Source organism: Amblyomma maculatum, chromosome 4 (assembly GCF_055883805.1).
Source record: "Amblyomma maculatum isolate TAMU_Amacu chromosome 4, ASM5588380v1, whole genome shotgun sequence".
NCBI classification, from domain to species: domain Eukaryota; kingdom Metazoa; phylum Arthropoda; class Arachnida; order Ixodida; family Ixodidae; genus Amblyomma; species Amblyomma maculatum.
In genome coordinates, this window is record NC_139347.1 from 126,438,268 (window position 1) to 126,726,625 (window position 288,358).

Here is a 288,358-nt window from a genome sequence, read left to right on the forward strand (position 1 = left end):
GTTTCCTTCTGGCTAATCTCCGTGCCCTTCTTTCATCTGCTCTCCCTCTCAATCCGGCACGCAGAACTCTCACCTGCTGGATGCTTTTCTCCGGACTAGATGACGCATTGAAGTGATATCCTCCGGTGTGCCAAGAGTTGCGTGGACAATTAGAGAATACAAAAAATAATAATAATAAACGGAGCAGCCGCGAAAACGGCGCTCCTAGGTTTGTGTTTGCTCCAGCACTAAAACAATAATCACATCGTCCTTCAGATCTCTGTGATCGGTTCAGACCACTCCAGGATTAGCATATCTCAGATATAATCTCTGACGATTAGCACATTGTCTCGACAGCCTGTTTTTCTGTCCTCCATCCACAGGAAAATATTGCACACTGTTACAATTCAAATAGCTTAATTGCCGACTGAGAATCTTAATTCGAAATTTAAAAATTCGAAACATCAATTCACCCCAATTTTTTTATACATGCTGTAGTTACCGCCGGCATAATGTAGAATTTTGACTCCTTAATAAAGTGTCAGGATGAATTCACATACCTTGTTCAATTAATAGAGGTAAAGATAAATGAATATTTACATTTCTTCCCATACATGGGGGTAGAAATAATGACCCTAACTGATGTATTTTCGAAGAATTCCACTCCGATGTCCTCTGTCTATTGACACTTCTGTTGGTTGTCACGCCTCAAAACGGGGGTGAGAGGACGCTGTCGCAGGTTGTCATTTCCTGGCCCATGGAAGGGGTTGGTAGTACCCGCTCTTCCAGGCGGCGTATTTGCACCGTCTAGTGATGTCTCTCTGTTTTCTGTTGCGCCTGCCATCAACGTTGGCACTAGGCAACCGCCCTAAAGAAAACTATAACTGAAAATGTAAACAATGTGCCTGTCACCGAAACTAGTCATGGATATGAGAGGCACTAGAGCTAAGACCTTACGGATATCTTCAAGCAGCTCTTTTTAACTCCCCGGCGGTTGGCTTCAAAGCAAGCATCGGCATAATCGACATCCAATGATAAAGCTAAAACGAATACCGCTACATTATCTACAAGATTCTGACAGCTTAGACTGTCAGAAGCAAAGGCGGCAGAGTTTGCTAAACTGAATGCGACGTAGTTTTGCTCCTACGGAACTGAAACAAGCTTCTGAAACTAAAGAAAAAGGCAACTGCCGGGAATAACAAACGTACGAGACGGTCATCCTGTCATTCCATGCCCGCAAAAAGAAAGCAAGCAAGCGCGCCACTGCAAGAATGAGCGCCAGGGCGCTCAGATTTAGGGAACCCGGTCTGGTCGCTGGCGCGTCCTCCGCCTAGGCGCGCTTTCGCCGGCGAGAACGTTGCCGGCTGACGTGGGAGCGCGCGCGGCCAATGGCGGCTGCCCCAGAAACGCGGCGGGAAAGGGGGTCCCTTGTGCCAAGTAGGACCTATATAAGCTTGGCCGGCTCTCGGGGCCAGGCTTCTGCACTGCTGTCACCATGGGGGCTCTCGCGGTCCCGCTGTTCGCCATCTTCCTCCTCGCAGCGCACGGTAGGCAAAACCCCTGGGCTCGAGCCCTCGCGACAGCCGGCTCGAGTTTACGCGCGCAAAGCCAGAGACCCCGCCTCACGTGACACCCCCTTCGACCGCGCCCTTCGGGTTCGTCGCCCCTGTCTTCGCACCATGAAGGCAGCGATTCGTAGTCGGGGTTCACGTGCCGGGGCTTTGCCTTCATCCTAGCTTAGCAGCCGGCACGCTTGCACTCGTAGCTGTTCTGCAAAAGCTGGCCCTGTGAATTATTATGCATGCCGTCTAAGATTAAGGTCCTGCTTGAAATATTTATCTCTTAAATTAGGCCATATCTGAATGGGATACCACTGCTTTTTGCCCAGTTTCGAATGAGCGTAGCACTGAGCCTCCGCAGCGTCGCTATTGTTCTAATAATCTCTCTTGAAGCATAACGGGCGTCTGAGTGGCAGATGAAAGCGTTTAGCCCTCGATTGTTTTCGATGGTCAGACTGAACATGGGTAGCGATCAGGGCGTTGTATCCTTGCAATGGCGCTTCTTCCACGTCACCATCCGTACACGCTAATTTCGAGACGCGCTTCTTCGCAGCCGACTTGAGGCGTCCGGTGGCCTCGGCGGCACGGTCAGCGATACCACGCGAGGATAGTGCTGTACCAGAGACAGAATACCTGCAGGATTTCTGTTGACGCTAGAGCCTAAGAACTGTCTGGCCTCCGGGTGTTTAAGCAAGACAGGAAATCTGTAGGGCCTTTATTGTAAGCAGACGCTAGGGTCTACGACACTCGTGATACATGTTCACTCTCCGCAGCGAAGATCCGTGGTGTCTGTGGGAAAGCTTTACTGTGACACCGGGCTCAGCCCGCGAAGACTGTTCCAAGCGTGGTGATCAAGCACCCTGTGCGTCGCTTCCCCAACAGGTGCTCGAGCCAGCTCTATAGTGAAGCGGCAGATTTCCACCGACATCGAGAATGACGCCGAGCTCTGCAAGGGCCGCTCGCCCTCGGAATACTTCCGTCTGACGGCGGACGAAGACTGCAGAGATGTGGTCCGGTGCTCGGTGCAGGGCCTTCTGGCACTGCGGTGTCCATCTGGCCTCGCATTCGACATCGAAAAACAGACGTGCGATTGGAAAGCAAATGTCAAGAACTGCGAACAACTTGAAAGTAAGTGCTGTTTTTATTATTTTTTCGTGAATCACCTCTGCAGGCCAAGAGACATTAATGCCTCTTTCTATCTGCTCAATCAGGAGCTTTTGTAAAACCGTTAACCTTAAAACTGCTGCCGCTCGCGGTAATGAAATCACCGTGAATCTGTGTATATGCTTAAACCATTTGCTTTCGCTCTCTGGTCAGATCAGGTGTGAAGCAAAGGAAAAAAATACACTTGCTGTCCGACAGTTCATTGGAGGCATTGCTATTGGTTGCTCAGCCCTTCAGTCTCTAAAACGGTGGTGTTTTTCTATGCTGCTTGTGCACTTCACTCGACAAGCATATATTAAAAGAAAAATGTATGCCTTTTGCAAATATGGGAGTAATCGTGGCTGCCCACCTTACGAGAGCTCATTTTTGCACGACTTAACTCAACCTTGTATTAGCTGAAGGATGGCTGTATTACAGCTGTGTGTCCTTGCTTCGTAGCCATATTCAGCTATATTACACGACACCGAAAACAACTCATCTCACCTCTCATAAATGTTTGTTATTATTGCTCTGTATAATATTTTTAACGAGCCCCTCGACAGTTCCCCATAATACACGTTTAGCACAAGTGTTGATGCTTGGGATTGACGCGTAGCAGAAAAAAAAAATTAAATGACATGCCTATGATCAATGCTAACTTCAAAAAGAGTCGGTTGTGATTCAATATTTTCACATTAAAATGTGTCGATGAGCAGCAGCAAGCGGTTGTTCGATAACATTTATTCCTGCATGCATGAAGCAGAGTAGCTAGCTTCTTTGCGTGCCACTAACCAACATTCCCTCGCTAGTCCCGCTTTTCCTTAAGCGTTCCGTGCGCAAATGCCGGAAGAAAACAATGCCACCTCATATTTCCAATGTACGCGGGACTCTATATTTGAAGCTAGGGTTCTGGGGGGATCTCGTGCCACTGCACCATCATTGCAAAAGTTGAGGTTTTTGTTTGAGCGAAGCGGTATTCTTATCTCTAGCTGAAACCGATTAGTTCTTCTAAAAAAAATAATCAACAGGTCGGTCAAATTACGCGCGTTTAGCGGCCTGAACGGCCAAATTCAATAAAGAGGGTTTCTGCCACTATACACAGTAGAACGTCCAATAATATGCGCTATGGCAGAGTCAACACCAGTTAGCGGCACAGCTGCGCCTATTATTTGACTCCTGTCATAATTTAATCTAATCCAACCTTCTATTTAATTCATTCATCAGGTCGTTATTTTGCAGTCTACAGACAGCACAGATTTCAATAAATCTAGGCCTTTAAAGGGTTAGACATGCGGCCTGAAACGCTCAGCGCTGGTAGATTATGATGCTAAGCGCTGATGGTAAGTTACGCATTCTCGTTTTGCGCAGAGCCGCGGTTAGTGGCGCCTCTTCTGGCCACGGACGAGCCCATCTGCGAGACTGGCAAGCTGGCTTGTGGAAACGGGGACTGTATCGCCAAAGAAATGTTCTGCAACGGCAACCCTGACTGCAGTGATGGCTCGGACGAGAACGCCTGCACCGTAGACAAGGACCCTAACCGGGCGCCTCCCTGTGACCAGAACCAGTGCGTGCTGCCCGACTGCTTCTGTTCGGCCGATGGAACCCAAATTCCGGGTCGCCTCGAACCTAACGTAGTGCCGCAGATGATCACCATCACCTTCGACGACGCCATTAACAACAACAACATTGACATCTACGAGAAGATCTTCAAGGAGGGACGCAACAACCCCAACGGCTGCCAGATCAAGGCCACCTTCTTCGTCTCGCACAAGTACACCAACTACTCCGCCGTGCAAGAGCTCCACCGCCGGGGACACGAAATGGCCGCGCACTCAATCACGTGAGTCATGCTGCATGCCTTCTGGCTTGCTCCCACTACCAAACGTGGAGACTCAAATCTAGAGACTTAAAGAACGCTAGAGCAATTTCGAACAAACGCGGCTCCGGCGAGGCCGCCCAGACGGGGCCGTGAGGGCCGCTCGAGGGAACTTGGTGCGACCGGAAATACCGCAGGCAAAGAAAGCAAAAGCAGTTTCTAGTGGAGGCGAAAGTGGCATCTAGCCTTTTCATGCCCTTTTCTTATTTGCGCGTAATATCTTCACCCAGATTGCATTTTATTGGCTACTCTTTATTGCACAAGACCGCCAGAGCAACTGTGCAGCTACAGCGCAGAAAGCAGGAGAGCGTCTTTCCTTGCCGCCTATCTCTGTTTCTATCGCGCGTGTGGTTCTGGTCGGCCGCTGTCCTTGTTGGGCCTGTTACAAACTTGTTCCGCGCCGACAGGTGCGTGACCGCTTTGCTGATGGCGTTCCTCTTGCTTTTGCTCACGCAGGCACAAGCACGTAGAGAAGTACTGGTCGGAGGCCAGCACCGAGACCTGGGCCAAGGAGATGGCCGGTGTGCGTCTCATCATGGAGCGTTTCGCCAACATCACCGACAACTCGATCGTCGGTGTACGTGCCCCATACCTGCGAGTGGGTGGCAACAGCCAGTTCTTCATGATGGAAGAACAGGCCTTCCTGTATGACTCGACTATCGCTGCCCCTCTCAGCAACCCGCCGCTGTGGCCCTACACTCTGTACTTCCGCATGCCTCACAAGTGCCATGGAAACGGTCAGAACTGCCCCAGCCGATCACACGCTGTCTGGGAGATGGTCATGAACGAACTTGACCGTCGTGATGATCCCACTTTTGATGAAGAGCTGGCTGGCTGTGCCATGGTCGACAGTTGCAGCAATATCATCTCTGGAGAGCAATTCTACAATTTCCTCAACCACAATCTGGATCGTCACTACAAGACGAACCGGGCTCCTCTGGGTCTTTATTTCCACGCTGGATGGCTCAAGCTCAACCCAGAGTACCTCGATGCCTTCATCCAGTGGATCGACGAGACGCTTGACAAAAACGACATCTTCTTTGTGACAATGACGCAAGTTCTCCAGTGGATGCAGCAGCCCACCGAACTTTCAGCCATCAGGGACTTTGCGCCCTGGAAGGAGAAGTGTGACGTCAAGGGCCAGGCCTACTGCAGCCTGCCCAACGCCTGCCCGCTGACCACCAGGGAACTGCCCGGCGAGACCATCCGGCTGCACACGTGCGTCGAGTGTCCGCAAAACTACCCGTGGCTGGAGGACCCGACGGGAGACTACTTTGCCTTCCGCAAGTAGACACGCGTCTTGTTCGCCATCCGCGCCCCCGGGGCAGGCGGCATCTTCTTCGGACCGGTCCGGCCTTACCGTCTGGAGCGGTGCCCAAGGACGCCGGCCACGTGGGCCGATGCCGTTATGCCGCTCGGACTGTCTCCGCTCCCTCGCCAGCTGGGCTGCCGCAAAAGTCCCGTTGCGCCGGCCAGCGGCAGGAACGGCCGCGCCCTCGGCCGCAGCAAATGTGATTCCCAATAAAAACGCCCCCGCTCGTCGCCAGTCACGCAGAACTGATCAGTGCGCGCCCGTGTGTCCGTCCCGCGCCATCTAGTGGTTGATGTGCTCCAAGAGACCGCCGCCCTGCCGGCGCCTTCCTACTTTCTGGTCTCGAACGCATGAGAAGCTTGCATGGGTCGGCCTCAATAAAGATGTGGTTCCCTCGTTCCCCCTTCCTGCTCGTCAGTCGTGTACGCCCTACAACGCTGTGGCTACGCCACCAGCCTTTTCAGCCGCGCTGCGGCATTGGAGTCGGGTTACAGCGTGAATTTTGAAAATCTGCAGGCACCTTTGCGTTAATCAAGAAGACTATAGCGCCCATCTTCGGATATCATTAGTTTGTATTCTTCACAGCTGTGAAATTTTGCACGATTTTGTGACGAACAGGCATATTATAACGCCGTTCAGATGGCTCTCTTCACAAGCTTAGCGACTTTCGACTGTCATAAATCTCTTTTCAGTTTACTGAATCTTTTCAGACAAGGTTAAATCAGGCAAACGAACACACACGCGCACACACGCACGCACACACACACACACACACACACAGGGCACAGAACGAGTGGAACACATTCTTTCTTGCTTGTTCTTCCACCAAACATCACCCTGTATGAAAAATTGCACCTAATAACCTTGCATGTCCTGCTTGAAGTCAGTGAAACGCACTAAATGTTTTGCGCCTGATATTTAGTTATGTAGATATGTGGTAACAAAAGCACAGTTTATTCAAGTTCTCGCTTGCAAGAACGTCATCTGTACTGCAAAGTAGATTTTCATTGTTTCTGCGCTTATTCGTCTCCCAGCACATTCATAAGGAGATAGCGCACAACCTTTGTTCAGTAGTGTCCGTATATTTTGTTCTCCAGTGGTAGCGAAGGAACAGTAGTACACGGTGATTCGCAGCAGTCACACATTGGCTAGTACGGTCGGACCATGCTCTTTCGTGCAGTGTCGCTATTGAATGATTTACTAATTACTGAATTCGTTAGCATGTTAGCAAGCTTGTGCATAGGAGATCAGTACTCGTCACTGCCGCACACAGAAGGCCAGGCACGCAACGTCCCGTATCGCTTTTGCAAAGAATGCCATGCCAGTTCAGCTCGCTATGAGTCATAGCAAAATCAACAGATTGTTGCTCGAAGATTTGAGGGGCAGTGCAATCCTCGGACAGCTCCTCGTTTCAATGCCCAGACTCACGATACATTATCCTAGGTACTCCCTGCATCTTGGGCCCCACTTATGCCGTTCATTGGCCTCTAGCATAGTCGTTCGGAAGCTATTAGAGATGCCTACGGTGGCCCATAATCCGTGAGGCACGCACGCGGTCGCTCAGAGCCACCATTCACGACCCGTCTAAATGGCTGCAGCCTGGCATCGAAAGCAAATGAGGCACCGATAGGTTCGCCACCGGCGCAACGCACGTTTACTGGGCCGACATCGGGCAGCGGGGCGCGTCTCGCGGCCAAGAGAAGCAGCAGCCGAGGAAAGAGGCGCACGGCAGCCCAAGACCGCGCAGACTAGGATTTACGTGCAGCGCAACGTAGGCTCCTTCTGCGGTCATCGAACGGGGCGAGCGTCGAACAGCTGTCCATGCCTTCGTTCGGTTACGTGATTTTCAATGTTTTTCTAAACACTTCATCTGCAGTAGTTTCCAACCTGCATTTCCCTGCGTTTTATTTACTCTAGAATTATGGAACGTTATTCATATCACTTCGAACTCTCTCTCTCTCTCTTATCAGAGTGGCTCCGACAGGCTAGAAGACTTTCTTCGCTAAAGGCTATGTGCCATATGTCCATGTCCGCTGCGGCTGGACGCGAACGAAGGGATCCCCTGTGGGCACTTTCTCCCAGCGCGGGGAACACGGCAGCTGGCGTGCAGCATTCTCGGCACTGCACTCAATGGGAGGCTCGTGCAGCCGGCCTGGTCTAGTTAATGGCGAGCGCCGCAGCGAAACCGGTCGGCGTTTCTCTTGCTTCTCTGCTCGATCGTCGCCGCCAGCGCTGGCCCCGTTGACTGCTCGGGCGCCGGCAGAGCCCCACATGCGGCCTCGGCGGCGTCCGCCCAAATCGCGTCGTTGAACTGCGCGCTCGTTTGGAGACGAAGAGCAAGGGGCGAGAGCTACGAAGGTTTTCTCCTTGATTTTTTTTTTTTTTTTTTTGCATTCGCATTTCAAGTAGCTTAGCGCCAGCCCCGAAAACGTACCTGATACTTCCAGACTGGGGTTTAGATGTGGCGGTGAGAGCAGTTTCCTCGTGGCGGCATTTTGCAGTGCATTTTGTCTCCTACATTTTTATGACTCTGGACACAAACTATTTGAAGCGTTATTTTACCGTTTCTAAATAAATACTTCGATTATCGACACTTCATTCGTATACAGCGGCAGCTTGGCAGAGATTTTCGCATACTGTCCACCGGTGGCCCAATTGATATGCAGTAGATTTTTCGCCCAGGTATTTTCCACAAACTGCATGCAAATTCATGACACGCAATTTAGTTAGCCTGCAGCGGCGAAGCTGTTCGCATGAGACCACTTGTCATGATTAGCTCTCATGTCATCGGCAAGTATGCGTAAGCCTGGAGGTCACAAAGGGACCTTGTCGGTTAACCACACCTCCAAATTATCATGCCGACGTACTGAAGACATGCGACTACATCCCACAAGTTTGTGGTGTGTTTGCATGCCACTATATGTAGCCCCTTTGCGGCGGTTATCCCGTAAAGTGCCTCTTAACGTGACCTGGATGTTTAAAGTGTGACTTGCTGCGTCGGTTCGTGCATATACCTAGAAGTGAAAAAGAAACCATAGAAAGAAACATGCATATCTCAAGAAAACGACACAAGGACGACGGCGGAATCAAACAGTTTATCTTTAAAGAACCGCCCGACATAGCAGGACACTGCGTTGCACACGAATTGCCTTGGAGCACAGACTGCTGAAAACAAACTAATAAAAAGCTATTACCGATCGTCGCAGTTTCACCGATATCGTTGCGCCTGTGAAGCAAGATTTTCACCTAAGGCACGAAACTATTTCGCTCAAAACGCAACTGATATGTGGTGGCTTCTTGGCCTCTAGAGCTTCTGATATAATATCGACTTCACTCAAAGGTGAAGTACACCTGTAGTCTGGAGGTCACTGATCCAACGTGCAGATGGAAAATGCTACATGACATTTACATTACCAAAAGAATGCCTATATTTCGAGAACAGTCAGGAAAGTGCTCCAAACACCGCGTTTGCGTCGTGTTTAAAGGCGAGATTATATTTTCATAAATTTATCAATGTATGCACCTGAAGTACATGTTCCTTGCATTCAGCTTAGTCGAAATCAGCGATCGGCCCCCCCCGCCTGATGAGGAAAACCTGTGGCCTACCTTGGGAATTCAACTTCGCAAAAAAAAAAAAAAATTGTTTTGCAAAATGTGGAGCCAACTATATTCCAAGACTGAACAGAAATTGGCTGTACCATGTTTGTACTACTTTGAAGAGAAGAGAGGGCACACGGGTGCCTTGCTTTTCGCCTCCAACGAAAAGCGGCCGTCGCCACCAGCATTCTATCCCGCATCCTTGGGCACAGCAGTCTGGCGCCTTAACCACTGCACAACCATGTCGGGGTGCTCAAAATAGTCGGTTTTTGCATATACGGCTCCATTTTAAGTTAGCATAGACATTTGATCAAGATATTAGGTTTTGTACTGCTCACCTTTCTTAGCCAGTAGAATCAGTTTTTCACTCGGTAAATTTTTTTTCCTAAAAATGATTTTTACATTTATGGCTGACAATTCTTGGCAAGTAAAATGATTCGCTAAACGTATGTGCTTTTAAAAAAAATGTATATGCTGGCCAAAAAGGGGCAGCGCCAAATGCAAAAACCTTTACTACTATCCAGCGACACTTCACTTAGTGACACTTTAGCTAATATTCCCACTGAACAAAATCGCCAGCCGCAGATTTATATATCTAATGCCATCGTCCCGCAACGTTAACTAACAACGTTATGCTGCAGTGAGCAAAATGGCCTTCAAAGTTTAATGAAGTGTCGTATAAGCGACCGAAACTAGGTGGCAAGGTAATTTGATGTTGCTTACTTTCAGATGGCATTTTGTTTACGGTTAGTTTTTGATAATTTTATGTGATTTAATACACCAACATCTGTAACCATATTTCTGAACTCGAAAAGTATAGAAATATCGTATAAAAGCGGTCAGAACTCTATTATTTCGTTTATCCATGCGCCATATCCCCCATCCCCGCCAGGACTCAATGGCGCATTATCGACGGAGTTCTCGTTCTCCGCTGACTCACTCCCTGAATACTTTGTCCACATTTGAAGGATCCCGCTGCTTCCTTCGAGTTTTCTGTTGTTCTCATGACTAGTCTGGAGACGGCGCGAGAACACTGCCAGGGAAGCGGCGCCGTGGGCGAAGCCTGGCCAGAAGACGATGGGAACGGGCGGAGGCGGCTTTGCGGAAGTCGTTTTCTCTCTGGTCGCCCCCGCCAGAGGAAGGCAACGCGTATTCCTTTCAGCGATCTTTTCCCGCCACGCGCCTCGCTAAAAGCCCCCGTTGTGCCGTTCCGCGCCGCAGGCAGAGCGGAGGCCGTTTGAGAGCCTTTATAATGGTCGTGAGAAATGTTATTACGCGACGATCCGCGAAGAGCAGGATTGCGGGTCTCCACAGCTCGGCGCAGTTCTTACTTCCTATTCCATTTTTTTTTTTTCTGTTTTTGGCAATTTTCAATCTATATTTGTTGATTTCATGTCTGCGGCTCTTTACTAAATAGAAATTAAATGCTTCTTGAAAGATATAAAAACTAATTATTTTAACTTTATTTCCATGAAGGAATTCGGGGCACATAGGTCCCCTTGTCCCTTATGACTCCACTGAATGGCTAACGCCCATAACACTGATGGCCCTGCCTGTGGGGGTTGTATGCACCGCCGAGTCCTCCCATTGCAGCAGGGTCTCCCAGGTCTTCAGGCATTCTAGGCCCCTGAGTGAGGTTCTGCCGGGCAGAGGGAGAGAATTTGGAGGGAATAGATAAAGGGTTCTGCCCTACACGAGTGGGAAAGGGAATCTGGTAATGGGATAGAGTACTAGCTAAGGGTAGAGTGTGCTTGTAGCATGCGCCACTTATTGCTACGTGTTTGTTGTCTAGGGGATGTTGTTATGGGGGCTTGAGCTGGAGCGCGGCTCTGTAAGCCTGCATCTGCTCGGTGAAAGGATGAATGCGCTCCTTCGTGAAATGCAAAATGGCACTGTTGCGGGCTAGTTGCTGTGATATCTGTTGTGGGTGCCAGCTTGAACTTTGAGACGAAGAACACAGATGAAACACGTAACACATCGCTAATCACTTTATGGGATACATATAAACATGAGTAGAGAGGAAGTGGACGGAGGAATAGAGGGCCATCGGTGCAGTGCGCATGACAAAAGGGAGCTAAAAAAAAGCAAGATACAAAGAATAAGGCCATTTAGACAGGCGTTGACTCAATCATCGGTAAACCCATATATTGAGGCCGCTTTTCATCCATCCGCACGTGTACTGACTAAACCGGCAGATGACCGAGGAAAAAAGTGGGAACTAAGTGAGACAAAACGCTAGTCTGCAAAAGCCAGGCGCTGAAAGGATCGGACACCGCTTCAAACAATAAAACCCGAAACAAAAAACAAAAAAAGCCCAAACCTTTTGTGTGTTTTGGGATTTTTTCGTTTTGGTTACACGTGCAGTACCCGTGCAGATGGATGTAACGTGGTGTCAGTGTTTGGTTTTATCGATTACTCGGTCGACGCCCGTCTAAATGCCCTTATCGTTTGTATCTTGCTTTTGTTGCGCTTCCTTTTGACATTCGCACAGAACTATAACGCTCGTTTCCTCCTTCCACTTCCTCTCTATCCATGTGTATATATATCGCATCCTTTCACGCTTCATTACAGTTATTCAGCGATGAATTCTGTGACTCTTGTGTCTCCCTCGTCTCAAAGTTGAAGCTCCTTCGTGAATCCCGGATCAGAGGCTAAATGAGCCAGGTTTAAAGAACGTCGACCGAAAACCGAAAAACTATGGGGCAAGGTTGGTAACCTCGTTTCCGGGATTCCCGGAGCATGCAGACACCAATGTCAGCACCATATAACATGGTGCGAGCGCCACAAGCGAGACCACTATGAAGAAAGCAGAGGAATGCGCACGGTTTCACGTAAAAGTTTAGAATATTAAAACATATATGGGGGTTTCTTTCGGGTGATGGCATTGCAATGGCTTTATTTATTTATTTATTTATTTATTTATTTATTTATTTATTTATTTATTTATTTATTTATTTATTTATTTATTTATTTATTTATTTATTTATTTATTTATTTATTTATTTATTTATTTATTTATTTAAGGGCTTAACGTTATAACGTGTCTCATTTTTTTCCCCCATCCTTGAAGCAAGTTCAGCAAGACTGTTGTGGGGATGCGTTGGTGTACTATTCAGGAAGTTTACGCGCTGAAAGCAACACGTATTTACTGAAATTAAGTAGCAAGAAGTATGAAAAATAGACATGCAGAGACAGCGGGAATTTACAAGCCTACGTCATCTTGTGCTGGTGCTATCTTTTTTATACTTCTTGCGCAGTACCGATGTGTGTTTTCCGCTCAGTAAATTCCCCCTTGAAATCTTGAATGAAGACTTATCTCACTGAACAAAAACGGTTCCCGTGCTTTTTGATGTGGAAGCACTACAGCAGGTAATGTTCATTCATTGTTCAGCCAATCATCCGCGCGAGGCCACGTGGTTGTGACTTCACGAAACAGCTTAGCCAATCAGACCAGCAACACAAACAAGGTCGGACAAGAATCTTGGTCGGCGTTGGTTTGCCGGTGGTTGGCATGGGCGCTTTCACACTTAAATGTGTATTGTCGCAAGAAACTGTATTGTAAAGCTTGCAACACAATTTATGTCCTCCCACATATATTAGATCTGAGATGACCCCTTCTTCAAGATAAACGAGAGAAAATGCGCCCAAGAATTTGTTCACAATATTTATACACAAAAGAAACGGCCATAAAGATAGAACCATATCACGGCACGCAAATAAGGTTATCTTGCAGTATGGAGAGAAGAGGGAACAGTGTCTGTGTAAGAGCCCTGCAGCTCGACGCGGATGATCGATTGAATCAGCGCGCGAAGGTCGGCATCTGTGGGAAAACAATTATCCCAGTTGTCCGAGAGGCGCCTTAACTGAAGTGCACCTAAGCGCTGACAACTAGTACGAATGTCCGCAATAGATGAGGGGTGTTGAGCCCGAGGGTGCAAAACGCCAAACCACCTATTCCTTTGGGAACATGGCTGAACCGGTCGGCTTCAAGCATGGCAGTGTTGACACGCCTACAAAGGGCAACTACGTACGTCTTAATGTACGACGTGTAACTCCCCGGGAATCTCCACACAGGTGTCTAATTTCTGTTGGTAAGGAGCGGGGCCGGTGGCCACCGTTCCAAAGGTTTGAAGAACCTGAGTGGTAGACTGAGGCCAGACAGGAATGGCGACCCAGTGAGTGACAAAACAAGTCTTGATTACAGCTCAAGAAGAATCCAACGCTCAAAAATTTGCTCGAAGTGTACCAGTGGTTGTAGGCATTAGCATCTTTGCACTGCTCCAGCCAGTTCTCAAAGTCGTGGCCGTGGAGACCAGGAAAAACGGGGGATCGCGCTTTCTGGTGGTAATTATCCTAGTTGTCTTACCTGGTGGCGTAGCATTGGACGCGCGTGTGTGGGCAGTGCCGGTAGAAGTCTCGTGTCCAGCACGCCCACCAATAGGAGAAGTAGAAGCAGTTAGGGGGATGTCAGCCGGGACCGAGGGGTTGATTGTGGTGTTACATCCTGGCAGATTGGCCGACCAGGTTTCGACCAGAGCGTAGCTTCAGGGTTTCGGTTGAGAGGTACTGGGATCAAGAGCAGGCTATTCCACTTGTAAGCTTGGAGACCGAGCTTTATTGACGCTGACAAGAATGGCGTCGAAGATTGATCACACCGAACAAGCGATGGTGATGATCTTTCACAATGGAGCATTAAGTTCACATGAAAAGAAGGATGATGAATACTAATAACAAATGTGGATGAAGTTCACGAAAAGTGCTCACAATATTTGGTCCTGCCTGTAGGTTTGCGCATGCTGGTTACCCTTCCACGTAACAAAAGAAAATTTAGTATCAGTGTATGATTTCCCCTTAAAACTTACCCTCGTTAGCACAGTTTACTGGAAGAGATTTTCTTCGGATAGACATCATATCTTAAACCTTTTTTGGATGGCATGAAGCTAACTGGGACCTCGAGATGTGGCTAAGGCCACTGTGGCATTTCTCTCTCACAGTGGCCTTATGCTTTCTCTTCAAAATAACTGACGAACTTAAATCAATCAGTGCATCTTGTCAATTGTTATGCAGCCTTTGCAGTTTTAATTTTGCCTAATGCTTAGACTCACATTTTGTCCCTCAATAGGCTCTGAATACTTTTCATTTTTCGACAATATTGTTCTGTTTCATGATGTACTGAACTTCCCACATTACATTTCAGTGTTTTCTCCTCTACTATAAAGACCACCAAGGTCGCAGTTTATAGTATGTTCAACAAAGAATGCGAATTTGCCTTGAAGTCTAGAAATTTCTGGATTAATTTCCCCACGCTGTTTTTCCTCATCGTTTTGACCCCACTAATTTCGTGCAGATACCGCACCATCCTCGCTCTAATGCAGCCGCAGTACCTGTTCAAATATGATATAGTAGTTCTTCATCTTCAAGTGTGCTGATCTGTGACCGAAGACGACTTTGCGTGCACGATGCCACTTGATCAAATTTGGCGTGCAAGGTGTAACAAAAATTACAAGAGTTCAACGCTGCAGAACCAAATATTGAGCGAAAGCATTAGCTGCGGGTGACCGAGCGTTCTTCTTCTCTTTTTCTTCTTCCTGAGCCCACATATAAAGCCCCGCTTTAAAGAAGCCGTATGAACGTGCCTTAGTGGCCTATAGGGGTAAGGGGAATGCCAGGGTACTAGCAGGCTGATTCTGATAAAACCGTCCCATGTGAAACGAGAGACCCAAGTTGGCAGCTCCTGCCAGCCCACGTGGGGTATGATGTCACAGCCTCACATGGGTAAGCCATGGTTACCGGCCGCGCTACGCTGAAGGATCGAAACCTAGAGTAGTTTAGCTTTCGCAATAAAAAGCCACGGAGACTTATCTTCATTTTTATCGTGAATTCGAATATATGTCATCATGGGTGCGACTTGTTTTCATTGCTTGAAACACATCAGAGAGGGTAGGGAAGACGCTCAATGGCAGGAAGGGGATGGTACTGTTCTTATTTATGCTGAAGCCGTTTAAATAGTGGCTACGACAATCAAAATCTACAAAAGTCTCAAAAGCCATTCAAACTTGTAACTCGCATGGATTTGGTGACCGTTTTGATCGAAAATCAACTCTCTGAAATTGTCGTATTGGTAAAAAGCGGCAGTCACAGGCTAGTCTCATGCTGATTGATTTTATAGCTCTGAGACGAGAGGTCGCAAATTGATAGCCAATTAGTAGCGCAGTTGGAGTTAACAAAATTTTGTTATACATCCGGTTTCTCATTGGTGGTAAAAGGACACAATCGAAAAGTCTTGTTCCGAAGGAGGCCAATTATTAAAATCGCCCTTGCCAAGGTATACATCAGTAAAGACAAGGAGCTCCTTGGCAGTGGCAGCCTGTCGCGTGCCCTTCGCGATTCGCTAGTGACAGATGTAAGGTGGCTATGAGCAAGCAAAATTAGAACGAAAACGAAAGGGTGCCGTAGTGAATGACTACGGATAAATTCTAACTGCCTAAAGTCCTCAAGCGTGCATTAACATCAGGCCCGGGCATATCGTTAAGAATCTTAGTTGTTTCGCGCTGCATTTTGGTAACGAAATTTTCAAACCGATATTAAAACAACGACAACAAAACCGAATGTGCAGTTCTGTTTCGCTATTTTGTATTTCTCGTGACAACGAAACAGTGCGCCACAACGAGGAAAATGATTGCTTGATATTTTACGCAGAATGCCGCCTAGTTTTGCACTTGAATCATCGAAAGTTGCTTGTTGGCCTCGAAGGTCAGAATATTCAGTGGCTGCTAAGTCTTTTCATTGTCTTCGTTTCTGAATAATAAAGGTTGAAAAATAATTGCGTTACCATTTGTGAGTCGAACCTTCCGTCTGTCCGTTATACTTTGTGGCACGGGCAGAGGCTCTTTATTTTTCTTTCCTTCTACATGCCTCAACCTAATATATGTCATCGCAGGTGGCATTCAAACCCCGCACCTCAGAGTACCCCGTACAAATTGAATAAAAAGATAACCGCAGGGGCGTTTATCGCAGAATCAGCCTAGGTGAAACAAATGAGCTTGGCGTATGTAGTACTTGGCGATATGCGCTGGGGATCACTGGAGACGCACTGCTTTTGGCACCCATTGGTGTACAAATAGTGAACGAGCGCTTATTCGCATATGTATGAGGCCCCAGCCGAAGCCTTTCTACGCGAATGATCTCTCACACATTGGTCTCGACCTCGACATCTGCTTGCTAGACGCAACAATGGCGACCCGAAAGCCTCGCACGGCAACAGCACTGCCGCTGCCGTACAACGTGCGGACTGCCATAACAGAAAAATAAATAAATAAATACAAGGACCAAAGATACGGCAGGGGAACAGCACCGTAAGTGTATATGCAAGTACGCTACTGCCAGCCTCGCGCGTTGACGCCATCGGCGCCCACATCGCCACGGCCACGCGAACCGGAGGCGCTTCCCACGAAATGCGAGCCGGCTCGCCTTGAGGGCCCGCGTGGCCCCCGCAACGGCGAATTGCGCGCCACCGGTAAAGCAAATCTCCGCGGCCTTGTTGAGGGCCGGCCAGGTACGTCCGTGCGATAACAGGTGTCACGTGATAATTCCTGCGCAGACTACCCCCCCCCCCCCCCTCCCAAACGAGGAGAGAAGTTGGGAACGAACTAGACGTGTTATAGCACCTACTGATAGAGCCCGTTGTAGGGTACTGGTCCCTAGCTCTCCCTCCAGACGAAAATAAAGGCGTTCCATGGCACAGGTTCCTTCCAAATCCAAAATGTGCGTCGATTCCGCGGATAATAATCGCGCAGAGAACCTCTCTTACGGTGCGTCTCGGTTCGAAGTGGTGACGAGAAACCACCATTGTGAGCGAACACGATGGTAGCAGCGAGCGAGACGTGCTTGTGGTGTGGTGTACAGACCGCAGGAAATGGGATGCTGGCTTCCTCGGTTGGCTTCCCATGGTTGCTATGCCAGGACACGTAAACGAGTGAGGATAGGGGCTGTTTTTGTCGCAAAAATAATGGAGTAGGAAGGCAGAGGACTGCAATGAAGGAAGCATTGTTGCTACTTTTGTGCCTTCATATTTACGGTAAGCGAGACTCCTGCTTTGCGTGGTTCGCCTCCTTTCTTACGCTTTGAACTCCGCGATACACAGCCTACGGCAGAGACTAAGGACGGGTCTCATCAGCACCTGCAGTTGGCAGCGGTACCGGAGGGCACAGACGAAGCGCGTACACTACACACACTGCCAAATTTATCATGCTTGCAGCGTGTATGGCATATCCGCGAGAAGGGCACGAGCTTCGTCTGTACCCTTCTTGTGGATATGCCATACACGCTGCAAGCATGACGAATTTGACAGAGTTCATAGCAGGCCCTATTATAAGAGCAAAGGAGAAGAGCACAACTAACAGAAGAGAGAACTCTTCGACATTCATTATTTTTGTTTGTTTGTTTGTTTGTTTGTTTGCTTGTTTGTTTGTTTGTTTGTTTGTTTGTTTGTTTGTTTGTTTGTTTGTTTGTTTGTTTGTTTGTTTGTTTGTTTGTTTGTTTGTTTGTTTGTTTGTTTGTTTGTTTGTTTGTTTGTTTGTTTGTTTGTTTGTTTGTTTGTTTGTTAAGTGTACTTAGCAGCCAAGACATGTGGTGTGGTACAGATTTATAAGTACGCCTACAGGCAAAAGAAAGCAGAAAATGCGTAACTCAAAGTCGCAGGTTTGAATAAGTTGAAGAACAATACAAGGAACACTGCCAGTCGAATTCGAAACAACTATATGATGTAAACTTAAATACGAAATGCTACACGCAGTCACAGAGCAACTAATCATGCAAGAACTAAGGGAAATTTCAAGGTCAATTAGAGAGCGCAAAATACTCAGGCGTATTGATCACCTATCCTTCGGTGAAAGGTGGTGCAGCAAAAAACGAAAACCGCATGTAGAAAGCTGGCGGATGGCACTTTCGCTACCTACTGCGCAATACTAAAAAGTTATATCAACGCGAAATCAATCATCCAGCTGTTCTACCCCGAGCAAGAGATTATGGTAAACGATTTTGTGACTCAGCCTACCTTCACTAGCAACATAGTTTTCTGGAGTGCGCGACCAGAATAAAAAAAAATTAGACAGCATTGCAGAATCTGCATTGGAGTAATGCGAAAGCAGTGATGCTGCGGTTGGTTGCTTCTGGTTGTTTTTAGTTGGTTAATTTACTTCTTGTTTACCCATTTTAGTCTTTGGTACTCTCAAATTGCGCGCCAATCCCCTCCGATGCCCTTTTCCGGCTCTACTTCCGGTCGCATGACGTTACATCCTTGACGTCACAATTATTCACTTCTTATTTACCGATTTTAGTCTTCGGTACTTTCAAAGTGCGCGCCAGTCCCTTCCTATGCCCTTTTTAGGCTCTACTTCTGGTTACGTGACGTCACATCCTTGATGTCACCCTACTTGACGGCCTTAATTAACTACTTTAGTCTTTGGTACTTTCAATTTGCGCTGCAATCTCTTCCTATGCCGTTTTTTGGCTCGACTTCAGGTTGCGTGACGTCAAATCCTTGACATCATCTTAATTGACTGATTTAAATAATTATTTTAGTATTTGGTACATTCAAATGTGGCCCCTAGCCATTGGCTAATTATACCATTTTCGCATTTGCTTTTGTATTTTCCCTCTAATTAATTACCTAATTAACTTATTGGACTAACTATTTTTTCGGAAACAATACGTCACCCTCTCTCGATTGACACGGCTCATTAACCTCTACCACTTCTCAATTGCTCCCTACTGCTGCGGACACAATTTTGCGTGTTCTGCCTCTAATTAATTACGTAATTAACTTATTGACCTAATTATTTTCTCGGACACAACATTACGTCACGTTCTATCGATTGACACCGCTCATTAACCTCTACCACTTCTCAATTACTCGCAACTGCTGCGGACACGATTTTGCTGACGCGGTCTGCGGACGCGGTCTGCGGACAGATATTTGTGAACATAGCGAAGTAATGCTCTCGGATTAATAAACGTCGTAGTGCAGTGGATTTGAAACCAGAAATAGGGAGCGTCGTAGATATCGCCGCCATTGTTTATTTTTGGACTCCGGATATGCAATATTTACGAACTAACCATGAGCTGCATTTGACTGAAATAACATGGCTAAAAATATTTTATTCAATTTAAAGCTTTCCCCTGATATCCTAGCAAATAAACAGTTTTTCAGCGTAGTTAAACCGGATAGGGTGTTTTGTACCAGTGCTTTTGCCAACAGATGAAAGTTGATGGGAACAACGACCGGCAGGCAACAACGCTAGAGTATATTGCATTTTAACATGTTGGGCGGTTGTCTACTTTCGAATGCACACGAAAGTTATTCATAGGCTTATTGAGAGGCTAAATTACTACAGTCGGTCTCGGATGCGCGGGAATTCTGAAAGAGTTTATTTATTATTCCTCAGCAGCCTCAGATATGGGGATGACATGCTATATCGATAATTTGTTATGAAAAAAATCGCAGTAAATTAGCCTGTATGCAACCTAAATAGCAAGAATACATTGCAACCACGATAGCGACATGTTCCATGCGGTGACGTGCCGCCCCTCTTGTACATACATACCAAAGCGTCTCTCGAGGCTTTGGTACATAACCTGAAATTTTCCACACCGAAGAAAAAAAGGACGGTATATTGCAACTACTTGTTGCCAATCATAAAGTGTCCAATCATGCTACATTCTAAAACAGATTCACCCCATTTTTTAAAGACAAGGTGTACTTGCGCAATACCTTCGGCAAGAACGTACGGCGAGGGTCACCCTCAGACTTTTAGCTCCGGGACAATTAGTCATGTGGCATGAAGCGTAAGTACAAAGGCCGTGAAGCGTTCTCATGGACGCTTCGTGTTCGTGAGTGCTGACAGCAGCTATCAAGGCCGGACAGCTGACCAAGCACCGCGCGACAAATGTAACTGAATAAACACTGTGAATGTGAATAAACACTTTAGGATGAAAGCTAAGTACAGGGTCACGGCGCTCCGTTAAATATATATTCTTCACAGTAAAGGCAAACAAGCGAGCTGTACTCTTCTGGTGTGCTTTGAAATTGCATATTCTGACTGTTCGGTGTAGAAAATAAGTCAATATGTCAGGGTTCTATATATTCGAGTGGGTCTGTATAAGAATGGAATATTTTCCACTTCCTTCAGTATAGGCGATGTGTGCTTTTTTTTTGCCCATCATAAGGTTTTTGCGCGATGGTTGGTTATTAAAAAACTTTTTGGCTGTGTGTTAGAGACCCGCGAACCATCATGGGTGGGTTGCGAGATTGCTTTCTCCAGCCTTTCATATTAGCGGACTGTTTAAAGTGGTCAAGCACAATTGCTAAAAATGATCATGCAGACTAAAAGAAACCCGAAAACATTCCACAAATAGCGAGGGACACGATCACTGGCTCAAGTTGTCCGCCGGTAAACTCAATCACGATACTGAAAACAAAGCTCACCTGCGGGCCTTCTCAAGATTCCATCGATGTCTTTTGAGAATTCCCTTCAGCCATTTCCTCAGGGGGCAGCTGTTTCTCATTGCAAGAGGATAAAATACATACTTCATGGGTCAAACACTCAAATACAAGTGGCCGCAGTAAAGCTAGGCTAGTCGGAACTTGGTTTGTCACTGATAATTGACAGTAAACAGACATGCGAACTAGAAATTTTACATGGGAATGCATGTGACGCTACAGACAATATAAAAGAGCGCAGATAGACGGCGAAAGGGCTTCTCTGGATTCGTTTTATCGATGGCTCACAATGGCTCATTTCTTTTGCTGCTTTTTTTCGTAAGTACAAATAAGCTTGCGCCCTGTAAAGTAAATTACGCTCCACCAATAGCAAAAAGAGGTGGGTACTTCAATTTACATACTCGCTAGTTAGTTTCACCAAGTGGCTACTGACGCCATTCGAACTACTTTGTTTTATTGCGAAAGCAATATACGCCAGTTCGAAGGGCTCATCGCTGTGTGCCGTGTCCGTGGTCCACGAGCCGGCGCTGCGCCTATCAGAAGAAGAAAAACGTTCGGTCACCCGAAGCTAATGCTTTCGCTCCAATTCGGTTCAGCAGCGTTGAACCCTTCTTTTTTTTTTTTTTTTGCTTTTGACCAAGTGCAAAGCTTCTAACAACGCACGTGTTAACACGCCGCTGCCTCTATCGACTGCCCGTTTCTCTTTCAACGATTATGACCGCATGCCAAGCCATTTGCAGGACTTTAAATGACGAATTAAGCGTGGCCCAGACCAATTAACATTATATTTTTCATGCTCACAAAGACGATGATTAAGACATCGCAAAGAGACACAGGCAATTAGAGATTACATTCTGGAATGATCCAGAACTTTCGACCACCCAGGATTCTCCAACGTGCACTGAGATTGGACGCAGAACACGGGCTCCTTACTTTTCACCTCCATCGAAAAACAACAGCCGCGGCCGTGATTTGGTTCCGCATCATTGGGTTCAGCAGTCGAGTGTCATAACCACGGAGCCACCGCGGCAGGGCTTCTATTTTTTCGCCACTTTGTTTCATTTTAGAGCCAGGCGAAGGAAATATGAATAATACATGAGGCCCCTTACTGATTTCAATACTTTTTTGAAGATTCCTTAGTCTGAATGTTTTGTATCAACTTTTCTGCAACCGCAGATAAACGTTTTGAGCGAATTACATCTCAGGAAAGTGTTTTGACGAGCTCTCTGGTGTATGAAGTTCACCGATTGAAAACCGCGACAAAACAGAGGATACGAAAAGGCAACACAGGTTTTGAAAATGATACTTTATGCATGGTATTTGGTAGACTTCCAATTCGAGCTCCAAGAGTTCAAAATTCTGCTTTAGGTGATGGGTGTATGGTTAATCGAGGTGCTCATGTCGTGTAATTGCAGACCTGAGGCAGCGGTGATAATCCGCTATGTATCCTCTCAACCTTCGCCGTGCTGGACGCACAACAAAACGGCCGCCATTGTGACGTCGGCGCATACTCCCTATAAGCTTCGTACTGGGAAGCAAAATATGGCCGTGCACTCAGCCCAGTCGGAGATGGTAACTTTTTTCACCATGTGCCATGAGGAATTAGGTTTGCAGAAGTCTTGCAGTGAGTGAATGCAGTGGGGTTTAATGGACTCCCTGATCCTTATGCTGCTTCCAGGCCCATTCCCAATTGCCACTTTGTGGATTCTCGGTGAGAACAGGACATCAACCACTGCGGGTTGGAGCCTCCCGCGAGCCGAGGCTTCGATCAACGGTCACCACGCAGACATTATAACACCACAGCGCATACTCAACCTCTGCAGGGAAGAAAGAGAATAACTGCGATGAAACAAGCCTCCTTATTCACAAAGGATACATTTATTGAACGCCGTCCTTCAGCAGGACAGATGCACACTCACATTCCGTCAAACAACCTCGCAAGCGCGCGAGGAGCAGGGCACCACTGCTAGCATGAAGTGACAAGGAATGTGCTCCGCTAGCACTCAATTGTGTTCTCTCTCTGTGATCTCTCTCGCGGTAACCGCAGGGCAGCATTGAAATAGAATGGGCAATTAACGCAAGGTACACCTGCCGGGTATCGCTGCACCCCGATCGATAGTCTCAGGCCGCTCTTAGTCGCGGGACTCAGAGCGTGCGTGCGTGCGTGCGTGCGTGTGTGTGTGTGTGTGTGTGCGTGCGTGCGTGCGTGCGTGTGTGTGTGTGTGTGTGTGTGTGTGTGTGTGTGTGTGTGTGTGTGTGTGTGTGTGTGTGTGTGTGTGTGTGTGTGTGTGTGTGTGTGTGTGTGTGTGTGTGTGTGTGTGTGTGTGTGTGTGTGTGTGTGTGTGTGTGTGTGTGTGTGTGTGTGTGTGTGTGTGTGTGTGTGTGTGTGTGTGTGTGTGTGTGTGTGTGTGTGTGTGTGTGTGTGTGTGTGTGTGTGTGTGTGTGTGTGTGTGTGTGTGTGTGTGTGTGTGTGTGTGTGTGTGTGTGTGTGTGTGTTTAAGTGTGCGCAGTCCTTTCTGCGCATGTGTAAATGCATATGCGGGTGTGTGTTATGTTTGAGATATGAATTCGGGCCAGATGAGAGGAGCGCTCATGCCTTACATCTGCTGCCTTTTGCCGTCTCTGTCGTACTGCATGCATACTAGCAAAAATAACCAGCATTCCCAGCATTCCCAGCAGGAAGTTTTCTCGGAAATTTATTCCTTGACCTTCACTCTCTGAAACTCCGTGGTTCCAATAGAAGAACGAGTGTCCTTGCTTAGCATGGGCTGAACCTCGAGGATGATGAAGACGCCGAAGTAAGGACGACGCTACGCTGAGTTTAAATTCGCTTCTAAATTCGAAACAACGCGTGAAATGCACAAAGCGTATAGAGGCAGGAGGGCTTCGTGTGCGTCGTGTTTGCCTTTTGGCGTTTATTTAATGTTTTCCCTACTTGCCGATTATGAGCCGAAGCGAGGTAGACAGCTATGAAGAAAATTAGTGTATGGTCCGGCATTGCCCCGTCGTGGGTATGTGCCATTAATGAGACTGATGACACCACCATCATCATTATAAGGTATTGCCTCTAAAGTAACAATAGACCTCTTCCTGTTTGCAAACAATGTGACGTCAGTGAGGCACGCGACGACGGGGGCGCACCGAAGGATACCTGGCTTTGTGGGCAAAAGCGCCTTTTTCAGCCAAGTCTCGATCCCTGCTGCAAGGAGCGGCGGGAAGCTGCGCGCTGCTGTAAACGTTTTGCTTCATATCGTGCGTTAGTCAAATTCAGATCACAACAAGCAGCACTCCTTAGTACACGTACCCATTAGAATTTTTTACCTTGAAAAAGATGACAGTCTTGGCAAGCATGCATCATGGCTGGTTGCGGTCCTACCAAACGCTCCTACCAAACGGGTCATTGCAGGCATATTACAGGCATCATTTTTTTTTCTAAAAATATTCACAAAAGCGACTGCTGAGCCCGATAACCTTTGAACGCGCTATGTAAGGATTCCGTCTAGAGATGCAGTTGCCCTTGTGCGACCATGCCTCTGGCATGACCTTGTGAGCCGTTTTGTGAGAAAGCTATCTCCTTAAACATGGTGTGCTGAAGTGGAATAAATTCAACGCCGAGCAAGAATCTCTAGTCCCTGCCATTGATCGCATACCGTCCGGGCCTTTTAGAGTGCGATCGGTCAGCGTTCAACATGATTTGTTTAGAAGTTCAATAAAGCAAACCGATAAGTGCTTGTTCGTTTCTCGAACGCACGAGTATACCAGAAAAAATGTGCTTTCTGTCAAGAACAATATCGATGCCTGCCAGCGCATGACGTTTATCGCTTCGCGCTTTGGACAGCTGAAAAGCAGATATGGGCCGCTTCTAGAATGGAAGAAACACATGCCGTTGGTCATTTTCGAGCAATATCGCGTCACACCACGCGAGAGCTTGACGGTATTAAGAAAAACGCAACGAGGTGTCCTCAGATGAGACCAAATCCTCCGCACTATGCCACCAGCAGCGGAATGTTTTGCCCACCAGGCCAAGCCACGTGGCGGCCGCTCCCTTCGCACCTCCTCCGATTCGTCATTCGTGACGTAGGCTAGGAGAGGTCTATTCCCGATGCTCTTCTCCTAACACAAATTGAAATGAAAGACGATGAAGGGTATAAAGATATAAGCTATTAAGACAAAGCTCTCTTAACCGAACAAAACTGTGCTCGTTCCACGAGCAGGGCGGTACTTCAGTTTTGGTGCGCATTAGACCAGAACGAATGGCCGACTTAAAGGGTTGGGAGGCGGCCCTCTCCAGCTCTAGATTTGAGGCCCACAACTCGAGCACGGACAGCAGTGGCGGTCGCAGTATAGTCCCGGACTAAAGGACCTCACCCACAAATCTCCCTCTCTTGTATCCCGATAAAGTTTTCCTGACAGTCATTGCAGAGCTCGGGTGCCGTCGTCATAAACGAAGTAACGCTGCATAAAGAAGTTTCGCAATGGCTCGCACAGTCGATGAACCAGGGACCTCCATATCGCAGGATTTGAGCATACTTGATGAATAAAATGCTAGTTAGATTACCGTTGTTAGCTTCCTGTTCTTTGCAATTGATATCCTAATTAATTGCCTGCGCCCCTTCTTGTAGCCACTCATGGAGAGCAGATATCAAAAGTAATCAATTTAGAAACATAACGATCACATTGTTGGTAGGTCTCGAAAAGCAAAGCGGCAAACTAGTCCGACGGGGCAACCGTTTTCTCAAAGCGCTCAGTGAAAAAGACCTGTGAAGCAAATTGGCACGGAAGTATTCAGAACCTGCGAAAAATTATGGTGCTCAACTTCCTCTCGGCACGTACCAAACGTGTCCTCAGATGAACGGCAAGGACGCCTAACCTCTCAATATTACAACTGGACGATTTACAGCGTCGCAACCACTGCAACACGTCAAGAAGTTTCTATTTTAAGGCATTTTAACGAAGTTCAGTCAAAATATATATATCATTTCGAATCTGTCACGGACCTCTACAGTCCACAACACTCGAGGCGACCACTGATATGCAGCCGGAAAATGTTTGATCATCTGCTCTCGTCTTCTCGATTTCTCACGTATCATCTCCGGATTCCTCACGTACTGCATTTTGTTTGATTTCACGTCTTTATTTGTATACCGTTATTTCGTTTGTAATGCGGCGAAGGGGAGAGGGTGGCCGGCCTCTGTCCTGTAGACGCTGCTTTCGAAGCCTGCAGGCGGGATATCAGCAGCCCATCCTGCTTCGCTTTCGCCTCGCGGACGTAGCCCCGCAGCCTTCCGCCTCTCCGAGTTGACGTGTGCGCTTGCTGCGCGAGGTCGTAAGCCGGCGTTAAGAGTGGGGCCACTTCCTGAACATGTCATACTGCCAGGAAGAAGATGGTGGGATTGAATGACTCTGAATGCTCGGTCTCCTGTCGCCGAACGTCGTGAAGGATGGGAAAAGCTTAGCGGAGCGAGACGGTAGGTGCACTGCAGGTGCCTTCACTTTTAATCGAGTTCTTGGCCGTCCTCCAATGCGTGATGGACATGGGTTGCCAACTGTTACATTGCATTCATGATGACAGATTTTGGAACCGGCTGGGTAGGTCACCTTTATTAAGCAGCCGCCTTTTGATCAAACGGGGAGATTCAAAAAGGGCCGTGCAGGTCCAGGCACAGGTTTCAGGACAGTAAGTGAAAGACAAACGAACGACATTGTACTAGCGCCTGTTTCATATATTAACAGAACACTTCATTTATGTAAACATTTTGCCTTACATCAGCGCAGTAAGGCCAAATTGCGTTGAACGGATGAAGCCCCACCCTTTCATAGAACGGACACAGGGCTAGGAACAAAACTAGGATACACAAATGCAACCACGTTACATTCTGCGAAACTATAAACCTATAATCCTTTTACAGCAGGTTTCACCTCACTTCTGGTTATTTTTCACGAAAGCAACCCTGGTTTCAAGGACCTCTCAACCCTACTGGGGTAGTGCACTAACGTCGTAAATAAAATAGTGAACGTGAGGTCATGATCCTCAACAAGCACGCCTTTGTGTCGCCTAATGCAGTAGACCCGTGGTATTTGAATAAATAGACAATATTCTGGAACCAAACCACGTTTATTCTATTTCGTAAAGAAAATGAGAAGCTGGAAAGTAAAGCTGTACAAATCAGTTCGAAAGGTCCTTACAAAACGGGTATAGCAGGAAACAGGAGGATAAATTAAGTTGGAATTTTCAGAACTAGTCATATGTGTACCTGAAAAACAAATATTTTACTAAAATGTTCGTCGTACATCACAGACAACACCCAAACAAACCGACAAATCCTTGGCACATGAAACAGAAATACACGCTCAAAAACACAGACGCTCATTCATAAAGCAAAAGACTAAAACATATACAATCATAGCAACTTCTCCCCCCCCCCCCCCAAAAAAAAAAAAAAAAATAGGAGGATGCTAAAGCTCAGCCTTAAGGGTAGACACGATAGCACATTAAAGCCATTTTTTTAATTCCAGGATTTTTAAACATTTATTGTTTATATTTCCTATTCAAATTTTTTATTGCTTTCAGCAGTGGACTTCAGCGTCTTTAGCTGTTGTGCATGTTGTCGTCCTAATCATCACTTCGTACGGTTGTTGCGACGTTATCTTTTTGGGCAGCATCCACTGTTCACAAAGCTAGACGGATTTTCAGATAGCGGGAATACCAAGGAATTACTGTTTAAAAAAGGGGTACTTGTGCAGTGCAGAACACAAATGGGAAGTGATTAGCTAATTGAGCACTGAACAACGACTGTTATATGAGAACGTATGAGGTACCGGAATAGGATACTTTTCTTTATGCCCCGTCCGACGTTTTGCTAAATTTTGTTTTATAGCTACAAGTGAATTGATATTATTAGTTTTGATGTAAGATTTAAATACAGTCATGAATACTCCACTGCATAACAAAGACGCATAAAATTCACTATAATTAGCGCGAAAAATATTTGGTCAGGTGGCAGAAGGTCAGGTACGCCGGCGGTGATATAATCTAGTACTCTTGCACAGGACCCTTTGGAATGCATGTCCCCTTTCAAGAAAGGTGTGTCAGCATCGAACCTGCTTGAGATGCTGACTGATCATCCGCCCCGCATTGTAGTCTTTGCGGCTGCTTCCGCTTCTTATTTCCTTTTTCTGACCACGAAATCACCGGTTCCAGGCTCGGAAATTCATACCGAAAGAGACATTATATCACTCCTTTGTCCCTTAACCTCCTCTCTATCTCCTCCCTGGCCTTTCTTCTTCTGAACGAAAATCGTATTTAAACCTCCGCCAGTGATGATCACGCGACCCGGAAGAATACTAGTCTCCTTGTCAAAACTTTGGCTCGGCTGGCGAACTGAGGTTCCCCTCAACACCTGTTCATTGCTCTTTAATGCAGCCTTGCCTCACTCCTTTCTCAATCGGAAACCAATCAGTAAGATACTTGTCGGTAATCTTCTTTCTCTTGCTCTATCCTGGATACCACTATTTCCTGCAACAAATACACGCTTAATAAAGTGGCCACTCTTGAGGTGGAGCAAATTAAGACGCACTTTTCAAAAAGAGGACACGTGATTGAGTGGATTAAATACAGGAAGGTTTATTTTAGGAGATATTATAAGGTACCTGGTTAGAGCGATAGCGGCAGCAGCTATTGACATTTTAAACACAAAACAATCAGCAGTGTCGTTTCAAATTAGATACCGCGAAATGCCACTCCAAGAATATCCTCAGAGTAAGCAAATTCAAATATTCAATTCCTAATACAATGTTTATATTCACCGATATCTGTTTCTTTCAATGAATAAAACACTGTATTCGCCCCGTCGGGGTTCAGTTCAGTCGTTCAGTCGTGTCCGACTCTTCGTGACCCTATGGACCATGTCACGCCCCGCTTTCCGGTCTCTCACTATCTTCCTAACATCACATAACTTCATCTGCCGTGCCTCGAGGATCCCATCTAACCATCGTGTTCGCTGCCTACCCCTTCTCCGGCGACCCTCAACCTTTCCCAACATCAAATCTTTCTCCAGCGACTCCTCTCTTCTCATCAGATGACCAAAGTAGCTGAGCTTTAACTTTAGAATTTGACCCTCCAATGAGCAGTTAGGGTTTATGGTCGACAATATCGACTGATTTGATCTTCTGGCAGTCCAACGAACTCTCAAGAGTCTTCGCCAGCACCACAATTCAAACGCGTCAATTCTTCGGCGGTCAGCCTTTTTCACAGTCCAACTCTCGCATCCATACATCACAACTGGAAAGACCATAGCACCAGTTATACGGATCTTGGTTAGCAGACTAATGTCTCTGCTCTTTACTAGGCGGTCAAGGGTAACCATTGCTCTCTTTCCCAGAAGCAGGCGTTTCCTAATTTCATGGCTGCAGTCTCCTTCCGAGGTAATCTTGGAGCCCAAGAAGAGAAAATCTATCACAGCTTCCACTTCTTGTCCATTGATGCTCCAGAACTTGATAGGGCAAGACGCCATGATCTTTGTCTTTTTAATGTTCAGTTTAAGCCCAAACTTCTCACTCTCTTCTTGTACGCGCATCAGAAGTCTCTTGAGTTCCACTTCACTTTCTGCCATTAAAGTGGTATCATCCGCATATCTAAGGTTGTTGATACGTTTTCCAGCAATCTTCACTCCAGCTGAAGACTCGTCCAGACCGGCCTTCCTCATGATGCACTCTGCATATAGGTTAAATAGGCAGGGCGACAGTATGCAGCCTTGCCTCACTCCTTTCTCAATCGGAAACCAATCAGTAAGACCATGCCCAGTTCTGACTGGGCAGCACAGTGGTTACGGCGCTCGACTTCTGTTCCCAATGATGCAGGATCGAATCCCGGTCTCGGCGTCCGCTTTTCGATGGAGACGAAAAGCAAGGCGTCTATGTGCTGTGCGATGTCAGTGTACGTTAAAGAACCCCAGGTGGTAGACATTTCCGGAGTCCTCCACTACGGCGTCTCTCATCACCTGAGTTGCTTTGGGACGTTAAACCCCACAAAGCAAACAAGCAAACAAAACACCGCTTTGTTTTCCTCGTGTTCGAGCAATTTGATTTCACCTAAATACCCACTACGGTAAGCGAAAGATGGCACATAAAAAAAGCAAATAAATAAGACCGCTTTTGCAAATTCCTGAATGCCCTTTTCCTTGGTCACCGATAAGCAAATATCGATGTCATTAGCGTAGGAATTAAAACTTATGCCCCATGTATATTGTGCACACGGTCGACGAATAGCGCATTGTGCATTCCATGAACTCCTTACCTATACATATTTAAAGGATGCTTATTATGCCCTACCAGGTCAAACGGGTTTTCAAGAATTCATGCAGGTCTCCAAGACAGTATATTTAGTGTATAATTTTTTCTATGATGTTTTCTTTTCAATTTAGCAGGGCTTTACTATGTACTATTCGTGTCATCTGTATTGGTTCTACATACTGAGCGATCACTATCATGTATTCCCTTTTTACTAATCACATACCGATCATTTAATTAATGAACTAAGACCTTGCGTCATTTAGCACGAGGAGGATTTCACTGGGTATTCCTGAGGAAGGCTTCGTTTTACTTTCGTAAATACTGTACAAGTTGAAATACGCTAAGCATTTTTCTTGTCGCTCCAGCCTCACACACATCACACAACTAGATTAGCGAACTGAAGATCACAAATGAAACCCATGCTAGCCTACATCTTGCGGGCGCTTTAGTATAGCCTCATTCTTGGCTGCAAAGCGCCCCTTCGTCATTTCTGCAAATGAATCACGATGGCAGTTGAATACGCCGCGGTCTGTCTATCTTTCGTCGCTCGTGCTCAATTTCGTCGTGAAATACAAGCACTGAAACAGGTCGCCGTAGCCCAATTCAGACATGGTTGAAGCTCAGAAGCCAAAGGCCCCGTCAAGACGCTGACGCTGATGTTCCCTCATTCGCAACGGTCCGTCAGCGAGGTATGACGCGGTATCAAGTGCGGTCCTTTTCAGTGATGCCGGAAATAGCTCATGCGATATGCAGTTTTAAAACCGGAAGAGAACTCAGTACGAAAGAGTTGGTTCTATTTACGTATGCATTGATCTACTTTTTTTATTTACTTAAAGAGCTCCAAGGAGCAAGACGATAAAGGGAGAGAAAGTATGGTTTATAATAACAACGCTCGTGATTAGTAAGCAGCCAATATAAGACGGTGATCGGTACGTACACCGAAGTAATATAGTTCATTACAAAATAGTACATCAAACAGTGATGTGTATACGTCGGTTCAACAAACTAAAAAAACTGTGAAAAGAAAAGTACCCATTAAAGTCAGAAACAATGGATATAACAAAGATGCGAACGTTGCTACAGTCACAGTAGGTGCTAACCTAGCTCAGAAAACGGCCGCTGTTTTAGTAGGATACAAAATATAACTTATGATTGATTGATTGATTGATTGATTGATTGATTGATTGATTGATTGATTGATTGATTGATTGATTGATTGATTGATTGATTGATTGATTGATTGATTGATTGATTGATTTTGTTTATTTATTTATTTATAAACTTATTGGGGGAAAATTGGGGGTTAGGGACAGTGGGTTAGGAAAGAGCAGTGGTCTACAGTCCTTTGTCCAGGAGTCCGTTGGCCTCAGCAGCGGCTCTGGCTCGCTGCACCAGCATGAGCTGATGCTGCGTGTCCGAGTCAGCTAAAAGGTCCTCCAACTGGTCAGGTCTAGGGCTATCTATTTTAGGCATTATGGGGCTAGTCCTACATCATCATGTTGCGTGGTATAGTGTAGCAATGTCTCCGCACCAGACACATTCGCTTTTGTATTGTGTTGGCCATATCTTGTGTTACAAGGCTATGTTTGGATATGTGCTTGTTTGTAGCCGCATAAGTGTAGGGGCTTGTTCTCGGCTTAGTGTGTCATGTGGAAGTGCGTACTTTCTACGCCTCTCCATACACGCTCGTATAGTTGAAACCATATGTTTGTGGTGTTGTGAAAGGCTCTACCGATGGCTCCGCCGCCCTGCTAGTGAAATCTCGGACGAAGGCATCTTTTATAATGTTACCATTCACCCCAGCGTCGGGAACCCAAACAATCGTGTTTTGCCTATTTGGGTCTGTTCCTTCTAGCCGGCCGGCTAGGAACTTGTTTGCTATGCGACTAATCCTGAACTTATGGATTATGGCCCGGGTCAGTTATATCCTGTATTACACCACTGACCGATCAAACTGTCAACGGAATACGGGTTTCGATGATTTGGTATCCACATGTCTGGCCTTATAATTTTATGCAATACTTGCATTTTAAACAAAAGGTAAGAAGGCAAAAAACAAATGTAAGACAGTAAGAACGATCTGCTTTGTACGTAACCAATTACTTTTAATTAAAATTTAGTGTCATGTTCTGCTTCATGGAAGATTGCAGCTCCTCTTCCTGAGCGTTTTGTACCAGGTCGTTCCACAAGTTAACACAATTTACAAATCTCGCTTCAAACTTTGTGCTTACCACAAGTAATCGGGATGGCTGCCTCCAAAAAAGGTCCGAGTTTGGTGTTATTGAAAAGCTTGATGTTTCATAAGAAATGTTTGCCTATTTCTGGAGCCTGCAAACCTGCAAAGGTTGATTTCAGACTGTTCAGACTGTTCTAGGGCCTTTCATGGTGTCAATCCAGCATTAATGTTAATCGCTGCTGTAGAATGTACAGTTTTGTTTCCCTAAGCTGGCTATGCTGGCTTAGAATGCTGGGTCCCTGTAACCAATGCATTTTTTTCAGGGCCTACATTCTTAAAGACTGGAAGAAGTTTCCCATCAGCGTTGCTCATTTTTGTACTCCTCGAACCCTCAGTGGACTGCCTGTCTAAAGCAAAATCAGCGGGTGGGATTTCGTGCGTAGTTAAAGGAAAGATGTCCTCCGATTCTGGTGTCGAACGTTGTCGGAGTGCGTCTTCACTTAATAAAGCGGGGGAATTTCGTTCTCTTGGTGGCTTTTCCTCTTTAGGATGTTCTGGAAAAGGAGAAATGCACATTACATATATTTTAAAATACTGAGCATTGAACGCTGAATAGAAGGCGACCCAGAAAGAACGTAATGTGCATGCAAGAATTGTTTTCTCAGAGCAATTTTTTTTTTCAAATATAGATAATTAGAAGACACGCAGAATTGTAACAGATACTGAGGTTAGAAGGCATATCTTGCCTTTGAATGAGAACACACTTGGCACGGCATTCGACTTGAGCTTTTTCCAGCCATCCTTACGGTTCTGTTCAAAGCTGCTATCTTCGAAGGGAGCCTGTAGATAAATTTGACGTTGATATTAACGGTACGTTTTCGGCATGAAAGAAAAATGTGCACATTTGAAGAAATTATAAAAAAAAAGAGCCCAGTGGAAACATTTCAAAGCGAAATCTTCGAATGAACATCCTAATCTTCCTTTAATAATACACTGTGTCGCATTTATTTACTTAGCGCGGCGTGTTAAAACGAAGCGTCCGGCTTGCCAACGTAGCGCGAGCTACTCTATCAATATCGTATATATGTCAAAGGACACATGAGAAAATTGAAGAAGAATAACTTGAATCGAACCTTGTACGATCAAGTTACGCACCTTCGCCGTAGTTTATCTGCTCTTCCTTGTCCTTATGCTTTTATAAAAAATTTTGATGAAATGTCTGGTCGCCGACGTCAATTCGCCCGCTGACGCCGTGTAAGTACAAACATTTTATTTAAAAAAAGCGACGAAAGCATATTGCTCACGCATCATCTCGCGTAAAAACGTTGCTCACGCATCATCTAGCGTAACATTGAATTGTAAATTTTTGAACGCGAGGAGGTATGCAGCAGGCGCAGAAGTGCTATTTAAGTACTTTGTTCGTCTTTGGCGCATTATCTTTTCGCCAAACTTATTTACCAGTGCAGCTATGGCACGTGATCGACGCTAATGCTGAACTACACTGCCTACCCTCAAGCAAAAGCAATAGATCCCAATAAACGCCGAATTGAATCTACGTGCGGCACATTACGCTGCACACGCACGATGAGTTGGCTGTCCCCCACTTGGCACGCATCATCCGCAGCAGCCACAGACGCCTCCTATTTAGGATCTCTCGGAAGGTGGAACATTCTCCAACGATTTCTCAAGTGGTTAGAGCACTGAGGAATAAAACACCCAGGCATTACACGCTGAAGAAAGCTGTCCAAAGGTATCAGCACTTCGCGTACGCCTGCACAGCGGCGCCGGGAGGAGGATGTGGGCAGCCGAATGGCGGAGCAAGCGCAAAAACCGATCGCGCCTCTATCGACTCCTTCAAGAGCGGCACCACCCTAAGCCCTAAGCAGGGATTTTACCCTAAGCGAGGGTGCGTGCATCCAAGCGCCTTTAATGCTGTAGACAAAGGGCACCATCTGGGGGTCCAGTCAAAAACGCCTAAATAAACAAGACCGCTCTACTCCTCCTGCGCCGGTGCACTTCCTCTCGGCTAGTCCTGAGCAGACATGGGCATCCTCACGAGGGTGAACCCTCATGAGGGCGTCCTCACCCTCACCTCGTGAGGATCTGACTCGGTGAGGTGAGGGCGAGGGAGGATCGGCGCTGAAAAATTCGTGAGGACGAGGGTGAGGGAGGGCAGAGGCGGTGAGGGGAGGGTGAGGGAGGGAAAGATAAAGAGTTTGAGGGGCAAGGGCAAATGCTCCACGAAAGGTGTAGTTTCTGCAGTAAGAAAAAACACGCGGCCACCCGAAAGGCATGGGTGACAACACGTTTTCTCCTCCACTGGACATGTGTTGTATATAAAACAGATGTAATGGAACGGGACACAGGCGCTGCAGCTATAGAAGAAGCAGGAACGAAAGCCACAAAATCGCCCCGGCGCTCGTGGTAAAGAAAAGTCTAAAAACGACCCTAGGAAGCTGCAGGAAGTCACCGAGAACGATGTCGCTCTTTCCAGCCTCACAGAACACGACAGGACTGGCAAAGTTTACAGGACCCCCGTTTCTAACTGCTAACGTTTCTTTGCCATTTAGGAAAAAACATGACCAGAAAAAAAAAGCGCGTCTAAAGTAGAGGGGACGCGTAGAGAAAGTTGAACACAAAAGACCGAGGTGGGGTGATCTTATCTGCTAGGACCCTGCCACATGTTTGTTTTTTTTCTCGTCCAGATAGCTTGCATGAGTAGCCGACGCATGCGAAATTTGTCTTGACAGTGTTACTTGACTGTTTGGTTAGCAAGGTTTTACATAAAACTTTCATAAGTTGTGTAAATTACAATTTGCAACAAAACCAACGGAAATAAACAAACAGCATTGAATTTGTACTGATAATAGCTGCAATAAAATAAACCGCAGTTCAATATCCGTTGCAATCTTTGTCATGTGTTTGTAGAAACAAGAAGTATTTTCTTATTTATGTTATCATTTTTCTCTGTTGTGAATTAGCAAAATTGTCAAATCGGGCATTAATATGTGCGGGTCGTAATTACAGCGCATTGTTTTTTCTGCAATTTCCATAGCATTAAGTTTTACTTTTTCTATTTTCCTAAGACAGTTTTCTTGAGATGGGTGTTAACATAGCATCGATTTGAAAGTAATAACTGCAGCGTGTGAGCATTGAGCACCATTTCGCGAAAGAGTTGTTTCATTTCCAGTATCCAGTCTATAGAGTGTTCTCATTTCGTGTTAACCTGTTGAAGTCCTGCACCGGAGTAAGGTTCTTTAATATTCTTTGATTTTAGCATCTGTTCTGTATTCACAATAAGTTTAATGCATGGGAATGCCCGACAATCTTAAGGCCGAATGCTGTCTTAGACTCACGCATGAGGGAGGTTTGACAATACTGTACCGGGTTTAGTTCATTGCCGAATGTGCTTTCGGGTTGGGTGCGCAAGGGGGCTTGCAGTTCTTAGATACATGTGTTGCTGTTCGCAAAATCAAAGCATGCTGGAGGTATCAGCCTCGCTATAAAAAAAGGAGGTACTTTGAAGCCACCAGTTAGCTCATTCAAAGGTTCCTAAGAAGAGCATTGCTAAAAACTACCTGCATGCCGCTCTTGACAAATCCTGCCTACATTAAATGACACATATAGCGTGAATGTCTGGCTGCAAACACTGTCCAGTGCAGGATTTGCCTCTGAGGTTGTCACCTTTGTTTTAGAGGACCTTGCCAGGGATGCTAGGGATGTAGAGCAGCACCGCTGCGCTGAAGAAGCGCAAGGTACAAGATCCGTTGTCATTCTATATAACTATCAAATTTTCCACCGCGTAAAAAATGTGGCTCAGAAAGGTGACGTATTGGTAGTCATTACTGTACCCGAAAAACTGACTAGCTTGTGCAATATGGTGCAAGGAAAGCACAAGCAGCTAAGGATGCAGTATCAAACACTTAGGCAGGTTCGTGCCGAGGGATAGTGCCGTCATTTACCATATACCGATCTCCCGTGTCAGAAGCTACACAGAACGAATTGGATGTTGCAGAAACGTCGCACTTCAGAGCTCCACGCAGGAGTAGACGCACTGGCGGGGTGGTGGGGAACTGGCCGTCTATGTCGTCAGTGTCATGGTTCTGATCCAAAAACGTGCGCGTCGATTCTGCGAAACGACAATCATGAAGAAGTTTGCGTTCGAAACAAGCAGAAAAGTATACGAAGCATACTACATTAAGATGGAATTCACCACTTGTGTTAGCAATTGAAACCTCCGTCGCCTTATCCGATAACTTAATCGCACGTACGGCAACGGGCCAGTGTTCTTATTTTGCCATTACTTAATTTGCCAAGATCAGCTTCACTCTAGGGGCGGACCACGTTTATGTCGGCTTTCAACAACTTCTTATTCGAAGCATGGTTTACTGTGCTTGGTACGTCACGATATAAAGCGAAAAAGTGATGTAGGCTCAATGCTGCAGAATAAGGCTACCGCTAAACTGGAATTTTTAACTGACGTAAAGCAGGGTTTTAGATTCGAGAAAAGCTACAAAATATCAATTCACATTTGGTAATAGAGGTCCGCACTGAGTGCTTTTCACCTATGAGATGGGAGGGTGACGTCGAAGTCCAGCCCTCCAGGACGCTTAGACTTCGAGTAAGACCCATTGCCTCAACGCCAAAGCTTTGGAATATATGAGAACGTTTTAATAAGTGTCCCCACATTTTCTTAACATAAAGATGACCAGCTCGGATACATGCCGCTAAGGCTAAAGTCGCACCAGAGAGCACCTGTCTCGCATACTGTTAAAACGTCTACCACGTCTGAAGAAGAGGAAGACTTCAGGGAAGAAGGCTTCGAGGGTTTGCGTGATACCTGCTCTCGAACGCTCAACACTACCTCCCAGCTTAAGCGCCCCACATTCACTCTAGGACCGACTCAATATTAATAAACCAGACAGCTGAGATAAAGGTAAGCCCGATTCCGCGTAGTAATGGTATGTCCTAGGATCTCAAGCTGGCAAGTTGAAACTATGACAGCCCTGATTTTTGTGCACCTGATTGTGCTTAGTCATTTCTGTGGAAGGAAAGAGGCCTCCTCTCTTCCGCGGATTTTCCATGTTGTTGTGCAAGCTGTTGGTCGCTTCTCGTGTGAAGCAGTGGAATGATCAGCGAGATGCCTGCTAATTTTTCGGTCTCGTGCCAAACACACGCATACACCATCTGTGTGTTGCAAACTAAAAACGAAGCAACGAACGCCACTACTCGTACTAGGCCGCGGGAAGATGTTCCATTCGGCGGGCTACAGTGTTCTACAAGGCTGTAAGCCGGAACGTTGTTAACCGGGGTGCACCTCAGCTTGCACACCCGAGAGCTTTGGTTAGCGGCGCTTCGTTTGAAGACCACTTGAGAGGGCGACAGATAACGCACAAAACAGTGTGCGCCTAGCTTTGCACCCTGTGGCAATGCGCCGACGACAGGCGCTTGACGCCCCCCCCCCCCCCCCCCCCCTTCTCCTCCCATAGCGAGGGCAGCTGTCATTAGGAAAGATGTTAAAAAAAGAAAAAAATATCCGAGCAGTGGGCAGACCACGCACGCTGGTCCACGGCTGGGCTCAAAAGACGGCTGTGGCTGGTCTTATCAGATCTCCCTGAGGCACCGGTTGGAGACATGGATGGACGTGGCAGCATTGCTCTCGGAAGGATAAACACGCGTCGACCACCGTGCATTCCTTTCCCGCTCTCTGTCCAAAGAAAGGGTCTTCCTTTAGCTCAGTTCCCCCCCTCCTCCCCAAAAGAGAAAAGAAACAGCGAACGGCAGGAATGGCTGGGGAAGCCCTTCAGTTTGTGTTGCTGTGTCCTTTCGATCGGACCACTCAAGTTGGTGACGCTTGTTGAAACAACACTTTTTTGCGCTGTTGCAAATTCTATATGCTCAAGGACGTCCGTGTACTATGTGCGCGAATAAGTTTCCATTGTGGCAGTGTCCTCGGATATTATTGGGAAATGCGCTGTCCAAGTGAAAGGTGTGTAGGACGTCATGCAGGTTCCGGGTGAGTTTCATTTTTTGCCACTCTTGCCTTCACAGTGCAGACAATCCGTTTTCCGGCTTTTGAATATGCGGGTTTGTCCGGAATGAAGCAGATCAGCTATGGAGATGTGAACTTAGGCGAATTAATGCAGAGTGCTGATTTCGGCTAGTTGGCGCATATGTGTTGCTCTTCTGTTCCCGTTCTGTAAACACTGCTTTTTTAATAAGTGATCCTAGATTTAAGCACACTATTCAGGAAGCATAATCAAACCTTATACATAAAATTCTGGCCTGTTCACTTTGCACATCGTACTGCTCTAGTTAGGCGCTGTCTCGTCCTATTCTCGTATAACTTTAATAGAAATTGAAAAAAAAAAAAAAAAGAAACGATTTCACGCAACACTAAGGCGGCGTTCGTGAAAACCAGAAGCGCAACAGAGTTACGTGTTTCACTTTGCGTCTTTGGCTTGTTCTTGGAGGAAGGCGGGATGCGATCGGGGCACATCGTTTGTGGCATTTACGGCACCGTGTCCTAACAAACGCATTTTTACGTGGCGTTTCCCAAATGACACTACATGTACATGTCGGAAATTGTCGCGCACGGCCCCGGGCTCGCATGCTATGTCCCCCCATTCCAACCCCCTCTGCGAAGCGATGGAGGGTCATGATCCCCTGACTCCCTCGAAATTTACGCTTCTGTGTGACAGCGTTTTTCTGTTACTTGAATTAGATTACATTGTTCTGTTGTCTGATATGCCGTATATGCCTCATGCCTTCCGTCTGCGGCTGGTTAGAAGTTAGAACCTCCTCCTTCCTCACGCGCTGTGTAAACGTATTTCATCACTCTATCTCCTTCAAATACATGGCATGTAAACCGGTGGGCAGGTTTGCCTGGTAACTATGACAGTGGTTATTTTCCTTTCTCCTCGAAGTTTCGACTTTGATTGGTATGCTTAGGGCACTGGCAGAATTGTTCTTTGCACTTTTCGCAGTCTCTGGTTTCAATGTGCAGTGCATATCTTATTCTCAGCAACTGTCGGAACAAGTACCAGATGGCTCTTGCCAGTGATACGCTACAGCATGAATGCAGCCCTGTCATTAATTTAAGTCCACTGTTAGCTTCGAGGAATTCGGATTGCTAAATGATCAACGCGGCTTGACACTGCCGAAAACAGATGCCGAAAAGAATAGGTTGCGCCTACTTGGACTCGCTGTAACGTTGTCATAGATCGAAAGTAATGAAAAATATCTAAAATATTCAAACTGCTGGGCATGAGGTTGAGGGTGAGGGAGGGCAAATGAGATGAGGGTGAGGGTGAGTGAGGACCACCAATATTTTTTAAGTGAGGATGAGGGCGAAGGAGGGCGAATAATATTTTTTAAGTGAGGGGGGAGGGTGAGGGAGGGCTGCCGATTGGAAATTGAGGGCGAGGGAGGAAAGGCCGAAATGAGGGCATTTGCCCACCTCTGGTCCTGAGTGACAACGGTAGCTCCACGGCCGGGGCTAGCAAACAGACGCTCCCAGCGCACACCCTTTGGCACGCAGTAGACCGCGCGCTCGAATGAATCGTTCATTGCATATTGTGCCATAGTTTTCACTTATAGTGGGAGATTGACAAATCAGTTGCTTAAGTAACCACCCCAATCTGGTTTGGAGTTGTTATTGAAGCCTTCAGCGCTGAGGTGGCGCTGATTACGGTGTACATATACTGTGTACATGTGATCACCGTATATATGGCAAAGAAAGCACAGGTATCTCAGGAGGAAATAGGCCAAAAAATGTGAATCGTATTGTTGCGATGGAGCACCAGAGCAAGATGACCAGCGTGGCAGGCTTCTCATTCTGAACAGCCCGTCCTGTACCTGCGCTCCGAGCACGCGCTGTACATCTTTATTTTTCTCTAACACTGATCTTAGCGCCTCCGCTTTATAGCGTCGGCGGGCGCTATAGGGCCCCCCGCCTAGGCGGAATGGCGAAATGTACGCGCGGTGTCACGGCGGAAAGCAGGTCTGCAGATAAGCCGGGAACATCTGAGGGGAGCTCCTGGAGAGGCGTCTCGAGGTACGCGGGTTTGAGGCGATCTAGAGAGACGACCTCTTCACGACCATCCAGCAGGATTGTCGCTGACTTTGTCGTTCTATTGAGGACGCGGTACGGGCCGTCGTATGAAGGGGTAAGAGGCGCCTTTACAGCGTCTCGCCTGAAAAACACATGCGTCGAGGAAGCAAGGTCTGGGTGCACAAAGACTGGATGGGCAGATGAGCGAGGCGGCACTGGGCGCAGATGCTGAAGACAGTCTTGTAGGCGATGAAGGTATTGTAGGGGCTGGGACGAAGGAGCCGAAGGTACAAACAAGTCTCCGGGAAGCCACAGGGATTTACCGAAGACGAGTTCGGCCGCCGAACAGCCAAGGTCACGACGCAGGACGGCATGTAGGCCTAGGAGCACCATAGGGAGGTGGTCGACCCAGTGCTCGAGATCCAGGCGCGCAGTGAGGGCAGCCTTGAGCTGGCGATGGAGCCGCTCGATCATGCCGTTAGTACAGGGATCGTATGATGTGATGCGGCAGTGTTTAGTGCCGAGTAGCCGTGTGAGCGAAGTGAAGAGAGCACATTCGAACTGGCGGCCGCGATCCGTGGTAACAACGCCGGGCAGCCGAAGCGGGAAGCCCACGCTGAAACGAAAGCTCTGGCAACTGTTCGCGCAGTAATGTCCGGAATTGGGACGGCTTCGGGCCAAGGGGTGAAGCGATCAACCATCGTTAGAATATACTTGTAGCCCTGAGAGGGGGGAAGCGGTCCAACCAGGTCAAGATGAATATGGTCAAAGCACGATCCAGGTGGCAGGAAAGACTGGGGGGAAGTCTTGATATGGCGTGTCACTTTGGCAGACTGGCAAGCAAGGCACGAGCGGGCCCACTGGCGAACGACGGTGTTAATGTTCGGCCAGACGTACCGCTGGGTAACAAGGCGCTGCCTGGCTCGAATGTTAGGATGGCAGATGTCGTGGAGAGAATGGAAAATGGCCCGACGAAAGGCCTCCGGGATGGAACGGTCGTGGTAGAGCCGATGATATGTCGCACCAGAGCGATCCGGGTACAAACGGATGAGGCACGAGCTGCAGACAGAGGGCTCAGGGGTGGGCACGCAGGGCTTGCCGCTCAGGGTCTTCAAGCTGCGCCCGGGCCAGAGATTGCCAGTCTACAGCAGGTGAAGACACGCCGATGGTGGTAATGCGTGAAAGTGCGTCAGCTGCCTCATTGTCGTTGCCTTTGATATGTCGAATATCAGTTGTGAACTCCAATATGTAGGCCAGCTGACGAAGTTCACTGGCGACGTACTTCGAAGACTTCGTACGGAACACATACACCAGAGGCTTATGGTCCGTGAGAACGTAAAACGGCTGGCCCTCTAAGAAGGGGCGATAGTGCTGGATGGTGGAGTAGATGGCAAGCAGCTCACGGCCAAATACACTGTAGTGAGTCTCGGCAGGCTGGAGCTTCCGAGAAAAGAAACCCAGTGGGTGCCACTCGGAGTCGATCTGCTGCTGGAGAACCGCACCAATGACCACGCTAAAAGCATCCACCATGATGCGAGTGGGCGCGGAAGTCCTAGGGTAGATGAGGACGACTGAATCGGCGAGGGCTTGTTTTGCAGCCGTGAAGGATGAGGACTTGGTGGTGCGTAGAAGGTCAGTCAGGGCGTGAAGAAGCTCGGCGCAGTACGGAATAAAGCGCCGTGAAAAATTGACTAGGCCCAGGAACTCACGGAGCTTGCGTAGGGTAATGGGTGCTGGAAAGTCCTTAATAGCCTGGACGTGAGAAGGCAACTGACGAATTCCCTGCGCCGAGATGTGGTGGCCCAAGAATTCGAGCTCAGAAGAGCCGGCAACCCATTTCTGGACATTGACGCCAACTCTTGGAGGCGCTGAAAGAGTTCCCGGAGGTGACGCTCGTGATCCTGGGGAGAACGACTCGCGACGAGGATGTCGTCGATGTAGGCACATACCGCCGGGAGTCCACGATCTCTACAGTATCGACAAAAGACACCGGATGTAGAGGCCCTCGTCCAAAGTAAAATAAAGCAGTCTGCCAATCGCTGGATGGCTGAAATCCACGACGCCACTAAAGGCGGACCAAGAAAATACTGGAACGATATAAGCTGGTTAGATAAAAATAAAAAAAATAAAAGCAGGAACGGATTCAAGATGACCAGATAAATTGCTGAAATGTAGACAACGCTGTGAACTAGATGACATAAGTCACAGCCGAGGCATTTAAGAGCGACGGTAGGGCGATCTCAGCAAATCAGGGAAGAACACAAGATACAAAGCAGCTTAGAACTGACCAATCTAAACTGAAAAAGGCGGAAAAAGTATTCCTAAAAGTAAATCTAGAGGAATAGATGAAGTTGCGATAAAGCTGATTAATGAACTTTGTCCAAGAAGTAAGGAAGCATTGTTAAAAGCATAAGAAAGAGTCATAACAAATAAGCATACTCCGGACAGCTGGCGGCAGGGTACAATGAATTTGATTTATAAAGCGAAAGGAGACAGGCAGAACATAAACTCTTGGAGGCCGATTACAATAACATTTGTTATTTACAGGTTGGTCATGCAGGTGGTGAAATTAAAAAAAAATGCAATCATGGGTAGAAAGTAAGAAGATACTCGAAGAACTTCAGAACAGGTTTAGAAATGGTACGCGCTTAGATGATAGCCTGTTCGTGCTACTCAATGCATCGAAATAACTAGAGCGGAAAACAGACTACTCTATTTAGCCCTTCTGGACATAAACGGGGCGACAATGTAAACAGGGGTGGAACGTACTAAAAGGAGAAGGTATTGGTCATGAGACAACAGATTTCCTAGAGAAAATGTGGGATAACAAATAGAAATTACATGGGAAGGGATAAGAAGTACGGGCGCTGTCAAGGTATGCAAAGGATTAAGACAAGTTTATACTCTATCACAGCTGCTTTTCGTGCTTTGTGGGATAAATATGGAACAGAGGCTACAAGAAAGTAATCTAGGTTTTAGCCTGTCATATAGACTAGGAGGAAATGTCGTAGAGCTTCATCGCCCCGGTTTAATGTTTGCAGACGATATTGTGCTGCTAGCAGAGCGTCAGGAAGGCTTGCAAACTCTTGTTAAGTATTGCGAGACGAAGGAGACGCTCTAGGCTTCAGTTTTAGCTCAGTTAAGTCAACTCTGATGATTTTCAGCAGCCCAGCTTATCAGGGTCTTAAAATACAATGTCATGAAATATCCAGAGTGGCAGATTATAAATATCTCGGGGTATGGGGGAACAACGATTTACATAGATTTGTGATGATGGTGATTGTGGCGAGTGTGCGGGTGGCTCGAAAGGAAGTGAAGTGTGGCCGCGTGCGGGGCGGGCCAGTGCGCGTGAGTTTGTTCCGGCAAGCGAACGGGTCGGACGCTCCTGGGCGTCGCTGGCGGCGGAGTTCATCGTCCTGGGCCTGGCGTTCAAGGCCGGCTCGCCAGCACCTGTCGGGCACCTGGTCCGAGGTCTGGTACTGCCCAGTGTTCGCCATCCGGCGAACAGCTTGCGGAGACAGCTCAACCGCTCCAGCGTGCCTGGCCGCCGCACTTGTGCTGCCGCACTGGTGCCGCACTTTGCAGAACCCGGGCGTGACGCGGTACCCCGCGGTACACCGCAGTACCCCGGACTGTGAAGCAGACGCCGGATACAGACGCCGGAGCGTGACCTGCCGCGCTACCGAGTCCTCGGGCGACTGGAAGTCCCAAACCAGAAGTAGGACGGTTTTGTGTTGGAACATATCCTATTGGGATAAGCTAGGCTGTATGCATGTCTGTGCCAGTTACGTTAATTGGTCAAGAAAAGAAAAGCGTCCGTGTGTCTGTGAACCTGCTCTGCTACCTGCCCAGAGCTCCTGAACGGACCTGGGCCCATATATAACATCACAATTTGGCGAGCCTGCCAGGATCCTAGAAATTAGTAGATTCAAGGAACTAATCATTCAGAGAGGGGGCAGAGAGTCGAGGACGGGTTCACACGCATCGCGACGTTTGAGCAAAGATGGAGCTCGAGGCGTTGGTGCTGATGAGCGAGCAGCTAGGTATGACGCTTAAAGAATTCCTCGGCTGGTACGATGAACAGCTTAGCATTGACAAAGAGGAATTAGAAGCGGACTGGGCAGAAACGCGAATGGATGGGCGGCTTACGCCTAATGCCGAACCCAAGCATTTGCATGAGGTTACAGAACTCCGTGAAAGAGAACAGTGGTTGAAGGCGACCGAAAAAACACTATTAGAGCTTCGAAAACGCGTGACAGCGGAGGAGAAAAACGCCTCGTTTCATGGTGTTGGACGTTACATAGATAGAGCTACTGGGTTGGATCAGAGCAGCCCTGACAAAGTGACCCTACTGTTTAATGAAGCACATGGGGCATTACAGGCCGCAGCACCTGCTAGTAGTGTAAGATCACATCTAGAGCATGAGTACAAAGCTGTGAAAGACCTTACGAAGCCTTCAGCGCTACATGTGCTCTGTTTTGACATAGATACAGTTGGACACCGTCCTAATATGTTCACCTCTGTTCTTAACGAGGTTAAGAGCTCCATAAGGACATATGTCTGCATGGAAAGGTGCCTTACTGACTGTCACAGTAATACTGAAAACGTAAGCACCTTGATAAAGAATCACAGGGAAGGACTATGCATCCATGAGAAGGTTGAGAATAAAGTCGTTGTGAGCAGAAAAGTGAGCATGCGTGAAGATGAGAAAATGCATAACGAGAGTTTAAGAGTCAAGACTGTGGCTGGCCTAGGTTATATAAGGCTGCTACGAAATGTTGAGCGTGAGTAGCTCACAAATGGACTGTTGAGCAGCACTGGAAATTCTCCGGAACGTCGAGATGGCTATCTTACTTTAGATACAGCTGCAGCGACTCACACGCCTGGTGAGGATCGCCGCCGGAAAGGTGGGCGACCGAGGCATACCAAGAAAAGTACATATTCTGATGTTTCTAGACTATCTGGAGAACAGGCGGAGGCGAAAGACTGGCCGCAGATCTTCCATGTTCCCAAAGCCGTAAAATCAGTGATGGTTCATCTCAAGAAGAATGTTGGTGGCCGGAAAGAACACCCCCTACGAGAAGCAAGCTGTGCGAGAAAGTGCAGAAGTGCGCGAAGAACCTCGACGTGCAAAGCTCATTTCCGCAAGCACATTCGGTTTAAGCCAAGGACGGAAATGAAACCACATGCCATAAAACAGTGGCATCGTACTCACTGCCGGAAAAAAGCAGCTTGTGAAATAACGGAGGATGTTGCGTCTTAGAATTATCGAGAAGTCGAAATCTCTCTACCATGCGCCAATTGTGTTTGTTAAGATGTCAGACAACGCATACGATTGTACAGTAACTTCCGGGAGTTCAATAACGTCCTGAAGTCTGACTGTGGGTTCATTCCGCGCATTGATGCCGTCTTCATCCTTGCAGGACAGAAAACGTTTTTCTCCAAGTTCAATTTTACGAAGGGTACGTCATTGGAAGGTCACTATGGTTGCTGGAAGCAGGAAAAAAAAAACGGATTTTTCCAGTATTTCTGGACTGTACCACTTTCGATACATGCCTTTTGGCATCAAAACACCACCACCACCTAGAAAGGGCTCGCACAAAACAAGACATACTACGACCGCAAGAGTCGGCCGGGGAAGCTACAGCCTGGAGAGAAAGTGCTCATCTTCCTGCTGGCCTATTCAAACAAACTATTCATGTAATGGCGAGGTCCATTTGAAGTTGTGGGCGTGAGAAACGAGGTTAACTACCTCACTGACTTGGGAGGTGCAAAGGAACAATTCCACATCAACATGCTGAAAAAATATGAGAAACTGCGTACCAGTTTCCCCACCGTGGCTGTCGCCGCTGTAGAAGGAAACATGTCAAACACACATCCCATCTGTCGCAAGAAATGTGACTACAGTGACTGTATCCCGCTATTAAGTTTGTGCCACGCAAGGACTACCATTGATGCTTAGGTGTCGCAAACTATGGGAACTTGCTTCCATATGAAGTGCGAAAGAGTATGTCAGGAAACTGACAATGTGGGCGCTGACTACGTAAGCCGTGTGTGAACTTGAGCCTGCATTCTGCAGCCTTGTATTTCTTGTGTTAGTGTTTAAGTCCTGTGTCTATGTTACATGAGCAGCGTGTGAAAGGTGTGGGAGTGTGTTTCTGGTGTCCGAACAAAAATTTAAAAAAACGAACTCGTGTGTTGCATTGTGAAGTTTTGTGTGCTTCTGATTTGGGTTTATTATTGTTGTAGTTTGTTCTCTCCCCGCCACGTTTTCCCCCTCCCCGGCGCCAGAACAGTTGCAAGAAACTGTCTTGAAACGGGGGGAGGTTGTGATGATGGTGATTGTGGCGAGTGTGCGGGTGGCTCGAAAGGAAGTGAAGTGTGGCCGCGTGCGGGGCGGGCCAGTGCGCGTGAGTTTGTTCCGGCAAGCGAACGGGTCGGACGCTCCTGGGCGTCGCTGGCGGCGGAGTTCATCGTCCTGGGCCTGGCGTTCAAGGCCGGCTCGCCAGCACCTGTCGGGCACCTGGTCCGAGGTCTGGTACTGCCCAGTGTTCGCCGTCCGGCGAACAGCTTGCGGAGACAGCTAAACCGCTCCAGCGTGCCTGGCCGCCGCACTTGTGCTGCCGCACTGGTGCCGCACTTTGCAGAACCCGGGCGTGACGCGGTACCCCGCGGTACACCGCAGTACCCCGGACTGTGAAGCAGACGCCGGATACAGACGCCGGAGCGTGGCCTGCCGCGCTACCGAGTCCTCGGGCGACTGGAAGTCCCAAACCAGAAGTAGGACGGTTTTGTGTTGGGACATATCCTATTGGGATAAGCTAGGCTGTATGCATGTCTGTGCCAGTTACGTTAATTGGTCAAGAAAAGAAAAGCGTCCGTGTGTCTGTGAACCTGCTCTGCTACCTGCCCAGAGCTCCTGAACGGACCTGGGCCCATATATAACATCACAAGATTGAAAACCACGATAAATCACTTGGGGCAAAAGGGTGAAGAGATGCCGGGGTTAATGAAGCATAGGGCATTGTGGGGATACAATAGATATCTGGTGCTGAGGGTTATTTGGAAAGGAAATATGGTGCCCGGGCTTACTTTCGGAAATGAGGTTTTGTGCCTAAAAGCAGAAATACAGTCGACATTACAAATAAATTAGACAGCCGTCGGCCGATTGGCTCTGGGTGCCCACGTCAAAACCACAAATGAGGCGGTACAGGCAGATATGGGCCAGGCATCTTTCGAAGCATGGGAAGCTCATAGTAAAATATTATATGAGGAACGCCTGAGGAAATTGGACAGTAACACATGGGCAGCTGAAGTATTTCAATACCTATAGCTAAAAAGCGTTGACTCACAATGGAAGAAAAGAACTAGGAAACTAAGCAGTAAATATGCTGTTCACAAGGACGGAAAAATAAAGAGCGTTAAACAACGCATGAAAAACACAGAAGGTAAACATTAGATAGATTATAAGGAAAAGAAACAGAGTGTAGAACTATACTGAAAGTGGAAAAGGCAGATCAGGAAGGAAGCTTTCTTTGATAACTCAAGAGGCAGTGCCCTACTTTTCGAAGCTAGAGCAGGATGCCTTAGAACACGCAGCTACAAAAAGAAGTTTAACCAAGAAGACACATGTGCAGTATGTGGTAAGTTCATAGAAAAATATTTATCATGTTATACTCAAATGTGATGGTATCCATCTGAATGTCGATGCAGGCGCAGTCACTCTTCCTGAGGCCCTGGGATTTATAGATACCAGTGGTCGGGCGAATGAATCTGCGGTGGAAGATAGCAAAAATATATTGGAGGATTAGTGGCTTAAACGCAGAAAAGTTACTGTAAGTAATGTAGAAATCAATATTCAATAAATGAATTGATATTATAGTTAACCGACTTAAAACGATATTCAAGTTATATAGGACGAAACAAAAACAAACATGATAGCAACTGCTACCACCCCGTTACAAAGGGGAAGCCCCGATATTCCATCCATCTATCCATGCTGGATTGAGGGACACAGCAAAGCTCGCCCTGTCTTTTTTTTTTTTTTTTTAGCCGCGCCCTTTTGCGATATCATTGGAAATTCAATGCTGACAATGGGAAGTAGTTCTAAATACGCTCGTACAAAGATATGGCAGATGTGCACTTTGGTTGTAAATGAACCGATGGCTGCGTACCTCTTCCAAAATTGAGTCTTTCATTTGGCCCGCGCAATACACCACAAATGCATGTCCGGCCTGCGGAAAAGTATCCCACATCCTCCACATGGTTTGTAACTGCCCCGAACAACGTAAATCATACGGTTTACAGAAAATTAGCCATAAGCAGTGGGAGGCAAAGCTGGCTCACAGAGAGCTCCCCCTTCAGCGCCAGCTAATCGGTTAGGCCTGGAGAGCCGTATTCGCCAATGGTTTCCTGGACTTGGGCGAACCACCCGCGTGATTACTTTGTATAAATAAAGTTTATTCTTTCTTTCTCTCTCTCTCTCTCTCTCTCTCTCTCTCGCAACCATGCGTTTGCTCATACGTCTGTTATTATATTTAGTGCAGTCAGGCATTTGTCTGTTTTATTTCACTACTATATATGCGGACGATTAGGAATTTGTTTTGGGTACGTCACAGGCTAATGATGAGAGGTTCAGAATGGCTGCCGCCATTCAGTATGTGTGTAGATTGTAGAAAATGATTTCCCCGTAGCCCACTTTTGCACACTTCTGATAAAAAATATGCATAATGAACTGGATTTGTTCATGAATAGCAGCCATAACAATACTTCACCTGAAGCTACATTCGAACAGTAGAATAATTTTTACTTGTAGATATAGACAGTACACGGGCGGCGCTTTCGTTTTGACTGCATTGTATGTTCGTCTTTTTTTTTTTTTTTGCATCTATAATTGGCTTACAAAAAAATGAGAGGCGCAGTATCTGTCACTCGCGGAATCCCGCTACTATCATCCTCACGATAAATAAGAATTATTCATGAATTCATAATTAGCCCCATTGTGAATTAGACTTTTTTTTTTAGGAGAAATTACATTCCTCTGCGGTGAATCTTTACTTTGAAAATTAATATTGCGTTTATTCAAGACCTCAATATTTATTGTACGCAGGAGTTAACACCAATTTTTTCTTTATCATTTTTTTGATAACGAGTGGCTTACAGCAAAAACTATCAGGTGAAGCGCCTGTGTTGGCTGAAGCCCTGCTATTTATTTCATTCTTTTTTTTCAGGCAAGAAATATCAATCACTGCCGTGTTATAAGCATTCCGCTTTTAGAAGACGCAGGTTTAATCTGTGAGTAACCTGGTGCTCACTACCGTAAGGACACCGAAGGCATGTGCTAAGCTGATTGATAAATCGTCGAGGGTATTCTTGAGCACTATACCGAGGGTAAGAAAATGCTCAATGTTTAAGCCATGCTACTCCAATAGCTGAAAGCCCACAGTGCCTACTGGTGTCTACAGTACCCCACACTATTCAATATATGCTGGTCGTGGCGTCAGTACTCCGTCATATCCGCCCCACAGTGCAGGTAAGCGGCTGTGCATGTGCTTAGGCGAGCTTTTAAGAATTTTCCGTGAAAAGGTATGTACGAATGCTCAACTGTTCAGATAACGCTAGCACGTACGCTATGCAAAGCGCCTCTCTTATTTCACTGCAGTCTTCGCAATACAAGCGCTGCCCCAAGCGAAGTGCATTACCCCATGCACTCACCTGTGCCGTGCCCCTTCCCCGTTGCCTTCTCGCTGTACCCTACCAGCGACAGAACTATTGCGCTCTCTCCGCCTTCTTATTCGCCCCCTCCTGACTTCAGCTGTGCGCCGCAGGCTTCGAAGCGAGTGCCACGGGGATCCTCCGCGTGGCAATCGCGGCTGACGGAACTCTCATGAGAGCTCTGCGAGAAAAGGCTCCTATAAAGGGCCTTCTCTCTAACAGCGCGGCAAGTTTGTCTAGAGTCGGGTTTCTGTGAAATCGAAAGATTGCGAAGGGTGGAAAAAACTAGAAGCGATGCCATATATACGTATACCGCGTTGCACTCCCTTTTCATTTAGATATTCTTGAATTGCACAGCCCTTTTATCGCGTTTATCGTAACTCTGTTCGGTTATCCTCACCACCATCACAAGGCGAGCAGATAGAATCGTTGCAGCGTGAAATGTGGTTTTGTAGACACGAGTTTTATTCAAGACCAAGTAGCCCATGGCGGTCCATTTAAATGCAAGCTGTTGCGCGCCAGCGGCGCATTGCTGTCGGCACCGCTTCGCGGAATCTCGCGACTTTCGCCCGCTCTGCAGTGCTCAGATCGGTCAAGTGTAACGAAGGCTGTTCACCATGTGAAAGATTTCACGCGTGGCAAACCAAGCGATGAATAGAAGGTTGGGCTGCCACGCCGTCGGTTGCTTAGCGTTTTTTTTTTTTTTTCTAAGAAACTTTTACTTCCCAGCCCAGCGATTCACGTGACGGACATTTGAAATGCTGGTCGTCTGAGTATGCGCTTGTCAGAGTTCGTCCCCCGTGCTTTGAGGTAGAAAGTTTTGAAAAAAAGAAATCCGCGGAAACTGTATCACTCAAAATGAACACTTCAAACACGGCCCCAAGGGAACGAATAGTGCACGCGTTGAAAGACAAAAAGGAAGTGCAAGGGCAAGTAGCCCTCTAGAAATTTTATTTCTTTATAATTTAATAATTTTTTTTATTGGCAATCTTCATCAAATATTTTTTCAGCACGGCTGGAAGCTTTTTTATTTTCCGGTAACCTGATGGAAGCATCTCCTTCCTGACGCCTGATAATGACGCAACGCTTACAAGCGACAGGCGACAGAACTCACCGAATAAAAACTAAACGAAGCAAAACAAAAAACGCAAAGCATCACGAAAGCGAGCACACTGTCTGTACAGTAATTTTTGCTTACCTCTCACCCTTGCGTTTGAAGCTTGGTGGCGTTAGCTGTCTGGGAACACACAACAGCAGACAATAAAAGCAGGAAATTTTATTCAGTAAAAAAACCCTTCATCATAACGCTCACAATTCTTGCCACGAGCATTGCTCTTCAGGAAAAGTGACAGAATGAGGAAGTGACAGAACCCTCAACAATCACCTTAAAAGTATACGCAAAAAACTCTTAAAGAGTATACGTCTTTCCGTTCCAGGAATAGTTTCGTACTTTTTTGTTTAAGTTCGCTTTTGGGGTAAGGAAAGCGTTCAGTCATGGGCAGTATCGAAGATACATGTATCTTCGATACTATCCTTAAATACATTTTGTGTGTCGGTATCAGGTATCGAGTGCTGAAAATGAAAGTATCGGAGTGTTGGTATCGAAAATGCATTTTTGGTGTATTGTGTATTTTAACGATACGCGGTACTGCACAAAGTATTGCTGCTGTTGTTGTGGCTTGTGGAAGAAGGGAAGAAAATGAACGGGCCTGCTGCTGGCTCTGTAGCTGAGCCACCTCCGCTGCCTCGTGCAGACAGAAGAAAAATAGCCACTGTGTATCAAACATTTGGTTGACGGCGCTCGCTCAGGCGCTAGTACAGGCCGGGAGGCATCTTTGCTTGCAGTGCATTATTTCCCTCCTGCTCGAAGTTTCCTTCAAACGCCCGTCTTCTTAGCCTCCATCTATCCATGTTCTCTTTAAAATTGAAGGAGCCAATGGCGCAATCACTGTTCCTGAAGCTCTGGGGTTTAGAGATAACAGTGGCCAGGTGAATAAACCGGCGGTGGAAGCTAGCAAAAAACGACTGGAAGATTGGTGGCTTAAAAGCAGAGAAGTGACATAATGTTAGTAATGTAGAAACAAAAAATTTAAAAAATAGAATCATGGTTTAGTTAACCAATCTAAATCAATAATTAAGATATAGGGAGAAAAATGAGCATGATAGCTACTGCTATCACCCCGTTTCAAAGGGGACGCTCCTATATTCCATCCATCCATCCATCCATCCAGACTGGGGGTGGTAATTAGGCTTAGCCCAAGGTAGATATACCTTACATCCGCCTTGCTTAGCCCTCATGCATAGAAGCGAAAGATTTCAAAGCAGATATCTAATTTCGCGTTCTACCTGTGACGACGTTTTTCTACAAAGCAACCATAAACCTCCTAGAACTGGTTGTGAAAGCATGAAATGTCCTTTCAAAGCAGATGTATCTTTAACACCGCCGCGAAACGTATGGGGTTGTGAGTTGAGAGGGCGACTCGAACAAACACATGTAAACACAACTTACAGCAACATTTTTCTCTTTCCGCAGAGCATCAGCAGAGGTGGCTGGTGCATGGCTAAACGTTGGCGAGAGCTTTGAACAAATGCGTGACAAAATATGCTGCGTCAATCCGGAGCCAATCTATTTTTAAAATGCGCTAGAAAATGTGTGTTGTAAAGTATAGTGCCCCCTGCCAGCAGGCTCACTATCAGCTGGGTGTTTCTCCGAATCGCGCAAGCTTCTCTGGCAGCCTGTCGCCCTGCCACGTGCACTGAATTTGCTCACTAATAACGATCGTTCAAGGTGTGCAGCCTAGGCAAACCTACATTCTAAATGTATCTCTGAAATTTCATGGCAAAGGAACCTAAGAGAACGGCCCACTGTAACAGACGGCGACGCAGACGACGCTCTATTTGAGCGGGGACGGCGCCGGTGCCCACGAACGCTGCTTACGAGAACAGACGCGACATTTTGGTAGTCTGCTGCTGAGCAAGGTTTGTTCACCGTGTTGTGCGACGATTGAGTTCAGCTTAAAAAGTATATATCATTGCAGCGGCAGTATATATCCAAAAAGGAATGCAGCCTGCGCGGAAGCCCATCGCATAACTCGAGAAGCTGTCGCGGTTGCGAAAGTCAACCAGCGGATGGCAAGTTTTTCGGGGATATGTCGGTCTTTGCAGTGCACATTTATCGAGGTACAGGGGGGGTCAAAAGTTCCCAGGCCACAGGGTCTGCTTCTGAGCAGTATAGTCAGGCAGCTACGACAGTCCCAAATCTCAAACTACATGAGGAGGGTAGAAGAAGCATTGTTCTAACCTCTGAGATCATTTATAACTTTAATGGGATCTCATGTGTCAGGATATGCTGACCAGAAGCAGAACCTGCGGCCTGGGAATTTTTGAACCCCCCCTGTACATTAATAACTGATTTGCTTCAAATCGCTGTAGCGTATAGATTGTCGCATTTTTTCGTGACGTCATTAGGTAACTTTTTACCCTCTGCCATGTTTATTCGTGCTCTCCGAAACCGGAAAGTTATTTGGCAAGTTCCTTGCTTGCACTCTGTGAGCCGTGCTCCCGACTTGTATCTTCCTATATACGTTTCGTGGTATTCTAGATATATTCCGCCTCTGTAATGCGATTTCATAGTTTATAAATGTGTCCTTCGACGTTCATAGTTACTATGCACCGAATGACGACATCAAAGACGCACCGAGAAGTTTCGCAATTTCTTCTTGCCTATTTTTGACCACAATGCACCGCTACCTCGACGCTCCCGTTTTTTTAATTCGCAGTATATGCAGCGCCTTGGTAATATCGCAAGCGGCTCAAAACTCGAAAGCGTTAAATGAAATCAAAGAACAGAAATGTTCTTTTACAGAGTCCTCAAGTATCGTATGCATATATATTCAGCCTCAAAAACAAAATTTTTATTTTATTCCTTAAGTGAGCGCACGCGTAAAGCCTACGGCTCTTCCGAGAAAAAAAAGTTTTTATGCTGCTCCTTCCTTTCTCCGACTATTCGCTTGCAACCTGAACGCCCTTCGTGGTCGACAGGCTCGCGGTACAGCGACGATGCACGTTAGACCATAGTCAGTGCCAAAGAAACTTGGCTACGTCTTCGATGTATCCGCGTTTGTAACCTAAATATAGAAGTGAGAGTAGTGCTTAATTGTTAACCTTGTGCTGTCTTTGTCCTAATTGCATGGCAACCGGCAGCATACAGAGAATAAAAAAAAGGAAGGGGGAGGGGGGGGGGGGGGTTCTAGGCCACTGTAAACCATCTCTTTGTAAATGCGCTGATCGGACGCCTGTCCATAAAGCTTGATTTAGAGGATAATGCAAGATAAAATTCAGTTGAGATACGCAGTCACCGCTAACCTCTTTCAAGTTCGAGGTTCTCCTGCGGAAGAGGATTGCCAAGACCTTTGCATTTGCTCGCTGTTGCTGCAACGTTTTCGTTGGCCACCAACACTTGCATTGGCACTTCCTGGACGTCAAAATGCTAATTGCGGTTATTATAAGGAACGAAAGGAGGCAAAAGAGTGTTGTATATGCAGCGCATTTAGTTAACTAATTCTCAAAGAAGCCCTGACGACAGCGGCAGACAGGTACGATCCGCCTGCGATTTAGAGGAAACTTCGTGCATTCTGCGGGGTTTACGAACAGACAAGCACAAATACGTTTACCGTTTTTCGCCTGCGGATAGGCCCTGGTGAAGGGTCGGCCGTTATGCACCCGGATGAGCAATGATCATCGCAGGTTGTACAACATTAAACTAGTAAAACTGCGTTATGTTAGATATTATTGTATTGGGCAACTTACGCTATATGTGGGTCAGGCGGTACAAACACTCCTGGTCATGGTGTGGGGGAATCCACACTAACCATAATACGTCACTCAAAGGTGTCAGCATAGTACTATATGCTGCGAGTAAGGTAAAACTATACTATAGATTTCATTGAATTTTAACCTCATTTGATAAGCAGGATCACCCAAGTTCTGCGTTCGCCCGAGTTTTAACCGGCGTTTCAGGCGGCAGTGACTGAACGCAGATAGCGCGGAAAACGTGAAAGCCGCAAACAATAAGATGCCGCGTGCCGGGTCAGCGAAATGTCTGCACCATGGTAGCTAAACCTGGAGGCGATGAGAATCGAACCTCGCACCTTCCACATGCGAGACAGATGCTCAAACCACTATGTGAATGCTGCGGTCCGGAAAGTTTTCGTCTGCACGAGTTACGTGGCGTGAGTTCTGTTTTGGGCGCTAAGTGCGTTTATGCAGAGCCGGGACCTTTTTCTTGAAGCAGTAAGAGGAGTCGAACTGTGATTCCGCAAGAAAATGAATGTACGATTTGCGCATTTTTGTTATACAACCTACACGATTGGAAATATTTGGACCCACCACACGTAAAAGGTAGCGTGTACCGAAGCGTGGCCTTGTGGTAGAGCATCCGCCTCGTGTTCGAGAGGTACCAGGATCGATCCCTGGTGCCGCCGGTTACCCACCGGCTTTTCAATGGGTACAAGCTTTCCCCCGGCCTGGTGCTCGGCTCTTCGGGGTGAAATGTTTGGGAAAGGGGTCATAGGTCTCAAATAGTTGCTCCGGTGTGGCAGTCATCAGTTCCGCCATCGGAGAAAAATAAGTCCGCCTTGTGCGGCAAAATCCCATTAGCCTTTCAAGCCGTGTCCACAAGCAAGCAGCAGCACTCTTCTAACTAGATCAACCAGAACTCTCCGGAGTGCACGTAGAAGGTCGAGTTGGGTAATGAGCCAGTTCCCAATAGGATGCCTTAAATCTGATATTGAGACCGAGGCGAGACTAGGGTTACGTGGGCGGGGGCCAGGGCATCTCTACACAGTGTGGCAGTTATTGAAATATGGTTTGATTAGTGGGCTTTAACGTCCAAAGTCATTGAAAGACTGGGTCCCATATCCCTACCATTGAATGCTGTCCTGACACGACAGGGAAGCTTTGGGGGCAGATTACCAAGTAATATAACTAATGCAACTAATAAAATGCTACTAATTCATAGAAAACTACGCATCTCTCCCACCCCTTATGTGCAGTTTTCAGAAACACGTAGGACTCGTCATCATAATCTCACTTTAGCACCATACTTCGCGCATACTAACGCTTTTATTTTTTTTTTTCAAGAGCGTTTGACGAATGAAATGCCCTGCCTTTAAGAGTGATATTGGCTGTTTATTTTGACAATGCACTTTGTGAGCTAGTTCAGATTATATATCTACAACATTAGACAATTTTATTGTTCTCTTTGTTTTACGATACAACTGCTCTTGTATTGAGTTGAATGTATTTTTCTTCCTTCCCTGCCTAGACCCAAATCGAGGACTGCAGTATTGTGGAAATAAATAAATATAATTAAAATAAATCACATAATCACAGCTTAAGAATGCTGCTGTGATTGCATCGTTTGTATTTCCACCAATGAAGCTACAACGTAGAAGTCCTTCCTTGCAACATCATGTATTCTTGTTGTCCAAGGCTCAGAGCTGTTTTGTTCTTGACGTCACCTGCGCTTTCAGAAAGTGAAGGGGGTGTATTCTGACGCAAGCAGAATGGTGACGCGTCAGCAATGAAATCGATACAATTAGTAGCCGATAAATTGGTAACATGCAACATGTATGGCAGCGACTTTCGTTGGGCTGTTTCTTGTTTTCAACGTACATTTAAAGCGAATCAACGAAGATAAAAAAATAAAGTAGCTCTATAACTGAACGAGAAAAAGAGGCTGTCTAAGATGATATCAACAGCTGTCTGTATTATGCTGTGGCATAATCATAAATATAGTTTTTCAAACCGACGCTCCAAACAGATAAAATGATAGTAGAAATGGAAAGACACAGTATGGCGCTCCCATCTGCTAAAATAGGATTTTCCTGATGAATTTAAAAGATAAAAGACTGGTTATAACCAGAATTCTTCCCTCGATAATGCCACCAAACCGAAGGTACCGAAGATCTACCAGAATATGCCAAAATTTTTATACTAGTCTGCTGCGATAGACTGTCCCTTTAAATATACGCATCTGAAAGCTCGTTTAAGTGGCTTCTACGAATTGCACAGTAAAAACATTATGCTGCTTGCATCATTTATGAATTAAATACGGAAGCCTTCTGTTTATTTAATAATGCAACAAAAGTTACAATGATTCTAGCGACAATACCTAGCGAGCGACGCCATTCTTTAAATGCGCAATGTGCGAAAGCCAACTCAACGTGGTTTACTTCAGATGCGCATTTTTGAAGCTCAATATTTAGAGCTACGTTAAGATTAGGATAATTCCAGAAAAAAGTTCACATTTGATGTTAGCAGCGTTAAATTTCACCGTATAATACTTGACTCTAAACTTGAATACTAATTGCTGAAAAGTTAATTTTATGTAATTATTCATTTATTCATTAGGGTTCATAAAATACATAATGCCCACTTTATTGCACAGTGATCGGTGTGCCGTTGTCCCATTTCAGGCTTCGGTGGCGAGGCAACGGTGTTTGGGCGCCATTTTTATGGGTGCTATCCAATGTTGTCAACAACGTCAGACAGATTTTTTTTTATTTAATGATGTTACTAATGCGCTCGCATTAAATACCACCCAGCAATGCATGCGGTTCAACGCCACAAAACTCCACCAGCTCTGAGGATTGGCTTCGGAGGTGTCAAAATGCAGTCGTCGCGAGACACGGTCCCGCGACCATGAATAGAGCAACTCAACGCGAAATCACTCTCTCGAGTGTAATGGAACATATGTATACGAACTATCAGCGAAAACCGCGGTATGACGCTAAACGTTTACTGCTAGGATGTACAAACGAAGTCCGCACTCTGATGTCTGTCTTGTGCGGCACCACCGGACAGCTTTAATAATTGACCACGGCGGCCAAAGGCCAGCACACAGAGCATCGTTCTACAATTACGCGGCTCGTGCCCGAGCTCTTGTCCGAAATCTCGCGGCGCTGGCTGGAAAAACAAGGAATGCAGACACGTGGGCTGTTAAGCGGCGTGAAAGCTTCGTACGTGTTCTCTCTGTCTCTGCATTATCCACTCTCAGATGGTGCTGTCAATTCTGTCGCATATTTCAAGTAATTGCAGTGTCTTTCACAGGGGAGAACTTCGAAGCTTCCTAAGGATGCAGTGCCCGTCTTTGACTCTCAGGAGTACAGGACACTCTTCATTTTAAAATAGAGGAGAGGGGACGCTCGTGGCGTCACCATCGGTCTTTGTTGTTAGCAGGCTGGTCGGCAGTCACGTACAGCTCGTAGGGGCAGTGCAGCGTGTACTGGTAGTCCTGGGGGCCACGAGGCCTAGGCCGTGCTTTGCCGGCGGGGTACACGGCGGCGGTGGGTGCTTCCAGCACGTACGTTGGCGTGGGCGCCTGCAAAAGAGGGGACATCCCCGCCGCGTTATACAGTGCAGTGCGCGTTGAGGCAAGCTTTTTTCGGCCACCGGCGCCAGAAAGCAGCAATTGCTCTGGTCTTAAATAACTTGATGACCTCAAAATAGGAATAGATATGACGGTAACCTTCCGAAGCATAGTCTGCCAGCAAGAAACTTCTCGCTCATGTTTTCTTTTTCTTTTTAACCAAGCGCAAACAGCACGAGAAAGTTTGCCTGGCACAGGGTTTTATTGTCATGCTACGTAAACAGTACCGGAAGGCAAGTCCATGCCGATTTAGTAAGTGGACGCTGAACAATATATGATTAAGAGGGAAATGAGTATCCTTCAGCCTATTTACTTTGAATACTCCACTCGAAAAAAAATGCAAGCGAAAACCGCACACAATCGGCAATCTTTGCACACTGAATTTATCTGAAACGTACGCAGTTTTATTCTTTCTTTATGGTTTCTGCGCAAATTTAAGCTCACATCTTTATTCGCATTATTATGTTACTCCCGTATACTTTAACTGCTTCGAATACAGAGCGCTACATTTTCTATTATGCAGAGTTAACAAATCATACAGCACTGCGAACACTGCTTACGAACTTAAAATTTAGAAACCAAAGCAGCATATATCGGAAACCAGCCTAAGAATAAAGCCGTTGCTGCATTGACTTAGCCACGTGAAAGAAATAGAGTAGCGTAGCCACCATGAATTGCAGCGTTCGTTCAAGAAACGTGAGACATTTAAATGCGGCCCGGCACGCAGGACAATACATCTTACACATCACTTTGCCAGCCAGTGATCATCATGATTATTAAGGTGTTATTTTGCCCGTGCGTACGTGTGTGTGTGTGTGTGTGCGCGCGTGTGTGTGCGTGTGTGTGTGCGTGTGTGTGCGTGTGCGTATGCGTGCGTGTGCGTGTGCGTGTGCGTGTGTGTGTGTGTGTGTGTGTGTGTGTGTGTGTGTGTGTGTGTGTGTGTGTGTGTGTGTGTGTGTGTGTGTGTGTGTGTGTGTGTGTGTGTGTGTGTGTGTGTGTGTGTGTGTGTGTGTGTGTGTGTGTGTGTGTGTGTGTGTGTGTGTGTGTGTGTGTGTGTGCGTGTGCGTGTGCGTGTGCGTGTGCGTGTCCGCGTGCGTCTTACAAATTATGGATGTCCAGAAAAATTCTTCAACCTAGATGCAAATGACCGGGCCCCGTACATTTTTTCAAGTGTGTGCACTTTCTTTAGACAACGATGCAAGTTTAAATCACCTGCTTTAAAAATCACAATGACAAGATATCAGAGCAATACGATTGTTCCGAAGAGGTGTATTAATCCACGATCATGATTTTTCTTCCCATTTGGCACCAGCCTTCTCTCGAAGGTTCTGTTTGTCACTGCATTTCTGGTGTACATTGATATTGTCTTGGGATTTTGTCGCGGTTTTCTTTTTTTTTTTTTGTAAAAACCAAGAAGCAATGTTCAAGGGCAGGACATGCAGTGCGAAGAGAGAATAACCGTTGGTCTCTAGGAGTAACCAATTTGATTTCTAGAGAAGAAACGCGTAGCGAGGGCGACAAAAAACTAGGTGGATGGATGAGGTTTGTAGTTTGCAGGGGTCAAGTGGATGCAGCAAGTGGAGAACCGGATTAATAGGAGGAAAAAAGGGAGAGGCCTTCGTCCTGTAGTGGGCACAGTAAGGGTGATGACGATGATGATCAGTTTTTGTACGCTGGATATTTTTTATCGCGACCCATTCTCATCTCCTCCGTTTCCAACAAATCGATATTTCCACACTTCCTTCAAATGGTGAGCTTCTGGAATTTTCAATCCTTGCCCAGAAATTCTGAAAAAGTCTAAGGAGGAGATTTCGATTCTGTTGTTTTTCATATGTCGTGCAACTGTGCTACAGCAAAAAAAAAAAAATATACGCAGATCCAAGCTTGTTGTTTTTTGCTACCTATTTGTTTCACTCACACCGCAGTGGTTTTCTCAGACGGGGTTTACTCACTGTCAGAGCATAAAAAAATTCAGATGAGAAATTTTACAATGGCAAGGAACTTTGGATTATTTGCATTAGTATGTTCACAAAAGTAGTTTAAAGTATTTCATTTCGGCTCACAGTTTTATTAAAGAACGAAGCCCATTAATTTTTATGACAGCTCTAAGTACTCGCTGCGAGCGCATAAAAAGGTTTTCAAGGCTGTGCACCGGCTGTGCAATTTTTGCTGTGCACCGAATCCTTACACCCCTCCCATCAACATGTGCATGCTAGTATAATACATTACCCCATGGCTGTCCCACAACTAATAGGTGCTGCAGGAATCTGTACTTCCGCGCTCCACTTTGGAAGACGCAAATGAATTGAGGTTTCGGTTACAATAATTTTACTAATGTGCTTCTAATGGGCTACTGCGCGTCTTCGTTAAATTGGAGACACACGCTTGCTCAACTAGACACATTCTCCCGGAACTTCTGCAAGCAGCATCCCTCTCTGGAGGCAGTATCAACAACAATTGAAACAGTAACTACAAGATGAAAAGTCCTTAGCTGGGGGAATCTCGAAGCTGGCACCGCCTCGTCACGCGCGTTGCTTTTGCTGCACGGCAAGCTAGTTGTGAGGCAGAGTCTGTTGCGGAACGCCCTCGAAGGCGCAAAACAAGGAATACGGACACCACGCTTGTAAGTGATATATGGCCATTGGAATGCCCGTGTCCATCGCGGCGGCCATATCTACCCCTCGCTGCTGCATGTGGATTTTAGAGCACCCTTGTGTTAACCTCAGCTTCAAAATGTGCAGGAAAGCAATTGTGGTGAATGTTGCCGTTTACAGAAATAGCTCTACCCAAATTAAAGCCAAGCTTCATGTCGTGCTAGGATATTCACCTTCATCCTACCTCAACGTCAGCCATTCATAGTCAAACTGCAGTGACATTAAGGTTGATACATGATTTTAACACTCCATTATGACTTCGAACCGTGACATTTGACCTTCAACGGCAATTGCATCACTTTTTGTGAATTCCGCGATATTCGAGGATTCAAATTTATACAGGCTATTGACAAAGCGTGCAAATATTAAATTATTTTTAAGCGATAGAATTCGAAAAGATGACGTTGTAGAGGGACGGAGACTTAGACCCCTAGAAATTACCTGGAGCGCGATTCAGACGATGTGAATAGGCCGGGAACAAGGTGTCAACTGATTTTATTCCACTCTGCGCTTGGGTCAACGGAACCTGCGCCAGCGCGTGTCACGAGCCGCGGCGGCATAGTACTCTTTACGGCGACAGTTCCGCAACAACGTTATTGAAAATTATGGCTGAAGCTTCTTCTTAAAGCCTTAAAGAACTGCAGAGAGTTCGGCGACGATGCCACGCAGGATGACAGCTCCGTTGCCTTTCTCCCACGCCCCAGAGTGCGTTGTTGGATGCCGCCAAGCAACGCTTCCAGTGGTTTGCTTTCGGAAGCGGCGTTTTTATTTCTTGAAATCAAAAGTTTTCATTCAGGAAATGTACCGGTACCTCCATGACGTCTTCATGTGCCCCCCCCCCCCCCCCCTTCTTGTCTATGTGCGCTGAGGAGTAGCCCGAAATCTGCCGCAGCTTAATCATCCATACTGCGCTTCTTTCAAATGCCAGTGCCAAAATATTTCCCATGCTTAACCTACAATCTTTAAACATTCAACCCTTGAATCTCATCGAATCCTAAAACTGTTCCAGTTTCCCTTTAACTACCAGAGCCACCTAACAGGTGCTGCAGTTGGCAGTTGACAAGTCCGAGCACTGATTGGTCAATGGTTTGTGTGTCGTAACGATACTAAATGCTGTCATAAAGTTGGCAGGATCTGCAAACTCAGATTGTTCATTTAAAGTGGGAGCTAGTCTGTTATAGGACTCAAACCTTCGGTGCTCTTGGATGCTGAGTGCGGCACGCGACTCCTAGACCATAGCAGGTATGTCCTTTTGGCTTCGTTAGGCGGGGATTTATATCATACCGGATGGTTGCTTGCGACCAGTACACCGTTAGATAATGTGGCAGCTGAGGAACGTATGCTAACTTTAGAAGGTCACGTGACCACTTTGTATAAAGAGCCTGTCTAGTCAGCCATCGATCAGCAGCTGAGCCCGTCTGATTGTGAAGCACGCAATGCTGCCAAACGTGTGACCAATTATTGTCGAAATGAATAAGCCACTGGATATAGCTTGTCCAGAAAATAGGCGAGCAATGACACCACAAGGCGTGCCAATAAGGACAAGGAAATTGTAGGACAACTATAACAGCAACTTGGAACTAATCAGGAACTCGCAACTAATCCGCGAACCAGAGGCTGGAAGTTATTAATTAGGCGTACCCATTCTAAGAACACTTAGTAGTAAGCCAAAAAGCCAACCGTACAAACAACCTTGATGTGTTGTGGCGAACCTACGCGTTTAGAGTTGTGCCATTCGCAAACATCTGAAGAGGATAGTACCGGCTCGTCACTGTTAATCGCTATACTTACCTATTTCGAAATAAGCCTTTCAAAAAGGCAAAAATTGTAAGACGTAAAACCACCTGATAGTTGAATACGCTGACCAATTGCAGGTTGCTCGGTACTCTTGCACCCTTCGCCCATAACACGCAGAACTGAACTTTTTCCATTCTCTGTTTTTATTCTGCTCTTAATTTTCTTTCCCCGTCTTCCTCCACCTCCCAAAACTGATATTTTTCAATGGCCGTTCAACCTCGCACGCAGCGCTCCCCCGGGCGCGCAAATACGGACTGTGCCACATTATGGTCATAAGCAACATGCAGTGCCCTGACACCGCATAAATAGCGCTACTCGGAGCCTTCAAACTGCTTTCCGGACACGCTGAGTTGGTACCAAAGAGCAATCGCATTCTGAGCCATCAGAAGAATCACGCATATGTAAACCTGACAATATACCTCAACTAGCTTTTTCCCACGCAGCCCATTTATTTAATCGCACACATCGCGTGGCTTCAACAGCGTGCGAATTTTCATGCCGATAAGTGAAGACAGATAGCATATAGCACAACTACGTAGGACTCAAAAACTCTGCTCACTTCGCCGGGCTGTGCGTTAGGGCACAATTATAGGCACGGCAACTTAACTGCTATTTGCCACTATCATTGCCTACTGCGCAAAAAACAATTAAGATTGACAACAGCTTCATTAATGTCCTAATAGGTCTATCTTCACTAGTAATCTCAAAGCTGTAAGAAAACTCCCCCATAGCCAAACAAGAATATGGGCCTATCTTCACTAGTAGTCTCAAAGCTGTAAGAAAACTCCCCCATAGCCAAACAGGAATATGGGCGCGCCAAACTAGATGTAGTACATGATTTCAGCACAGCACCGTGACTTCATGAGGAAAGCGGCATTGTGAACGCAGGCTGAAGGGAAACAAAAATTAAAAATTCGCTCCTCACTGTCTTTATCGACACAGTGCTTCCAGAGGAATCCATCCTCAGATACGAAACAAAGAGCAAGAGACAAAACTACCGTGTTAGTTGACAATTTCGGGCATTTCCTCGCTCTTAATGCAAGACGTTTACTTAGGCTCTTCGATTATACCGCCTTGAACTTTTTTTTATTTCGCTGTCCATCTTTTCTTCTCTCTCTTTTTTTTTTTTTTTTTTTGTTCCACCCCTTTGCTCATATTTAGAAGCGAGCGGAAAAACTAGTGCGGAGCTCTTCTTACGCACCTGAATACTTGCTCTCTGGCAAGCGATAAGCCGGCATTATCATCGGCAACTACACAAATCACAATTCAGATAGCAAACACAGCAATAATGGGTACTTATTAAGCAGGCGTACCCATTCACCTAACAATCAAAAGAAAGAGAGAGAGATAGCTCTTTAAATAAATACAGAGATTTTAGCCGGCATGAATATTCGCTAACATGCTACTCTACTTGTGTGTGTGTGTGGGGGGGGGGGGGGGGGGGGGGGTAGATATGAATGGCTTTTTGGAAGAGACCGAAGGCTAGGGGCAGATTATGACTAGCAGCTTACCGGTATCGCTCAAGAGGAAAGTATACAACAGTTGCATCTTACCTATACTCACCTACGGGGCTGAAACGTTGAGGCTAACCAAGAGGGTTCTACTTAAGTTGAGGACAACCCAGATGGCTATGGAACGAAAAATGGTAGGGGTAACATTAAGAGATAGAAAGCGTGCAAAGTGGGTCAGAGAAATACCTCAAGTTACCGACATTCTAGTGGAAATTAAGAAGAAGAAATGGGCATGGGCAGGACATGTAGGGCGAAGAGAGGATAACCGATGGTCGCTTATAAGGTAACAAACTGGATTCCAAGGGAAGGAAAGCGCAGCAGGGGGCGGCAGAAAGTTAGGTGGGCGGATGAGGTCAAGAAGTTCGCAGGGGTCAAGTAGATACAGCTAGCACAGAACCCGGTTAATTGGAGAAATATGGGAGAAGCCTTCGCCCTGCAGTGGGTAAAGTCAGACTGATGATGATGATGATGATGAGGATTATGATTATGATTATGATTATGATGATGGTGGTGATGATGATGATGATAAAGTCTAGTACTGCGCATGTAAAATGGGATGATCAAGTTAGTGAGTAATTTGGAAACAAACAAGTTGCCACCATCCGCGGCTGATTTCGTATTTGAAATTATTCCATTGACAACGACTTTTTGCACGGATCTTAAACGCTCCACTAACTCGCCATTTACTTCAAAACGATGGCAACCCTTCCTTTTCCTTATAGAAGTCACCGTTTGGAGTAGAATGGCGACAATGTTTATATATTTGATTGCGTCACCTTTAAAGCCTTACTTTTTTTTTTCTCCTTCACAGACATCAACATAGCTAAAGAAAGCAAGAGAATTAATTTTCGCACAGAATATATTGATTCAGCGGTCCTGGCAGTCATTTTAACCCCGTGAGGAATTTTTTTTTTTTTTTCGTGCCAACCAAGACATTATTTTCTGTGTTTGAGGAGGTGATAATATGCATTACCTAAAGCAGAAAATTCCACTAATTTTATTTAATTGAACTAATTTTATTTGTTACTCAAAACTAAAAACCGCTGTGGAAAGAGCCCTAGTCGCATTAGAAAATACGTAGAGAGTCATACAAGGCATTACGAGCTGGACTAGTCATGAGCCGAAAATGAAAACAGGCTTAAGAAAGCTTGACTACTAGCAGCCCGCATAGACGTCAAAGCGTATCCCGATCGGCTACGCCATTTCACCACGCTGGGGTCATAGGGTCATTTTTGACCTTGACGTCGTGAATTTGAATCAAGTGCTGGGGAAACAACTCTACGTCTAAAATCAATTTTCTTAGAAATGATTGCGTCTTTTTCTGCGAATACACATCAGGAAACCTGAAAAATGAAGGCGGGCGATTTTTACTGAAATGAAAACATGGAGGGCGCTATCCTCGGGTTACCTAAAAAACTTAGTGCTTTTCTGAACCTTGGTTTAGCGAGTGGCGATGGTAGCTCACCTGCGCGGGCACATGTGCCACGTGCGGAGGTCCTGGCACCCATCCGTGAGCTGGTTGCTGTGGCGGTAACCAAGCTGCGTAGTCGCCAGGGTAGCTCCAGGGGGCAACAGGTGGCGCGGCCACTGGGGGAGGCGGTGGCACCCATTGGGGCTGGGGAACCCATGGTGCAGCGGCAGGGTAGTGCGGCTGATGTCCTAAGCCGAATTTCCTGCGATATTACGCCCGTGTATGCGCAATGGGCGTTTGTTCCCTATATCGCGTTCTAGCAGCAGAAGCCACCCCGAAGCGGTTCAAAAGCACAAGGCAAGCCTTCCTGCTCCCATGCAGAAGAGCAGCCGGTGCTGTACTCAACTTATGAATATTGCATGCAGATATACTGAACATCTCACACGACCACTGCATGCCACCTCTTCTCGCATTTACTAAGAAAGAATAAAGGAATCGCTCTAGTTCTTATTTATTTATTTATTTATTTATTTATTTATTTATTTATTTATTTATTTATTATTTATTTATTTATTTATTTATTTATTTATTTATTTATTTATTTATTTATTTATTTATTTATTTATTTATTTATTTATTTATTTATTTATTTATTTATTTATTTATTTATTTATTTATTTATTTATTTATTTATTTATTTATTTATTTGGTTACTATCAGGGCCGTTGAGGCGTCACAGATAGGAGTGGTTTAACTACTTATACAAACATTAGAACTAAGAATTTTTAACATAGGTGATGAAGAAGCGCAGATTTGAACGCTTCGGGTTCGGAAATGGAGACGATGCAGGGGTGGTTCCAGTCTGAGCTGGTCTTGGGAAGAAAAGAGTAGAAATACTGATTAGTCCTGCAATTTGGAACATTACCTTTAAAACGATGGTCAATGCGGGATGATATGTAGCTCGGATCAGTGAAAAGACTTTGTTTCAAGGATTCATTTCTGTAATATATTTTGTGGAATGTGGAAAGTCGAGAAAAATGACGAGAAAATGACTTATGGACGAGCTTTGGCTGGAACTAAGTGGTTGACTGATAATATACTACAGCACATGTCTGAAAGAGGACAGCGATTTCTAATTATTCTTGTTGTGAAAGTTATGAAATTGTAATAAGATTACTAGGTTCAGACCCTCCTGCGACAAGAACACAGCATTTTGTCTTTGTTTTTGTTTTTCCTGAACGGCGAAATGCACGCAGCAGTGACTACCGCCTTACATGGCTCTTTTGATGCGATATGTACCGGGTTTTGGAATAATGTGCATTTTAAATACATGACTAAAACAAGCCTTGGAAAAAAATACGCCTGCATTAAACTTCCGATTCATTCTTTGTATGCAAAACATTGATCAAGGCCGGCAACGTCGTGCCACCATTATATGAAGTACTGCTAAAAAACTACGGCGGAACCAGTGACGCCAAACAGCCAGCTAGGCACTGCCTCACCCTTTGTGTGCCTTGAGCAGCTTCAACTTTTTCTTAAGGAAGAGGGCGTCCGCGCCAGGTGCAAGACACAATGTAGAGATGATGGCGACTAGCAGGAACCCTTGTAGTAATCGCCGCTTCAAGTTCCAGCTGACGCGGGAGCCTGCGTCAAGGGGGGTGCAAAGTGCGTTAAGCATCCTGCGCATTTTTTGACGGACAGGCGCATTTTTTGACGGATAGCAATCTTCGAAAATAATTACCGCTTATTCCGCGGAGCACGAATTTTAAATCACATGATTTCCGAGTTATGACACTGTGAGTTGCGCCTAACTTTTGCAACTGCTAAATGTCATCATGGCCGCTGCCGATCGAAGGCACCTGCTATATATCTTCAATTTATCTGGTCCTTTGCTAGCCGCATCTGCTTTCCCTCACCACACGAACCTCATCCACCCACCAAATTTTCTTCCGGCCCTCGTCTTTGTTTGCCTTCTCTCGAAGTCCAGTCGCTTTTAAGGGCAAGTGAAGGGTTTCAGAATTCAACTGCATTAAAAACTACATTGTTTGAAGGCTGATTGCCAATTATATCAAGCTGCTTTGTGTTTGAGTCTTAACTGATAACGCAATCAATAACAAATATATTTAGGCGTTCAAGCTTCTCCACAGCGTAAGTCGGCGAGTGTACGCCCAGACGACGACGACGTTATCTTTAGTATTTTCAGTATTTTGTGACAACTTTCGCTTTGCCAATATTGATTGAAGTACCTTTACTGCAACCGTACGCCGTGTAAATGGTAGCCGTACGAGCTTTATCTTTCAGTCTGTGCGAGTGACAGTGACGCTCACTGCGAGGAACCGGGAGTGAAGACGCCGATCGCCTTCACTGAGAGGTATCAAACTGCTAGCACGTGCGAACTTCCTTTATACCTTCGCAACAGTCGTGAAGGCATACCTGTAGGCGTAGCACGCAGAATGCAGGAATGCATTATAAGGAACGAGTCACGAGCCTGAAGCGACGTCCGCCATATCTTTAATGAGAATTGATTGGGTACGTCGCACGTATCTTTAGACATTTAGTTTCGCTATTCTGTCTAATAAAAAAAAAAGAAAAAAAAGTACATACATTCGTCGAATCGGAATGTGAAATACGTTCCAGGTGAGTGGTTGTTCATACTTGGCAGAGCCCTTACCGATGACATACCAAGATACTTTGTTGGGCGAGTTGGTACTTATTCATTATTAATATAAACAGCGCGAACACGAAGACAAGGTACAAGAAACAAGAAAGCCACAGTACAAGCGCTTGTACTGTGGCTTTCTTGTTTCTTGTCCCTTGTCTTCGTGTTCGCGCTGCTTATATTAATAATGCTTACCGATGAACCTAATACTGAAATGGTCTGACAAGGCAGGAAGAAACTGCTTCGTAAGGTCGAGACGGAAGTACAGAGCTCCTCACACGCCTTATAAGAATTCGTTAAACGGCATAATTATTTTACCAATCCACAATGTTGAAAAGTGACAGGAATACATTACCTGAAGTTTCTGCTCACATTTGTTGCACCTGTCCATATCTACTTTCCTAGCAGTTGGATTGTGAGAGACACACGAGTTAAGGTAACTGGAATTACCTTAACACAAGAAATAGCAGTCGTGTATGCTCAATAAAGGAGAGGATACAAGAGGAGGGGATGGGGGAACTAAAGGGATGGGGGAAGGAAGGCTGACCGAAATCCGAGTGTTGTAGTACGACACAGTCCAGGACGCGGTCATTGCAGTCACAAAAAGAGTTAAACCCATCAGAAAGCCTTCAGCCCTGCAATGAACTTAACGTTCCGAAAGAGGATGATTATAATGACCTTTATAGGACACCTTCGCCATGTCACCGTGCGTCATTTCAAACATGTACAAGATGGCATAACAAGACATACCGTCTGCAGATTTGTTTTTCCATTTCTGCCTGAGACAAAACTGCTTATCTAATAAACATCGTACCTATAATTTTGTCCGACTCTCTAAATACCGTGTCATATCGGCGTGAACTGAAAACGGAGTTTGAAGAGCGTCATCCTTGCGTCACCATCTCCCAATCGACGCATCCCAAAAATATTCACCTCCCATATAACAAGGTAAGAAGAGAGGAAAGAACAGATACGCTTGTGAGACGCGCCGAAAACGTGAAACCTGAAGAGGTCGTGTACGTAGACGCAGCTAGTGGATATTCGGGAGCAGCGGTAGCCGCAGGAATCAACGGTCGCGTCGCGCCAGTCGTCACCACATTCATTACTAGTCGAAACATCGACGCGGCCGAAAAAGTAGCCACAGCCCTCGCTTGCGTGGGAATCGAAGCTAGCTTGATCATAAGTAACCGCAAAACCGCTGTCTGGAATTTCGAAACATAAAGCGTTTAGTTGAGCCAAGTAAAATTCTAGCCGAAACCAAGCTAAACCGAAAAAATCATTACAATATGGACCGCCGCACTTGAATCCATACCCACCAACGAGGCGGCGCACGAGATAGCCCGAGATCTCTACTTCCAGGTAACCGTGGAGCCGTCCGACTGCACGAAGATGGACGAGAGGTTGCAAACTTATAAAGCAATTGTTGAAAACTACAGATTGAGCAGGAGGTTGCTGCTACCACTGGACCGGATACTGCATAAAAAAAAAGCAGTCGCCTGAAGGCACCTACATGCTACCCAAACCCGTTCCGGCTGTACCTAACACACGTCGAGGACAGGCCAGACGATAAATGTAAGAGTTGTGGGGAGAGGAGCACCCTCGACTACATCATATGGCAACACCCTAATCTCCGAGTCTCTATAAGGACAAAACCGCCTTGGAAATTTTGCTACGAAGCGAAAGCGAGACATTCGCGGATTCAGCAAGAAGCCGCCCGCCTGGCGGCTACAAAAGCGAAGACACTGTATAATTGCTTGTCTCAAGTCGAGGCTCTGGTCTCCGTCCCCTGGGCCTGCCTGCGTGCCGGGACGGGGAGTAGGGGTTCTCCTACATTGGTGGACTAATTAAGTTTCACTGAACTCATCTCAACTGGACGTATCAGCCACTGTCATTTGCCCCCCATTGAACAAACATTGCATTTGCGTTAGTAAGGCAACGTCATCTGCTATAAATAAGGAAAGTGAAAGTGACATTAGTCAGTTTTCATGCTTCGAGGTTAATTTTCTACATCAACTAGATCCATATACGATAAATAGCCTGCAGATGCTGTCGCGCGGTATTCTCGTTTTTTTTTTTTTTTTTTTCATTGTTTTGGTTTGAATTCGTTTCGTTTGTAAGGTTTAACGTCCCAAAGCGGATCGGTATATCATAGACGCCGTAGTGGAGGGCTCCGGAAATGACAACCTGCAGTCTTTGAAAACATTTCTGATTGCGCTCCTTAAACAAATATGAAACTAACTTTAAGCATTAACTTCTAACAACAGTTATAAATGGGGGTCTGTGCGCTAAGCTTATCACAGATATCTTCTCTTTCGACATTAACCAAATGCGACAACTCTCCTTCGCGATCAAAACTCGGATACCATTAGTAAGGGCCAGTAGGGCATTTTAAGAGAAATGTGATCAGCGTTTGCCTCGTGCCTCGTTACAGCGAATGAAGGAGCAGGCTACAAGCGACAAGTGCTCGTGTGGCGCGAGATTCGAACACTAGACATGCACATCAAAATAGCGCTGTCGTGGCTTTCAATCCGGTTTTCTGGGATATCTCGGTTTTTGCAACAGAAGGTGTATAAAACGTTCAGAAAGCGTTTTGGTGCGTAAAAATGTCCTGCTTCGTTAACACTGCATGGGGGTAGAATTATTTTAAATTCCTTCAGTGGCTGCTGGCAGATCGCGCCCTGGTGTTCGAAAGCCTATGGGCGAGCCCGCTATGTTGCGAACACGGGGTATTTACCTCGAGGCGGGGCATCCCACAGCAGCTGCGTTCGGCGGCAGGGCTCCTCTATCCGCATGGTGTGAAACGGAGCGCCAGTCGGCGCAGTCCTTTTGAAGCCTCCGCTGGCGGGCGCGTCCCCTTCGAAGACGGACGTCGTCACCGATGACACGGTTTTCGGGGTCGACCGCATCGCCATGCAAAAGGGATCACCGATGACACGGTTTTCGGGGTCGACCGCATCGCCATGCAAAAGGGAAGTGCATCGGCGGGCCACATGCCGCCACACCTGGCGCCCTGTGAACAGGGCACGTCATCGAGGCAGTGCGCCCAAGTTAACATGTGAGCTCTCCGCAAGCGAAAAATTCCGTTTGTGCTACTCCCGTGCAATACGCGCCTGAGAAGAGACATTCTCTTCTCTTATTATCATGGTCATCCGCACGTCTCAATCAGGCTTCCTTCCAGCGCTCAATCAGGCTTCCTTCTGCTGTCAGTCTTCTCTTCGCTCTCGATATCGGAAAAGTAGCTTGACGCGGCGCTTTCAAAGAGAGACACGTAAAATCTTGGTTTGGTTTATAAGATTTAACGTTCCAGAGCGACCCAGGCTATGAGAGACGTCGTAGGGAGGACTTCAGATATTTTGACCATCTGAGGTTCTTTAACGTGCACTGACATCGCACAGCACATGGGCGCCTTGCTTTTCGCCTGCATCGACAATTTTACGCCCACCGAGGCCGGGACTCGATCCCGCATCCTTGGGCACAGCAGTCGAGCGCCCTAAGCCCTGCGCCTCCCCGGCGGGCGAGAGAAGTGTTAAGTGCTGGCCATTCGAAACGCCTAGTGAACTGAGCAGCTGGGAACTAACCACAGTTTCTTGGACAATGTGTGCGTGGCGGTAACACGATCGCATCAGTCAACACCGCGTTGCATAAACTATTTGCAGCTGGTTTTCTGTTTTTTTTTTTTTCCTCTGGTTCCTGATTGCATGCGGGCTTGTAACAATGATTTCGTATGCGTCGGTTGGGAGTTGACGCGCAGCATCGATCAGCCCGATTGCACACGCGCAGTTACTTGCCCGCATTCGACCTCGATTCGGAATACGAAATGCTCCCCCTCATCTTACACGACATCCGGTGTCAATGCGTGAGATCGCTACAACTTGCTTGCCGCACTCGCCTGCGCCCATAGTGCACAGGTAGCCCTCGGACGTATACTGAGGCTGATATGTACTCAAGCCTGCATCAGCAGGTCCTTTTATTTATTTATTTTTTATTTACACGGACCTGAAAGGAGGTGCTGGCGGCTGACAGCAGCACCGGCTATTTCTTTCTGTATAAGGGAAGAAACTACCGTGAAACTGGTAACATACAACTGAAACAAAACGCAGCTACATGTGCAAATTACGATCCAGATAATAGAGAGTAGATACCAGAAATGGTAAGGTAAATTTTGGAAATATTCTATAAGCAATAGTGTGTTCTAATTACATTAAACGGTATAGGATTCAGGAATGGCGTATACATAGCACAAAAATAGGAAGGAGCAACAGCAACAAACACATTATTTATCATACACATGACAGCAATACTTTAAGCTGATTGCTATGTAACTCACTACCCGGTAGCATGCAATCGATGAGGAGAGGAAGAAGCTAGTGCAGAACCCGGGTCGAAACAGTTAAATGCGGAGGCTGCTCAAGAAACATATATAGCAAGTACCGTAGATGCTGCCCGTTTCTCTAACGTAAAGGTGAGCCGCAACAAGGACCTCTTATCAATAACATTCAAATCAATCTTCAGTCGTATCGTAAAGGTGTCATGCTCTGGGCAGCTCAATAAGATTGGAAGTATGTCCTCGTCCTAGGGACTATACTCACGCATCCTGGATTACCCTCACGGTCAATTCTATGTAGAACAAATTTAAGAGCTTCGTGTAAGCTGTTCCTAATCGCAAACGGTGAATGATAATCTGCAGACTTATATTTTGAGAGAGCGAGGTTGTAAAAGGTAACTGGAATTAGATTGAAAAAAAGTACGTTTTGATGTAATTTGAACCGAACTATATATATATATTTTTTACTTTTAAGCTCCTGTGGACCTTAATAGACAGCGAATTTCACACGTGAGTATCGTAGGATAGAAATAGTGGTATTTATGTGAGCTCGCTTGACCGATGCATCTTGAAAGTTTACAAAATTCGGCTTTTTTTGAAGCACTAAATATTTCATCAAGAGTTTCATAAGCCAATTTAGTCCTTCGCTGCATGAAACTGGCTCTGTCGAAGCATTGTCAAGGAGACTGTAAGTCACAAAAGATACACGCGGATCCCTTACTAATGCTATGAACTGCAGTGTTAATAGCCTATATCTTAGCTTTGTGTTACCGCTGTAGAGTGGTAAAGTTGATATGTTCATCGTCAATTTAGCTGAAGAATTTTTATAACTCGAGCCATCACTACCTATTGAAATATGACCCGTATACGTCAAGAATTTTTATCTACACTTCTGCTAAAAAGGCGGACCATCATGTCACATTTTCTAATTATAACTTAGACAGGTAACTTGATCAGTTTTTCTAAGAGTCGCTGTGCGGCCGCCTGCAGCCGGACTCGAACACTAAACCCAGTCAAAGTTGGGCGGCCAGATGCCGATATGGGGGGCCACATTATTTGAAAGAATAATCGAGTTTGTGCGTCAGTGCATTTAGCATTTAAAGAGAAATGAATACGTTCGTATGCTATGCGTCATAATTTGGGGAAATCATCCAGAACTAACGTGCTGCTCTCATCAGCGCGGCCAATTTCTTTTGTTCCTGAAACTTCATGGTTCATTCGCCATCCGTCTTGTATCTGCGTCTCTTGACTCGCTGTCATATTAGTCATGACGCCTACTGTCACGAAGCCCTCCCATCTGCTCGCTAAAACTGAATTTGTTGTTTTGGACACAAACGTGGCTCCAAAGAAACGTGCAGAAATGCGTTGCCGTGACCACCGAATTACTTCAAGCGCCGCACAGGCGTTTGATTGTGTCACAAACCGCGTAGTGCAGTTATCTAGCTTCCTCGACGGCCGGATCAACGGACAAACATTCACAAAATAGCTAGGAAAAGATCGTCAGCTATAACTCCGTTCACTAACTAACAAGAACTCTTTCGAATCCTTTAAATATATCTGTCCTGTGCCAACTGGGGCTCCTTATATCCTCAAACCCTTCCTAGGACTTGCATACACTTGAGGCATAAGACGAGGCTCCTGGCAGGGCCTCTCCTACGGTCCGCTTGCCGCGGAAGCAGCGTGCTACTGACCACTGCGTCCTTTCCAACGCCGCTCCTGAAGACTTCGTTCTACCTCTCTGCTCCGACGGTCTCCACAAAGATTCCTTTGCACATCTCATGAGCCATTAAAGGCTATCGTCTTAATAGAGCTTTGTAGAAGCGAGCGCAAAAGGCACGCATGTGGAAAAAAAACGCTCTAGGCCCACATTTGATGAACAGCGGCAGCACGCCAAAACAATATCGCTCAGCACGTAGCTGGCGAATATGCCTGCTGCAGAAGAGATCTAATCTTCCCGGAGTTTGTTCTTAGCTAGTTTCACTGACCGTATGCATCGCAAGCAGCTGGCGGCTTTCTATGGGTAATTGCCGCCCTGCGAGCAATTCACAGAAAGAAGGAAGACGAGGAGGAAAGGTAGGGAGGTTAACCAGTAAAAGAAACCGGTTTGCTACCCTGCACTAGGAGAAAGGGGTGAGTGGATATAAAAGTTATGAGAGAGGGATGGGTGAAGTTAGTACAGTCACATCACAGACATGTCACATCACATCACTTTACAGTCGTATCACGTAACATAGCAGCAAAATCATAGTCTTTCGATTAGGTCTGTGCTTTTCATAAAGCGGAGCAGTGCCTGGGAGGCCTTCACCGCAGACGATCGCCGTGGCCAGGGACCTAAAATCTTAATTTCAATCAATGAGCATCCATCTAGATGCTCCAGCGCACAGCATAGACACTCTCTTTCCTCACTGTATATGGGGCACGCACAAAGAATGCGGCCTATAGACTCGTCGCACCAGCAGTATGTACATGCAGGGCTATTTGCCATACCTATCATAAAAGGATATGAGTTTGTGAATGCTGCACCAACCCACAGGCGGCACAGCAAAGTTTCTTCACGTCGGGGTAGGCCAGGCGGAAGCCGGAGCTTCAGGTCAGGGTCCAGGGATTTTAAGCGGCAGTTCGCAAATTGGCCAGAATTCACAGTTGCACGTAACGCCTTACATGTAATTGATTACTTGAAATCAGTAACAGCGTTCTGTTACTGAGCTAAAAATTGAACAAAATATGAATGATCAACTAAAGATTATTCAGACTAAAAATAGTTTAGCTCATTTATTTTCTCTTCAAACAATAACGTAAGGAGTAGTTCAATTTTTGCCTGCTGGGGTTTAGCTTGTAGTTAAACATGGAGTTAGGAGAGAGCTATCTGCATGGCTACGCTTAGGTTCGGCTTGAAAGAAGATATGGCTTTTGCACATCGTAGTTTACTCTATGGCTTTAGCTTTATTTATGCCATAGGGCATAAATTTATGCATTTTATGCTTGAGCATCCCTTGCCTCTCATCTTTGACCATTCTCATTCGGGTGTAGAAGATTTCTAGTGGTAGGACATCATCTCTACGTCAAACTCCGGGGCAGACCACCGCCACAACGTTCGAACGAACGTTCTGTCCTATAAACTCGCTGTTTTCGTTCGCCTCTACCAACTACCGAGTTATCTGTCTTTTTCTTCTTCTTCTTCTTTTTTCGTTCTTCAGACAGGCACGGCGAAATGGCGAGACTGTGGCCAATGTAGCTCTCGCTACAAGATACAAGTTGTAAACAACGGCACAGCTTTGAGAGCCTCAAAGTGGCGGCAAAGCACTGGTGCTTGCGGGATTGTTTTCTTCGTTGCAAAATGACAACAAACCAGCGAGGGAGAATTCGCCGCGAGGTCGACCTTGAGGTGGCGCCACCGTCGCTCCCATAGAGGTGATCGGTAGCCGGCGGCACTCGCAGAAACGCATGCGGCATATGTCTGCTCCCGATTTTACGGCGGGTTTGTTGACGATGAAAATGTGCCTTATGCAATGCATTAGCGATTTATTGTTTAGAGTGTCCCAAATTGCAGAAAAAATCATGGATTTCACTAATGCCGCAAAAAGAAAAGATGCGCGGATTTTAGAAAAACAAGGCACACAACGACCCGTCTTTAAGATTAACTGGCACCGCTTGCACGCTTCTTGCGTTGTACGGCCCTCACAGGCGTGACACTTTGGCCTGAACATGGCATACCTTATTGCATTTTCAACAGCGCATGCGTTTCTTATACGAGTGGGACAGGCATATTTTGTGTCAAGCCCACGGAGATACGAGGTTCGTGTTCTGATCTGCAGTATACTGCAGTATACTCTAGAATACTCTAGAATACCCTAGAATAAATCGAGGCAGCCTGGGTCATTATATCGTACTTGACTCGAGGATTAAGCAGGTTAAATAGCACTGACAGCGTAATGGCCGGCGGGTTGCCTTAGACTGAGTGGACAGCAACTCTGGCTAGACAACCAGGCACAAGTATTCCCCAAAAATGAGATTACGCCGACACTGTACAGGAAACCTCGCTGCACAGGAAAGCTGACTGCTCACGTGTAGAGCCGTGAGTGCATTGAGTTTGCCGAGCTCGCAGCAAGGCGGATGCTTCTTGCGGCAGATAATCTGGTGTTGCACTGTAAAATTACTCTAAATATATTCCTGAAACCGGCGGTAGTATAAGGAATTTGTGATGTCCGTGATGTTTATAAATGGTAAATTAGTAGTGTATATTTTTTTCAATGACAATGAACTTTATGATGTGGCCGAACTTTTACACACATGAGAAAATGTAGTATTATCAGCGATTAATTTTCAGTAAAGTTAAAGTACAAGCTAGGAATCAGTAGCTGCGAAGACATCGTAAAAACTCCGCTTGGTCGCTGTCATGTTCTGGCGAGGAATTTTGAAGGCGGAAGATTTCGTTATCAGTGTAGTTATTGTTGAGCAGTGACTTGGGGCGGATCTGTCGTTTACTTCCAAAACAGGTGCCGAATATAAAACTATCGTGAAAGAAATGGAGTCCACCTTATAATGTGACTTTAAATAGGCATTTATTCCCGAACAAAACGCCGATGGTTAAGCCCGTATGAAGCTATTTTACTCCTCTCGTAAGAAACAACCAGTTTGCTCGAAAGACGGCACAGATGAAAAGGGGTTTAATAATTGTAATGGGCTACCAGTCTACATCGATCTATGTGTATTATGTAATATTTAGTGTAACAGATGCTGCGAAGATTTGTTTCTCAAACGTTCGAGCATTTCTCTAAAACGAAAGCGGCTCATTACCATTGTTACAGATGCTATGGATCCTACAGAAAAAACAACAACAACAGCAATGAAATATTGTTTTAACGCACCATGCGACATCGGCTATATGACAGAAGATGTAGGAGCGGGCCTCGGTGTCGTTGAGAACGTGGGATTGTTTAACGTGCAGTCAAATTCCACAGCCGAGAAGCGCCTTTCGAAACGGCCGGGATCAAACCCCCCGTTCTCGAAATCCGCAATTGAGTGCCCTACCATCGAGACACAGCGATACAGGTTTAACAGCAAAATAAAAAAAAGTACTCAGACAATTCTATCATAGATACAGAAGGCATGGAGCGGCTTGTTTAAACTGGATTTTGCTATGCAGCAGTCAGCGGTCGCATGTTTCAGTAGATGTGGTATTTCAAACCGAAACGGGAACATACAATTTTTGAGCGTTTACATTAAGTTGTATTGATGGCAGCAACCTGTTTTGCCTTGACACGGCGCCTAATGACAGCAGCGCTTCGTTTGAGACACCGCTTGTCAAAGAGTCTCAAGCGCTGAAGACCGCGACCGATGATATGTCCTGTCCAGCGAGATATACTCGATATGGGCAGGGTGTTTTTTTTTTTTTATTTAATGGAGCGTGGGGGTAATAGCCTGTTCGTATTTCTTTTGCAAGAGGCAGATAGGTAAGCAAAAGCGCACAGGAACTGCAAAAGAAACAAAAAGCACTCTTGTACATGCCGCACGCGCGTACGTAATCACTGCGGGCTGACACGCGACGCGAGTACGCATCTGCACTGGGTAGGGTTCGCCACTATGCTGCTAGGTGGCGTCTCTGCTCGATCTCGAGGCCAATAATTACACGCGATCATGTTCGGCCAAGAGAGCGAAGCTAGCTCCCACCCCGAGATATATACCATGTCCGCTCTGCAGGGACCTCTTGTCTTGTCAGATTGCTTTGCAGAATTTTCCCCACGAAAACACAAAACCTGGGGTGAGATTCTCCCCTACATCACATATGCCTACAACACGGCCACTAAAGAGACGACGCGTTTTACACCATTTCACCTAGTCTACGGACGTGACGTTCAGACGATGTTGGATGCTATGCTTCCGTGCTGCGCTGATGATCATCCACTCACGCCAGACACCGAACAGTTTGCTCAGCGCGCTGAGGAAGCACGTCAACTTGCTCACATTCCCATTCAGCAACAGCAGGGCACGGATGCACGCCGCTACAACCTCCGTCATCGACACGTCACATACCATCCTGGACAGAAAGTTTGGTTGTGGACCCCGGTGTGTCGGCCCGGCTTGTGTGACAAACAGATTTCCCGTTACTTCGGACCTTAAGAAGTTCTGTGCCGTGTCACGGGCGTGACATACGAAGTTCTTCCAGAGGGCACTGTGCAGCCTTCGCGTCGGCAACCACGCTTCGAGGTCGTGCATGTTGTCCGCATGGAGCCCTATTTCACGTGGTAGTGTGCTATGCGCTTGTTTCGTTGTCGAGTAGGACACCTTACCCAGCCTCCGTTATCTATTCTGTCCATGTACTGAACTTTGTTTTCGCTTGCATTGCCTATCGCTCGCGCTCCGCCTCTGATTTCGTTCTTTTTTAGGAGGGGGAGTAATGCCACCTGGTGTTCCTGATGTTCATAGGTGGCGCCTGATAGAAGAGGACACTGAAGTCGGCTCGCGCGCTGTGTACGGAACTCTGCCTGCTCCTAGCCCTGTCGTTCACGTCTTGTCCTGTTGTCCGCGACAATATATATTGTAGGGGGTGTGTTTATTCAGTCCACGCAGAGGGATTCAGCTGCTCAGGATGAATTCGCAGCGGAGCGTCCGGCGTACCGAATCACGAAGACAACAACCAACTTCTTCGTCCTCGAGAGCGCCAGCACGCGATGCATGTCAGTGGCAATAACGATGAAGATTACCACACTACAGTTTCCCCCCGGGCAGAGAAGGAGCCATCCTGGCGACTCATGGAGCCGAAAGGACAGGCGGATCGTAGTATGGCTTGATTCGGTCCACATGAACTATTTCGCGTCCACGGCGACGCAAGTCCGCAGAGGTCGTAACAGGCTCAACTACTAGTTGACAGAAGTTGTTTTTTGAAGGACTAGGTATGGACCGTGATACCGAGCAAGAAGCTTCTTTGAAAGGCTGGCGGTTGTAGCAGGAACCCAGAGCCACACCAAGGAGTTGGGTGCATAAAAAAGGAGCCTCGCCAGTGTCACGATGGTGTTTTTGTTGCCGCTGGTTTTCCTTTGTGAGCGAGCGAGCTAGCTGGCGGCATTCTTCTGCGTACTGGGCGGCGTCCGAGAGTGGCGTTGATTCAGAAACATCAGGGCGGTAGGGCAAAAGCGCGTCCATTGTGCAGGTTGGCTCGCGCCCGTAAAGAAGAAAGAAGGGAGAGAATCCAGTGGTGGTCTGTATCGCAGTTTTATACGCGTAGATTACGAAGGGAAGAACCTGGTCCCAGTTGGAATGAGCGTCGTTATTGTACATGGCCAGCATGTCACTCAGAGTACGGTTGAAACGTTCTGTCAGGCCATTCGTCTGAGAGTGGTAAGAAGTAGCGGTGCGATGAATGATGCTGCATTCTTTCAGTAAGGCCTCAAGAGCGTCGGACAAGAAAACGCTTCCGAAGTCACTGAGCAGCTCCTTCGGAGTCCCGTGGCGAAGAATCAAGTTGTGGAGAAGGAACAAAGCAACGTCTCTAGCTGAGGCAGAGGGTAACGGTGATGTTTCGGTGTAGCGAGTAAAATGGTCTGCTGCCACGATAGTCCACTGATTTCCAGCGGCACTAGTAGGAAGAAGGCCATAGAGATCTATGCCAACGCGGTCAAACGGACGAGCAGGACAGGGTTACGGCTGCAACGAAACAGGGGACTTCTGATGAGTTTTTCGGCGTTGACAAGATTCGCAAGCGCGCACGAAATGTCGTACAAAGCGGCAATTCCACGCCAGTAAAATCGCAGACGTAGGCGCGTGTAGGTTTTCAATACTCCACCGTGAGCACACTGTGGGTCTTCATGGTACGCAGCACAAATTTCGGCGCGGAGATGACGCGGGATGGCTAGAAGCCACTTCAGTCCATCAAGCAAATAATTGCGGCGAAAGAGAAGACTGTCACGAATGGAGAAGTGGTGGGCTTGCCGGACGAGCGCTCTGGATGAATGACCGGGAGTAGGACTTGAGAGAAAATCCAAAAGTGCCCTGATCCAGGGGTCATTCCGCTGTTAGGTAGCCATGTCGATAGCGGCAAGAGTAGACAAATCGTAAGCACAGACGTGGTCAGACGAGGTATCACTTGGCAATGGCGAGCGGGAAAGAGCATCCGCGTCCGTATGCTTCAGACCTGACCGATAAATGACATGAATGCCATACTCCTGGAGACGGAGAGCCCAGCGAGCAAGGCGACCACATGGGTCTTTCAGAGAGGCGAGCCAGCACAAAGCGTGGTGATCGGTCACAACATAAAACGGTCGGCCATACACATAGGGACGAAATTTCCCGATGGCCCAAATAATGGCCAAACATTCCCTTTCTGTGACTGAATAATTAGACTCTGCTTTCATCAATGTTCGACTGGCGTATGCCACAACATACTCGCTGAAACCAGGCTTACGTTGGGTAAGGACGACACCAAGCCCAATACCGCCGGCGTCAGTGTGGATCTCCGTAGGCGCAGTCGGACCAAATTGGCGTAGAATGGGAGGCGAAACCAAAAGGCGGCGTAAAGTGTTAAAGGCTTTGTCGCAGGTTGGAGTCCAGGAGGAAAGGTTGAAGCTGCCGGCAAGAAGCTGGGTCAGAGGAGCAATGATAGAGGCGAAGTTCAAGATGAAGCGTCGAAAGTGGGAGCAGAGGCCGATAAAGCTCCGGAGCTGCTTCAGGGAGGTTGGCTTCGGAAACTCTGCAACTGCGCGAAGTTTGGTGGGATCAGGAAGAATGCCGTCCTTAGAGACTACGTGGCCCAGAATTGTGAGTTTTCGAGCGGCAAAGTGGCACTTCTTCAAATTCAACCGAAGCCCAGCGTCAGCGAGACACGTGAGGACATGCTTTAGGCGGAGAAGGTGAGAAGAAAAGTCGGTAGAAAAAACTACGATGTCATCCAGATAACGAAGACAGGTCTGCCACTTGAGTCCACGAAGAACAGTGTCCATCAGGCGCTCGAAAGTAGCTGGGGCATTGCAAAGGCCAAAGGGCATAACGTTGAACTCGTATAAACCGTCCGGTGTTATAAAGGCAGTTTTCGAGCGGTCATCATCAGCGATCGGTACCTGCTAGTAGCCAGAGCGCAAATCCAATGAGGAGAAATACTCGGCTCCCTGTAAATAGTCCAAGGCGTCGTCGATTCGCAGCAGAGGATAGACATCTTTGCGCGTGATCTTGTTTAGTCTAGGGTAATCGACGCAAAACCGGATGGAACCATCTTTCTTGGTGACCAAAACAACCGGAGAAGCCCATGGACTGTGTTATATGGGTGTATGACGCCCCGACGAAGCATGTCGTCCACGTTATCAGCAATTACTTGGCGCTCAGAGGCTGACACGCGATAAGGACGCTGTCGTAAATGTGCGTTTGTACTAGTGTCGATTGTGTGCGTAACGACAGACGTGCGACCCAGAGAAGTGTGAGGAAGGTCGAAGGTAGAAGTGAAGTTCTGTAAAAGAGCAGCGAGCTGATCGCGTTGTGCGGGTGGATGATCTGCGTCAATAGCTTGTTGAAGAACATCGGGTGGTGTCGAAGCGGTCGCTATATCGCAAGAGCTGAGAACATTAACGTCTAATGAAGTAGGCGTGGCAGGAAGAGTATTTACAAGCGCGGGATCAAGTTCTTCAATACGACCGAGACACTCGCCGCGTAGCAGGACGGACGGGCACGAAAATGGATTTGAGACGTACATTGCACTAAGGCCATCTTCTAACTTGAGGTTAGCAAATGGAAGCAGGAGGCAGGGATGGCGTGAAGCGGCATCGGAAGGTGTGAAGAAGACAGTCGAACTAATAACGCTTTCCCAGGAGAGTGGAACGAGGGCAGCAGAAAATGGAGGAATGTCTGCGTCATTGGCGACGAGAAGTTTTGCAGGCCGGGTAGGGACGTCACACAAGACGGTATCACAAAGAGGTAAAAAGGAAACTTCCGCGCGGACGCAGTCAATAACGGCATGATGAGTGGAAAGAAAATCATAGCCCAGGATGATGTTGTGTGAGCAGCAAGACAGTACAATAAACTCGGTGGTGTATAAGACGTCTTCGATGAGAACACGGGCCGTGCACGCCGCTGAGGGATGAATGCGCTGTGATGAGGCGGTGTAAAGCGAAAAGTCGGAAAGCGCGGTGGTCACCTTACGAAGACGACAGCAAAGAGCTTCACTGATGACGGATACGGCAGCGCCCGTGTCGACAAGAGCGAGTATTGCGACGCCGTCGACAAACACTTGTATTACGTTAGTGGGAGAACACCGAGGACTTGAAGAGTTCGAACCAAGCGCAGTTCTTGCCCCGGGAACTGCGACTGTTAGTTTCCCTCAACAGTGCCGGTAGAACGTCGAAGTGGGGACGGGGAACGGCGACGAGGGGAAGGTGATCGGCGAGTGATATACGTTTGATTGCCGCGAGATACAAAGTCGGAACCGGGCGGAGTTCTCGGCGAGGGCTGGTCCGTATCGTAGGAGTAGTTCCAGAGGTCAGCTCGAGAAGGTGGAAGGCGTTGGCGGCAAAGACGTGGGACATGGCCCGGCAGCCCGCAAGAGTAGTAAATTGGCCGGTTGTCGGCTGTTCGCCAAGGGTTCGTAGGGCGTTGGCGTACCCTTGGAATAGGGACATGGATTGCAGACCCAGGCAAAGGCGAAGGAAGGTTGGAAGGAGCGGCCTGGTAGGAAAGAGATGCTGATGGCATTAGCGGCCTGGCCGCAACTTTGGCGTAAGTCAGTGGTGCCGTTACTTGCGCCGGCACGGGGCTGAGCGGCAGCACAGGGCTGGGCGGGAGCATGGAGCTGGGCGGAAGGACTTCAGCGATGTGATCTTGCACGGCACGCCGTATGGTAGGGGCCAAAGACGGAGCCATGTCAGGAACAAGGCGGCCAGTATCCTGTAACTGAGGGATCAGTGATAGCTGGCGGGCGACCTCTTCTCGAACGAACGCTTTGATTTGTTGAAGCAAAGGGCTGTCCTCTGATGGGGTAGAACCGCCCAGCGCTAGTGCAGAGATGGCGTCGTCTCTACCACTGGACCGCCGGGTAGAAGCGCGCTTTTTACGAAGCTCGTCATAGCTCTGGCAAAGTTTGATCACGTCACTGACCGTGGCAGGACTTTTCACCCACAGCATCTGGCACGCGTCCTGAGAGATGCCCTTTAGGATGTTTTCGATCTTATCCGCTTCGGACATTAGGGGGTCGACACGCTTGCAGAGGTCAACGATGTCAACTGGTGAACGACTCTTCGGCCTGCTGAGTGCGCTCGCGCAAGCGTTGTTCTGCTCGGAGCTTGCGAACTGCAGGGCGGCCGAACACTTCCGAAAAATTCTTCTTGAATGCAGACCAAGATGGCTGATCTGCCTCATGGTTGCGAAACCAGAGGTTCGCCACGTCAGTCAAATAAAAGATTACGTTACTTCGTTTGGTAGCGTCGTCCCACCTGTTGTAGCTACTGACACGCTCGTACGTCGACAACCAATCATCGACGTCTTGATCGGCCGTGCCACTGAAGAGGCATGGGTCACGCTGCCGTAGAGCTCCGGAACAGAGGACCGTGGTTGGGAGGGGCGGCGATGTCGAGGCGGTATCATCCTGCATGGTGGACGCAGATGGCAATGTACGGCTTCTTAGTTCCAGGGTGGACGGGAACTTTTCCATACACCTCCACCAATTGTAGGGGGTGTGTTTATTCAGTCCACGCAGAGGGATTCGGCTGCTCAGGATGAATTCGCAGCGGAGCGTCAGGCGTACCGAATCACGAAAACAACAATCAACTTCTTCGTCCTCGAGAGCGCCAGCACGCGATGCATGTGAGTGGCAATAACGGTGACTACCACACTACAGTATATATATATATATATATATATATATATATATATATATATATATATATATATATATATATATATATATATATATATATACCGTATTTTTTAAAACCTAGGCTATATTTAGCTAGGACAACCAGTACATTGTGGCGCGTTGCGCAAAGTTTCACCTCTTCCGTTTCACCCATCATTGTCATCGTTCAACGGTGTTCTGAAGGTCGCCCGCAGAGTTTTAGCTACGGCCTGGAGTAAAGACGTATAAAGGCGTTTGTTCGAGCGGTGCCTCACAATATATGTTAGGTATGTTCAGATAACAACGGTAAATCGAGGTCTCATGACCATGTTTTGTTTTCAATGAACCTTTTGGTGGGCAAATGTATCGACGCAAAGAAATGGGCGTTAGTTTTGGAAGATACGGCGTACTGAAAAAAAAAAAAAACGTCGTATATCACTACAGGTAGAAACCGACGTTTCTTGCTATTTCAATAAGTTGCAACTGTGAAGGCCTGCTGCTAGGATTAGTCTCTCCTAATGGGGCTGGGGCAGGAAGGTCACCGCCGCTTGCGGCGGGGGCTAGCCTGCCACCGAATGTCTGTTGTAGGCCGTCATTGCACCCTCCACCGCTTCGGTGGTGGACGACGGCTGTTGAGGCGCGCGTCTTTCTTTCCCTCTTCCTTTTCGTCCTCCTCTATTTTCTCTTCTGTCTGCACGAGGCAGCGGGTGGCTCAGCTACAGAGCCAGTAAGTAGCAGGACCGTGCATTTTATTTTCCTTCTTCCTACAGCCACAACAACAACAACAACCTGCTGCTAGCGTAGCAAACTTTTGCCATCCATGCTTTTTACCCACTAAATCGATACAACATTTGCTTTTATTGGACTTATTAGAAACCTGTTTTGTTGTTGCCAATAATTTAGTAAAAAGACGCAAACATTGCTCCAGAAACAACGTGCTACAAAAAAAATTTCATATTCAACCCAAAAGAATCAGCCTGCCAAAACCCTTGCATTCACGTTATCCCTAGGCCGCGCAGGCACGTTCATACAGATCGGCTAAAGCGGGGCTTTATATTGCCACCTGGTGTCTCCATCTTCTTGCTGCGCCTGGAAGAAGAGGAGACTGAAGTTGACTCGTGTGCTGAGCGCCGAACGTTTTACCTGCTGGTACAGCTTCGTCTTGTCGTCTGTTACGTCTAGCCCTGTTGTCCGTGACATATTTTGGTGTCGGCGCAGGGTATCGATCCCAGTATATGTCCCGCACTCCTCCGCATACCCAGGATTCAGGTCCTGTGCCAATTGACACGCCTCTTCACCGCACTAGCCGGAGGAACCTAGGCCTACCACCTGAGTACGGGCCGTTGGAATTCACCACAGCAGCCGCCCCTCGACCTGTCAACGTATTACACTTTCCAGAACCCACGACTGCCTAAGGTTTTCCACGGCTGTCAGACGGAAGACGTCGAAGACTGGCTCACCCAGTTTGAACGCGTCGCCGCATTTAATCAGTGGGACGACGCCGCAAAGCTCAGGAACGTCTTCTTCAGCCTGGAAGATGGCGCTCGTACATGGTACGAGAATCGCGAAGGCGCCCTAACATCGTGGCGCGAGTTCTGCCGCTGCATCCTGGACACCTACACCAGCCCGGATCGCCGAGAACGAGCGGAAAGGGCTTTACGCTCTCGCATACAGATGCCGAACGAGACCATAACCATGTACGTGGAGGACATGACTAGGCTGTTCCGACGATCTGACCCGGCCATGCCCGAAGAGAAAAAGGTACGCCATCTCATGCACGGCGTTAAGGAACAACTGTTCGCTGGGCTCGTGCGCAATCCGCCGAGCACAGTTGCAGAGTTTCTTTCGGAGGCAGTCACGATGGAAAGGATGCTCCAGCAGCGGTCTACGACCTACGACAGGCCGGTACTCGCCGCTTCGCTCACGGAGCCGCATTCGGCCTTCGGGGCTAGTCCGGACCTTCTTCGCGACATCATCCGGTCCATTCTGCGCGAAGAGCTCCAGACGCTCTTCGGTGCTCCCCAGCCGACGATCGGCTCTACCTCTAGTATTGTCCGAGAAGAGCTTCAACAAGCATTTCGGCCTTCGGTACCATCCGCTAACCCGCCATCCTTTTCCACCGAGCCCTGTCGGCCAACCTATGCGGACATCTTGCGACGTTCCCCAACCGATTCCACACAATTACCGCCACCCGACCAAGGCTCGCTGTATTCAGCCCACCCCGAACCGTACATCGACAACCGCCGACCACTCTACCGAAAGGCAGACCTGTGGCGTGCCCCAAATCGGCAGCGCCTGTGCTTCCACTGCGGAGAACCTGGCCACCTGTATCGACAGTGCCCATATCGACAACTGGGACTGAAGGGTTTCCCATCGACATGCGTAGCCCTCCTTTAGGCCAACGACCCCGGGATATTGAGGACTACGTAGCCCAGCAGCGCATGGCGCCAACTTCTAGACGACAGTCACGATCTCCGTCTCCACGCCGACTATCCTCGCAGCCCAGCTCCTCCTGGATGGCGCAGCGACGGCCGTCTAGTCCGAGCCGGGAAAACTAAAGACAGCGACCTCAGGGGGCGAGGCCGCTTCAAATCGACGCAACGAAGACCCCCCGACAACGCCACCTGTGAGCGACCGCGACTTGACGGCCCCGACGACAGTTCGTACACGTGAAGATAGACTCTCGCTGGATATACCCGTGGTCCCCGACGGCTATAAGGTTAGCGCATTGGTAGACACTGGTGCTGATTTTTCCATTTTAAGCGGGAAGCTAGCGGCGCTTCTAAAAAAAGTGATGACGCCATGGTCTGGCACGCAGATTCGAACCGCTGGCGGGCATGTCGTAACTCCGAGCGGTCAGTGCACGGCGAGAGTCCAAATTCGCAACTCCAAGTTTGTTGTAAGCTGCCTTGTAATACCTGACTGCTCCCGCGACTGTATCCTTGGTGTCGATTTTCTTCGGGAGTTTGGGGCCATTATCGATCTCCGGAAGCGTACCGTGACCTTTTCAACTGAGAAAGCGGATGATACTGACACCGCAGACCGCCAAAGCCACGCCCCTCTTCGAATTTCCGCCGAGAGCGTTTCTATTCCGCCACGTTCCAGTGTTTTTGTGACCGTTAACTGCGATGAACTGCGTGGCGGAACGGCGGTCGCTGAGGGCAACCAGTCCCTTTTGCTCACCCACGGTATCACCTCGGCGCGGAGTCTCATCCATCTCCGTAACAGCCGATCTGAGCTCCTGGTGACTAACTTCACGAACGAGCCCCGCCATCTTTTCCGCGCTACCGCTATCGCATTCGCCGACGCCTTAGCGGACGTTTCTGAATGTTTTACGTTCGGAGAAGTTGAAAATGTGCACCCATCCCTTGATCGTCTGGATATTAGTGCAGATCTCTCGGAAACACAGCAGCACGACCTACGTTCTCTTCTTTTAAAATACAGTGCTTGTTTCGCGACATCATCGTAAATTCGGCAGACGCCTCTTGGGAAGCACCGTATAATTACTCCCGACGATGCCCGCCCTATACGCCAGCAGCCGTACCGCATCTCAACGGCGGAACGTGAAGCGATTCACACACAGGTTCAGGAGATGCTTCGTGATGGTGTCATCCAACCCTCCAACAGTCCGTGGTCGTCCCCTGTCGTGCTTGTGAAAAAAAAAGGATGGCACCCTTCGCTTCTGTGTTGACTATCGAAAGTTGAACGACATCACTAAAAAAGACGTCTACCCGCTGCCCCGTATCGACGATTCGCTCGACAAGCTTCGTCGCGCCCAGTACTTCTCCTCCATTGACTTGAAGAGCGGGTACTGGCAGATTGAGGTTGATGAGCGGGACCGCGAAAAAAACAGCTTTTGTTACCCCAGATGGACTGTATGAGTTTAAAGTGCTGCCATTCGGCCTATGTTCAGCGCCGGCTACTTTTCAGCGCATGATGGACACCGTTCTCGCTGGCCTCAAATGGCAAATCTGTTTAGTTTATCTCGACGACGTTGTCGTGTTCTCTGAAACCTTTGGAGAACACTTTGAACGCCTTCGAGCAGTATTAGATGCCCTCCGGTCAGCTGACTTGACGCTCAAGCCCGAAAAGTGCCACTTTGGCTACAAAGAGTTGAAGTTTCTTGGTCATCTCGTGAGTGCCGCAGGCGTTAGGCCAGACCCCGACAAAACTGCCGCTGTCGCAAAATTTCCCGTTCCTACCACGAAGAGGAGTTTAAAACGTTTCCTGGGTTTGTGTGCGTACTACCGCCGCTTCATCGCCGACTTTTCCAAGGTAACCGCACCCCTGAACCGCCTCACGCGGGATGATACACAGTTCGTGTGGGCCGCCGAGCAACAGGAGGCTTTTGCGGAGCTACGCAGACGACTGCAAACTACTCCTGTTCCTGCGCACTTTGATGAAGACGCTACCACCGAAATCCACACCGACGCCAGCAACATCGGCCTTGGCGCTGTACTCATTCAACACCAAGCTGGCGTGGAAAGGGTCATTGCGTATGCCAGCCGCACGCTCTCCCGCGCTGAAACAAATTATTCCACTACGGAAAAGGAATGCCTCGCAGTTGTGTGGGCAGCTATGAAATTTAGGCCTTACCTCTATGGACGCGCGTTTAAAGTCGTTACTGACCACCATTCTCTGTGCTGGCTGGCCAATCTCCGTGATCCATCAGGGCGCCTAGCACGATGGAGCCTTCGCCTTCAAGAATTTGATTACTCCATTGTGTACAAGTCTGGTCAGAAGCACGAAGATGCTGACGCGCTCTCGCGGGCACCCGTCGCATTTGTCGATAACGCCACGGATGACACAAGTTTTCTTGGACTACTGAATGCCTCAGATATAATGACCCGACAGCGAGCTGACCCAGACCTTCGACCTGTCATTGACCACCTGGAGGGTCACGCTACTGACGTCCCCCGCCAGTTTGGAAGGCACCGTTCTGCATTCTGTCTTCGGAATGGCGTTTTATTCAAGAAAAACTCCAGCACTGTTGATCGAGCGCACCTCCTTGTCGTGCCGGCCGACCTGCGCGACGACATCCTTTTTGCTTGCCACGATGAGCCCACCTCCGGCCACTTAGGCTTTGCACGCACACTCGCTCGAGTTCGTCAAGCCTATTATTGGCCTAAACTTTCTGACGCTGTCCATCGCTACGTCAGAGGCTGCCGCGAGTGTCAACGTCGGAAGGTACCTCCTCTCAAACCCGCGGGTTTGCTCCAACCTATTATTCCACCTCGGACGCCGTTTGACCAAGTCGGCATCGACCTACTGGGCCCATTTCCGCTGTCATCGACGGGTAACAAATAGATTATAGTCGCGACCGACTATCTCACACGTTATGCGGAAACCAAGGCAGTGCAGCGGGGCACATCAATTGAGATCGCTGAATTCTTCATGCAGCAAATCGTGTTGCGTCATGGCGCACCGTCCCTAGTCGTAACCGATCGAGGCACCGCCTTTACGGCACAGCTCATGCACGACGTGCTCGAGCTTAGTCATACCAGCCACCGAAAAACTACTGCATATCACCCGCAGACGAATGGCCTCACGGAGAGACTCAACAAAACCATCGCCGACATGATCGCAATGTACATAGACTCGCAGCACAAAAACTGGGATGAAATTCTTCCCTACATCACATATGCCTACAACACGGCCACCCAAGAGACGACGCGTTTTACACCATTTAGCCTAGTCTACGGACGTGACGTTCAGACGATGTTGGATGCTATGCTTCCGAGCTGCACAGATGATCATCCACTCATGCCAGACGCCGAACAGTTTGCTCAGCGCGCTGAGGAAGCACGTCAACTTGCCCGAATTCACATTCAGCAACAGCAGGGCACGGATGCACGCCGCTACAACCTCCGTCATCGACACGTCGCCTACCATCCCGGAGAGAAAGTTTGGGTATGGACCCCGGTGCGTCGGCCCGGCTTGTGTGATAAACTGATTTCCCGCTACTTCGGACCTTACGAAGTTCTGCGCCGAGTCACGGAAGTAACATACGAAGTTCTTCCAGTGGGTACTGTGCAGCCCTCGCGTCGGCAACCACGCTCCGAGGTCGTGCACGTCGTCCGCATGAAGCCCTATTTCACGCGGTAGTGCGCTATGCGCTTGTTTCGTTGTTGCGTAGGACACCTTACCTCGCGCTCCGTCCCTTATTTCTTTTTTTTAAGAGGGGGAGTAATGCCACCTGGTGTCTCCATCTTCTTGCTGCGCCTGGAAGAAGAGGACACTGAAGTTGACTCGCGTGCTGAGCGCCGAACGTTTTGCCTGCTGGTACAGCTTCGTCTTGTCGTCTGTTACGTCTAGCCCTGTTGTCCGTGACAATATGTTAGCTGGTTGCTTACGAATTGCATCCAACCTCGTATTGGGGAGGTACCAGGTTCGCTCCCTGGTGCCGCCGGGCATTCACCGGTTTTTTCAATGTGTACAAGTTTCCCCCCGGCCTGGTATTCGACTCTTCTGTGGTTATATGTTTGGAAAAAAAAAAAGGCCACGGACCAAAAATATTGGTTCAGTAAGAAATAAAAATAGGCCACAAAACGGGCTTTTGCCGCGCTGGGCGGTCTTACTGTTGTGAGATGGCGGAACGAATCACTGTCCCATAAATTGAATGAATTGAATTGGTTCACAGGAAGGGAAAGGAGCAGTATCTGTCACACTTGCTCTGTGGACACCTGAACCGCGCCGTAAGGGAAGGGAGGAAGATGGGAGTGAAAGTGGAAAGAGAGAATGGGGAGCCGTAGTGGAGCACTACGGAGTAATTTCGATTAACTGGGGATCTTTAACGTGCGCTGACATCGCACAGCACACGGACGCCCCTTCGTTTCGCTTCCATCGAAACGCAGCCGCCGAGGTCGGGTTCGAATCCGGGAAATCCGGCACAGTATTCGGGCGTCTTACCACTGCACCTCCCCGGCGGGGCAATCACTGTCCCATCGACGCAACTATTTGGGACCTAGGTCTCCGTTCCCAAGCGTTTCACCCCAAAGAGCCAAGCTTGTACCCATTGAAAACCGGTGGTGGCCACCGCTTTTTTTTTTCTTTATTGACAGCTTCAAAACCAGATTTTACGCACACAGAATATTACGCGACAAACACACAACTTGGGTTAAAAACCACGCCAGCTACGACGGCGTGATTCATTTAAATTCAGGCATGTGTAGCAACGCTTCCATGGGGAACCATTCAGGCACTTGGTCTTGTGTCCTGAAAACATCAATAACGCTAGCAACGGATTCTCGAAAATAGTGCCGTATTTTCCTCGCATCAATGTCTGCATACCTGAAAGCCATTCTGGATCGCCAAATAGTGTGTAGGCCCAATAACATGATCATGTCCAGCGGTAGCGCATCATCATCTTCAATTGGTAAAAATCTAATTCCGAATGCATCCACAGGTATAGGTCTTTTTTAATCGTCGTTGTAGAATGTCCCAGAAGAAAAGAGCGTCCCAACAGACTGAGAAAACTTGTTCGATAGATTTCTTGTTTTATTTTTTTTTTTTTTTTGGTTCTTGGTTTGTGGGGATACCGTCCCAAAGCAACTCAGGCTATGAGAGAGGCCGTAGTGGGGGCTTCCGGAAATTTCGACCACCTGGGGTTTTTTAACGTGCACTGACATATCACAGCACACGGACGCCACTCCGTTTCGCCTCCAGCGAAACGCAGCCGCCCAGGCCGGGATTCGATCCCGCTTCCCTGGGCACAGTAGTCGAGCGTCGTAACCACTGCGCCATCCCATAGTTTTCGGCTTGCTGTATATAAAGCAACGGTTTCCACAAGGTACAAAAAACGTTTTTATTTCTAAATAGGCCTTAACTTCTAGTTTATTGCTATGGAGCTTGAAAAAGAAAGTTTTTGTCCAAGGACTGCTTAAGGACTAACTTCCATGGACATGCACTCTACAACGATCTGTATAATTAGCTCGAGAGAAAGAGCTCGCATAAGTCCTTATAAAGTTTCTTTCCGATTACAGATGATAAATATTCAAAAGAAAATCGGGCTTGCAAGACACGACATGACATGTACACTTCTTTAAAAATGCCAAACCTTCTCCCTTGCATGCTCACTGAAATAAATTTGGCAAAACTTTGTTCAACCTACCCTGACACATCGTAAAAATAGTTCCTTCGTTTCCAAAGCCACTGCCCTCCTTTTTACCTACCACTGTTCAGTCTATTTACGATAGGCTCCACCCTGCGCATAGACAAAACAGCACCGTGTTTCCAACTTGGTTGCCGATTTGCGTGCGGATAAAACAAGCATAACTAAAGAACGTGAAACGATTAACCAACTGGCGCAAATGCAGATGCCCCAAACCAACTCCTCCAGAGCGGACGCGATGAAACAAGCTTGTTCGGCGGGTGAGCTCCCAAGTACCTTCCCCACACAAAAATGGCAAACACGGTGCAATCTCTGCGCATTCACACGAGAACAATGCGGTACTTGAAACACGTGCCATATGAGTAAGTGAGAAGACTTTATTTACACCGACATGGACCTCGGGGCAGGGGCTCAGCCAGGGGGAGGGTCTCCTCGCCGGCTCTCCTGCGCCGTGGCCGCAGAGAAGGCCTTGGAATAAGCCTCCTCCGCCAGGCGTAGGACGATCTTTTGTTCATCCAAATTTGGGCTGTGGATGTAGGATTCCCAGGTAATTTAATCAAGGGGATCAGTTTCTTTTGCTCCCGGAGAATCGGGGCATTGCCAGATTAGGTGATTTTGACTCGTGTTCTTGGTTACAAGAAATAAATTACAAATCGTAGCACGCGCCAATATAGACCAACCGAATCATTTTCGTCTCTTGGCATTCTCACGTACATCCAAAATATGCTGGTTTCAGTATGACTGTGCATCGGTAGTTTTCCAGCAGCACTCCTAAATGCTTCACAGGGGTTGTTATGTTGTTGTTGTCGTTGTTGTTGCTGTGGCTGTAGGAAGAAGGAAAAGAAAATGCACGGGCCTGCTATGGCTCTGTAGCTGAGTCACCTCCACTGCCTCGTGCAGACAGAAGAGAGAATAGAGAATAAAGAAAAGGAAGAGGGAGAGAAAGAACCGCGCCGCAACAACAGCCGTCGTCCACCACCGAAGCGGTGGCGGGTGCAATGACGGCCTACAAGATAATTCGGTGGCAGGCTAGCCCCCGCCACAAGCGGCGGTGACCTACCTGTCCCAGCCCCATCAGGGGAGCCCCGCCGGGGTGGCGCAGCTGGAGTACCCGGGCTCGAACCCGACCACGGCAGCTGCGTTTCGATGGAGGCGAAATGAACAGGCGTCCGCGTGCTGTGCGATGTCTGCGCACGTTTAAGATTCCCATGGTCGAAATTACTCCGCAGCCCTTCACTACGGCTTCTCTTTCTCTCTTTCCACCTTCACTCCCACCTTCCTCCGTTCCCTTACGGCGCGCCCCGCCGGGGTGGTGCAGTGGTAAAACGCCCGACTACTGTGCCGGAGTACCCGGGTTCGAACCCGACCTCGACGGCTGCGTTTCGATGGAGGCGAAATGAAGAGGCATCCGTGTGCTGTGCGATGTCAACGCACGTTAAAAATACCCAGGTGGTCGAAATTACACCGTAGCCCTCCACTACGGCTCCTCTTTTTCTCTTTTCACTTTCACTCCCACCTTCCTCCCTTCCCTTACGGCGCAGTTGAGGTGTCCACAGAAAACAAGTGAGACAGTTACCGTGCCTTTCCCTTCCTACAAATCAGTTTTCCCTTACGGCGCGGTTCAGGCGTCCACAGAATTAAGTCTGACAGATACTGCGCCTTTCCATTCCTGTGACCCAATTATTATTATTTTTAGACTAGGGATGTTCACGAAATTCGTCGGGATTGTGGGCCACTCTCCATGCCAGAACGCTAGGCATTTATCTCAGTTCACAGCCCCGCTTCGGTGCCATACCGATCCAGGCGTCTGTGCAGAGAATTTCATTTGGCGCTTCCTCGAACGCGGCACCCCACAGCGTACAAAAACAGACGCAGTAAAACCAGGAATCAGCGAAGTTTCAAAGGCTTTCGCCTTAGCGCACTTTAGTGGTCCAATGTGCCACACAATTTTTTTTTGTTGTTGCGAGGCATTGCTCTATTCAATCCAGGTCTTAATAGGTTCGTTCATTTCTCTTTTATGAAAAAAAAATTGACAATACTCTATTTTCAAGATAATTTATCTAAACAGTCCAAGTAATTTCGACCATCTGGGGATCTTTTTCAGCCCACGTTAAAGATACCCAGGCGGTCGAAATACTCCGGAACCCTCCACTACGGCTCCTCTTTCTCTCTTTCCACTTTCACTCCCACCGTCCTCACTTCCCTTGCGGCGCGGTTGAGGCGTCCACAGAAAACAAGTGAGACAGTTACCGTGCCTTTCCCTTCCTATAAATGAATCAGTTTTTCAAAAATATACCATTGTTATACATTACAATTCTCTATATGCCAATAGAGCATTTATTTACATATGCATGTGTGTGTGTGTGTGTGTGTGTGTGTGTGTGTGTGTGTGTGTGTGTGTGTGTGTGTGTGTGTGTGTGTGTGTGTGTGTGTGTGTGTGTGTGTGTGTGTGTGTGTGTGTGTGTGTGTGTGTGTGTGTGTGTGTGTGTGTGTGTGTGTGTGTGTGTGTGTGTGTGTGTGTGTGTGTGTGTGTGTGTGTGTGTGTGTGTGTGTGTGTGTGTGTGTGTGTGTGTGTGTGTGTGTGTGGTGGGGGGGGTTAACGTCCCAAAGCTACTCAGGCTATGAGAGACGCCGTAGTGGAGGACTCCGGAAATTTCGACCACCTGGGGTTCTTTAACGTGCACGGAAATCGCACAGCACACGGGCGCCTTGCTTATCGCCTGCACCGAAAAGCGGCCGCCGAGGCCGGGATTCGATCCCGTGTCCTTGGGAACAGTGGTCGAGCGCCGTAACCAGTTCGCCTCCCCGGCGGGGGCAAGTGCGTGTGCGTGTGCGTGTGTGTGTGCGTGCGCGCGCGCATATGTGTATTTATGATGACTGACTATTATTCGCTTATTGTCACCACAAGAAAAAGATAAAAGGTGAACGTTCGCCAGCGCTTTGCTTTAGTATCGGTGATTGCTATCATCCTTCATATACTTACAACACCATAAAATTCTTCCAAGTACACAGAAGCAGTTAAAATCCTCAATGAGACTGAGATAACCTTTACGTCTCATTGTGCTGCAATGGCTGCATCGAAAAAGAACAGCGGCGCCAGACCAGTTCCAACTCTCCAGCGCAATGCAACAGCCCTATTAGCGAAGCGTCCAGAGCCTTTTTTTTCGGGGGTGTGTGCATACGGTACCGAACCGAAGTAGGGCACCGCAGCCACTCCAATGGCAGCATTCATCGGTTGGTTACGCATATCGTAACCGCGGCCTGCGACAGTTTAGTACCCCTACGGGTGCAATGGCACCTTCAAGCGCAGCATCGCGCTCCGTTGAGCCCTGCAGAAGAAGAAAAAAGCGATAAGCGGGGCAGCGAGAGAGGAGGTCTGAGGTGAGCTGTCAAGCACGCTATGGAAACACCGGCCGCGCGGATCTCTTCCAGGGTGAAGGGCACGCAGGGGCGCTCATGCAGAACACGTGCCAGAACACGAATGCCGCCCGAGGAAATATATATCACGCGGCTGCGCTCTGATCCGCTTGAGGCAGCTTTCCCACAACGCAGCCTAGAGGTTCTGCATGCGGCACACGGCCGAGAGTTACGTCATAACTAGCACGCTAAGGGCTGGGTGAACGCGGCCGAAATAAGCGAGCCTGTCACGAATGCGGTTGGGCCCCTTTTGAGCCTTAGATCTACTATTACCATTGTTCAAGGTCACACTATTCTGAAATTTGATGTTGAGCAATAGATCAGCAATAGATCGCATAGAAACAGCGCGTACCACGTGACATCGCTTGTAATAGAATTGTGCGCTAGTGGCCGTGGAGAGGAGGAGTGGAGAGGGTAGCCTAGGCAGCTTCCTTAAAACGCTGTTCTTTGGGTGGTGCAAGGGGAAGCCGCAGTATGTTACAATTATGGATGGACACCTCACTCGCGCCATAAGGTATAGGGTGGAAGAAGTCAGTGAAAGAAGATAAAGAGTTGCCATAGTGAAGGGTTGTTGTTGTGGCTGTAGGGAGAATGAAAAGAAAATGCACGGGCCTGCTACTGGCTCTGTAGCTGAGCCACCTCCGCTGCCTCGTGCAGACAGAAGAGAAAATAGAGAAGAAAGAAAAGAAAAAGGGAGAGAAAGACGCGCGCCGCAGCAACAGCCGTCGTCCACCACCGAAACGGGGGCGGGTGCCATGACGGCCTACAGCAGATAAAACTTCTGCGGCAGGCCAGCTCCCGCCGCAAGCGGCGGTGACCCACCTGCCCCAGCCCCATCGGGGGAATATCAGCTTCGGAACAATTTCGTCCGTTGGGGACAGCCCCGCCGAGGTAGTGCAGCGGTAAGACGCCCCACTACTGTGCTGGAGTACCCGGGCTCGAACCCGACCACAGCGGCTGAGTTTCGATGGAGGCGAAATGAAGTGGCGTCCGTGTGCTGTGCGACGTCAGCACACGTTAAAGATCCGCAGGTGGTCGAAAATACTCCGTAGCCCTCCTCTACGGCTCCCCTTTATCTCTTTCCACTTTCACTCCCACCTTATACTTTCCGTTACGCCCCGCCGGGGTGGTGCAGTGGTAAGACGCCCGACTACTGTGCCGGAGTACCCGGGTTCGAACCCGACCTCGGCGGCTGCGTTTCGATGGAGGCGAAACGAAGAGGCGTCCGTGTGCTGTGCGATGTCAGCGCACGTTAAAGATCCCCAGGTGGTCGAAATTACTCCGTAGCCCTCCACTACGGCTCCTCTTTCTCTCTTTCTACTTTCACTCCCACCTTCCTCCCCTCCCTTACGGCGCGGTTGCGGTGTCGACAGAAAACAAGCGAGACAGTTACCACGCCTTCCCTTCCTATAAATAAATCAGTTACGGCGCGGTTCAGATGTCCGCAAAGCAAGTGTGACTGATACTGAGCCTCTCCCTTCCTGTGAGAGAGAGAGAAAAAAAACCCTTTATATTCGGGGCGCGCAGGCCCCTGGGTCCCCGCACGACCCCACTGATTCAAGTGTTATGTCCCTGAGGAGCATAACACTGGCAGCCCGGCCGATGGCGATGATCTGCACGACCGGGTCCTCAGAACGTCGCAGGGTCTCCCAGTCCTCCCAGGTCTTCAGCTGCTCTAGGCCCCGCGGGGGAGGGTCTGCCGGGCAGAGGGAGAGGATGTGGATTGAAGAGGCAAAGGGTTCTGGGCAAAGGATACAAGCAGGAGTGTGGAAGGAGGGATGGTAGTGGGAAAAGGCAAGGGGTGAAGGAAGAGTGTGTGTTTGCAGTCTGCGCCATAGTGTTGCGTGTTTATTGTCTAGGGAGGGGTTAGGTGGGGAGTAGAGCTGGCGCGAGGCTCTGTAGGACTGCGTCAGCTCGCTCAACGAGTGCATACGCTCCTTCGTAAATTCCGGATTAGAGGCCACCTGAGCTCGGTTTAAACAACCTCGAGCTAAAAGGTTGGCAGCCTCGTTTCCGGGATTCCCGGAGTGCGCAGGCACCCATATCAGCTCCACATGGCAGGGCGGCGGTGCATCGCGCGAGTCCAGTATGCTAAAAGCAGGGACTTGGACTCGGCCACGTGCAATATTTAGAATTGCTGTTTTTGAATCAGTTAAAATGTACTGGGATTCCGTGCGGGTTATGGCTAATGCAATGGCAGCTTCCTCTGCAGTTTCTGGGTCTGTGGGGAGAGGTAATATGATAAGAGGGGATGAAGAGGAATCCACCACGGCTGCGGTCGCTTCATCACCCGTGCATGCAGCGTCCACCCATACGGCGTCCACCTCACCGCCTTATATCGGTGGAGCGCCTTTGCACGGGCTCTGCGGCGTTTATCATGGTAGGATGGATGCATATTTTTCGGGTATGGCTTGATAAATAGTCCTTGGTGGATATGTCGGGGGATGGAGAGAAGGGTGGGGTCGTTAGCCGGTATCCTGATTCCAAGGGAGCCTAGGATATACCGTCCAGTGGATGTTTGCTTGAGTCTGATGTATTGAGCTTGTCGGAGGGCCTCCACGAGCCCCCCAATCGCGTTGTGCAGACCCAGGCCTAGCAATATGTCTGTGGGTGTGTTGAGGGGAAGGCGTTCCAGTAATATGCGTTGTGGGGCTAGTTGGTTCATACTCAGATTGGTTTTATGCGCACAAAAAGACGAAACAAAAGACAAGGGAGACAGGACGGAGCGACCTTGCGACCGGTGAAGTGCGACCTTGTATGCCTTGCGGATCAAGGCATCCAAAGCGTTTATGTCATGTTTGGACAGTTTTAGGTAAGGAGTAGTGTAAATCACACGGCTGACGACGAAGGCATGGATGAGGCGACAAAGGTCGCGCTCCTTCATGCCCCTATGGTGGCCCGAAACTCTTCGGATGAGGTGCGATATCGCACCTGCAACCTGCCTGAGTTTCTTTAGGGTGGTGGTGTTTTTACCATTGATCTGGATGTCTAGGCCCAATACGCGGAGGGTTTCAACCTCCGGTACTGGGCTCCCATTCAGTTCACTGGTAATAGGGGAGTGGGGGGAATGGCGGTTCTTGGGGCGGATGAGCAGCAGTTCGGACTTATCTGGGGAGCAAGACAGTCCGATGCTCCTTGTGTAATTTTCGGTCTGTGTGGCTGCTTCCTGTAAGGTGTTTTCTATATCGCCGTCACTGCCGTGAGTCGTCCACAGCGTGATGACGTCGGCATAAAGGTGTGTTTCAGATGCGGGATGTCTGACAGTTTTCGGGCGAGGGGGATTTGGGTGACGTTAAATAAAAAAGGAGAGAGGACGGACCCTTGAGGGGTGCCGACACTTTGAAGTGTGTAGGAGGAGGAAGAAAGAGGGCCGCAGTGTACCTGAGCCGTGCGGTCAGTGAGGAATGCTCGAATATAAGTGTACGTTCGTGCACCTACATTCAATTTGGATAGGGCAGTCATGATCGCCTGATGTTTGATGCGATCAAAAGCTTTGGAAAGATCCAAAGCTAAGACTGCCTTGGTGTGACAAGGAAGTAGTGGGTCAAAAATGTCGTGGGTGAGTTGTAGCATGGCGTCCTGTGCGGACAGATGGGGTCGGAATCCCACCATGCTGTGCGGATATAGATTGTTGTCTGCCATATGTGCTGTAAGTCTCGCTAACACGACATGTTCGAAAAGCTTCCCGAGGCAAGAGGTTAGCGAAATAGTGCGAAGGTTTTTGAGTGTAAGTTGTTTGTTAGGTTTGGGTATAAATATAACCTTCTCATGACGCCAGAAATGCAGGAGGACACCCTCCACCCAGCACTGGTTAAAGTATGCCGTAAGTTTGGTGATCGACTGGTCTTCCAGATTACGAAGCATGGCGTTTGTGATTTGGTCCAGACCAGGTGCGGAGTTGGTTTGGAGACTAAGAAGGGCTGCTCTGACTTCCGTCTCCGTGAACTCTGTGTCCAGTGTCGAATTAGGTGTGGGGGCTCCCGGAGAGGTGTATGTGTTTTGAAGTGTGTCTAGGAGGGCGTCGGGATCTTCAATATGTTCGTGTACGAGGCGTGTCACGTCATGTGTTGTTGAAGTGGTGCGTGTAGGGTCAATGAGATGTCGGGTGGTGCCAGCTCAAACAGGAGTGGCCCGAAAGGACGCCAGATTTAGTGAGCCAACCACGCTGTGCGGAGAGCGGCTGCTAAATGTATTGGGCCGCCGCCATTTTCGTCAGTCTTCCACTATGGCAGTTCTTTCTCCTTTGTGTCTGTCCTTCCTCCCTTTCTTTAGGATAGGGTTCAAGTGTCCACCAGAAGTGTGACAGAAATTGTGCCTTCCCTCTCATAGTCCGAGTCGCTTTGGGACATTAAAACCTATAAACAGTCCAAACCTTTCCTCAATTCTAGACCAATTTACAACTTTACTAATAAACATAGAAACAGTAACAGTTCAGTGATCAAAGAGCTTCTCAATCGCTGCAGCATGAAAGAAATCTATATAATGACCATTGAAATCAGCCTTAGTTCTCATATCGACATAGCTATCACTCGCCATTCGGTTCAGCTGCGTTGAACACACAGGCCTTGTCAGTATCAACGTCAACAATGACATGGTCAACTAGAGCTTCTGTCTCGGAAAGACGGCTTGCGTTTTGCACGAGGCTCTTGTGTGCGAGGTCGCCTTTAATAGGAAAACCGAAAAAGACCACTGCAATGGCAGCCGTGTTCAATCGCATTTCGTGCGTCCTTCCTCTCTCGACCGATTTAAGAGTTTTAGCTCTTACTAACGTTTGTACGTTTCCTCTCTGTCCTAAATTCAAGATGGCGGGTGAGTACGTAATCAGTTGCCGTAGCATTGCAGTCTGGTGTCACGTCGTCGTTACCACATGACCACCCTCGTGCAACTAAGTTGGCGGCCAAGGTGTGTCCACCATGTTGGTCAAGGTGGCCTGCCACGTTAGGTATGACCTAATTCACAAAGTGACCACCAGGTCAGCTGCATGCAGTGACCTTATCGCTACATCCTGTAGGCCAGCGTGGCTGTCTGTGATGTCATCACACGAAGACCACAATTGTGGCGCATCCGTCTGACATAGCGGAGCGGCCGGTGTGGCTGCGAAGGACTGCGCTCCACTTGCGCAGTGAGGATGTATCTGTTATATCTTTCACGATACATGTATTTTCAATTATATTTTATTATCGCAATGGTAACTGCACACACAAACACACAGCGAATGAACCGTATGGGCAGCTACCAAATTCGGAATGCAGATACTGCGAAAGATGCTTTCCAGTTATCGCCGCATTTATTTAACATGAAGTGCGACCCATTTCGATATACAATCGAGCTTTCCTGCTTAAACAATGTATACTTTAAAGCCGTGCTTTCAAGTTAAACTACGATTCATGGCTAGCACTTAAAAGAAGTAGGGTCTAAAGTACCATCCTTCGACGTTTTTATAAAGCCTTGGTGTTCGTCCTGCGGCGAGACAACATCGTATACCCCCGTCCCGTACGTCGTTGCAGCATCGTTTGCACGACGTGTTGTTGAGCAAAACGTCGAAAAACGCGCTCTTAGCGGCACCATGAAAGAAAACGACAAATTCACAACTGCGCCGCCCGCTGCGCCGCCCGCTGGCGCGGCGTATACTACGGCACTCTCGTGCACTCCCTAGTCGTCGCTAGGCCTAAATTGTTTCGCATCGAAGGCACATCCGACGACGCTTTGTAATTGCTCAGCGCTAGAGTACATGGTCTCTCATGGAACTGCCTTACTGCCGATCCCATAGTATTAGTAAAAGAAAGGTGTAAATTTCGGTGACGCCTTAGCAGCGGAACCAGCGTGCAGACGATCGATGAGCCGCGCGCCGCACCAGCGGTAATGTGTTGCGTAACTTATTTGTATTGCAATTATCAATAACACGTGGGTCAGAAATCCGCAAGAAAGATTTTTGTTTGCTGTCGGCTTATTGTTTAAGTGAAGAACAGATTTTAGCACGTTCTTGCGTTGGCGGAAAAGATCCACCGTATCGTTGGCGCGGAGGGCTTGCAGGAGGCACGGCCTGCCCGGCGTGCGTGGCTACTACGGCGGAAGTGGGCATCATATTCGTGAGTCCGTCATTGGTACTAGGTTTATCTTGCTTACATAAAACGTTCATAAGCGAATTAAATAAGGTTGGACTGGAAAGCGGTGAAGCAGAAACATATCACAGCCGAACTCGGACTGTCGATGCATGCCTCCCGCATACGCTCTCGGTAATCATGTTGCGATTTCTTTTATTCTTTGCGCAGTCCACGATCCCGCATTGCTGTCCCGATGACATTACCACTAAAAGGGGCGCTAATAAAGGTATTTAAGTCTCTCAAACGGCAATATACCGAGGTGCAAGGCCTCTCTGCTATGCATGAAGCGTGCGAATGCACAGCCCACTCGGTAATGGCAACAATTAATGGGCCGGCGCAAGGAATCTGGTTAGAGAGTATTTTCCTCCTCTCCTACTCGCTCTCGGTAAAACGGTCTATAGCTATAGCGTCATCACACCACGTGACAAGACCACAAAGCAAAACCACCAGGTGGCTCGCCACCATAATGATGGAGTAATTTCACCCGGCCTGGCCTGGCGGCTGCGTGCGCACAACCGTCAAGCCAGCAGTCAACCACTGTGCTGTCGTTCCAATTTATGCGTCACGCGGACGGGTGCCGAACTGGCCACTCACAGCCACCATTGGTGCCAAAATTGTGACTCATTCGGCAGAGGGTTTGTAAAGGTAACAAACAATTTGATCTGATATGGAGCACAAAATTACTTGTCGGGTTGAGACCCAGCCTGTGTGAGGGCCCTTAGTCACACAGACGACCTTTGAGCATTGTTACGTTTGGGTCGCGAGTGCCTGTGGTAGCGTACCGCTGCCAGCGGTTATTACGTGCGGCGCGCGGCCCCTCGGTAGCGTTGGCCTGGCGGCTCCGTGGACGGCGGACGGCATCAAAGGTGCCAGCAAAGACGAGGCGTCTTCTAACGAAACAACCTTTACTACAACATCGAGAAGATACGGGCAGAGAAGCTGACCCGGAGAGATTACAGACACTCTCACACACTGGTGTCTAGCGTCGTGCCAACGGCGCGTCAAAGTAGTCTCTGTCCCAGCGGAGTCGGCCGCTGCATTTTATAGTTTTTCCAGTTCACAGGGAAAGGGTAAACCCTCACAGGAAAGGGAGAGCCAAACATGTTGGTTCACGACGAATGACTCAATCGCAGGTGTTCCGACCTCATCTCCTCCACCTCCTGCAGACAGGAGAGGGCGACGCACTTTCCCTCGATCTCCAGGCTTGGCCAGCTTTTACACACACACGCACGCACACACATTTGGCGCGTGGCAGGAACACGCTGAGACTTGTCGGCGGGAGGAAGCGTTGCGCGGCCGATGAACGGCGTCGAAATGGCCGATCCGCTCGCGGTTCTGCCTGTTGCTATGCGGTGGCCGCGTCAGCTGTCCCACTTGTCGGTGGAGAAACGTAACAGACTGCCCCGCCGGGGAAGGGAGATCCCGAAGGGCAGGGGACTGCATCCGCAGTCCGGAGGGATCGGGATGTTGCTGCTAGCCGGGTTCGTCCGACTCTGTTTCTCCTGAGCCAGTCAGCCTGAAGAATTCCTTGGCAAGTCCGGTTTTCCAAGGCACTCTGCAACTTGTCTTCAGGAGAGATTTCTGGCAACCCACAACGTCACAACCACGCTAAAAACTCAACCGCTCAGCCAGCAAGCACGGCACAAACTTCACTAAGTTTTACCAGACTATTTCCCTCTTATGCCCCCATCTATATTAAAGGGCAGCTTAGCAGCACTTGGAACGCGTCCACAAATTTGAAAATCGCGCTTTCAAAAACGTTATTCTCAAACAAAAATAATACAATGCAATCTGTTCAAAATCCTATGTCAGGAAGAAAAACACCAACAAGTGAAAATTGAGGCTGCTCACGTTAGGGCTTCGACTTAAGCCATCGGCATTACCGTTGAGATCACCTTTTTCACTAAAGCATCGGCTGTCCGTTTCACGGAACAACCTTACCTTCCTGTTTCTGTGCAAAGAAACGTACGAGCACGAGTCACTCGCTTTTCTAAACATTCTATCCCTCTCCTTACGCTTTGTGCACCACTCAGGCATTTTCCGGGCACGGGCGCATTTGTGCCTTTGGGATAGTCGCTTTCTTTTTCGCGATAGCTTACACTTTCTTTGATGCCGTCCGCCGTCCACGGAGCCGCCAGGCCAAAGCTACCGAGGGGCCGCGCGCCGCACGTAATAACCGCTGGCAGCGGTACGCTACCACAGGCACTCGCGACCCAAACGTAACAACTTTTACTACAACATCGAGAAGATACGGGCAGAGAAGCTGACCCGGAGAGATTACAGACACTCACACAGCTGGTGTCTAGCGACGTGCCAACAGCGCGTCAAAGTAGTCTCTGTCCCAGCGGAGTCGGCCGCTGCTTTTTATAGTTTTTCCAGTTCACAGGGAAAGGGTAAACCCTCACAGGAAAGGGAGAGCCAAACATGTTAGTTCACGACGAATGACTCAATCGCAGGTGTTCCGACCTCATCTCCTCCACCTCCTGCAGACAGGAGAGGGCGACGCATTTTCCCTCGATCTCCAGGCTTGGCCAGCTTTTGCACACACACGCACGCACACACATTTGGCGCGTGGCAGGAACACGCTGAGACTTGTCGGCGGGAGGAAGCGTTGCGCGGCCGAATGAACGGCGTCGAAATGGCCGATCCGCTCGCGGTTCTGCCTGTTGCTATGCGGTGGCCGCGTCAGCTGTCCCACTTGTCGGTGGAGAAACGTAACAGCATCGAGACCGTAATGGGGGCGACATTCGGAGGGCTGTGGCGGCGGGCCCATGCAGTGGTCATAGAGGGACATCACTTCGTCGCTTCGTGCCGAACCCGTTGTGTCCTGAACCTGGGACCTATAGAGTGAAATTCGGATAACCAAATTTAGTCCACCGGATATATAACGAAGACAGTTGCTGAAATTAATATATAATCTTCACGACAGGTTGAGGGCTAGCCGAGGCGTATAAAAACTCTTGACCGAGCTGCTTCCGAAGATCTGGATCAACGGAGGGCCCATGAGAATGCTTTGCGTGCGGACTGAGAAACCAAGCATCCCGAGCCATTGATAAAGCTCTTCAGTAGAATACCTGCAATGGAGTTGGTGGTGGTGGCATTTTTAAAGTCGACAGCTTTTCAACTTCCTACCGTACCTTGCCGTTGTCATATGGAAAAGGGACCTGACCGCCCGAAAATGCCATGCCTCGGAGTCATCATAATCCATTAGCCCAACATTATCCGTACACCTCAGGCAGCCCCCCCCCCCCCTCCCTCCCCCCGACCTCTTCTCCAGGAACAATGAGAAGCTGAGGGAAGTTTTGTGTTTGAGCTGAGGGCCCCGCCCGGACAAGGGGGCCGCAGTGCGATGCCACCACAGGAGTGGACCGCATGAAACGCGAAAACTCCTTGGCACGCCATCGTGCCAATACGCCAGCGAGGCGCTTGTTCTTCACGAGCACCACAGGTCCCACTATAAGGATGATCGTCCCCTGCGACGGAATCATAGCGAGACAGGAAGTGTTCCACTCTTAACCGGAAAAACTCACAGACGGTCAACACCAAACTTCTGAGAACCTCCGCTCGCTGAAAGAGCGACGTTCCCACTAGAGACGTTCCCGGTAGAGAGGACACTGCAGTGTCCTCTCTACCGCCACAGAGCTGACTAGTTGGTCGCAAGCTATCCCGTGTCCCGGAGCATTGATGGGAGGATGCCGCTGGCAAGGCGATACATGAAGGACACTGCTTGCTTCCAGAAAGTCCACGTAATTTACTGCCAGCTGGAACTAACATTGGATAAGATTTTACGTTCGGAGGTTAGGAGGAAGATTTGGAGTAAGGGGTCTAATTCCTCGAGCGGAACCGAACCAGGTCGATGTCCGCCTCCGCCTTACGGAGACGCTCAAGGCAAGTGGCTGCTTGGCCGTAAAAGGGCGGTGGAGAGCCCGACCGTGGCACGCAGTGAGAGTACGTGCTTTGTGCGAAGATCCGGAGTTGAGTGCTCAGAAACATTGAAGACTTCTAGCGAAAGGCATATCCGAGTTCAGTGCCGCTTGGATCCACCTGACGTGCAATGTTGAGGTAGCAGTTTTCAGTTCGGGGATACAGAGGCCTCCGGTCCCTTATCCCTCACCGCAGTCCTTTGATCTTGTACGGAACTTCATCACACAAAACACAGCAAAGCAGACCTTCGTCCGAGCTAACAAAGGTGTTATGCCGACGGCATACGCCAGCAGCGCATAGAGGAGGAACCGCGTGATAGTGGCCCGAGCTGTGAGCGGGCACAAGAGCTTCTCATTATCTCTCGCTCTGGATTCGATTTTGCTTGAGCCATGGACCAATTTTTTACTTGACAGACCTTCCGAATTGAAATAAAATCAAATGAGGCTGAATTCAGCCTTCACAAGGAGACCGTGCGAGGGTTCAGGACTGGATGATGCCTAACCAAAATAGAGGGCGGCACTCTTCAACCTATTAACCTTAGCCACACTCGCCCAGTAGTAAATCTCTATGACGACCTAAACAGAGGTAGAGGAGCCTCATCCGGGACGACAATGGTCTGATCGTCTACATAAAAAAGATGGGAGCTGGCGGAGAACCTGGTGGCAAGGGAAATCGAACGATCCTACTATCTTGAGAAAGCCGTTGTAGAAGGGGTTCAAAAGCGAGCACGTAGAGGGCAGGAGATAAGGGGACTCTGCCGGACTGTACGGCCCACCTCAAAAGCCTCTGATGTACGAACTAACACAGTATCTGCAGAAACTGGCATGGAATATGGAGCTCTGGGCATGGGCAGGACATGTAGTGCGAAGAGAGGATAACCGATGGTCGCTGAGGGTAACAAACTGGATTCCAAGGGAAGGAAAGCGTAGCAGGGGGCGGCAGAAAGTTAGGTGGGCGGATGAGATTAAGAAGTTCGCAGGGGTCAAGTGGATGCAAGCTAACACAAAACCGGGTTAAGTGGAGAAATATGGGAGAGGCCTTCGCCCTGCAGTGGGTATAATCAGGCTTATGATGATGATGATGATAATGGAGCTCTGACCATGCGCTATAAATTAGTCTATACCAGCTTCCTCTAGGACTTGGAATAAGTATGGATGGCTAACAATATCGAACAGATTTTCCTGATCAAAGTGCAGAGGATGCCTGAAATAGTTATATGTTCAGCCCAGGGAAACAGGCCTTTGAGGGAAAAACCATGGAGCTGAGAGAACGAAATGGAACGCGGCAAGTCTGATATGGATGTATAAAATCTAGAAGGAGCGAAGTGAGTAGATACGACAGGTACTTGGCTACGAGCACGTAGTCAATGCTGAGGAGTGTGATGGGGCGTCAGACGCACAGGTCAGTGCGCCTCCTCATCCTTACAAAAGGAGAGTGATCTGCCCTTCCCTTGAGTATCTGAAAGCATACCCTGGAGGCTGTCCACAAGGGCAGTGAAAGGATTCCTGAGCTGCCCCCAGAACTTGACACAGAACTCTCAGGCCACCCAAACCTGGGCTAAAATCTGATGAACTTAAGTGCCGCTTCAAGGTCATTCCCACCAAATGAGCTCAAGAATCCAGTCCACCTTCCTTGAGCGCTTTTGAAAACTCAAATTGAAAACTAACTGTGGTTGGAGGTGCAGCCTGGTAAAGAGAAAAATAGAACTGCCATGCTGCCTAAAAAACAGCATCCTGCTTGACCTTGAACTGAGGAGAAACCACATATTAGCTATGACCTCACTCGGTAACCGCGCTACACCCCTGCCTAGTAACGTGAGTTAAAGTGAGTAAAGTGGTTGAGTGCCATCATGACACTCAACAGCAGTTACTCTGGAGCAATGGCGGTCGCTCTGTTTAGGCACTAGCCTCCGCTGCCTCTCAAGCTGGTGTCAACAGATTGCAACAATCCTTCGACAATTTGACGTCAGCAGTCGTCACAGATGATTCAGGCGAGACACCTCGTGAAATGTTTGCGCCTCAAAGGTTGCGAAGACGACAGGCCGTGTCCGAACAATCACTGGGCGTAACTCGCCGAGAGGTTACCCCACAGAGACGAAAGGAGGTGGGTCACCGCTTTCGCTTTGGTTTACTTATGTTTAGAAAGGTAAATATTTGCTTACTTTTTTGTGTGTGCCAGCTGCTATGCTAAAACATGGTGAGCGGCAACCTACGATAAAATACAGTTCGACTAGCTCGTTGTTCAGAACCTTACCGAGCGCGGAAGCGAGCCAAGATCAAAGCGGCAGCAGCGACTGGGCCTGCGACCGATGGCGCTCGTGAAATTTGATTCAAGGATAGCTGACCCACTGCATTTTTTTTTTCATTGTAAGCACATTTTTCCTCCGTTCTTGGACGGACATTACGGGGCAAGCAGTCAATCCATCCTTATATCAATGCAGATCCTCGACACCAGAAAAAGCACCCATTTCATCCCATCAGTACGCTGCATACACAGCCATATAGTAGCAGGGCAGGTTCAGATTCAGATATTTTCTTCTCTTTTTGCTATTGCTGAGCTCCATTTGTCAAGTATCGTCTAGCTGTTACTTTATTATTAAGAAGTTTTCCCTCTTTCTTCCATCATTTTTTTATCCTCCACGAAAATCAAGAAACTTTACGAAACTATTGGGCCTGAAGGTCATTAGCGCAAGTAACTGGAAAATAATATACACGGGTTTTTATAATATGCCTTATGGCAAGCTTGCGTAATAAAAATTATAAAAAAAACTGGTCCAGCTTTCAGGAAGCCATGGAAGAAAACCTTCTAGGCACTATACCATAAGCATCTATCCCATGTCGCATAGGTTTGAAACTCCGCGCCAATAAAAAAAAAAAAAAAGGAGAGAGAGAGGAGACCATACAAGGACCATATTTAATAACTTCTTAAACAGAAACTGCGCACGTGTCTAACCACTGCAATTCAGTACATCGTACAGTATAATCCCCTCATATTTATTCAGGTATTTTAAATTAACGTATCTTCCCGCACGTCGCCGTAAACTTCCCCTAAACCTTCTACGCAAGATGTCGCCACTTACTTTACAGCTTCTGCTAACGTTTGTTTTTTACTCTACTGCTTGGCTTATTCTTGCCCTTCGCAAACTTGTTCTGGTATCTTACTATGCGTCGCATCAACATCCGATCATGCACCCAATCTGCGATGGCGGACCTCTTTGCGCGGTATCGTGAGTTCGTGAAAGCGAATCCCGCTCTAGCCGCCGAACTCGAGACGGTGCTTCGCTGGATATCCTATTTCACTGCAGGTTAGAAAACTGTTCTTGATCTTTCAAGTGTTGTCACGGCGATTTGGCTCAAGTAGCGCAAACTTTCATGTCAGGGCCGTATGTGATCGCGGTTCTGTTTTGGCAGCTGACTGGTGCGCACGTTTCGTCTCTCCGCGAGTTCACTGCACTCATTTACCGAGCCCGGCCGAAGTTGCTGCTCTCGCGTAATGCAAATAATCTAAAGTCATAATTTAATTGCTCTGGAGTTCGCCGGGGCGGTAACGTTTCACGTTCTCGGCAAACCGGCTAATGTCATGTAATCAAAACTCTATCCGACTCATTTTTTTTGCAGGCATGTCATCGCGTTAACCCCGCGCCGAAAGACCCGGGTCAATGACAGGCGCCATCGACTAGTCGTCGTAATGCACCGACAGCAGTCAGCGAGGTGTAAGGCGATGCAGGAAAACTGACTCGGCCGACTCTGCCTTAGTTTTCCTTCCCGTCTTCGTGTACTTTCGCTGTGCGGCGTTTGTTGTAGTTGCGTAATGCTGGAGGAACAATGCGCTAAGTACTTTTTCCGCCAAGTTCCGGGAATGTTCGCACCGCAGACGCCTCTCCGCACACGTCATAGCTCTGCAGAGACCCTCCGCATTCGGAGTTGATGACAGTTTCTTCCATGACCTACTGCTTTCTTCTGCGCTGAATTGGAGAATTTAGCACTTCTTGGATGTTGTACGTTTGACTGTAGGTACGCGTTATATCGACATATTAAATACTCGCTCACAGCACCTTTCAACTTTCCTCTCTTACGTGCAAAGGTTTCCAGGCTCCAAAAATAAAGCTTGTAATGAAGAAACTAAAAAGGATGACAGTAATCTCTGTCGCAGCCCGTCGCGCAGTCCCCGGTTTAAAAGCCTTATCGCGTAGGATCAAGAGCTTTTATTAATTGGTTGTAATTGTCCAAATACCTTTTATAGGCCAGTCGGCCTAGCACTGGAATTGATTAAGCTCATTATTGCCCTAAAACGTCTATGTTGATGCAGCAAGAGAGTACTCAATCACATTCTTTTCAGGGCACGATAATAGGGTGCCGAGTGTACTTTTCTGCACTGAAGACCATTTGTCAGAGTGCACTGACTTAAACTTTCTAAAATTTTCTGGCTTGTAGATGAAAATTCATAATGGGTATTGCATATTAAGTATGGCATGGCCACAGGCCAGCTCATATTCGTCTAATGGTGTCTTGTGTTGACGGCACTCGTGGAGTTTTCTGCGCACTTGTACGCTTTCACACGTGCGGCTGGTCGCCACTCGTGTAGTGCCGTACGTGCGGCTGGAGCGAGTACGACACGAGTGTGTGGTACCGTGCCACCGTGGGGACTGACGGTGGGAGAATAGTGCAATCCCAACGTGCAGTGTGCGCTAGCAGACGCTACGTGCAGACGATGCAGTCATCGCATCCGTATTTGCTCTACAGCGGCTGATAGCGAGCTTCGACAAAGGGAAAAAGAGAGGAAGCATATCAGGTGGGCATATAGTAAGGAAATGATGAACATGCTAGCAACTGCAATGTACGCTGCCATTATGCAGCCACCGGTCGATGACCGCTAAGAAACTGGTAAGAATAGCGCTGTTGTAGTGCCTGACAAACCAACACCGCCGCAATCTCAACATTTTGCAGCTTGCGCCGGCATCTCTAGTTAGCACTAGCTCTACACACCATTTGCAGGAACATAGGATGGCCTCCGAGACAGTCACGGGTCTCGGAGGCTATGCAGAATAGACGGCAGAAACAACGATGGCACTCTTCGTGGGCTTCACATGTTCGGCTGAAGCGCACAGGGACGGTCTACTCATGCCTTGTTTGACGTCAGTTCCTGCACACCGGCGCGGGGGCAGTGCACTTCAGCTGAAGGCACCATAAGGGACATGTTAGTGTAGGGCTTTTAGATTCAACCTTCCAAAGTGTCTCAGGCTATGGGTGACACTATAGTGGAGGACTGCAGATAATTTTTACCGTATGGAGTTGTTTAATATCCACTGAGAGCACAGTACATGGGTGCTTTTTATAACTTCTACCTTGGAACATGGCTGCCCCACGGCTGGGGTGGGTCCCCTGCCCTCAGGCTAATCAGTCGTCTGCTTTAACTGCTGAGTCTCTGCAGTTGGGCTATTTGCATGTATAGGAGTAGTAGTAAATCAGAGTAGAAATCAGCTCCTCAAAATGAGCTTTGCCTAAATGTATAAGCTGCTCTGAGTGTTGACACATGTATTGGCTGTATGTGTGTGCTTACTAAGTAAGCTCCTTTGATGTGGATCCGCAATTAACATTCTTAGTGCGATTTGAATGGTCTCCTTTCATAATTTACTTCCCGTATTGCATGCTACTTCAGTCAAGCTCATACCTTACTGGCTGCGCATAAGGAGAGATAAAATTGCATGAAACAAGATTAGGACCGTGCCTCCCTTCATCACAGGTGCATGTAATGCTGTGCTGCGAAGAGTGTGTACATATTTTGCTTCCTAAAGTGCAGGAACTGCGTCATTATTGTGAGGTTTTACAAACTTGCTGTCCAACCATTAGTAGGGAATTCGACTACTGTGCCCAAGGATGCGGGATCGAATCCCGGCCTCGGCGGCTGCTTTTGATGGAGGCGAAAAGCAAGGCACCCATGTGCTGTGCGATGTCAGTGCATGTTAAAGAACCCCAGGTGGTCGAACTTTTCAGAGTCTTCCACTACGGCATCTCTCATAGCCCGAGTCGCATTGGAGTGTTAAACTTCATAAACCATAAACCAACCATTAGTAGAGCATGTGACATTGGGGTGAGGCCACTTTAACGGTTATGAAAGGGGTCCATTTTTTTTGGCAAAATGGCTGCCTTGAATGCATTCTCCAACTTCTTCTGTAAACACTGCAATTATCTCTGAGATGTTCTTGCATGGCTGTAAATGTTTTTGAGCTACGTGCGATGAGAAGTAAGCTTTCGATGCCTCAAGCCAGTGTTTTCGTATCGTTGGTACAGAAAGGGCTAGAAATTGGAATTCCTAAAGATCACCAAGAAAAATGAACAAGGGTTGAGAGGAACTCTCAGTGCACTAGCCAATGTTTCGACAAATAGGTTTAGCTTTGTTCGGTACAAACGAAGATATGTCATCTTGTAGAAATGTTGGCTTGTAGACGAAGGATTCCATCCACCTTTGTTCATTTTGCGTTGTCTTCATACCCTTGTAAGCTCAGTGTGTTTAGCATTGGCTCTAGCTAACCTGGTCCAGTGATTACTTTGCATTTCAGTGGCTTCAAGTAAATTTGAAATCAGTTGCATTGAAGACCCCTTTCACCAGAAATTTCGTTGTCATGACTGTTGGGTAGCGGGATGCGATGAGACCACATGACATGGCCATATAAGAAAATCAGGCTTCACCTTTGAGATGAGAGGTTAAGTTCGAAATTCAACCTTTGAGAACACTTTGGTGCCAAGTTGGACAAGCTGCACCTAGGATATAGGCACGTTTGTATGACTTGGCTAAAACACAAATTTATATCTGTCGGATGGTTTTTCTCTGTATGCTAATAACTAGGTGCGAGATAACAGGCTCAAATAAAAGATTACTGATTAATCGAGTAGCAAAGTGGAGGGACAGGAATGAAGATCAACAGAGGCAGTCAATAATGTTGTCGCATTGACCATAAATGGCAGAGCTGAAGTGTCTCCCCAATTTTTGCTCTTTATGTTTAAAACAAATGCATGCTTGTTACCGTCGGTCACCTTGTATCAGTTAGTACTGGTCATGCGCACTGTTTCACGGAAAACATCTTTTTGCAGGCCGTTTTGGGAAGTCTGCCGTTGTTGCGGAGTTTCTTTATTCATCGTCCAGTTTGCTGACTCTCCTCAATGACCTCATCTTGCGACATGCTGCCAATGTTCCGGTGCACGTGGTGAGAGCAGAAACATTTTCTTTGTGTTCTGCAAGTAGGACAAGGGGTGTTCACAGCTCATTGTACAGGCTGTTGAGTCATGGTCATTTTGCATGAAGATTCTTCCAAAACACACTTACCTTAAGTGATCAGACTAACTGTGCTCATTAGAAACTTTCATCCTTGTTTTGAGAAAAATATTATGTCGCTTCCAGCAAATGATGCCCTATCCTGACGGTGCTGTTTATTTTGACGCCGTTAAATTGAAGGACTTTGACTTAAAATATGACATTTGTGATGAATTTTGGCAACTTTGTATTTATTTTGCCAAGTATATTGGCAACAACAAACTTTAGCCACACATACATATCCACAATCACATAGTGAATAGTATATGAAAATGAAGGGGCTAAAGCTTTTGATTGCAGAAGCAAAGTAAGGTTAATGTCACATATTCATTTATTTTTTTTTCTAAGAACAGTGAATTTACTCTAGCTAAGGTAAACAACATAATTAGCCCATTGTTTTGTTCCCGTAGTTGTTTCGGACACCATTCTGCTGCAACTGTCTCCATCAACGTACTCACATTAATTTATCTTCTTCACCACAAGGTTTTCTGTACTGAAAATGATGCTTTTGTTATCAAAACGATTCCTGATGACCCCTTATTTGTGTCCACTGCTTCGTATTGGTGGGCAACACAATTTGTTTACTACTATTGACCATTCACTTGCTGCCCACATTCTCTTCCATTTTGGTTTCATATCATCTGCTGATAAGGTGAGTTCTATGTCCTTTTTGCTGATAAGGTGAGTTCTGTCATTTTTCAGGTGTAATCGTTTTTATAATAGATAGTTTTATTGTATAGGCTAATAGATGCGTCAGGTGATGCTGGATCAATCGTTACGAATGGCTTCCATTTTTTTTTTTTTGCCATGTTGGGCAGAAATCTGCCATTAACCTGAGTGAATGTTACTGATTAGGGTGCCATTAAACTCTCTCCTTTTGATGAGTATAAAATAGTCGCTTTAGAGAATGAAGGCCTTGCCTCTAGTGTTTCTGAACATCATTCTTACTATAATGCATTGTTTTTAAGCCCTGTCCTTTTTGCTATTGTTAGCACGATTCAAGCTGGAAAATTGAGCTATGAGATCCAGCTTTTTCTTGGATTTTTCTGCAGCTTGGCAAAACACATCCATATTTCAGAGCTCGAGGAAAGATGCTTGGAAGTTGTCGTAATAAGTGTCTGCTCTAGCATTACACAACAGTTTTTATTTATATTCGCATATTTCTATTCCAAGGAAATTTTAGAGGGCACTTCGAACCACGGAAGTGCGATGAGGCAAAAGCTATTATAGCGCAGGCTCTATCTCCTTCTCTTCTTTCACTCCCACCTTCCTCCCTTCCTTTACACCATGGTACATGTGTCCGCGGAGAATTGTGACAGATACTGCGCCTTTTCTGTCCTGTAAATCAATTTCAAACGCCGCTGATGCCTGCTGTACTAACTTCTCCTAGACATCTGGGTCTTCTTCTGTTTGCTGTGTGGTGCAGAGTTCGACGAAGCAGCAAATGAAACCTGTCGTGACGGTACATCACGCGCCCCTTGTTGAACAATCAAAGTTCACCGGCATTGTGTAATTCGTTTATCAGAAAGGAAAGGCGCAGTATCTGTCAATGGTGGAATCCCACTATCATCCTCACGGTAGACAAGGGGAATGATGAAGAGCGTTTCATGATCCGGGGCGGGGCGCAGTTGGTAAAGTGTTTGGCTGGGGATCCAAGAGATGGAGGTTCGATTCTCGGTGGAGACAAGGTTTATTTATTTTTAGCTCTCGCTCTCGAAAGCGTGACACCTCTGCTGATAACCTTCTGTCGACAACGATGAGGCATTCAAGGCTTTCACCTTAAAATTGCTTGGGGACATGCTTGAGCTTATTCTTGAAAGCACTTGGGGCTATAGTGGCTACCGTAGCTTTTGGTTGTGTGTACTCTTTTTGTGTTTGGGATGGTAGCCTGGAGCCTTCATTTGCAAGCTGCATGCGAGGATACTTCCACGTTTTTCCACGTTTGTAATAGTTTCCTTCTTGACAAACAATGCCCACAAGCCACTTTTGTCATCAGTGCAGAGATGACAGCAGGGCTTTTTATTTTAAGCTGTGTCCACTTAACTTCTTGAGTAGTGAATTAAATGTACTTTTTTGTTCACCTTACTGAGAAAATCAAATACTGGTTGTTCAGAATTCCTTGCAACCAATTGAATCTGTTCTCAATCTTTTGAGTAGTATTCTATTAATTGGCATGAGCTTCCACACTTTTGTTTTTTATTTTTGTTGACTCCCACAATTTCATAAATCTGTTATGCACCGATGTCATGCAGCATAGTGCCGGGATGGTCTATGTGGGAACTACGACAGGATCCATTTGTATGGCACCATTCGTGATTGTCATACATATGGCCTTCAAGACATGGCAACATGACCGGACTTATCCGGTTCTAGCAAACTGCTTTCATGTGCAACATCAGAGGCCGTCGCTAGAATCTCCCACTCCTCTCATCAACTGATATTTGGCGCTACTTTGTCTGCAAAGCACAATTTTATTAAGTATGTGATGCTACAGACGTAGAATAGTGTACTGAACTTTGTGTTTGCACCAGTGCAGATCAATTTTTTATCTTCCAGAAAATACGGTTCTAATTCCATGACTTGTAGCGCCTTCGCTATTTAGCATGAATATTCTTTCTGCTGAGGTATTTACGCAAGCAGCGACTGATTGCACAAATGTTCGCTTCATGTTTGGTTCAGTTATTTCACTGTTTGATATTTATTTGACTATTCTTTCTTGTGCCACTTGCATTAGATTCGGTTTAGAGAGAGGACTGCATTTTTTCAAACCCCTAAAATTGGTTCATGTGTAAAAAGTAGGGGTGTGTGAATATTGAAATTTTCAAATATGAGTTGATACAAATACAGTTAAATATTGTTACAAGAGACACTCGGTTACAAGGGACATTTGAAATTGGTTTGGCTGGTTTTCCTATGTCTGCCATGTTAAAAACATTGCATACAAGAGACGTGGTTACAAGAGACACTCGGTTACTAAGGGCAACTTTTTGATGTCCCTGGAGTAAATTGTTCAGTATTTAGAAGAGACACAACCCAGGTGTACTCATGCGATGCAGCTGAAGCGTGCCAACTTGTACATGATGCACTTCAGATTCCCTTAGCTAAATTCTGTTCCATACCAGCATCCTTTTTGTTGTATATGCCAGGAATTGAAAAGGAGTGCTTCCCCATGATTTGAAAGTCAAAACAACCCCGTTGTTTCAGCCACTGGCATCGCATTACTGTTACCTACGAGGCGAATAAAAATGCATGAATAACATCCAGCCTTTTTAACTCCTTGCTGTTGCTGTTAAAATTTGATCACAAGATGAAAGCTTAGAATCTTGATGTCTTTCTCTTTGTGGACAATGCTTCTTGCAACACCAAAGTTCTCGTCCTCAAAGCCACCAAAGTCATGTTTTCCCTCCAATAGACAAAGGCATTATGCACTCTGTCAAGTTGGTGTACAAAACAAGGTTGGTTGAATGCCTGTTGCTCGACAGGCAGCAAGACTGTACAATAGTAATTGATGCGATGTCTGCTGTTCAGGTGATTTCGGGTGTCTGGAATGGCCTCAGAAGTGAAGCTGTGAAAAACCGTTTCAGACAAGCAGGCTTTAAATGTGGTGACATGATGTAAGAGGGCCCATATATAGATACTGTGGAAAGCTTCCTTGATGATGAAGCTTGGGCGAGCATCCAAGAGACTGCTGAGGTACCAGAATATTTTGAGGAATTCGTATCTGCAGATGTTGGTCTTGTGTGCTCCCGAAGAGCTAGCAGACCGTGCAATTCTCGCGCAAGTAAATGGTGCTTGTGCCATAGAGGATGACTACGAGAACATTTCGGAGTAAAAGTGTCAGCATCTGAGTGTGATGAGCATGTAAGAGTGATTCAAAGGTATTAGAGCAACAGGAAGACTTACGAAGTGAAGTGCTTTACCTCCAGAATTTGGGAAGGAATATACTCTGCATTCATAGAAATACATACTAGTATGAATAACTTCTTCAAGCTTTCCTGAATGCATTTCTATGCTGATATGCAGTAAACTGATCAACGCAGTACTTTTAGAACTTTTGGTTACAAGAGACCTTGCTTACAAGAGACATCTTTTTCGTGTCCCTTGAGTGTCTCTTGTAACGAGGTTTTACTGTATATGTGAAAAAAAAAACAAAAAAAAAACGCCTTTGAATATTGAATATCTGATCGGTCAAAAGACGAGAAGGAAAATTAAAGAATAGCAAACACTGTTCATCTTGTTATTTTGGAATTCACAGGGCATTTGCAAATAAGATTAAACTGGCATTGCACAGCAGTGTACACGCTACTGAAAACTCCAGTATAGATATATACAGGCTTCCATATACAAGTTTTCTGTACAGAAGGACCTGCATGGAACAGCATGGAGCTATCATATCGTTGCTTAACACAGTAAGACTCTCGTTAATCCAGCCTTCTAGGGACCACAGAAAGAGTCCAAATCAACTAAAAGTTCTAATTACCAAATGGTCCTGAAGAAAACTGCCAATAACCATTTTCATCACAGTAATTTTATCCGGTGAGCACCTGTATGGTGGATGTCTGCATTTGAAATGAAACCACCAATTGTTTTTTTGCCAGTTTTGTCGCATGCTTCGCTTTGCGCACACACTGTCGAAAATGCCTGTCCCTCTTCACAAAATGGCCCCTTCGCGTGTTGAGGATGCTTCACTGCACAACCCACACTGTCAAGCATTGTGGTGAAGCGTGCAGTGCAGGGAAACTGCGGTGAATTCAGAAATTTTAGGCGTATTTGGTAATTTGAGAATATTCAGAAGTTACAAATATCAGTTATTCGAACACGAATCTAATAACAAACATTCGATTTGTATTTGAAATTTTAGATATTCGCACACCCCTGGTAGAAACTGAATAATTCTGTTTTACATTTGAGCTACCTATGCTGACATGTAAAATTGTGTGGCATACTTGCATTCTTCGTATTTCTTTTCTTCCTAGCTTGTTTGTTCTGTACGCATCCAGGCTGTTATTTCATTCGTTCTTTCTATTTACTCCAGCTTCGGTTTCTGTTCTGTGGATTGTGCTCATACTTGTGTCTTTTTGTCCACTTAAATTCTTTCTTGATTGGTTACATGAATCGAGTGTATATATAAAAACGGAGTTCGTACAGATAACCTCGCTTTGGAACATGGACGCTTGACGAACGATTTCCGTCTTCCCTTCTTAAGGGCCGCCTTGACTGCTGCAACACGCACAATTGGCTTTTTCCACAAAAGGACAGCAATTGTGCTGTCCTTTTAAGCAAAAATTTTGCACCGTGTAATTGGACTAAATTAGCTTTCAGACAACTTTGACCCTTTCATAGCCTATAGAAATGCATCTTTGAAGGTTTGTTGCTTGCTATTTGCATTTTCATCTTGAAGCCGGCCTCAGTGATCGTCATTGTCTTTGGGTATGTTCAATTTCATGAGACATGTAGTGGTGCATTCTTGTGCTGCACTGTTAAGTATTTTAAACAGCTTTCAATTGGGCGCGAGGGCATATTGTGGCGCCACCTCTCGGAAGCGCCCGCATGATGAAGTAAGTGAGATAACGCACATTGAATGGCTGCTGTGGGATGCTTTCCTAGGCAGTTCACTTGCGTGGTCGCATTACATCCATTTATTTATTTAATATACACCTCGATCAGGGCCTGTGTAAGCTTATTTTAAGGTATGAGACCCAGTCATTCGGCAAAAAAGCACCTCACCAAATCAGAGTTGTTGAAGAATTTGCGAGCCTTACGGCTACGACGACGCGCACTGGCTGCAGCATTTCTGCTGTTATGAAAAAAAAAAAAAGAACTAGCTACAACACAATCAGTCAGATGTAAGCAATCGGTGCACAAGTATATTGGGATTCCTGTGCAAGAGCAGACGACAGTCAGGTTGCCTGAAAGATGTTTAGAGCCTTCGCATAGCGCCGGAAGTGGCACCGTTCGCTTGCTCTCTTGAACGTAGTAGAGCAAGCAAGTTTGACTGCGGGACTGCGGGGATGACATGCATTAATTTTTTAGCACGCGTGAAGACGTGTGTTCCACGCAGTGAATTCTTCCGCACTGACTACCGTCATTGGCACTCTTGGTTAGAGTGGATGTTTGTTGTCCCCGCGCTCAGTAGGCTCTTTCTTTTTTTACACATATCTCAATAAGCACATCACAACGTGTATGCAATGTTCTATCTTTCGTTTATTCACAGACTCTGTCATTTGAAATTACTACAATTCTGGAGACGCTGCGTTAACTCACCATGCATATACCGCTGCCCGAGGCGGCAGAATCTTCTAGTTCACTTCAGTGAAACTTCCGTGTTGACGTGTTCATTCAGAATAATTTGAAACCTTCTGGCCTTCGAACGATCTGTCCTTTCTTTGAGAGGGTACTGCTCTATGAAGAAGCCAGCATCTTTTCCATCCTTCCAGCAATACAGCAAAACCTCGTTAAAACTTACCCGCTTTAACAGTAGTTTCGTTTTAAAATATAAACTCAAGTCCCTGACTTGGCACCTGTTCAATATAATGCATTTCACATCCGCATAAACCGTACCAGCTTACCGCGGATGTATCGGTTAGCACGTATCATTTTCACTTTTCGTCGTAAAATTCACGGCGGTAGTACTGCCTCACAAAAGACTGACTAGCGTTGCGACAAACCTCCATAAACGCGACCGATGCGATAGCAAGCTACATAGCCCATGACAAATCGGAGCTAAGTTTACCAAATACAGCTGCGAAGATGATGATAATACAACTAGCGCCACCTTGCGGCAAGTGCGCCAATCCAAGCCGTAAGCTAACTGTGGCCTCCAAGCGCCGTGCCGCCGGAGCCGATCACGGACTTATCCACATACCCCGTCCTCCGTCTGGCGGGCCCTATTTTGGACCAGTCCGAGTCTGAGCAACCACCCCTTCTTGCTCCGTGCAGTGTTGCCATTTTAGCGGACTTCCCGCTGAATTTAGCTGTTTATTTGGTGTCTTGGCGGAAAAAATTTGCGTCTAGCGGCTAGCGTTTCTTTAGCGGATTATGAATATTTATTTGGCGGTTCCCGTTGATTTGGTAGATTTTAGGTTTTACAGTGGATTTTTAGTGGATGTTAAGTTCCGTCATTCGTCTCTGCTTAAATTATGCCTGCAGGTGATGTGCGAAGAACTGTGGGGGTGATCTCAAACAGCGATAGTCGTCTGGTAGTCCGTGATGCGGTTAATTCCATTGGCATGGACAGTTATATGATACGCTTTGAGCTAGTGACCACAATGATCTGCGCAGCTGGTGCCGTTCTGCATGTGGCTGCTCTAGGGTATCAAATGATCCCATCCATTGGCGCCATCTGTCAAACCTGCGAGGCGCGCGATGATAGGTGACTCAGCACGGAAGTTGAAAGGTCATTTAGCCAGCTGAACTTCCTGTAGTTACCTTGCAGTATGATTGGTATCCTTGTAATTGCAATTTTCAAATGCTTAAAATAAATCTGTAAAATATTGCATATTGCCGTTTTAAACAATTTATTCAGCACTATGCTTAAGAACGGTAGAATTGTCTCATGGTGAATTTATATAAGTTTTTCTTCATGAGAATTAATTACAGAGAAGAATGCTCGTTGAAAGGCACGAGCAGTGCTGTGTAGTGCAAACTGCCCCGGATGCTGGCATGAATGATGTGCTAAAATAGTGCGCATGAACACTCGTTTTAACAGTTCTCTTCTATCAGCCACAGATATATGGGATACAATTTGCCAGCTTTTCTGCTCGAGGCTGCTTATGAAGCACGGACGAGCAGAGGCTAGCTATTTATGACGGCAGTCGAAATTCTGGTTTTGTTTTTGCTTAGCCTGTTCTGCTGAAGGCTGTGACAAAAAAGGATAAATTTACTTTCATTTTTAAGCCATACAAAGCTATCACTGCATTTATTTTCACACTCAGCACCGCAGTACATATTAGCGGTAATTTTGGTGTTTTTTTTAAATATTTAGCGGATTTTTAGCGAATTTTGAGACTGTTTTGGCGGAATGTTAGACTACAGAGATGGCAACACTGGCTCCGTGCCCCTTGCATGCCTAGGCCTCGGTTCACTTTCTTTCGCATGTGTGACGAGGCGACTTTGAGCGGTGTGCATTGCGAGTTCTCTATCCACCTGCATCATGCCGAAGCTTGGACAGAAACATCGGGTGCTTAGTATAAATGAAAAGGTGGAGACTGTCCGTGCCATTGAGAGACGGGCAAAGAAATCTGAGCTGGCACGTGAGAGAGACTTGCCGCTGACTACTGTGTGGGGCATTTAGAATGCCAGAGAAAAGCTACTCGGCCGTGCTGCCGCGACTGCGAAGAGATGTCGAGTACGAGGATCAACATTTTTGGATATGGAGGAGGCGCTGGTGCGATAGCTGGAAACAGCTCGGTCGAAAAACCTACCGGACATCTCCTCGTTGAGAAAGCCCTGGTTTTCGCTCCGCAGCTCAACCATAACAACTTCATGTGCAACAATGGCTGGCGAGCCAGATTCAAAGCAAGGCACGAAATAAGCACGAAGACCGTAGCTGGAGAAGGTGCCGCAGCTGACACTGAAGGCGCAGAAGATTGGAGGAATGGCCAGCTTGGACAAAATTTGGAAGACTATGCGCCTGACAACATATTTAACCTCTCTTTTCTTCAAGCTACCGCCGAATAGAATGCTTGCGTTCAAGGGAGAATCGTGCACCGGTGGCAAGCATGCCAAGGATCGCATTTCACTTGCATTCGCATGCAATATGTCTGGAAGCGAGAAGTTGCCACTTCTCGTCATTGGCAAGACAGCTAAGCCAAGATGCTTTAAAGGCGCCCCACTGCCATCAGGAGTCCTTTATAGGAATAACACCAAGGCATGGATGACTGGGACGCTTTTTGAAGAGTATGTGCGCTTCATTGACCGCCGTTTTGAGGCAAAAGGAAGAAATGCTGTTGTTATCCTTGACAATGCATTGGCGCATGTTGCGGTGGATGGCCTCAAGGTGCTGAACTAGTGTTTTTGCCACCAAACACCATAGGGATTGCCCAGCCCTTGGACCAGGGCATCATTAGAGCTGTCAAGCAGCTCTACAGGAAGAACCTACTGTACAGGATGCTGCTTGCACTGGAATGCGGCAAGGTGTACGCCATTGACCTGCTGGGTGCGATTCACCTGCTCGAAAACTCATGGCGGCAGGTCGAGTCTGCTACTGTGCAGAACTGTTTTAAGCACGCAGGTTTTTGCAAAGTGTGCGCGGGTGACGCAGATGACGCAAGCAATATCACCGGCGTCCCAGACCAAACATGTGAGAACCTGTTGACCGAAGTACTTGAGAGGGAAGGTTCTTCAGAAGGCATTACCTTCTCTGAATTCAGGGACATTGACAATGAAGGGGAAACATCGCCTGACATGTCGGATGAAGCCATCGTTGCCTCGTGGTGGCGGAAGTGGCTCCAGCTGACACTGACGACACAGAAAGTGTGGGAGACCCGGGCCCAACAGTGGCAGAAGCTGCCCGCGCTGTGAGCGTCATGCGGCTGTTCGCCGAAAAAGGGGGACTGGCCGAAAAGCTGGCTTGCGGCCTGAATGAGTTTGAAGCTGCTGTTATTGCTGCGAGAGCACCGCGGCATCAGACTAAGATTACCGACTTTCGCAGTGCAAAATAAAGGCTGCATCTTTTTTTTCAATCTACTGCTCGTTTCCGCTTGTTTTTTGGCAGGTAAGTGGGTAATTTTACGCTACTCCTGTTAAGCCGTAGTACCGTTTAGTATGTACTTTTTCCGTTTTTCGGCCAACTACGACTTAACGAGGTTTTACTGTAGTATCTTCAGAATTCACAAGTGATAAGCACAAATTAAAACGCGCGCGCCGTTTCTTCTGCCGCTCACCGAACTTTTAGCGCCAACTCTATGGACAAAATCTCGCTCGCTTAAATGTCTACAGCGCAAATCATGAGAATGATCACTCGCTGATTCGCCCATTCAAATTTTAATTAAGGCAGGAGAATTCTGTGTGCTTATGTTTAGGGCAGCAATGGGAGCTTGCGCCGGGTTCCCTTGCTTACGTCCGGGTACAGAGCAGTAACGTACCATAGCAACAGCTTAAATAAACTTGAGCAGCCTCAGTAACAATACAAGATCAAAAAGTGCAAGGCTGGCACTCTATATCAACCCAAACTGCAGAAATAAATGCGATTATTAGTTTTTAAAACTAAAAAAAAATTCAATCGAGTGTCTGCTTCGGACAGTAAGAGGAGTCACGTGATCCCACTTTCTCCCCTAGTTCGACACTAGTGCCATTCCCTCCAGTGGTAGTGCTCGCGCCCAGTACTGCACCTAACATATTCATCAGACATTTATTCTTACAAGAAGATTTTCGATGTCGTCATGGTCTACACATAAATACTTTATTAGAATCGTTTTAACCATTAGTTTTATGTTGAGAATCTCTAAGCAGTTCTAATTTATGTCTGAACAAAGGTAGCAGTAAGCATCTGGAGGAACATGCAAAACTGCTGCTGGACCAGGTGATATTTTAACATATAATTGATCACTTTCTTTGTTCACAAGAGGGGGAAATTTATAGGCATGCTTGTAGCTATTATTTGTGTTGGCTCATGAAGGTTCACCCCAAAGAATGCTTTTTATTTGTATGAAAGAATAACTTGACAGGACCAAAATAAGAACAGCACGTTATTTTGGACTAATATTGCAAATTTTCTCCTGCAAAGTGCCACAAATAGCTGCAAACTGGATATCATTCTTCCCTGTCGTCTTTCTCGCCATATTCCTCTTCTTTGACCACCTTCCTGTTACTTTCATTCCTTGTATTTGCCATATCATTTTTTCTTCTAGCTCCTCCATATCTTGTGACAATCATTCCTCATTTTATTCCTAAGGGTAAAATTCATTTGGCTCCACTTCGAATCTAGAGGAGAAGGAATTTAAAAAATTTTCACATCTCTTAAAGCCAGTCCGGTTTTCCTTCTTTTAAATGTCAAGTCTCTCAATTCCTGTGAATACATCCTTGCTGACGAGTGAAAAGCACCATGTGGGTAACCGTGCCCGGTATTTTGAAAGTAGAAGCCAAAAGTTTAGCTTAAACTTGGAATGTATGCCACCATATGTGTTAGCATATGTTACTGTGAATAGAGGCACCTTTCCAGCCTGCTAGGCTGTGGTAACTTTCTCCATAGTGGTAGATGTGAAGGAATTTTGGTTTCTTGTGGATATCTGTGTGTTGCCTTGCAAGCACGATGTCATAGTGCAGGATTTCAAGTCCTGCACTGAACTAGTTAAGATTTGTGCATCGCTCAAACCCAGTGTAAAAAAGATAAGTTTCAACAAACATTCATCATATACACTGTCCAAATCATCAGTGTTTGTGAAGACATTACCTGGTTGGAATTATGTTGGTACTGGCAGTTAGTGTCGTAGCGAATAAAATATTTTAAGAAGTTTAGTGATATATTTACCAGCTTAGTGGCTTGGGACGATTGATCATTCAGCTTGAGTATGCAGATTCGATCCCAGCCACAGTGTTTGAGCTTCAATTGAGGTAAGATATAAGGCGTCGGTGTACTGCGTGCCATCTTTGGCAAAAGTAACTGGGCTGACAGGTTTGCTTCTGAGCTGTGTTTAGAACCGTTTAGATAAAGTGTTCTAAACATGGCTGAGAAGCAAACCCGTCAATCCTTTATCCCATAAGATAAGGGTAAATGGCTTTCTTTCCGTGCGAGTCATTAAAATTTTAAGATGTCACATAAACGCTGCAGTATACAAGGCTAAGACACAAACCATGCAGCCTGGTTACTTTTGGCAAAGATGGTACGTCAGTACAGAATCTCAGTGTCAGAAGCCTATGTGGTCAAAATTATGCCGGGCCCTCCACTTTGCATCCATCATAGCCTCAGTCACTTTGGGACGTTAAACCACATAAACCAAAAACACCAATTAAGGATATCATTTTTATGTTTGCTTTTAACTTTGTTACCTTCCCTCTATACTGTAATGCCAGATTGTTCTCTGGATAAAGAAATAAAATGTTTGTTGCTAAACAGGGATTACTGCGGTTGGGTGTGAATATCAAGCTTCTCTTTTAGCTATACTCAGCTGTTAAGTTGGGAATGCTGCTCGTAATTATCTGCAGTGTTGCATACATAGGCTTGGTCTGTGGTATTTCAGCTGGGCCACTCGTTTGCATCTCGCAGGACCGAGCTGTGGAGCGGCTGCAGTCATGCCTGGCGGTGGTCGAGTATGTCGAGGTGTTCGCTGAGCTGGCCGCCCTGCACCTCCGTGGCGACCTGGCTCGATGGGTGGCCGTCGCCATTGTCCAGACACTCAAGTGAGCCCAGTTGCCCATAGCATCAGGCTTGGGGAAGTGGCGGGAAGTAGTTTGTAGGCATACAGTCAGTTACTATATGCGGCCTGCTCATTTGTGATTGAAATTTGCACATCTTGAAGGTTAACCAGAACTTAACCGTGGTGACGTGCACAATACTGTGGGTTCTTTTCTGGAGGCAGCAGGGAGTACTTGTGGCGTGCATAGGGGGCATTAGTATATTGTGGCCACAAGGTGGTGCTGTGTTAGTTTTTGATATTTGGGAAGATTGGTGGCTTAAAAGCAGAAAAGTGACATAATTTTAGTAATGTAGAAAGAAAAATTCAATAAATAGAAGGATGCTATAGTTAACCAATCTAAAATAATAATTAAGATATAGGGAGAAAAAATGAGCATGATAACAACTGCTACCACCCCGTTTCAAAGGGGACGCTCCTATATTCTATCCATCCATATTTCTTACACTTTGTCGAGAGCATTTTTACTTTGCCCCGTGTGGAGTAAGATGAGGGGAAAAAAAACCTGCTCGATTCATCATTGTAAGGAATAGAATGCTTGAGACAGGTGTGCATTCTCCAGAACAAATGTCCACTTTATTGAGCTAGGGGTAAGACTTTTGAAAATGGCTTCCAGAAGTTGGTCGTAGAGTGCTTGTAATGAGAGGTGTGGCTGTCAAATTTCCCAGCTATCTTCGAAATTTGCATTTCAGCTTACATTAAAGCTCAAAATTGGATCAAAATTTTGTGTAGCATTGTTTTTTTTTTTTTCTGCTCTGTAACTTTTCCCAAGAATCTGCTTAATGCTGAGGTGTGAAATTTTGTATGCTAGTTGAAATGGGTTATGTTACATAACTGCGACTTCAGTCATTTTCTTTTTTCGCCATGTTTTGAATTTGCCATCCGTGAATATTTTTTCTTAAACACTTGATTCCTCCTAAAACAGAACTTGAACGGGATTATAAAAAAATGACATCCTATTTTGAGATCGCATCCCATATGTGGGAGCCGCTTTTCAGTGGAGGCAAAAAGTGAGGTGTCCATGTGCTGTGAGATGTCGGTGTACGTTATAGAACCCCCGGTTGTCGAAATTTCTGAAGTCCTCTATTACGCAGTCGCTTTGGGACGTTGAACTCCCTAAACCAAACCAAAATAAAAATATCCTATTTATCGGAAGTTTTATTTAAACAAAGTACAGATATTTCATGAACCACAACATTATTTACACTGCAGCAGCATCTGCTGATATGGGTGCACAGAAAAAATAGGGAATCAGTCATGGTCTGCATCACATTGTCTAGTTGCTTTTTCGCAAAGTAAGTGAGCATCTTGGAAAGGCTTAGAAGAAATTGTGCACACCCTTCGTGCCTAAAGTATTGCTGCAAATGTACAACTGCATCTCTAGCTGCACTGTCTGGCACTGCATTGGGCACAGTGTCCTCTTACTCACCAAGGGTGCAGGATTGATCCTCGGATTGCACTGGAGCGATCTTTTCCTCAGGGCTGTCTTTTGACTTTTTGTCATATTTGTATCTACTGCCTCATATTCTTTTCGAAAGATAAGGAAGAGGGTACTAATTGGCTGATTATGAATTGGACTTCAGCATCATCGATAGCACTTGCCTCTTCATGGGGTGTCAGCTTGTGCGTTTCAAACCGTGCGTGGTAAGAGCACTTTTTCTTAGTCTTTGCCAGCACATTTTTCCTAGCTTTAGCCCAAATGTATATAGCTGACAACAAGTCAGTGCTGTATTTTTTTCCCACTGTCAGCGCACAGCAGGATTTGGTGGGGAAGCAGCTGGTGGTAGTAGGGGAGCTCGACATTCCGGATTACTCTTTGATCCATTGATTAGAATGACAGCTGGAACACTGGCAGGCAGCAATTTGAGATTTGCTGACTTCGGTCCTTGCACCTAATCATGGGAGTGAAATTGTCCACAATAAAGGCAATTTTCCTGCCCTGCCTAGCTATCCTTGCACCTTCCTCCCGCAGCCAGGTTTTAAAAATTACCATCGTCATCTGTGCGGTTCTATTACCATGCTAGGTCACAAGAGGGTCTCAAATGTGCTTAACACAGTGTCAGTGCTTTGACTCCTCTGCCACCAGCAGCTTTAACTCTTCGTCTCTTTCCATGTTTGTGACCGTCAGTACAGTAATGTGCTTCTCACTGTGCGTCCCATCTGTACATGCTTCGCCTTTGTGGGCGAGAGTCTTCGGTGGTGGCGCCTTATTAAAAGAAATCCCATATCACCTATGTTGAAAGTGTCTTGCAGCTCTTAGCTGCTCAGAAATCTCCTTTAATTCCCCTTGTGGCCATGGGGTGCAAATCTCTGTTCACTGAAGTCCTGGCATGGCGTTTTTTAAATCAACTCGGCCATCGATCGCTGATCCTGAAATTTTGAACTCCTATTTGCAATGCTTTTTGCTCCGAAATGGGACTGCTTATTAGAAAGTTGGTGCAGTGTGTACACCTAAAGGGACCATAAAAAACTACTTACTAAAACTGAAAAACTCACATGAGCGATAGGCACTCCGTGCAACAGAAGAATTCTTAACCTAACTTTACTAGCGCTTAACATATGGGCATTCGAAAATGGTTCTTCTCTCCAACTCACAACTCACCACATGCTGGTGCGCAAGACAAAATGACGAAAATAAGCCCCATCAACACCTGACTGTGCCCCATCTCGCCCGCATCACTTGGGTGCGTCCAGTCAGTGGGCGTACTGAGAAAGCATAGTTGACATTGTCCAATAATTCTTAAGAGCAACAGGCTCAACTCCAAGGGAAGGCAAGTGTAGTGGGAGTGGCCAGAATATAGTTGGGCGGATGAGATTAAGAAGTTGGAGTGGGCTATAGACCAACACTGTCTTTACAAACAAAGGGGGCATTTGCGGCGCCGTTGCTGACTGGAGGTGAAAAGTAGGGTTAGTGCTCATAGTACTAATACATGGAACTAAAAGATTTCAAAGCAGTTTTCTCATTTCATGGGGCACCTATGGTGTTGTTATTCAGTGCTGAGTAATCGTGAAAATATTAGAACAGATCGTGAAAGTATGAAATCTCATTACCGAGGCAAAGTATCTTTAAAACGCCGCGAAACGTATGGGAGGTCGAGTTGGGAGGGCAATCTATAGAAACACATGTAAACACCACTTACCGCAACCTTCTTCTCGTTTCCCAGAGCACCAGAAGTGGTGACCGGTCGTTAAACATTGGCCAGCACTTTGGTAGAGTGTGTGACAAAGTATGCTGCGTCATTGCGGAGGCAGTCCACTTTTAAAACTCCCCAAATAATCTGTGTTGTGACTACGGTCACCCCCAATGTTGTGACTCTGGACACCCCCAATGTTGTGACTCCGGACACCCCCAAAAGGCTAATGTAGCGAATCGCACAGTCTTGTTTACAGTCTGATATGCTGCCACATGGTGTAAATTAGCTTGATAATGCTGTTGCTCAAGTGATACATCCTATACAGAATTACATTTAAAAAGCAGTTGTCAAGCGCCATACGACAATGTGGACTGAACGGGAGCCTCATATTGCAGCAGACGACAGCGTAGCTGGTAATACCCACCGCGGCCGCCTCCAGCTCCGGAGCATCTGCTAACGGCGATGCCGGTGGTGCATGGTCGTCTGCAACTGTGCTCGGTCAGTTTATCGTGCTGTGAACAGTCCCGTATGTCGTCAGACTTGCAATACTTGCAAGGGAGTGTAGTGTGCAGTGCAGCAATGTTGGCCTATGTGAAAAGCTTGTCAGAATCGCATGAAAAGCTGTATATCGATGGCACCTACACCTGGACCCATTTGCTATTCTTGAAACACATTGAGAAGTACTCTGGACTGACGCGGGCGCTCTGCCACCAGTGGGCAAGGCAAAAATTCTAGTGTAACTATTTGATTTTTTCTCCGAGTCGCTTCATTGCAGAGACTGTCCAGACATACAAGTCCCTCGGGCACGTATGCTAGTTAACTTTTTTTCGTTTATTTTCTTTTCCCCCACAGTATCGCTATGGTTCTCATATATCGTTCTAAGCTTTCTGTGCGGTTTCCTCGTCTTCCTTTTTTTTTTCTTCCCATACGGTGCAGACCATGCAGCGCGTGCACGGATGTCGGAATATAAAGCCTCTCAAAATGTTTGCTTACGACTTGCTCACCACATGCATGTATCACGACGCAACTACGTATGCATTAATTTTAATACTACTTACTGCCTCTACTTAGCCACGATCAATGTTTTCAGGACGGAATAACGTCGTGCCCGTTATTTTGCGTTTTATTCCTCTCAATTCTCAAAATGAACCATGTCTCGATGGCATCATTTTATTGCCTTACGCGGCTCATTTGCGTTGCCAGAACTTGAAATGTATTTTTTGTTACTTCCGCCATGCGACATGATGTTGGGGCAGGGTACAAGACGTTCACCGAAAAAGAAAAAAGTGCCACATGGCTTGCCTCCTAGACGTGGGGCTTCGTCTGGAAACTCTGCACATATTTATGGATCAGTATGCTTTACAGAGATGTCAGGCGCGAAATATTGTTGCATACAAATGTTCATCGTCTTAAAATAATGCACCAGCTCTTAATAAATGACTGCTTTCGTAGGCACAAAGCCAGCTTCTTTGCAAACCATTCTTTAGATATATTTTGTATGGGGCACGCTACTGCAGTGCATTTCTAACTCAGATTCTATACAACGAGGGGTTTTAAAAGTAGATCGCCTCCGCAATAACACAGAATACTTTGTCACACACTTCTTCAAAGTGCTGGCCAACATTTAACAACTGGCCACCACTTCTGGTGCTCTGCGAAACGAGAAAAAAGTTGCGGTAAGTTACGTTTACATGTGTTGCTATAGGTCGCCATCCCAACTCGCACCCCGATATGTTTCGCAGTGTTTTAATAATACTTCACCTCGGTAATAGGATTTCATACTTTCGTGATCTGTTCTGGGGTATTAATGGTTGCTTTGTGCTGAATAACGACATCATAGGTACCCTGTGAAATGAGAAAACTGCTTTGAAATCTTTCGGTTCCATGTATTCCTATGGGCACTAACCCTACTTTTCACCATCAGCCGGCCCAGCCTGGTAACAGAAGCGCCACCGCATCGTGCGTACGTCACAGATCAGTGTTGGTCTTTAGGTGGATGCAGCTAGAGGGATGTATTGTCTCGCGCAAGGCGGGTCTCGCAAAGTCAGACAGGCCGGAAATCCGGACTTGCCGTGGGACTGCAGTGATCTCTGAGAAGTGAACTTCATCAGTGACAGTGAACCTTTACGTCTTTCGACACGCTGGCTTAAAGCGTTTCGCACTTGAAACAAGGCATTTTCTGAGTTTTCGCGTGTGCAGGACACGACTCGTTTTCAGTTTTGAACCCCGTGAAACACGGTAACTCGAACCACCTTTGCAGGCTGAATGTTCGAAACTATTTTGCCCCAGAAGGAGCGCAGCGGGGTTTGCGGAGCCTCTTCCAAGCGCACACCCCTGTGAGAGCCGGGCGCCAGGCCGGGGGACGCTTGTACCCATTTTTACCGGTGGGTGTCCGGCGGCGGGTTAGTGGTTAGAGCGCCCGTCTCGGCTGCGGGAGGTGGTCAGTTCGAAACCCACCGCCGGACACCCACCGGTAAAAATGGGTACAAGCGTCCCCCGGCCTGGTGCTCGGCTTTTACAGGGGTGTGCGTTTGGGAGAAGCTCCGTAAACCCCGCTGCGCGCCCCTCCTCCGCAGTGGGCCCAAACCCAGTTTCGAACCTCGCAGCCTGCAAAGGTGGTTCTGTTTGTCTTGCAAAGGTACTTCCTTTGACCCTCACCTGAAGTGCTCCCTTAGAGCCTCAGCTGCAGCAGTCCTAAAAAAACAAAACGAAAAAAAAAAAAAAGGGCCACATAATGGGCTGTTGCCGCGCAAGGCGGACTTATTGTTGTCCGATGGCGGAACGAATCACTGCCACATCGGCGCAGCGCAACTATTTGGGCCGTGACCGCTAACCGCTTAGGCTATTTGGGCCTAACGGCTAACCGCAGCCGTGGCCTAGTGGTTAGAGCGCCCGTCTCGGCTGCGGGAGGTGGTCAGTTCGAAACCCACCGCCGGACACCCACCGGTAAAAATGGGTACAAGCGTCCCCCGGCCTGGTGCTCGGCTTTTACAGGGGTGTGCGTTTGGGAGAAGCTCCGTAAACCCCGCTGCGCGCCCCTCCTCCGCAGTGGGCCCAAACCCAGTTTCGAACCTCGCAGCCTGCAAAGGTGGTTCTGTTTGTCTTGCAAAGGTACTTCCTTTGACCCTCACCTGAAGTGCTCCCTTAGAGCCTCAGCTGCAGCAGTCCTAAAAAAACAAAACGAAAAAAAGGGCCACATAATGGGCTGTTGCCGCGCAAGGCGGACTTATTGTTGTCCGATGGCGGAACGAATCACTGCCACATCGGCGCAACTATTTGGGCCGTGACCCCTTTTCCCAAGCATTTCACCCCAGAAGAGCCGAGCACCAGGCCGGGGGATAGCTTGTACCCATTTTATAACCGGTGGGTACCCGGCGGCACCAGGGATCGAACCCGGTACCTCCCGAATGCGAGGTATCGGGTTAGAGCGCCCGTCTCGGCTGCGGGAGGTGGTCAGTTCGAAACCCACCGCCGGACACCCACCGGTAAAAATGGGTACAAGCGTCCCCCGGCCTGGTGCTCGGCTTTTACAGGGGTGTGCGTTTGGGAGAAGCTCCGTAAACCCCGCTGCGCGCCCCTCCTCCGCAGTGGGCCCAAACCCAGTTTCGAACCTCGCAGCCTGCAAAGGTGGTTCTGTTTGTCTTGCAAAGGTACTTCCTTTGACCCTCACCTGAAGTGCTCCCTTAGAGCCTCAGCTGCAGCAGTCCTAAAAAAACAAAACGAAAAAAAAAAAAAAAGGGCCACATAATGGGCTGTCTCGCAAAGTCAGACAGGCCGGAAATCCGGACTTGCCGTGGGACTGCAGTGATCTCTGAGAAGTGAACTTCATCAGTGACAGTGAACCTTTACGTCTTTCGACACGCTGGCTTAAAGCGTTTCGCACTTGAAACAAGGCATTTTCTGAGTTTTCGCGTGTGCAGGACACGACTCGTTTTCAGTTTTGAACCCCGTGAAACACGGTAACTCGAACCACCTTTGCAGGCTGAATGTTCGAAACTATTTTGCCCCAGAAGGAGCGCAGCGGGGTTTGCGGAGCCTCTTCCAAGCGCACACCCCTGTGAGAGCCGGGCGCCAGGCCGGGGGACGCTTGTACCCATTTTTACCGGTGGGTGTCCGGCGGCGGGTTTCGAACGAACCACCTCCCGCAGCCTCCGCCCTTGGGAAAAGGGGTCACGGCCCAAATAGTTGCGCCGATGTGGCAGTGATTCGTTCCGCCATCGGACAACAATAAGTCCGCCTTGCGCGGCAACAGCCCATTATGTGGCCCTTTTTTTTTTTTTTTTTAGGACTGCTGCAGCTGAGGGATGCTCTACCGCAAGGACCGAAGCGGTGGCCTTGTGGTAGAGCATCCGCCTCGCAATCGGGAGGTACCGGGTTCGATCCCTGGTGCCGCCGGGTACCCACCGGTTTTTAAATGGGTACAAGCTTTCCCCCGGCCTGGTGCTCGGCTCTTCTGGGGTGAAATGCTTGGGAAAAGGGGTCACGGCCCAAATAGTTGCGCCGATGTGGCAGTGATTCGTTCCGCCATCGGACAACAATAAGTCCGCCTTGCGCGGCAACAGCCCATTGTGTGGCCCTTTTTTTTTACTGCTCACACAGTTGGGCTTAGAAGGCGCGGGCTCCTTTTCCAAGCCACGAGCCCTGGTAAGCCGAGCACCAGGCCGGGCCGTGGCTTGTACCCATTTGAGAAAACCGGTGGGTGTCCGGCCGGCAATGGGAGTCGAACCCACTACCTCCCGTAGTGGGTAGTGGGTTCGACTCCCATTGCCGGCCGGACACCCACCGGTTTTCTCAAATGGGTACAAGCCACGGCCCGGCCTGGTGCTCGGCTTACCAGGGCTCGTGGCTTGGAAAAGGAGCCCGCGCCTTCTAAGCCCAACTGTGTGAGCAGTAAAAAAAAAGGGCCACACAATGGGCTGTTGCCGCGCAAGGCGGACTTATTGTTGTCCGATGGCGGAACGAATCACTGCCACATCGGCGCAACTATTTGGGCCGTGACCCCTTTTCCCAAGTTTTCCGCCATCGGACAACAATATGTCCGCCTTGCGCGGCAACAGCCCATTATGTGGCCCTTTTTTTTTTTTCGTTTTGTTTTTTTTAGGACTGCTGCAGCTGAGGCTCTAAGGGAGCACTTCAGGTGAGGGTCAAAGGAAGTACCTTTGCAAGACAAACAGAACCACCTTTGCAGGCTGCGAGGTTCGAAACTGGGTTTGGGCCCACTGCGGAGGAGGGGCGCGCAGCGGGGTTTACGGAGCTTCTCCCAAACGCACACCCCTGTAAAAGCCGAGCACCAGGCCGGGGGACGCTTGTACCCATTTTTACCGGTGGGTGTCCGGCGGTGGGTTTCGAACTGACCACCTCCCGCAGCCGAGACGGGCGCTCTAACCACTAGGCCTAAATAGTTGTGCCGATGTGGCAGTGATCAGTTCCGCCATCGGACAACAATAAGCCCGCCTCGCGCGGCAAAAGCCCATTATGTGGCCCTTTTTTTTTTTTTCTCGCAAAGTCAGACAGGCCGGAAATCCGGACTTGCCGTGGGACTGCAGTGATCTCTGAGAAGTGAACTTCATCAGTGACAGTGAACCTTTACGTCTTTCGACACGCTGGCTTAAAGCGTTTCGCACTTGAAACAAGGCATTTTTCTGAGTTTTCGCGTGTGCAGGACACGACTCGTTTTCAGTTTTGAACCCCGTGAAACACGGTAACTCGAACCACCTTTGCAGGCTGAAGTGTTCGAAACTTTTTGCCCCAGAAGGAGCGCAGCGGGGTTTGCGGAGCCTCTTCCAAGCGCACACCCCTGTGAGAGCCGGGCGCCAGGCCGGGGGACGCTTGTACCCATTTTTACCGCAGTCGTGGCCGAGTGGTTTGGGCGCCCGTCTCGACTGCGGGAGGTGGCCAGTTCGAAACCCACCGCCGGACACCCACCGGTAAAATGGGTACAAGCGTCCCCCGGCCCGGCGCCCGGCTCTCTCAGGGGTGTGCGTTTGGAAGAGGCTCTGCTAACCCTGCTGTGCTCCTTAGAGGGCTTAAAGTTTCGAACAACTAATGACCTGCAAAGGTCTGGTTCTCACAGGTCGGGTAGGGCAGCAGTCGCAAGGGGCTCCAGGACAAAAAAAAAAAAAAAAAAAAGGGCCACATAATGGGCTGTTGCCGCGCAAGGCGGACTTATTGTTGTCCGATGGCAGAACGAATCACTGCCACATCGGCGCAACTATTTGGGCCGTGACCCCTTTTCCAAAGCATTTCACCCCAGAAGAGCCGAGCACCAGGCCGGGGGAAAGCTTGTACCCATTTAAAAACCGGTGGGTAACCGGCGGCACCAGGGATCGAACCCGGTACCTCCCGAATGCGAGGCGGATGCTCTACCACAAGGCCACCGCTTCGGTAAAAAAAGGGCCACATAATGGGCTGTTGCCGCGCAAGGCGGACTTATTGTTGTCCGATGGCGGAACGAATCACTGCCACATCGGCGCAACTATTTGGGCCGTGACCCCTTTTCCCAAGCATTTCACCCCAGAAGAGCCGAGCACCAGGCCGGGGGAAAGCTTGTACCCATTTAGAAACCGGTGGGTAACCGGCGGCACCAGGGATCGAACCCGGTACCTCCCGAATGCGAGGCGGATGCTCTACCACAATGCTTACTGCGGTGGCGGTGGCCTTGTGGTAGAGCATCCGCCTCGCATTCGGGAGGTACCGGGTTCGATCCCTGGTGCCGCCGGGTACCCACCGGTTATAAAATGGGTACAAGCTATCCCCCGGCCTGGTGCTCGGCTCTTCTGGGGTGAAATGCTTGGGAAAAGGGGTCACGGCCCAAATAGTTGCGCCGATGTGGCAGTGATTCGTTCCGCCATCGGACAACAATAAGTCCGCCTTGCGCGGCAACAGCCCATTATGTGGCCCTTTTTTTTTTTTTAGGACTGCTGCAGCTGAGGCTCTAAGGGAGCACTTCAGGTGAGGGGTCAAAGGAAGTACCTTTGAAAGACAAACAGAACCACCTTTGCAGGCTGCGAGGTTCGAAACTGGGTTTGGGCCCACTGCGGAGGAGGGGCGCGCAGCGGGGTTTACGGAGCTTCTCCCAAACGCACACCCCTGTAAAAGCCGAGCACCAGGCCGGGGGACGCTTGTACCCATTTTTACCGGTGGGTGTCCGGCGGTGGGTTTCGAACTGACCACCTCCCGCAGCCGAGACGGGCGCTGCGTGGTGGGTCTGCGGGTTTTAGGACTGCTGCAGCTGAGGCTCTAAGGGAGCACTTCAGGTGAGGGGTCAAAGGAAGTACCTTTGAAAGACAAACAGAACCACCTTTGCAGGCTGCGAGGTTCGAAACTGGGTTTGGGCCCACTGCGGAGGAGGGGCGCGCAGCGGGGTTTACGGAGCTTCTCCCAAACGCACACCCCTGTAAAAGCCGAGCACCAGGCCGGGGGACGCTTGTACCCATTTTTACCGGTGGGTGTCCGGCGGTGGGTTTCGAACTGACCACCTCCCGCAGCCGAGACGGGCGCTCTAACCACTAGGCCACGCTGCGTGGGGGGGGGGGGGGGTACAAGCTATTCCCCGGCCTGGTGCTCGGCTCTTCTGGGGTGAAATGCTTGGGAAAAGGGGTCACGGCCCAAATAGTTGCGCCGATGTGGCAGTGATTCGTTCCGCCATCGGACAACAATAAGTCCGCCTTGCGCGGCAACAGCCCATTATGTGGCCCTTTTTTTTACTGCTCACACAGTTGGGCTTAGAAGGCGCGGGCTCCTTTTCCAAGCCACGAGCCCTGGTAAGCCGAGCACCAGGCCGGGCCGTGGCTTGTACCCATTTGAGAAAACCGGTGGGTGTCCGGCCGGCAATGGGAGTCGAACCCACCGCCGGACACCCACCGGTAAAAATGGGTACAAGCGTCCCCCGGCCTGGTGCTCGGCTTTTACAGGGGTGTGCGTTTGGGAGAAGCTCCGTAAACCCCGCTGCGCGCCCCTCCTCCGCAGTGGGCCCAAACCCAGTTTCGAACCTCGCAGCCTGCAAAGGTGGTTCTGTTTGTCTTGCAAAGGTACTTCCTTTGACCCTCACCTGAAGTGCTCCCTTAGAGCCTCAGAGCCTGCAGTGGTTGCAGTCAGGCTGGTGATGATGATGATCTGTGCAGTCAAAAATGACTAGAAAGGTTATCATATTTACTTGATTCTAACGCTCCCCTTTTTCTCACGATTAGGGGGGAGGCGGCGTAGATTCGAAAAAGCATGGCCGGTCTCGAGGGAGAGCGCGCGCTCTTTCTTACGGCCTTCTCAATCGCCGCGTGAACAATGCGAATTTTTCTCCTTGAGCTACGCTCTCCGCCGCCGCAAGGGGCGCGACCTGCTCACTGTTCGCTCCGCGTCTGTTTCAGCGGTGGCGGGTGGCTTTTGCCTGGTTTCGCGCTGTCTCTCGCGAGTTTCGTGGTGAGTGCAGCCCCGAAATGAAAGAACAAAGAAGGTAGATGCTGCAGCGGCATGTCGTGAACGTACTACACACGTGAACGGATATAAAAAACACTGTCGTTCAGCAAACGTTCGACAAGCATGACATACATTGCGGCATGATAGCTACTTTTGTCCATTTTAATCCGAATTTTTCTCAAGCCTGTACAAGAATAGGAACAAAAAAAAAAAAAACTGAATGAGCAGTGATCACATCGAAGCTTCTTCAAGGCTAACATTGCAGCAACTCGTCTGCAACAGCAAAACCGTCTTTTAGCGCTAGATGCGAAACCATCCATGTAGCACCGAACATGAAAATAATTTCATAAAAATGTAATGTAAATTGCAAAATGTTTGCATGATATAAAGTATTAGTATAACAGTCAAAGTAAACGTTGAAGGGTTGAGTTTTAAATGTTAATACAATTCATATATTAGCCAATGCGCGGTACGTACTATAAACATTATTTTAATTTTGCAAATAAACATTGTTTTAATGAAAATTTTACATGATATTAAGCTTATTGTGAAAACAATAACAGATGGTTTGATATTAATGACACCACTTGTGCTTGAAGTGGTAAAAAGAGGCCAATAAATGATGAAGGTGAGACTCGATGCAATGACTTACAAATGAGTTTACCTGCTGCAGTCGAACCCAGTTATATCGAACCCGGATATATCGAATTTTGGTTATATCGAACTCACGGAATATCCCCTTGAAAATCCCATGTAAAAGTATAGGAAAGCCGCGTCATATATCGAACTCAATTTCACCGGTCGTTCGATATATCGAACTCCGCACCACGCACTGGAAAGTGTGCCTTCCCAAAGACGATCGCATCACCCTTGTCCGTTTGCCGCGTGGTGTTTTCTAACCACGCGCGAAAGGAATGAGAGGGGACAGCTGGTATGTGCAGCGCCGTGCCCATTCCCCAAAGGCACTCGCATCTGCAGTTATCGTTTCCCGCTTGCCAACACATGACGTTTGCAAGCCATGTGCGTGGGTGTGCACATTCTTTTGCCGAGCTCTCTCCTTAAGCACGCGCTACGCATGCGCCAAGCCAGCTCAGCCCGTTTTCAGACAGACGTCGGACGCTTTCTCCAGCGTGTGTTGCGCACCCTCTGTGCGCGGCGGCTGACGTGGCTCTGGCGCCTGCAGACGTTAAGAAGCGGCAGCTCTCTCTGTTTTTTTTTTTTTGCGAGAGTCATCTTGTTTTATCGTTGTGCTGTACACGCGGCATAGCATAGCGTAAGATATTACGGCTGCGGACGTTAAGAAGTGGCAGGATTTTTTTTTCTTTTTTGGCGGCAGTCGTTTATCCTTGCATGTATGAATCAACGAAAGCGTGCAGTCAGCTGCTGCGATCATAACGCCCGCCCCAAGCGCGGTGTGATAAATCGAACCAGGCTTGTGCAGTCAAGTCACCACGGGCACTCTGCCAAGTTCGCTCCCCGCCACCGCGGGAGCTATCAAAAGATAAACGCGCCCTGACGTTATCGCTGCGCAGCATCTTGGCATGCTGCCGAGAAACGAGCTGTGGATGAGATGACCGAAACGGAGTGACGCGCGCCGTCGACATGCAAGCGAAAACGCTCGCAATTTCTGCCCCCGCGACACAGAAACCTTGTTTTGAGCTGCCGCGGTGACTCGAAGGCCAGAGGGATGCAGTCCCATCAAGTTTGAAATTTTTTGCTCTGTCGCTGCCGCTCGTCGCTGAGATCGCTCAATCGCTTGCGTGTGAGCGAACTGGCCTTAACTTTTTTTTTTTTTTTCAAATTCTTGGGTGCAAACGTGGAGGGTGGGTTCATTATGCGAGTGGGTTGATTACGCGACAAATACGGTATCATTTTTTCACATCGTAAGTGTCGTCACAAGCCGATTTCTGTATATCGAATTATCGATATATCGAACTATTTCGCGATCCCCTTCGAGTTCGATATATCCGGGTTCGACTGTATATCGAAAGTATGCAAGAAACTTCTAAAGCGTTAAAGAAGGCCACTTTCACTGAAGACTCATTTCAAGCCCTATATAGCGACCCATTGAGGCTCTCTTCGGGAAAGTAAGGTTAATGTGCGGAAGGGAACGACATATGCTAGATGGGAGGGCCATAACAGCTAGCGGCACATGACTATATTGTCAAGACGGATGTTTAATCTGAGAGCAAAATCAAGGCACTGAAGGAAGTGATGGCATCTCCTACCATACCATTTCCCCTTGTCACATATTTCGATTTACCTTACGTCGCTGGATATACTGTTTAGTTATTCAACTTCGGGTGTAACGCTTGCACTATTCTTCTTGAGACTAGCGAAAGAATCAGCCCCATGTGGTACACTCTTCTACGAGGGCAATATTCTAGTGGACTGCATTATCCAGATTCAGAGCTTGTTGCCCTATTGGACAAGCTTTTTTTTTTTCGAAAAAAGCTGCCGTGCACCTACTACACACAAATGTTCTCGAAGTACTTAAGATCCTCATTCAGTCAGCATTTGAGAATTCAACACTGATTTGCCCGAAAGGAATTGACAACAGCATTAGGTCCGCTTCTTTGATATTTAAAAAATTTCTCAGAATTCTTCTTCTCAATTAATTATACCAGGAAAGTGACAGAGAACACCGAGAGGCCAACTTCTTATGTGCACAAGCCATACAGGAAGATTTTGAGACTGAATTTTCTAGACGCAGGTCGCATTTTGATGAATTGATGAATATGTAGTGCACTGTGTAACTTTGAAGGACAATTTTTTTTATTGTTTACCGCTCTTTTCGATTCTGCTTAACTGTTTATGCACATTTCCTTGATTAAAAGTAGTCGCGAGAATACATATACATCTTCGGTCTTTCGACCGATTGATATGCTTTGAACGAAGCTAGAACAGCCCACTCCACTAGAAAAGTGAAATTTTTACTATATGAGTAAATTGTTCTTTACCCTGAATCTGAGACTTGCCATGAATTTTTGCCGGTGCCTCTTTTGATCTAAACGAAAATGGTAGCGGTTGACAGAATCTCCACCCAACAGTTAACCATGCACTCACGTCAAGTCGCGCTTCACCTGCTTAAAACATTCAAAGGCACATTGCATAGCCTGGCAAATTTATTTTTGTACAAAACTTAGGGACAAAAAATGTTGAAGTGTACCCGAAGCTTCATTCGACCGTGCAAGGCCGCACTGGCGAAGGCGCGCGCACGCGGGAGTGGATTGTTGACTGTATTTTATTCCTCGTACACGATAAATGTTCGATGCTGATTACGGCCTTTGTATCAACCATAAGGAGCGAAATGTCAGGACCTGCCGGTTGCAACTGACGCGGGCGAAGCTAAAAGCGAGCGCGCGTTTCCCTTGCGCGTGAACGGCTATGGCTGAGGAGCAGCAGTGGGGCAGTGGCGACCCCACCGAGGCGTGGCGGGCGGTAGAAACAAACCCTATTGGAGAGGCCGTAAGAGAAGAGAAGCGCGCTCTCCCTCGAGACCGGCCGTGGAAAAAGCTAAAATACCCCTTTCCCGTTTTTTCAGCGATGTCTTGATGCGACAGGTCAAGAAATAACATTTTATTTGACTCACAAAATGGGCCGACATCTTCGACAAACAGGATTACAGGTAGCTTGCTTGAACTTCAAGCTGGCAGCCCTCCTCAAAACTCAGTCCTAATTTCATTACGGCTGTCAAACAGCTTACATCAGACGAAGCAACGCGGGCCTGCGATGCCTGTGAAACCTGCAAGCTCTCTCTCCCGGATGACCACCAATTTCAAGTTCATGTGACAACACAATGTTAGAGTTAACGGGTCGCTTTCAGCTGTTTTTTTTAGCATTCTGTGCCGCCAGCCATCGTGTATTGTTAGGATGCCGCAAGACGAGAAGCAGGAGATTACGCTTTGGACAACATACCTCGTCAGGACTTTTGTGGCTTTGGTTCGCAAAAAAAAAAGGGGGGAGTGCTTAGAATCATGAATATAGGGTAGTCGAGAACAGAGTCAGAGTTTTTCTGTGCAGTCTGCTTTGAGAAAATTTTATGCCTAGCAGGCCAAGGGTCATGAAAAAAAAAAAAGGATCAGTAAATGCGAAAGGAAAATAAAAACAACAAAATAAATATCAGCCAGAACATCTCATTCCCAGACCTCTCTCTCTCATTCTTTCAGGAAAAGAAAAAGTTTGTTCTCGATTCTGCCTAAATGCCCGACTAGCATTGCTTCAGGATAGCGTAGAGAGAGCTGCTAAAAAAATAAAATGGCTGTATTAAATACCACACTTCCTTAATCTCGGAAGAAAGCATTTAGACTTATAGATGTCTTCAAAGGTGGGATTACAGGCAGCTGACGGCCGTCCAAAGTTCACGCAAATGAAAAGGCTGATATGTATTTTCGTTTCCGCCAAGAGCATGTACCATGTACCATGAAGACTGGTAATTGACTTAGTTAGAAAACGAGTTCATTCGGTGGCTTGTGAAGCTGGCACGTGCTGCTTTCGGGACTAAGGCTGAAATTTTTGTACCTGTCAACACGCATCCCACGTCTTCATGAGCTGTTGTTGGAGGCCTCTGTTCTAGAAGGCTCCATGGTTAAAGCTGACAGAGGGACCCCCTGATGCTAGATAGCGCAGGTTCTTCAGAATAGTGAAACAATGGTCACCTACGTGAATTAGAAAATGTCTCGCCTATAACGTGATCACAGGATAGAAGTTAACTACAGCAAAAAATGGTGATAACAGCAGAGCATAACAGAAGAAACAACATACGATCACTGTAATAAATAAATCTCAATGTTAAATTTTTCAGCGTGGGGAAAGATTGGTGAAGTATTAGGAGATGTCTTTATTGCATGTTGTACAGGATTCTGAATTGACATTGGAGGGACTATCCCGGAGATCTGCTTCGAACTCTTAGGAGGAGGAAGTTCAGAATCTCAGCAATAATCTAAAGGGTAAAAATTGTGTCCTTGTAATTTATATTGCATAAGTAATGTAAATATGTATAAGTAATTATAGATTGGGGAAGGCATCTATACTTTGATGCAACTCAAGATTGCAGAGACACCTTCCCATCAGAGGACTCCCCTGGAGACATGGATGTACTTTGTCACAACTAATAGGTTGGTAAACAATAACTAATTATTTGTTACGGAACATTTAATTCTGGAGAAGAATTGGATTGGATGTAAGTGCGGTTCCTGCAAATGAAGTGATCCTTCCGTTCAGAATTCTGCACTTTTGTAAGCTTTGTTAAATTTTTGCATCTACCTTCTTTTATTCTGGGCAGTTGGCTCAAATAGTGCCCTGCCATTGTATAGCATCTTCAACACTTTCTGCACTTTGGTGATTGGATAAACCGTACTACTTGCTTTTGTTGCTGTGCAGAGCTTGTCTCCGACTGGTGCTGCTCCTCTACCACCGACAGGGGCTCCAGTGCAGCCCCAGTGTTGCTCCCTTTGACCGAAAGCTGATGTTGGGCAGTCCCAGTGCTGCTCAGCCCTGCTTGGAGCTGCGCCACAGTGGGCGCACTCTTCGTACCCTAGCAGCTGGTCAGCATGCTTAAGTTATTTATTTATTTTTTTGAATCCCTACATGTTTCCACAATGGATGTTATAGTGTGTGTGTGTTTGTGTGTGGGGGGGGGGAATTACGGAAGCTCTTGACTGCAATAGCATTACCAAAAAAATGTACACATGCAGAGGATAAGCAATCCAAGCAACAACTTACAACGACTAGTTATAACAATAGGTTGCTTGTGAAGATTAAATTCTTTGGATTTATCAATTTTCCCGTCGTCCTGTGTAAAAATGAACCTTGCTTAACTATAGAGTTATTGGCAATTTATTGGATACAACGGTAGCTTTCTGCCCGCCAGGAAGATGTTTACAAGAATTTCTCTTAATGTTTGATAAAAAATAAAATACTATGAAGAGATTAACACGAAAACTCGGATTAAGTGCTACAAATGGACTGGCATAGAGAAATCAGCAAGGGGCGCTGCGTGCGGCCTTAGGAATTGAACAGTATCATCATTGTAGTTGCTGGAGCAAGGAGGGGAAGCTCTTGCTTGGCCACCGCCTCTCAGAGGCTTCAGCCTTGAAAGATGGTGCCAACCAAGTAGAAGGCGATGTCTGTCGAGGTAAAACAGCAGATTCATCGGGAATTCTCTAAAGATTTCAATACGGGCTTTTGCAGTCGACAATTTCAGTGATCACCAAGGCTCAGGACGTGCTGCACTCCATCCAGTTACCGATTGCTTTTGTGCTAAAAAAACAAAACAAAAATACTGCAGCCAGTGTATGCGTATCTTGTAATGATGCACGCAGCGATCGTCAATTTCAGCTACCACTTGTTGGGGCTACTTTTCAAAGGTGTGCTGCTATTAGATGGTATGCGCCACCGCACCCACATACCACGGGGCCAGAGCAAGCCGAGGTCACAGCCAGCATGCACTGCACGCCTGTGCTTCCACTCCGAAGGAAGCAGGAGCACAAGTTATAAGCACAAGACTTTATTACACGCAAAGCCACATTACAAATACTGCATTGACCACCAGACCTTGTTGCAACCTGTAGCCCAGCTGCGTGCACAAGGCAAAAGCTACTCATGCGTACGCGGCAGAGCTAAGGGCTTCTCGAAGGCCGCACAGCAACCAATAGGCCAAAGCGTGCGCGACATACAGCGAGGAAAGACAAGGGATACGCACAGCGCACTTCGACAACACAGGTCGCATGTCGATGGCTCAACGCGCACTGCCACCGGCAGTGGCCAACGGTGACAAAGGACTGTGCCAAACCAGGCCTTCCGGACTGAAAAGCGTCGGCGCCGCATATGCGAGCACCATGCTCCTTTTTAGGCCTGGTCTCAAGCAAGCATGCAAGGTGCTCGCGCGTTCACAGCCCGCAGTTCCCCGGCCGAAGGCTGGGGAACTCTGAGAGAAAAACGTATGCACCTGCTGCCCGAACTGATGGCAGTCTCCGCGTTCACTTCCCATACACGGCCTCACGTCGAGCTTATTGAGTTTCCAGGAGGTGGCCCAAATGGCACGTGAGACCAACTTGGGAAGAACAGAATGAATGTTATGACAACAGTTCTCGGGAGAGCTCCCTTCAGGAGGGGTCAGCAGCAAGGCTGCCATCCCCTTCCTCTTGCATTGACCCCGCAGGTGGCTCTAGCTAGCAAAACAGCAGCCTCGGCTGCATGTTTTGCGTCGCTCCAGGAATACAATCCCCGCACACTCAAGCAAGCATGAATTTCTGACTTCTTTAAAGCATGCTGAAGTTATCTTGTGGCTCTCTGATAAACTGCTTTACGATGACTCGCATTGTTCGACCCGATTCAATAATCGCTATTATGTAGGTGAGCCTTTATGCATGGGAAAATATGTGGGTGCATATTGCCTATATCGAATTGTCACAATATCCCCTCTAAAATCCCATCCTAAAGTAAAGCATTGTTGTTAGGGAGTATTGAACTCCCATTCAGCGAAACATTCAATGCAAGAAACTGTGCACCGTGTCCCGGCAAGTTACAATTCTTTTAATGGGATCCTGTGATCATTTTCATGCAACGTGAGAGTTGCACCAAACAGGATTCAAACCTCAGCCCTAGGGAGCTTTCGTGGACGAATCAGAAACATGCCAGCGAAAACATTTGGGCGGTTGCGGCATGCGGCGGCCACCAGAACTCCAAGATGATGTGTATTTGCCGAGACAGATGGCATCTCTGCATTCTAATGTAAACTGAGGATCAATTTTAAGCATGAGTCGGAAAGCGGGCCAGAAAAATGATGGATGCCTTGCATGGAGTGTATATGATATATATTGTGTTGTTTGATCGAACAGGAGGGTATGGAAGTGGGATTGGTGAGTAGCAGAGGTATGCGAATATCTGAAAATTTCGAATATGAATCTAACGTGTTCGAACGGGAGGGTATGGAAGTGTGATTGGTGAGTAGCAGAGGTATGCGAATATCTGAAATTTCGAATATGAATCTAACGTGTTTGTTATTAGATTTGTATTTGAAAATCTGATAATTTAGAATTTCGCAAACAATAGAAAATTACCAAACGCAGCAAAAATTTTCTTATTCATCGCAGTTTCCCCGCAATGCGCATTTCACTGCAACACTTGACCGTGTAGACTGTGTGGTGAAGCATCCTCAAAACGCGACAGGGGGCCTTTTTCTGAAGATGGACCTTGCCTTTTGTGAAGAGGGCTTTCCCAACTGTGTGCGCAAAGTGAAGTACTCGATGAAATCGAGAAAAAAAAAAAAAAAGACGTCCTTCTCACTTCAGTTTCATTTCAAATGCAGACAACCGTTGTGCAGGTGCTCATAAGATAAAATTACTGTTGTGCAAACAATTTCCAGCAGTCTATTCTGGTCCATTTAATAATTCACACTTTCAGTTATTTCGGATGTTTCTTTTTGGTCCCTTGTTGGCCAAATTTCAAATGCAGACAACCGTTGTGCAGGTGCTCATAAGATAAAATTACTGTTGTGCAAACAATTTCCAGCAGTCTATTCTGGTCCATTTAATAATTCACACTTTCAGTTATTTCGGATGTTTCTTTTTGGTCCCTTGTTGGCCAAATTTCAAATGCAGACAACCGTTGTGCAGGTGCTCATAAGATAAAATTACTGTTGTGCAAACAATTTCCAGCAGTCTATTCTGGTCCATTTAATAATTCACGCTTTCAGTTATTTCGGATGTTTCTTTTTGGTCCTTTGTTGGCCAAATTAATGAGAATTTGCTGCATTCAGCAACAATATGACAGCTCCATCATGTTTCATGTAGGTGCTTCTTGCATAATAAACCGCTGTATGGTGCTCTGTATAAAATTTATACTGGATTTTTCATTAGGGTGCACAGTTCTGAGCAATTCTAGTGTATATTGTTACGAAGTAGATATTTACAAATGCCTCGTGAATTCTGAAATGAATGGTGTGAACAGTGTATGGTGTTTTTTTAATTTTTAGTCATTCTCTCTGATCAACTATTTGATATTCAAAGTCATTTTTTTTTTCATATTCGAGTTTGATTCGTTATAAAAAATTTCACTATCCGTATTAAAAAATTTCGCTATTTCACGCCTAGTGTGGAGTGATTAATGAATGAAATCAGCATTCTGTAGAATTATCTCGTGTGCATGTGGCTGAGTTTGAACATATGCGATGCAACTTGTTGTTGGTGCTAGTGCAGCAACGTCGTCTTGCATTGTACCAGCCACGTGTAATAGTGGGGAGCCCTCGTTCGAGGGTGTGTCTCGTCTTGAGGGTGTTGCTTGACTACCAGGGAGACTCAGTGAGATGAATGCTAAGAATTCTGGTGGAGAAGAATGCCCGGTGTGAGGCAGGCTAGGAAATGGTTGAAGCAAAGGTGGGATGCCGAGGTACGCGCTTCAGAAGTGACTCAATAAGTGTGACATTATCACGTCTACTTTCTAGACAAAGTTTAAGCGTTCTCCTCATTAGGTGCAGATATTTTTCTCGAGCGCTCGTATTGCTATCGCCGTTAAACGATTGCCTTAAGCATGCTGAATCTTTGGTTGGCTTTTAGGTGGTCTCACTGATTTCCTGCATCTGCAATAAGCAGCGGAGTTTACAGAAGTATTTCAGAATATATTATTTTCTCAATGTTTGCTGTTCATCACTTTGTGGCATGAGGCTTACTTCTGCTTCATGTGCATCCTAACGAGCAAGGGTGCTGACAATTTTCGAGTACGCCACTTGTGTATGCACAGAAGGAAGCATTGAACGAAGGGAAACTTGGTTGGGTCATATTAAGAAATACGATAGTGAAGGCCCTATAGTCTCCTGTTTTCCTTTTCTGCCACAGTGCATAATTTAGCTCCTACTACTATTTAAGAACACCTCCTGTACACAGCAGCTTAGCTGACAGCAGCTTAGCAGTGTCAGTGGCCAAACCAATAGCTTTGCTTGCTGCCAACACTACCTCCTTGTCGACGCTTGTATATTTTTGATATCCTGCTATTCGAGCTGCCTGAGGCCTAGAAAACATCGCACACTCTGTGCGGGTGGAAGTTGCTGATGTGCAGAAGGGTGATCACCATCAGAACTTTGTAGTCAAGCTTGGGAACAAGATCTATGGCTGGTGCAAACGAAGCAACGGCTCCCGGCAGCGGTAGCTTTAATGTCGGCTGCTACTAGAGCCCACCGCTCAATGCACACGAGGGATCACAGAGTCCACATACGTCTTGGTTTGCATCGCTTAATAGGGAAAACTGAGTTTGAATCACTGTGGTGGAAAAAGAAACCTGTTCGATTTGAAGTAGTTCAAATCGAATTGTCTCAGCAGTAGATGCATCTTTTGCTGCCGGACATGCGACTACAAAGTCACAAAGTGTCCTGCTATTGGATTTTATTTAATAAAAGAATAAAAATGGTGATGGAGCTGTTGTCAGTGTTCCTTTAAAGTGAAACTGAGACCATGCTACGAGGTTCTATTCTAAAAAAAGAAAATAAAAACTATGCCAAAAACAAGTTACGTAGACATGCCTGAAAAGTGTCAGCTCCTCACCCCTGCGCATTTTATGAGCGACTGTCAGTGAGGGACTTCTGACCATCGTCACTCCTGCCGTAATGTGTTTGCTTGAGGAGGCCTTGGATGATCATTGGCCTCACGGGTCATACCTTAAATGACCTCTTCTTCGAATTAATGGGTTCAAGCCCACCCATGTCCAAATCAATAAGCATCTAATGCCTAGTCTTATGTGGGGATCAACTGGGACCATGCTCCTAGATGGAATTTTTTTTAATTTCCAAATTCGAAAAAATGAGATCTCGGTGTACAGTGCAGTCCACTTATAACAATATTGAGAAAACCTAAAAATCTGATCGTTATAACCAATTATTGTTATATTAGGACCAGCAAAAAAAGAAAAAAGAAAAATGAAAAAAAAGTCACTCCCACGTATTTTCCCATGCTGTAGGCTTGCCTACAGCATGGGAAATCAGGTTGAACAAGCAGTGAGTAATCAGGTTGAACAATGCTAATCATCGTAAAGAGCACTAAGCACTTTGTTACAGTATACATCAGTAGCCATAAAGTAACTTAAGCATACTTAAAGAAGTCGGAAATTTGCACTCGCTTTAGCAGCAGCTGAAGCTTGACAATCACTGTGAGCATCGCTTCCAGTAGCGTATACGCTGGCAGCAGTCCTTCATGCTTGTACGAAACTGATTAGTTGCTGGATGAACTGAAGAACATCCCCAGCGTGGATGATCGTTAAAATCATAAAGTGCAAATGTTCATATTTTTTCACGAGGCTTCCAACCTTGAAACCCTGCCAAAATCCCGATGAATCTGCCGTTTTATCTCGTGAGCTATTGCACCGTCCGCCTATGTGGTTGTCGCCATCTTCCACAGACGTGGAATCAGTCATGGCAATGACGATACGGCCGCAGCAGCACCATTTGTGCGGCTGCGATTGCGATGATGATAGTGCTTATTTTATTCTGTTTTGGTCGCATATCACTGTTTGCCACATATGTCGAGTTCTCGCGTCATTGTCTTCTAAATATTTTATCTTTAATTGAATATTCAGTCAAATTTTCATGGTAAACACCTACCGGGTGGCAATAAATCTATTGTTATATTCAATGTACTGCCAATAATCGATCGTTATACAGTTAAATCTCATTACAAGAGGCACTATTACAAGAGACGCTCAGTTATAAAAGACATTTGAAAATCATTTGGTTGGTTTTCTTATGTCTGCCATGTTAACAACATTGCATACAAGAGACATGGTTACAAGAGACACTCGGTTACCAAGAACAACTTTTTCAAGGCCCTCTAGTAAATTCTTCACTATTTAGAAAAGACACAATCCAGGTGTGCTCATGCAATGCAGCTGAAGCGTACCAGCTCGTACAGTCGTGGGCAAAAGTGGTATACAACACTCAGCCAGCAACAGAGCCAGGGAAAACTGCATCGAAATGCCATCTAGCAACAGCGTAACGGACTGCGACATCGGCACATGCATGTGGATAAAATGGGGCACCGCTGCTATTGTATCGATCTTGGATAGCTGTTGCTAGATAAAGTTGGGGTGCAGTTTTCTAGAGCTCCGCCACTGGCTGAGTGTTGTATAGAATCTCGATGATACGATTACGGCTGGTACGAATTTCGGGATGATACGAATTTTAAGAATGCTTTGAACGAACTACATTGTATAGAATACGTTAAGATTCGGGGTGATACGAAGAGTTTCTGAACCTGCCGCGGTTGATACGAACGTGCAAACCAGTCGTGCATGCGAACGGGCCGGCGCGGCTGGCCTCAAGAGGGTAACATAACCGACGCGGCCGCCGCCAACTCCCTCCCCCCCCCCCTTCCCCCCCGCCGCGAATGATAGGAACGCCGCGAATGATAGGAACGAACGTTGTACAAACGCACAAAGCCACCGAGCAGCTCAGTGCAAGAGCTCACAGGGGGAGAGGGTACCCACCGCGGCCGCTGCCTCTCCTCTCCAACACCTCTCACCCCACTAGCCACCCTACTCCCCCCTCCCTTTCGTAGCAAACCGACGAGCACTAGACAAGGACGGCCAAGGCGAAGCACGTGCCCAGTCGTGTACGTCACTCATTCGTTGGCAGCTCATTGGTCTATCGAAAAGTTGTCTCGCCGGTTGTTCCCAGGAGGACTGTGACGCTGGCTGCCGCTACAGTAGTTCTCCGGTTCTCCGTTCGCCGCTTCTTTCTGTCGTTCGCTGTGACGTGAACTGCCCAAACGTTAGAAAGACGCAAGCGTTCGCTGCTGCCGAAATGTCGCGGAAGCGTAAAGCCCTTTCTTTTAAGGAAAAGCTTGAAGTGCTGAAGAGGGTCGACGAAAACCCTAAGAAGAAGAGTGTTGACTTAGCAAAAGAGCTAGGGTTGGCACCGTCAACACTCTGCACCATTGTTGGGTAGCGAGATGTCATCTTGAAGAATGTGCAGCACTTCGGTGCGAACGTGAAGGAGGCTAAAACAGCGACCCATGTCAAGCTGGAAGAGGTTCTGCTGACTTGGTTCCGCGAAGTGACAGCGGCCGGCGTCAACGTGGACAGCAAGGTGCTACGTGAAAAAGCCGACACCGTCGCGCTTTCGCTTGGAATTGAAAATTTCCAAGCGTCTGGGGGATGGCTGCACCGGTTTAAGGAGCGGCACGGACTTGTCTGCCGGGTCGTCTCAGGTGAAGGCAAGAAAGTGGATCAGTCAGCTGTAGATGAGTGGCTGAACACGCTGCCGGCACTGATTTCGGAGTACGCGCCACGACATATTTAATGCGGACGAGGCGGGCCTCTTTTTCAACCTTCAACTAGAAAGAAGTTTGTGCGTAAAAGGCCAGGCATGCCAGGGCGGCCAGAAAAGCAAGGAGAGAGTAACAGTACTCTTTTGCTGCAACTCGGATGGATCAGAGAAACTCCAGCTTACCGTCAATCGGTAAGTCGAAGAAACCGAGGTGTTTCCGATCGGTGGAGCGTTTGCCTGTCTTTTACAAAGGCAACCGAAAGACGTGGATGACTGGAGATTTTTTCCGCGAGTTCTTGACAAGCCTTGATCGGAAAATGGCGTCAAGAAACCGGAAAAGTTTTCTTTTCGTGGACCAGTGCTCTGCCCACCCAAAGGAAATGACATTCAATAACGTGAAAGTCAGGTTCCTGCCGGCGAACACTACCAGCCATCTTCAGCCACTGGACGCTGGGATAATTAGAAATGTGAAACATCATTTCAAAGGACTTGTAGTGTGGCGTCTGCTGGCAAAAATTGACCGTGAAGAAGCAAACTTGTGGATCAGTCTCTTAGATGCTTTGCACTTTATAGCCATGTCGTGGGATAGTGTAACTTCAGACACAATCTCGAACTGTTTTAGAAAGTGCGGATTTTCCATCGGACTTGCTGCGGCTTCGGCAGGAGATTGTCAAGAGCCAGACGAAGACCTCACGATTGATGGCTGGGACAATCTGGAAACTGAAGCTTCGGTTCGGGACTTCGTTACCGCGGACGACAATGTCGCGACCTGTGGGCTGAGGTCTATTGAAGACTTGGTTAATGAAGCGAATGATTGCGAAAGTGAGCCTGACAGCGATGGTGACGCTGATGACAAGTGTGATCAGCCACCGTCAAAGGCAGATACTCTTCACGCTTTGGACGTTCTGCGCCGCACCATAAGTGCCAGCAGCGTGAGCGACGAAACCGCGGCACGGTTTTATGCCTTTCAGGCGGAGCTTGTCCGCGACATCAACAGCAAAAAAGTGCAGACAAGCATTACGGACTTTTTCGGCCGCAAGTAGTTCGCCATAATAAACTTTGGTTCATTTTCAATTCATTCCCGTGTGGATGTTGACTTGTTTTGAATCATACGAATTCGGGATGATACGAATATTTTGCGTGCTCCCTTGCAATTCGTATCATCGAGATTCTACTGTATATCACTTTTGCTCACGACTGCGCACGATGCGCTTCAGATTTCCTTTAGCTAAATTCTGTTCCATATCAGCATCCTTTATGTTGCAATATGTCAAGAACTGAGGAGTGCTTCCCCAGGATTGAAAAGTCAGAACGAACCCGCTGTTTCAGCCACTGGCATTGCATTACTGTCACCTACGAAGCAATCAAAATGCATGAATGACATCCAGCATTTTTAACTCCTCGCTGTTAAAATTTTATCACAAGATGAAAGCTTACAATCCTGATGCCTTCCTTTTTGTGAACAATGCCTCTTGCGGCACCAAAAGCACTAAAGTTCTCGTGCTCAAAGCCACCTAAGTTATTTTTCCCTCCAAACTCCACACCCTACCTTCAACCAACAGACAGACATTATGCACTCTGTCAAGTTACTGTACAAAACAAGGTTGGTAGAACGCCTACTGCTCGACAGGCAGCAAGGCTGTACAATAGTAATTGATGCGAAGTCTGCTGTTCAGGTGATTTCAGGTGTCTGGAATGGCCTCAGAAGTGAAGCTGTGAAAAACCGTTTCAGATAAGCAGGCTTTAAATGTGGCGACATGATGTAAGAGGGCCCATATATGCATACTGTGGAAAGCTTCCTTGAAGATAAAGCTTGGGCGAGCATCCAAGAGACTGCTGAGGTACCAGAATTTTTTGAGGAATTCGTATCTGTAAATGGCACATGTTCCACAGAGGATAACTACGAGGACATTTCAAAGGAAAAGTGTCAGCATCTGAGGATGACGAGCATGTAAGAATGCTTCAAAGGTATTAGAGCAACAGGAAGGCTTGCAAAGTGAAGTGGTTTACCTCCAGAATTTGGGAAGGAATACACTCTGCACTCACAAAAATACATACTAGTATGAATAACTTCTTTAAGCTTTCCTATCAATGCTTGTGAATGCATTTATATGCTGATGTGCAGTAAACTGATCAACACAGTGCTTCTAGAATTTTTCGTTACAAGAGACCTTGCTTACAAGAGACATCTTTTTCGTGTCCCTTGAGTGTGTTTTGTAACGAGGTTTTACTGTATCTGGTTTATTTTTATATAGGTGCAATGAAAAAAATTATAAATCACAAGAATTTGATCGCTACAAGCAATGTATCGTTATATCTGGTATCGTTATAAGTGGACTGCACTGTACTCCATTCCCCTTCTAGTGGAACTTTACCCGCAAAAGTGTGGGCAGGCACGATGCAATGCAAGAATTTTTTGTGTTGCCTGAGACTAGTGATTGGAGCCTACTTTGTGCCAGAGCGCTGCACAAATGTATGTCCCTTTGCCCTTTTTGAAAGGAAAGAACGTGGCACAGTGTAGTACCCAGTGTCTACATGCAGCGTAGCCTTTTGCCTGTGGCCCACTTGAGACTCTGTTATGCAGCACCACCGACTTCGAGGAGACAGTGGCGCCCTCCAGCAGCACCGTCATGCACCAGCGGCACTGGGAGCCCCAGGCCCCTGCGAGGCGCCCAGCTGGCCGCAGAGGTTGCCCACGTGGTGCGACCGCTGGCCCACTGTATCCTTTTCATTCGCTTGGCTTCACTTGTAGCGAATGCTGCTTTTGGGGAGATGTCGTTTCCCTACAGTTTAACCTCCATTGCCTGAGCTTTTCACTGCTCTTCCTCCACTACTACCAGTGTGCACTCGTACATTGGCTCTGTCCTTGACTGATGGGTCTCTCCAGTGTCGGCCCTCGGCCTGTGCGGCCGCTTGTCCTGGACCCCCTGGTTGATGGCGGCTGGCCTGGATGTAGCCAGGTAGGCTGCTGGATCGCAAATCAATGCTGCCCCGCAGTTAGCCTCACTGAACAGTGACAGCCAGCAAATGTATTGGGGCTAGTGCATTGCAGATTGTGTTTTTCCACATTGGTTCTGTCATGCTCTAGCAGTTGTACCAGGCACAACTCAAAAAGCTTTATTCTTCCGCATTTGGGCTCCCATGCTAGTCTATTCACACATTGTTCTGCATGTGGTGCACTTCTCTGTTCATTCTCGCAACTATATGGAGGGCACACTAGCGCCCTCCCATGGCACTGCCTGATACCTAGTCTGGTATACAGTAGAATCTCGATGATACGATTACGGCTGGTACGAATTTCGGGATGATACGAATTTTAAGAATGCTTTGAACGAACTACATTGTATAGAATACGTTAAGATTCGGGGTGATACGAAGAGTTTCTGAACCTGCCGCGGTTGATACGAACGTGCAAACCAGTCGTGCATGCGAGCGGGCCGGCGCGGCTGGCCTCAAGAGGGTAACATAACCGACGCGGCCGCCGCCAACTCCCTCCCCCCCCCCCCCTTCCCCCCCGCCGCGAATGATAGGAACGCCGCGAATGATAGGAACGAACGTTGTACAAACGCACAAAGCCACCGAGCAGCTCAGTGCAAGAGCTCACAGGGGGAGAGGGTACCCACCGTGGCCGCTGCCTCTCCTCTCCAACACCTCTCACCCCACTAGCCACCCTACTCCCCCCTCCCTTTCGTAGCAAACCGACGAGCACTAGACAAGGACGGCCAAGGCGAAGCACGTGCCCAGTCGTGTACGTCACTCATTCGTTGGCAGCTCATTGGTCTATCGAAAAGTTGTCTCGCCGGTTGTTCCCAGGAGGACTGTGACGCTGGCTGCCGCTACAGTAGTTCTCCGGTTCTCCGTTCGCCGCTTCTTTCTGTCGTTCGCTGTGACGTGAACTGCCCAAACGTTAGAAAGACGCAAGCGTTCGCTGCTGCCGAAATGTCGCGGAAGCGTAAAGCCCTTTCTTTTAAGGAAAAGCTTGAAGTGCTGAAGAGGGTCGACGAAAACCCTAAGAAGAAGAGTGTTGACTTAGCAAAAGAGCTAGGGTTGGCACCGTCAACACTCTGCACCATTGTTGGGTAGCGAGATGTCATCTTGAAGAATGTGCAGCACTTCGGTGCGAACGTGAAGCAGGCTAAAACAGCGACCCATGTCAAGCTGGAAGAGGTTCTGCTGACTTGGTTCCGCGAAGTGACAGCGGCCGGCGTCAACGTGGACAGCAAGGTGCTACGTGAAAAAGCCGACACCGTCGCGCTTTCGCTTGGAATTGAAAATTTCCAAGCGTCTGGGGGATGGCTGCACCGGTTTAAGGAGCGGCACGGACTTGTCTGCCGGGTCGTCTCAGGTGAAGGCAAGAAAGTGGATCAGTCAGCTGTAGATGAGTGGCTGAACACGCTGCCGGCACTGATTTCGGAGTACGCGCCACGACATATTTAATGCGGACGAGGCGGGCCTCTTTTTCAACCTTCAACTAGAAAGAAGTTTGTGCGTAAAAGGCCAGGCATGCCAGGGCGGCCAGAAAAGCAAGGAGAGAGTAACAGTACTCTTTTGCTGCAACTCGGATGGATCAGAGAAACTCCAGCTTACCGTCAATCGGTAAGTCGAAGAAACCGAGGTGTTTCCGATCGGTGGAGCGTTTGCCTGTCTTTTACAAAGGCAACCGAAAGACGTGGATGACTGGAGATTTTTTCCGCGAGTTCTTGACAAGCCTTGATCGGAAAATGGCGTCAAGAAACCGGAAAAGTTTGCTTTTCGTGGACCAGTGCTCTGCCCACCCAAAGGAAATGACATTCAATAACGTGAAAGTCAGGTTCCTGCCGGCGAACACTACCAGCCATCTTCAGCCACTGGACGCTGGGATAATTAGAAATGTGAAACATCATTTCAAAGGACTTGTAGTGTGGCGTCTGCTGGCAAAAATTGACCGTGAAGAAGCAAACTTGTGGATCAGTCTCTTAGATGCTTTGCACTTTATAGCCATGTCGTGGGATAGTGTAACTTCAGACACAATCTCGAACTGTTTTAGAAAGTGCGGATTTTCCATCGGACTTGCTGCGGCTTCGGCAGGAGATTGTCAAGAGCCAGACGAAGACCTCACGATTGATGGCTGGGACAATCTGGAAACTGAAGCTTCGGTTCGGGACTTCGTTACCGCGGACGACAATGTCGCGACCTGTGGGCTGAGGTCTATTGAAGACTTGGTTAATGAAGCGAATGATTGCGAAAGTGAGCCTGACAGCGATGGTGACGCTGATGACAAGTGTGATCAGCCACCGTCAAAGGCAGATACTCTTCACGCTTTGGACGTTCTGCGCCGCACCGTAAGTGCCAGCAGCGTGAGCGACGAAACCGCGGCACGGTTTTATGCCTTTCAGGCGGAGCTTGTCCGCGACATCAACAGCAAAAAAGTGCAGACAAGCATTACGGACTTTTTCGGCCGCAAGTAGTTCGCCATAATAAACTTTGGTTCATTTTCAATTCATTCCCGTGTGGATGTTGACTTGTTTTGAATCATACGAATTCGGGATGATACGAATATTTTGCGTGCTCCCTTGCAATTCGTATCATCGAGATTCTACTGTAGCGGAATGCCATTTAAGGATGTGGGTCTTAGAACGGCCAAAAATGGCCAAAAAATTGGTTTTGGGAAAAATGTGTTTTTAAAATGTTTGTACTATTGAGCACCTGCTCTGTAAATATTAACGCTGAATTTAATATCGAAATACGGTAGACTTTCTAAACAGCACGGGAGCCATGAAATGTCCCAAACGTGTGAAATTTGTTCGAATTTATCACGCATGCCGCGGGCGAAGCACCTGGCCGATCGCCGCCATCTTGGGCTTCTTTTGAAGCTTGTTTCTTTTTGTGTATTTTGTGGCATCTCAAAATGGCGTCAGTCAAGGAGAGCGAATGCCCTCGTTAGTTTCCTGCGCCGTTGATTGGCTGGAGCTCCCGCGTGCGAGGCGAGCCTTCCGTTCTAGGCCTCCCATTGGCCAACCCGACGCGTGCCATTTTTTTTCTTTCTGTTTTCTTTTTGCGCTCGCCGTCGTAATACTTGCTTCGTGCGTCTGACCACGTCTCTTTCTGCGCAGTGCTCGCTTAGCGAAGTTTCACGAGATCATTTTAGTTTCAGCTTTCCTGCATCGCATACTTTGTGGGCAGAAAGTAGCGATGCCGGCAGATGCGTTTGAAGACGACGCGCCATGTGTTCGGGCGGAGGAACGTCGGCCACCCAACGTGAAGTGCGGTTTGACGTCAGTATGTTCAACTGTACCGGATGAAAACGGCTTGCTGCCGCAGCGAGCATCGCCTACCCTGTTGCCTGCCCGCTGTTTGACCATGCCCGATGATGAGTGTTCCCATTCCCAACCACAGCGATCGTCGCCTGTTCTATCGCCTACCCAACGTTCGACCATGCCGGACGAAAATTGTTCGAAGCCCATCGCCGGATGAACTTGCTCCAGAATTGAGGCCTAGTCTCAGCTAATCTTGCCGACTTGACACTGGATTTTACATGGTGGAGGAGATCGCCACGTGTATGGGACACGCAGACATGGTCAAGCGCGGCATGGATGCTAAGCTGCCGACGCAGCACAAATTCGATCTCCTTAAAGTGGATCTGGCGCACACAGAGGAGGCTGAATCGGGCACTAACTTTGTCGCGGTGGACTTGGTGCTGCTGAAGGAGCTTTTTTTGCAAGTGTGGCAAGTGCGGGCTGTCTTCTGCGCTCGATCTGGACAAGTCCGACAAGCAGTACGGTCTAGCAGTGAAATTGGAGGTGACATACTCGGCGTGCGACTATCATGTGGCGCATTTTTCGTCGCCGAGGACTAAAGGACCTGCCAAGATCACACCCTTTAAGGTGAACATGAGGGCCATGAAAAGTATCCAGAGCATCGGAAAAGGTGTTACGGGCCTCTCTGATTTCTGCACCGGAATAAACCTGTCACACAGAAAACGTTTCAAGTCCACTTAAGGAAAGTGGTCAAGGTTTGTGAGGGCATTGCAGCAGCTTTTGAAGCTGCTAGTGTTAGTGTTGTCAAAGGATTTTATGAAGACCTTTATCAGCCTGCCAATAACATTGATGTTATCTTTGAAGGCACCTAAATGACCAGAGGGCGGTCATCACATATTGGGGTAGGCTGTATCATTGAAATGTACACTACTCTAGTGATTGACCATGCTGTCCTTTCAAACTTTTGTCTTGGATGCACCATCGGTCCTAAACCTTCAGATGAAGGTTACGAAGACTGGCTGGCAGAGCACGAGTGCCAGAAGAACATAGACTGCAATTCAGGGCGAATGGAAGTTGAGGCAGCCCTGCTGATGTTCAAGCATTTGCTCTCCAAAAATGGGCTCCGCTTCATGACAATACTTTGTGATGGAGACAGCCGCTCATTCCACGCCTTGCAGGCAGAAAACGTCTATGGGTTTGTCCCCATAGAAAAAAAGGACTGCTTGAATCATGTGCTCAAGCTTATGGGCACTGCACTATGAAGCTTATTGGAGAAAAAAAAGGCCCAGGGCAAAACTCTCGAAGGCAGAGGGAAATTGACTCAAGAAAAAATTAGAAAGATCACCAACTACTACGGGTATGCCTACCGCAGCCACACACATGACGTGCCAGGAATGAAGAAGGCAGTGCGAGCCACGTTTCGGCACGTCTTCGACAGACAGTGTCCCCGACCATAGCTTGTGCCCCGATGGCGTGAACTCGTGGTGTAAATACAATCGCGCTATCGCGAATGCCGAGGAGCCTCCTGCTCACAAAGATGCTTTACCAGCCTCTGTTCGCGCAGCACTAGAGCCAGTGTTTGCTCGACTCAGTGATCATGCCTTGCTGGAGAGGTGTGCCGATGGCATGACACAAAATTCTACTGAGTGCCTGCACTTTGTGATTTGGACACAAGTGTCCAAGAACAGCCACGCATCACTGCTCAGCGTAGCAAGAGCAGTTGCTTAAGTGGTTGCAGTATTTAACCAAGGCAGAAGAGGAACTGATGAGAGTGTAGATTTGGGCCTCGGCTACACTCCAGGTTGCAACCTTCTTCATCGGTGTCTCGAAAAGGACTGGATGAGGCTGCAGAAATCTACAGCAGCCTTCTTGAGCAACAATCCTGAAAAAAGTCTCTCTAGGAGGCGCAAAGGAGACAGGTGCCCTGACTACAGCGCCGGACAAGTGTAAATTGCCGTCAGCACGAACCACTCTAGACAGCGCTGGAGAGGTGCAAATCACCATGAGCATTTACTAGAACTGTTTAGTTATACAGCTTTTGCAGCCCTCGTGCAATAATTGGCAATATGCTACATATTAAAATATTGCTATTGTCTTGTCTACACATGAGGTCCACAAATTTGCTGAATTCCTAATGGCCTATGCTACCTTGGCCTTGGATTGTCCGCGATATCTTCATTTTTAGTTGACATATTCAGAATCCAAAGACAGTTTCAGAAATGGGAAGGATATGTGATTTTTGGTGAAAAATATCACATTTCAGGTATCAGCGGTTCATCTTATAACATACGGTCAGACTTCAAATGCAGTTTTCTCAAGTTTCATATTTTTGGTCAGTCTCCTCAGCCTTACACAGAGTTTTGATCACTTCTTTTTGGTTCACAAAAATCACATTGGTACCATTTTCTTCAAAAAGGAATGAGGTACCCGATGACATGCTTACTTTTTTTGTTTAGAGCATGCATAAATAGTAATTTGCAATTAGCTTAACTAATTTTAGGGTCAAATACTGCAACCTTTTACTCTCGACAATATATCAGGATGACATGTCTAGAAAAAAAACGAAGAATGTCATCGGGTATGGGAACTCTCTGACTATCAATTCATGTATATAAAAGCAACAAAATGGAATGAGAAAGTTCGTTAATGGTACTGAAAGGGGGGTTTTACTGTGTTTTAACAGGGGTAATAGCCCTCTTGAAGTTGTACGGCGAACCACACAAGAATACAGCCAGTCTAGGCCTCCACAAGCGAGCTCGAGCAGCGCAGCGGCACTTCGTCGTTCTTATCCTCGTCTTCGTGATTGTCTCGCCTAGTTCATCCTCGTCTTCGTAATATAATCGCATAGTTCACTACAATTTCCCCCGGAGCGAAGAGGAGCCATCCTGGCGACCTATGGTGAGGGCAAGAGGAGTGAATCGTAGTACGTTTTGAGGCGGCTCACGTGCACAGTTTCGCGGCCGCGATGACGCATGTCTGAAGAGGGAGTGAGTGGCTCCACGATGTAATTCACAGGGGAGATTTGACGGACAATGCGGTAGGGGCCGTGGTACTCGGTTCGAAATTTTGATGACAATCCCGGTGGGGTGCCAGGAACCCGGAGCCAAACAAGGAATCCTTCAAGAAAAACGTGTGGCTTCAGATCTCTGTCGTGGTGATGCTTTTGGCGGCCCTGAGATTCCGATGTAAAACTCCAGGCCAACTGGCGACATTCCTCCGCATGTTTGCTGACGTCTGAAAGGAGAGCCCACTCGGAGGAGTCTGGATGATATGGTAAAATAGTGTCCATTGTGGGCGACGCCTCACGCCCATAAAGGAGGAAGAAAGGGCTAAATCCAGTGGTTGATTGCGTGGCGTTGTTGTAAGCGTACGTCACGAAAGGAAGAACAGCGTCCTAGTTAGTCTGACCGGCGGCAACGTACATCGTCAGCATATTTCCAGGAATACGATTGAAGCGCTCAGTCAGCCCGTTTGTTTGAGGGTGATAGGCTGCGGTGGTTCGATGTATGATGCGACATTCGAACAGGAGAGCTTCAACGACGTTGGAAAGGAAGACGCGTCCTCGGTCACTCAGCAGCTCTCGCGGCGCGCCGTGACAAAAAACAAAATGATGTATCAAGAACAGGGCAACTTCACGGGCAGTAGCGGCGGGTAAAGCGGCGGTCTCGGCATACCGGGTGAGGTGGTCGATACCGACGATAATCCACCGGTTCCCAGAAACTGTGCTGGGAAGTGGCCCATAAATGTCAACGCCAATGCGGTCAAAAGGGCGAGCCGGGCTTGGAAGTGGTTGTAAGGGGCCAGAAGCATGCGGTGTGGATGACTTCCAGCGCTGACAGGCGATGCAGGAGCGGACGTATTCGCAAATATACCCATACATGCCGCGCCAATAGTAGCGTTGAGTAGGGGTGTGTGAATAGTGGTTTTTTGATTCGAAGCGAATAGTGATTTTCTTCGAATAATTTCGAAGCGAATAGTTCGAATAGTACTTCTGGCACTAAAAAGAGGCTGAATCACAGTAGGCATTTCCAAAACCATTTATTTTCCCAATACGCGATGCCATTACATACTGCACTGAGGCTTTATTTAAAACCACACTTCAAAATTTTAAGAAAGCACCTAAAGTGAGTGATGAACAATTTTTGCTGGCTTAGTAATAAAAAGTTATAACACATAAAGATACTGCTGGATTTCTAATAAGAAATTCGAGATAAAATTAAAAAAAATGAGAGTATAACAGAACGGTGCCAGTAGTACAACCAAAAACTGAAACTATAGTAGTAACTGCACTACACTGCAGCAAGAGCACTAAGAACAGTAAAGAAAAAAAAAGACATTCTGCACTTCCGGTGACAGCTGCCATTTACAGCCCAGCATACTCCAATCTAAATGTTATCGTGCAGAAACACAAGCTGTTCTACATGACGGGTGAGCAGGTTCTATGTTTCCTGCAGCTAAAAACAGCCTTTCGCTGGTAGTCTGTGTTGCTGGAATTGAAAGATATTTGCGTGCAAGTGGTGCTATGGATGGGTACAGATGGCTGCCGTTGGTTCTCCACCATGCCAAAGGGTCTTCAGACTGCGGAAGAAGGGGGCTTTTCAAGTACTCGGCGACTTCATTCTTCACTGTATGGTGTGGTCGGCGGCTCTTATCGGAACTAAATTTGTCAAAGGCGCACCACACAGAGTCACCCGAAGTTGAAGGTCTTGGAGATGCGCAGACTCCGCTTGGAACCTCAGCATGCTGATGCACTAGCACCGTCTCTTCTGCTGCCTTCACAAGGAGATCAAGCGCCCATTTCTTTTCAGCTTCGGTAGTGTAGCATGCATCTTTGTACCTAGGGTCAGCCAACATGGCTAATGCTGGAAGCTGAGACATCTTGATGTCAGGAAATTTAGACTTGATGCTCTTTAGTAGGCTGGATGCAATTGATGCTGCATCATAATCATTCAAATGCTGTGCAAGAACGATCCTTGTGCATTCAAGCAGCGGGATAACTTGTGAGAGAGTTGGGTAGCTATCCCCAGAGAGTTCAGTTGTGGCCTGATCAAGCGGCTGCAGGACCTATACTGATGCTGCTAGTAGCTTCCACTCTTGTGCGGTGAGATTTTCAACCACATCACATTCTGAAAGTTCCACAGTAATAGGGGCCCGAAGTCTTAGAAGTCTGGCCATCATGGCATGCTCGCTGTTCCAACGTGTCGGTACGTCCTGCACTACTTCAAGACAATCCAAAAGCATGCTTTTCTGAATTTCATTAAGGCGTGCTCGAGCCTTGGCACTTCGCTTATACCGACCTACTATTGACCTTGCTTTTGCACAAAGCTGCGCAAGCCCCGCCACATCTTTTTTGACATCAATTGATGCATAACTGAAGCGTGTGGCCGAAACACAGCACGCCCTGCCACAACGATCGCGCAACCGCCGAAACAGTTTCTCCCGTTGTCTGTGACCACAAAGGTCGGCACCGTTCCTTCAGATGGAAGTTCCCACTCCTCTATTACAGTTCCGATGAACTCCGCCAAGTTCTCGGCAGTGTGAGCACCCACCAATTCGGTACAGGCAAGTGCATGTACATGTTGCACAAACGCCTTATCCATCACATGGCAAGTGAAACTTACATAGCTGTCGTTCGCTCGCGATGTCCAACCATCCATTGTGATAGAGAAGGACTCCACTCCGCTTGCGAAGACCTCTGCAAGCTTCGTTCGCACCTCTTCTTTTTTCGATGCATAAAGGTCGGGAATGATGACCCTCGAGAAAGTCGTTCGTGACGGCACTGCGTAATCGGGCATGGCGAGTTTCATCACATCACGAAAGCCAGGCTCCTCATCGATGGAGTACGGGTGCATACCGCGTGCAATGAATCGGCCGACCATCTTTGTCATCTGTTGCGCTTTCGGTGCTGTCGCCTTCATTTTTGGCGTGAAACATTCAGCAAGTGACGGTTGCTGAACACTCGGCTGGCTCGCCTTTTTCAAGGTGGCAGCGTGTTTGCGTGCCTGACAGTCGTCCTGGTAGGCCTTAAAGAAATCGGGGTGTCTTTTCAAGTGCGTCTGTAATGTCGTCGTCGTCCCCGTTGGCGTCTTCAAAACGGCCTTGCATTTCAAGCAGCGAGCCTCATTGCCGGGGGCAACTTTCATGAAGTAGTTCCATATTGGATTACCTTTCGTAGACGCATTGGCTTAGTGCCAACGGTCGAACCAGTGGTCGAACGGGTAGAATGTCCAACAGTGAACTAGACAATCACTTGCCACATACGTTGCTTGCGTTTCTATAGTTTAGGATCCTCGCTTCTTGGGCTTGGGTTGCGTCTTCTTTTCAGTTGCGTCGATGAGACTGCTGCGTCCAAAGAAGTTAAAATGGCACATAGGTTGACCAGACCTCCTAGCAGCACTGGCAGCACCGCACCATCGTGTCTCCAAGGCTCCCACACCACCGATACGTTGGCCGTACTATCGGGGACAGAAGTGCTCAGGACGCGCCGCGCGTGGCTCAAATGCATCGCCATCACCTAGCGGCCGGAGGTTGGCGCGTCTATTTCGCTATCTGAGGGGTGCTCGTATGGAAACGTCGGCTCTGCTGTGCGTCTCCTGGGTGCGGAAAACTGGCGCTCTTCCCGGCCTATGCCGTCACTCTGACAAGGCGTGTCGCACGATGCATTTTTTTTTTGCATTTCACTAGCAGCTCGCGGCTGCTGTTTGCCGGAGCGTTGCTTCCCTTATTAAGCCGAAGCATTGTAACATCGTTCCGGTTACATTCCCAGACTACTACCCCCTCGAGCAAGAATGGAAATGGCTGTACGAAACTCTAGCGCCGCAAGCAAAACGTTTTTCGCACCGATCGCGCTTTCTGACAAAATTATCCCCGATAGTACCTCCGAGCAGCACTTAGCATCGCGCTTCCAAGATTGTTCTTAGCCTTCAGCGCACCGGAGTGCCTGAGTTGCGGCGACGAAGTGCGGCACACCACCGAAGACGGCTCAATGCCCTGATCACGACGGCGTTCCATTCCCATCAACGCGCAAGCAGTCAAAATCGCAAGAAAAGACGCCTGTCACAGATGGATGCTATCATTTCGTTCTACTAAAGTTCGGCAGTCACGTTTTAAGTCTGCAGCCTCCCCTATGCCGAGCGTTCACGGCAGTATAACGCTCCACGGGTGCGCAATAAGCTTGCCGTTATCACACGCTAAAGGCGCCCTTCCCATTGACGTAAGTATACACTTCGGCGACATCGAGTCTCCGGGCTGCCACTGAATTTTTCGCCACTCCGAGAACGGTCGCCCATGTTCGGTACGCATGATTCGTCACCTGACTGAATGAAGCGATAGCGTGGTAGGGCTGCGTGTTTATCTTTGCATCTGTCCTGTCTGATAATCTTTTCCGCAACTCTTGAAAAAGAAAAAAAGGAGGGGGGCCGACGAATTTTCGGGCGAACGACCTGTATACGCTTTCGTGTAAAAAGCCATCTATGCGGCATTACTCGAAACCGAAACCACACAAAGCAAACGGGCGAGCGTCCCAGAAACACAATTCACGGGAGACGAATACTTCGAAATTTCGAATACCGAGAATTTGGTTCGAAGCGAATATCGAATGCTGTGCTATTCGATTCAATATTCGCACACCCCTAGCGTTGAGAAATTCTTTGAAACTTCTTGACTACACCAGGATGGGCACACTGAGGGTCGGTATGGAAAGAGGGGCAAATATGTCGTAAATGGCGGGGAATGACGAGAAGCCACCGTCGACCATCAGGCATATAATTGCGGCGGTAGAGAAGACCGTCTCATAGGGCAAAGTGTGGTGCTTGACGGCTTAAAGTCCGAGAAGGCGCAGCAGCGTTAGGAGAAGTGGACACGATGTTGATAAGAGATGCGAGCCACGGGTCTTTGCGCTGCTCCGCAGGCATGTCAGCGATGGTTAGAGAGGAGAGGATGGGGTCAGCCGCCGTGGAGCAAGCAGGTTCGTTGCAGAGGGGAGAATGAGACAGAGCGTCGGCGTCCATGTGTTTGCGGCCAGAGCGATATATAACGCGGATGTCAAATTCCTGAAGGCGGAGAGCCCATCGTGCGAGGCGGCCGGATGGGTCCTTAAGAGAGGACAGCCAACATAACGCGTGGTGGTCCGGGACGACGTCGAACTGGCGACTGTACAGGTAGGGTCGGAATTTCGTTAGTGCACACACAATTGCCAAACACTCCTTTTCCGTAACTGAGTAATTGCATTCAGCTTTAGAGAGGACACGACTCGCGTACGCGACGACGTATTCGTGAAAGCCGTTTTTCCGTTGTGCCAAGACAGCTCCGAGGCCAACGCCACTCGCATCAGTATGGACCTCGGTGGGTGCTGTCGGATCGTAGTGGCGAAGGATTGGTGGCGAAGTCAAAAGACGGCACAATGCGGTGAACGCTTCGTCGCACTCGATCGACCACGCCGTTAGGTCACTGTTTCCGCGGTGAACGCTTCGTCGCACTCGACCGACCACGCCGTTAGGTCACTGTTTCCTCGGGGGTGCAATTATAGAAGCAAAATTTCGCACGAAGCGCCGAAAATAGGAGCATAGACCTATGAAGCTTCGAAGTTGCTTGAGCGAGACCGGCTTAGGAAACTCCACCACTGCGCGAAGCTTGGCCGGATCAGGGCGAACGCCTTCCTTAGAGACGATGTGCCCCAAAATGGTCAACTTCCTGGCACCGAAGTGACACTTCTTGAGATTCAGTTGCAGGCCGGCGTCAGTAAGGCGAACCAAAACTTGCCGCAAGCGCTCTAGGTGCGTAGAGAAGTCGGTGGAAAAGACAACAATGTCGTCCAAGTAGCAGAGGCAGATGTGCCACTTGAACTTCCGCAAGATGTTATCCATCATCCTCTCGAATGTGGCGGGCGCATTGCACAGACCGAAGGGCATCACGTTAAATTCATAGAGGCCATCCGGCATCACAAATGCGGTCTTCTCTCTGTCATAGGCGGCCGTTGGCACTTGCCAGTAACCGGAACGTAAATCAAGAGACGAACAGAAAAGTATTCGGCACCTTGGAGGCAGTCAAGAGCGTCGTCTATACGCGGAAGGGGGTAATTATCCTTGTGGGTAATTTTGTTGAGCCGCTGGTAATCGACACAAAAGCGAAACGAACCATCTTTCTTCTTTACTAGCACCACTGGTGAAGACCAGGGGCTTTGAGATGAACGGATTACACCACGTTGTAGCATGTCCTCAACTTGCTCATTGATCATGAGACGCTGTGCCGCTGACACACGATAGGGGCGCTGTCGAAAAGGAGAGTTAGAGCCGGTCTGAATGTGATGCGCGACTGTGGAAGGGCGGCCGAGAGGTGTGTGGGCGGCATCAAAGGCGAATGGAAACGTCTGTAAAAGGGCCACAAGCTATGTACGGTAGGTGGAAGGAAGAGCGTCATCGATGGTGGTTCGGAAGAAGTCGTCTGGCAACGAATCGGGCGTCGGATCGGACTGCAGAACATCGATGTAGTTATTATGGTAGGTCTCGGAGGCGTCCAGGTCAGAGAGAAGGTGGGCTGGTTCAATAGAACCGGAAGATTCCCCACGTAGCAGAGTAATTGGGCACGGAGACGGATTGTAGATGAGTAGCTTCGTGAAGCCACCGTAAACACCGAGAACAGCACATGGCAGCGGCAGGTGCTGTTGATGCAGACGGCGTAAATAAAACACTAACGGCTGACACGGCAGGACACGAAAGAGGTACAAGGGCACAAGCCTCTGGTGCTACGTCGACATCTTCAGCGATGGTGAGCTTTTGAGGACACACTGAACGATTGTCGTCGGGTAGTGCGTCGCACAGTGCAGAAAATTCTACTTCAGCTCGGGTGCGATTGATCACCGCATTATTTTTAGACAAGAAGTCCCATCCGAGGATCACGTCGTGGGAACAAGACGACAAAACTTTGAACTCGACATTGTACAAAAGACCTTCAATGACGGCACACGCTGTACATGCTGCTAAAGGTGCAATCCTCTCTTCACTGGTAGTGCGGAGCGACAAACCGTTAAATAATGTAACTTTTCGTAATCGTCTGCAGAGTCGCTCATGAATCACTGACACTGTAACGCCCGTATCGACCAGCGCATATACGGACAGACCATCGATAGAGATCATTATAACGTTCGTGGGCAAAATATGAGGCCTTGAGCTTTTCGCAGAGCGCGCAGTCCTTGCCTCAGGAACCGCGGAGCTTAGTTTCCCTCGTCAGCAGGTGGTGGTCGCCGGCGCATTGGTGACAGTGACCGGTGACGCGGGGAAGGAGAACGATGGGTTGTATACGAACGCTGTTCTGTGGCATACGCAGGCGGAGAGTGGGCAGAACGAAGCAGCGGTGGGGAGTAGTCAGGAGACGCAGGCTCGGGAGGCGCGGCCATGCGACGACGACATTGACGGGCCACATGTCCAGCGAAACCACAGTAGTAGCAAATAGGGCGATTGTCCGAAGTACGCCAAGGGTTGTAATAACGCGGAGTGGGAGGATGAAGCGGAGCCATTTGAGGAGGCTGTGCAGGGCGTAGGGCAAGCTGCATGGGTGGTGACGGCTCAGGCGGTGGCCGCGCAGCCACAGCCGCGTAGGTCAATGGGGCTGGAACAGCAGGTTGACTATACTGGACTGGTGCTCCGACGTATGTCAAAGGAGCAACAGAAGGAGCTTCAGCAAGCGTGGGGAGTGCTTCCGCAACTTGTTCGCGGATGACTTGCTGCAACTTTGGCACTAAAGAAGTGTAAGCGTCAGGACGTTGGCGAACGAGCGATAGTTGACGGGCAACTTCTTCTCGAACGAACTGCTTTATTTGAGGGATCAAAGTCGACTGGTCTGCGTCAGGTGTTAAAGCTGCAAGCGGCACCGGGTGTGAGAGCGAAGAACGAGTGATATTACGGCGCTTGCGTAATTCGTCAAAGTTGTGGCATGCGTTTATAAAGTCCTCGTCTTATCCTCGTCTTCGTGATATTCTCGCCTATACTCCGTTTCATACATCAAGTGCAACACTACCAAAGCTACAGCTCTTGTTTGCGCTCTCCGCATCCGCGATAAAAAATAGTGCCTGCTCTTGACGACAGAAAATAATAGTTGCTTTGTCTGCAAGCTTAATACGTTTTACATTTGCCATCAACTTCATAAAAAGCACATTTTTTAGGGAGAAAAAGTCGGATTCGGCTAATTTGTATGTTTTTTTTATGTCGTTTTTGTTCGTGCCGCATTTTGCTGCCCCGCAACCTTGCCAGCTGTGCCACCAGATGGCGCTGGCTGTGCCCTCTGCACTGCGCATCTCTTTTTGAGAAAATGGTTCTTTGGTGCGCATTTTTTCTACAGTCGACTCCCGTTAATACGAAATTCACGGGGACCGCAAAAAACTTCGAATTAAACGAACTTCCAATTAACCATAAAACACAAAAACAGCATCTTTATTAGTAACGAAATCGAGATTTTTTCTTAAGAAAAATAGTCGGTCATCTTGCTTTGCTTATTCTTGCCGAATCGCACTGCTGAAAGCAAGTTCTGCAGGCTGTAGACGTGGTGGAACGCTTCTTCCGCGTTACCTTCAGCGGCAAAAAAGCGCTCCACGAGAGCAAGGCCCGCAGCTACATCGGCAGCCTTTGGTTGCGGCTCGTCTTCAACGTCGTCGTCGTCGCTGTCCTGGGTCGATTCCTGGGGCCGAATAATCTCTACAATCTCGCTATCCGTCAGCGCACCGCACGTTTCGACCGCCTTGTCTACGGCGACGTACTCTTCAAAGTTGACGTCCCCAAGAGCATCACCAAAATCAGTGCCGTCAAGCTCGCTTGTTGACGCTTCCTCCGAAGAAATTGCAGAGGCATCCCCCAAAGTTGCCACAAAACCACAAGCCCCGAAGCAGTTTGCGATCGTGTCTTGTTTTACACAATCTCATGCTCGCGCTAACATATGCATGGCACTGAGCAGGCTCACCTCGTATTTTGTGGAGTTGTCCATACACAAAACCATGCGCTCGAGGAGGTGCCGCCTGTACAGTACCTTAACATTCTTTATGATGCCTTGGTCCATTGGCTGCAAAACAGATGTTGTGTTTGCAGGCAAAAAGGCAAGGCATATAGCACTCAAGGCTGGCACATTCACGTGAGCACTGCAGTGGTCCACAAGAAACAACATCTTGCGGTTTGAGGCAGCAAACTTGCGGTCCAATTTGGTTATCCACCTCTTGAAAATTTCGGCCATCATCCATGCTTTCTTGTTTGACTCATAGTCCACAGGCAGCGTCTTTATGCCTTTAAAGCACCTTGGCTTGGCGGATTTCCCGATAACGAGTAGGCGGCATCGTTCCGTGCCAGTCATGTTTGCCGCGATCAGCACCGACACCCTTTCCTTGCTGCGTTTGCCCCCAGCACAGTCGTCGTCCTTGAACGTCAGGGTCTTCTCTGGTAACAGCCGATAGAAGAGTGCAGTCTCATCTGCGTTGAAGATGTCTTCCGGCTTGTATTCGCTTAGGTATTCCCGCAGCTTTCTGTCCTTCCACGCTGCGCATGTTTCCTGGTTAACGGACGCTTTTTCACCACACATGGTTTTAAAAACCAGGTCATGGCGATCTTTAAAACGCGTCAGCCATCCATCAGACGAAACGAAGTCATCGATCCCCAACATTTCTGCAAGCGTTCGGGCTTTCATCGCAACGATATCTCCGCTGAGCGGAAGTTTGTTGCTCCGGGCCTCCCTAATCCAAACCAGCAGAGCCTTCTCCAACTCTGGGTAAGCACCTGTGCGCATTCGCTTCCGAGACGTCTTGAACTTGTTGTTCTCAAATGCATCCATTATTGTGCGCTTGTTCTTGATGAAGTTGGAAAGCGTGTTCGGCTTGATACCGTACTTCCGCGCAATGTCTTTTTTGGCGGCACCTCCCTTGTCCACTTCCTTCGAAACCTCGATTTTCGTCATCAGGTCGAGCGTGCGATAAGAGCCACGGTTTGCCATGGCTATCAACAGCACGACTACAATTCCGAAGCGTAGAATCACCCGCAGCACAAACTAGCCAACACTCTACTCGCACAATGCAACAAGGGCGCTCGACCAACACACGCCTCGACAAAGTCGACGTTCGCTGCAAGCCTAATCTTGCATAATCTCGCCACTGCCAGTATGCAGCGCTGCGCGCACCTATGGCACCCGCTTGGCCTCCGCGATGAATAACCGCGCCGCTCCAAGAAGGGCGGCGCTGCGGACGGCTGCGGTGTTGATGACACCAACGCGGAGCACGGAGCTGTTGTGGAACTTAAAAATTGCACATTCTACCAAAAAATGACAGTCGAATCGAGGATCCCGACTGAATATTAACTTCCAATTAAACAATAATATTGGCTGAGGACTTCGAATTATCGAGCGATTTCTTCCATAGGATTACATGCAAAACTGACGGGACCAGCACTTCACTTCTAATTAACCGAAAATTCCAATTAAGCGGCTTCGAATTATCGAGAGTCGACTGTATAAGATCCGTCTGTGAAGATGTCTAAGCATGCGAAGCATGTTATTGCAAACGTGTATGCTCGGAATAGAGCCCGTTTCGGCAGGAACCACTCGCCTACAGAACGAGCGCGTAGTGATACGCCTCCTGTTTTTTTTCTTGCGGACTACTTGCGTAGCTTTCGCTGCGTTGCACCTGATGTATAAAACGGAGTATAGTTCATCCTCGTCTTCGTAATATAATCGCATAGTTCACTACAGTACGTAAGAAATTATCTAATTACACTCTAGGCTTTGAAAATACCTAACTTTTGATCTAAAATCACCAGCTCAGTTATGATTACAATTTTGGAATCTGGAGATAAAAACACATCTTTATGCAAAGTTTCATGGGGTTCTACCCATAAATAAAAAAGTTAGTCTTAAGACCCTCGTCCGCCCTTAATAAAATTATGTAAGGGACACTTAAGCTCCGCCTTTAAGGTTATGACGTGATAGCGTGAGCTACCACCCAACATATCAAGCCCGACTTTAACCAAGCTGTGTTAATATGCCTGCGTGGCCAAGGGGTAACGTGTCTCACTTGGAATGCAAGGGTCCTGGAAGACTAGGTTCTGATCTAACCCTCCCATATGAGAGGAGAGGCCCAATTTGGTAGCTCCTGCCAAGCGTAATGTCAGGCAAGCCCATGGCCAGTCAGTGCGCGACCATGTCATTTGCCGGCTATCACTTGCCAGTGCCATCTTGTGAGGCTTTGCTCATAACGACAACACCAGATTTTCTGGTGAATCACTATGACATTCATGTACAGTAGAATCTCGATGATACGAATTCCAAGGGAGCACTCAAAATATTCGTATCATCCCGAATTCGTATGATCCAAAACAAGTCAACTTCCACATGGGAATGAATTGAAAATGAACCAAACTTTATTATAGCGAACTACTTGTGGCCGAAAAAGTCCGTAATGCTTACCTGCACTTCTTTGCTGCTGATGTCGCGGACAAGCTCCGCCTGAAAGGCATAAAACCGTGCCGCGGTTTCGTCGCTCACGCTGCCGGCACTTACGGTGCGGCGAAGAACGTCCAAAGCGTGAAGAGTATCTGCCGTTGACGGCGGCTGATCACGCTCGTCGTCAGCATCGCCATCGCTGTCAGGCTCATTTTCGCAATTATTCGCTTCGTTGACGGTCTTCAATAGACCTCAGTCCACAGGTCGCGACGTTGTCGTCCGCGGTAACGAAGTCCCGAGCCGAAGCTTCAGTTTCCAGATTGTCCCAGCCATCAATTGTGAGGTCTTCATCTGGCTCTTGACAATCTCCTGCCGAAGCTGCATCAAGTTCGATGGCAAATCCGCACTTTCTAAAACAGTTCGAGATTGTGTCTGAAGTTACATTATCCCACGGCATGGCTAGAAAGTGCAAAGCATCTAAGAGACTGATCCGCAAGTTTGCTTCTTTAGGGTGAATTTTCGCCAGCAGATGCCTCACTAGAAGTCCTTTGAAATGATGTTTCACATTTCTAATTATCCCAGCGTCCAGTGGCTGAAGATGGCTGGTAGTGTTCGCCGGCAGGAACCTGACTTTCACGTTATTGAATGTCATTTCCTTTGGGTGGGCAGAGCACTGGTCCACGAAAAGCAAAATTTTTCGGTTTCTTGACGCCATTTTCTGATCAAGGCTTGTAAAGAAGTCACGGAAAAAATCTCCAGTCATTCACGCCTTTCGGTTACCTTTGTAAAAGACAGGCAAACGCCCCGTCGATCGGAAACACCTCGGTTTCTTCGACTTACCGATGACGGTAAGCTGGAGTTTCTCGGATCCATCCAAGTTGCAGCAAAAGAGTACTGTTACTCTCTCCTTGCTTTTTTGGCCGCCCTGGCATGCCTGGCCTTTTACGCACAAACTTCTTTCCGGTTGAAGGTTGAAAAAGAGGCCCGCCTCGTCGGCATTAAATATGTCGCGTGGCGCGTATTCTGAAATCAGCACCGGCAGCGTGTTCAGCCACTCATCTACAGCTGACTGGTCCACTTTCTTGCCTTCACCTGAGACGACCCGGTAGACAAGTCCGTGCAGCCATCCCCCAAACGCTTGGAAGTTTTCAATTCCAAGCGAAAGCGCGACGGTGTCGGCTTTTTCACGTAGCACCTTGCCGTCCACGTTGACGTCGGCCGCTGTCACTTCGCGGAACCAAGTCAGCAGAACCTCTTCCAACTTGACATGGGTCGCTGTTTTAGCTTGCTTCACATTCGCACCGAAGTGCTGCACATTCTTCAAGATGGCATCTCGCTGCCCAACAATGGTACAATGGTGCAGAGCATCGACGGTGCCAACCCTAGCTCTTTTGCTAAGTCGACACGCTTCTTCTTAGGATTTTCGTCAACCCTCTTCAGCACTTCAAGCTTTTCATTAAAAGAAAGGGCTTTACGCTTCCGCGACATTTCGGCAGCAGCGAACGCTTGCGTCTTTCTAACGTTTGGACACTTCACGTCACAGCGAACGACAGAAAGAAGCGGCGAACGGAGAACTACCAAGGTGAACTACTGCAGGGGCAGCCAGCGTCACAGGCCTCCTGAAAATAGCCGGCGAAACAACTTTTCAGTAGACCAATGAGCTGCCAGCGAATGAATGACGTACACGACTGGGCACGTGCCTTGCCTTGGTGGTCCTTGTCTAGTGCTCGTCGGTTTGCTACGAAAGGGAGGTGGGGGTAGGGTGGCTAGTGGGGTGAGGGGGGTTGGTGAGGAGAGGCAGCGGCCGCGGTGGGTACCCTCTCCCCCTGTGAGCTCTTGCGCTGAGCTGCTCGGTGGCTTTGTGTGTTTGTACAACGTTCATTCACATCATTTGCGGCCGGGGGGGGGGGGGGGGGAGGAGGAGTTAGCGGCGGCCGCGTCAGTTATGTTACCCTCTTGAGGCCAGCCGCGCCCGCCCGCTCACATGTGCGACTGGTTTGCACGTTCGTAGCAACTGCGGCGGGTTCAGAAATTCTTCGTATTACCCCGAATCTTAACGTATTCTATACAATGTAGTCCGTTCAAAGCATTCTTAAAATTCGTATCATCCCGAAATTCGTACCAGCCGTAATCGTATCATCGAGATTCTACTGTAGCTATTTCACTTGTCATTTGGCTCTTTATGCAGGATTGCAAATCACAGCAATATTTCACTATAGCTGAATTCGCAATAGTGAAACAGTGTGTTCTGTTCACAAGCATGTCTGCCTGGTTTTGTAGTGCAAGGTTTCATACACTGCAGAAGATATTCTTTGACATAAATTTGGAAAAACCAATGAAGCCAAATTCTCTCCCAAGTTGAATGAAGTGAAACTTAATTGGAATGAGCTTGAAAGGACCTCTGGGGAAAGTTTGCTGAAATGAAATTTCGCTGAACCGAAATAAGTGCGAGGAAGCTTGTTTCCATTAGCTGCAAGAAACATTGGGTGTTCAAGTCGTATCTCAACCAGTTTATTTGCCACCAGCGAATATTATAACCTTTTACACCACGTTTGAACCTAGGACTGCAGTGGTATTGAACTCGGTTAGTGTGTCCAAGCTCTCTTGAACCTTGTCCAAGGCAGCAAATGCCTTTAGTTTCTCCAAGCAGATCATTGCTTCAGCAGATCATGGGTAACTAGCTTGCATTCATACACCTTTCTTAAGGCTTTAAGACCTAGTAGGGCTGGGGCTCTGGCTATGGCTGGCTATAACTGAAGAGCCAATTGAGGGGGATGGAGGTCTTGAAAAGGTTTTTTTCTTTTTCAGCATATTTTATTGAAACTTAGCATGCATGTGCAAAATAGAATCCTGATTTAAAATATGCATTTAGATTTAAAATATCTCATCAGGAAGAGACGATATGGCAAAATAACATGTCTGTTTCTTACGGGCCATTATTGTACCCTTTAAAGAAAATTAATTTAAATTCCTCATCAAAAAAGTCTCATTAGGAACATGCACACATTTTAAAATGTCTATTGCGCATGCTAAAGCTAACGAAACTCATATAATGTCATTTTCTAAGGAGCCAGCTATAGATTCAGCTGGCTGGAAGACCTTATTTAGACAGCAGTTCAGTTTAAAGGAGCAGAGACACCAAATTATAAGGCTGTGCAAAGCTTATCACGCACTTCCGTTGTGTTTGAAGACCATCACAGTCAAGTATTAGACTCAAGGGAGGTGTAGAAAATATTAATTCTTTTCTAAAGTTTGTGGAAATGCTTGCTCTCGCATTCGTTATTCATCGCTAGCACATTGACTATGACGGAGGTTCACTGAAAAAAAAAAAAAAAACAATCAAGTATTTGTGACATCATTGCACAGTTTTCTGACACAATGTGCATGTAGGAGTTTGGGTGTGTCAAGGACTATGCAGCTGGCTTGGCATATACAGTCAGTGCAGGTTTAGATTTTCAGGAATGTTGCCGGGGTCATTAACATCCTTTGTGAACCTTGAACAAATATTTTCATACATGGATGCTTCCACCTAAGATCGAACAAAAGATGGTCGGTCGACCTTTTATATTTATTTCAAAATTTTATATATTGTTGTCTGATAACTGAAAAGAAGAGATCTTCGATTGGTTTTGCTGCCAAAAATTTTGGCAGCAAAATTGGAGCCCAAGGTTCAAATTATGCAGCAGGGTCTCCCAGGATTCTATTTAGTGCCCTCCTAGGAGAATTTGGGAGATTATATGTTCAAGGAAACCTCTCAACCCACAGTGTGTACACTCGTTGGATCTTGCATCCGGGAACATATGGTTGTCCGAAATCTGGTGTGAGTATGTGTATGCTTGGAGTCGTCATCTCACGACTGCCTCTTTATTACTTAACGACGAGTCTGGTCGAGGTACCAGCCTACATTCCAGTCTGTATGCTGAACGATTTCCCAATAGTTTGCAATACATTCACTGCCCCCTGCCCAAGGGGGTCATCGCTAGCGGAGGAAAATTATGTCGATCTAGGTAAAGGCACGTGCCACCGTCACCGGCAATGAGGTAGCTTACGAGCTGGAACTCATGGAAAATTTGGTGAGTTAGATTTATACAGCTGCTTGTGTTGACATAATTGAGATTCTTGCTAGACAGTGCAGAGGCTATAAATGATGTGTGCCATAGGTGTGAACTGTTACGTTTCTGGGTGTTTCGACGAACGACGAGCAAGCGGCCGCACTGAAGCTTGTCAGGAATGCCTTTATTTCATCTCGGCAGCCGGGCAGGAAAGAGCGACGCAGCGCTCGGACGAGGCGCTTATATTGCCCCCGATATCGGGGCTTATCATACGCGTCATCATGAACAAGACGGAACGATACGTTCTGCGTGAAAGAGGGCGTTATCAGCCGAAGAACGTAACAACTCCTCCCCCTTTTAGGATGGCATCAGGCACATTGAATAAGTTTTCACTCCACTGTTGTACACAGCCGTGAACTATCCGACATTCGCAAGTCAACCACAGTGAGGTCCTTGAATAACACCGCTGATCCATAAAACAGTCATGACGACCAGTTCAGCGCTGGTGAAGTCCCGCTTCGGAGATTCGGTGTGGCGTAGTCCACAGATGAAAGGACAAGCACATCACCACTGCACATCACCACTGCACATCACCACAGCGCTCTGGCGGGTGGGTGTAGCACAACCATGAAAAGAAGCAAACGTCAGTGCCACGACCTCCGTGCCGTTGAAAAGGTGTAGACTGTACTTAGCAGGGTAGATGTGTGGGCCAGTTGGTGAGACATAAGGAAAAAAGCCCCAGTTTTTTCAATAAACGTTTCAGTTGCCAGTACCGCCCTGTGTTGTCTCTAGCCTCCGTCCTGTGTCTGCTGCGGTTTTATTTTCCTTAGACTGTACTGCCCAGGATTACAGCATTGACCTGACGGTGCATGTCCCTTGCAACCTTCGGTCGATGCTGCCGGTGACTCATTTATTCTTGAAAGAGGCTGACGACTGAGTAGACGGGGAAGAAAACAACAACAACAACCAAGCCCCACAAAAGCCACCGAGGTGCCCGAAACCTCCATCTTGTTCACCAAAAGTGTCGTTTCTTTTCCACATTACACTGCCCACAAGTCTTTCTAAAGGCAACCAGATTTTCACCTTTAAAAACTTACTATCGAAAACTTTGAAAAGAGTAGGGAGCATGAATGATTGCATGATGAGACTATTTACAATGATGCAGATGAGCAAAAGAAACAAGAACACAAGATGGCATACTTATTCGTGCGCCCGACTTAAGAAATCTGCGTTTGCGTGAAGTTTACCTCTCTTATGCTTTACGACAAAAGCATATTCCTGGAGAGTTAAATTCAATTCCGGGTAAATTGAAGTCTGCAGATAATATGATTTTAGTTCGTTCTTTCATTTTAGAATTCAAATAGTCATGCAATTTCAAAAGATAGTCATCTGTGGCGTTCGGGCACCTATAAATACCACCGATTAGTATTTTAGCATTACCCGTTGTTATCGTGCACCAAACACTTTCATGGCCGTCCATGCCTTCCTCTTCCTTGAAGTAGAGGTTCTGCTTAATGGCAATAGCAACACCACCACCACGGCTGTCCCTATCAGATTTAAGAAGTGTGTAAGACGCAGGGACGATTTCAGAGTCATGTATGGAATAGTGCAACCACGTTTCTGTAATTATTATTACGTCTGGACTGTAAAGCAGGAGTTATTCTTTTAATTTATCGTTATATCTGCCGTTCTTTTGAGACAGTTGCTGGAGCCATGTCAACGGTCGATGATCGGTAATGAGAATAAATTCAGTGCCCCAGAGGTAACAGCGAAGCTTTTCAACAGCCCACACCAAGGAAGCACATTCTTTCTCAATAGTACTGTAAGCTTGCTCCCTCGAAGTAAGCTTCCTGCTGGCAAACAAAATAAGATGTTCTTCCCCCTTTTGGTTTTCTTGGCTTAGCACCACGCCCATCCCTCTTTCGCTAGCGTCACATTGTACCAAGAAAGTCCTCGTGTAGTCTGGAGTAGCCAGCACAGGCTGAGTTATCAACGACAGCTTCAGGGACTCAAACGCTTTACGCTTATGATCGTCCCACACAATGTTATTGGGTTCCTTTTTCTTGAGGGCATCTGTTAGTGGACTCGCCTTTTCCGAGAACTGGGGAATATACTGGTGGTAGTAATTCACCAATCCGATGAAAGACATCAACCCCTTCTTCGTTTGCGGCAATGGAAACTCCTTGATAGCCTGAACTCTAAGTTGTTGTGGTCGTCATACTCCTTGGCCGACTATATGACCCAGATATTCCACTTCATTACGGGCGAATTTACACTTCGCAGCCTTGACCGTTAAGCCTGCGTCTTGCAAGCGAGCTAAGACCTGCTGCAAATGTTGGAGGTGGTCCGCCCATGTGTCTGAAAAAATTGCTATATCGTCCAAGTAGGGCAATGAGAAATCCTCTGGTCCGGCTAGAACCTGATTCATTAGCCTTGAAAATGCATACGGAGCATTTTTTAGACCAAAACTTAGAACAAGTGGCTTGAAGACACCGAATGGAGTCATGAATGCGGCCAGGTTGCTTGTGCGTTCAGTAAGTGGTACTTGCCAGTATCCCCTGACAAGATCGATGACCGATATGTACTTTGCCCTGCTTGCTTTCTCGATGCAGGCTTCAATGTTCGGGATTGGGTAGACCTTCGTTACCGTAACGGCATTTAACTTCTGGTAGTCCACACATGGACGCGGATCTTTGCCGGGAGTCTCTACTAAAATCATAGGAGACACATAATCGCTTTCTCCCTTCTCGATTAGCTGCAGTTCAAGCATTTGATCTACAGCATCTTTCAAAAGTTTTTCTTGACGTGGGGAAAAGCGATATGATTTGCACTGAATTGGCGACTGACTAGTCACTTCAATATCGTGCTGGACTAGGGTGGTCTTTCCGGGAATTGTAGAAAACAGATGTTGGTATTTTTCGATTAGGGCAGTCAGATCCGCCAGCTGATCACTACCAAGTTTCGTATCAGTAGTAGCCTCCAAAATTTCTCCGACAGTCAACAATCTGCCGGTTTTCTCCAAGTAAGGAATATGAGGCTGAACTTCCTCTGGTTGGTTTAGTGCGATGCTGACGACTTGCACTCTTTCCACGTAGGGCTTCATTAGGTTGCAGTGATATATGCGTACCTCTTTACGACGTCCAGGAAGTTTTACGACATAGTTTGTCTCAGATAGCTTTTGCTGGATAGTCGCTGGTCCTTCCCATTGACCTTGCAATTTATTTGCCCTTGCAGATCGTAAGAGCAGCACTTTGTCTCCTTCCTTGTACACTCGGAGGCGACTGTTTTTGTCATAGTAAACCTTACCCCGAGCTCGAGCCTTTTCAAGATTTGCTTTAACCAGCTCTCGAGTTTTGTGCAGGCGTTTCAGTAGTGAGAGCACATACTCCGTTACCAAGGGGTTTTCTTCTTGGCCTTCCCAGCCCTCACGCAGTAGTTGCAAAGGTGAACGAAGGTTTTTTCCGTAGACCAATTCCGCAGGCGTAAAACCCGTGGACTCGTGCGCGACGGTCCGCAAAGCAAAAAGCATAGCTGGCAAAGCCAAGTCCCAATCTTTTTTATTCTCGTAGCATAAGGCCCTGAGGATACGTTTCATGACCGAATGCGTTCTCTCCACGCTATTACTTTGTGGGTGGTTTACCGAACTATGCAAAATTTTGATGCCACACCTTTGAAAAGAACTGCTTGTTAAAGCACTCGTGAAAACTCTACCAAGGTCACACTGAATCTCAGCTGGGAACCCGATCCGAGAGAAAATTGATAGAAGACTGTCTACCACCTCGACAGAAGTCTGCTCTTTCATAGGCACGGCCTTGGGAAACTTGCTCGCAGGGCAGACCGCAGTTAATAGATACCTATAACCAGCCTTGGTGATAGGTAGGGGACCTACGACATCTATCACAAGCCTCCTGAATGGTTCAGTAATTATCGGCACCAAGGTAAGGGGAGCCTTTATTCGCTCGTTCGGCCTTCCCGTCCTTTGACACGTGTCGCACGAACGAACAAACTCCTCCACGTCCTTGAAGCAACCAGGCCAATAGTACTCTGCCAAGAGCCTGCACTTCGTTTTCGTGATTCCTAAGTGCCCCGACCATCCTTCCTTATGAGCAAGTTCTAAGAGGTCCCGTCTGTACTTGTGCGGAACTACCAGCTGGTCTACTTCATTTGTGCCTTTGTCCTTAAAGTGGCGATAAACAAGGCCATTCTTCACATAGAACGAGATATTTGGTGCTACATTTTTTCCCAGGCTATCTCGACATCTTGCCAGCGTTGGGTCAGTGGCCTGTTCACTGATGAGCGGGGTTTTATCAAGCTTTACCAGATTACCGAAGTTCGCGCTTTCCGGCGAAACCAGTGTGGTCACGTCCGCTTCTTCGAGCACATCTTCTGGCATGGCTTCTGCAGTTTCGCTATCAGACTTATCAGTTTTTGGCTTCGTCGCGAGAGTTTGTGGCTCAGACCTGTTCGCTTTCGTCATGGAGTGAGTGACTACTAGAACGGGATTCATATCAAGCGAGATGCCCGCGTCATTTAGCTGCCTTGCCGTTCTGTTCGAAAGAATATACGGGCAGCTGGGCAATACCCCATCGGACACTGCCGCCTCAGTGTCTACTGCACCAAAAGGCCCATCTAGTTTTACTCTGGCTACTGCAAGCTGATTGTGCGATCTTCCAGGGCCTGGCGAACCCACACGCAATCGCCTGTGAAATCGTCTTGCCTCACTAGTGAGGAATGAACCAAGTCGTGCGTAGCTCCGGTGTCTCTCAGTGCCTCTCAAGACTGGCCATTTACTTCTGTGTCGTACAAATATGGCTTAAGCAGGTCGTCTGCCTTATCCACGCACAAGTTGACCGGGGACACTTTAGGCACACGATAGCCTGAAGCCACATGACCCGGTTGGTGACACTTGTAGCAAACAATGGGCTTTCTTGCGTCAAACAACTTGGATTTTAGCTTTGGCTTGTCTGTATCGAACACTTCATTTGAAGGTGAAACATCTGTCGAACCCTCAACTCTTTTAGACAAAGGACGACGTTTTCCTTGCTCATGACTTCCGGCTAAGCCAGCCTTGTCGTTATCAACTTTCTTTCCGTGTCTGGAGCAATACAAGTCTGCGTAATCAGCCGCCACTTGTACAGTTTTTACATCTGGCCTGTCCTGAATCCAATCCTTCAGGGTTGAAGGAATAGAACAGAAAAACTGCTCGAGCGCAATCTGTGCTACCAGCTTTTCACGATCCTCATAAGAGTCTACTCCACGGAGCCAGCTTTCTAGAAAGCCTAATAACTTGTAAGCAAACTCAGCATAGCTTTCCTCTGGGTTTTTCTTTGCCTCTCGAAACCTAATTCGAAAAACCTCAAGGGACAGCCTAAACTTTTTCAGTAGGCAGGCTTTTACGGACGAGTAGTTGTCCGCCTCTTCAGGATCTAACCTTGCCAAAACGTCGGCAACTTCAGCTGGCAGTAAGCTCAGAATCCTTTGTGGCCAGCTCGACTCCACGAAGCCCAACCTTTTGCACACCCGCTCGAAATTCACCAAGTAAAGACCTATGTCTCCCCCGACGCGGAAGGGCTGCAAGTGGCTTCGCATGTCAACTTTCATAGAGATATCGACCGCCGTTGCTTCATTTTCCTTCTTAACCTTTTGCTTGAACCTCTCTAGGTCAAGTTCTTCCTTTTTCCGTCTCCTCTGCACCTCGGTCCAACATTCTAAAATTTCGTCGGCCCCCGCGCCACACTTTTCAATGGCCGAGATGATATCGGGCTTTCTCATGGCTTTTGTCGCCTTAACGCCCAACTCTTCTGCTATGAGCATTAATTCGGGCTTCACAATCGCACCAAAATCCATCTTGCTACGACCGAAATGTTCCGAAGAAAGAATCTGGCTGCTTTCTACCCTGTGCCCCTTCACTTATTCGGGGACAATTAGCCCCATTTCAACTTTTAAGCTGCTTGGCGAACAAAATAGATGTTTCAGGTACTCACCGATAACCGCCGCAGAAACCCGGCGTCGTCGATCCCACCGCTGCCACCAGCTGTTACGTTTCTGGGTGTTTCGGCGAACGACGAGCAAGCGGCCACACTGAAGCTTGTCAGGAATGCCTTTTATTCCATCTCGGCAGCCGGGCAGGAAAGAGCGACGCAGCGCTCGGATGAGGCGCTTATATTGCCCACGATATCGGGGCTTATCATACGCGTCATCATGAACAAGACGGAACGATACATTCCGCGTGAAAGAGGGCGTTATCAGCCGAAGAACGTAACAGAACTGGAAGTGTTAGGTGGACATACCATGGATTATAAGAAAGGCCCCGCGGCGGCGGCTCTTGTTAGGGCACTCTACTGCTGACATCAGGGATGAGGGTTCGATTGCAGCCACTGAACTTTAAGGAACCCCATGCAATCGTGTGGAAGAGGGTCTGATTGCAGCCACTGAACTTTAAGGAACCCCATGCAGTCGAAACCACCCGTAGCACATGCTTGGGGACGACAAGTTATGCTTCTTTTTTTTTTTTTTTGTACTTGCTGCTGTTTTCGTTCTTTCATTCTGCGCTCTGCCGCATCCTTACACTAGACAAGAAGAATTATGGATTCATTCTCAGAAAGTCAGTGTAGAGACTTTTGGCCAGAACCTCCATAAATATTTTGTAGTCTTATTTTGGCGAGATTTATCGGATGATAAGAGCTAACCAATAGACGTCTTTCTGGTTCCTCAGTTTTAGGCAGCAGTACTACGTGCGGAAAGTGGAAGTGATGAATCGATTTCAAGAATTAGATCTAGAAGACAGAGAGCCTAAAGAGATGTGGACTGATGTTCGTGATATAATACAAGAAGTTGCTACTAAGGTAGTTCCAAAGCAAAAGAAATGCAAGAAAGCAAACTGGCTATCCAAAGAAGCTTTGCAAATAGCTGAGGAAAGGAGGATGGCAAAAGTTATGGGGGAAAGAGAAAGATATAAGGTTCTCGATGCGGATTTTCAGAAAATAGCAAGAAGAGACAAGAATGCCTTCCTGAACATACAGTGCCAAGCAGTTGAGGACAACAGCCAATTGAGGAACACAAGAGCTCTGTATAAGACAATCAAAGATATCAAAGGAAGCTTCTGTGCTAAGCTGGGCGTGATAAAGGACAAATGAGCCAGGGACCTCACTGAAGCCTCAGAGATAAAGAAGAGGTGGCAGGAATACACAGAAGAACTGTACAAGAAGGACCCGGATGTGCAAACCCAACATAAGACGGTTGTGATTACTGATCTCGAGCCGGGCATCCTGAAGAGTGAAGTTGAATGGGCCTTAGCCAGCCTTGATAAGAACAAAGCTAGCAGAATTGATGGCATTCCAGCTGAGCTGCTTCAAAACCTCAACCATGACGACGCTGTTAATGTTCTGCATACATTATGTCAGCAAATTTGGACAACCCTGCAGTGGCCACAGGATTGGAGGAGGTCAGTTTACATCCCCATTCCAAAGAAAGGCAGCGCCAAAGATTGTTCCAACTACCGCACGATCGCGCTTATTTCGCATGCTAGCAAGGTGATGTTGAAAATTCTCCAAGGTAGGCTGCAGCAGTATGTGGATCGGGAGCTTCCGGACGTGCAAGCTGGGTTTCGCAAGGGCAGAGGAACTAGAGACCAGATTGCCAACCTTCGCTGGATCATGGAAAAAGCAAGAGAGTTCCAGAAACCCATCTACTTCTGCTTTAGTATTGATTATGCGAAAGCGTTTGACTGCGTAGATCACAGCAGATTGTGGCAAACTCTCCAAGAGATGGGAGTTCCAATTCACCTCATCTGTCTCCTCAGGAACCTGTATGAAGGGCAAGAGGCCACAGTCAGAACTGGGCATGGTCTTACTGATTGGTTTCCGATTGAGAAAGGAGTGAGACAAGGCTGCATACTGTCGCCCTGCCTATTTAACCTATACTGAGTGCATCATCAGGAAGGCCGGTCTGGACGAGTCTTCAGCTGGAGTGAAGATTGCTGGAAAACGTGGATGATACCACTTTAATGGCAGAAAGTGAAGTGCAACTCAAGAGACTTCTGATGCGCATACATGAAGAGAGTGATAAGTTTGGGCTTTAACTGAACATTAAAAAGACAAAGATCATGGAGTCTTGTCCTATCAAGTCCTGGAGCATCAAGGGACAAGAAGTGGAAGCTGTGACAGATTTTCTCTTCCTGGGTTCCAAGATTACCCCGGAAGGAGACTGCAGCCATGAAATTTGGAGACGCCTGCTTCTGGGAAAGAGAGCCATGGCTAGCCTTGACCACCTAGTAAAGAGCAGAGACATTACACAGCCAACCAAGATCCGTATAACTCGTGCTATGGTCTTTCCAATTGTGATGTATGGATGCGAGAGTTGGACTGTGAAGAAGGCTGATCGATGAAGAATTGACGCGTTTGAATTGTGCTGGCGGAGACTCTCTCTCTTGAGAGACGGTCAGAAGATCAAATCAGTCGATATTGTCGACCATAAACCCTGACTGCTCATTGGAGGGTCAAATTCTGATGAGAAGAGAGGAGTCGTTGGAGAAAGATTTCATGTTGGGAAAGGTTGAGGGTCACCAGAGAAGGGGTAGACAGCGAATGCGATGGTTGGATGGCATCTTCGAGGCGCTGCAGATTAAGTTATGTGATGTTAGGAAGATAGTGGGAGACCGGAAAGCGTGACCTGATATGGTCCATAGGGTCATGAAGAGTCGGACACGACTGAACTGAACTCAACTATGTGCGACGTTGTAAACGACAATGGTGCGCATTTTTGCTCTTATTGTCACATGGCTGTGACAATGCCGTGCTCACAAATTAGCGTACAGGCGTAGAAGCACTGAAATTATCTCTTTATTGGCTTACTTGCGCCCTCAAAATAACTGTACAACTTGGCGGCAGCAATGGCAGCAAACATGTTCACTGGTTGTCGAATTATGAATGCAGTTTCACTCATCAGCGGTCAATTTAAAGGCGTCGAAGAAAGATGTAGATAAAGCTACAAACGGTGACTAACATACCTTGGAACATTGTAGAAGCCTACGTGCATAGCTGGAATTTTTCAAGATACATCTCGGATCATCTGCTGCAACAAAAGAACTGATAAAGCCACGCCTTGCAACAACGAGCATGAAGAATACAGAATTGATCCGTGTGTTCGAATCAGCCGGCTATACATTTGAATGGTTTGTGGCATTATGCTTTGACAACTACCTTAAAAAAGATCTTGAATATTTTGTAAAAAGTTGCCCCTAGACTATCGGGGTTAGGCACTTTACCTGGCTTCAGTTCATCTATTGCTTGCTGTATTTCTCACACAGATATTGGTTGTTCCAGACGAATTCTGACTGCTTCTTCGAGCTTTGGCGCTAACAATAGGAACTCAGCATGAAAGCTGTCAAGTGCTCTTTGAGCGTGTCCCGTGATGAGTGTGTTGTGTGCGTCGCGAAGCAGTATCCACAAAAATTCATTGAGTGTTTGCCGTCTTCATATAGGTCTCTGCTTGGAAAAGGTCAAGTCTAACAAGCTTGTTTATAAATGTGAAAAAAGGAGGGCTTGGTCTAATGCATTTATTTTTGTGACATTGTATCGCACTTTATGTTCCTTTGGGATCTAAAGGATGCATTTTAAGGACAGTTATTCAATTACGGTTTGGCCGTCTCCTGCTCGAATTCGTTTGCTGATCTGAAACCATGAGTGGTGCAGTGAGTGGGTACCTGTGAGAAGTGGTGCTGTCTTACAGGGTGTTTCACGTGTGGTTCTTCATGGACTACCTGCGTTCTGTCACGAGGAAAAAATTGTTTAGAGACTTAGTGGACTTAACACTTGCAGTGCCAATGTACCGATTGCCGCATTGCGGAGGGCCAGGAGAAGACATCATCAAGAGAGTGAAACGAATGCCAATCTTACCGTCACAAAAAACCTTTTTCTTCAAACTTCAGACTAAGACATTATCAGCCTAAACAAGAATGCATGACAAAGATCTTTTCGTCCCTTGGTCGACTAATTGTGTCATCTGTAAAAGAACCTGAAACACTGGAACATGTATTTTAGATTGTTGGGAGGAGATTTTTTCCTGGGATATCCTTCATAAGTACACTAAAGAAAGAGTTTTCATTACATTCCTATGGCATTAGGGGACAAACAGGTTACATTCCTTTTGATGCTATTATGCTCCTGAGCCTGCACAGTTTGTGGAAAATAAGGATACAGTAGAAAGATATCGAAATGCAGTCTGTATGTGAGCACTTCATTGAAAGTGTCATTGAGTAGGTACTTCCTGACCAGCCAGCATTGATTGGAGTGCTTGATGAACTGTTGCTGGTGAAATAATTTTAAATCTGCCGTATCAGTAAATGTGTTGCTGACATGTTTTGCCATTATGTTTTGTACTTCAAAGTTGGTAATAAAGAAAAAAAAAAAAGCCAGCCTAGAGTAGTGCTTTGCACGCTCAGCTGCAGAATGAAAGGATGCTGCTTGGACACTTGGCTTGGAAACAATTTTTTCTTTTATTAATAACGATGGACTTGCTGGTGACAAGCTCTACCAACATGACATTTGCAAATGGGAAAGGGGGAGGGGGGGGGGGGAGTGCTCCTAAGCCAGGCTGCTGCTTAATGTTGTGAAGGCAAGCAGAGCTGTTGAAATTGGGGAAACCTCATTCAGTATATTATGTATCGCTTGCTCCAGCCTGCAGGTGTTGTCACGTACGCGTGCCTCGCTGCAGCCCCGGGAACGGCTCGAGCTGAGCCGGCGCCTGCTCCAGCTGGTGCTGTACCTAGTGCGGTCGCCCTTCTATGAGCGCCTGTCCCAGCACCGCATCGCACTTGCCCTGCACGCACTCGGGGACACCGTGCCCCTGGTCGGACTGATCACTCGTGAGTAGGGGACGAAGGAGCACCAAGTGTCAGAACATGGTTTGAGAGTGGAATTGTTTCACTGGCAGTAAAGCCAAATCATATACAGTGCAATCCACTTATAACGATATTGAGAAAACGGGAAAATCCAATCGTTATAACCGATTATCGTTATATCTGGACCGGCAAAAAAAAAAGCAAGAGAGCGCACATGCATTTGCCCATGCATGCAGACTTACCTACTTGCCAGCGACGATTCAATCGGATAAAACAAAGCTAGTCACTAAAGAACACTCAACACTTTATTGCTGTACTATATATAAAGGGAATAAATAACTTAATCTCGCTTAAAGAAGTCGGAAATCCGCGCTTGCTTGAGCGGCAGCTGACGCTTGATAATTTCAGTCTGCAGTCTCCAGTTGTTGCGCGTACATGTGCGGCAGTCCTGTAGCATGGATGAAGCCTATCAGCGACTGGATGGACTGTATGGCACTTCGTGACGACAATGGAGCTGGCGTGGTGGTGTCACTGCCATCGTTGACCATGGTGCCGTCATCGTCGTCACTATTTTCACCATCGCTCGATGCCGCTTTTTGTCGCTGCTCCTCGGCAATGGCCTCATCGGTAAATTCCTCACACGGAGCAGCAGCGCTGTCAGCGTTTAAAAAGTCGTCCAAGAGCGCTCCGCCGGCATTGTCGGAAGATGCAGCATGATCCCATAGTGCACACACATCGGCAGTTTCGGGGAGCAAGTCATCTGTATCTGTCCCTTCTGAGACCGCACAGTCGTGGCGCACGAAGCCTGCTTTTCTAAAGCAGTTCTGGATTGTGGACTGCTTCACTTCGTTCCACGCACCATACACAAACTGTACCGCTTCGATCAAGCTCACCTTCCGGTGAGCAGGCCCGGAAGCATCCTCTGGCGATCCCGAACGGTCTATTTTTAAGATCAGCCATTCGAGCATACGACGTCTATAGAGGGCCTTGAAATTGGCAATTACGCCTGCGTCCATGGGCTGCAGACCTGCCGTGGTGTTCGGGGGCAGGAAGAGCAACTCGACAGACGTCAGCTTCACGCTGACGCTGTGTGCTGTGCAATTGTCGAGGACTAGAACCACTTTCCTCTCCTTTTGCTCCTTTAGGCCGTCAAATTCAAGCAGCCATTCCTGAAACAGGTCGCGAGTCATCCACGCTTTCTTGTTATCCGATAGCGGACCGGAACTTGTTGGTTCCTGAAGCAGTGGGGCCTCTTCGATTTCCCAATCACAAACGGCTTCAGACGCTTGCTACCGTCCATGCTGACACACAAAAACACAGTCACTGGGACCTTGCTGTGCTTCCCACCGCTGCACGGATCTCCTTTGAGAGCGTGCGTCCTTGAAGGCAGCATTTCGTAGAAAAGCGCTGTCTCGTTCCCATTGAAAATGTCCTTCTGTTCATAGCGCTCCAACAGCTCGGGCAGTTTCGTCGCCAGCCACTCGTCTTTCGCCGACACGTCTACCGAGGCAGCCTCCCCGACCACGTTTCTATAAACGATGCCGTGGCGATCTTTGAATCTTTGGATCCATCCTCCGCCGGGCTCGAAGTTTTCACGTCCCAGAAGAAAAGCGAATTTCTTCGCCTTTGCACAAAGAATCGGTCCTGTGATGGGAACATTCTGGTTGTGAGCGTTCAGGAACCACTGGTAGAGACTCTCTTCCACATCACTGTACAAAGGGTCTCTAACCCTCTTTCGCTGGTCGTCGTGGCCGCTGGAGCCTGCTTTCTCGAGGACATCTGCAGCCTTGATTATGGTCGAAATCGTCGACTGCGAAAGCCCATACTTTTTAGTGAGGCTTCCCACCTTGAAGCCCTGCCGAAAATCCTGGTGAATTTGGTGCTTCACCTCGAGAGAGATCGCCTTCCACTTAGTCGGCGCCATCTTCCACGTACAACGGCCAAGGACGCGCTCCCCTTCTCCCCACCTTCTCTCTTCAGTGATTGCGATGATGATGGCGCTCGCTTCCATAGGCCGTACGCATCGCCTCCTTGCGGATTTCTCCACAACGGTCTATTTGCGGCACTTTTCGCGTCATTCCAATCAAATAATTTTATTTTTCGCAAATATTCATACGAAATTTGTTAGTAAATATTTTCCAGGCGGTCAAAATTCTATCGTTGTATCCGATATATCGCCGGATACAACAATATATATAGGGGCAATGGGAAAATTAATAAATCTAAATTATTTCATCGTTATAACCGATATATTGTTATATCTGGTATCGTTATAAGTGGATTACACTGTAAACCTTTTCTTTTTGGTGCAAAGACATGCCGTGGCGCCACTTCTTGGCAGTGCCCGCATGGCGGAGTAAGTTGGACAATGTGACTTGACCGCTGCTGTGTGATTCCTGGGCAGTTCAGTTCTACTTTTTATATTTTATGTATATGTGTGAAACCTGGTTTACCAATTGACAGAGAACGAAGAAGAAACTCGTACAGCTGAGTTCTACGAGCGCTGACCATAGAGTCTCAGCAGAGCTGCCTCATTTTGGATATTTGCGACAATATTTATTACAGTAGCCGACGGGTAATTCGGACTCCAATAATTCGGACTTGTAGGATATTTCGGACTTCAGTGAGGCACCGTCAGTCACCCCATAGAAGCGCATACATATTCGCGACGGATATTTCGGACTTTAATAGTCCGAAAGTTCGATTTTTCGGACTAATTTCAGTCCCCTGCAGGCCAAAATCTGAAATCTTATCGGCTTTTCGCCGGCGCAACAAGTGCCATCTTGGATTGAGGTGCATTGGCTCTGCAGTTGGATTGGCTTGACATGGTTTCGGTGCCCCATTTTTGCCAGGAGAGGCCCCTGCAATCTCTGCCACTTCGAGGTGGCAGTCGGATTGTCATCGCCGTCAACCTGCTTTTGTCGCCAACGCTGACGCGGGCAGCTATCTCTTTGTGCTTTGTCTCATACGTCCGCCGTGTTGTCACACGAGTTTCTCCGACCGCGTCAACCGAGTGGCGCGCCGTCAATCCTTTGGCCGTTTTGTGATTGCGTCCGGCGGTTCCACCGCTCTGAACGAAAAGTGCCTCATTTTTGCGTGTTTGACGAGCGGTGTGGTGCGCACTTGGGCTGTGGACATGGCCCCGCCGGTGCTGCCGGGTCCGTCAAAGAAGCGTGGGAGCTATTCTACCATGACCCTTGAGAAAAAGGCAGCGATCATAAAGCTAGTGCTGAGTGGGCGAACGCAAGCTGACGTGGCCAAGGAGTTCGCACTGTCGAAGCAAACTATTTCAGATTACGTGAAAAATAAGAAGATTTTTTCCGCCTTTGAGGCGTCCCACAGCAGCAGCCAGAAGAACGACAGGAAAGGCGACCACCCCGAATTGGAGAAGGCCTTGCTACTCTGGCTTAAAGCTGCTTTAGCGAAAAACCTTCCAGTGTCGGGCGACACGTTGAAGGAAAAGGCAGAGACCCTGGCCGTGAAAATGAGAATTGAAAAATTCAAGTTCATGGACGGATGGCTCCGCGGTTTCAAGAAGAGACACGGTGTGTCTTTTAAGAAGATGTGCGGGGAGAGCGGAGCCGCCAACCCAGCCACGGTAGCAGATTACCGTCAGACGAAGTTGAAGCCCTTGTTGAGCCAGTACAGCCCGGAGGACTCCTTCAACTGTGACGAGACCGGCCTCTTCTTCAAGATGTTGCCTGACCGCACCCTCTCTTTTTCGGGTGACTCCTGTTCAGGGGGCCGCCACAGCAAGGAAAGGATAATAGTAATGGTAGGTGCAAATGCCACTGGCACTGAGAAGCTGCCACTTCTTGTGATAGGCAAATCCAAAAATCCTAGGTGTTTTAAGGGCGCGAAGAACCTTCCCGTGTGGTACTGCAGCAACTCCAAGGCATGGATCACTCATGCTTTGTTTGAAGATTACGTGCGTCGACTCGACCGAAGTTTCGAGCGGCAGGGGCGACAAGTTATTATTTTTGTTGATAACTGCGCGGCTCACGGCACCTTCGACAACCTGAAAGCCATTCGGCTCGAATACCTGCCACCAAACACCACCAGCGTGCTCCAACCAATGGACCAGGGGGTGATCAAAAACCTTAAGGTGCATTATCGGACCCGTCTTCTGCGGCGCACAGTCCTTTGTTTTGACAACGGGAAAAAGTACGCCACGGATCTTTTTGCGGCAGTTAGCATGCTGGCTGACGCGTGGAAGGCAGTGAGAGCGGAAACAATTGCTAATTGCTTCAGGCACGCTGGATTCTCCGCCGATGAAGTCGATGACGTAGAAGACTGCAACAATTGTGAGGATTTGACTGCAGACAGTGGCGAAGACCTCATCGTTGACCTTCGCGGGAACGGAATGGACATTCCAACGGGCTCCACGTTCCGCGAGTTTGTTGAAGTGGACGACGGCCTCGATTTGTGTGTGGACCTCACGGACGACGGACTTGTACGCCAGGTTCTTCAACCTGAAGACGAGTCGGACTCCGATGACGACTCGGGCGGCCTACCACAGCCATCGCTTGCACAAATTACGAACGCTGTGAACTTGCTGTCTAGCGTGTACAGCGAAACGACAACTTTGGCGCAAATACAAGCGCAAATCGTCGCCAGCAAAAGAAATTTGCCGCAAGGTAAAATCGGCGACTTTTTTAAGCCGATTTCCTCTGAATAAAGTGATTTTTTGTGCTTCACGGATTTTTCGGACTGTTCGATTATTCGGACCATTTTTCGGGTCCCTTCAAGTCCGAAAAAACGGTCGGCGACTGTACACACTTCGATTTGGGCTCGTTTAACTTAATTTGAGGAATTAGGCCCACTCATTCAGCAAGAAAACAGTCCACCGAGTCACCGATGGATCGAAGCGTAGCCCAGTGAGTTTTAAGCGCTGAGATGATGACATGCACTGACCAGCATTGTTATTGCACTTATGGATAGAACTGAAGCTGCATTGAGGGTAAACGATCATTCAATCTCTGTACTCATGTTTCTCTGTGAGAGGAGCGGAGCTGTCAGGTGCCTGGCAGAGGTGGAGTACCTTCAGGCATTGCCAGAGAGAGTCACTGTTCAACTGCTCTTTTGAAAATTGTAGAATATGCAGGTTGCACAGTGGGGACAGCTTGGAGAAATTTATAATGCAACTGTGCAGAGATATGTTTCATGTTACGAATTCTTGGATACTGACTGCGGTCGTTGCCTTTCAGGCTTCGGGCAGACGTTTGTTTTTACTACATAGAGCAGTTTTGTAGACTGCTGGACCGTTCTTCTGCTGTTTTTTGACCTTTTATGTTCTTGCTCATTTTGGTTTGCTTTGTTAGCCATACTAATAAAATTGTCATTTTCACACCACTGAGACTGATTAAGATGAATTGCCACGCATACAGCTGCACATTAGCGCAGAAGCATAGCTCGTTTCGCTGAAACTTTGGTTGACAGGCATCGGGGCCTTCATTGAGAAGGAATTCAAAACTTCGCAGCTTTTGGATGAAACTTCCATGTTTTGGGATGAAGCCCTTCAATCGGGCTTAGCAAATTAGAAGCTTCAAACTTGAGGCACACAGCGCAGTTTGCTTTAGCATAAGTGATAGCCGCCTCCTTGAACGCTGCATGGTACAAATGCCAAATTCTCTTTGGACTGGAGAGCTTGTGACGAAGCGTGTGGGCGGTTGTAAAGTCAGAAGTGCAAATGCACAATGAGCCTGAATTCAACGAATGATAGGTGCTGGCTCTTCCATCAACTATCCACACTCCCTGGAAGCGCTGCCATGTCACTTGACCCGACGCGACTGAATGTTGCACTTAAAGCCGTAGAGCAAACAAATTTGCCGTAGCTTCCCTGATATGGTTTTTGTCTTGCTCTTGTTAACAGTGCCATGCCTTGGTTTCGATTGCAAGTCGACCCCACCATCGACCAGAAGCATGCTCGTGATTTTTAGCTTGCATTGCTGGCAGAGGATTTTCTGAAGATTGCAGCCTTTGGCATACTATTAACAACACCACATAGCCTTTCATACTTGCTTGTGTTTATTCCATCCTGCCTTGCGGAAGATGCTTTGCAGTGCTGTGGTGTGTGCAGGGTTCTGAGTGCATATAATTGATCCTTTTCTCTTGCAGGACCACTGGCTGACTACATTCCTGAATGGCAGAACACCTACTGTCACAACTGGGCCTCTTAGGGAACCATATCATCTGCTTCTGAAGGACTGCAGGCTGGCCACCCACACCAAATTGCACCGCCCGAACTGAACTTGTGCAGCGATGCCTTCTGGGGGATGGTGAGGCCGTTACCTTGAAGTGGTGCCCCCTCCTCCTTCTCAAGAGAGAGAGAGAAAGTACTAGGCACTCTGCATCGCCTACATCTTGCCCCAGGAGGAACCCGTGTTTTTCCACCTTCTCAAGCTGAATCTGGGGTCAGGACCAGTAGGCTTCTAAGAGGCTCTGTTTTGTTACCATTTCCGTCATGCCCACTTCTGTATTTCCGCTATTGTAATGGGCATGGAATGTCTGGGTGTAAATTAATACAGCTTGTTTTATCCTTTTCTTCATCTGTGTTTTCTTTTTTGGTTGCAACATAAGATTGTGCCAGCGGCTTCCTCAGAAATTGAATTTAGGTGTGGTGTATAAATTTTTGGAGGAGGAGAGGGTGTGGGCATGGATGACTGAGGATTCGTGCATGGTAGTCATATTTTATTTTTTAGTTTTGTTGCTGATTTTTCATGTAGGACACAACGTTTATGACTCCGGCACTCATCACGCATATTGGAAACGATTACAGTAGAACCCCGTTGTTACGTTCCTCACTGCTGCGTTTTCCCGGCTGTTGCGTCGCTTTCATCCGGTCCCGGCATTGCTCCTGTAGGACCCAATGTATTGGGATCCTCGTTGTTACGTTGTAGCTGTGAAAACTTTCCCGCATGATACATCGTAACTGGTCACCGCGAACCCGCCTGAGGCAACGCGCGCCGACCACCATTTCGAGTTTTGAAGAGTCTTGGCTAGGCTTGGCTATGAAACTAATTTCAAGAAGCCGCACGCGTGTTGGAGATGCCGCCACTAGATGGCTATCTGCCTCGTGAACGTCGGCTAGGTGGCGTGCACCGCCACCACCCGATTCAAAGGGTTCAGCTTCATCCATCCATCCGTCAGACCAGTCCACGACAAAGCCAGTTGTGAACCAGTCGAACTAACCCTTGTCCTTTGTATCCGACGATCGTCATCTGGATGTTCTTCGATGGCGTCTCGCAAGCGGAAGGCGCTTTCCCTCCAGGAAAAGCTGGACGCACTCAACGCTGTCGATAGGCAGCCAGCGTGGAAAAGAATTGATATTGCCAAAGACCTTGGTCTGCCACCATCAACGCTTAACAGCATCTTATCAAAGCGTGCCGAGATAGAAGGCAATGCAGCGCTTTTCGGCCAGAAAGCTAAGTAGGCTCGTGGGGCCAAGTATGGAAACCTCGACGAGGCTCTTTTGACCTGGTTCAAGCAAGCTCGCGCTGCCGGCGTCAACTTTGATGGCAGCATTTTGCGCGAGAAGGCAGTGGACATGCCAACAGATTGGGGATCATGGACTTTGCTGCGTCGAATGGCTGGATTGACCGTTTCTGGAAGAGGCTTGGCATCGTGTACAAGACAGTAAGCGGTGAAACAGCAAGTGTGAACTTGGCAACAGTCGACGATTGGAAGGCCACACTATCTGCTATACTAATTAAGGGCTATGCGACTCGTGACATCTACAACGCCGATGAAACGGGCCTTTTTTTTCGGGTGCAGTCGTCGAAGTCCCTAAGCCTGAAAGGAAAAGCGTGTCATGGAGGCAAAACAGCAAAGAGCGATTGACAGTGCTCCTTTGCTGCAACATGGATGGTTCCGATAAGTTAAAGCCATGGGTGATCGGCAAATATCGGAACCCGCGGTGCTTGAAGAACACTCGCCTGCTGCCATGTCACTACAGAAGTAACAGTCGTGCGTTGATGATGTGTTCGTTGTTCGAAGAATTTCTTCGCTGCTTCGGCAACAAGATGGGATCCCAGTGCAAGAGTGTTCTTCATTTTCTAGAAAATTGTGTTGCCCACCCAAGAGACCCGCAGTTTCTTCGGAACGTCAAGCTTGTGTTCTTCCCACCGAACACTACAAGCCATCTGCAACCGCTGGATGTCGGCGTCATAAAGAACCTGAAGCATTCCTACCGGAAGTGTGTTGTGAAGTGCTGTCTTGCGCATATTGATTGTGGACAGCTGCCTACAACCATTTTGGTGCTTGATGCTATGCACTATGTCGCTTCAGCGTGGGCTGCAGTGGCCGCATCAACTGCACAGCACAGCTTCGCGCAGTGTGGCTTTCGCACGGACGGCGAAGGGGAATTTCCTGGCACAGACGCTGGGGAGTCGGAAGCAGCCTCTTGCGATCAAGAGCTCACTGAGGCGATGGATGCGCTGGGTGCCACGGGACTCACATACGACGACTGCGTCGCAGTGGATGCTGTCGTCGTGACATCGGAGTGCCAGAGTATCGGTGATATTGTTGCAAGCTCGGTCGCGAGTGAAGCCGCAGATTGTGATGACGAGCTCGAGCCACACGATTTTGAGGATTTGTCAGATCCGAGCTTTGGAGAAGCAGTCGCGGCTCTGGACCTCCTCCATAGGTATGTCGCACCTCAAAGCGACGCGGACAGCAATGCGGTTTTCCAGGCTATTGAGAAGCGCCTGGTGTTTTCTAGCGAGCGAAAGAAACGGCAGTCTACTATTCTTGATTTTTTCAAGTCCTAACGTCACTTTGCGGAAATGAATTGTTTGAAGTGAAAGCTGCACCGTTCTCGTCCCTTTTCGGAGCCTTCCTCACTGTTGCGTTTTCCCGGCTGTTACGTTGTTTTTTCTCGGACCGGTGAAAAACGTATGAACGGGCTTCTACTGTAATTACTTCACTTAAGGGGGGACACTGGTCTCTCGGACCAAAAAATCTCGAAAAAATCACTTTTTAGAAAATGTGATTTGCGAAATCGGTAGCTCTTCATTTAGCTATCTGCTAAGTTTTTCATCTCTAAGGTCGGTATTTTAGTCTCAATGCCAATTTATATAATCGACGTCGCCCAAATTTGGGCCGAAAACGACGCCCGAAACAACCATTTTCCGCGAGGCGTAGCTCCCATTTTGTGCGTGGCACCGTAGCTATCTTGGTCTCATTCGAAAGAGCTGCCGTTCGTCTTCAAATTGCCGCCTCTACTGTTTACATTTGCCCATTGGTCGCATAAAAAATAGAAAAAAAATAAAATGTGGCATCTGCAATCCCATTGGCTTTCGGGGTGCACGTGACGAAAAGGGTCACCGCATTGGTGGAGCTGGCTGACGGCATTTGCTCGGCGCACCCGAGCCGCGGGGAGACAGCGGAGACGTGGCCGTCGTGACGACAGCCGTGCTTGGTTCCGAACCGTGAGGTGCGTTCACGGCAAGAATTTGTGCAGAAAGTGAAAATAATAGTTAATTAATCATCTCAAGTGATGCCCTTCCCTGGCTGTGTGCGCTCAGGCCGACAAAAGTCGTGCGCCGAACGATCGTGTGTACGAGCCTGAAGTAGGCCTAGCGTGTTCCCCAGCACGGGAGACTGCTACTGCCAGCAGTTGCACCCGCCGCGACAGTGATGCGGAGGAAAGATAAGCTCAAAACAGAAAAGCTTGAACTCTCGCCAACTCCAGCAATGAAGCGGTAGACGGATTGTTTTTGCGACGATGACGGCAGCGCGGCGGACGGTCCGCTTGGCGAGGCGGAGTTCACGATCGTCGGATCTAAACAGTTTGCCAAGTTTGCCGAGATTGGCAAAGCGTAAAAGATACGGCGGCGATATTGGCATTTAAAAAAGTGAACGGGGATAAGAAATCGCCGTCAAACTTATTCTCCAATGCGTAAACTGCGGGACATGTCGTCTTCATAGAGCTCGCCGTGTTTGCGCCGATCGGACCTCGTTCATAGTCCTAGTGATGCACTTGCTTCCAGTGCAATGCAGAGCACTGGGAAGCAGCAAACAGCTCCAAATTACATTTCTTTTCCGCAATAAACGTTCTTCACCGCAGTCTTGATGCGAAGACGTAGCAAAACGACGTACGTAAAAAAAAAAAAAATGTCGCTACCTGCATGCGACTTGTGCAGCCAAAAAAGTGATAACTGAATGTGCTGCAACTGCAAATCAAAATGAAAGAGGCGACACTTGGACTCTGGAAAGCAAAGAGACTACATTTCTGGAGGTTTCTAGCCATTTTAAATTGTAAATGTGTGCATTGCACCAGTGAATGTCTGTTAAATATTCCCCTGTTTCTTTTTTGCTCTTTTCTCAAAACATGCATTGTCGACCACTTGCAGTTTTGCAGCCCTAATATCTCGGCACCTATTGCAGATAGAGTAATAATTTCTTTTTCAGCATAAAGCCAAATATGCAAGTAGATTGTTGCAAGTAGATTTTTTAATTTCTTGTTCAAAATTTTTAAAATGGCTTTTTTTGTGTGCTATATTTTGACCTTTGAACTTTGTTATGCAATAAAACAAGAAATAATGGCTGAAACAAAAAACTGCTTGCAACATTGTGTTCCTCATTCTTTCTAGTGTCCATCAATGTGTTCATCTGAAGTTTTTCTTCAGTGGTCATTTTGTAATTAATCTTGTAAGAATTAGACTAATTGGTGCAACTATCTCATGAAATAATTGGATCACAAAAGAAATAATTGTAGTTTTGGAATCTGCACAAAAAACTGCACAAACCCACCAAGTTGCATCAATTTTGATTGGTAAATAAGGAAAATAGTTTTAAAACCAGTGTCCCCCCTTAACACAAGGACAGTGTTCATACTTATGAAAAGAAAAAAAAATTAAACAAGGACTGCATAGAAATCTTCAAACAAACTATGCAGCAGTTTAGGCTACTACCAATAAACCTTATAAAGAAACCTTGCTATTCCACACCGCTCGCATAACGCCGATATCGAAAGTGCTTTACAGCATACGCCTCTGCACTATAGTACAACAGATCAACAAAGTATTTGGACACACACTGGGAATTTGAATCCGTGTTCAACACTGTGCACACATGCTGAAGGCGCATCTTGGAGCTTTGCTATCAACCACAATGACCTGCATGTCACTGACATATCTAGATATGAATTTATGGCTGCTACACACAAGTATTGGTTGAATATCAGCAAGCACAGGCACTTTGTTTGCACATCACAATCGACCATTCGTTCAACAGCTGAAATAGTAAAACAAATCTAAATCAAGACATGACCATCTATCTTCCTCATAATAAGATATTTGTTGCGAATTAAGATTAAGAGAGTGCCTTCAGAAAAACAACGAGGGTATACCCTAAGGGGCGTATAGGGATATCACTGGGCTATGAAAAAAGAAAACCACAGGAAAGTTACCAATGCGTAAGATGGTATTTAGCCACAGCTCGTATATCACACATATCTTCACTAAGCTGGTAAAACCCTAAGAACTAAAAAAACCAATTGAAAAACAGACAAGCAATGTCACAAAGCAGAAATGTAGAATACAGTTGCTGACAGATTTTAAGGACCCTCAAGGGGCCAAGATAGCGTCCGGAAAATCAGGCAGTCCGAAAAAAACGATTTTACACAAAAAAAGTCGCTTTATTTAGCGAGCGGCTTGAAAAAGTGACTCAATATGCCCCTGTGGGGCGCTACGTTGCCGTACAAGTAAGTCGGCTGGCACGTCGGCAAGGGTGACATTATCGCTGTACACAGCCGAAAGCACCATCGGAGGTCGGGTTAGTTCACTGCTACAGTGAAAGCTCGTTAATTCACAACTCGTTAATTCGAAATTTTGGATAATTCGAAATAGTCATCGTGGTCCGGTCCGCAGTGCATAGAAGTCTATGCGCGTAACAGCTCGTTAATTCACTCAAAAATTGGCGCCGCCACCCATAATTCGAACTGCGCGCCGCCAAGCGGCGTTGTTAAAAACCATCGTTGGAAGCTTTCACGGCAGAACGATAGATGGCACAACCATCGGGGCGCCGCTAGGGTGCTGGAACAAGTACTAAACAGTCTTTCCTGCCGCGACTCCTTCGAGGAACGACGTTTTAGTGTTATCGACCACGGTTTCATGTTGCATTTCGTGAGCCCTCGTTTTGCACGCCGCTTGTTGTGAGCTTGTGTCCGCGAGATGTGTTCGCGTGGGAAATACTGTGCCAAGACGGTGAAGGAGAAAGTGGCTATTTTACGCGAGGTGGATAAACGGAAGGCCAGCAAAGTGGAAATCGCGAAAAAGCACGGGATTCCACCAAGCACGTTGTCGACGTACGTCCGAAATAGGAAGGCCATCGAGGATGCCTATGAAGCCGAAGATTTCGCCAGCAACAGAAAAAGGCTTCGGTTAGCCAAGTATCCGGAAATTGAGACCGCTGTGATCACGTGGGTGAAAGAAATGAGAAGCGCTGACATTCCACTGAGCGGCCCAATTATCATGGCGAAGGCGGCCGATTTCGCCCTGCGCTTGAATGTGGAAGATTTTGTCGCCTCCGAAGGATGGTTTCACCGCTTTAGAGACAGACATAATCTTGTCTTCCGGGTGTTGTCTGGAGAAGCCAAAGAAGTGGATGCAGAAACTTGTGCCACGTGGCGAAGCGGTGCTCTGCAGCAGTACTTAGAAAGCTACTCGGCACATGATATATTCAATGCTGATGAGACGGCTTTGTTTTATAAGCTCCAGCCCGACCGAACAGTAACATTTAAAGGGGACAGCTGCGCTGGCGGCAAGCGAAGCAAAGAGCGGATTACTGTTCTGGTCGCCGCTAATATGACCGGGACGGAGAAGGTCCCTCTTTTTGTTGTCGGCAAGGCACATAAGCCTAGATGTTTCAAGAACATTAGGACGCTGCCGACGGAATACTCCGCCAACAGCAAGGCGTGGATGACGGGCGAATTGTTAAAAAAATGGCTCTTGAAATTCGATCGGAGGATGGAGCTAGGGAAGCGTCAAGTTCTCATTGTGGATAACTGCTCGGCACACAAAGTCGACGCCGAGCTGAAAGCCACAAGGCTCGTCTTTTTGCCCGCCAACACGACTGCGGCCTTGCAGCCGATGGATCAGGGGGTGATCAGAAACATCAAATGTTTCTATAGGCGCCACATGATCGAGCGCATGACTTTGTGCACTGGAAACCAGAAGACCAGCACCATCACATTGCTCACAGCAATGCACATGTTGGTGCGTGCATGGGAGCAGGTCACGCCGTCCACAATTGCAAACTGCTTTCACCACTGTAGCTTTGCTGCCGGAAGTATGAAAGAAAGTGGCGACGATGGGAGTCCAGAGCCTCTGCCTGCGGCTGTGCGTGCTGTGCTGCAGGACGTCAGTTTTGATGATTACGTTGGAGTAGACAGCGATGCAGCAGTGTGCGGTGCCCTAAGTGATGAGGACATTGTCGCTGAAATTGTTGGGGAGCAGTCTGTCCCAGAAGAGGCAGAAGACGAGGACGACGACGAGGAGCAAGAGCCCGTGCGTCCATCCGCGGCAGAAGTTATGGGAGCGCTGAATGTCGCGCGCCTTTTCTTCAGCTTTGAAGAGGGGGAAGAAGACTCCCTGCGTCGCATTCGCATGCTAGAAGACCGAGTGAGTACGGTAGCCCTCAGAGAGAAGAAGCAGAAGATGATAACAGACTTTTTTGCTAAATAAATGTTTTTCGTGCCCTCCGGGCATCAAACGCCTTCATTTTTGCTCACTTTCATTAGTTCGAATTTTGGTTAATTCGAACTGGCCTGGCGGCCCCGTGGAATTTGAATTAACGAGCTTTTACTGTAGTTGGCAGCACAGCCTTTGGCTCCTCACTGTCAGAGCCTGAGTAATGACTTTCAAACACCTGGCAAACAATTTCGTCGCTGGTGAGTTCAGCACAGTTCGATCTCGGTGTCATCGTTCGCAAACTTCTCCGGCGTCACCTCCTTGGGAACGGCTCCTGCAGCACGCAAGTGCTCGATGAGGTCAGCAGACGAAGATGGCTGATGGGATTCACTGGCGCTATCATCGGATAATGATGGCACTTTATCTCCGATTGCAAAACCAGCGTGGTGAAGCAATTCCACAGTGTCTCCTCTGTCACCGCCTTCCATGCATCGGAAATCATGCCGAGTGCAAACAACAAGTCGATGCTGTAGGTTTTGCCGCTGACCACGCATAACACCATGCGACTAAGCACACCTGACTGATAGAGGGGCTTGAGTGTCCGGTAGTTGACGCGGCGATGTAAACACCACAACACGTGAATGGCGACTGCAGTGACTGATGACTGTGCACGGTGGCAGCACCTTGGCAGCACGGCAGAGCTGGCGGGATGGTGCAGCAAGCAGTGCCTGCTATCGAGGCTATACCGGGTATGCGAGGTTCCGATCGGACGATATGACATGTTGGTTCGAGGTTGCAGAAAACCGAAATAGCAGCAGTTAGAAAAGCAAAATGGCGCCGCCGTTGTTCGTGTTTTCAGTAGGTCTTGAGTCGCGATGGAAAGAAAAAGTCTGGAAAATCGAATGAGAAGGATTTAAAACGTCCGAAATTTCGTTCAGTGTTATACATTGACTTTATTGCGTGGCGGTGCAATGGCAAGGTCCGGATTTTCGGGCAGGTTCGGAAAATTGGGCGTCCGAAATATCGGTCGGCGACATATATCGGGTCAGATCTGGATAGAAGAGAATCAGTCTTGCCATTCATGTATAGACTCATCAAAATGAATCAGACTGCCTACAGCCAAGTCAAGCCCGCATGCAACACTGACAAAGACAAGTGAAGAAAGCTGTGAAGTCACGAACATGGAGCCGAAATGATGAGAAGGCAGCAAAGAGACACCTGATGAGTAAGCTCAAAGTTTTAAAGTCATACCTTGGAGCTCAAGCTTAACACATGGATGCCAGCAACATAACGCAAGATAGATCTGCCCTTTTAGGCAGCTTTGGGTGTCTCTGCCATTCACGCACAAGCAATGATGTCAAGACATGCTCTCACAATTTTCTCCTGCACAAAAACCTATGGCTGGCCCCTGCCGCAATGGCTGAGTGGAGAGGACGCCCAACTTCTGATTCCGTTCAATCGTTGCTGAGGTAGCTACTATGTCTTTATGGAGGCATGCAGGGGAAATGCAAGGCGCCCACATTCTTCGCAATATCAGTTCACGTTAAAGAACTATAGATGATGGATATTTCCAGAGCCCCCCACTGCAGCGCCCCTCACAACTGATGATGCTTTGGGATGATAAATCCAATGAACTACACCAATCCATTCTTATTTTAAAATCTGTTTAGGGGAAGAAATTGAGATGCACTTGGATATTACTTGGTGTATTCACATTTATTGGTAACTCTTAGTTTTTCACGCGTACTCATTCTTCAATTAGCGGAACTCCACCCATTCCACCATTCCAGGTGTGCCTCTCATTGAGCGGCACCTTTCAGCAGCAGGAGACTCTCCTTCTTTCTGTGCTAACCACTCTGACTAGTTACCATGGCAGCTGCTCTCCGGTTGCTCATTCCTCGCATTTGTCATGCCTTATACAGTAACTGCTGTTCAGATGGTTTCCATGGCAACCACAATCCAGTTGCACCTTCTTACGCTCTGCATACCTCTCTCCTTCCATGGTAACTTTAGTCACTGACCGAGTTTTCGAACCTGCCTGATTATTCGGACCATGCCATGGCACCGTCACGTGCTCCATGGAGTCAATATATAACACTGACCGAAATTTCAGAAATTTGAAACTTTTTCGATTTTCTGCACTTTTTATCTCGATTGCAGGTCAAAAGCTACAAAAAATCACCGGAACATCGCTGTCATTTTGTTTTTCTGCAACCTCGAGGCCTCGTTGCATGCATCTTACATACCCGCTTTACTCTCGACAGCAGGCATCGCTAACTGTGGAGTTAATTCAATTCAATTCAAATTATTTTTCAGAAAGCTTCTGAAGGGTCACCTGGGCTAAAAGCTGTCATGTCAGCTTGACAAGGCCCAGGTGCCCGTGCAGGGCATGGTGGCCTACCATGCATAGGACAGTACAATGAAAAATAAAATACACAAAATTCATGGTACAGATTTGTACATGTGAAAAAATCAACTATGATAAGACAATATGGATACATGTTTGCAACAAAACAGCAATGACGTCATTCAAAGAATAGATGCGAGAGAGAAAAAAAAATCTAAAGATGCAATACAAATAGTACTTCTAAAGGGAAACATACAGGAAACAAGTACATTTTCATATTAATGGCTTCTGAAAATCTGGATAGCATGAAATATAGCATGATAGCACCAAGTTGGCGGCCACTACGGAGATCCAGCTTGTGGTATTGGTGTCTTACCCAGCAGCTCCACCAAGATGTTACGAGGCACGTCGAGATGTTAGGAGGCGATGGTACGTCGTAGCCGCAACAGTTCACCGTCGGGGACACACTCACAGGAGGACCAGACGTAGCTGCAGCGTCGTTTTTCTCCACTAGCCCAGCACTTCGTCATCGTCTCTTTCACTGCGTACTGTAACGATATTAATGACTGGCCCACTCATATTATTTCGCAAAGTAAGTAAAAATTCAGATGTCACCCTTGTTCAGGAAAATTGTTAAGTTATAGGGGTGTTGCATATTGTGCATGGAAATAAACATTAAAAGGTGTAAGGCCATGAGGCTGTCTTGTACTAACATAGTATGTCCCACATGGTTGGTCAATAATACTTCATTAGAATGCATAATTTCATATCGATACTTGTTGATTCATATTGTCAATAACCTACCCTGGAAAACACACATTGACAGCATAACATCTAAGGCAAGTTGAGCACTCACTCAATTTCTCACTGGCCCCTTCATCATTGAAACTAATATTCACAACTTACATTCATCCACAGCTGGAAGAGGCATCATCAGTTAGGGGCCCCAGCCGTGTAAATCTTGTTCAATCTCTAGGAGCAATGCAAAATCGTTCAGCCCGATTCATCTTAGCTACCAAAGGACTTCTTAGACCTTTCATTGTCATTCGTCCACAGAAAAATATCTCGCTTATTTCTTTTTCATGAAATATGTTACCACATTTTATACTTATGTTCCGTGTGTGTAGAGCCACCACCATATATTTTATCTCATGCAACATATGCGCCAGCAGCAAACAGCCAGGTAAAAAGACTGCTTGCTGCTTCAGTGCAGCTACATATCTTATTTAAGATAAGTAACAGATATTTTAAAATTTATTAATATGTATGGAAAAATTAAGCTTGTTTCTTTTCCTTGTTTTTTTACAGCCTTGAAAATTTCTGGAAATTTTACATCCCTAACGGCAACTAGTGGCAGGTCAGCATCCTTGACTTCTTCATCGGACTCTTTGCCTTTGGGTGGTCGCACTTAATCGCTTTTACTTCATCAGTGGCATAGCCTGGCTATCTTGGCATCATCGTCTGCACCGCCAGAGTCATTCCCAACAACATGAGGTCCAACAATTGCGCATTGTCGACATGTTACCACATATCAGTTGTGCCACATCACGAGGCTGTTCAACAACATCGCCTGCCATTCCTGGGTTCATAAGCCCCGCCTTACTGAAGCAATTCACAATTCTCTTTGCAGTTAGATTAGTTCAAGAGGCTTTAAGCATTTCCACAGTGGGGAACAAAGAAACTCATAGTGGAACGTTGGCGCCTAGTCTCTCAATTGTTATCAGTATCTGCTGTATTGCGCAGCCGATACTTAGTGGTTGATTCTTGCAGGTTGCATTTGGAGGCATAAAGAATGTGGCCACCGTATTCTGCGAAAGGTGCACGTGGTGCGCCGAACAGTGTTTGAGCACAAGTAGGTTGTTGAGCATAAGTGCCGCTGCGCATAAGTGAGCATAAGTGCCGAGCATAAGTGCCGAGCATAAGTTGTTGAGCATAAGTGCCGCTGCGCTGCACAATGCAGAAAGTTGCCCATTCGAAAGCCTGGCTTCCTAGGTGGTGAAGAAATAGCATAGAGTTCGCAAGTTGAGTTACATATTTAGATAAATAAGCCATGTAACTTGCAAAAAGAAATGACAAATCTTAGCAAATGTCATGCAAATCATTTTATTTTCTTCGCATATAGAATGTACAAAGCAGCCATGTGCGATGCGACGCCAGCAGATGCAGTTTGGTTGACCGAGACTTCAGAATGATAAACCGTTGCTGATGGTGGGAAGGCCGCTCTGCGCAGCAGTCTGTGTATTTGAACGGCATACAGGTGATTGCATAAGTCGATTTCCCCTTTATCTTTCTTTTCCTTGTGTCCCTATACAATGTCTCCTTTTATTTTCCTTTGCAAGTTAAATTATGCCTGCAGTGAAGCTCCTATGTTCAAATCTGAAAACTGGGTGGAGCAAGGAACTCGGGGGAATTGCTGGCACGAGCATTAATATACATGCTGTCTATGGCGAGGTGTCGTTTCGGCCCATACAGCTATGGTGTTGAAAAAGGAATGCGTTTCTTTGCTTTATCTACCATCACTGCAAATAGACACTCTAGAAGGATGGAAGTCAAAGCTAGAAGTGCACTATTATATCACTAAGGGTTCCGCGGTGACGACGTAAGGTAGGAAGAGTGGCGAGGCAGTGGAGGAGCCCGACTAGGCTCCAAGCAAAAAAAAAAAAAAGAAATAAAAAGGAGAAAATGAATTGCACAATCAGTGAACTGCAGTGTCAGAAACTCGGGATTACAACCCATCGTTATGACGGTGGCTTCGTAAAGTGTAATGAAGCATTAAAATGAGAAAAAAAAAAATTAACTCCGAGAGGAGAGTCGAACCGGGCACAATAGCTCTGAAGGAGCAGAAATGGCCTAGTACGCTTGTGCATCGTGCACAAAGACCATTTAGACCGAAATATCTTCATTGCCCTATATTTGAGATCATAGAGGTCTAAGACGATAATGTCCGCGATAAACAATTTTTTTATCCATGCACGGGCATCATGTTTTGCTGCCTCTTGCCACTAGTCATAGTGACATGGTGCATTTATCTTCGCTCTGGGCTGATCTCGAACCTTTGTCTAATTCTTGAGAGGAAACAAGTGATCGAAGGGATACCGCTGGGTAGCTGACATTTCAGCTGTTCGCATCATCAAGCCGATCGCCACGCCGAGGTGTTGTTTTCTATGTGGTCTCTGCTGATAAATATTCATTACTGTACAGCTCCACCGAACACCACTTAACATATTAATTAATGTCCACAAGTCGGGCACATATATACACACAAGTGCACGTAACAGTGAGTATCTAGATGTGATGTGAGTGTTGTAGGAAAACTATAATAGACGACGTGCAACCTCCTTTTTACAAAACCGGTTTCCGCGCTAATAAACAATGTTCGGAAGTTAAGTATGGTGGAATCCTTTTTTGCTTGAGGGAAGCGGACAACACACTCCTCACCGTAACACAAAGCACACGTTTAACGCTAGCGGAGAGGTTGCGAGCGGCTTAATTGGTTTCTTTTCAGGCTTGTGGTCACGCGCGGCTTGATAGGGCGAACTCCAAAACGAAATAAAATACTTGAAGACGGCTTCTCTGAAGAGCATATTAGTGTTTTGAGCAACTATTCATGATTGATGGTGTGGGAGCGCTTTGCGGCTAGGCTTTCCGCCACCTCGTAGCCGATGACACCTGTGTGAGGGTATCCATTGAAAACGCATTGAAAGCCTTTTGCTATGCAGATTATGCACGAAGTGCAGATAGTATTGGACCACTCATGAATAGGTAACCCACACTGTAATCTTTGAAGGAAGGGCAGATTTAGAAACCGCCAGGATCACAACAGTTTGAGCCACATGTGTCCGTAGCTTCTTTAAAGCAGCCTTAATGGCAACGCTTTCGGTCGTTGTTTCGGTACGTTTCGGCATTTAGCAGTAGTCGCCCACAAGCTTCCTTTTGCTGCACTATCCTCAACTTGTGCACTTTTCCAACATCATTATAACAGCCTCCATGCTAGCCATCATCCAGAATCTTTACGCGGCAGCGTCATTCCGGTAGCACATTTTTTTAACGCGATAGCGATATAGGCCCCGTTCACCAGAAATCCGGTGTCGACTCGGGCATTTGCGTTGTAAGCAAAACATTACGAGCATGGCGCTGGCAACTGAAATTGCCGCGCGCTTATACTGGGCAAAGGGTTAACTGATTTTACGTTGGGCAGGAGCTACCAATTCGGGCCTTTCCTTGCATATGGGAGGGTGATATATCCAAATATATAGAGAAGGCCCCACAACTGCGTTTTAAGACACAATTACACTAGTACAGACACACAATTCGGGCTAGTTTTGAGCGGAAGGCTGTACATTTGATGTTTTCTGAGCGGCCGCCGGGTCAGAGGCAGCGCTCCCCCGACTGTGAGCCGGCTGGTGTGACGTCACATTTACCCTCAGCAACGTAATGGTACCGCAGCCCCGCCGCCGCCGCCGCCCCCGCACATGAAGTTGATTGAACGGCTACGCTCAGTGTCGGCGCGCATGTCGGTTACCGCGCGTCGCACCGTGCACAATGATGCGGAGTGTGGAATGCTACAGACGAAGGAGGTCGACGGGGACGCGTACGGAGGGCGCGTATTGCGAACGATTGTTTGCGCGCTGGCAAAGAAGGATGAATTTTGTGCAGCGTGGTTTAAGGTTTCGGGCCGAGTCCGATGTTCCGTAGCAACACGAGCAGCAGGTCCAGGGCGCTTTGCACTTTATAAAAAAAAAAAAAAAAAAGAAAGAAAGAAAGAAAGAAGAGGCACGTCCGTCCGTGCGCTTCATGAGTGCCGCGGAGGAAGAGGCATGAGGGAGGAGAGTGAAAATAACGTGATATCCGGTTTGTCAGAGCTTTCACAGGAGGCCGCTAGGTGCGGCGATTTCAGAAACATTCGTTGAAATACTTACTTTGTGCTTCTTTCTGTTCATAAAGTTTGTTATTTTGGCCAATCTCAGTGCGATTGCTACCACATGCATGCGCTAGAAATCTCGGCTGCAAATGTCCCCTATAAATTTGTTCACTCTAGCTACACATCCCAAGCTACTGTTCGACCTGTCCGCCAATACAAGGATGCCATAAAGACGAAACAAAGTAGAGGACATGAAGAACGGGAGACACGTGTATGGCATGGCAACGAAACTGCCCAATACTTAGCAGCATCTTTCGATCTCGACCACCATGCAGAGAGTGCAGAGAGTACCTCGTCACGTCACCTGCCCACTATAGCTACCACCTTCCAGATCCATGCTCGTGATACACCTTTGGGCTGCGAGATTTCAAAGAGAAGGTCGGGGCGGGGGTGGGGAGGTGGGGGGGGGGTGCAAGCTTCCCGCGGTGTGATAGATTTACATGTAATCCTTCCAAAAGGAGAAAAAGCATGCAAAATCTGATAATAATACAGCAGAAGAGCAAAAATATATCAGCAGCCTTCCATCTTGTGAATGACAACCACCGAGGTGGCGCAGTGGCTAAGGCGTGATGCTGCTGCGTTGGGAGGATTCACGGGCTAATTACCCGGCCTCGGTGGCTGCTATCCCGGTTGGAGGAGGGGTGGTACAAAAGCGCCCGTGTGCTATATTGGTGCACGTAAAGTGAATACATCCGTAGGACTCCACTACGGAAAATATGTCACCGAAGTGAGCGCAGCGGCTTTGGCGTTGCGCGGCTGCGCTAGGCGGATGCACGGGCTAATACCCCGGCTTTGGTGGCTGTAACCTACGTTGGAGAATGGGTACAAAAACGCCCGTGTGCCATACTGGTACTCGTAAAGCAAACATATCTGTGGCACTCCACTACGGAAAAGAAAATGCCATCGAAGTGAGCGCAGCGGCTATGGCGTTACGCGGCTGCGCTAGGCGGAAGCACGGGCTAATACCCCGGCTTCGGTGGCTGTAACCCAGGTTGGAGAATGGGTACGAAAACGCCTGTTTACTATACGCGTATACGTATATTCGTACAGTAGTAGCCCTCCACTACGAAACCTCTGTGTGGGATATAATATGTGACCGCTTACTGCGGCCGCTAATGCAAAGGTGCAGATGGCAACATATGTACTTGTGCATTGGCGGCTAGCGGCCGCGGTAAGCTAGGGGGGGTTCGAGGGGTGTGGGAAACAATTTTTTTATCCATGCACGGGCATCATGTTTTGCTGCCTCTTGCCACTAGTCATAGTGACATGGTGCATTTATCTTCGCTCTGGGCTGATGTCGAACCTTTGTCTAATTCTTGAGAGGAAACAAGTGATCGAAGGGATACCGCTGGGTAGCTGACATTTCAGCTGTTCGCATCATCAAGCCGATCGCCACGCCGAGGTGTTGTTTTCTATGTGGTCTCTGCTGATAAATATTCATTACTGTACAGCTCCACCGAACACCACTTAACATATTAATTAATGTCCACAAGTCGGGCACATATATACACACAAGTGCACGTAACAGTGAGTATCTAGATGTGATGTGAGTGTTGTAGGAAAACTATAATAGACGACGTGCAACCTCCTTTTTACAAAACCGGTTTCCGCGCTAATAAACAATGTTCGGAAGTTAAGTATGGTGGAATCCTTTTTTGCTTGAGGGAAGCGGACAACACACTCCTCACCGTAACACAAAGCACACGTTTAACGCTAGCGGAGAGGTTGCGAGCGGCTTAATTGGTTTCTTTTCAGGCTTGTGGTCACGCGCGGCTTGATAGGGCGAACTCCAAAACGAAATAAAATACTTGAAGACGGCTTCTCTGAAGAGCATATTAGTGTTTTGAGCAACTATTCATGATTGATGGTGTGGGAGCGCTTTGCGGCTAGGCTTTCCGCCACCTCGTAGCCGATGACACCTGTGTGAGGGTATCCATTGAAAACGCATTGAAAGCCTTTTGCTATGCAGATTATGCACGAAGTGCAGATAGTATTGGACCACTCATGAATAGGTAACCCACACTGTAATCTTTGAAGGAAGGGCAGATTTAGAAACCGCCAGGATCACAACAGTTTGAGCCACATGTGTCCGTAGCTTCTTTAAAGCAGCCTTAATGGCAACGCTTTCGGTCGTTGTTTCGGTACGTTTCGGCATTTAGCAGTAGTCGCCCACAAGCTTCCTTTTGCTGCACTATCCTCAACTTGTGCACTTTTCCAACATCATTATAACAGCCTCCATGCTAGCCATCATCCAGAATCTTTACGCGGCAGCGTCATTCCGGTAGCACATTTTTTTAACGCGATAGCGATATAGGCCCCGTTCACCAGAAATCCGGTGTCGACTCGGGCATTTGCGTTGTAAGCAAAACATTACGAGCATGGCGCTGGCAACTGAAATTGCCGCGCGCTTATACTGGGCAAAGGGTTAACTGATTTTACGTTGGGCAGGAGCTACCAATTCGGGCCTTTCCTTGCATATGGGAGGGTGATATATCCAAATATATAGAGAAGGCCCCACAACTGCGTTTTAAGACACAATTACACTAGTACAGACACACAATTCGGGCTAGTTTTGAGCGGAAGGCTGTACATTTGATGTTTTCTGAGCGGCCGCCGGGTCAGAGGCAGCGCTCCCCCGACTGTGAGCCGGCTGGTGTGACGTCACATTTACCCTCAGCAACGTAATGGTACCGCAGCCCCGCCGCCGCCGCCGCCCCCGCACATGAAGTTGATTGAACGGCTACGCTCAGTGTCGGCGCGCATGTCGGTTACCGCCCGTCGCACCGTGCACAATGATGCGGAGTGTGGAATGCTACAGACGAAGGAGGTCGACGGGGACGCGTACGGAGGGCGCGTATTGCGAACGATTGTTTGCGCGCTGGCAAAGAAGGATGAATTTTGTGCAGCGTGGTTTAAGGTTTCGGGCCGAGTCCGATGTTCCGTAGCAACACGAGCAGCAGGTCCAGGGCGCTTTGCACTTTATAAAAAAAAAAAAAAAAGAAAGAAAGAAAGAAAGAAGAGGCACGTCCGTCCGTGCGCTTCATGAGTGCCGCGGAGGAAGAGGCATGAGGGAGGAGAGTGAAAATAACGTGATATCCGGTTTGTCAGAGCTTTCACAGGAGGCCGCTAGGTGCGGCGATTTCAGAAACATTCGTTGAAATACTTACTTTGTGCTTCTTTCTGTTCATAAAGTTTGTTATTTTGGCCAATCTCAGTGCGATTGCTACCACATGCATGCGCTAGAAATCTCGGCTGCAAATGTCCCCTATAAATTTGTTCACTCTAGCTACACATCCCAAGCTACTGTTCGACCTGTCCGCCAATACAAGGATGCCATAAAGACGAAACAAAGTAGAGGACATGAAGAACGGGAGACACGTGTATGGCATGGCAACGAAACTGCCCAATACTTAGCAGCATCTTTCGATCTCGACCACCATGCAGAGAGTGCAGAGAGTACCTCGTCACGTCACCTGCCCACTATAGCTACCACCTTCCAGATCCATGCTCGTGATACACCTTTGGGCTGCGAGATTTCAAAGAGAAGGTCGGGGCGGGGGTGGGGAGGTGGGGGGGGGGTGCAAGCTTCCCGCGGTGTGATAGATTTACATGTAATCCTTCCAAAAGGAGAAAAAGCATGCAAAATCTGATAATAATACAGCAGAAGAGCAAAAATATATCAGCAGCCTTCCATCTTGTGAATGACAACCACCGAGGTGGCGCAGTGGCTAAGGCGTGATGCTGCTGCGTTGGGAGGATTCACGGGCTAATTACCCGGCCTCGGTGGCTGCTATCCCGGTTGGAGGAGGGGTGGTACAAAAGCGCCCGTGTGCTATATTGGTGCACGTAAAGTGAATACATCCGTAGGACTCCACTACGGAAAATATGTCACCGAAGTGAGCGCAGCGGCTTTGGCGTTGCGCGGCTGCGCTAGGCGGATGCACGGGCTAATACCCCGGCTTTGGTGGCTGTAACCTACGTTGGAGAATGGGTACAAAAACGCCCGTGTGCCATACTGGTACTCGTAAAGCAAACATATCTGTGGCACTCCACTACGGAAAAGAAAATGCCATCGAAGTGAGCGCAGCGGCTATGGCGTTACGCGGCTGCGCTAGGCGGAAGCACGGGCTAATACCCCGGCTTCGGTGGCTGTAACCCAGGTTGGAGAATGGGTACGAAAACGCCTGTTTACTATACGCGTATACGTATATTCGTACAGTAGTAGCCCTCCACTACGAAACCTCTGTGTGGGATATAATATGTGACCGCTTACTGCGGCCGCTAATGCAAAGGTGCAGATGGCAACATATGTACTTGTGCATTGGCGGCTAGCGGCCGCGGTAAGCTAGGGGGGGTTCGAGGGGTGTGGGAAACAATTTTTTTATCCATGCACGGGCATCATGTTTTGCTGCCTCTTGCCACTAGTCATAGTGACATGGTGCATTTATCTTCGCTCTGGGCTGATCTCGAACCTTTGTCTAATTCTTGAGAGGAAACAAGTGATCGAAGGGATACCGCTGGGTAGCTGACATTTCAGCTGTTCGCATCATCAAGCCGATCGCCACGCCGAGGTGTTGTTTTCTATGTGGTCTCTGCTGATAAATATTCATTACTGTACAGCTCCACCGAACACCACTTAACATATTAATTAATGTCCACAAGTCGGGCACATATATACACACAAGTGCACGTAACAGTGAGTATCTAGATGTGATGTGAGTGTTGTAGGAAAACTATAATAGACGACGTGCAACCTCCTTTTTACAAAACCGGTTTCCGCGCTAATAAACAATGTTCGGAAGTTAAGTATGGTGGAATCCTTTTTTGCTTGAGGGAAGCGGACAACACACTCCTCACCGTAACACAAAGCACACGTTTAACGCTAGCGGAGAGGTTGCGAGCGGCTTAATTGGTTTCTTTTCAGGCTTGTGGTCACGCGCGGCTTGATAGGGCGAACTCCAAAACGAAATAAAATACTTGAAGACGGCTTCTCTGAAGAGCATATTAGTGTTTTGAGCAACTATTCATGATTGATGGTGTGGGAGCGCTTTGCGGCTAGGCTTTCCGCCACCTCGTAGCCGATGACACCTGTGTGAGGGTATCCATTGAAAACGCATTGAAAGCCTTTTGCTATGCAGATTATGCACGAAGTGCAGATAGTATTGGACCACTCATGAATAGGTAACCCACACTGTAATCTTTGAAGGAAGGGCAGATTTAGAAACCGCCAGGATCACAACAGTTTGAGCCACATGTGTCCGTAGCTTCTTTAAAGCAGCCTTAATGGCAACGCTTTCGGTCGTTGTTTCGGTACGTTTCGGCATTTAGCAGTAGTCGCCCACAAGCTTCCTTTTGCTGCACTATCCTCAACTTGTGCACTTTTCCAACATCATTATAACAGCCTCCATGCTAGCCATCATCCAGAATCTTTACGCGGCAGCGTCATTCCGGTAGCACATTTTTTTAACGCGATAGCGATATAGGCCCCGTTCACCAGAAATCCGGTGTCGACTCGGGCATTTGCGTTGTAAGCAAAACATTACGAGCATGGCGCTGGCAACTGAAATTGCCGCGCGCTTATACTGGGCAAAGGGTTAACTGATTTTACGTTGGGCAGGAGCTACCAATTCGGGCCTTTCCTTGCATATGGGAGGGTGATATATCCAAATATATAGAGAAGGCCCCACAACTGCGTTTTAAGACACAATTACACTAGTACAGACACACAATTCGGGCTAGTTTTGAGCGGAAGGCTGTACATTTGATGTTTTCTGAGCGGCCGCCGGGTCAGAGGCAGCGCTCCCCCGACTGTGAGCCGGCTGGTGTGACGTCACATTTACCCTCAGCAACGTAATGGTACCGCAGCCCCGCCGCCGCCGCCGCCCCCGCACATGAAGTTGATTGAACGGCTACGCTCAGTGTCGGCGCGCATGTCGGTTACCGCGCGTCGCACCGTGCACAATGATGCGGAGTGTGGAATGCTACAGACGAAGGAGGTCGACGGGGACGCGTACGGAGGGCGCGTATTGCGAACGATTGTTTGCGCGCTGGCAAAGAAGGATGAATTTTGTGCAGCGTGGTTTAAGGTTTCGGGCCGAGTCCGATGTTCCGTAGCAACACGAGCAGCAGGTCCAGGGCGCTTTGCACTTTATAAAAAAAAAAAAAAAGAAAGAAAGAAAGAAAGAAGAGGCACGTCCGTCCGTGCGCTTCATGAGTGCCGCGGAGGAAGAGGCATGAGGGAGGAGAGTGAAAATAACGTGATATCCGGTTTGTCAGAGCTTTCACAGGAGGCCGCTAGGTGCGGCGATTTCAGAAACATTCGTTGAAATACTTACTTTGTGCTTCTTTCTGTTCATAAAGTTTGTTATTTTGGCCAATCTCAGTGCGATTGCTACCACATGCATGCGCTAGAAATCTCGGCTGCAAATGTCCCCTATAAATTTGTTCACTCTAGCTACACATCCCAAGCTACTGTTCGACCTGTCCGCCAATACAAGGATGCCATAAAGACGAAACAAAGTAGAGGACATGAAGAACGGGAGACACGTGTATGGCATGGCAACGAAACTGCCCAATACTTAGCAGCATCTTTCGATCTCGACCACCATGCAGAGAGTGCAGAGAGTACCTCGTCACGTCACCTGCCCACTATAGCTACCACCTTCCAGATCCATGCTCGTGATACACCTTTGGGCTGCGAGATTTCAAAGAGAAGGTCGGGGCGGGGGTGGGGAGGTGGGGGGGGGTGCAAGCTTCCCGCGGTGTGATAGATTTACATGTAATCCTTCCAAAAGGAGAAAAAGCATGCAAAATCTGATAATAATACAGCAGAAGAGCAAAAATATATCAGCAGCCTTCCATCTTGTGAATGACAACCACCGAGGTGGCGCAGTGGCTAAGGCGTGATGCTGCTGCGTTGGGAGGATTCACGGGCTAATTACCCGGCCTCGGTGGCTGCTATCCCGGTTGGAGGAGGGGTGGTACAAAAGCGCCCGTGTGCTATATTGGTGCACGTAAAGTGAATACATCCGTAGGACTCCACTACGGAAAATATGTCACCGAAGTGAGCGCAGCGGCTTTGGCGTTGCGCGGCTGCGCTAGGCGGATGCACGGGCTAATACCCCGGCTTTGGTGGCTGTAACCTACGTTGGAGAATGGGTACAAAAACGCCCGTGTGCCATACTGGTACTCGTAAAGCAAACATATCTGTGGCACTCCACTACGGAAAAGAAAATGCCATCGAAGTGAGCGCAGCGGCTATGGCGTTACGCGGCTGCGCTAGGCGGAAGCACGGGCTAATACCCCGGCTTCGGTGGCTGTAACCCAGGTTGGAGAATGGGTACGAAAACGCCTGTTTACTATACGCGTATACGTATATTCGTACAGTAGTAGCCCTCCACTACGAAACCTCTGTGTGGGATATAATATGTGACCGCTTACTGCGGCCGCTAATGCAAAGGTGCAGATGGCAACATATGTACTTGTGCATTGGCGGCTAGCGGCCGCGGTAAGCTAGGGGGGGTTCGAGGGGTGTGGGAAACAATTTTTTTATCCATGCACGGGCATCATGTTTTGCTGCCTCTTGCCACTAGTCATAGTGACATGGTGCATTTATCTTCGCTCTGGGCTGATCTCGAACCTTTGTCTAATTCTTGAGAGGAAACAAGTGATCGAAGGGATACCGCTGGGTAGCTGACATTTCAGCTGTTCGCATCATCAAGCCGATCGCCACGCCGAGGTGTTGTTTTCTATGTGGTCTCTGCTGATAAATATTCATTACTGTACAGCTCCACCGAACACCACTTAACATATTAATTAATGTCCACAAGTCGGGCACATATATACACACAAGTGCACGTAACAGTGAGTATCTAGATGTGATGTGAGTGTTGTAGGAAAACTATAATAGACGACGTGCAACCTCCTTTTTACAAAACCGGTTTCCGCGCTAATAAACAATGTTCGGAAGTTAAGTATGGTGGAATCCTTTTTTGCTTGAGGGAAGCGGACAACACACTCCTCACCGTAACACAAAGCACACGTTTAACGCTAGCGGAGAGGTTGCGAGTGGCTTAATTGGTTTCTTTTCAGGCTTGTGGTCACGCGCGGCTTGATAGGGCGAACTCCAAAACGAAATAAAATACTTGAAGACGGCTTCTCTGAAGAGCATATTAGTGTTTTGAGCAACTATTCATAATTGATGGTGTGGGAGCGCTTTGCGGCTAGGCTTTCCGCCACCTCGTAGCCGATGACACCTGTGTGAGGGTATCCATTGAAAACGCATTGAAAGCCTTTTGCTATGCAGATTATGCACGAAGTGCAGATAGTATTGGACCACTCATGAATAGGTAACCCACACTGTAATCTTTGAAGGAAGGGCAGATTTAGAAACCGCCAGGATCACAACAGTTTGAGCCACATGTGTCCGTAGCTTCTTTAAAGCAGCCTTAATGGCAACGCTTTCGGTCGTTGTTTCGGTACGTTTCGGCATTTAGCAGTAGTCGCCCACAAGCTTCCTTTTTCTGCACTATCCTCAACTTGTGCACTTTTCCAACATCATTATAACAGCCTCCATGCTAGCCATCATCCAGAATCTTTACGCGGCAGCGTCATTCCGGTAGCACATTTTTTTAACGCGATAGCGATATAGGCCCCGTTCACCAGAAATCCGGTGTCGACTCGGGCATTTGCGTTGTAAGCAAAACATTACGAGCATGGCGCTGGCAACTGAAATTGCCGCGCGCTTATACTGGGCAAAGGGTTAACTGATTTTACGTTGGGCAGGAGCTACCAATTCGGGCCTTTCCTTGCATATGGGAGGGTGATATATCCAAATATATAGAGAAGGCCCCACAACTGCGTTTTAAGACACAATTACACTAGTACAGACACACAATTCGGGCTAGTTTTGAGCGGAAGGCTGTACATTTGATGTTTTCTGAGCGGCCGCCGGGTCAGAGGCAGCGCTCCCCCGACTGTGAGCCGGCTGGTGTGACGTCACATTTACCCTCAGCAACGTAATGGTACCGCAGCCCCGCCGCCGCCGCCGCCCCCGCACATGAAGTTGATTGAACGGCTACGCTCAGTGTCGGCGCGCATGTCGGTTACCGCGCGTCGCACCGTGCACAATGATGCGGAGTGTGGAATGCTACAGACGAAGGAGGTCGACGGGGACGCGTACGGAGGGCGCGTATTGCGAACGATTGTTTGCGCGCTGGCAAAGAAGGATGAATTTTGTGCAGCGTGGTTTAAGGTTTCGGGCTGAGTCCGATGTTCCGTAGCAACACGAGCAGCAGGTCCAGGGCGCTTTGCACTTTATAAAAAAAAAAAAAGAAAGAAAGAAAGAAAGAAGAGGCACGTCCGTCCGTGCGCTTCATGAGTGCCGCGGAGGAAGAGGCATGAGGGAGGAGAGTGAAAATAACGTGATATCCGGTTTGTCAGAGCTTTCACAGGAGGCCGCTAGGTGCGGCGATTTCAGAAACATTCGTTGAAATACTTACTTTGTGCTTCTTTCTGTTCATAAAGTTTGTTATTTTGGCCAATCTCAGTGCGATTGCTACCACATGCATGCGCTAGAAATCTCGGCTGCAAATGTCCCCTATAAATTTGTTCACTCTAGCTACACATCCCAAGCTACTGTTCGACCTGTCCGCCAATACAAGGATGCCATAAAGACGAAACAAAGTAGAGGACATGAAGAACGGGAGACACGTGTATGGCATGGCAACGAAACTGCCCAATACTTAGCAGCATCTTTCGATCTCGACCACCATGCAGAGAGTGCAGAGAGTACCTCGTCACGTCACCTGCCCACTATAGCTACCACCTTCCAGATCCATGCTCGTGATACACCTTTGGGCTGCGAGATTTCAAAGAGAAGGTCGGGGCGGGGGTGGGGAGGTGGGGGGGGGGGTGCAAGCTTCCCGCGGTGTGATAGATTTACATGTAATCCTTCCAAAAGGAGAAAAAGCATGCAAAATCTGATAATAATACAGCAGAAGAGCAAAAATATATCAGCAGCCTTCCATCTTGTGAATGACAACCACCGAGGTGGCGCAGTGGCTAAGGCGTGATGCTGCTGCGTTGGGAGGATTCACGGGCTAATTACCCGGCCTCGGTGGCTGCTATCCCGGTTGGAGGAGGGGTGGTACAAAAGCGCTCGTGTGCTATATTGGTGCACGTAAAGTGAATACATCCGTAGGACTCCACTACGGAAAATATGTCACCGAAGTGAGCGCAGCGGCTTTGGCGTTGCGCGGCTGCGCTAGGCGGATGCACGGGCTAATACCCCGGCTTTGGTGGCTGTAACCTACGTTGGAGAATGGGTACAAAAACGCCCGTGTGCCATACTGGTACTCGTAAAGCAAACATATCTGTGGCACTCCACTACGGAAAAGAAAATGCCATCGAAGTGAGCGCAGCGGCTATGGCGTTACGCGGCTGCGCTAGGCGGAAGCACGGGCTAATACCCCGGCTTCGGTGGCTGTAACCCAGGTTGGAGAATGGGTACGAAAACGCCTGTTTACTATACGCGTATACGTATATTCGTACAGTAGTAGCCCTCCACTACGAAACCTCTGTGTGGGATATAATATGTGACCGCTTACTGCGGCCGCTAATGCAAAGGTGCAGATGGCAACATATGTACTTGTGCATTGGCGGCTAGCGGCCGCGGTAAGCTAGGGGGGGGTTCGAGGGGTGTGGGAAACAATTTTTTTATCCATGCACGGGCATCATGTTTTGCTGCCTCTTGCCACTAGTCATAGTGACATGGTGCATTTATCTTCGCTCTGGGCTGATCTCGAACCTTTGTCTAATTCTTGAGAGGAAACAAGTGATCGAAGGGATACCGCTGGGTAGCTGACATTTCAGCTGTTCGCATCATCAAGCCGATCGCCATGCCGAGGTGTTGTTTTCTATGTGGTCTCTGCTGATAAATATTCATTACTGTACAGCTCCACCGAACACCACTTAACATATTAATTAATGTCCACAAGTCGGGCACATATATACACACAAGTGCACGTAACAGTGAGTATCTAGATGTGATGTGAGTGTTGTAGGAAAACTATAATAGACGACGTGCAACCTCCTTTTTACAAAACCGGTTTCCGCGCTAATAAACAATGTTCGGAAGTTAAGTATGGTGGAATCCTTTTTTGCTTGAGGGAAGCGGACAACACACTCCTCACCGTAACACAAAGCACACGTTTAACGCTAGCGGAGAGGTTGCGAGCGGCTTAATTGGTTTCTTTTCAGGCTTGTGGTCACGCGCGGCTTGATAGGGCGAACTCCAAAACGAAATAAAATACTTGAAGACGGCTTCTCTGAAGAGCATATTAGTGTTTTGAGCAACTATTCATGATTGATGGTGTGGGAGCGCTTTGCGGCTAGGCTTTCCGCCACCTCGTAGCCGATGACACCTGTGTGAGGGTATCCATTGAAAACGCATTGAAAGCCTTTTGCTATGCAGATTATGCACGAAGTGCAGATAGTATTGGACCACTCATGAATAGGTAACCCACACTGTAATCTTTGAAGGAAGGGCAGATTTAGAAACCGCCAGGATCACAACAGTTTGAGCCACATGTGTCCGTAGCTTCTTTAAAGCAGCCTTAATGGCAACGCTTTCGGTCGTTGTTTCGGTACGTTTCGGCATTTAGCAGTAGTCGCCCACAAGCTTCCTTTTGCTGCACTATCCTCAACTTGTGCACTTTTCCAACATCATTATAACAGCCTCCATGCTAGCCATCATCCAGAATCTTTACGCGGCAGCGTCATTCCGGTAGCACATTTTTTTAACGCGATAGCGATATAGGCCCCGTTCACCAGAAATCCGGTGTCGACTCGGGCATTTGCGTTGTAAGCAAAACATTACGAGCATGGCGCTGGCAACTGAAATTGCCGCGCGCTTATACTGGGCAAAGGGTTAACTGATTTTACGTTGGGCAGGAGCTACCAATTCGGGCCTTTCCTTGCATATGGGAGGGTGATATATCCAAATATATAGAGAAGGCCCCACAACTGCGTTTTAAGACACAATTACACTAGTACAGACACACAATTCGGGCTAGTTTTGAGCGGAAGGCTGTACATTTGATGTTTTCTGAGCGGCCGCCGGGTCAGAGGCAGCGCTCCCCCGACTGTGAGCCGGCTGGTGTGACGTCACATTTACCCTCAGCAACGTAATGGTACCGCAGCCCCGCCGCCGCCGCCGCCCCCGCACATGAAGTTGATTGAACGGCTACGCTCAGTGTCGGCGCGCATGTCGGTTACCGCGCGTCGCACCGTGCACAATGATGCGGAGTGTGGAATGCTACAGACGAAGGAGGTCGACGGGGACGCGTACGGAGGGCGCGTATTGCGAACGATTGTTTGCGCGCTGGCAAAGAAGGATGAATTTTGTGCAGCGTGGTTTAAGGTTTCGGACCGAGTCCGATGTTCCGTAGCAACACGAGCAGCAGGTCCAGGGCGCTTTGCACTTTATAAAAAAAAAAAAAAGAAAGAAAGAAAGAAAGAAGAGGCACGTCCGTCCGTGCGCTTCATGAGTGCCGCGGAGGAAGAGGCATGAGGGAGGAGAGTGAAAATAACGTGATATCCGGTTTGTCAGAGCTTTCACAGGAGGCCGCTAGGTGCGGCGATTTCAGAAACATTCGTTGAAATACTTACTTTGTGCTTCTTTCTGTTCATAAAGTTTGTTATTTTGGCCAATCTCAGTGCGATTGCTACCACATGCATGCGCTAGAAATCTCGGCTGCAAATGTCCCCTATAAATTTGTTCACTCTAGCTACACATCCCAAGCTACTGTTCGACCTGTCCGCCAATACAAGGATGCCATAAAGACGAAACAAAGTAGAGGACATGAAGAACGGGAGACACGTGTATGGCATGGCAACGAAACTGCCCAATACTTAGCAGCATCTTTCGATCTCGACCACCATGCAGAGAGTGCAGAGAGTACCTCGTCACGTCACCTGCCCACTATAGCTACCACCTTCCAGATCCATGCTCGTGATACACCTTTGGGCTGCGAGATTTCAAAGAGAAGGTCGGGGCGGGGGTGGGGAGGTGGGGGGGGGGTGCAAGCTTCCCGCGGTGTGATAGATTTACATGTAATCCTTCCAAAAGGAGAAAAAGCATGCAAAATCTGATAATAATACAGCAGAAGAGCAAAAATATATCAGCAGCCTTCCATCTTGTGAATGACAACCACCGAGGTGGCGCAGTGGCTAAGGCGTGATGCTGCTGCGTTGGGAGGATTCACGGGCTAATTACCCGGCCTCGGTGGCTGCTATCCCGGTTGGAGGAGGGGTGGTACAAAAGCGCCCGTGTGCTATATTGGTGCACGTAAAGTGAATACATCCGTAGGACTCCACTACGGAAAATATGTCACCGAAGTGAGCGCAGCGGCTTTGGCGTTGCGCGGCTGCGCTAGGCGGATGCACGGGCTAATACCCCGGCTTTGGTGGCTGTAACCTACGTTGGAGAATGGGTACAAAAACGCCCGTGTGCCATACTGGTACTCGTAAAGCAAACATATCTGTGGCACTCCACTACGGAAAAGAAAATGCCATCGAAGTGAGCGCAGCGGCTATGGCGTTACGCGGCTGCGCTAGGCGGAAGCACGGGCTAATACCCCGGCTTCGGTGGCTGTAACCCAGGTTGGAGAATGGGTACGAAAACGCCTGTTTACTATACGCGTATACGTATATTCGTACAGTAGTAGCCCTCCACTACGAAACCTCTGTGTGGGATATAATATGTGACCGCTTACTGCGGCCGCTAATGCAAAGGTGCAGATGGCAACATATGTACTTGTGCATTGGCGGCTAGCGGCCGCGGTAAGCTAGGGGGGGTTCGAGGGGTGTGGGAAACAATTTTTTTATCCATGCACGGGCATCATGTTTTGCTGCCTCTTGCCACTAGTCATAGTGACATGGTGCATTTATCTTCGCTCTGGGCTGATCTCGAACCTTTGTCTAATTCTTGAGAGGAAACAAGTGATCGAAGGGATACCGCTGGGTAGCTGACATTTCAGCTGTTCGCATCATCAAGCCGATCGCCACGCCGAGGTGTTGTTTTCTATGTGGTCTCTGCTGATAAATATTCATTACTGTACAGCTCCACCGAACACCACTTAACATATTAATTAATGTCCACAAGTCGGGCACATATATACACACAAGTGCACGTAACAGTGAGTATCTATATGTGATGTGAGTGTTGTAGGAAAACTATAATAGACGACGTGCAACCTCCTTTTTACAAAACCGGTTTCCGCGCTAATAAACAATGTTCGGAAGTTAAGTATGGTGGAATCCTTTTTTGCTTGAGGGAAGCGGACAACACACTCCTCACCGTAACACAAAGCACACGTTTAACGCTAGCGGAGAGGTTGCGAGCGGCTTAATTGGTTTCTTTTCAGGCTTGTGGTCACGCGCGGCTTGATAGGGCGAACTCCAAAACGAAATAAAATACTTGAAGACGGCTTCTCTGAAGAGCATATTAGTGTTTTGAGCAACTATTCATGATTGATGGTGTGGGAGCGCTTTGCGGCTAGGCTTTCCGCCACCTCGTAGCCGATGACACCTGTGTGAGGGTATCCATTGAAAACGCATTGAAAGCCTTTTGCTATGCAGATTATGCACGAAGTGCAGATAGTATTGGACCACTCATGAATAGGTAGTTCAGTTCAGTCGTTCAGTCGTGTCCGACTCTTCGTGACCCTATTGACCATGTCACGCCACGCTTTCTGGTCTCTCACTATCTTCCTAACATCACATAACTTCATCTGCAGTGCCTCGAGGATGCCATCTAACCATCGCGTTCGCTGCCTACCCCTTCTCCGGCAACCCTCAACCTTTCCCAACATCAAATCTTTCTCCAGCGACTCCTCTCTTCTCATCAGATGACCAAAGTAGCTGAGCTTTAACTTTAGAATTTGACCCTCCAATGAGCAGTCAGGGTTTATGGTCGACAATATTGACTGATTTGATCTTCTGGCAGTCCAAGGAACTCTCAAGAGTCTTCGCCAGCACCACAATTCAAACGCGTCAATTCTTCGGCGGTCAGCCTTTTTCACAGTCCAACTCTCGCATCCATACATCACAACTGGAAAGACCATAGCACGAGTTATACGGATCTTGGTTGGCAGACTAATGTCTCTGCTCTTTACTAGGCGGTCAAGGCTAACCATTGCTCTCTTTCCCAGAAGCAGGCGTCTCCTAATTTCATGGCTGCAGTCTCCTTCCGAGGTAATCTTGGAGCCCAAGAAGAGAAAATCTGTCACTGCTTCCACTTCTTGTCCCTTGATGCTCCAGGACTTGATAGGGCAAGACGCCATGATCTTTGTCTTTTTAATGTTCAGTTTAAGCCCAAACTTCTCACTCTCTTCTTGTACGCGCATCAGAAGTCTCTTGAGTTCCGCTTCACTTTCTGCAATTAAAGTGTTATCATCCGCATATCTAAGGTTGTTGATACGTTTTCCAGCAATCTTCACTCCAGCTGAAGACTCGTCCAGACCGGCCTTCCTCATGATGCACTCTGCATATAGGTTAAATAGGCAGGGCGACAGTATGCAGCCTTGCCTCACTCCTTTCTCAATCGGAAACCAATCAGTAAGACCATGCCCAGTTACCATGCCATAGGTAACCCACACTGTAATCTTTGAAGGAAGGGCAGATTTAGAAACCGCCAGGATCACAACAGTTTGAGCCACATGTGTCCGTAGCTTCTTTAAAGCAGCCTTAATGGCAACGCTTTCGGTCGTTGTTTCGGTACGTTTCGGCATTTAGCAGTAGTCGCCCACAAGCTTCCTTTTGCTGCACTATCCTCAACTTGTGCACTTTTCCAACATCATTATAACAGCCTCCATGCTAGCCATCATCCAGAATCTTTACGCGGCAGCGTCATTCCGGTAGCACATTTTTTTAACGCGATAGCGATATAGGCCCCGTTCACCAGAAATCCGGTGTCGACTCGGGCATTTGCGTTGTAAGCAAAACATTACGAGCATGGCGCTGGCAACTGAAATTGCCGCGCGCTTATACTGGGCAAAGGGTTAACTGATTTTACGTTGGGCAGGAGCTACCAATTCGGGCCTTTCCTTGCATATGGGAGGGTGATATATCCAAATATATAGAGAAGGCCCCACAACTGCGTTTTAAGACACAATTACACTAGTACAGACACACAATTCGGGCTAGTTTTGAGCGGAAGGCTGTACATTTGATGTTTTCTGAGCGGCCGCCGGGTCAGAGGCAGCGCTCCCCCGACTGTGAGCCGGCTGGTGTGACGTCACATTTACCCTCAGCAACGTAATGGTACCGCAGCCCCGCCGCCGCCGCCGCCCCCGCACATGAAGTTGATTGAACGGCTACGCTCAGTGTCGGCGCGCATGTCGGTTACCGCGCGTCGCACCGTGCACAATGATGCGGAGTGTGGAATGCTACAGACGAAGGAGGTCGACGGGGACGCGTACGGAGGGCGCGTATTGCGAACGATTGTTTGCGCGCTGGCAAAGAAGGATGAATTTTGTGCAGCGTGGTTTAAGGTTTCGGGCCGAGTCCGATGTTCCGTAGCAACACGAGCAGCAGGTCCAGGGCGCTTTGCACTTTATAAAAAAAAAAAAAAAAGAAAGAAAGAAAGAAAGAAGAGGCACGTCCGTCCGTGCGCTTCATGAGTGCCGCGGAGGAAGAGGCATGAAGGAGGAGAGTGAAAATAACGTGATATCCGGTTTGTCAGAGCTTTCACAGGAGGCCGCTAGGTGCGGCGATTTCAGAAACATTCGTTGAAATACTTACTTTGTGCTTCTTTCTGTTCATAAAGTTTGTTATTTTGGCCAATCTCAGTGCGATTGCTACCACATGCATGCGCTAGAAATCTCGGCTGCAAATGTCCCCTATAAATTTGTTCACTCTAGCTACACATCCCAAGCTACTGTTCGACCTGTCCGCCAATACAAGGATGCCATAAAGACGAAACAAAGTAGAGGACATGAAGAACGGGAGACACGTGTATGGCATGGCAACGAAACTGCCCAATACTTAGCAGCATCTTTCGATCTCGACCACCATGCAGAGAGTGCAGAGAGTACCTCGTCACGTCACCTGCCCACTATAGCTACCACCTTCCAGATCCATGCTCGTGATACACCTTTGGGCTGCGAGATTTCAAAGAGAAGGTCGGGGCGGGGGTGGGGAGGTGGGGGGGGGGTGCAAGCTTCCCGCGGTGTGATAGATTTACATGTAATCCTTCCAAAAGGAGAAAAAGCATGCAAAATCTGATAATAATACAGCAGAAGAGCAAAAATATATCAGCAGCCTTCCATCTTGTGAATGACAACCACCGAGGTGGCGCAGTGGCTAAGGCGTGATGCTGCTGCGTTGGGAGGATTCACGGGCTAATTACCCGGCCTCGGTGGCTGCTATCCCGGTTGGAGGAGGGGTGGTACAAAAGCGCCCGTGTGCTATATTGGTGCACGTAAAGTGAATACATCCGTAGGACTCCACTACGGAAAATATGTCACCGAAGTGAGCGCAGCGGCTTTGGCGTTGCGCGGCTGCGCTAGGCGGATGCACGGGCTAATACCCCGGCTTTGGTGGCTGTAACCTACGTTGGAGAATGGGTACAAAAACGCCCGTGTGCCATACTGGTACTCGTAAAGCAAACATATCTGTGGCACTCCACTACGGAAAAGAAAATGCCATCGAAGTGAGCGCAGCGGCTATGGCGTTACGCGGCTGCGCTAGGCGGAAGCACGGGCTAATACCCCGGCTTCGGTGGCTGTAACCCAGGTTGGAGAATGGGTACGAAAACGCCTGTTTACTATACGCGTATACGTATATTCGTACAGTAGTAGCCCTCCACTACGAAACCTCTGTGTGGGATATAATATGTGACCGCTTACTGCGGCCGCTAATGCAAAGGTGCAGATGGCAACATATGTACTTGTGCATTGGCGGCTAGCGGCCGCGGTAAGCTAGGGGGGGTTCGAGGGGTGTGGGAAACAATTTTTTTATCCATGCACGGGCATCATGTTTTGCTGCCTCTTGCCACTAGTCATAGTGACATGGTGCATTTATCTTCGCTCTGGGCTGATCTCGAACCTTTGTCTAATTCTTGAGAGGAAACAAGTGATCGAAGGGATACCGCTGGGTAGCTGACATTTCAGCTGTTCGCATCATCAAGCCGATCGCCACGCCGAGGTGTTGTTTTCTATGTGGTCTCTGCTGATAAATATTCATTACTGTACAGCTCCACCGAACACCACTTAACATATTAATTAATGTCCACAAGTCGGGCACATATATACACACAAGTGCACGTAACAGTGAGTATCTAGATGTGATGTGAGTGTTGTAGGAAAACTATAATAGACGACGTGCAACCTCCTTTTTACAAAACCGGTTTCCGCGCTAATAAACAATGTTCGGAAGTTAAGTATGGTGGAATCCTTTTTTGCTTGAGGGAAGCGGACAACACACTCCTCACCGTAACACAAAGCACACGTTTAACGCTAGCGGAGAGGTTGCGAGCGGCTTAATTGGTTTCTTTTCAGGCTTGTGGTCACGCGCGGCTTGATAGGGCGAACTCCAAAACGAAATAAAATACTTGAAGACGGCTTCTCTGAAGAGCATATTAGTGTTTTGAGCAACTATTCATGATTGATGGTGTGGGAGCGCTTTGCGGCTAGGCTTTCCGCCACCTCGTAGCCGATGACACCTGTGTGAGGGTATCCATTGAAAACGCATTGAAAGCCTTTTGCTATGCAGATTATGCACGAAGTGCAGATAGTATTGGACCACTCATGAATAGGTAACCCACACTGTAATCTTTGAAGGAAGGGCAGATTTAGAAACCGCCAGGATCACAACAGTTTGAGCCACATGTGTCCGTAGCTTCTTTAAAGCAGCCTTAATGGCAACGCTTTCGGTCGTTGTTTCGGTACGTTTCGGCATTTAGCAGTAGTCGCCCACAAGCTTCCTTTTGCTGCACTATCCTCAACTTGTGCACTTTTCCAACATCATTATAACAGCCTCCATGCTAGCCATCATCCAGAATCTTTACGCGGCAGCGTCATTCCGGTAGCACATTTTTTTAACGCGATAGCGATATAGGCCCCGTTCACCAGAAATCCGGTGTCGACTCGGGCATTTGCGTTGTAAGCAAAACATTACGAGCATGGCGCTGGCAACTGAAATTGCCGCGCGCTTATACTGGGCAAAGGGTTAACTGATTTTACGTTGGGCAGGAGCTACCAATTCGGGCCTTTCCTTGCATATGGGAGGGTGATATATCCAAATATATAGAGAAGGCCCCACAACTGCGTTTTAAGACACAATTACACTAGTACAGACACACAATTCGGGCTAGTTTTGAGCGGAAGGCTGTACATTTGATGTTTTCTGAGCGGCCGCCGGGTCAGAGGCAGCGCTCCCCCGACTGTGAGCCGGCTGGTGTGACGTCACATTTACCCTCATTAACGTAATGGTACCGCAGCCCCGCCGCCGCCGCCGCCCCCGCACATGAAGTTGATTGAACGGCTACGCTCAGTGTCGGCGCGCATGTCGGTTACCGCGCGTCGCACCGTGCACAATGATGCGGAGTGTGGAATGCTACAGACGAAGGAGGTCGACGGGGACGCGTACGGAGGGCGCGTATTGCGAACGATTGTTTGCGCGCTGGCAAAGAAGGATGAATTTTGTGCAGCGTGGTTTAAGGTTTCGGGCCGAGTCCGATGTTCCGTAGCAACACGAGCAGCAGGTCCAGGGCGCTTTGCACTTTATAAAAAAAAAAAAAAAAGAAAGAAAGAAAGAAAGAAGAGGCACGTCCGTCCGTGCGCTTCATGAGTGCCGCGGAGGAAGAGGCATGAAGGAGGAGAGTGAAAATAACGTGATATCCGGTTTGTCAGAGCTTTCACAGGAGGCCGCTAGGTGCGGCGATTTCAGAAACATTCGTTGAAATACTTACTTTGTGCTTCTTTCTGTTCATAAAGTTTGTTATTTTGGCCAATCTCAGTGCGATTGCTACCACATGCATGCGCTAGAAATCTCGGCTGCAAATGTCCCCTATAAATTTGTTCACTCTAGCTACACATCCCAAGCTACTGTTCGACCTGTCCGCCAATACAAGGATGCCATAAAGACGAAACAAAGTAGAGGACATGAAGAACGGGAGACACGTGTATGGCATGGCAACGAAACTGCCCAATACTTAGCAGCATCTTTCGATCTCGACCACCATGCAGAGAGTGCAGAGAGTACCTCGTCACGTCACCTGCCCACTATAGCTACCACCTTCCAGATCCATGCTCGTGATACACCTTTGGGCTGCGAGATTTCAAAGAGAAGGTCGGGGCGGGGGTGGGGAGGTGGGGGGGGGGGTGCAAGCTTCCCGCGGTGTGATAGATTTACATGTAATCCTTCCAAAAGGAGAAAAAGCATGCAAAATCTGATAATAATACAGCAGAAGAGCAAAAATATATCAGCAGCCTTCCATCTTGTGAATGACAACCACCGAGGTGGCGCAGTGGCTAAGGCGTGATGCTGCTGCGTTGGGAGGATTCACGGGCTAATTACCCGGCCTCGGTGGCTGCTATCCCGGTTGGAGGAGGGGTGGTACAAAAGCGCCCGTGTGCTATATTGGTGCACGTAAAGTGAATACATCCGTAGGACTCCACTACGGAAAATATGTCACCGAAGTGAGCGCAGCGGCTTTGGCGTTGCGCGGCTGCGCTAGGCGGATGCACGGGCTAATACCCCGGCTTTGGTGGCTGTAACCTACGTTGGAGAATGGGTACAAAAACGCCCGTGTGCCATACTGGTACTCGTAAAGCAAACATATCTGTGGCACTCCACTACGGAAAAGAAAATGCCATCGAAGTGAGCGCAGCGGCTATGGCGTTACGCGGTTGCGCTAGGCGGAAGCACGGGCTAATACCCCGGCTTCGGTGGCTGTAACCCAGGTTGGAGAATGGGTACGAAAACGCCTGTTTACTATACGCGTATACGTATATTCGTACAGTAGTAGCCCTCCACTACGAAACCTCTGTGTGGGATATAATATGTGACCGCTTACTGGGCCCGCTAATGCAAAGGTGCAGATGGCAACATATGTACTTGTGCATTGGCGGCTAGCGGCCGCGGTAAGCTAGGGGGGGTTCGAGGGGTGTGGGAAACAATTTTTTTATCCATGCACGGGCATCATGTTTTGCTGCCTCTTGCCACTAGTCATAGTGACATGGTGCATTTATCTTCGCTCTGGGCTGATCTCGAACCTTTGTCTAATTCTTGAGAGGAAACAAGTGATCGAAGGGATACCGCTGGGTAGCTGACATTTCAGCTGTTCGCATCATCAAGCCGATCGCCACGCCGAGGTGTTGTTTTCTATGTGGTCTCTGCTGATAAATATTCATTACTGTACAGCTCCACCGAACACCACTTAACATATTAATTAATGTCCACAAGTCGGGCACATATATGCACACAAGTGCACGTAACAGTGAGTATCTAGATGTGATGTGAGTGTTGTAGGAAAACTATAATAGACGACGTGCAACCTCCTTTTTACAAAACCGGTTTCCGCGCTAATAAACAATGTTCGGAAGTTAAGTATGGTGGAATCCTTTTTTGCTTGAGGGAAGCGGACAACACACTCCTCACCGTAACACAAAGCACACGTTTAACGCTAGCGGAGAGGTTGCGAGCGGCTTAATTGGTTTCTTTTCAGGCTTGTGGTCACGCGCGGCTTGATAGGGCGAACTCCAAAACGAAATAAAATACTTGAAGACGGCTTCTCTGAAGAGCATATTAGTGTTTTGAGCAACTATTCATGATTGATGGTGTGGGAGCGCTTTGCGGCTAGGCTTTCCGCCACCTCGTAGCCGATGACACCTGTGTGAGGGTATCCATTGAAAACGCATTGAAAGCCTTTTGCTATGCAGATTATGCACGAAGTGCAGATAGTATTGGACCACTCATGAATAGGTAGTTCAGTTCAGTCGTTCAGTCGTGTCCGACTCTTCGTGACCCTATTGACCATGTCACGCCACGCTTTCCGGTCTCTCACTATCTTCCTAACATCACATAACTTCATCTGCAGTGCCTCGAGGATGCCATCTAACCATCGCGTTCGCTGCCTACCCCTTCTCCGGCAACCCTCAACCTTTCCCAACATCAAATCTTTCTCCAGCGACTCCTCTCTTCTCATCAGATGACCAAAGTAGCTGAGCTTTAACTTTAGAATTTGACCCTCCAATGAGCAGTCAGGGTTTATGGTCGACAATATTGACTGATTTGATCTTCTGGCAGTCCAAGGAACTCTCAAGAGTCTTCGCCAGCACCACAATTCAAACGCGTCAATTCTTCGGCGGTCAGCCTTTTTCACAGTCCAACTCTCGCATCCATACATCACAACTGGAAAGACCATAGCACGAGTTATACGGATCTTGGTTGGCAGACTAATGTCTCTGCTCTTTACTAGGCGGTCAAGGCTAACCATTGCTCTCTTTCCCAGAAGCAGGCGTCTCCTAATTTCATGGCTGCAGTCTCCTTCCGAGGTAATCTTGGAGCCCAAGAAGAGAAAATCTGTCACTGCTTCCACTTCTTGTCCCTTGATGCTCCAGGACTTGATAGGGCAAGACGCCATGATCTTTGTCTTTTTAATGTTCAGTTTAAGCCCAAACTTCTCACTCTCTTCTTGTACGCGCATCAGAAGTCTCTTGAGTTCCGCTTCACTTTCTGCAATTAAAGTGGTATCATCCGCATATCTAAGGTTGTTGATACGTTTTCCAGCAATCTTCACTCCAGCTGAAGACTCGTCCAGACCGGCCTTCCTCATGATGCACTCTGCATATAGGTTAAATAGGCAGGGCGACAGTATGCAGCCTTGCCTCACTCCTTTCTCAATCGGAAACCAATCAGTAAGACCATGCCCAGTTACCATGCCATAGGTAACCCACACTGTAATCTTTGAAGGAAGGGCAGATTTAGAAACCGCCAGGATCACAACAGTTTGAGCCACATGTGTCCGTAGCTTCTTTAAAGCAGCCTTAATGGCAACGCTTTCGGTCGTTGTTTCGGTACGTTTCGGCATTTAGCAGTAGTCGCCCACAAGCTTCCTTTTGCTGCACTATCCTCAACTTGTGCACTTTTCCAACATCATTATAACAGCCTCCATGCTAGCCATCATCCAGAATCTTTACGCGGCAGCGTCATTCCGGTAGCACATTTTTTTAACGCGATAGCGATATAGGCCCCGTTCACCACAAATCCGGTGTCGACTCGGGCATTTGCGTTGTAAGCAAAACATTACGAGCATGGCGCTGGCAACTGAAATTGCCGCGCGCTTATACTGGGCAAAGGGTTAACTGATTTTACGTTGGGCAGGAGCTACCAATTCGGGCCTTTCCTTGCATATGGGAGGGTGATATATCCAAATATATAGAGAAGGCCCCACAACTGCGTTTTAAGACACAATTACACTAGTACAGACACACAATTCGGGCTAGTTTTGAGCGGAAGGCTGTACATTTGATGTTTTCTGAGCGGCCGCCGGGTCAGAGGCAGCGCTCCCCCGACTGTGAGCCGGCTGGTGTGACGTCACATTTACCCTCAGCAACGTAATGGTACCGCAGCCCCGCCGCCGCCGCCGCCCCCGCACATGAAGTTGATTGAACGGCTACGCTCAGTGTCGGCGCGCATGTCGGTTACCGCGCGTCGCACCGTGCACAATGATGCGGAGTGTGGAATGCTACAGACGAAGGAGGTCGACGGGGACGCGTACGGAGGGCGCGTATTGCGAACGATTGTTTGCGCGCTGGCAAAGAAGGATGAATTTTGTGCAGCGTGGTTTAAGGTTTCGGGCCGAGTCCGATGTTCCGTAGCAACACGAGCAGCAGGTCCAGGGCGCTTTGCACTTTATAAAAAAAAAAAAAAGAAAGAAAGAAAGAAAGAAAGAAGAGGCACGTCCGTCCGTGCGCTTCATGAGTGCCGCGGAGGAAGAGGCATGAGGGAGGAGAGTGAAAATAACGTGATATCCGGTTTGTCAGAGCTTTCACAGGAGGCCGCTAGGTGCGGCGATTTCAGAAACATTCGTTGAAATACTTACTTTGTGCTTCTTTCTGTTCATAAAGTTTGTTATTTTGGCCAATCTCAGTGCGATTGCTACCACATGCATGCGCTAGAAATCTCGGCTGCAAATGTCCCCTATAAATTTGTTCACTCTAGCTACACATCCCAAGCTACTGTTCGACCTGTCCGCCAATACAAGGATGCCATAAAGACGAAACAAAGTAGAGGACATGAAGAACGGGAGACACGTGTATGGCATGGCAACGAAACTGCCCAATACTTAGCAGCATCTTTCGATCTCGACCACCATGCAGAGAGTGCAGAGAGTACCTCGTCACGTCACCTGCCCACTATAGCTACCACCTTCCAGATCCATGCTCGTGATACACCTTTGGGCTGCGAGATTTCAAAGAGAAGGTCGGGGCGGGGGTGGGGAGGTGGGGGGGGGTGCAAGCTTCCCGCGGTGTGATAGATTTACATGTAATCCTTCCAAAAGGAGAAAAAGCATGCAAAATCTGATAATAATACAGCAGAAGAGCAAAAATATATCAGCCGCCTTCCATCTTGTGAACGACAACCACCGAGGTGGCGCAGTGGCTAAGGCGTGATGCTGCTGCGTTGGGAGGATTCACGGGCTAATTACCCGGCCTCGGTGGCTGCTATCCCGGTTGGAGGAGGGGTGGTACAAAAGCGCCCGTGTGCTATATTGGTGCACGTAAAGTGAATACATCCGTAGGACTCCACTACGGAAAATATGTCACCGAAGTGAGCGCAGCGGCTTTGGCGTTGCGCGGCTGCGCTAGGCGGATGCACGGGCTAATACCCCGGCTTTGGTGGCTGTAACCTACGTTGGAGAATGGGTACAAAAACGCCCGTGTGCCATACTGGTACTCGTAAAGCAAACATATCTGTGGCACTCCACTACGGAAAAGAAAATGCCATCGAAGTGAGCGCAGCGGCTATGGCGTTACGCGGCTGCGCTAGGCGGAAGCACGGGCTAATACCCCGGCTTCGGTGGCTGTAACCCAGGTTGGAGAATGGGTACGAAAACGCCTGTTTACTATACGCGTATACGTATATTCGTACAGTAGTAGCCCTCCACTACGAAACCTCTGTGTGGGATATAATATGTGACCGCTTACTGCGGCCGCTAATGCAAAGGTGCAGATGGCAACATATGTACTTGTGCATTGGCGGCTAGCGGCCGCGGTAAGCTAGGGGGGGTTCGAGGGGTGTGGGAAACAATTTTTTTATCCATGCACGGGCATCATGTTTTGCTGCCTCTTGCCACTAGTCATAGTGACATGGTGCATTTATCTTCGCTCTGGGCTGATCTCGAACCTTTGTCTAATTCTTGAGAGGAAACAAGTGATCGAAGGGATACCGCTGGGTAGCTGACATTTCAGCTGTTCGCATCATCAAGCCGATCGCCACGCCGAGGTGTTGTTTTCTATGTGGTCTCTGCTGATAAATATTCATTACTGTACAGCTCCACCGAACACCACTTAACATATTAATTAATGTCCACAAGTCGGGCACATATATACACACAAGTGCACGTAACAGTGAGTATCTAGATGTGATGTGAATGTTGTAGGAAAACTATAATAGACGACGTGCAACCTCCTTTTTACAAAACCGGTTTCCGCGCTAATAAACAATGTTCGGAAGTTAAGTATGGTGGAATCCTTTTTTGCTTGAGGGAAGCGGACAACACACTCCTCACCGTAACACAAAGCACACGTTTAACGCTAGCGGAGAGGTTGCGAGCGGCTTAATTGGTTTCTTTTCAGGCTTGTGGTCACGCGCGGCTTGATAGGGCGAACTCCAAAACGAAATAAAATACTTGAAGACGGCTTCTCTGAAGAGCATATTAGTGTTTTGAGCAACTATTCATGATTGATGGTGTGGGAGCGCTTTGCGGCTGGGCTTTCCGCCACCTCGTAGCCGATGACACCTGTGTGAGGGTATCCATTGAAAACGCATTGAAAGCCTTTTGCTATGAGATTATGCACGAAGTGCAGATAGTATTGGACCACTCATGAATAGGTAACCCACACTGTAATCTTTGAAGGAAGGGCAGATTTAGAAACCGCCAGGATCACAACAGTTTGAGCCACATGTGTCCGTAGCTTCTTTAAAGCAGCCTTAATGGCAACGCTTTCGGTCGTTGTTTCGTTACGTTTCGGCATTTAGCAGTAGTCGCCCACAAGCTTCCTTTTGCTGCACTATCCTCAACTTGTGCACTTTTCCAACATCATTATAACAGCCTCCATGCTAGCCATCATCCAGAATCTTTACGCGGCAGCGTCATTCCGGTAGCACATTTTTTTAACGCGATAGCGATATAGGCCCCGTTCACCAGAAATCCGGTGTCGACTCGGGCATTTGCGTTGTAAGCAAAACATTACGAGCATGGCGCTGGCAACTGAAATTGCCGCGCGCTTATACTGGGCAAAGGGTTAACTGATTTTACGTTGGGCAGGAGCTACCAATTCGGGCCTTTCCTTGCATATGGGAGGGTGATATATCCAAATATATAGAGAAGGCCCCACAACTGCGTTTTAAGACACAATTACACTAGTACAGACACACAATTCGGGCTAGTTTTGAGCGGAAGGCTGTACATTTGATGTTTTCTGAGCGGCCGCCGGGTCAGAGGCAGCGCTCCCCCGACTGTGAGCCGGCTGGTGTGACGTCACATTTACCCTCAGCAACGTAATGGTACCGCAGCCCCGCCGCCGCCGCCGCCCCCGCACATGAAGTTGATTGAACGGCTACGCTCAGTGTCGGCGCGCATGTCGGTTACCGCGCGTCGCACCGTGCACAATGATGCGGAGTGTGGAATGCTACAGACGAAGGAGGTCGACGGGGACGCGTACGGAGGGCGCGTATTGCGAACGATTGTTTGCGCGCTGGCAAAGAAGGATGAATTTTGTGCAGCGTGGTTTAAGGTTTCGGGCCGAGTCCGATGTTCCGTAGCAACACGAGCAGCAGGTCCAGGGCGCTTTGCACTTTATAAAAAAAAAAAAAAAAAGAAAGAAAGAAAGAAAGAAGAGGCACGTCCGTCCGTGCGCTTCATGAGTGCCGCGGAGGAAGAGGCATGAGGGAGGAGAGTGAAAATAACGTGATATCCGGTTTGTCAGAGCTTTCACAGGAGGCCGCTAGGTGCGGCGATTTCAGAAACATTCGTTGAAATACTTACTTTGTGCTTCTTTCTGTTCATAAAGTTTGTTATTTTGGCCAATCTCAGTGCGATTGCTACCACATGCATGCGCTAGAAATCTCGGCTGCAAATGTCCCCTATAAATTTGTTCACTCTAGCTACACATCCCAAGCTACTGTTCGACCTGTCCGCCAATACAAGGATGCCATAAAGACGAAACAAAGTAGAGGACATGAAGAACGGGAGACACGTGTATGGCATGGCAACGAAACTGCCCAATACTTAGCAGCATCTTTCGATCTCGACCACCATGCAGAGAGTGCAGAGAGTACCTCGTCACGTCACCTGCCCACTATAGCTACCACCTTCCAGATCCATGCTCGTGATACACCTTTGGGCTGCGAGATTTCAAAGAGAAGGTCGGGGCGGGGGTGGGGAGGTGGGGGGGGGGGGTGCAAGCTTCCCGCGGTGTGATAGATTTACATGTAATCCTTCCAAAAGGAGAAAAAGCATGCAAAATCTGATAATAATACAGCAGAAGAGCAAAAATATATCAGCAGCCTTCCATCTTGTGAATGACAACCACCGAGGTGGCGCAGTGGCTAAGGCGTGATGCTGCTGCGTTGGGAGGATTCACGGGCTAATTACCCGGCCTCGGTGGCTGCTATCCCGGTTGGAGGAGGGGTGGTACAAAAGCGCCCGTGTGCTATATTGGTGCACGTAAAGTGAATACATCCGTAGGACTCCACTACGGAAAATATGTCACCGAAGTGAGCGCAGCGGCTTTGGCGTTGCGCGGCTGCGCTAGGCGGATGCACGGGCTAATACCCCGGCTTTGGTGGCTGTAACCTACGTTGGAGAATGGGTACAAAAACGCCCGTGTGCCATACTGGTACTCGTAAAGCAAACATATCTGTGGCACTCCACTACGGAAAAGAAAATGCCATCGAAGTGAGCGCAGCGGCTATGGCGTTACGCGGCTGCGCTAGGCGGAAGCACGGGCTAATACCCCGGCTTCGGTGGCTGTAACCCAGGTTGGAGAATGGGTACGAAAACGCCTGTTTACTATACGCGTATACGTATATTCGTACAGTAGTAGCCCTCCACTACGAAACCTCTGTGTGGGATATAATATGTGACCGCTTACTGCGGCCGCTAATGCAAAGGTGCAGATGGCAACATATGTACTTGTGCATTGGCGGCTAGCGGCCGCGGTAAGCTAGGGGGGGTTCGAGGGGTGTGGGAAACAATTTTTTTATCCATGCACGGGCATCATGTTTTGCTGCCTCTTGCCACTAGTCATAGTGACATGGTGCATTTATCTTCGCTCTGGGCTGATCTCGAACCTTTGTCTAATTCTTGAGAGGAAACAAGTGATCGAAGGGATACCGCTGGGTAGCTGACATTTCAGCTGTTCGCATCATCAAGCCGATCGCCACGCCGAGGTGTTGTTTTCTATGTGGTCTCTGCTGATAAATATTCATTACTGTACAGCTCCACCGAACACCACTTAACATATTAATTAATGTCCACAAGTCGGGCACATATATACACACAAGTGCACGTAACAGTGAGTATCTAGATGTGATGTGAGTGTTGTAGGAAAACTATAATAGACGACGTGCAACCTCCTTTTTACAAAACCGGTTTCCGCGCTAATAAACAATGTTCGGAAGTTAAGTATGGTGGAATCCTTTTTTGCTTGAGGGAAGCGGACAACACACTCCTCACCGTAACACAAAGCACACGTTTAACGCTAGCGGAGAGGTTGCGAGCGGCTTAATTGGTTTCTTTTCAGGCTTGTGGTCACGCGCGGCTTGATAGGGCGAACTCCAAAACGAAATAAAATACTTGAAGACGGCTTCTCTGAAGAGCATATTAGTGTTTTGAGCAACTATTCATGATTGATGGTGTGGGAGCGCTTTGCGGCTAGGCTTTCCGCCACCTCGTAGCCGATGACACCTGTGTGAGGGTATCCATTGAAAACGCATTGAAAGCCTTTTGCTATGCAGATTATGCACGAAGTGCAGATAGTATTGGACCACTCATGAATAGGCAATTCAGTTCAGTCGTTCAGTCGTGTCCGACTCTTCGTGACCCTATTGACCATGTCACGCCACGCTTTCCGGTCTCTCACTATCTTCCTAACATCACATAACTTCATCTGCAGTGCCTCGAGGATGCCATCTAACCATCGCGTTCGCTGCCTACCCCTTCTCCGGCAACCCTCAACCTTTCCCAACATCAAATCTTTCTCCAGCGACTCCTCTCTTCTCATCAGATGACCAAAGTAGCTGAGCTTTAACTTTAGAATTTGACCCTCCAATGAGCAGTCAGGGTTTATGGTCGACAATATTGACTGATTTGATCTTCTGGCAGTCCAAGGAACTCTCAAGAGTCTTCGCCAGCACCACAATTCAAACGCGTCAATTCTTCGGCGGTCAGCCTTTTTCACAGTCCAACTCTCGCATCCATACATCACAACTGGAAAGACCATAGCACGAGTTATACGGATCTTGGTTGGCAGACTAATGTCTCTGCTCTTTACTAGGCGGTCAAGGCTAACCATTGCTCTCTTTCCCAGAAGCAGGCGTCTCCTAATTTCATGGCTGCAGTCTCCTTCCGAGGTAATCTTGGAGCCCAAGAAGAGAAAATCTGTCACTGCTTCCACTTCTTGTCCCTTGATGCTCCAGGACTTGATAGGGCAAGACGCCATGATCTTTGTCTTTTTAATGTTCAGTTTAAGCCCAAACTTCTCACTCTCTTCTTGTACGCGCATCAGAAGTCTCTTGAGTTCCGCTTCACTTTCTGCAATTAAAGTGGTATCATCCGCATATCTAAGGTTGTTGATACGTTTTCCAGCAATCTTCACTCCAGCTGAAGACTCGTCCAGACCGGCCTTCCTCATGATGCACTCTGCATATAGGTTAAATAGGCAGGGCGACAGTATGCAGCCTTGCCTCACTCCTTTCTCAATCGGAAACCAATCAGTAAGACCATGCCCAGTTACCATGCCATAGGTAACCCACACTGTAATCTTTGAAGGAAGGGCAGATTTAGAAACCGCCAGGATCACAACAGTTTGAGCCACATGTGTCCGTAGCTTCTTTAAAGCAGCCTTAATGGCAACGCTTTCGGTCGTTGTTTCGGTACGTTTCGGCATTTAGCAGTAGTCGCCCACAAGCTTCCTTTTGCTGCACTATCCTCAACTTGTGCACTTTTCCAACATCATTATAACAGCCTCCATGCTAGCCATCATCCAGAATCTTTACGCGGCAGCGTCATTCCGGTAGCACATTTTTTTAACGCGATAGCGATATAGGCCCCGTTCACCAGAAATCCGGTGTCGACTCGGGCATTTGCGTTGTAAGCAAAACATTACGAGCATGGCGCTGGCAACTGAAATTGCCGCGCGCTTATACTGGGCAAAGGGTTAACTGATTTTACGTTGGGCAGGAGCTACCAATTCGGGCCTTTCCTTGCATATGGGAGGGTGATATATCCAAATATATAGAGAAGGCCCCACAACTGCGTTTTAAGACACAATTACACTAGTACAGACACACAATTCGGGCTAGTTTTGAGCGGAAGGCTGTACATTTGATGTTTTCTGAGCGGCCGCCGGGTCAGAGGCAGCGCTCCCCCGACTGTGAGCCGGCTGGTGTGACGTCACATTTACCCTCAGCAACGTAATGGTACCGCAGCCTCGCCGCCGCCGCCGCCCCCGCACATGAAGTTGATTGAACGGCTACGCTCAGTGTCGGCGCGCATGTCGGTTACCGCGCGTCGCACCGTGCACAATGATGCGGAGTGTGGAATGCTACAGACGAAGGAGGTCGACGGGGACGCGTACGGAGGGCGCGTATTGCGAACGATTGTTTGCGCGCTGGCAAAGAAGGATGAATTTTGTGCAGCGTGGTTTAAGGTTTCGGGCCGAGTCCGATGTTCCGTAGCAACACGAGCAGCAGGTCCAGGGCGCTTTGCACTTTATAAAAAAAAAAAGAAAGAAAGAAAGAAAGAAAGAAGAGGCACGTCCGTCCGTGCGCTTCATGAGTGCCGCGGAGGAAGAGGCATGAGGGAGGAGAGTGAAAATAACGTGATATCCGGTTTGTCAGAGCTTTCACAGGAGGCCGCTAGGTGCGGCGATTTCAGAAACATTCGTTGAAATACTTACTTTGTGCTTCTTTCTGTTCATAAAGTTTGTTATTTTGGCCAATCTCAGTGCGATTGCTACCACATGCATGCGCTAGAAATCTCGGCTGCAAATGTCCCCTATAAATTTGTTCACTCTAGCTACACATCCCAAGCTACTGTTCGACCTGTCCGCCAATACAAGGATGCCATAAAGACGAAACAAAGTAGAGGACATGAAGAACGGGAGACACGTGTATGGCATGGCAACGAAACTGCCCAATACTTAGCAGCATCTTTCGATCTCGACCACCATGCAGAGAGTGCAGAGAGTACCTCGTCACGTCACCTGCCCACTATAGCTACCACCTTCCAGATCCATGCTCGTGATACACCTTTGGGCTGCGAGATTTCAAAGAGAAGGTCGGGGCGGGGGTGGGGAGGTGGGGGGGGGGGTGCAAGCTTCCCGCGGTGTGATAGATTTACATGTAATCCTTCCAAAAGGAGAAAAAGCATGCAAAATCTGATAATAATACAGCAGAAGAGCAAAAATATATCAGCAGCCTTCCATCTTGTGAATGACAACCACCGAGGTGGCGCAGTGGCTAAGGCGTGATGCTGCTGCGTTGGGAGGATTCACGGGCTAATTACCCGGCCTCGGTGGCTGCTATCCCGGTTGGAGGAGGGGTGGTACAAAAGCGCCCGTGTGCTATATTGGTGCACGTAAAGTGAATACATCCGTAGGACTCCACTACGGAAAATATGTCACCGAAGTGAGCGCAGCGGCTTTGGCGTTGCGCGGCTGCGCTAGGCGGATGCACGGGCTAATACCCCGGCTTTGGTGGCTGTAACCTACGTTGGAGAATGGGTACAAAAACGCCCGTGTGCCATACTGGTACTCGTAAAGCAAACATATCTGTGGCACTCCACTACGGAAAAGAAAATGCCATCGAAGTGAGCGCAGCGGCTATGGCGTTACGCGGCTGCGCTAGGCGGAAGCACGGGCTAATACCCCGGCTTCGGTGGCTGTAACCCAGGTTGGAGAATGGGTACGAAAACGCCTGTTTACTATACGCGTATACGTATATTCGTACAGTAGTAGCCCTCCACCACGAAACCTCTGTGTGGGATATAATATGTGACCGCTTACTGCGGCCGCTAATGCAAAGGTGCAGATGGCAACATATGTACTTGTGCATTGGCGGCTAGCGGCCGCGGTAAGCTAGGGGGGGTTCGAGGGGTGTGGGAAACAATTTTTTTATCCATGCACGGGCATCATGTTTTGCTGCCTCTTGCCACTAGTCATAGTGACATGGTGCATTTATCTTCGCTCTGGGCTGATCTCGAACCTTTGTCTAATTCTTGAGAGGAAACAAGTGATCGAAGGGATACCGCTGGGTAGCTGACATTTCAGCTGTTCGCATCATCAAGCCGATCGCCACGCCGAGGTGTTGTTTTCTATGTGGTCTCTGCTGATAAATATTCATTACTGTACAGCTCCACCGAACACCACTTAACATATTAATTATTGTCCACAAGTCGGGCACATATATACACACAAGTGCACGTAACAGTGAGTATCTAGATGTGATGTGAGTGTTGTAGGAAAACTATAATAGACGACGTGCAACCTCCTTTTTACAAAACCGGTTTCCGCGCTAATAAACAATGTTCGGAAGTTAAGTATGGTGGAATCCTTTTTTGCTTGAGGGAAGCGGACAACACACTCCTCACCGTAACACAAAGCACACGTTTAACGCTAGCGGAGAGGTTGCGAGCGGCTTAATTGGTTTCTTTTCAGGCTTGTGGTCACGCGCGGCTTGATAGGGCGAACTCCAAAACGAAATAAAATACTTGAAGACGGCTTCTCTGAAGAGCATATTAGTGTTTTGAGCAACTATTCATGATTGATGGTGTGGGAGCGCTTTGCGGCTAGGCTTTCCGCCACCTCGTAGCCGATGACACCTGTGTGAGGGTATCCATTGAAAACGCATTGAAAGCCTTTTGCTATGCAGATTATGCACGAAGTGCAGATAGTATTGGGCCACTCATGAATAGGTAACCCACACTGTAATCTTTGAAGGAAGGGCAGATTTAGAAACCGCCAGGATCACAACAGTTTGAGCCACATGTGTCCGTAGCTTCTTTAAAGCAGCCTTAATGGCAACGCTTTCGGTCGTTGTTTCGGTACGTTTCGGCATTTAGCAGTAGTCGCCCACAAGCTTCCTTTTGCTGCACTATCCTCAACTTGTGCACTTTTCCAACATCATTATAACAGCCTCCATGCTAGCCATCATCCAGAATCTTTACGCGGCAGCGTCATTCCGGTAGCACATTTTTTATAACGCGATAGCGATATAGGCCCCGTTCACCAGAAATCCGGTGTCGACTCGGGCATTTGCGTTGTAAGCAAAACATTACGAGCATGGCGCTGGCAACTGAAATTGCCGCGCGCTTATACTGGGCAAAGGGTTAACTGATTTTACGTTGGGCAGGAGCTACCAATTCGGGCCTTTCCTTGCATATGGGAGGGTGATATATCCAAATATATAGAGAAGGCCCCACAACTGCGTTTTAAGACACAATTACACTAGTACAGACACACAATTCGGGCTAGTTTTGAGCGGAAGGCTGTACATTTGATGTTTTCTGAGCGGCCGCCGGGTCAGAGGCAGCGCTCCCCCGACTGTGAGCCGGCTGGTGTGACGTCACATTTACCCTCAGCAACGTAATGGTACCGCAGCCCCGCCGCCGCCGCCGCCCCCGCACATGAAGTTGATTGAACGGCTACGCTCAGTGTCGGCGCGCATGTCGGTTACCGCGCGTCGCACCGTGCACAATGATGCGGAGTGTGGAATGCTACAGACGAAGGAGGTCGACGGGGACGCGTACGGAGGGCGCGTATTGCGAACGATTGTTTGCGCGCTGGCAAAGAAAGATGAATTTTGTGCAGCGTGGTTTAAGGTTTCGGGCCGAGTCCGATGTTCCGTAGCAACACGAGCAGCAGGTCCAGGGCGCTTTGCACTTTATAAAAAAAAAAAAAAAAGAAAGAAAGAAAGAAAGAAGAGGCACGTCCGTCCGTGCGCTTCATGAGTGCCGCGGAGGAAGAGGCATGAGGGAGGAGAGTGAAAATAACGTGATATCCGGTTTGTCAGAGCTTTCACAGGAGGCCGCTAGGTGCGGCGATTTCAGAAACATTCGTTGAAATACTTACTTTGTGCTTCTTTCTGTTCATAAAGTTTGTTATTTTGGCCAATCTCAGTGCGATTGCTACCACATGCATGCGCTAGAAATCTCGGCTGCAAATGTCCCCTATAAATTTGTTCACTCTAGCTACACATCCCAAGCTACTGTTCGACCTGTCCGCCAATACAAGGATGCCATAAAGACGAAACAAAGTAGAGGACATGAAGAACGGGAGACACGTGTATGGCATGGCAACGAAACTGCCCAATACTTAGCAGCATCTTTCGATCTCGACCACCATGCAGAGAGTGCAGAGAGTACCTCGTCACGTCACCTGCCCACTATAGCTACCACCTTCCAGATCCATGCTCGTGATACACCTTTGGGCTGCGAGATTTCAAAGAGAAGGTCGGGGCGGGGGTGGGGAGGTGGGGGGGGGGGTGCAAGCTTCCCGCGGTGTGATAGATTTACATGTAATCCTTCCAAAAGGAGAAAAAGCATGCAAAATCTGATAATAATACAGCAGAAGAGCAAAAATATATCAGCAGCCTTCCATCTTGTGAATGACAACCACCGAGGTGGCGCAGTGGCTAAGGCGTGATGCTGCTGCGTTGGGAGGATTCACGGGCTAATTACCCGGCCTCGGTGGCTGCTATCCCGGTTGGAGGAGGGGTGGTACAAAAGCGCCCGTGTGCTATATTGGTGCACGTAAAGTGAATACATCCGTAGGACTCCACTACGGAAAATATGTCACCGAAGTGAGCGCAGCGGCTTTGGCGTTGCGCGGCTGCGCTAGGCGGATGCACGGGCTAATACCCCGGCTTTGGTGGCTGTAACCTACGTTGGAGAATGGGTACAAAAACGCCCGTGTGCCATACTGGTACTCGTAAAGCAAACATATCTGTGGCACTCCACTACGGAAAAGAAAATGCCATCGAAGTGAGCGCAGCGGCTATGGCGTTACGCGGCTGCGCTAGGCGGAAGCACGGGCTAATACCCCGGCTTCGGTGGCTGTAACCCAGGTTGGAGAATGGGTACGAAAACGCCTGTTTACTATACGCGTATACGTATATTCGTACAGTAGTAGCCCTCCACTACGAAACCTCTGTGTGGGATATAATATGTGACCGCTTACTGCGGCCGCTAATGCAAAGGTGCAGATGGCAACATATGTACTTGTGCATTGGCGGCTAGCGGCCGCGGTAAGCTAGGGGGGGTTCGAGGGGTGTGGGAAACAATTTTTTTATCCATGCACGGGCATCATGTTTTGCTGCCTCTTGCCACTAGTCATAGTGACATGGTGCATTTATCTTCGCTCTGGGCTGATCTCGAACCTTTGTCCAATTCTTGAGAGGAAACAAGTGATCGAAGGGATACCGCTGGGTAGCTGACATTTCAGCTGTTCGCATCATCAAGCCGATCGCCACGCCGAGGTGTTGTTTTCTATGTGGTCTCTGCTGATAAATATTCATTACTGTACAGCTCCACCGAACACCACTTAACATATTAATTAATGTCCACAAGTCGGGCACATATATACACACAAGTGCACGTAACAGTGAGTATCTAGATGTGATGTGAGTGTTGTAGGAAAACTATAATAGACGACGTGCAACCTCCTTTTTACAAAACCGGTTTCCGCGCTAATAAACAATGTTCGGAAGTTAAGTATGGTGGAATCCTTTTTTGCTTGAGGGAAGCGGACAACACACTCCTCACCGTAACACAAAGCACACGTTTAACGCTAGCGGAGAGGTTGCGAGCGGCTTAATTGGTTTCTTTTCAGGCTTGTGGTCACGCGCGGCTTGATAGGGCGAACTCCAAAACGAAATAAAATACTTGAAGACGGCTTCTCTGAAGAGCATATTAGTGTTTTGAGCAACTATTCATGATTGATGGTGTGGGAGCGCTTTGCGGCTAGGCTTTCCGCCACCTCGTAGCCGATGACACCTGTGTGAGGGTATCCATTGAAAACGCATTGAAAGCCTTTTGCTATGCAGATTATGCACGAAGTGCAGATAGTATTGGACCACTCATGAATAGGTAACCCACACTGTAATCTTTGAAGGAAGGGCAGATTTAGAAACCGCCAGGATCACAACAGTTTGAGCCACATGTGTCCGTAGCTTCTTTAAAGCAGCCTTAATGGCAACGCTTTCGGTCGTTGTTTCGGTACGTTTCGGCATTTAGCAGTAGTCGCCCACAAGCTTCCTTTTGCTGCACTATCCTCAACTTGTGCACTTTTCCAACATCATTATAACAGCCTCCATGCTAGCCATCATCCAGAATCTTTACGCGGCAGCGTCATTCCGGTAGCACATTTTTTTAACGCGATAGCGATATAGGCCCCGTTCACCAGAAATCCGGTGTCGACTCGGGCATTTGCGTTGTAAGCAAAACATTACGAGCATGGCGCTGGCAACTGAAATTGCCGCGCGCTTATACTGGGCAAAGGGTTAATTGATTTTACGTTGGGCAGGAGCTACCAATTCGGGCCTTTCCTTGCATATGGGAGGGTGATATATCCAAATATATAGAGAAGGCCCCACAACTGCGTTTTAAGACACAATTACACTAGTACAGACACACAATTCGGGCTAGTTTTGAGCGGAAGGCTGTACATTTGATGTTTTCTGAGCGGCCGCCGGGTCAGAGGCAGCGCTCCCCCGACTGTGAGCCGGCTGGTGTGACGTCACATTTACCCTCAGCAACGTAATGGTACCGCAGCCCCGCCGCCGCCGCCGCCCCCGCACATGAAGTGTATTGAACGGCTACGCTCAGTGTCGGCGCGCATGTCGGTTACCGCGCGTCGCACCGTGCACAACGATGCGGAGTGTGGAATGCTACAGACGAAGGAGGTCGACGGGGACGCGTACGGAGGGCGCGTATTGCGAACGATTGTTTGCGCGCTGGCAAAGAAGGATGAATTTTGTGCAGCGTGGTTTAAGGTTTCGGGCCGAGTCCGATGTTCCGTAGCAACACGAGCAGCAGGTCCAGGGCGCTTTGCACTTTATAAAAAAAAAAAAAAAGAAAGAAAGAAAGAAAGAAGAGGCACGTCCGTCCGTGCGCTTCATGAGTGCCGCGGAGGAAGAGGCATGAGGGAGGAGAGTGAAAATAACGTGATATCCGGTTTGTCAGAGCTTTCACAGGAGGCCGCTAGGTGCGGCGATTTCAGAAACATTCGTTGAAATACTTACTTTGTGCTTCTTTCTGTTCATAAAGTTTGTTATTTTGGCCAATCTCAGTGCGATTGCTACCACATGCATGCGCTAGAAATCTCGGCTGCAAATGTCCCCTATAAATTTGTTCACTCTAGCTACACATCCCAAGCTACTGTTCGACCTGTCCGCCAATACAAGGATGCCATAAAGACGAAACAAAGTAGAAGACATGAAGAACGGGAGACACGTGTATGGCATGGCAACGAAACTGCCCAATACTTAGCAGCATCTTTCGATCTCGACCACCATGCAGAGAGTGCAGAGAGTACCTCGTCACGTCACCTGCCCACTATAGCTACCACCTTCCAGATCCATGCTCGTGATACACCTTTGGGCTGCGAGATTTCAAAGAGAAGGTCGGGGCGGGGGTGGGGAGGTGGGGGGGGGTGCAAGCTTCCCGCGGTGTGATAGATTTACATGTAATCCTTCCAAAAGGAGAAAAAGCATGCAAAATCTGATAATAATACAGCAGAAGAGCAAAAATATATCAGCAGCCTTCCATCTTGTGAATGACAACCACCGAGGTGGCGCAGTGGCTAAGGCGTGATGCTGCTGCGTTGGGAGGATTCACGGGCTAATTACCCGGCCTCGGTGGCTGCTATCCCGGTTGGAGGAGGGGTGGTACAAAAGCGCCCGTGTGCTATATTGGTGCACGTAAAGTGAATACATCCGTAGGACTCCACTACGGAAAATGTCACCGAAGTGAGCGCAGCGGCTTTGGCGTTGCGCGGCTGCGCTAGGCGGATGCACGGGCTAATACCCCGGCTTTGGTGGCTGTAACCTACGTTGGAGAATGGGTACAAAAACGCCCGTGTGCCATACTGGTACTCGTAAAGCAAACATATCTGTGGCACTCCACTACGGAAAAGAAAATGCCATCGAAGTGAGCGCAGCGGCTATGGCGTTACGCGGCTGCGCTAGGCGGAAGCACGGGCTAATACCCCGGCTTCGGTGGCTGTAACCCAGGTTGGAGAATGGGTACGAAAACGCCTGTTTACTATACGCGTATACGTATATTCGTACAGTAGTAGCCCTCCACTACGAAACCTCTGTGTGGGATATAATATGTGACCGCTTACTGCGGCCGCTAATGCAAAGGTGCAGATGGCAACATATGTACTTGTGCATTGGCGGCTAGCGGCCGCGGTAAGCTAGGGGGGGTTCGAGGGGTGTGGGAAAAAATTTTTTTATCCATGCACGGGCATCATGTTTTGCTGCCTCTTGCCACTAGTCATAGTGACATGGTGCATTTATCTTCGCTCTGGGCTGATCTCGAACCTTTGTCTAATTCTTGAGAGGAAACAAGTGATCGAAGGGATACCGCTGGGTAGCTGACATTTCAGCTGTTCGCATCATCAAGCCGATCGCCACGCCGAGGTGTTGTTTTCTATGTGGTCTCTGCTGATAAATATTCATTACTGTACAGCTCCACCGAACACCACTTAACATATTAATTAATGTCCACAAGTCGGGCACATATATACACACAAGTGCACGTAACAGTGAGTATCTAGATGTGATGTGAGTGTTGTAGGAAAACTATAATAGACGACGTGCAACCTCCTTTTTACAAAACCGGTTTCCGCGCTAATAAACAATGTTCGGAAGTTAAGTATGGTGGAATCCTTTTTTGCTTGAGGGAAGCGGACAACACACTCCTCACCGTAACACAAAGCACACGTTTAACGCTAGCGGAGAGGTTGCGAGCGGCTTAATTGGTTTCTTTTCAGGCTTGTGGTCACGCGCGGCTTGATAGGGCGAACTCCAAAACGAAATAAAATACTTGAAGACGGCTTCTCTGAAGAGCATATTAGTGTTTTGAGCAACTATTCATGATTGATGGTGTGGGAGCGCTTTGCGGCTAGGCTTTCCGCCACCTCGTAGCCGATGACACCTGTGTGAGGGTATCCATTGAAAACGCATTGAAAGCCTTTTGCTATGCAGATTATGCACGAAGTGCAGATAGTATTGGACCACTCATGAATAGGTAACCCACACTGTAATCTTTGAAGGAAGGGCAGATTTAGAAACCGCCAGGATCACAACAGTTTGAGCCACATGTGTCCGTAGCTTCTTTAAAGCAGCCTTAATGGCAACGCTTTCGGTCGTTGTTTCGGTACGTTTCGGCATTTAGCAGTAGTCGCCCACAAGCTTCCTTTTGCTGCACTATCCTCAACTTGTGCACTTTTCCAACATCATTATAACAGCCTCCATGCTAGCCATCATCCAGAATCTTTACGCGGCAGCGTCATTCCGGTAGCACATTTTTTTAACGCGATAGCGATATAGGCCCCGTTCACCAGAAATCCGGTGTCGACTCGGGCATTTGCGTTGTAAGCAAAACATTACGAGCATGGCGCTGGCAACTGAAATTGCCGCGCGCTTATACTGGGCAAAGGGTTAACTGATTTTACGTTGGGCAGGAGCTACCAATTCGGGCCTTTCCTTGCATATGGGAGGGTGATATATCCAAATATATAGAGAAGGCCCCACAACTGCGTTTTAAGACACAATTACACTAGTACAGACACACAATTCGGGCTAGTTTTGAGCGGAAGGCTGTACATTTGATGTTTTCTGAGCGGCCGCCGGGTCAGAGGCAGCGCTCCCCCGACTGTGAGCCGGCTGGTGTGACGTCACATTTACCCTCAGCAACGTAATGGTACCGCAGCCCCGCCGCCGCCGCCGCCCCCGCACATGAAGTTGATTGAACGGCTACGCTCAGTGTCGGCGCGCATGTCGGTTACCGCGCGTCGCACCGTGCACAATGATGCGGAGTGTGGAATGCTACAGACGAAGGAGGTCGACGGGGACGCGTACGGAGGGCGCGTATTGCGAACGATTGTTTGCGCGCTGGCAAAGAAGGATGAATTTTGTGCAGCGTGGTTTAAGGTTTCGGGCCGAGTCCGATGTTCCGTAGCAACACGAGCAGCAGGTCCAGGGCGCTTTGCACTTTATAAAAAAAAAAAAAAGAAAGAAAGAAAGAAAGAAGAGGCACGTCCGTCCGTGCGCTTCATGAGTGCCGCGGAGGAAGAGGCATGAGGGAGGAGAGTGAAAATAACGTGATATCCGGTTTGTCAGAGCTTTCACAGGAGGCCGCTAGGTGCGGCGATTTCAGAAACATTCGTTGAAATACTTACTTTGTGCTTCTTTCTGTTCATAAAGTTTGTTATTTTGGCCAATCTCAGTGCGATTGCTACCACATGCATGCGCTAGAAATCTCGGCTGCAAATGTCCCCTATAAATTTGTTCACTCTACCTACACATCCCAAGCTACTGTTCGACCTGTCCGCCAATACAAGGATGCCATAAAGACGAAACAAAGTAGAGGACATGAAGAACGGGAGACACGTGTATGGCATGGCAACGAAACTGCCCAATACTTAGCAGCATCTTTCGATCTCGACCACCATGCAGAGAGTGCAGAGAGTACCTCGTCACGTCACCTGCCCACTATAGCTACCACCTTCCAGATCCATGCTCGTGATACACCTTTGGGCTGCGAGATTTCAAAGAGAAGGTCGGGGCGGGGGTGGGGAGGTGGGGGGGGGGGGTGCAAGCTTCCCGCGGTGTGATAGATTTACATGTAATCCTTCCAAAAGGAGAAAAAGCATGCAAAATCTGATAATAATACAGCAGAAGAGCAAAAATATATCAGCAGCCTTCCATCTTGTGAATGACAACCACCGAGGTGGCGCAGTGGCTAAGGCGTGATGCTGCTGCGTTGGGAGGATTCACGGGCTAATTACCCGGCCTCGGTGGCTGCTATCCCGGTTGGAGGAGGGGTGGTACAAAAGCGCCCGTGTGCTATATTGGTGCACGTAAAGTGAATACATCCGTAGGACTCCACTACGGAAAATATGTCACCGAAGTGAGCGCAGCGGCTTTGGCGTTGCGCGGCTGCGCTAGGCGGATGCACGGGCTAATACCCCGGCTTTGGTGGCTGTAACCTACGTTGGAGAATGGGTACAAAAACGCCCGTGTGCCATACTGGTACTCGTAAAGCAAACATATCTGTGGCACTCCACTACGGAAAAGAAAATGCCATCGAAGTGAGCGCAGCGGCTATGGCGTTACGCGGCTGCGCTAGGCGGAAGCACGGGCTAATACCCCGGCTTCGGTGGCTGTAACCCAGGTTGGAGAATGGGTACGAAAACGCCTGTTTACTATACGCGTATACGTATATTCGTACAGTAGTAGCCCTCCACTACGAAACCTCTGTGTGGGATATAATATGTGACCGCTTACTGCGGCCGCTAATGCAAAGGTGCAGATGGCAACATATGTACTTGTGCATTGGCGGCTAGCGGCCGCGGTAAGCTAGGGGGGGTTCGAGGGGTGTGGGAAACAATTTTTTTATCCATGCACGGGCATCATGTTTTGCTGCCTCTTGCCACTAGTCATAGTGACATGGTGCATTTATCTTCGCTCTGGGCTGATCTCGAACCTTTGTCTAATTCTTGAGAGGAAACAAGTGATCGAAGGGATACCGCTGGGTAGCTGACATTTCAGCTGTTCGCATCATCAAGCCGATCGCCACGCCGAGGTGTTGTTTTCTATGTGGTCTCTGCTGATAAATATTCATTACTGTACAGCTCCACCGAACACCACTTAACATATTAATTAATGTCCACAAGTCGGGCACATATATACACACAAGTGCACGTAACAGTGAGTATCTAGATGTGATGTGAGTGTTGTAGGAAAACTATAATAGACGACGTGCAACCTCCTTTTTAGAAAACCGGTTTCCGCGCTAATAAACAATGTTCGGAAGTTAAGTATGGTGGAATCCTTTTTTGCTTGAGGGAAGCGGACAACACACTCCTCACCGTAACACAAAGCACACGTTTAACGCTAGCGGAGAGGTTGCGAGCGGCTTAATTGGTTTCTTTTCAGGCTTGTGGTCACGCGCGGCTTGATAGGGCGAACTCCAAAACGAAATAAAATACTTGAAGACGGCTTCTCTGAAGAGCATATTAGTGTTTTGAGCAACTATTCATGATTGATGGTGTGGGAGCGCTTTGCGGCTAGGCTTTCCGCCACCTCGTAGCCGATGACACCTGTGTGAGGGTATCCATTGAAAACGCATTGAAAGCCTTTTGCTATGCAGATTATGCACGAAGTGCAGATAGTATTGGACCACTCATGAATAGGTAACCCACACTGTAATCTTTGAAGGAAGGGCAGATTTAGAAACCGCCAGGATCACAACAGTTTGAGCCACATGTGTCCGTAGCTTCTTTAAAGCAGCCTTAATGGCAACGCTTTCGGTCGTTGTTTCGGTACGTTTCGGCATTTAGCAGTAGTCGCCCACAAGCTTCCTTTTGCTGCACTATCCTCAACTTGTGCACTTTTCCAACATCATTATAACAGCCTCCATGCTAGCCATCATCCAGAATCTTTACGCGGCAGCGTCATTCCGGTAGCACATTTTTTTAACGCGATAGCGATATAGGCCCCGTTCACCAGAAATCCGGTGTCGACTCGGGCATTTGCGTTGTAAGCAAAACATTACGAGCATGGCGCTGGCAACTGAAATTGCCGCGCGCTTATACTGGGCAAAGGGTTAACTGATTTTACGTTGGGCAGGAGCTACCAATTCGGGCCTTTCCTTGCATATGGGAGGGTGATATATCCAAATATATAGAGAAGGCCCCACAACTGCGTTTTAAGACACAATTACACTAGTACAGACACACAATTCGGGCTAGTTTTGAGCGGAAGGCTGTACATTTGATGTTTTCTGAGCGGCCGCCGGGTCAGAGGCAGCGCTCCCCCGACTGTGAGCCGGCTGGTGTGACGTCACATTTACCCTCAGCAACGTAATGGTACCGCAGCCCCGCCGCCGCCGCCGCCCCCGCACATGAAGTGTATTGAACGGCTACGCTCAGTGTCGGCGCGCATGTCGGTTACCGCGCGTCGCACCGTGCACAATGATGCGGAGTGTGGAATGCTACAGACGAAGGAGGTCGACGGGGACGCGTACGGAGGGCGCGTATTGCGAACGATTGTTTGCGCGCTGGCAAAGAAGGATGAATTTTGTGCAGCGTGGTTTAAGGTTTCGGGCCGAGTCCGATGTTCCGTAGCAACACGAGCAGCAGGTCCAGGGCGCTTTGCACTTTATAAAAAAAAAAAAAAAAGAAAGAAAGAAAGGAAGAAGAGGCACGTCCGTCCGTGCGCTTCATGAGTGCCGCGGAGGAAGAGGCATGAGGGAGGAGAGTGAAAATAACGTGATATCCGGTTTGTCAGAGCTTTCACAGGAGGCCGCTAGGTGCGGCGATTTCAGAAACATTCGTTGAAATACTTACTTTGTGCTTCTTTCTGTTCATAAAGTTTGTTATTTTGGCCAATCTCAGTGCGATTGCTACCACATGCATGCGCTAGAAATCTCGGCTGCAAATGTCCCCTATAAATTTGTTCACTCTAGCTACACATCCCAAGCTACTGTTCGACCTGTCCGCCAATACAAGGATGCCATAAAGACGAAACAAAGTAGAAGACATGAAGAACGGGAGACACGTGTATGGCATGGCAACGAAACTGCCCAATACTTAGCAGCATCTTTCGATCTCGACCACCATGCAGAGAGTGCAGAGAGTACCTCGTCACGTCACCTGCCCACTATAGCTACCACCTTCCAGATCCATGCTCGTGATACACCTTTGGGCTGCGAGATTTCAAAGAGAAGGTCGGGGCGGGGGTGGGGAGGTGGGGGGGGGTGCAAGCTTCCCGCGGTGTGATAGATTTACATGTAATCCTTCCAAAAGGAGAAAAAGCATGCAAAATCTGATAATAATACAGCAGAAGAGCAAAAATATATCAGCAGCCTTCCATCTTGTGAATGACAACCACCGAGGTGGCGCAGTGGCTAAGGCGTGATGCTGCTGCGTTGGGAGGATTCACGGGCTAATTACCCGGCCTCGGTGGCTGCTATCCCGGTTGGAGGAGGGGTGGTACAAAAGCGCCCGTGTGCTATATTGGTGCACGTAAAGTGAATACATCCGTAGGACTCCACTACGGAAAATGTCACCGAAGTGAGCGCAGCGGCTTTGGCGTTGCGCGGCTGCGCTAGGCGGATGCACGGGCTAATACCCCGGCTTTGGTGGCTGTAACCTACGTTGGAGAATGGGTACAAAAACGCCCGTGTGCCATACTGGTACTCGTAAAGCAAACATATCTGTGGCACTCCACTACGGAAAAGAAAATGCCATCGAAGTGAGCGCAGCGGCTATGGCGTTACGCGGCTGCGCTAGGCGGAAGCACGGGCTAATACCCCGGCTTCGGTGGCTGTAACCCAGGTTGGAGAATGGGTACGAAAACGCCTGTTTACTATACGCGTATACGTATATTCGTACAGTAGTAGCCCTCCACTACGAAACCTCTGTGTGGGATATAATATGTGACCGCTTACTGCGGCCGCTAATGCAAAGGTGCAGATGGCAACATATGTACTTGTGCATTGGCGGCTAGCGGCCGCGGTAAGCTAGGGGGGGTTCGAGGGGTGTGGGAAACAATTTTTTTATCCATGCACGGGCATCATGTTTTGCTGCCTCTTGCCACTAGTCATAGTGACATGGTGCATTTATCTTCGCTCTGGGCTGATCTCGAACCTTTGTCTAATTCTTGAGAGGAAACAAGTGATCGAAGGGATACCGCTGGGTAGCTGACATTTCAGCTGTTCGCATCATCAAGCCGATCGCCACGCCGAGGTGTTGTTTTCTATGTGGTCTCTGCTGATAAATATTCATTACTGTACAGCTCCACCGAACACCACTTAACATATTAATTAATGTCCACAAGTCGGGCACATATATACACACAAGTGCACGTAACAGTGAGTATCTAGATGTGATGTGAGTGTTGTAGGAAAACTATAATAGACGACGTGCAACCTCCTTTTTACAAAACCGGTTTCCGCGCTAATAAACAATGTTCGGAAGTTAAGTATGGTGGAATCCTTTTTTGCTTGAGGGAAGCGGACAACACACTCCTCACCGTAACACAAAGCACACGTTTAACGCTAGCGGAGAGGTTGCGAGCGGCTTAATTGGTTTCTTTTCAGGCTTGTGGTCACGCGCGGCTTGATAGGGCGAACTCCAAAACGAAATAAAATACTTGAAGACGGCTTCTCTGAAGAGCATATTAGTGTTTTGAGCAACTATTCATGATTGATGGTGTGGGAGCGCTTTGCGGCTAGGCTTTCCGCCACCTCGTAGCCGATGACACCTGTGTGAGGGTATCCATTGAAAACGCATTGAAAGCCTTTTGCTATGCAGATTATGCACGAAGTGCAGATAGTATTGGACCACTCATGAATAGGTAACCCACACTGTAATCTTTGAAGGAAGGGCAGATTTAGAAACCGCCAGGATCACAACAGTTTGAGCCACATGTGTCCGTAGCTTCTTTAAAGCAGCCTTAATGGCAACGCTTTCGGTCGTTGTTTCGGTACGTTTCGGCATTTAGCAGTAGTCGCCCACAAGCTTCCTTTTGCTGCACTATCCTCAACTTGTGCACTTTTCCAACATCATTATAACAGCCTCCATGCTAGCCATCATCCAGAATCTTTACGCGGCAGCGTCATTCCGGTAGCACATTTTTTTAACGCGATAGCGATATAGGCCCCGTTCACCAGAAATCCGGTGTCGACTCGGGCATTTGCGTTGTAAGCAAAACATTACGAGCATGGCGCTGGCAACTGAAATTGCCGCGCGCTTATACTGGGCAAAGGGTTAACTGATTTTACGTTGGGCAGGAGCTACCAATTCGGGCCTTTCCTTGCATATGGGAGGGTGATATATCCAAATATATAGAGAAGGCCCCACAACTGCGTTTTAAGACACAATTACACTAGTACAGACACACAATTCGGGCTAGTTTTGAGCGGAAGGCTGTACATTTGATGTTTTCTGAGCGGCCGCCGGGTCAGAGGCAGCGCTCCCCCGACTGTGAGCCGGCTGGTGTGACGTCACATTTACCCTCAGCAACGTAATGGTACCGCAGCCCCGCCGCCGCCGCCGCCCCCGCACATGAAGTTGATTGAACGGCTACGCTCAGTGTCGGCGCGCATGTCGGTTACCGCGCGTCGCACCGTGCACAATGATGCGGAGTGTGGAATGCTACAGACGAAGGAGGTCGACGGGGACGCGTACGGAGGGCGCGTATTGCGAACGATTGTTTGCGCGCTGGCAAAGAAGGATGAATTTTGTGCAGCGTGGTTTAAGGTTTCGGGCCGAGTCCGATGTTCCGTAGCAACACGAGCAGCAGGTCCAGGGCGCTTTGCACTTTATAAAAAAAAAAAAAAAAGAAAGAAAGAAAGAAAGAAGAGGCACGTCCGTCCGTGCGCTTCATGAGTGCCGCGGAGGAAGAGGCATGAGGGAGGAGAGTGAAAATAACGTGATATCCGGTTTGTCAGAGCTTTCACAGGAGGCCGCTAGGTGCGGCGATTTCAGAAACATTCGTTGAAATACTTACTTTGTGCTTCTTTCTGTTCATAAAGTTTGTTATTTTGGCCAATCTCAGTGCGATTGCTACCACATGCATGCGCCAGAAATCTCGGCTGCAAATGTCCCCTATAAATTTGTTCACTCTACCTACACATCCCAAGCTACTGTTCGACCTGTCCGCCAATACAAGGATGCCATAAAGACGAAACAAAGTAGAGGACATGAAGAACGGGAGACACGTGTATGGCATGGCAACGAAACTGCCCAATACTTAGCAGCATCTTTCGATCTCGACCACCATGCAGAGAGTGCAGAGAGTACCTCGTCACGTCACCTGCCCACTATAGCTACCACCTTCCAGATCCATGCTCGTGATACACCTTTGGGCTGCGAGATTTCAAAGAGAAGGTCGGGGCGGGGGTGGGGAGGTGGGGGGGGGGGTGCAAGCTTCCCGCGGTGTGATAGATTTACATGTAATCCTTCCAAAAGGAGAAAAAGCATGCAAAATCTGATAATAATACAGCAGAAGAGCAAAAATATATCAGCAGCCTTCCATCTTGTGAATGACAACCACCGAGGTGGCGCAGTGGCTAAGGCGTGATGCTGCTGCGTTGGGAGGATTCACGGGCTAATTACCCGGCCTCGGTGGCTGCTATCCCGGTTGGAGGAGGGGTGGTACAAAAGCGCCCGTGTGCTATATTGGTGCACGTAAAGTGAATACATCCGTAGGACTCCACTACGGAAAATATGTCACCGAAGTGAGCGCAGCGGCTTTGGCGTTGCGCGGCTGCGCTAGGCGGATGCACGGGCTAATACCCCGGCTTTGGTGGCTGTAACCTACGTTGGAGAATGGGTACAAAAACGCCCGTGTGCCATACTGGTACTCGTAAAGCAAACATATCTGTGGCACTCCACTACGGAAAAGAAAATGCCATCGAAGTGAGCGCAGCGGCTATGGCGTTACGCGGCTGCGCTAGGCGGAAGCACGGGCTAATACCCCGGCTTCGGTGGCTGTAACCCAGGTTGGAGAATGGGTACGAAAACGCCTGTTTACTATACGCGTATACGTATATTCGTACAGTAGTAGCCCTCCACTACGAAACCTCTGTGTGGGATATAATATGTGACCGCTTACTGCGGCCGCTAATGCAAAGGTGCAGATGGCAACATATGTACTTGTGCATTGGCGGCTAGCGGCCGCGGTAAGCTAGGGGGGGTTCGAGGGGTGTGGGAAACAATTTTTTTATCCATGCACGGGCATCATGTTTTGCTGCCTCTTGCCACTAGTCATAGTGACATGGTGCATTTATCTTCGCTCTGGGCTGATCTCGAACCTTTGTCTAATTCTTGAGAGGAAACAAGTGATCGAAGGGATACCGCTGGGTAGCTGACATTTCAGCTGTTCGCATCATCAAGCCGATCGCCACGCCGAGGTGTTGTTTTCTATGTGGTCTCTGCTGATAAATATTCATTACTGTACAGCTCCACCGAACACCACTTAACATATTAATTAATGTCCACAAGTCGGGCACATATATACACACAAGTGCACGTAACAGTGAGTATCTAGATGTGATGTGAGTGTTGTAGGAAAACTATAATAGACGACGTGCAACCTCCTTTTTACAAAACCGGTTTCCGCGCTAATAAACAATGCTCGGAAGTTAAGTATGGTGGAATCCTTTTTTGCTTGAGGGAAGCGGACAACACACTCCTCACCGTAACACAAAGCACACGTTTAACGCTAGCGGAGAGGTTGCGAGCGGCTTAATTGGTTTCTTTTCAGGCTTGTGGTCACGCGCGGCTTGATAGGGCGAACTCCAAAACGAAATAAAATACTTGAAGACGGCTTCTCTGAAGAGCATATTAGTGTTTTGAGCAACTATTCATGATTGATGGTGTGGGAGCGCTTTGCGGCTAGGCTTTCCGCCACCTCGTAGCCGATGACACCTGTGTGAGGGTATCCATTGAAAACGCATTGAAAGCCTTTTGCTATGCAGATTATGCACGAAGTGCAGATAGTATTGGACCACTCATGAATAGGTAACCCACACTGTAATCTTTGAAGGAAGGGCAGATTTAGAAACCGCCAGGATCACAACAGTTTGAGCCACATGTGTCCGTAGCTTCTTTAAAGCAGCCTTAATGGCAACGCTTTCGGTCGTTGTTTCGGTACGTTTCGGCATTTAGCAGTAGTCGCCCACAAGCTTCCTTTTGCTGCACTATCCTCAACTTGTGCACTTTTCCAACATCATTATAACAGCCTCCATGCTAGCCATCATCCAGAATCTTTACGCGGCAGCGTCATTCCGGTGGCACATTTTTTTAACGCGATAGCGATATAGGCCCCGTTCACCAGAAATCCGGTGTCGACTCGGGCATTTGCGTTGTAAGCAAAACATTACGAGCATGGCGCTGGCAACTGAAATTGCCGCGCGCTTATACTGGGCAAAGGGTTAACTGATTTTACGTTGGGCAGGAGCTACCAATTCGGGCCTTTCCTTGCATATGGGAGGGTGATATATCCAAATATATAGAGAAGGCCCCACAACTGCGTTTTAAGACACAATTACACTAGTACAGACACACAATTCGGGCTAGTTTTGAGCGGAAGGCTGTACATTTGATGTTTTCTGAGCGGCCGCCGGGTCAGAGGCAGCGCTCCCCCGACTGTGAGCCGGCTGGTGTGACGTCACATTTACCCTCAGCAACGTAATGGTACCGCAGCCCCGCCGCCGCCGCCGCCCCCGCACATGAAGTTGATTGAACGGCTACGCTCAGTGTCGGCGCGCATGTCGGTTACCGCGCGTCGCACCGTGCACAATGATGCGGAGTGTGGAATGCTACAGACGAAGGAGGTCGACGGGGACGCGTACGGAGGGCGCGTATTGCGAACGATTGTTTGCGCGCTGGCAAAGAAGGATGAATTTTGTGCAGCGTGGTTTAAGGTTTCGGGCCGAGTCCGATGTTCCGTAGCAACAGGGCGCTTTGCACTTTATAAAAAAAAAAAAAAAGAAAGAAAGAAAGAAAGAAGAGGCACGTCCGTCCGTGCGCTTCATGAGTGCCGCGGAGGAAGAGGCATGAGGGAGGAGAGTGAAAATAACGTGATATCCGGTTTGTCAGAGCTTTCACAGGAGGCCGCTAGGTGCGGCGATTTCAGAAACATTCGTTGAAATACTTACTTTGTGCTTCTTTCTGTTCATAAAGTTTGTTATTTTGGCCAATCTCAGTGCGATTGCTACCACATGCATGCGCTAGAAATCTCGGCTGCAAATGTCCCCTATAAATTTGTTCACTCTAGCTACACATCCCAAGCTACTGTTCGACCTGTCCGCCAATACAAGGATGCCATAAAGACGAAACAAAGTAGAGGACATGAAGAACGGGAGACACGTGTATGGCATGGCAACGAAACTGCCCAATACTTAGCAGCATCTTTCGATCTCGACCACCATGCAGAGAGTGCAGAGAGTACCTCGTCACGTCACCTGCCCACTATAGCTACCACCTTCCAGATCCATGCTCGTGATACACCTTTGGGCTGCGAGATTTCAAAGAGAAGGTCGGGGCGGGGGTGGGGAGGTGGGGGGGGGGTGCAAGCTTCCCGCGGTGTGATAGATTTACATGTAATCCTTCCAAAAGGAGAAAAAGCATGCAAAATCTGATAATAATACAGCAGAAGAGCAAAAATATATCAGCAGCCTTCCATCTTGTGAATGACAACCACCGAGGTGGCGCAGTGGCTAAGGCGTGATGCTGCTGCGTTGGGAGGATTCACGGGCTAATTACCCGGCCTCGGTGGCTGCTATCCCGGTTGGAGGAGGGGTGGTACAAAAGCGCCCGTGTGCTATATTGGTGCACGTAAAGTGAATACATCCGTAGGACTCCACTACGGAAAATATGTCACCGAAGTGAGCGCAGCGGCTTTGGCGTTGCGCGGCTGCGCTAGGCGGATGCACGGGCTAATACCCCGGCTTTGGTGGCTGTAACCTACGTTGGAGAATGGGTACAAAAACGCCCGTGTGCCATACTGGTACTCGTAAAGCAAACACATCTGTGGCACTCCACTACGGAAAAGAAAATGCCATCGAAGTGAGCGCAGCGGCTATGGCGTTACGCGGCTGCGCTAGGCGGAAGCACGGGCTAATACCCCGGCTTCGGTGGCTGTAACCCAGGTTGGAGAATGGGTACGAAAACGCCTGTTTACTGTACGCGTATACGTATATTCGTACAGTAGTAGCCCTCCACTACGAAACCTCTGTGTGGGATATAATATGTGACCGCTTACTGCGGCCGCTAATGCAAAGGTGCAGATGGCAACATATGTACTTGTGCATTGGCGGCTAGCGGCCGCGGTAAGCTAGGGGGGGTTCGAGGGGTGTGGGAAACAATTTTTTTATCCATGCACGGGCATCATGTTTTGCTGCCTCTTGCCACTAGTCATAGTGACATGGTGCATTTATCTTCGCTCTGGGCTGATCTCGAACCTTTGTCTAATTCTTGAGAGGAAACAAGTGATCGAAGGGATACCGCTGGGTAGCTGACATTTCAGCTGTTCGCATCATCAAGCCGATCGCCACGCCGAGGTGTTGTTTTCTATGTGGTCTCTGCTGATAAATATTCATTACTGTACAGCTCCACCGAACACCACTTAACATATTAATTAATGTCCACAAGTCGGGCACATATATACACACAAGTGCACGTAACAGTGAGTATCTAGATGTGATGTGAGTGTTGTAGGAAAACTATAATAGACGACGTGCAACCTCCTTTTTACAAAACCGGTTTCCGCGCTAATAAACAATGTTCGGAAGTTAAGTATGGTGGAATCCTTTTTTGCTTGAGGGAAGCGGACAACACACTCCTCACCGTAACACAAAGCACACGTTTAACGCTAGCGGAGAGGTTGCGAGCGGCTTAATTGGTTTCTTTTCAGGCTTGTGGTCACGCGCGGCTTGATAGGGCGAACTCCAAAACGAAATAAAATACTTGAAGACGGCTTCTCTGAAGAGCATATTAGTGTTTTGAGCAACTATTCATGATTGATGGTGTGGGAGCGCTTTGCGGCTAGGCTTTCCGCCACCTCGTAGCCGATGACACCTGTGTGAGGGTATCCATTGAAAACGCATTGAAAGCCTTTTGCTATGCAGATTATGCACGAAGTGCAGATAGTATTGGACCACTCATGAATAGGTAACCCACACTGTAATCTTTGAAGGAAGGGCAGATTTAGAAACCGCCAGGATCACAACAGTTTGAGCCACATGTGTCCGTAGCTTCTTTAAAGCAGCCTTAATGGCAACGCTTTCGGTCGTTGTTTCGGTACGTTTCGGCATTTAGCAGTAGTCGCCCACAAGCTTCCTTTTGCTGCACTATCCTCAACTTGTGCACTTTTCCAACATCATTATAACAGCCTCCATGCTAGCCATCATCCAGAATCTTTACGCGGCAGCGTCATTCCGGTAGCACATTTTTTTAACGCGATAGCGATATAGGCCCCGTTCACCAGAAATCCGGTGTCGACTCGGGCATTTGCGTTGTAAGCAAAACATTACGAGCATGGCGCTGGCAACTGAAATTGCCGCGCGCTTATACTGGGCAAAGGGTTAACTGATTTTACGTTGGGCAGGAGCTACCAATTCGGGCCTTTCCTTGCATATGGGAGGGTGATATATCCAAATATATAGAGAAGGCCCCACAACTGCGTTTTAAGACACAATTACACTAGTACAGACACACAATTGGGGCTAGTTTTGAGCGGAAGGCTGTACATTTGATGTTTTCTGAGCGGCCGCCGGGTCAGAGGCAGCGCTCCCCCGACTGTGAGCCGGCTGGTGTGACGTCACATTTACCCTCAGCAACGTAATGGTACCGCAGCCCCGCCGCCGCCGCCGCCCCCGCACATGAAGTTGATTGAACGGCTACGCTCAGTGTCGGCGCGCATGTCGGTTACCGCGCGTCGCACCGTGCACAATGATGCGGAGTGTGGAATGCTACAGACGAAGGAGGTCGACGGGGACGCGTACGGAGGGCGCGTATTGCGAACGATTGTTTGCGCGCTGGCAAAGAAGGATGAATTTTGTGCAGCGTGGTTTAAGGTTTCGGGCCGAGTCCGATGTTCCGTAGCAACACGAGCAGCAGGTCCAGGGCGCTTTGCACTTTATAAAAAAAAAAAAAAAAGAAAGAAAGAAAGAAAGAAGAGGCACGTCCGTCCGTGCGCTTCATGAGTGCCGCGGAGGAAGAGGCATGAGGGAGGAGAGTGAAAATAACGTGATATCCGGTTTGTCAGAGCTTTCACAGGAGGCCGCTAGGTGCGGCGATTTCAGAAACATTCGTTGAAATACTTACTTTGTGCTTCTTTCTGTTCATAAAGTTTGTTATTTTGGCCAATCTCAGTGCGATTGCTACCACATGCATGCGCTAGAAATCTCGGCTGCAAATGTCCCCTATAAATTTGTTCACTCTAGCTACACATCCCAAGCTACTGTTCGACCTGTCCGCCAATACAAGGATGCCATAAAGACGAAACAAAGTAGAGGACATGAAGAACGGGAGACACGTGTATGGCATGGCAACGAAACTGCCCAATACTTAGCAGCATCTTTCGATCTCGACCACCATGCAGAGAGTGCAGAGAGTACCTCGTCACGTCACCTGCCCACTATAGCTACCACCTTCCAGATCCATGCTCGTGATACACCTTTGGGCTGCGAGATTTCAAAGAGAAGGTCGGGGCGGGGGTGGGGAGGTGGGGGGGGGGGTGCAAGCTTCCCGCGGTGTGATAGATTTACATGTAATCCTTCCAAAAGGAGAAAAAGCATGCAAAATCTGATAATAATACAGCAGAAGAGCAAAAATATATCAGCAGCCTTCCATCTTGTGAATGACAACCACCGAGGTGGCGCAGTGGCTAAGGCGTGATGCTGCTGCGTTGGGAGGATTCACGGGCTAATTACCCGGCCTCGGTGGCTGCTATCCCGGTTGGAGGAGGGGTGGTACAAAAGCGCCCGTGTGCTATATTGGTGCACGTAAAGTGAATACATCCGTAGGACTCCACTACGGAAAATATGTCACCGAAGTGAGCGCAGCGGCTTTGGCGTTGCGCGGCTGCGCTAGGCGGATGCACGGGCTAATACCCCGGCTTTGGTGGCTGTAACCTACGTTGGAGAATGGGTACAAAAACGCCCGTGTGCCATACTGGTACTCGTAAAGCAAACATATCTGTGGCACTCCACTACGGAAAAGAAAATGCCATCGAAGTGAGCGCAGCGGCTATGGCGTTACGCGGCTGCGCTAGGCGGAAGCACGGGCTAATACCCCGGCTTCGGTGGCTGTAACCCAGGTTGGAGAATGGGTACGAAAACGCCTGTTTACTATACGCGTATACGTATATTCGTACAGTAGTAGCCCTCCACTACGAAACCTCTGTGTGGGATATAATATGTGACCGCTTACTGCGGCCGCTAATGCAAAGGTGCAGATGGCAACATATGTACTTGTGCATTGGCGGCTAGCGGCCGCGGTAAGCTAGGGGGGGTTCGAGGGGTGTGGGAAACAATTTTTTTATCCATGCACGGGCATCATGTTTTGCTGCCTCTTGCCACTAGTCATAGTGACATGGTGCATTTATCTTCGCTCTGGGCTGATCTCGAACCTTTGTCTAATTCTTGAGAGGAAACAAGTGATCGAAGGGATACCGCTGGGTAGCTGACATTTCAGCTGTTCGCATCATCAAGCCGATCGCCACGCCGAGGTGTTGTTTTCTATGTGGTCTCTGCTGATAAATATTCATTACTGTACAGCTCCACCGAACACCACTTAACATATTAATTATTGTCCACAAGTCGGGCACATATATACACACAAGTGCACGTAACAGTGAGTATCTAGATGTGATGTGAGTGTTGTAGGAAAACTATAATAGACGACGTGCAACCTCCTTTTTACAAAACCGGTTTCCGCGCTAATAAACAATGTTCGGAAGTTAAGTATGGTGGAATCCTTTTTTGCTTGAGGGAAGCGGACAACACACTCCTCACCGTAACACAAAGCACACGTTTAACGCTAGCGGAGAGGTTGCGAGCGGCTTAATTGGTTTCTTTTCAGGCTTGTGGTCACGCGCGGCTTGATAGGGCGAACTCCAAAACGAAATAAAATACTTGAAGACGGCTTCTCTGAAGAGCATATTAGTGTTTTGAGCAACTATTCATGATTGATGGTGTGGGAGCGCTTTGCGGCTAGGCTTTCCGCCACCTCGTAGCCGATGACACCTGTGTGAGGGTATCCATTGAAAACGCATTGAAAGCCTTTTGCTATGCAGATTATGCACGAAGTGCAGATAGTATTGGGCCACTCATGAATAGGTAACCCACACTGTATGTAATCTTTGAAGGAAGGGCAGATTTAGAAACCGCCAGGATCACAACAGTTTGAGCCACATGTGTCCGTAGCTTCTTTAAAGCAGCCTTAATGGCAACGCTTTCGGTCGTTGTTTCGGTACGTTTCGGCATTTAGCAGTAGTCGCCCACAAGCTTCCTTTTGCTGCACTATCCTCAACTTGTGCACTTTTCCAACATCATTATAACAGCCTCCATGCTAGCCATCATCCAGAATCTTTACGCGGCAGCGTCATTCCGGTAGCACATTTTTTTAACGCGATAGCGATATAGGCCCCGTTCACCAGAAATCCGGTGTCGACTCGGGCATTTGCGTTGTAAGCAAAACATTACGAGCATGGCGCTGGCAACTGAAATTGCCGCGCGCTTATACTGGGCAAAGGGTTAACTGATTTTACGTTGGGCAGGAGCTACCAATTCGGGCCTTTCCTTGCATATGGGAGGGTGATATATCCAAATATATAGAGAAGGCCCCACAACTGCGTTTTAAGACACAATTACACTAGTACAGACACACAATTCGGGCTAGTTTTGAGCGGAAGGCTGTACATTTGATGTTTTCTGAGCGGCCGCCGGGTCAGAGGCAGCGCTCCCCCGACTGTGAGCCGGCTGGTGTGACGTCCCATTTACCCTCAGCAACGTAATGGTACCGCAGCCCCGCCGCCGCCGCCGCCCCCGCACATGAAGTTGATTGAACGGCTATGCTCAGTGTCGGCGCGCATGTCGGTTACCGCGCGTCGCACCGTGCACAATGATGCGGAGTGTGGAATGCTACAGACGAAGGAGGTCGACGGGGACGCGTACGGAGGGCGCGTATTGCGAACGATTGTTTGCGCGCTGGCAAAAAAGGATGAATTTTGTGCAGCGTGGTTTAAGGTTTCGGGCCGAGTCCGATGTTCCGTAGCAACACGAGCAGCAGGTCCAGGGTGCTTTGCACTTTATAAAAAAAAAAGAAAGAAAGAAAGAAAGAAAGAAGAGGCACGTCCGTCCGTGCGCTTCATGAGTGCCGCGGAGGAAGAGGCATGAGGGAGGAGAGTGAAAATAACGTGATATCCGGTTTGTCAGAGCTTTCACAGGAGGCCGCTAGGTGCGGCGATTTCAGAAACATTCGTTGAAATACTTTGTGCTTCTTTCTGTTCATAAAGTTTGTTATTTTGGCCAATCTCAGTGCGATTGCTACCACATGCATGCGCTAGAAATCTCGGCTGCAAATGTCCCCTATAAATTTGTTCACTCTAGCTACACATCCCAAGCTACTGTTCGACCTGTCCGCCAATACAAGGATGCCATAAAGACGAAACAAAGTAGAGGACATGAAGAACGGGAGACACGTGTATGGCATGGCAACGAAACTGCCCAATACTTAGCAGCATCTTTCGATCTCGACCACCATGCAGAGAGTGCAGAGAGTACCTCGTCACGTCACCTGCCCACTATAGCTACCACCTTCCAGATCCATGCTCGTGATACACCTTTGGGCTGCGAGATTTCAAAGAGAAGGTCGGGGCGGGGGTGGGGAGGTGGGGGGGGGGGTGCAAGCTTCCCGCGGTGTGATAGATTTACATGTAATCCTTCCAAAAGGAGAAAAAGCATGCAAAATCTGATAATAATACAGCAGAAGAGCAAAAATATATCAGCAGCCTTCCATCTTGTGAATGACAACCACCGAGGTGGCGCAGTGGCTAAGGCGTGATGCTGCTGCGTTGGGAGGATTCACGGGCTAATTACCCGGCCTCGGTGGCTGCTATCCCGGTTGGAGGAGGGGTGGTACAAAAACGCCCGTGTGCTATATTGGTGCACGTAAAGTGAATACATCCGTAGGACTCCACTACGGAAAATATGTCACCGAAGTGAGCGCAGCGGCTTTGGCGTTGCGCGGCTGCGCTAGGCGGATGCACGGGCTAATACCCCGGCTTTGGTGGCTGTAACCTACGTTGGAGAATGGGTACAAAAACGCCCGTGTGCCATACTGGTACTCGTAAAGCAAACATATCTGTGGCACTCCACTACGGAAAAGAAAATGCCATCGAAGTGAGCGCAGCGGCTATGGCGTTACGCGGCTGCGCTAGGCGGAAGCACGGGCTAATACCCCGGCTTCGGTGGCTGTAACCCAGGTTGGAGAATGGGTACGAAAACGCCTGTTTACTATACGCGTATACGTATATTCGTATAGTAGTAGCCCTCCACTACGAAACCTCTGTGTGGGATATAATATGTGACCGCTTACTGCGGCCGCTAATGCAAAGGTGCAGATGGCAACATATGTACTTGTGCATTGGCGGCTAGCGGCCGCGGTAAGCTAGGGGGGGTTCGAGGGGTGTGGGAAACAATTTTTTTATCCATGCACGGGCATCATGTTTTGCTGCCTCTTGCCACTAGTCATAGTGACATGGTGCATTTATCTTCGCTCTGGGCTGATCTCGAACCTTTGTCTAATTCTTGAGAGGAAACAAGTGATCGAAGGGATACCGCTGGGTAGCTGACATTTCAGCTGTTCGTATCATCAAGCCGATCGCCACGCCGAGGTGTTGTTTTCTATGTGGTCTCTGCTGATAAATATTCATTACTGTACAGCTCCACCGAACACCACTTAACATATTAATTAATGTCCACAAGTCGGGCACATATATACACACAAGTGCACGTAACAGTGAGTATCTAGATGTAATGTGAGTGTTGTAGGAAAACTATAATAGACGACATGCAACCTCCTTTTTACAAAACCGGTTTCCGCGCTAATAAACAATGTTCGGAAGTTAAGTATGGTGGAATCCTTTTTTGCTTGAGGGAAGCGGACAACACACTCCTCACCGTAACACAAAGCACACGTTTAACGCTAGCGGAGAGGTTGCGAGCGGCTTAATTGGTTTCTTTTCAGGCTTGTGGTCACGCGCGGCTTGATAGGGCGAACTCCAAAACGAAATAAAATACTTGAAGACGGCTTCTCTGAAGAGCATATTAGTGTTTTGAGCAACTATTCATGATTGATGGTGTGGGAGCGCTTTGCGGCTAGGCTTTCCGCCACCTCGTAGCCGATGACACCTGTGTGAGGGTATCCATTGAAAACGCATTGAAAGCCTTTTGCTATGCAGATTATGCACGAAGTGCAGATAGTATTGGACCACTCATGAATAGGTAACCCACACTGTAATCTTTGAAGGAAGGGCAGATTTAGAAACCGCCAGGATCACAACAGTTTGAGCCACATGTGTCCGTAGCTTCTTTAAAGCAGCCTTAATGGCAACGCTTTCGGTCGTTGTTTCGGTACGTTTCGGCATTTAGCAGTAGTCGCCCACAAGCTTCCTTTTGCTGCACTATCCTCAACTTGTGCACTTTTCCAACATCATTATAACAGCCTCCATGCTAGCCATCATCCAGAATCTTTACGCGGCAGCGTCATTCCGGTAGCACATTTTTTTAACGCGATAGCGATATAGGCCCCGTTCACCAGAAATCCGGTGTCGACTCGGGCATTTGCGTTGTAAGCAAAACATTACGAGCATGGCGCTGGCAACTGAAATTGCCGCGCGCTTATACTGGGCAAAGGGTTAACTGATTTTACGTTGGGCAGGAGCTACCAATTCGGGCCTTTCCTTGCATATGGGAGGGTGATATATCCAAATATATAGAGAAGGCCCCACAACTGCGTTTTAAGACACAATTACACTAGTACAGACACACAATTCGGGCTAGTTTTGAGCGGAAGGCTGTACATTTGATGTTTTCTGAGCGGCCGCCGGGTCAGAGGCAGCGCTCCCCCGACTGTGAGCCGGCTGGTGTGACGTCACATTTACCCTCAGCAACGTAATGGTACCGCAGCCCCGCCGCCGCCGCCGCCCCCGCACATGAAGTTGATTGAACGGCTACGCTCAGTGTCGGCGCGCATGTCGGTTACCGCGCGTCGCACCGTGCACAATGATGCGGAGTGTGGAATGCTACAGACGAAGGAGGTCGACGGGGACGCGTACGGAGGGCGCGTATTGCGAACGATTGTTTGCGCGCTGGCAAAGAAGGATGAATTTTGTGCAGCGTGGTTTAAGGTTTCGGGCCGAGTCCGATGTTCCGTAGCAACACGAGCAGCAGGTCCAGGGCGCTTTGCACTTTATAAAAAAAACAAAAAGAAAGAAAGAAAGAAAGAAGAGGCACGTCCGTCCGTGCGCTTCATGAGTGCCGCGGAGGAAGAGGCATGAGGGAGGAGAGTGAAAATAACGTGATATCCGGTTTGTCAGAGTTTTCACAGGAGGCCGCTAAATGCGGCGATTTCAGAAACATTCGTTGAAATACCTACTTTGTGCTTCTTTCTGTTCATAAAGTTTGTTATTTTGGCCAATCTCAGTGCGATTGCTACCACATGCATGCGCTAGAAATCTCGGCTGCAAATGTCCCCTATAAATTTGTTCACTCTAGCTACACATCCCAAGCTACTGTTCGACCTGTCCGCCAATACAAGGATGCCATAAAGACGAAACAAAGTAGAGGACATGAAGAACGGGAGACACGTGTATGGCATGGCAACGAAACTGCCCAATACTTAGCAGCATCTTTCGATCTCGACCACCATGCAGAGAGTGCAGAGAGTACCTCGTCACGTCACCTGCCCACTATAGCTACCACCTTCCAGATCCATGCTCGTGATACACCTTTGGGCTGCGAGATTTCAAAGAGAAGGTCGGGGCGGGGGTGGGGAGGTGGGGGGGGGGTGCAAGCTTCCCGCGGTGTGATAGATTTACATGTAATCCTTCCAAAAGGAGAAAAAGCATGCAAAATCTGATAATAATACAGCAGAAGAGCAAAAATATATCAGCAGCCTTCCATCTTGTGAATGACAACCACCGAGGTGGCGCAGTGGCTAAGGCGTGATGCTGCTGCGTTGGGAGGATTCACGGGCTAATTACCCGGCCTCGGTGGCTGCTATCCCGGTTGGAGGAGGGGTGGTACAAAAACGCCCGTGTGCTATATTGGTGCACGTAAAGTGAATACATCCGTAGGACTCCACTACGGAAAATATGTCACCGAAGTGAGCGCAGCGGCTTTGGCGTTGCGCGGCTGCGCTAGGCGGATGCACGGGCTAATACCCCGGCTTTGGTGGCTGTAACCTACGTTGGAGAATGGGTACAAAAACGCCCGTGTGCCATACTGGTACTCGTAAAGCAAACATATCTGTGGCACTCCACTACGGAAAAGAAAATGCCATCGAAGTGAGCGCAGCGGCTATGGCGTTACGCGGCTGCGCTAGGCGGAAGCACGGGCTAATACCCCGGCTTCGGTGGCTGTAACCCAGGTTGGAGAATGGGTACGAAAACGCCTGTTTACTATACGCGTATACGTATATTCGTATAGTAGTAGCCCTCCACTACGAAACCTCTGTGTGGGATATAATATGTGACCGCTTACTGCGGCCGCTAATGCAAAGGTGCAGATGGCAACATATGTACTTGTGCATTGGCGGCTAGCGGCCGCGGTAAGCTAGGGGGGGTTCGAGGGGTGTGGGAAACAATTTTTTTATCCATGCACGGGCATCATGTTTTGCTGCCTCTTGCCACTAGTCATAGTGACATGGTGCATTTATCTTCGCTCTGGGCTGATCTCGAACCTTTGTCTAATTCTTGAGAGGAAACAAGTGATCGAAGGGATACCGCTGGGTAGCTGACATTTCAGCTGTTCGCATCATCAAGCCGATCGCCACGCCGAGGTGTTGTTTTCTATGTGGTCTCTGCTGATAAATATTCATTACTGTACAGCTCCACCGAACACCACTTAACATATTAATTAATGTCCACAAGTCGGGCACATATATACACACAAGTGCACGTAACAGTGAGTATCTAGATGTGATGTGAGTGTTGTAGGAAAACTATAATAGACGACGTGCAACCTCCTTTTTACAAAACCGGTTTCCGCGCTAATAAACAATGTTCGGAAGTTAAGTATGGTGGAATCCTTTTTTGCTTGAGGGAAGCGGACAACACACTCCTCACCGTAACACAAAGCACACGTTTAACGCTAGCGGAGAGGTTGCGAGCGGCTTAATTGGTTTCTTTTCAGGCTTGTGGTCACGCGCGGCTTGATAGGGCGAACTCCAAAACGAAATAAAATACTTGAAGACGGCTTCTCTGAAGAGCATATTAGTGTTTTGAGCAACTATTCATGATTGATGGTGTGGGAGCGCTTTGCGGCTAGGCTTTCCGCCACCTCGTAGCCGATGACACCTGTGTGAGGGTATCCATTGAAAACGCATTGAAAGCCTTTTGCTATGCAGATTATGCACGAAGTGCAGATAGTATTGGAACACTCATGAATAGGTAACCCACACTGTAATCTTTGAAGGAAGGGCAGATTTAGAAACCGCCAGGATCACAACAGTTTGAGCCACATGTGTCCGTAGCTTCTTTAAAGCAGCCTTAATGGCAACGCTTTCGGTCGTTGTTTCGGTACGTTTCGGCATTTAGCAGTAGTCGCCCACAAGCTTCCTTTTGCTGCACTATCCTCAACTTGTGCACTTTTCCAACATCATTATAACAGCCTCCATGCTAGCCATCATCCAGAATCTTTACGCGGCAGCGTCATTCCGGTAGCACATTTTTTTAACGCGATAGCGATATAGGCCCCGTTCACCAGAAATCCGGTGTCGACTCGGGCATTTGCGTTGTAAGCAAAACATTACGAGCATGGCGCTGGCAACTGAAATTGCCGCGCGCTTATACTGGGCAAAGGGTTAACTGATTTTACGTTGGGCAGGAGCTACCAATTCGGGCCTTTCCTTGCATATGGGAGGGTGATATATCCAAATATATAGAGAAGGCCCCACAACTGCGTTTTAAGACACAATTACACTAGTACAGACACACAATTCGGGCTAGTTTTGAGCGGAAGGCTGTACATTTGATGTTTTCTGAGCGGCCGCCGGGTCAGAGGCAGCGCTCCCCCGACTGTGAGCCGGCTGGTGTGACGTCACATTTACCCTCAGCAACGTAATGGTACCGCAGCCCCGCCGCCGCCGCCGCCCCCGCACATGAAGTTGATTGAACGGCTACGCTCAGTGTCGGCGCGCATGTCGGTTACCGCGCGTCGCGCCGTGCACAATGATGCGGAGTGTGGAATGCTACAGACGAAGGAGGTCGACGGGGACGCGTACGGAGGGCGCGTATTGCGAACGATTGTTTGCGCGCTGGCAAAGAAGGATGAATTTTGTGCAGCGTGGTTTAAGGTTTCGGGCCGAGTCCGATGTTCCGTAGCAACACGAGCAGCAGGTCCAGGGCGCTTTGCACTTTATAAAAAAAAAAAAAAAGAAAGAAAGAAAGAAAGAAGAGGCACGTCCGTCCGTGCGCTTCATGAGTGCCGCGGAGGAAGAGGCATGAGGGAGGAGAGTGAAAATAACGTGATATCCGGTTTGTCAGAGCTTTCACAGGAGGCCGCTAGGTGCGGCGATTTCAGAAACATTCGTTGAAATACTTACTTTGTGCTTCTTTCTGTTCATAAAGTTTGTTATTTTGGCCAATCTCAGTGCGATTGCTACCACATGCATGCGCTAGAAATCTCGGCTGCAAATGTCCCCTATAAATTTGTTCACTCTAGCTACACATCCCAAGCTACTGTTCGACCTGTCCGCCAATACAAGGATGCCATAAAGACGAAACAAAGTAGAGGACATGAAGAACGGGAGACACGTGTATGGCATGGCAACGAAACTGCCCAATACTTAGCAGCATCTTTCGATCTCGACCACCATGCAGAGAGTGCAGAGAGTACCTCGTCACGTCACCTGCCCACTATAGCTACCACCTTCCAGATCCATGCTCGTGATACACCTTTGGGCTGCGAGATTTCAAAGAGAAGGTCGGGGCGGGAGTGGGGAGGTGGGGGGGGGGTGCAAGCTTCCCGCGGTGTGATAGATTTACATGTAATCCTTCCAAAAGGAGAAAAAGCATGCAAAATCTGATAATAATACAGCAGAAGAGCAAAAATATATCAGCAGCCTTCCATCTTGTGAATGACAACCACCGAGGTGGCGCAGTGGCTAAGGCGTGATGCTGCTGCGTTGGGAGGATTCAGGGGCTAATTACCCGGCCTCGGTGGCTGCTATCCCGGTTGGAGGAGGGGTGGTACAAAAGCGCCCGTGTGCTATATTGGTGCACGTAAAGTGAATACATCCGTAGGACTCCACTACGGAAAATATGTCACCGAAGTGAGCGCAGCGGCTTTGGCGCGTCGCGGCTGCGCTAGGCGGATGCACGGGCTAATACCCCGGCTTTGGTGGCTGTAACCTACGTTGGAGAATGGGTACAAAAACGCCCGTGTGCCATACTGGTACTCGTAAAGCAAACATATCTGTGGCACTCCACTACGGAAAAGAAAATGCCATCGAAGTGAGCGCAGCGGCTATGGCGTTACGCGGCTGCGCTAGGCGGAAGCACGGGCTAATACCCCGGCTTCGGTGGCTGTAACCCAGGTTGGAGAATGGGTACGAAAACGCCTGTTTACTATACGCGTATACGTATATTCGTATAGTAGTAGCCCTCCACTACGAAACCTCTGTGTGGGATATAATATGTGACCGCTTACTGCGGCCGCTAATGCAAAGGTGCAGATGGCAACATATGTACTTGTGCATTGGCGGCTAGCGGCCGCGGTAAGCTAGGGGGGGTTCGAGGGGTGTGGGAAACAATTTTTTTATCCATGCACGGGCATCATGTTTTGCTGCCTCTTGCCACTAGTCATAGTGACATGGTGCATTTATCTTCGCTCTGGGCTGATCTCGAACCTTTGTCTAATTCTTGAGAGGAAACAAGTGATCGAAGGGATACCAATGGGTAGCTGACATTTCAGCTGTTCGCATCATCAAGCCGATCGCCACGCCGAGGTGTTGTTTTCTATGTGGTCTCTGCTGATAAATATTCATTACTGTACAGCTCCACCGAACACCACTTAACATATTAATTAATGTCCACAAGTCGGGCACATATATACACACAAGTGCACGTAACAGTGAGTATCTAGATGCGATGTGAGTGTTGTAGGAAAACTATAATAGACGACGTGCAACCTCCTTTTTACAAAACCGGTTTCCGCGCTAATAAACAATGTTCGGAAGTTAAGTATGGTGGAATCCTTTTTTGCTTGAGGGAAGCGGACAACACACTCCTCACCGTAACACAAAGCACACGTTTAACGCTAGCGGAGAGGTTGCGAGCGGCTTAATTGGTTTCTTTTCAGGCTTGTGGTCACGCGCGGCTTGATAGGGCGAACTCCAAAACGAAATAAAATACTTGAAGACGGCTTCTCTGAAGAGCATATTAGTGTTTTGAGCAACTATTCATGATTGATGGTGTGGGAGCGCTTTGCGGCTAGGCTTTCCGCCACCTCGTAGCCGATGACACCTGTGTGAGGGTATCCATTGAAAACGCATTGAAAGCCTTTTGCTATGCAGATTATGCACGAAGTGCAGATAGTATTGGACCACTCATGAATAGGTAACCCACACTGTAATCTTTGAAGGAAGGGCAGATTTAGAAACCGCCAGGATCACAACAGTTTGAGCCACATGTGTCCGTAGCTTCTTTAAAGCAGCCTTAATGGCAACGCTTTCGGTCGTTGTTTCGGTACGTTTCGGCATTTAGCAGTAGTCGCCCACAAGCTTCTTTTTGCTGCACTATCCTCAACTTGTGCACTTTTCCAACATCATTATAACAGCCTCCATGCTAGCCATCATCCAGAATCTTTACGCGGCAGCGTCATTCCGGTAGCACATTTTTTTAACGCGATAGCGATATAGGCCCCGTTCACCAGAAATCCGGTGTCGACTCGGGCATTTGCGTTGTAAGCAAAACATTACGAGCATGGCGCTGGCAACTGAAATTGCCGCGCGCTTATACTGGGCAAAGGGTTAACTGATTTTACGTTGGGCAGGAGCTACCAATTCGGGCCTTTCCTTGCATATGGGAGGGTGATATATCCAAATATATAGAGAAGGCCCCACAACTGCGTTTTAAGACACAATTACACTAGTACAGACACACAATTCGGGCTAGTTTTGAGCGGAAGGCTGTACATTTGATGTTTTCTGAGCGGCCGCCGGGTCAGAGGCAGCGCTCCCCCGACTGTGAGCCGGCTGGTGTGACGTCACATTTACCCTCAGCAACGTAATGGTACCGCAGCCCCGCCGCCGCCGCCGCCCCCGCACATGAAGTTGATTGAACGGCTACGCTCAGTGTCGGCGCGCATGTCGGTTACCGCGCGTCGCACCGTGCACAATGATGCGGAGTGTGGAATGCTACAGACGAAGGAGGTCGACGGGGACGCGTACGGAGGGCGCGTATTGCGAACGATTGTTTGCGCGCTGGCAAAGAAGGATGAATTTTGTGCAGCGTGGTTTAAGGTTTCGGGCCGAGTCCGATGTTCCGTAGCAACACGAGCAGCAGGTCCAGGGCGCTTTGCACTTTATAAAAAAAAAAAAAAGAAAGAAGAGGCACGTCCGTCCGTGCGCTTCATGAGTGCCGCGGAGGAAGAGGCATGAGGGAGGAGAGTGAAAATAACGTGATATCCGGTTTGTCAGAGCTTTCACAGGAGGCCGCTAGGTGCGGCGATTTCAGAAACATTCGTTGAAATACTTACTTTGTGCTTCTTTCTGTTCATAAAGTTTGTTATTTTGGCCAATCTCAGTGCGATTGCTACCACATGCATGCGCTAGAAATCTCGGCTGCAAATGTCCCCTATAAATTTGTTCACTCTAGCTACACATCCCAAGCTACTGTTCGACCTGTCCGCCAATACAAGGATGCCATAAAGACGAAACAAAGTAGAGGACATGAAGAACGGGAGACACGTGTATGGCATGGCAACGAAACTGCCCAATACTTAGCAGCATCTTTCGATCTCGACCACCATGCAGAGAGTGCAGAGAGTACCTCGTCACGTCACCTGCCCACTAGAGCTACCACCTTCCAGATCCATGCTCGTGATACACCTTTGGGCTGCGAGATTTCAAAGAGAAGGTCGGGGCGGGGGTGGGGAGGTGGGGGGGGGGGGGGTGCAAGCTTCCCGCGGTGTGATAGATTTACATGTAATCCTTCCAAAAGGAGAAAAAGCATGCAAAATCTGATAATAATACAGCAGAAGAGCAAAAATATATCAGCAGCCTTCCATCTTGTGAATGACAACCACCGAGGTGGCGCAGTGGCTAAGGCGTGATGCTGCTGCGTTGGGAGGATTCACGGGCTAATTACCCGGCCTCGGTGGCTGCTATCCCGGTTGGAGGAGGGGTGGTACAAAAGCGCCCGTGTGCTATATTGGTGCACGTAAAGTGAATACATCCGTAGGACTCCACTACGGAAAATATGTCACCGAAGTGAGCGCAGCGGCTTTGACGTTGCGCGGCTGCGCTAGGCGGATGCACGGGCTAATACCCCGGCTTTGGTGGCTGTAACCTACGTTGGAGAATGGGTACAAAAACGCCCGTGTGCCATACTGGTACTCGTAAAGCAAACATATCTGTGGCACTCCACTACGGAAAAGAAAATGCCATCGAAGTGAGCGCAGCGGCTATGGCGTTACGCGGCTGCGCTAGGCGGAAGCACGGGCTAATACCCCGGCTTCGGTGGCTGTAACCCAGGTTGGAGAATGGGTGCGAAAACGCCTGTTTACTATACGCGTATACGTATATTCGTATAGTAGTAGCCCTCCACTACGAAACCTCTGTGTGGGATATAATATGTGACCGCTTACTGCGGCCGCTAATGCAAAGGTGCAGATGGCAACATATGTACTTGTGCATTGGCGGCTAGCGGCCGCGGTAAGCTAGGGGGGGTTCGAGGGGTGTGGGAAACAATTTTTTTATCCATGCACGGGCATCATGTTTTGCTGCCTCTTGCCACTAGTCATAGTGACATGGTGCATTTATCTTCGCTCTGGGCTGATCTCGAACCTTTGTCTAATTCTTGAGAGGAAACAAGTGATCGAAGGGATACCGCTGGGTAGCTGACATTTCAGCTGTTCGCATCATCAAGCCGATCGCCACGCCGAGGTGTTGTTTTCTATGTGGTCTCTGCTGATAAATATTCATTACTGTACAGCTCCACCGAACACCACTTAACATATTAATTAATGTCCACAAGTCGGGCACATATATACACACAAGTGCACGTAACAGTGAGTATCTAGATGCGATGTGAGTGTTGTAGGAAAACTATAATAGACGACGTGCAACCTCCTTTTTACAAAACCGGTTTCCGCGCTAATAAACAATGTTCGGAAGTTAAGTATGGTGGAATCCTTTTTTGCTTGAGGGAAGCGGACAACACACTCCTCACCGTAACACAAAGCACACGTTTAACGCTAGCGGAGAGGTTGCGAGCGGCTTAATTGGTTTCTTTTCAGGCTTGTGGTCACGCGCGGCTTGATAGGGCGAACTCCAAAACGAAATAAAATACTTGAAGACGGCTTCTCTGAAGAGCATATTAGTGTTTTGAGCAACTATTCATGATTGATGGTGTGGGAGCGCTTTGCGGCTAGGCTTTCCGCCACCTCGTAGCCGATGACACCTGTGTGAGGGTATCCATTGAAAACGCATTGAAAGCCTTTTGCTATGCAGATTATGCACGAAGTGCAGATAGTATTGGACCACTCATGAATAGGTAACCCACACTGTAATCTTTGAAGGAAGGGCAGATTTAGAAACCGCCAGGATCACAACAGTTTGAGCCACATGTGTCCGTAGCTTCTTTAAAGCAGCCTTAATGGCAACGCTTTCGGTCGTTGTTTCGGTACGTTTCGGCATTTAGCAGTAGTCGCCCACAAGCTTCCTTTTGCTGCACTATCCTCAACTTGTGCACTTTTCCAACATCATTATAACAGCCTCCATGCTAGCCATCATCCAGAATCTTTACGCGGCAGCGTCATTCCGGTAGCACATTTTTTTAACGCGATAGCGATATAGGCCCCGTTCACCAGAAATCCGGTGTCGACTCGGGCATTTGCGTTGTAAGCAAAACATTACGAGCATGGCGCTGGCAACTGAAATTGCCGCGCGCTTATACTGGGCAAAGGGTTAACTGATTTTACGTTGGGCAGGAGCTACCAATTCGGGCCTTTCCTTGCATATGGGAGGGTGATATATCCAAATATATAGAGAAGGCCCCACAACTGCGTTTTAAGACACAATTACACTAGTACAGACACACAATTCGGGCTAGTTTTGAGCGGAAGGCTGTACATTTGATGCTTTCTGAGCGGCCGCCGGGTCAGAGGCAGCGCTCCCCCGACTGTGAGCCGGCTGGTGTGACGTCACATTTACCCTCAGCAACGTAATGGTACCGCAGCCCCGCCGCCGCCGCCGCCCCCGCACATGAAGTTGATTGAACGGCTACGCTCAGTGTCGGCGCGCATGTCGGTTACCGCGCGTCGCACCGTGCACAATGATGCGGAGTGTGGAATGCTACAGACGAAGGAGGTCGACGGGGACGCGTACGGAGGGCGCGTATTGCGAACGATTGTTTGCGCGCTGGCAAAGAAGGATGAATTTTGTGCAGCGTGGTTTAAGGTTTCGGGCCGAGTCCGATGTTCCGTAGCAACACGAGCAGCAGGTCCAGGGCGCTTTGCACTTTATAAAAAAAAAAAAAGAAAGAAAGAAAGAAAGAAGAGGCACGTCCGTCCGTGCGCTTCATGAGTGCCGCGGAGGAAGAGGCATGAGGGAGGAGAGTGAAAATAACGTGATATCCGGTTTGTCAGAGCTTTCACAGGAGGCCGCTAGGTGCGGCGATTTCAGAAACATTCGTTGAAATACTTACTTTGTGCTTCTTTCTGTTCATAAAGTTTGTTATTTTGGCCAATCTCAGTGCGATTGCTACCACATGCATGCGCTAGAAATCTCGGCTGCAAATGTCCCCTATAAATTTGTTCACTCTAGCTACACATCCCAAGCTACTGTTCGACCTGTCCGCCAATACAAGGATGCCATAAAGACGAAACAAAGTAGAGGACATGAAGAACGGGAGACACGTGTATGGCATGGCAACGAAACTGCCCAATACTTAGCAGCATCTTTCGATCTCGACCACCATGCAGAGAGTGCAGAGAGTACCTCGTCACGTCACCTGCCCACTATAGCTACCACCTTCCAGATCCATGCTCGTGATACACCTTTGGGCTGCGAGATTTCAAAGAGAAGATCGGGGCGGGGGTGGGGAGGTGGGGGGGGGGGTGCAAGCTTCCCGCGGTGTGATAGATTTACATGTAATCCTTCCAAAAGGAGAAAAAGCATGCAAAATCTGATAATAATACAGCAGAAGAGCAAAAATATATCAGCAGCCTTCCATCTTGTGAATGACAACCACCGAGGTGGCGCAGTGGCTAAGGCGTGATGCTGCTGCGTTGGGAGGATTCACGGGCTAATTACCGGCCTCGGTGGCTGCTATCCCGGTTGGAGGAGGGGTGGTACAAAAGCGCCCGTGTGCTATATTGGTGCACGTAAAGTGAATACATCCGTAGGACTCCACTACGGAAAATATGTCACCGAAGTGAGCGCAGCGGCTTTGGCGTTGCGCGGCTGCGCTAGGCGGATGCACGGGCTAATACCCCGGCTTTGGTGGCTGTAACCTACGTTGGAGAATGGGTACAAAAACGCGCGTGTGCCATACTGGTACTCGTAAAGCAAACATATCTGTGGCACTCCACTACGGAAAAGAAAATGCCATCGAAGTGAGCGCAGCGGCTATGGCGTTACGCGGCTGCGCTAGGCGGAAGCACGGGCTAATACCCCGGCTTCGGTGGCTGTAACCCAGGTTGGAGAATGGGTACGAAAACGCCTGTTTACTATACGCGTATACGTATATTCGTATAGTAGTAGCCCTCCACTACGAAACCTCTGTGTGGGATATAATATGTGACCGCTTACTGCGGCCGCTAATGCAAAGGTGCAGATGGCAACATATGTACTTGTGCATTGGCGGCTAGCGGCCGCGGTAAGCTAGGGGGGGTTCGAGGGGTGTGGGAAACAATTTTTTTATCCATGCACGGGCATCATGTTTTGCTGCCTCTTGCCACTAGTCATAGTGACATGGTGCATTTATCTTCGCTCTGGGCTGATCTCGAACCTTTGTCTAATTCTTGAGAGGAAACAAGTGATCGAAGGGATACCGCTGGGTAGCTGACATTTCAGCTGTTCGCATCATCAAGCCGATCACCACGCCGAGGTGTTGTTTTCTATGTGGTCTCTGCTGATAAATATTCATTACTGTACAGCTCCACCGAACACCACTTAACATATTAATTAATGTCCACAAGTCGGGCACATATATACACACAAGTGCACGTAACAGTGAGTATCTAGATGTGATGTGAGTGTTGTAGGAAAACTATAATAGACGACGTGCAACCTCCTTTTTACAAAACCGGTTTCCGCGCTAATAAACAATGTTCGGAAGTTAAGTATGGTGGAATCCTTTTTTGCTTGAGGGAAGCGGACAACACACTCCTCACCGTAACACAAAGCACACGTTTAACGCTAGCGGAGAGGTTGCGAGCGGCTTAATTGGTTTCTTTTCAGGCTTGTGGTCACGCGCGGCTTGATAGGGCGAACTCCAAAACGAAATAAAATACTTGAAGACGGCTTCTCTGAAGAGCATATTAGTGTTTTGAGCAACTATTCATGATTGATGGTGTGGGAGCGCTTTGCGGCTAGGCTTTCCGCCACCTCGTAGCCGATGACACCTGTGTGAGGGTATCCATTGAAAACGCATTGAAAGCCTTTTGCTATGCAGATTATGCACGAAGTGCAGATAGTATTGGACCACTCATGAATAGGTAACCCACACTGTAATCTTTGAAGGAAGGGCAGATTTAGAAGCCGCCAGGATCACAACAGTTTGAGCCACATGTGTCCGTAGCTTCTTTAAAGCAGCCTTAATGGCAACGCTTTCGGTCGTTGTTTCGGTACGTTTCGGCATTTAGCAGTAGTCGCCCACAAGCTTCCTTTTGCTGCACTATCCTCAACTTGTGCACTTTTCCAACATCATTATAACAGCCTCCATGCTAGCCATCATCCAGAATCTTTACGCGGCAGCGTCATTCCGGTAGCACATTTTTTTAACGCGATAGCGATATAGGCCCCGTTCACCAGAAATCCGGTGTCGACTCGGGCATTTGCGTTGTAAGCAAAACATTACGAGCATGGCGCTGGCAACTGAAATTGCCGCGCGCTTATACTGGGCAAAGGGTTAACTGATTTTACGTTGGGCAGGAGCTACCAATTCGGGCCTTTCCTTGCATATGGGAGGGTGATATATCCAAATATATAGAGAAGGCCCCACAACTGCGTTTTAAGACACAATTACACTAGTACAGACACACAATTCGGGCTAGTTTTGAGCGGAAGGCTGTACATTTGATGTTTTCTGAGCGGCCGCCGGGTCAGAGGCAGCGCTCCCCCGACTGTGAGCCGGCTGGTGCGACGTCACATTTACCCTCAGCAACGTAATGGTACCGCAGCCCCGCCGCCGCCGCCGCCCCCGCACATGAAGTTGATTGAACGGCTACGCTCAGTGTCGGCGCGCATGTCGGTTACCGCGCGTCGCACCGTGCACAATGATGCGGAGTGTGGAATGCTACAGACGAAGGAGGTCGACGGGGACGCGTACGGAGGGCGCGTATTGCGAACGATTGTTTGCGCGCTGGCAAAGAAGGATGAATTTTGTGCAGCGTGGTTTAAGGTTTCGGGCCGAGTCCGATGTTCCGTAGCAACACGAGCAGCAGGTCCAGGGCGCTTTGCACTTTATAAAAAAAAAAAAAGAAAGAAAGAAAGAAAGAAAGAAGAGGCACGTCCGTCCGTGCGCTTCATGAGTGCCGCGGAGGAAGAGGCATGAGGGAGGAGAGTGAAAATAACGTGATATCCGGTTTGTCAGAGCTTTCACAGGAGGCCGCTAGGTGCGGCGATTTCAGAAACATTCGTTGAAATACTTACTTCGTGCTTCTTTCTGTTCATAAAGTTTGTTATTTTGGCCAATCTCAGTGCGATTGCTACCACATGCATGCGCTAGAAATCTCGGCTGCAAATGTCCCCTATAAATTTGTTCACTCTAGCTACACATCCGAAGCTACTGTTCGACCTGTCCGCCAATACAAGGATGCCATAAAGACGAAACAAAGTAGAGGACATGAAGAACGGGAGACACGTGTATGGCATGGCAACGAAACTGCCCAATACTTAGCAGCATCTTTCGATCTCGACCACCATGCAGAGAGTGCAGAGAGTACCTCGTCACGTCACCTGCCCACTATAGCTACCACCTTCCAGATCCATGCTCGTGATACACATTTGGGCTGCGAGATTTCAAAGAGAAGGTCGGGGCGGGGGTGGGGAGGTGGGGGGGGGGTGCAAGCTTCCCGCGGTGTGATAGATTTACATGTAATCCTTCCAAAAGGAGAAAAAAGCATGCAAAATCTGATAATAATACAGCAGAAGAGCAAAAATATATCAGCAGCCTTCCATCTTGTGAATGACAACCACCGAGGTGGCGCAGTGGCTAAGGCGTGATGCTGCTGCGTTGGGAGGATTCACGGGCTAATTACCCGGCCTCGGTGGCTGCTATCCCGGTTGGAGGAGGGGTGGTACAAAAGCGCCCGTGTGCTATATTGGTGCACGTAAAGTGAATACATCCGTAGGACTCCACTACGGAAAATATGTCACCGAAGTGAGCGCAGCGGCTTTGGCGTTGCGCGGCTGCGCTAGGCGGATGCACGGGCTAATACCCCGGCTTTGGTGGCTGTAACCTACGTTGGAGAATGGGTACAAAAACGCCCGTGTGCCATACTGGTACTCGTAAAGAAAACATATCTGTGGCACTCCACTACGGAAAAGAAAATGCCATCGAAGTGAGCGCAGCGGCTATGGCGTTACGCGGCTGCGCTAGGCGGAAGCACGGGCTAATACCCCGGCTTCGGTGGCTGTAACCCAGGTTGGAGAATGGGTACGAAAACGCCTGTTTACTATACGCGTATACGTATATTCGTATAGTAGTAGCCCTCCACTACGAAACCTCTGTGTGGGATATAATATGTGACCGCTTACTGCGGCCGCTAATGCAAAGGTGCAGATGGCAACATATGTACTTGTGCATTGGCGGCTAGCGGCCGCGGTAAGCTAGGGGGGGTTCGAGGGGTGTGGGAAACAATTTTTTTTTTCCATGCACGGGCATCATGTTTTGCTGCCTCTTGCCACTAGTCATAGTGACATGGTGCATTTATCTTCGCTCTGGGCTGATCTCGAACCTTTGTCTAATTCTTGAGAGGAAACAAGTGATCGAAGGATACCGCTGGGTAGCTGACATTTCAGCTGTTCGCATCATCAAGCCGATCGCCACGCCGAGGTGTTGTTTTCTATGTGGTCTCTGCTGATAAATATTCATTACTGTACAGCTCCACCGAACACCACTTAACATATTAATTAATGTCCACAAGTCGGGCACATATATACACACAAGTGCACGTAACAGTGAGTATCTAGATGTGATGTGAGTGTTGTAGGAAAACTATAATAGACGACGTGCAACCTCCTTTTTACAAAACCGGTTTCCGCGCTAATAAACAATGTTCGGAAGTTAAGTATGGTGGAATCCTTTTTTGCTTGAGGGAAGCGGACAACACACTCCTCACCGTAACACAAAGCACACGTTTAACGCTAGCGGAGAGGTTGCGAGCGGCTTAATTGGTTTCTTTTCAGGCTTGTGGTCACGCGCGGCTTGATAGGGCGAACTCCAAAACGAAATAAAATACTTGAAGACGGCTTCTCTGAAGAGCATATTAGTGTTTTGAGCAACTATTCATGATTGATGGTGTGGGAGCGCTTTGCGGCTAGGCTTTCCGCCACCTCGTAGCCGATGACACCTGTGTGAGGGTATCCATTGAAAACGCATTGAAAGCCTTTTGCTATGCAGATTATGCACGAAGTGCAGATAGTATTGGACCACTCATGAATAGGTAACCCACACTGTAATCTTTGAAGGAAGGGCAGATTTAGAAACCGCCAGGATCACAACAGTTTGAGCCACATGTGTCCGTAGCTTCTTTAAAGCAGCCTTAATGGCAACGCTTTCGGTCGTTGTTTCGGTACGTTTCGGCATTTAGCAGTAGTCGCCCACAAGCTTCCTTTTGCTGCACTATCCTCAACTTGTGCACTTTTCCAACATCATTATAACAGCCTCCATGCTAGCCATCATCCAGAATCTTTACGCGGCAGCGTCATTCCGGTAGCACATTTTTTTAACGCGATAGCGATATAGGCCCCGTTCACCAGAAATCCGGTGTCGACTCGGGCATTTGCGTTGTAAGCAAAACATTACGAGCATGGCGCTGGCAACTGAAATTGCCGCGCGCTTATACTGGGCAAAGGGTTAACTGATTTTACGTTGGGCAGGAGCCACCAATTCGGGCCTTTCCTTGCATATGGGAGGGTGATATATCCAAATATATAGAGAAGGCCCCACAACTGCGTTTTAAGACACAATTACACTAGTACAGACACACAATTCGGGCTAGTTTTGAGCGGAAGGCTGTACATTTGATGTTTTCTGAGCGGCCGCCGGGTCAGAGGCAGCGCTCCCCCGACTGTGAGCCGGCTGGTGTGACGTCACATTTACCCTCAGCAACGTAATGGTACGCGGCTGCGGTACCATTACGCTCTGCCTGAGGTAATGTGACGTCACACCAGCCGGCTCACAGTCGGGGGAGCGCTGCTCGTGACCGGCGGCCGCTCCGAAACATCAGAATGCTACAGACGAAGGAGGTCGACGGGGACGCGTACGGAGGGCGCGTATTGCGAACGATTGTTTGCGCGCTGGCAAAGAAGGATGAATTTTGTGCAGCGTGGTTTAAGGTTTCGGGCCGAGTCCGATGTTCCGTAGCAACACGAGCAGCATGTCCAGGGCGCTTTGCACTTTATATAAAAAAAAAAAAAGAAAGAAAGAAAGAAAGAAGAGGCACGTCCGTCCGTGCGCTTCATGAGTGCCGCGGAGGAAGAGGCATGAGGGAGGAGAGTGAAAATAACGTGATATCCGGTTTGTCAGAGCTTTCACAGGAGGCCGCTAGGTGCGGCGATTTCAGAAACATTCGTTGAAATACTTACTTTGTGCTTCTTTCTGTTCATAAAGTTTGTTATTTTGGCCAATCTCAGTGCGATTGCTACCACATGCATGCGCTAGAAATCTCGGCTGCAAATGTCCCCTATAAATTTGTTCACTCTAGCTACACATCCCAAGCTACTGTTCGACCTGTCCGCCAATACAAGGATGCCATAAAGACGAAACAAAGTAGAGGACATGAAGAACGGGAGACACGTGTATGGCATGGCAACGAAACTGCCCAATACTTAGCAGCATCTTTCGATCTCGACCACCATGCAGAGAGTGCAGAGAGTACCTCGTCACGTCACCTGCCCACTATAGCTACCACCTTCCAGATCCATGCTCGTGATACACCTTTGGGCTGCGAGATTTCAAAGAGAAGGTCGGGGCGGGGGTGGGGAGTGGGGGGGGGGTGCAAGCTTCCCGCGGTGTGATAGATTTACATGTAATCCTTCCAAAAGGAGAAAAAGCATGCAAAATCTGATAATAATACAGCAGAAGAGCAAAAATATATCAGCAGCCTTCCATCTTGTGAATGACAACCACCGAGGTGGCGCAGTGGCTAAGGCGTGATGCTGCTGCGTTGGGAGGATTCACGGGCTAATTACCCGGCCTCGGTGGCTGCTATCCCGGTTGGAGGAGGGGTGGTACAAAAGCGCCCGTGTGCTATATTGGTGCACGTAAAGTGAATACATCCGTAGGACTCCACTACGGAAAATATGTCACCGAAGTGAGCGCAGCGGCTTTGGCGTTGCGCGGCTGCGCTAGGCGGATGCACGGGCTAGTACCCCGGCTTTGGTGGCTGTAACCTACGTTGGAGAATGGGTACAAAAACGCCCGTGTGCCATACTGGTACTCGTAAAGCAAACATATCTGTGGCACTCCACTACGGAAAAGAAAATGCCATCGAAGTGAGCGCAGCGGCTATGGCGTTACGCGGCTGCGCTAGGCGGAAGCACGGGCTAATACCCCGGCTTCGGTGGCTGTAACCCAGGTTGGAGAATGGGTACGAAAACGCCTGTTTACTATACGCGTATACGTATATTCGTATAGTAGTAGCCCTCCACTACGAAACCTCTGTGTGGGATATAATATGTGACCGCTTACTGCGGCCGCTAATGCAAAGGTGCAGATGGCAACATATGTACTTGTGCATTGGCGGCTAGCGGCCGCGGTAAGCTAGGGGGGGTTCGAGGGGTGTGGGAAACAATTTTTTTATCCATGCACGGGCATCATGTTTTGCTGCCTCTTGCCACTAGTCATAGTGACATGGTGCATTTATCTTCGCTCTGGGCTGATCTCGAACCTTTGTCTAATTCTTGAGAGGAAACAAGTGATCGAAGGGATACCGCTGGGTAGCTGACATTTCAGCTGTTCGCATCATCAAGCCGATCGCCACGCCGAGGTGTTGTTTTCTATGTGGTCTCTGCTGATAAATATTCATTACTGTACAGCTCCACCGAACACCACTTAACATATTAATTAATGTCCACAAGTCGGGCACATATATACACACAAGTGCACGTAACAGTGAGTATCTAGATGTGATGTGAGTGTTGTAGGAAAACTATAATAGACGACGTGCAACCTCCTTTTTACAAAACCGGTTTCCGCGCTAATAAACAATGTTCGGAAGTTAAGTATGGTGGAATCCTTTTTTGCTTGAGGGAAGCGGACAACACACTCCTCACCGTAACACAAAGCACACGTTTAACGCTAGCGGAGAGGTTGCGAGCGGCTTAATTGGTTTCTTTTCAGGCTTGTGGTCACGCGCGGCTTGATAGGGCGAACTCCAAAACGAAATAAAATACTTGAAGACGGCTTCTCTGAAGAGCATATTAGTGTTTTGAGCAACTATTCATGATTGATGGTGTGGGAGCGCTTTGCGGCTAGGCTTTCCGCCACCTCGTAGCCGATGACACCTGTGTGAGGGTATCCATTGAAAACGCATTGAAAGCCTTTTGCTATGCAGATTATGCACGAAGTGCAGATAGTATTGGACCACTCATGAATAGGTAACCCACACTGTAATCTTTGAAGGAAGGGCAGATTTAGAAACCGCCAGGATCACAACAGTTTGAGCCACACGTGTCCGTAGCTTCTTTAAAGCAGCCTTAATGGCAACGCTTTCGGTCGTTGTTTCGGTACGTTTCGGCATTTAGCAGTAGTCGCCCACAAGCTTCCTTTTGCTGCACTATCCTCAACTTGTGCACTTTTCCAACATCATTATAACAGCCTCCATGCTAGCCATCATCCAGAATCTTTACGCGGCAGCGTCATTCCGGTAGCACATTTTTTTAACGCGATAGCGATATAGGCCCCGTTCACCAGAAATCCGGTGTCGACTCGGGCATTTGCGTTGTAAGCAAAACATTACGAGCATGGCGCTGGCAACTGAAATTGCCGCGCGCTTATACTGGGCAAAGGGTTAACTGATCTTACGTTGGGCAGGAGCTACCAATTCGGGCCTTTCCTTGCATATGGGAGGGTGATATATCCAAATATATAGAGAAGGCCCCACAACTGCGTTTTAAGACACAATTACACTAGTACAGACACACAATTCGGGCTAGTTTTGAGCGGAAGGCTGTACATTTGATGTTTTCTGAGCGGCCGCCGGGTCAGAGGCAGCGCTCCCCCGACTGTGAGCCGGCTGGTGTGACGTCACATTTACCCTCAGAAACGTAATGGTACCGCAGCCCCGCCGCCGCCGCCGCCCCCGCACATGAAGTTGATTGAACGGCTACGCTCAGTGTCGGCGCGCATGTCGGTTACCGCGCGTCGCACCGTGCACAATGATGCGGAGTGTGGAATGCTACAGACGAAGGAGGTCGACGGGGACGCGTACGGAGGGCGCGTATTGCGAACGATTGTTTGCGCGCTGGCAAAGAAGGATGAATTTTGTGCAGCGTGGTTTAAGGTTTCGGGCCGAGTCCGATGTTCCGTAGCAACACGAGCAGCAGGTCCAGGGCGCTTTGCACTTTATATAAAAAAAAAGAAAGAAAGAAAGAAAGAAAGAAGAGGCACGTCCGTCCGTGCGCTTCATGAGTGCCGCGGAGGAAGAGGCATGAGGGAGGAGAGTGAAAATAACGTGATATCCGGTTTGTCAGAGCTTTCACAGGAGGCCGCTAGGTGCGGCGATTTCAGAAACATTCGTTGAAATACTTACTTTGTGCTTCTTTCTGTTCATAAAGTTTGTTATTTTGGCCAATCTCAGTGCGATTGCTACCACATGCATGCGCTAGAAATCTCGGCTGCAAATGTCCCCTATAAATTTGTTCACTCTAGCTACACATCCCAAGCTACTGTTCGACCTGTCCGCCAATACAAGGATGCCATAAAGACGAAACAAAGTAGAGGACATGAAGAACGGGAGACACGTGTATGGCATGGCAACGAAACTGCCCAATACTTAGCAGCATCTTTCGATCTCGACCACCATGCAGAGAGTGCAGAGAGTACCTCGTCACGTCACCTGCCCACTATAGCTACCACCTTCCAGATCCATGCTCGTGATACACCTTTGGGCTGCGAGATTTCAAAGAGAAGGTCGGGGCGGGGGTGGGGAGGTGGGGGGGGGTGCAAGCTTCCCGCGGTGTGATAGATTTACATGTAATCCTTCCAAAAGGAGAAAAAGCATGCAAAATCTGATAATAATACAGCAGAAGAGCAAAAATATATCAGCAGCCTTCCATCTTGTGAATGACAACCACCGAGGTGGCGCAGTGGCTAAGGCGTGATGCTGCTGCGTTGGGAGGATTCACGGGCTAATTACCCGGCCTCGGTGGCTGCTATCCCGGTTGGAGGAGGGGTGGTACAAAAGCGCCCGTGTGCTATATTGGTGCACGTAAAGTGAATACATCCGTAGGACTCCACTACGGAAAATATGTCACCGAAGTGAGCGCAGCGGCTTTGGCGTTGCGCGGCTGCGCTAGGCGGATGCACGGGCTAATACCCCGGCTTTGGTGGCTGTAACCTACGTTGGAGAATGGGTACAAAAACGCCCGTGTGCCATACTGGTACTCGTAAAGCAAACATATCTGTGGCACTCCACTACGGAAAAGAAAATGCCATCGAAGTGAGCGCAGCGGCTATGGCGTTACGCGGCTGCGCTAGGCGGAAGCACGGGCTAATACCCCGGCTTCGGTGGCTGTAACCCAGGTTGGAGAATGGGTACGAAAACGCCTGTTTACTATACGCGTATACGTATATTCGTATAGTAGTAGCCCTCCACTACGAAACCTCTGTGTGGGATATAATATGTGACCGCTTACTGCGGCCGCTAATGCAAAGGTGCAGATGGCAACATATGTACTTGTGCATTGGCGGCTAGCGGCCGCGGTAAGCTAGGGGGGGGTTCGAGGGGTGTGGGAAACAATTTTTTTATCCATGCACGGGCATCATGTTTTGCTGCCTCTTGCCACTAGTCATAGTGACATGGTGCATTTATCTTCGCTCTGGGCTGATCTCGAACCTTTGTCTAATTCTTGAGAGGAAACAAGTGATCGAAGGGATACCGCTGGGTAGCTGACATTTCAGCTGTTCGCATCATCAAGCCGATCACCACGCCGAGGTGTTGTTTTCTATGTGGTCTCTGCTGATAAATATTCATTACTGTACAGCTCCACCGAACACCACTTAACATATTAATTAATGTCCACAAGTCGGGCACATATATACACACAAGTGCACGTAACAGTGAGTATCTAGATGTGATGTGAGTGTTGTAGGAAAACTATAATAGACGACGTGCAACCTCCTTTTTACAAAACCGGTTTCCGCGCTAATAAACAATGTTCGGAAGTTAAGTATGGTGGAATCCTTTTTTGCTTGAGGGAAGCGGACAACACACTCCTCACCGTAACACAAAGCACACGTTTAACGCTAGCGGAGAGGTTGCGAGCGGCTTAATTGGTTTCTTTTCAGGCTTGTGGTCACGCGCGGCTTGATAGGGCGAACTCCAAAACGAAATAAAATACTTGAAGACGGCTTCTCTGAAGAGCATATTAGTGTTTTGAGCAACTATTCATGATTGATGGTGTGGGAGCGCTTTGCGGCTAGGCTTTCCGCCACCTCGTAGCCGATGACACCTGTGTGAGGGTATCCATTGAAAACGCATTGAAAGCCTTTTGCTATGCAGATTATGCACGAAGTGCAGATAGTATTGGACCACTCATGAATAGGTAACCCACACTGTAATCTTTGAAGGAAGGGCAGATTTAGAAACCGCCAGGATCACAACAGTTTGAGCCACATGTGTCCGTAGCTTCTTTAAAGCAGCCTTAATGGCAACGCTTTCGGTCGTTGTTTCGGTACGTTTCGGCATTTAGCAGTAGTCGCCCACAAGCTTCCTTTTGCTGCACTATCCTCAACTTGT

At 48.2% G+C, this 288,358-nt stretch overlaps 3 protein-coding genes and 2 pseudogenes across 5 annotated transcripts; 2 read left to right on the top strand and 3 right to left on the bottom strand.

The window, feature by feature from the left end:
- Nucleotides 1-1,469: 1,469 nt before the first annotated feature.
- Nucleotides 1,470-6,272, top strand: LOC146192339 (chitin deacetylase 1-like). Its single transcript, XM_084602442.1, has 4 exons — nt 1,470-1,526; nt 2,421-2,666; nt 4,050-4,521; nt 5,014-6,272. The coding sequence occupies exons 1-4, from the start codon at nt 1,475-1,477 to the stop codon at nt 5,846-5,848; spliced, it is 1,605 nt and encodes a 534-aa protein (XP_084458568.1). The 5' UTR covers nt 1,470-1,474; the 3' UTR covers nt 5,849-6,272.
- Nucleotides 6,273-26,332: 20,060 nt separating this feature from the next.
- Nucleotides 26,333-196,917, top strand: Pex16 (peroxisomal biogenesis factor 16). Of its 3 annotated transcripts, XM_084602446.1 has the most exons (9): nt 109,495-109,658; nt 109,972-110,066; nt 113,446-113,558; nt 125,871-126,004; nt 142,947-143,110; nt 153,401-153,535; nt 153,704-153,776; nt 186,187-186,374; nt 192,468-196,917. In XM_084602446.1, exons 2-9 carry the CDS (start codon nt 110,042-110,044, stop codon nt 192,527-192,529), a joined length of 894 nt encoding a protein of 297 aa, XP_084458572.1. In that variant the 5' UTR covers nt 109,495-109,658; nt 109,972-110,041; the 3' UTR covers nt 192,530-196,917. The 3 variants fall into 3 exon arrangements, with proteins under 3 accessions (XP_084458571.1, XP_084458572.1, XP_084458570.1); XM_084602445.1 differs by lacking the exons at nt 109,495-109,658; nt 109,972-110,066 and adding an exon at nt 26,333-26,434; XM_084602444.1 differs by lacking the exon at nt 109,972-110,066 and having other exon boundaries at nt 109,496-109,658.
- On the bottom strand, nt 58,101-71,569 carry LOC146192341 (uncharacterized). The gene is made up of 4 exons (XM_084599726.1): nt 71,398-71,569; nt 67,507-67,648; nt 66,059-66,266; nt 58,101-58,583 (listed from the first exon to the last, which is right to left on the bottom strand). Exons 1-4 carry the CDS (start codon nt 71,567-71,569, stop codon nt 58,416-58,418), a joined length of 690 nt encoding a protein of 229 aa, XP_084455852.1. The 3' UTR covers nt 58,101-58,415.
- Nucleotides 97,835-99,968, bottom strand: LOC146192342 (uncharacterized; annotated as a pseudogene).
- LOC146192343 (zinc finger BED domain-containing protein 4-like) lies at nt 161,445-162,904 on the bottom strand (annotated as a pseudogene).
- Nucleotides 196,918-288,358: the final 91,441 nt, after the last annotated feature.

Coding starts and splice junctions, on each gene's coding strand:
- LOC146192339 (XM_084602442.1), top strand. CDS start 1,475: ATGGGGGCTCTCGCGGTCCCGCTGTTCGCCATCTTCCTCCTCGCAGCG. Junction 1,527..2,420: donor CTTCCTCCTCGCAGCGCACG/GTAGGCAAAACC, acceptor CTTCCCCAACAG/GTGCTCGAGCCAGCTCTATA. Junction 2,667..4,049: donor GAACTGCGAACAACTTGAAA/GTAAGTGCTGTT, acceptor CGTTTTGCGCAG/AGCCGCGGTTAGTGGCGCCT.
- LOC146192341 (XM_084599726.1), bottom strand. CDS start 71,569: ATGCGGTCGACCCCGAAAACCGTGTCATCGGTGACGACGTCCGTCTTC. Junction 66,267..67,506: donor CTGCTCAAGGCACACAAAGG/GTGAGGCAGTGC, acceptor GTAATATCGCAG/GAAATTCGGCTTAGGACATC. Junction 58,584..66,058: donor TGGCACATGTGCCCGCGCAG/GTGAGCTACCAT, acceptor CCTCTTTTGCAG/GCGCCCACGCCAACGTACGT.
- Pex16 (XM_084602444.1), top strand. CDS start 109,517: ATGCGTCGCATCAACATCCGATCATGCACCCAATCTGCGATGGCGGAC. Junction 113,559..125,870: donor CCAATGTTCCGGTGCACGTG/GTGAGAGCAGAA, acceptor TGCATCTCGCAG/GACCGAGCTGTGGAGCGGCT. Junction 153,777..186,186: donor GCTGGCCTGGATGTAGCCAG/GTAGGCTGCTGG, acceptor CGCTTGCTCCAG/CCTGCAGGTGTTGTCACGTA.